We start from the raw sequence: 264,080 nt of genomic DNA on the forward strand, positions 1-264,080 counted from the left end.
GAGGCGCTGGTCGGACCTGCGCTCCTCATAAAATTGCGGGCACAAATACGCAGATGTAAGTATGCATTTGTTTAAAAGTAATAATTAGTGGACTGTTAAAAATGTATGTTCCTTTGCCAATTATTTTAGTCAATGTTAACAATACCTCCTGTATGTTGTCCCTATTGTCCAGAATGTGTAAAGTGTTTTTGTATTGTGTAGCCGAAATTCAAAATTTATTTTATTTTGGGATTTTCTGTTTACAATTTAGAAGCACAGCGGAGACAGAGAAGGGCACGCAGAAGGCAAAGACATTCTGGTGGAAACCAGCAGCCCTCACCTGCATCTCCTCAACCCAGCCCTCCCTCCCCACCACCATACCCCCCCAGTAACCCTCCCTCCCTCTTCCAAAACTCTGCCAGTCTTCCTCCCTCCCCTGCCCACTCATCCCAAATGTCTCAAATCTCCCCTCCCTGTGATCTTTCCTGCTCCATTTCCCCTTCAACCATACCCCCCACTCCCGAATATTCTCCCTCACCCGAAGGATCTCTGTCACCATCTGTAGCTGTGTCGGCACACTCTGAGGGTGTTTTTTTTTGTATTTTTTTTTGGGGGGGGTTGTTGTTATCCATGTATTTGTACAAATTTCTGACTTTTTTTGTTGGTTAAAAAATTTGCTGTATGGAGTTCAACATCATTCCGCAGTAATGCTGTTTTTCAGAATTATGACCTTATGTTTAGTGGCTGGCCCTTTTTTTTGTGGACCACAAAAATATAGGTTTAGCGGTTTTGAAAAAATGTTTTGGAGTTTAAGGAAATAATGATTACATTTTGATTAGTATTTTACAATGTAAAAAAACATGTCACCAAACTTGGCAAGGTGCTAGAATCCAGGCTACCCTTGTTGATGTTGTGTACACTGTGTTTATAATGTACTAATGTACTTAGACAAAGTGATGTTTTCCATAGCAAACACATTCGATTTTTGGTTTAACAACAACATTATAGAAGTGAATACGTGCATTGTGTTTTAAGGATATGGCCATCATGACTTAAGAATACACCTCCCATTATTTGTAACATCATCATAATGGATTTTGGCTTATGCCACATAGTTAGGGTTTAAAATTAGTTTAATAACAGAAAAGTAGAAACCTATTACTAATGTTGTGTGTCTGATACTTTGAAACACACCGTAACATCAGTGTGTTTAAACACTTTTTGGTACATTGAATAATGTGTAATGTTCAAATGTTTTTAATTTTAATGAAGTATTTAATCCACAAATTTTTTTATATTTCCACAGATCTATCCCACATCCTGAGGGAAATTCAGGAGGACCTGAGAGAGACCTCGGGCTATTTAATGCAGGCCTACTGCTGCCTACAAAGATTAGTGGGGCGTTTGGAGGATGCGTATTTTTTTTTTTTTTTTTAAGATACTGTAAAAAAAAAAATTACATTTTTGTATTTCAAACATTTGTCCTCTTTTATTGCCACACATTAAAGGGTGTAATTCTGCATGTAATAAAATTTTGGACCAAAGGTGGGTGCCTTTCCATAGTGTAAGAACTTAAAAAATGTATTAGTAAACCTTAAGAATATTTGCAGTAATTTTGTATATTTTTTAATTATGGGTTGGCATACATTATCCACCTCAAAATTGCTTTCAACTTTTTCAAACAAACAAAAAACAACATTTGTCTTTCATTTAAAACATTTATTAAATAACAAACATGTTGGCAACAGGCTTTTACTGGTAAAAAAAATTCATAACAGATTCACACATAACAAATGTCCTCATGGTTTGGCCAAATAAAACATCTGGCTTAGTCAAACATAAACAACTATAGTAAAAAACAAACAGATATTTGATTGGGAAACATAGAAATTACTAAAACAAAAGGCAAATTAACTAAACATGTTGGGGGATATCCGTTCAAAATGTGTTAGTTGTCCAAAAACATACAGGGTATTGCCAATGGGTTAAAAAAAAAATTCAGGTTTTGGAAAGTGTTGTGATTTGGTTGGTAGGAAAAGAAAACAAAAGAAAAAGGTACACATTAAAATATATTTTGTAAAAATTTTTGTTAATTTAAAAAAAATGCCAATATGCCTACCTAAAAAAATGTGAAACAACATCATCGCGTCTGGCCCCCCCCGACAGCATCACAACACCTTCCTCTGGGGGGCCATCCTCTGGCAAGGCCTCCTCTGGCTGCATGGGTACTCAACTCCTTATTGCAATGTTGTGCAATATTCCACACAGGACTACAATGCCAGAAACCATATCCGGTGAGTACATGAGTGCACCACCAGAGTGATGGAGACACTGGAACCGGCCCTTTAAAAGGCCGATACAGCGCTCCACCACCTGCCTGATGGCAGTAAACACGGCATTATAGTGAGTTTGTGGCCCTGGTGTGGGAGTCAAATAAGGAGTCAGCAGCCAGGGCGTGCAAGGATATCCACTGTCACCTGATGGAAATGGAACACCAAAAGATACATACATTTACCATGAGAACCTGTTTACACTATCTCTAGAAATACATACTGGATTTTTACTTACCAAGAATCCATGCATCACCAGCTTGCAGTGTGCTTAATTTTGGCCAAATCCCTGAATGCTGGATCACGTACGCATCATGGCTGCAGCCTGGGAATTTTGCATTCAGTGAGAGGATCTGGAGGGAGGCATCACATAGCACCATTACATTTAGGGAATGGTAATGTTTTCGGTTCCTATATATTTGTTCCCTGCATGCAGGGGGCTGAAGTGCTATGTGAGTGCCATCCACTACCCCTATGACGTGTGGAAAGCCTGCAATTTCAAAAAACTTCTGCTTTACCACATCAAGGGCTTCCTTATCCAAAGGCATACTAATAAAATGTGCTAGATGATTGAAAAATGCATCTAGCACACGCCTCAGGATCCGTGAAAATGAGGGCTGGAAGAGGCCACCCACCAGCCCCACAGTGGTTTGGAAGGACCCTGAGGAGCAGAAATGTAACACTGCCAACAACTGTGTAAGTGGTGAGATTGCTGTAGGAATGTTAATCTGACTTTCTAGATCATTCTTTATTATTGAAAGAGTGTCTAGGATTATATTTGGAGGCAGGCAATAAGTGGTTACAACCACATCATCAGGCATTCCAAAAAGGGTGACACGTGTTCTACATATCTTGGCCCTTGCACGCCTCCTATGCCTACATCCAGGAGGAGGCTGAGGAAGGTTGGTGGGGGTCAACATGGCCACTATTAGCTGTCCAATATCACTCTGTAAAGTTAAATTTATAATTTTAATTGGTTCTACAGAGTGTTTTTTGATTATTTGTGCAAAAATACTTAGCTTTATAATAATGGTGCATATTCTTACAGGGTCGGCCAGTGCCATCTTCGGAAATCACTACATGTGTATTTGTTGTATGTTTTGAAAATTAGAGGGAATAAAATAAAAATTAGAATTTTTGAGGTCAAACCAATATTACTACTTTTAGTGTTAAAACCATGTTTAATTTTTTAAATCGCCAATATGAATTGTTGGAAAATGTACTAATTTACATTAAAAAAATAGATCGATAAACAATATTCCAAGTAAAATTTTATCAAAAATTTAAAACCAAAAAATAAAAAAGTGTAGGTTTTAATAAATAGACACTTACCTGATTCAAGTCCAAAATGGAGTGTTAAACACCTTTAATAAATATTTAAAAAAAAATTAGTATCAAAAAATGAAATTTTTTTATGATTGTTGATCCAATAAAAACAAAATCAAAATGGAGTAGGCTGGCACACTTACTTGATTCTTCGAATAACGTTGGATTTTTGAAGAAGACAAAAGCCCGGCCAACCAAACCAAACAAGTAATCGGCTCAAGCACACCAATTAACGGGGTTTGTTAAAAGTCCGAACCAATCAAATTTGTCAACCAAAAACCACCACCAAAAACAAAACACAAAAAATTAAAATAAAAAAGGAACACAAAAACCACCACCACAAAAAATTTAAAACACAAAAATAAAAACACCAAAAAGAAAGGAACACAAAAAAGAACCACCAAAAAGGAACACAAAAAAAACCACCAAAAAGAAAGGAACACAAAAAAAAACAACCACAAAAAAAAACTAAATAAAAAACCCAAAAATAAAAATCAGAACCAAAAAAAAAAACACACAAGAACTTCTCAAACACACACGCACATCTCAAACAGCACACACAAGCACCTCTCAATCAACTTCAAACAAGCACCTCTAAAACAACACACACAAGCACCTCTCAATCAACTTCAAACAAGCACCTCTCAAACAACACACACAAGCACCTCTCAATCAACTTCAAACAAGCACCTCTCAAACAACACACACAAGCACCTCTCAATCAACTTCAAACAAGCACCTCCCAAACAACACACACAAGCACCTCTCAAACAACACACACAAGCACCTCTCAATCAACACACACAAGCACCTTTCAATCAACTGCAAACTATTTAAGTACTATCAAACACCTCCTGCAACACCAAACACTCCAACTACAACCCACAAGTAATGGAACATTTGGCTTTGCCTTAAATAAAGAAACCAAACCCCAATTATTGAAACATGCAGGAAAGGTGTGCATTTGTAGTTAGGGAAATAAGGATGCACGGGTAACCAATCCAGGGATGCGCCCACATCTAGCACAACCCACGCAGTAATTACGGAATGCAGGAAAGGTGTGCATTTGTAGTTAGGGAAATAAGGATGCATGGGTAACCAATCCAGGGATGCGCTCACATCTAGCACAACCCACGCAGTGATTATGGAATGCAGGAAAGGTGTGCATTTGTAGTTAGGGAAATAAGGATGCACGGGTAACCAATCCAGGGATGCGCTCACATCTATAAAAAAGTCTGCACAAGCAGTATTTTTCATGCTCTCCCACAGGTTAGCAGAATGTCAACCGTGGAGCATGGTGAGCATAGGCCAACTGAGCCAGGTAAGTGCAAATCACATTTTTTACACAACACAAGAACTGGTCATATTTCCCTAAAAAAAAAAAAATGTACTATTTTAAAAATTGTTGTAGGTGCTGGGAATCAAAGTCCACCAGTAGAGGAGGAGGAGGCGGGCCCAAGCAGGCCACGGCCAAGAAACCCTCCATTTTCACGAATCGAGCTTGAGACATTGGTGACCATGACAATGGAGAACCTAGTCAATGCACCAAGAAATATGGGGGTTGGAGCCAAAGACATGATTTGGGAGGAGATATCCAGGGCTGTTAATGCTGTGGGGACAACCTACAGAACACAGAAAGTCGTAAAAAAACGGTAAGAAAATGATATTGTGAGTGTACCGAAGTCCAAAGCTTGATCTTCTTTAAAAAAACTAACACTTTAAATTTCAAAAATAACATTGACAGCTGGACGGATTTCAAGTACCAACTGAAGAGGAAGCTACGGAGTAGGGTGGACCATGCTGCGGGGACAGGTGGTGGTCCCATCCCTGAGGAGCTGGCCTTGACAAGGTTGGAGACGTTGGCTCAGGGATGTGTGACGGAAGAGGAGATAGTCGGCATGTCCACTATGGACACTGACATGGCCGACTTCAATGCTCCACATGTGCAAGAAGGTAATTTAATTTTATTAGACAAAAAGTATAAAGCTGAAACGTCTATGTTTTTTTGGGGGGGAAAAACAAATAACATTTTTTTTTTATATTCCAGACTCAGAGTTGGTAGTGCCTGCTCCTGAGGTCAGGTCTGGGTCCAGCACAGATGGAGACTCTGCAGGGGAGGATCCAAGTATTCCATCTGGGGACCCTATGGAGTCTACTCCAGGGCAACCAGCAGACCGAGCAGTGCCTCTCCTCACCAGGTTGGTCTCCCAAACTCAGGAGAACAGATGTGTTCTTCTGAGGATGGAGACCACTCTGGTGAGGGTGGCGGTGGCCCTGGAGACCATTGCTGGGGCCCTAGATCATTTGGCCAATACCCAGGAACAGGCCAACCCACCTGCCATGATGGAGCGAGACTCCCTTCTGTCACGACCTTGTCTAGTTGTCACCTTTTTGCCTTGGGACTTACCCCTGTCAGCTTCCCCATGGAGCTGTGTGTGTAATTTGCCTGGAGGATTTGCTCTAATTATTGCACCTGACCTCTCCTCTGTCTGTGAGCACTGCTAGCCCTGATTGGAATCACAGGTGTGGTTCTGATTCTCAGAGCTGCAGAGATGAATACTCCCTCTGCATGTTGTGCCTTCCACCACTCAGAATGCTACTACTAGACCACCTGTCCGTATCCACCAATTGCTGCCAGACCCATGATATATATATCCTCTCCTGATAGCATTCTGGGCCTGAACATCTCGTCTTCCCGTGGTGTATGGTTCATGCTGTTTCTGCATTCAAGTATTTCCCTGAAACCTGCTACAGCAATCCCTGGCTCTATCCAGAAAACCTGTTTCAGCTGTACCTGGCAATCCAGTAAATCTGCTGGCAGCAACCCCCGATGCTTCCAGAAAACCTGTTACAGCCAAACCTGGCAATCCAGTAAGCCTGCTGACAGCAACCCCTGGTGCATCCCGAAAACCTGCTACAGTAATAACTGGCATCCAAACGTCCTGTTACAGCATACCTGGCCTGTGCTCTGCTGTTAGTCCTATTCCTGGTTGGTCCCTGGCACTCTGTAAACCTGCATCGTGTCACCCTGCCTTGCTTCCTGCTGTGGATCAACTCCTGTCCCTTTTACCTACCTTCTCCCCTCCCTGAACCTGCAAATTCCCAAACCTACCCATTCCTTCCTGTAACCTGTTATTCCCAATTATCCTATCCAGCCTGCACCTGAGTTCCAACCTTGTCACAGCATTTCCGGATCACCCTGTTTAACCCTCGTCTCAGCATTACCTGATTTCCCTTCAGCCATTGTCACGTTATTCCAGTTCAATCCACATTGTTCCAGTCCAGAGTCAAGTTCCAAGCTCTAGTTCAGTCCACATTGTTCCAGTCCAGAGTCAAGTTCCAAGCTCATAAGTTCAGTCCACGTTGTTCCAGTCTAGAGTCAAGTTCCAAGCTCGTCAGTTCTCCACGTAGCTACCCAGCTACCAGCGTCCACCCACAGCGATCCTGCCGCTCCACGTAGCTACCCAGATACCAGCGTTTACCCACGGCTATCCAGCCGCTCCATGTAGCCACCCAGCTACCAACGTCTACCCACGGCTTCCCAAGCCACAACAAGTAGCTTCCACGCTACCATCCGTATGCAAGCCCATCTACTAGTAACCCGACCAGCTCAGTCAGCCTACCTGCCGGTCCCAGTCCAGTCCCTCCAAGTTTCTTCTGGTCACATTCCAACGTCTCAAGTTTCCAGTTCCAGTCACTCATCACTAAGGCAGTTCTCACTGCTACCCACTTCTTATAATAAAATAGCTATTCATCTACATCATCTGTAGTTCCAGTCATGCCGGCCTCCGTTGAAATCCGATCACCACCTGAGACAGGTAACTCGCAGACACCAATTGTGACACCTTCCTCCCAGGACCACCACCTCTGGCAGCCCAATAGCCACCCCCGCAAGTATGGACAGCCCTATGCCTAGGCCAGAGGAAATCCCATCTACCTCTGGCCAGGCCAGTCGGCGTGTTACACGCCAGTCGGCTGTCCGTAGCTTACCTCTTCCTCCGAGCCGGCCCAAACGATGCAAGTAGCCCTGGATATCTCCTCCCTCACCTGTTGTCCAGTCCCCATATTTCTTGTCACCAATGTCTCAAGCTTTTTTTTTTTCACATTATTTTAATTTTATACAAAATGTTGCCTAAACAATTATTATTTACATTGTGATGAAAGGCAAATTTCAACAAAATAAAAAAATTTCTTACCAAAAATGTCTATCTTTAACTATATCAATGTTTACAAGGTTTAAAAAGTGTGGTATCTGAAAAGGCTGCTACGCAAAACACAATGCTAGATGTTTTAAAAACTGTTTTAAACCAAAACTGTTTAAAAAGCACAAAGAAACATTTGTGTTACGAATTTCCTAATGCACACGCAAGTGAAATGAGTTACAAGGTACTTAGCAGTGTTAATAGTTACAATGCAGCAATCTTAGCTGCTTGGTTTGTGTGGTTCAAAATCGAAACATCGCAGGTAACATCAGATTAACGATTGTACTGTTGTGGCTTACGGACGCTTCTTGCCTACCTTAGCCTGGACGATCAGCCTGTTCGTAGAGTGACGTTTTCATGCATCCGCAATTCTTGGTCGTACGAAGCAGGTAATTTATGCACTCCCATAAAATGCCTGGAAACGCTGAAGAACGCCTCCGTTTCCAGACCACCACCACCGTATACTCCCACAAACGGTCTTTCCTGTCAATCAACTTTAGCAATCCACTTCCGTGTCGGAAGCCTTACGACCGACAGTATTTTTGATCGGTAGAGCTCGTACGCACATGCGCACTGCTAGCCGTGCACAGGCGCAGAATGAAAAACATCGTATGCGTACGACTGTGCGACCACTTTGACCGACTCTGAATGAGGTCCACGGTGCTTTTATGGATACACTGGGGTATAGCACAAAACAAAAAGCTATTTTTAATTTTTTTTTTTTACTGTATTTTTTTTAACTTTTATTGACTTTATTTTTTTTACAGCCCATGGATGGAGAGCACATCCCTGGATGGACAGCACACTGGATTGGACAGCACACTCTTTGATGGACAGCACGGCACACTCCTGCACACCCCTGGATGACAACACAGCCCCCTGTATGGAGCACAGCACACCCCTGGATTGGACAACACAGCCACCCGGACCAAGTACAGCACACCCCTGGATGAGCAACACAGCACCCTGGATGGAGCACAGCACACCCCTGCACACCCACTAGATGGAGCACAGAACACCCCCGAATTGGACAATACAGCCCCCTGGACAGACCACAGCCTGGGACTTTGCAAGGAAATGGTGATGATCACTGCTGGGAGGTACTTATATACAATCCAAAACCCGTAAGAATCCGACGCAGGATTGATGACGTTTTGCCTCATTTTCGGATCCAAGTCAGGCGGGAAAACCCGAGCCGGACTCGGAATGGCGAGGGCAGTGCCTTGCTGCACCCCTTTCACGTCACTGTGGGGGAGTGCTCAGCATCTCACCTACACTAAGAATAGATGCTGTGCACATGCGCATGGCATCTATTCTCCTGCTGCACAAATGCTGCTCTGCTATGAGCAGCAGTGTGTGCCCCCTCGCCACAGCCAGCCATTGGATGGGCATCAGTTAGCTGCATCCGATGGCTGGCAACCATCGGATTTTCTGGTATTCAATGGAAAAAGTACTTCCATTGAACCGGAAACATCGAAGGTTGCTAAACGTTGGCTTCCGATGTCCATCTCTATTTTGTACTCTATATGGGATGGGGATATGATGATATCTGGTTCAGTGGCGTAACTAGGGTATTTGGAGCCCAGGGCAAATTTAAAAATGGAGGCCTCCCCATTTGCAAAAAAATGGGCGTGGTCACTTAAAAATGGGGCGTGTCAACATGATACACACCCCTTTATCATCACTCTGAACATTCCTTTCCATATGCACCTTAACCCCAGTAGCGCTCCGAGTCCTTATACAGTTCCCACAGTATGCAATGTCCCCAGTTGTGGTCCCTCTTATGGAGGCCCATAGTAGTGTCCCTTATACAGTACCCCTAGTAGTGGTCCCCCTTATGCAGCACCTCATTAGTTCCCCTTATTCAGTGCCCCCAGTAGTGGTCCCCCTTATGCAGTGCCCCATGTAGTGGTCCCCCCTATGAAGTGCCCCAGTAGTGGTCCCCCTTATATAGTGCCCCCACTAGCAGTCCCCCCAATGCAGTGCCCCCAGTATTGGTACCCCCTTATACAGTGCCCTTTATATAGTACCCCAGTAGTAGTCCCCCCTATGCAGTGCCCCCAGTAGTGGTACCCCCTATGCAGTGCTCTTTATATAGTGCCCTCAGCAGTAGTCCCCCCCATGAAGTGACCCCAGTAGTGCTCCCCTTTATGCAGGCCCCCAGCAGTGATCCCCCCTATCCAGTGCCCCTTATACAATGCCCCCTGTAGTGGTCCTCCCTATTTAGTGCCCCCAGTAGTGGTCCCCCAAGTGCAGTGCCCCTAGTCCCTTATATAGTGCCCCCAGCATTAGTCCCTGCCCCATGCAGTGCCCCCAGTAGTGCTCCCCCTTATGCAGGCCCCCAGTAGTGATCCCCCCCTATCCAGTGCCCTTATACAGTGCCCCCTGTAGTTGTCCTCCCTATTTAGTGCCCCCAGTAGTGGGTCCCCTAGTAGTAAGCCACTTATATAGTGCCCCCAGTAGTAGTTTCCCCCCAGTAGTAGTCCCCAGTAGAGGTTCCCCCTCCCGATGCAGTGCCCCAGTAGTAGCCCCCCAGTTGTAGTCCCCAGTAGTGCCCCACCCCGAGTAGAGGTCCCCCAGTAATGGTGCCCCGAGTAGTAGTAGCTCACCCCCCCAGTAATGGTGCCCCCAGTAGTAGTAGTATCTTCCCCCCCAATAATGGTGCCCCCAGTAGTAGTATCCCCCCCAGTAATGGTGCCCCCAGTAGTAGTAGTAGCTCCCCCCCAGTAATGGTGCCCCCAGTAGTAGTAGTAGCTCCCCCCCAGTAATGGTGCCCCCAGTAGTAGTATCTCCCCCTGTTCCCCATACTGCAGACACACAAGTTACACACAAAAAAAATACACTTACCTGAATCCACGCTCCAACTCCGGCCACTGCTCCCGCCACGTCAGTCCTCCTGGGCTGGCGCGCTTTGCATTATGGGAGAGACGTCATGACATCTCTCCCATTACCCACTGCAGGAACCGGCTCTTGCAGTGGGCGCTGCAGCAGTCAATGAGAGTCTGACTCTCATTGGCTGCTGATTAACACACACATCGCCGCCAGCGCTGGCGGCGATGTGTGTGTTATGCACAGCATGAGCCCGCCTGCCACCCTCCTCCTGGCTCTTTTGGGCAAGCGCTCAGGGGGAGGGAAGGGGCTCGGCTGTGCAGCACAGGACCGGCGCTGGAAGCCTAGCGCCGGTCCTGTGTAAATGTGTAGCGCTGACCGTACTCACTGTAGTCGGCACTACACTGGCTAGGGCGCCGCCGGTCCCACGACGCCCAGGGCACGTGCCCTGATCGCCCTGCCCTAGTTACGCCACTGATCTGAATAGATTGGGTAAAACATCCTCCAGGGGGTACACACCCTAATGAAGCTAGCTAGACACACCTTTGGGCGGAGCATGGCACACCCCTCAACATATTACTGAAATTCGTTTTTAAAATTAGACAAGTATGATTGTACCATCAATAGAGACCAATGATGTTAGAACAGTCGATTGCCATCCCTAAAGCTGCATACACACACGAGTTTTTGAACGATTATCGTTAAATGATATTGTTTAGTGATAATCATTTGAAAAAATCGTTCACTTTCTGAGTCAAACGATGAACGATTATCGTTCATGCGCGTTCACGTTTGTAGTTCAGTCAGACTTGTCAACTCAACAATTTTCATTAAGTTAATATGCAAAAATAGTTTGTAGTTCAAATAAATAGTTAATTATGGAGCATACACACGGTCAGATTTGTCAGATGAACGATTGAACGATTTTACCAAAGATTTGAACGATTGAACAATTTTTGACTGCATTAAAATGAATGGAATCAAATCTGACTGCAAACACATCAGATGTCAGATATCGTTATCTGACCATCGGGAACGCGCATCGTTCAAGTCGTTCATCTGACAGATCTGACAGATATGTCAGATTTTCCTTCAGATATGAACGATTGAACGATTTTTAAAATCGTTATTGTTCAGATCTGAAGAAAAATCTGACTGTGTGTATGCACTATTATGGTGCATACACACGGTCAGATTTTTCCTTCAGATATGAACGATAACGATTTAAAAATCGTTCAGTCGTTCATATCTGAAGGAAAATCGTTCATATCTGACATGCCTGAACGATGGACGATCAACGATGCGCGTTCCCGATGGTCAGATAACGATTTCTGACATCTGATGTGTTTGCAGTCAGACTTGGACAATTCCATTCATTTTAATGCAGTCAAAAATCGTTCAATCGAACAAATCGTTCAAATCGTTCAAAACTTTGGTCAAATCGTTCAAATCGTTCAGATCGTTTAATCGTTCAATCGTTCATCTGACAAATCTGACAAGTCTGACAAATCTGACCGTGTGTACGCTCCATTATAATCGTATGCAGATAAAGACCAGAATGCAATAGACACGCCCACTTTATGGTGGGACCACGCCCCCTGTACCGATATATTTACCTCCAGTCCAATTACAGTGTTATGACATTTGGAATGCTTATATAACTGTTGGGGTTAGATGTAAATTTAATTGCTATTCAGCTAAAATTGCATGTGTTATTCACTGGTAGTTTGGAGCGTATGCTTATTTTCTTTTCCACTACAGTATTCTTTAAAGCCTGTTATCACTTATCACATAACACTGTCGCATAGCTAACAATATATCTAAGTTTAAAAAATGACATCGAATGGAGAGAGTTCTGGTAAAAAAGAGAAAGTGTTGATGTCACCTACAGCCATATTTAAAGAGACGCTCGTGCAGAGCATTATTATTACTATTAAAGAAATTGAGTCTCTAGAAAAATGGCGGCTTTCTTCGATTTTCTTTTTTTTTTTTAACAGTTGTTTTTCTCTAGTGTTTAGAACTGAACGCTTATGGGGAGCTGTGTAACGTGCTATTTTTATCAAGTAAGTATCTGATTGGCTATTCGAGCTGTCTTTCACAGGATTGCATCATACAGTTTCTTAATAAGGGCAGATAGCTTTGTGATTTCGCAACGTTCATTTGTGCGGTCAGGCTGATCCTGAAGCCGTTTGAGTCAAAAGGCGGAGATTAAACAGTAATAAAATATATATATATATATCCCACTATCAACTATCAAAAGGGCTAATACGAGAAGGTGGGGAGGGGAAGAAGTCCCTCCCCAGGCTACAGGACCCCTCCGCTTTCAGGTACAGTCAATGTATTGACCATAACTACGAGTCAGACGCTAGTTAGGCGCAGATTAAATGAAAGTCGCAAAAAGACCTAAAACCTTGAACATAGTGGGAGATTTAATAGAATTTGGGCACAGGTAGAAAGTATATGATGTACGATATTCCTTGTAGATTAAGTTCTCGTCAGGTGGTTCCTGCAGTTTCACACCGCTTTTGAAAAAGTGGGTTTGGGTTTTTTATTCAGTTTAGTTAACTGGTTATAAATCTGTCTCCCCAGCCAAGAATGTCGGCGTTCTCAGCCAGCCGCAGGGGTTGCCGTTAAAGCTTCCGTTTTCAGTGAGCCCGGCAAGGGAAAATTCATGGTCTACAGCAGTCAAAGGTGTAAGACAGTTTGATTTGTGCAGGATTTATTAACTTTCTGGCCTGAGATGTTTCATAGTGGGCTGAGGGATTGTATAGCCTATAGGTCAAATTGGGTTGATTGGCCGGTATGCTGACAGGGTATGCTGTGGATTGTATGGATTTGAGCTGCTCTGTGTAGTAGAATATATTGTAAAGTCCAGTGGACTTTATAATCTATATTCCCTATGGTTATTTTTTCTTTGTCAGGAGTCAGTTAACCTATGGATTGAGGGAGGAAACTGGAGTACCAGCAGAAAACCCACGCAAGCTTGGGGAGAATATATACAAACTCCACAGAGGGCCGTGGTAAGAATTGAGCCCATGACCTCAGGGTTGCTGCTATTTCCAAGTTGGAGAAAGGACCTCTGTGACGTATCCACCATGTGACCACTGCAGGAGGCTGGACCACTCCTGCGTTACCATCCCCTAGGGCCTTGGTGGCTAACCTTGACACTCAAGATGTTGTGGAACTACATATCCCAGCATGCACTGCTACCATTTTGCTATTAGGGCATGCTAAAACTGTGGCAAGGCATGCTGGGATATGTAGTTCCACAACATCTGGAGTGTCAAGGTTAGCCACCACTGCCCTAGGGCATAGAGGGGGAATAAATATTTGTGGCGAGCCACCGTGCCCGAAGCGTGGCGAGCGCACACTTTTGGTCCCCCCTTAGCATCCCCGCCCTTCCCCCTTTCAGGCCGGGTCACGTGGGTGTGATGTCACAGGTCCATCAGCCCTCTATAGTCTAGTCCTAACCATGACCTCAGTGCTGTGAGGCAGTAATTCTAACCAATATACCACGGTCCTCAAGGCACACTAACACTCCAGGTTTTAGTAATATCCATGCTTGAGCACATATGGTTAAATCAAAATAACTGAGGTACTAATTAAGACATTGTGCTTATGTATGGCTATTCTTAAAACCTGGACAGTTAGAGTAACTTGAGGACCGTGGTTGTGAACCCCTGCAATACACCATCTGTGCTGCTAGATTGTTTTTGTGACATGGGGGAGATGTATTAAAGTTGTCTTTTAAGATTCTTAAGTGCATGGACCTGCTTCGCACTCATCTTGAAGTGATGTGGAAGTGTGGTTCCATGCCCATAAAGGCCATAAAACAAAGAAATGTGTTCGCTCGCCACGCTTTGGGCACGGTGGCTCACATTACTCGCCACAGGTTTATATTCCCCCCTCTATCCACGTGGATAGTAGGGAATGACGTTGGATAGTAACTGATGAAGTCAGGGTCCACTCCGTGAAGGGCATCTAGATAATACATTTAACTCTCCTCTCTGGTGGATTGCACCCGCCCTCTTTTGGTGACCGTGACCAACACATGAAGAGATTCTGCGCATGTAAGGGTCTAAACCGAGGGGAGTAGCTATGACAACATTGAAGAAAAAAAAAAAACTTTTTTGTTTTTTGGGTGCACAATTATTTGCTGCATGTTACAGTTCAGCCAGGGATGGTGCTGTGTACTACACAAATAATGAGGCTACAGATGTAAATTCTTATGGGGGGTACACACTAGACGAGGGGTGGGGAACCTTTTTTCTGTCGAGGGCCATTTTGATTTATATAACATTATTCGCGGGCCACGTCCCCTCTGTGTGATGTCACATAGGGGCGGGGCCACAATCGCCGGTGATTACAGTAATGCCCGGAGCATCCTGAGTATGCTCTGGGAGTATCCTGAGGATGCTCTGGGAGCTGTAAGGGCAGCGGTGTGACCGTCTGAAGCGTCCTAAGGACACTCCAGGTGGCACTGCTGCATAGATTCTGGCTGCAGGGTGCTATTCTGGGCACCCTGCTAGCCAAATGAGGCTAGCAGAAAAAAGTTCAGAGGGCCAGACCAAATGATTCCAGGGCCTTATATGGACCCCGGGCCCTAGGTTCCCCATCCCTGCACTAGTTGAAGCATAGTGTGTACGGCCTCTTAGCAACGGTACCTGGTGGGGTACAGGGCAGGCATCGGAAAGTGTGTACCCGACTTTAGTCACTGTTTATTCGGTAAATGTATCCATGTCTTTCTACTAAAGTTAATGTGTATTATACCATAATAATTCATATATATGTTGGGTCTTAAGTAGTTAATTATAATAAAATTGGAGTTATATACTACTATGCGACAATGTTCCTATTGTTTGGTTATGTGTGAGCAATATATTGACAAATCATTGTGTTCTGTGGAAAATGGGATGTAGTCGGCATCCTTACAGTCAGGATGCCGATGGTCACAATACCAACAGTGACACCCTGAGTGTCAGAATACCTACAGATTACGTAGTTAAGGATTAGGGTTAGGCTCTATGGATAGTATTATGCTGCGGGATGGGAGGGTTAGGGTAAGGGTAATAATACTTACAGAAATGTGTTGGGATTCTGACCGTTTGGATGCTGCTGTCAGTATTCTGACCGCATGCATCCTGACTGTCAGGATCTCGTACCCGCTCCGTGAAAAATATATCTCTGCGATACGGATGAGTAGTGGTGTAAATTGATGTTATACTGATGGATTGCATATGTACAGTAGCATGTGGCTCAACGTAATGTGTCCAGTTATGTTTCATGTGTCAGAATATATATTACAGCTGCATACACAAACAACGATTTTGTTACCAACGATTTTATGAATGATTTTCTGCCAGATTTTTTTTAAAGTGTAATGAACGATTTTTTTGAACTACAAACAAATTTTTGCATATTCCCTTAATGAAAATCGTTGAGTTGACAAGTCTGACTGAACTACAAACATGCATGAACGATAATCGTTCATCGTTTGACTCAGAAAGTGAACGATTTTTTTTAAACGATATCGTTCAAAAAATCGTGTGTATGGAGTTTACAAGATAATTGGTTGTTCACTAAAGGTTATCCTTAATTATTATAAAGCATAGTTGGTATTAATTAAACAGTGATTATGGATTTTACCTAATTTTTATCTAGGTTAAGGCCATCTGGTGCCTGGTTATATGTATACATTTAAGTTTTTATTTTCTTGATGTAGTCCCTCCCTCTCCAGATTTATTTATTTTTAACTTCTTTTGTTCTTATTAGATTAAGTCCTTTGGGGTTGAAGGTTTGAAAGTCTGTCATACCCCTTTTACGCCACAGCTAAAACCCGGGTTACTGCTGGGTTAACCTGGGTTGCTGCTAGGTGTAAAAGGGCAATCCAACCTAGGTAGCTTGCAGGATTAACACTGGAACGACCCATGTTACTCTGCACTGTAAATGGGTAAGACGACCCGGGTTACCGGGATTTTCCGGCGCTTGGCGATGATGTCATCTCCAAGCGCAGGCAGACCAGTTCCACTGCACCAGAGCGCTGTGTGAACGACGCCGGGCATAACCTGGGTCAGCGCCGCAGTCTTCAGGGAGTATGTCCCGGATCTGACCTGGTTTGGAACCTTGTTCCAAGTACCGGGTCAGACTTTGGACATTAGTGTAAAAGTGATATCTTTTTATATTGCTTGTTTGGGCACAATTCTATTTTACGCAATGTGAATAGCGCCGGGATTGAGCTCCCAGAGCTATTCAATCCATTGCGATTTTAGGTCGGGGAAGGCTCATTTTCTGGCATTCTCCGACTAAACTTACCGGTGTGATGCTGTTTTCCCGGTGCTAAGGTCAGAAAACAGCATCGCGCCTGGACTTTTGTCGTATTTCTACTCGCATCCCTGGAGGGATGCAAGAAGAAATCCTAGTCGGGCTTAACAGTGTATATGAATTGAATAGCTTCGGGAGCTGATTCCCGGCACTATTCACTTCACATTGAATAGAATCGTGCCCTTTATGTTTCGTATGTGCTCAGCATTCATGCCTTCAATTGTTCCACAGTTCTGCCTATGTATTATGTTGGCAGGTGCATTCTGATAAATATATAGCAGCACTGCAATTGCATGTGATAAAATCTTTATTTTGTATTTTTTGAATTTTTGGTTTGATGTGAATTCCCTGATGGACTTTGTTGTTTTTTGCATTTAGAGCAGGAGCCAGAGCAGTGCCTCCTTTTCTGCTTGTGTTGTCTAGTGTGGTGTGGGTGATGGTGAGCTGTTCTAGGTTGGTTGTAACTAGATTTGTCTTCAGGTCTGGTGTCTCTGTTTATTATTCTGGGGTTGGCTGGTAAAATGGAAGGAAAAGTTACTATAAATGTAAATATTGCCGCTGCTATAAGCTATTTCTCCAAGCTGCTGTTACTCGGAGGTAGACATTCTCCTTAGTAAACAAATACACAATCAATAGAAAAACAGCGCTAAAGAACAATAGTTATTAAAATAGAATAAGTATCATTTAATCTCTTAAATAATACCTAACAAGACAGCTACAATTAGCAATGAAAAACACGCATGTTAACCTTATATTGCGGTAAATCAATGGAACCTTGGCACTGAAATTGGCAGTTCTTGCATACCAATAGAGTCCAGTGGGTGACAATGGTCCAGCTATTTAAAGTGCTTTACCGGCTTGTAAAGGATCCTAATTAGTGATGGTCCTAATCAGCATAGAAATCCAAGGCAGCGTAGTGGAATCTTTGGCCACAGTCCCAAGAATCACAGGCTGGTAATCCCAACTTCGGACAATATCCCAATGAATATAGAATTTAAAAATGTCCAGTATCATGGTGCAGCCACCTGACGTGTTTCGCTGCTGTAATGCAGCTTTTTCAAAGGCCTTTGAAAAAGCTGCATGAAGGCAGCGAAATGCATTAAGTGGATGCACCTTGACACTGGATTCTCGGGACAGCGGCCAAGGATTCCACTACTCTGCGTTTTATTTCTATGCTGATCAGGACCATCGCTAATTAGGATCCTTGTCTATTGATGCCACAAGCCGGTAAAGCATTTTAAATAGCTGGACTATTGTCACCCACTGGACTCTATTGGTATGCAAGAACTGTCCATTTCTTTCCAGTGCCAAGGTTCCATTAATTAACCTCAATACTAGGTTTACATGTATGTTTTTCATTGCTAATTGTAGCTGTCTCGATATATATTATTTCTGAGATTAAATGATGCTTATTCTATTTTAATTACTATTGTTCTTTAGCGCTGTTTTTCTATTGATTGTGTATTTGGATGGTAAAATGTCCATTATTTGGGCCAGTGTCTTTAAGTTTTTTGGGTCTATGTACTAATAATCGCAGAACTGTCGCGATTAAGTATCCATATCGCAGGGGGTATCTTCATTTTTAATGAAAATGTCCCTGCTCTGTACATAGGGGAACTCACAGGGACATAGTTTGCGTTAACCGTTGTCCCTGCGAGTTACATCCCTGGCAAATTGTAGAAGACTTTCACGTTTGTGAAAAGCTTCTCCTGTGGAAGCTGACACTGCGCATGCGCACAATTGGGATACACAGTGTGGCTATCTAATATGTCATTAAAACACAGGAAGAGACCATGTGTTATATGGGAATATACTGAATATGAACACTGGGATAATCTCCTCTATTATGTTCACAATAATCCCTGTTCACAAAGGAAACCTTCTCTGTATCAGCGTTGTCTTATTCACTATGAATGATTCTCATAGGAACAGCGTATTACAATTAAAGTTTTCACTGGAAATTTCTTTCTATTATTATTTGAAGACGCAGATAATTACCAATGTTATATTCATCACAATTCTACTACACTGTTATATTCATTAAATTACTGCAGCTATATTAACCTTTTCATATGCAGCCCATTGCTTCTTCAGCACTGCATTGTAATTCATAATCTGTTATGTTTTATTGTATCCTAATAGTTCATGTTGAGGAGCTTCCACAATGTTCCTACAATGAGCATTGACCACCCTATTAATATATTTGTTGTGTGGATTGTAAATGTGTTGCTGTTTCACACAGTGATTACAGGATAGGGCTAAAGTGATTAGTCTGTTGACAGTGTAAGAGTGCTGCAGCCAATCTGTTACACCGAAGACATTACATCACAATATAAATATTATAGAGATGACATCAGTTACTAGGCAATCATTCAGTATATTTTACAGAGATTAAGGCATACAGCGATAACGCCAACGTGTGTTTCACTACTTCAGCTTTTAACGATAAAACTATCTCTCTCCTGCTCTTAAGCCTCCATAGGCTTATAACCGTGTACACCATGAGAAGATGGTATAAATGAACGGGGCCAAACTAGTGAATATCAGATTGTTATACTTGTTTATCTGGTGAAGTCGGTGAGTATATCTTTAGCGCCTATCCAGATGAATGACATTATCTATGTACAGATGTCTCCACATACATCTATCCTCTGTGCACTACAAGTCGATTTACACAACGTGTGAGCGCTGTGTGACTCTGTAGCGCCGAGCATCTTTTCGAGTGACTTTTTCCCTTCAAATACGTCTTTTTCGCATAGCAGCTGCTGCTGATTAAAATTATATGCGGCATGCCTATATTCTGTGTGCAACTGCGGGTGTATCTGCATGCAAAATGCTATGTTACAGTGGCACAGCTGCAGTTGCACATAGAATATAGGCATGCCACATATAATTTTAATCAGCAGAAGCTGCTTTTTCATCTTATTCACATCGCTGTGCGAATAAGACCATTTGAAGGGAAAAAGTCACATGAAAAGACGGTCAGCGCTACAAAGTCACGCCACGGCATGGCGTGACTAGAAGGGCTGTTTAACACACATGGAGGCTAGATGTATGAGGACACATATGTAACAACATCAGAGAACCAGTTTTCCCAACACCAATGCTCAGACCAGATGTAACTGTACTCCCACCTACTCATAAATATGATTCCAAAATTTGAGACTGGGTTCTCATTGCTGTCCCTGTGTTTTTTTTTTTTTGGCATAACTCTCCTTCAAACCATGCAGGTACTGTAATTGTGTTTCCATAAAAAGTGGATGCTCTGTAGGATGAAATCAGTTTAGCTGCATACACACGTAAAGATTTTCTGTCCAACCATCCAACTAGTTGATTGGTTGGAATGAAAATCTGGTAAGGTATGAAAGCAAATGACAATCAGCAATTTGCTCCCAAACGCCGAAAAATTGACAAAAACTGTTGTTTGAACAAATTGTTTGGATCAAACGTTTAACAAACTTGTCTGACGACCATTTTCATCTGTTTTCTGGCATTTAGGAGCAAATTGCTGATCATCAGTTGCTCCCATACATTACCAGATTTTTATTCCAACCAATCAACTAGTTGGATGGTTGGACAGAAAATCTTTACGTGTGTACCCAGCCTTAGTGTTTGTTGAATTGACTCTCCTTGATTTAGAACTAATTGCCTTTATAACATGTTAGTGATAACATGTAGAGAGAGATAACGTCATTAGTGTTTCCGCTAAGCTGTGTTAAGGCCCCCATACATCAGCAATCTGAAAACCACAGTTGAACAATTTGAAGATTTATTGCCCGATTTTAGGAACTCCCAATCTAGCAATCTGCACCCATACATTACAGATCTTTTTCAGTGATATGCAGATCGATTGCAGCAAACACAGATCTAACAATCTTGAAAGGCCCATCATTTTACTAGTAACGGTCTGCAAATCTGCTGATCATATCCATACACTAGCATTTTACAGCCCCAATCTATTTGTGAAATCCAACATGGTGGACAATCTGATTTAACAATTCCAATCACTTTTTGGCTGCAATCTGTGAATCCCATACATTGCAGATTTTTATACACAATCAATTGCAAATTGCAGAATTGCCACAATCGATTGCTGATGTATGGGGGTCTTTAGTGGGGAGCTGCGCCCTACCCGATTTTTAAAGGGGCAAAATGTACCCTGCCCTTTTAGCGGCGCCCTGCTAAGACAGCCTGCCCTATACCGCTCCATCCGTGGGCCGTAGTCTTATGGGTGGGAATGGTCACGGTTACCGAATGCTCCGTAAGTGCTGGGCACGCCCCCAAGTGTGACAAATTGGGGCAATGTCATGAAGACATGCCCCCTCCCCAGATGACCATGCCCACTTTTTGGGAGCGCACGTGACTTCGGCAAATGCAGAGCATACCCTACCCACGCCTCAATGCTCTGCCCTTCCCTCAGGCTTTCGGGATTAAGTTGTGATACATTGTGCGTCTTTGCTTGTTTTGAGGATGAGTCATGTCATCTATGTGAGATTTCTGTAATTTGCTGTAGGACCGTAGAAAGTTGTCAATGTACTGTGAGATAAGCTGTAATTTAATTTATTCCAGATATGATATGGCATTATGGTGGTGTTGTCAGGGCTCCACTCTGCCCGCTGCCCCGCCCTATCCTGCACCCTTCTCTCTGTTGCTCTGTCCCCCTCGGTCTTCCGCTCTGTCCCACCCTGCCCCCTCCCTCCTGTGGCTGCTTACTTACCCTTTCCTTGTGGGTCCTCCACGTCTATGGCTAGGCTAGCGTCTGTCCTATCACTCTAGCAGTGGAAGCCATTAGAGGGGAGGTGTGCTCCCTGACTTCCACTGTGCATGCATGTTGGAGACAGCACAGATCTTAGCAGAATTTCTTCTTCAGGATCCATAGGGTCCACAGGATCTACCTTGGGGGTATGTAGTTGGAACGATCCAATGCACCAAACAGCTACAGCTTTGAAGCTCCTAGCATGCACTGGTCCTCCCTATGTATCCCGCCCACAGCCACAGGCATTCTGTTTTATTGTTTGATGCACGGCAAGCCAGTCGCACCTGTTATACAGCGGGACTGTCTAGGCAGTCCCAAGCTTTTTTCTTTTATGATTTACCTTAGTTTTTGAACTTCAGAGTTTAGACTCCTTCTACCTCCGCCGATGCCGCAACCAGTATATATGCCCTGAGGTTTTCGGCAGGCCTCAGCGTGGCTTAGCTAGCTGTTTTTGTTGAGGTCCGGACTGCAGTTCGATCACTGAGATGTCAGGTAAGTGATTCCTCACGGGGAGAGTGAGACTGTCCAGGCCTCCGGTGTAGAGACTCATCGGAGGCGGCTGCGGGTAAAGGCCTCGTGTAACGTGTCTTCACTAAGGCGGCCGGGACCATATCGTCTGTCGCCGGGGACGGGTGGTAAGACGCACTAGAAGTGCACTAGTCAACGTCTTGCTACTGTGAGGTCAGTGTACCCGGCCGTCAAAATCGCAGCGTAGGGGAGATGGGCGTTCCCCCGGCCGCTCCTTCCCCAGATGCAAACTTCTGGGTATGGATTCCTGCGTCTGGTTTACTATATCTGAATACCTTGTTTTATGATGAGACGCTCGCAGTTAGCATTTGTGTGTGTCCTGCTGAAGCTGTTGGTCTCAGAGGTTTTGGTTTGTCTCTCTGTATACCTCTCCCTTGGATCTGGTATATAGCACTCTACATCCTACCAATACCCCTTCTTGGCTGGGTTGTTGATTCAGAGTTCATTTGCAACAGCAATTGTGGTTATTTATGCATTGTATGCGACTGTATGCTAGCTTCTGTATTTATACTGCCTGTTTTTTCAAATTGTCGGTTATATCTATCACTGTGTTTCTCCTCATCCCTCTGAAGAGGTGTGGGGCTTTTCATTGATAAAGTTCACATTGCATTTATACTGTCCGCCTTATACCATTTACCATCATGTCTGAAGGTAAAGGTGAGAAGGATGAACCGCCAATGCTGAGAACATGTCCTGTTTTGCAGGCCTGTCTGAGCAGGATATTATACAGGATGGATTGTGTAGTTCTGGGTCTTTCTCAGTGGAAGAAGACCATCAGTCCCTTGTGGATGTCCCCTCTCTGGTGAGAGCAGTTAGAGGTGTCCTCAGTATAGAAGAAGAGAAGGTTTCACTGACATCTAAGGCTTCGGCCTCTATACGTCAGAAGGTGACTAAGGATTATTATAGTTATTTGAAATCAATGTTTTCATTATCTGTAGCCATTACCAGACCGGCTATAGCTGTAGCCTGGGTAGCCAAAGCTATGGAAGATTAGACAAAGTCTATGGAAATACTGTGCTTGATGCAACCAGAGAACAACAGTCTCTTCTGGGTCAAATGCGAGAAGCAGCTGTGTATATGCGGGAAGCGGTTATTGACGCAGGTATCTGCTAACTCATTTGCAGCCTGAAGATCACTTCGGCTAAAGACCTGGAAGGCGGATGCAGGGTCCAAAAAGGCTCTGGAAATGTTGCCTTTTGCGGGGAAGGTACTGTTTGGACCAGAGCTGGATGACTTAATGACTTCTTTGGCAACTCCGTATATAGGAAGGAGGACCAGTGCATGCTGGGAGCTCCAAAGCTGTAGCTCTTTGTTGCTTTGGATCATTCACTACATACCCCCAAGGTATATCCTGTGGACCCTATGGACCACGAAGAAAAAGAGTTAACAAAGGTATGTTATGCCATAACTCTAATTATGACATAGCTTCCAAGTATGTTTTTAAAATTTGTGGTTTTGTGTGCAAGACACATGGATCTAATGCACTATATGGGAATAGGAATTAAAATGTTTTCGCCCACGGCTCTGACTAATGGGTTTCCGATGGACCAATTCAATTGTTGCTCCGTCCGGGCGTGATGCTGGCATTTCTGTTTGCACCCTCCTGAGGCGGCGAACTGAAATGTACGAAAAGCCCTGGTTTTGGGCGCCCAAACTATAGTTTGGGCACGCTAACTAGAACTTTAGACCGGTTTAGCCGTTTTACACGGCTAAACTTGATCTAATTGGGGGCGATGTGTGAAAATGAATAGGTGCTCAAAAGAATTGAAGATCTCCCCCTGAGCTCCCGTCACTGTAGATGGGAGATAGGGGTTGATTCATTGTTTTATCACACCCTATGTGCTCTTTTGTACTATTTGTTTTGTTTGTGCAAAAATTTGTACAGGTTGAGTCTCCCATATCCAAAATACTTGGGACCAAGGGTATTTTGGATATCTGAATATTCTGTATTTTGGAATAATTACATGCCATATTGAAATGTCTTAGGAATATGGCCCAAATCTAAACACAGAATGCATTAATGTGTTATATACACCTTATACACACAGCCTATAGGTCATTTTATACTTTAGTTTAATAATTTTGTGCATTAAACAAAGTTTGTGTACATTGAACCATCAAAAATCAAAGGTTTGACTATCTCAGTCATGCCAAAAATATTCCGTATTTCGGAATATTTGGATATGGGAGACTCAATCTGTAACTACTTTTGGACTCCTGAGCACTCCTCTGTGCTGCATCCATATATATTGCTTTTCACAATTTCTATGAAATGCTTTATCAAAAGTAGGCAAATATGGGAGCATATCTATCAAAGCTTGATGTGAGAGAAAATTGTGAAATATATATCACCAACCAATCAGCTCCTAACTATAATTTCTTAAACACAGCCTGCAAAATGTAAGTTAGAAGCTGATTGTTGATATATATCTCGCAATTTTATCTCGCATCAAGCTTTGATACATATGCCCCATGGTTTGAAAGTAATTAAATTATTTTGCTATTTTAACATTGGTTTGTCACACAAAACTAATCTTGGGAACTTCTGTCCTATAAATTATCATAGAAACAAACATTTAAGTGATATACAGTAGCTATAAAAAAATATTAAATAGGCCTAGTAACTTTTTCAGTTATATCTTGCATATATCACTTTTTTCTGTGAAGCTGGTGTTCATAATTTAATGCAAGAGTGCACATTTTATATTGCTAAAATAAAGGAGACTAACCAGTAATGCTAAGGCTATTTTATCTTATCAACGTTTATTGCAATTTGAAATCAAGTGGTTAAAAGGTTTGTCTGTCATACAGTATATACAAAGCACCACTATTTCGTAACTATGACACAGGCACAGGTGTTTGTTCTTGATATATGAAGCAGGTGTCTTGACTAAAGTCTGTCCCATAATACCCTTGCAATTGTAAACAACTCACATTGGTCATTAGGGACTTTATTTATGTAACTCAATCATTTGGAACAACTAGACTGAGTGCCTGTGAGGATTGGAAATGTGGATATATTTCTATTATATGAATTTAAATATTTTTCCTTGTTTGCTCTAACACTAAAGTGGCACTTCATGAAATATACAGTACATGTGTAAAACCCTCTTGGGTTTCAGCCATCACCATAGCTATTTGTACTTATTTTAAATGTATTACCAGTGGCAAGTTACTTTTTGTACCTCTTTATAGTTAATGATATGCATTCAGTGGGTGCAGTCACAGTGTCAGAAAACATTGGATGCTGAAAGTCCCATTGAATTATAACTCTTAAGAAATGACGTATTTGTAGAAGTAAACAAAGCTGTGTAGCGTTTGGACTGTAATCTAACCCTTGTTAATTGCCCCTCCTTTTGCTGTATTCCAGCATAAATGGTCGTTTCCAGGTCCTGCCTTTTGTTGATGAAATATTTGCTATGAAAAAAAATAAAGTACAGCACAGTTAAAATGTACTTATTTATTTATTTTAGATTTATTTTTTATTTGACATTGAAAATTATTGCGTTGTGTTCATTTTGATGTTGGATGCGTGAAGAGAATAGCAACAAACCACAACAGATTATTGGGCATATGTACTAAAAATTTACCATTGTACATCACAGCGGGGATGATCATTATTTACATGATTATTCCCGCTATATTATAAATATATAAATATGCTGCGTACACACGATCGTTGTCTAATTGTCCTGCATGTGTTGGATGTTCATCCAACACATGCAGTAACCCCTTAACAACCGGCGAACTACGTTCGTGGGTCCCTATAGTAAGCAGGCTAACCTGGTCGATATCGACCAGGTCTTCCTGCTTGCACAGACTACGGTAGTTGGTCGATAACGACCATACATGGCCGCGCATTGACCATCGTATGGTCGTTTGCAGGGGCCAGAAACTGTCAGATTTTAACAATAACAATCCTATCGTTAAAATCTGACAACTTTATCGTACCGTGTGTACGCAGCATTAGTATAAACGGCTGTCCCAGTGAGTTACATTCACAGGTATTGGAGGAGTCTTTCCCATGTATGAAACTGCAGTTTCTGCATAATTTTGTGAAAATCTAACTTGATAAATAAGTTCTATATCAGGGTTTGACAAATCCCGGGCACCAGGTTGCCATGGCAACCAAGTTTTCGGACCTGGTGACTGGGTTTTGCAGGAGTAAGAAAATTCTGCAGAAGTTCCGGAGATCTCGGCAACAAGTTAAGCAATCCCCAGCATCCCTGGTGGTTCCAGTCTCTGTCATCCAAGCGGTCAAAGGCTCAGGCATTCCCAGTGAAGTACAAAGGAGAGGAAAGAAAAGAACTCTATTTTGGAGCACTCTTCTGTTTACTTTTTGTTAAATATATCTAAAACATAACTTTTATTTAAAGGTAATTGTATCTTAAAATCCACTCACAGTAAACGAAAACTTAAAAAAGCGTATTCGTCTTGTCGAAGCTGGATTAGTGGCTGAGACGGAATCAGCGTAGAAATTGGCGTGCGCGACGCCATTTTGCGAATGGCAGCTAGACTCCATTTTAGAAACAAGAATCTTGAAGACACCATTTTGCGACCAGCGCCATTTTGAGTTACAACTCACGAGCTAAGTACAGATGGCAATGTTTTTGATAATCTACCAAGGGCAACTGGAAGAACAGCCTCCTGAGAAAAAGTAAATAGAATAGACAATGCACCAGAATACTGTGAGTGTTTTACATACAAATTGGGAATCCCTGTATGTAGACAAGTATAGTTGTGGCAATTGTAATATAACCCAGGCATTGAATTGTATTTGTCTGAATCCTAAACAGGTTTTAGTCCCACACCCAGAATGGCCCCGGCTTGACAGCTAGGGGTAACACATTTGCATTGCAGTAGATGGAATCTCGTGTATGAACACCGCACATTACGCACAGTTGAGCTGCTAACATGACGCTCAGTAGCGAATGCACAATATCCTGCATGCGAATGCTGTTTATTAGCCTCATGCGCGCACGCATCTGCCCCAAGTTAACTAGCGTCTTTCTATCAAACCCCACATACTTGCACATTACATATTTACATACAAGGTTCCAAAGCTTTAAAGTATAATATTCAAGTTCATTTATTATAATTGCTGTGAAATAAAGGTTATTTAGTAGCTCAGGTTTAATACATAAGTATGCCGTGTTTGGTATTATACTGATCTGCACCCTCTCCACAGCTTCCCGGTATCGTCGGTGGGAAGATCGCAAAATGTACTCGCAACTTATGGGCCGCAGAGACTTCAAGCACCGAAATGTACATTATAAAACCAACTGTTAGGATTTGCATGAGGCGGGAAACAGAGGCAACCAGCTGTCAGAGGCTGGACTGTGTCTATTTGAATCAACCTGTTAAATGCTCTGTAACAGATGCGTCCCTCTTGGGAACCAATGGCATCAGCAACAAGCCTCTCTATTGTGTTGTCTATTTCTGGGGGGGGTATAAATATGTGTGCTCTGACCCTGGGTTTCAAGTCTTCTTGCTGATAGCTGATTGACGGAGGTGATCTTGCTGATGCCGGGATCTGGTCCAGAGCGCCTGCGTATGTATAACTGTACTTGGGTCTGTATAATTTCTTTGTGCTAAATTGTACTTAGATCATAGTGTGTAACTGACTGTACTTTTGCTTGAATAATACTTTGTGCTTTGGAACCACAGGTTCAAGGTCTGGAGTCTTTATTTACTGTATGACTGCGTACGCAAAATAGCATTATCCTTAGAGGTTTATAGGAAGGATATTAGAAGGTATAGGCAGGAGTGTATAGAGGTTCAAATCCAGAATCCTTAGTCTATATATAAACAAGGTGCATTGGTAAGAGATGAAGTGCAAGTGCAACTTCACATTTAATGTACATTTAATGTAGTCTCCTTGCTGAATGGACAGCAAAATATCTAAAATTCATACATATACATTCTCTACCTTTTCACATGCTCATGGGGGGTGCGAGGGAAAATATTTTATTTTGCTGTGAAACTTGTTCGGGAGTTTGGAATGGAATTGCATGTGTGGAATTTGCAACTGCGAAATAACATCGCCGGTCTAAATTTCCAGCACATGGCGCCAAAATGACCCCCTCCCAAAATCTTTTGCATCAGGATTTCTGTATCTATTTGCATTCTAACACATCCAAACCTTTCCATATCCACAAAAATTGCTATTCTGTCTATTATTAAAAACTTTCTATTTCCCTGTAACAACTTTGATAATTCTCCGTCACCTTTCTGTCAACCACTCATTTCTCATACCGATATTGCATTCTATAGGTCGTCTACAACTTTTTCAAATTCCTGAACCAACTAATTAAATTTAGGCTATTTTGTGCTTTTACCATCTCTCCATACAGTTCATGTAATATTCCAACAACTCTGACCTCTAAACCAACATTTCTGTGAAAATGGATCATATAGCCTTACTAGGCACCTTTTCTACTTTGGCTGGATCAATATTCAGTCTTTGACCAAACGTGGCTTTCCATAAATTGTACTCTTGTGCTTTTTTACCTCTGGCTGTTTATAGCAGCAATCCCACATCAAAGTATTTTTTTATTTAGCAAGAGAAGTACCTTTTTAAAATCCTCTATTTTTTCTTTTTCACTACCTCTCAAGGGAAAACAATAACTACCAATGGGTTGCAGTTTTCAGCATGGCAGAGGAGGTAAAGGATTGAGATGAGGGGGTATATGTAATAGCCTGCGGATTGCAGGTATCGGCGAGTCCCGTGTGAGACTGCCGATGTTTCTCCTTCATCCTCTAGGGGACACTGGAGGCTTCAAGATAGTTGGGTATAGACGGTCCTGAGTGGAGCTGGCACTTCAAAAAATAATTTAAAGTGTGACTAGCTCCTCCCCCTCTATACCCCTCCTACCAACCCAGTCTAAGTTCATGCTGGACGTCTTTTAAAACACCTACTCAGGATTTAGGAACTTACAAGAGCAAGCATTGAGGGCAGACGGGCAGTAGCTGCACTGCCTGTCTGCACCGTGGGAGCTGTCGGGGAGACCCGCTCGCAAGTGTATGCACTTCGCCTGGGGTCCCCGACTTCAGAGAACTTAGTCTCCATACAGGGGGTTCCGCATACCGCTGTTTGCAGTGCATATAGCGGACCCCCAACAGTCACTAACCGCCGCCGGCAGCATAGCAGCCTGTAAGTATTACCTGGATCGCCGATTAGCGGGGTAGCCAGGTTAACCATAACTACAGGCGGTAAGACATGGCACTGCCCCAATTAGCAGGGGCAGCCAGACGGCACACATGTTGCATAGACGACCCATTCTGCGGGTCCGCTTCACCTGCTTAAAAGCCGGTATTTAGCGCTGACAGCGCATACATATTTTTTTTTTTAAAAGGCACCTAGCAGGGGGCGGAGCTTAGCTCCGGATCCCTGCTCTCCTCCCAGCTGCCCCAGCCCTTCCCTGAAGTGTGCTTGTGGCCATTACAGGAAGAGTTCAGCGTGTGGTGCGCATCCAAGCTGCTCTATGAAACTGGATAGCCTAATCCTGGGCTGAAAGTAACAGTGGGGTTTAGGCTGGTCAGGAGAGCATCTAAGGCAGGTTAGTAACTGCTTATTGATCAGTGGTTAGTCCTATGTCTATATACATCTGTTATGTCCTCTCTCTCTATCTGCTGAGCTGGAGGCTTCTCGCAAAGAAAGGCTTACAGATCAGCAGCTCTGGAGGATCCTTAGCAATACTCATGGAGGGGATTTCAAAAGCCATGACACTTGCCTGTACCACTACGGGACTCTCTCCTCAGGTCTCAAAAAAGAGATACCCTCAGTCCTCCAATCGGACGACTTGGAGGAAGAGGATATTCCAGATTTAGAAGGTGAATATGCTCCAAATTCACCTAAAGAACTCCAAGAGGAGTCTGAGCCTGTATCCGAGGGGATAGAGACTTTAATTTCGGCAATCCCGGCGGTTATTATCTTTTTATCCTTTTCCAGCAGATAACAGAACATCCTGTGAGACTCCACCCTACAGTAGATCCATCAGTATCGCGGTTGTTTAAGAAGACTACGCTTCCAGTCCCGGGAGCCACGTCTTTAAAAGACACATTTTACGGAGATTGGAAAACACTCTCAAGTCCATTTACACAGCTGCAGGGGTGGTTGTGTCCTGTGATGTAAACTGCTGGACTTGCAAGGCTATTGAGCTTTGGGCAAAACAATTGGCTGACGGTATGAGAGACCAGCTGCCGGTGGAAGACCTTATTCTGTTGGCATAACATATAGGTGAAGTGGCAGCTTACCTAGGGGAAGCGTCCAAAGACGTTTGCAATATCGCCTCCAGAACTTCAGCTCTGGCGACTTCAGCATGAAGGGTGCTGTGGCTTAAACATTGGCAAGCGGATGCAGAATCAGAGAGCTGTGGAAGCACCTCCATTCACAGGAAGTGTATTATTTGGTTCAGAACTAGATAAGTGGATTTACCTCCTGTAGCCTGAGAAATCCACTTATCTTCCTTCTGCGGCTCCTCCTCTTAATCTGGACCCTCGCTTCGGTCCTTTCGAGCCCCAGGTTGTTCACGTGGTCGCTTCAGAGGAGGACCATCAACTACCCTTGGTTCCAAAGGTCGGGGTAGAGCCCCAGCAACAACAACCTCTGCTCAACAGGAGGTTAATTCCACTTCCAAGCCCAATGCATGACGGGCTTCCCTCTCACCTGGGGGACTCCAGAGTGGGAGTGCGTCTTCGGGACTTCAGAGATATATGGACAGACACTTGTATGGATCCTTGGGTCCGGGATCTCATCACTCGGGGATACAAGCTCGACTTTCATTTTCAACATCCACCTCGGTTTTTTTCCACAGGTTTACCAGTTTCCAACTGGAGTGTCGTTCAAGAAGCAATAGACAAGCTTCAATCCACGAGAGTGGTGGTCCAAGTTCCCAGACATCAAACCGGAAAGTGTTTTTACTCCAGTCTTTTCGTAGTTCCGAAGCCGGATGGCTCGGTCAGACCTATTCTGAATTTGAAGGATCTCAATCCATACTTGAGAATTTTCAAGTTCAAGATGGAGTCCCTTCAGTTGGTGATTATGGGATTGGAGGAAGGCAAATTCATGGTATCTCTAGATATCAAGGACTCCTACCTTCACGTTCCTATCTGGCCACCTCACCAGGCGTTTCTCAGATTCGCAGTTCACATTTCCAGTTTCAGGCCTTACCCTTCGGCTTATCAGCCCCCAGGGTATTCACAGAGGTCATGGCTGTGATGAGTCTCCTTCAAAAATAAGGGATCACTATTACCTTACCTGGACGATCTTTTTTACTGAAGGCGCAGTCCAGGGACCAATTACTGCAGAACATCAGTGACACACAACCTTTTCATTCGTCATGGATGGATCCTGAATTTTCCCAAGTCTCCTCTGCAACCGACGCAGAGGTTACAATTCCTGGTAATGATCATGGACACATTCTCAGCGTGTGTTCCTCCCTCAGGAAAAGGTAACTTCCATTCAGAAGATGGTGAGGACAGTCCTTCGACGTCATCTGGTTTCGGTGCATGTTTACATCAGACTCCTGGGGAAGATGGTGGCGGCCTTCGAGGTCATTCTTTACGGTCGTTTTCACTCCAGGACTTTTTAGCTAGATCTCCTTTTCACAATGGACAGGATCCCATCTTTTCCTTCACCAACAGGTAAGGTTAAGTCCCAGAACTCTGATATCCCTTCCACAGATGCGAGTCTGAGAGGCAGGAACATAACTTTCAGGTCTGCTGGATATCACAGGAAGCAAGTCTGCCGATAAACATATTGGAACTAAGGGCAGTCTTCTACGCCATCCAGACAGCAGATCATCTGTTGCGGGGCCAAGCAGTCAGGGTCCAGTCGGACAATGCCACCAGAAGTTGAGCGGCTATGAAGAAAGTAGGTCGGATTCTAATCAGGACGGAAACGTTCGCAAAAGCAATTTCAGCAATCTTCATTTCAGGAGTCGAAAATTAGGAGGCAGACTACCTCAGCCGGCAGGATGTGCATCCAGGGGAATGGCACTACATCCTCAAGTTTTTTTTAACCAGATAGTCCGTAGGTCGACCTCCATGGCAGCCAGACAATGATCAACTGCATCTCTACTGCTCTCGGACGAGAGACCAGCAGGCAGTAGCAATGGATGCACTGTCAGCCCCGTGGCAGTTCCAATTTCTGTTCCCTCCGTTCCCTCTTCTCCCTCGAATCCTACAACGCATCAAAAGGGAGAAGGCCAATGTTCTATTGGTAGCTCCGGACTGGCCTTGCAGAGCCTGGTATTCCAACATTCATCTTCTGCTGATCGATGATCCGTGGCCCCTACCACTGAGAGAAGATCTATTACTTCAGGGTCCTTTAGTCTATCCAGACTTAAAGCAGCTACGTTTGACGGCATGGCTGTTGAAAGGGCCATCTTAATGCGTAAAGGAATTCCATCCAGAGTAATCCCCTACTATGCTCAGAGCCCGAAAAGAAGTTACTTCAAAACATTACCACTGTATTTGGAAAGCTTCTGTTTTATGGTGTGAATGTAGAGGATCTCAGCCTATAGAATTTAACCTAGCCAGACTTCTGCTTTTTCTAAAAGCAGGTCTCGTTTGGGTTCTCTGAAATTCCATATTTCAGCTCTTGCAGTTCTCTTTCAAAAGAAATTGGCATTGATTTAGGACGTACAGACTTTTCTGCAGGGTGTGATTAGATTACAGCCACCCTTCTACAGCTCCATGGGACTTGGATTTAGTCCTTTCCTTACAGTCTGTTCTGTTTTGAACCTTTAGAGTCTGTGGAGTTAAAATACCTTTTGTGGAAGGTAACTCTTCTTCTAGCACTGACATCAGCCAGGAGGGTCTCGGAACTGGGAGCTCTATCCTGTCGTTCTCCATACTTCATATTTCATGAGGATAGAGTGGAAATCCGTACTAGAATGGATTTTCTTCCTAAAGGTGGTTGCAGCCTTCCATATCAACCAACCTATTGTGGTTCCAGTTCTTCCACACGTTTCTCCATAGTCAAAATCCTTAGATGTTGTGTGGGCTCTTCGGATATATGTGGAGAGGACTGCAGCCATATGAAAAACTGACTGTTTGTTTTGTATGATGCTGTTCGTCCGGGTTGGCCAGCTTCTAAACAGTTGCTGGCTCGATGGATTCGACTAACCATCAGACAGGTGTATTTGGCCTTATCTAGGGAGCCCCCTCCTTCTTTTACAGCACATTTCACTTGATCAATAGGTGCCTCATGGGTGGCTGCTTGCAGGGTTTCCATGGAATCTCTTTGCCGGGCGGCTACTTGGTCCTGCCGGCATGCCTTTGTTTCTACTGATTCGACACATTGGCGGCCGCTGCAGCGCAGTATTTTGCACGGTACTCAGCACTCGCCCCCCCCCCCCCCCCCCACCGTGATGGGAACTCTGGGATGGGACGTCACTGTCTTGAAGCCTCCTTTGTCCCCTAGTGGATGAAGGAGAAAACAGGATTTTGGTACTTACCGATAAATCCCTTTCTCCGATTCCACAGGGGACACTGGACTCTCACCCTGCGCTGTTCCTTACTGCCACGGTTGTGGTTATTTAGTTTCCTTTGACTGGGCTTGTAGGGGGGTATAGAGGGGGAGGAGCTAGTCACACTTCCTAAAAAATTTAAAGTGCCAGCTCCACTCAGCACAGTCTATACCCCACTGTCTTGAAGATTCCAGTGTCCCCTGTGGAATCGGAGAAAGGGATTTATCGGTAGGTACCAAAATCCTGTTTACCAGTCATTTAAAAGTCAAAATCAACCTTGTTTTTTGCCTTTTTTTTTTTTTTTTTTTTTTTTAATTACTGCTACTTTAAAACATCAGACGGTCTCGCACGGGACTCGGCAAAAAAGTCCGCAGGCTATTACATATACCCCGATATCTGAGTGCACAGAGTATAGTGTGTGAATAATACGCATTTGAAGATAAAAAGTTGCACGAAAGATGTTCGGCGCTACACGTTGAGTCGGCACGATTAGAAGGGCAGTTTAATGCGCAAGGAGGCTAGATGTATGAGGAGACATCTATACATACAAACAGCGCAAAACTCGCAAAAATATGAAATAAAGAACACAAGAAAAGAATAACACTGTTTTAAGATGGAGAAATGAAGAAAACAAAGGTAAAATGGCCATTTGCAGTGGTCACTGCCAGTGGTGTAAAGGCTACATATCTTGTTATGGAGATAAGCCATCAGCCAGAGTGCTGAGATAGAGACAGAGGCTAAGTCACAAAGAAGCCATTTGTGAGAACACCCCTGTTTACTAATGGTCATGGTTCAGTCCAGAGCTTCCTGCGTGCCAGCCGGTAGTTGGGACAGGAGCCAGCAAGCATCATGGCATCCAGCGCTAAGAGGAGGGTTCTGCCCCAGGAGCAGCACATCGAGGAAGATGAGGGGGATTCTGATGACCTAGAGAATGAGTCTGGGCAGGATGTGTACCCCATAGCGCAGGCAGAAGAGTCTTGCCAATTCTAATTTTCACATTTTTTTATTTTTCAAAACATCTCACAAACCTTATGTGATATCAAATTTGTGATGGTATATTTGGATTCTACGCACAAAATTACATGGACATTGATGCATATCATGTAAGATGGCTGTTGAGTAGTGTTTTTTTTATAAAAAAAAAAAAATAAAAAAATATATATATATATATAATGTGTGTGTGTGTGTATGTATGTATATGTGTGTGTGTATGTATGTATATGTGTGTGTGTATGTATGTATATGTGTGTGTGTGTATATATGTATGTATGTATATGTGTGTGTGTATGGAATGGAAAGTCTATGTAGACACTGGGGGGTTTATTTACAAAGTTTATTTGAATCTGTTTGTGTTTATGCCCGATTATTTAAAAGGGCAGTGCTTTTACTAGCAATGCCTCTATTACTTTGTTCACAACATTATAAATTATTTAGCACATCCACCTAGTGCCTTCTCCATTTATTGGATGGATATCCTCCTATTGGAATTTAATTTTGGTAGTATGGTATCCTTGGCTATGCTTTATTCATTGGTTACTCATTCCATGTTATCTTATGCTTCTTTACCCTTTGTTCCATGACCTGTACAATTCTCTTTTGGTCAGGTTATATTCTATTTTTTTCAATGCTTATAAGGCTTTGCAACCTGTTATTGTAATTGCTGTAATGTTTACGGCGCTTCAATAAAAATGTTTCAAAAAAAATAAATATCCATTGTTCTTATATTTTTATTATGATATGCTTTACTATCTGTACTGTGTTAATATTCAATAAATATAATTTGCAAAAAATAAATATCACTGCCTACAGCTGGTTTAAATTCAGAATCTGAACTCTTCCCACTGCTCTCCATCTAACAGGAGCATAGCGTAAGCCTAACCAGCTGAACACATTCGGCATGCCAATCATTCTAGATCTACAAATAGGGCGCCTTTTTTTTTTTTTCTTCTTGCCACATTCCCAAATACTGAACACTATTAAATATATACATGAACAAGCACTTTAAAACTAATGGGGCATACAGTATGTATTAAACATAGAATAGCCACAATATTTTTAAGTGTAATTCGCAGTGGGAATATTAATAATTTTACATGGTTATGCCCCCTATGTACTAAACTACTACTGCTACTATAACTGCTGTCTATGCGAGTTACGTTACGTTACAGTTAAAGCCACATCTGTAAAGTGGTTTACACCATACAGGTTGAGTCTCCCATATCCAATATTTTCGAAATACAGATTTTTTTTTTTTTTACCATGACTGAAATAGTAAAACCTTTTGTTTCTCTTTCATCCACTAGGGGACACTGGAGGTGCTTACGCTAGGGGTATAGAGGCGTGGATAGCTGGAGCTGGCACTTTAAAATTTAGAAGTGTGGAACTCCTCCCCCTCTATGCCCCACCAGCCCTCAGTTTAGAAAATGTGCTTAAGGAGCTTGTCACAACCTGCTGTGCTCCAGCAAGTCAATGATTTTCTTTCTTTTATTTAACATATTTATTTTTATTTTATTATTTTATAACATCTTTTACATTGTTTTTGAGGTACCCTTCGCCACCTCTCTAAAGGTGGGGTCCGGGTACCTGTTACCCTCCTGGGTTAATATGGAAAGAGTGTGCAGTGCTTAAACTAAAAGCTACTGACAGCTCCTTAACGCCAGCACACACAGCACAGACTGCCTCCAGGAAGAAGCTGTGAGGAGAGTGCTGTTAATATGGAGGAGCCGTCCAGAGGGGAGCGCAGTGAGTATGATCACATGCACTTTCCCCGACTCCTGCCCCGCTACCAGCGCTGACTTCAGAGAGCGCTATAATCGCTGCTAAATGATTTATGCTTCTCCCCTCTCCCCGCTGATGAGCGCGACTAGCTGTTTCTCAGCAGGGCTAGCGCAGGGGGGAGGTGATAACAGCGTGGTGGCCATTTTACAGTCCCTCAGACTTGAGGAGAAAGGGGGCGGAGCCTAATAGCGCGGGCTCCCTGGTCTAATTAACGAGGCAGTGGCTGTTAGAGCAGCTTGGAGCCGCGTTTTAACCTGTTTGCCTGCATCTCTCCACCACAGGTAGTGTGCAGGCACATGCTGAAGGCTGTTTCTCCTGTCTACATCCCTGGCAAGAGGCTGTGAGTAAGTGCAGGGAATCTAATCTGTGGGAGGGGTACCTCTTCCTCTGTGTTCCAACCAGCCTTCTGTTTTATTTCTCATCACTGCTGTGTGTCTGGGTGACTGTTGTTTATCCATGTCAAACAAAACAAAAGCGGCTCAAAAAATGTTTGTCTGTTCTAAGTGTAACGACAAACTAAGCCGCATGCCACTGGGTCCACGTTATGTGATGCTTGTATAACAATTGATCCACCGATGGCTATTCCTGACTCTGTTGCTCCGCCGTGGGCCACTGACATGGTAGGAGTTGTCAGACTTAACATCAGAGTTAGCTGAGACACGCAAGTCTCAACCTCCCTGGTGGCGGGGCTAAGTAAGTCTCTAGACACCTTGGTACAGGTTATGGGCACAGCGGCATCCGCACCCTCCACTTCCTACCAGAGACCGAAGCGTACTCTGACGACTGTTCTCCGGTCAGAGGAGTAGGAGGAAGAATTCCTTACTATGGATACCGAAGAAGGGGAATTGGAGGTTGCGTTACAGGACGACAACCCTCAGGAGTTAGTCCACCTCTCCCGGGGTGGAATCTTTAATTTTGGCAATCAGAAAGACTCTGAATTTACCTGAGGATATAATTCCTCCATCACAGGAGTTTGAATTATTTAACGAACAACCGAAGAGCTCTGCAGTTTTTCCGTTCTCGCAGCAACTTCAGCAACAGCTCTCAGTAGCTTGGAAACAGCCGGATAAGAGTTTCCAGATTCCGCGCCGGTTTTCATCTAGTTACCCTTTTCCTTCATCCATGATGGAGAAGTGGGAAAACCCTCCTCCAGTAGATGCGTCTGTCTCCCGTCTCTCAAAGAAAACAGCACTCCCAGTACCGGGAGCTACAGTACTAAAAGATCCGTCGGATCGTAAGTTGGAGACAACGTTAAGATCTATTTATACAGCAGCGGGTGCTCAACTCAGGCCCACACTTGTTACCACTTGAGTTAACAAGGCGGTGGTTTCCTGGGCCGATCAATTGATTACAGGATTGGACTCAGGTAATTCCAGAGCAGAGTTACGTCTACTAGCAGACCACATCCGTGAATCTGCAGTTTACATGGCAGAAGCTTCAAAGGATATCAGTCAGATTAGTGCTCGCATATCTGCTTCGGCGATTTCGGCCCGCAGAGCCCTCTGGCTACGCGCTTTGCAAGCTGACGCAGAATCCAAGCGTGCGGTGGAAAGTCTACCATTCACTGGCGACATGCTGTTCGGGCTGGAATTAGACAAATGGATATCCCAAGCCACAGGGGGTAAATCTTCTTTCCTCCCGTCAGCTGCATCGGCTCCCAGAAGAAATTACACGGGACCTTCGTTTAATTCCTTTCGGGCGACACATTCCTTTCGTGGTAGGACCAGAGGTGTGCCCACGCAACCAAGAGGTGGCAGAGGTAGTGCTCGTCCACACACGGTTGCTCGTAGACCAGAGCCTAAACCAGCTGAGAAACAAGTGGCATGACGGTCTTCCGTCCCACCTGGGACCATCTGCAGTGGGAGGCCGCCTGCAAAGATATCAACTAGTTTGGAACCAGACTTCCATAGAACCATGGATCCGAAGACTAATTACCCTGGGGTACCGAATAGATTTCAAGACCACCCCTCCACCTCGCTTCTTCACTACAAGTCTGCCAATACAGGCAGAAAGAGCCAAGGTTCTACAGGAGGCTATCCAGTCTCTAGTAGTATCTTCTGTGATAGTTCCAGTTCCGGAAATTCAACGAGGTATGGGGTTTTACTCAAACCTGTTTGTAGTACCCAAGCCGGATGGCTCGGTCAGGCCCATCTTAAACCTAAAGCCCTTGAACCGGTATCTGAAGATGTATCGTTTCAAGATGGAGTCTCTAAAGTCAGTAATAGCGAGCTTGGAACCAGGGGAGTTCCTATTATCCCTGGATATCAAGGACGCATATCTCCATGTTCCCATTTGGGAACCACACCAGGCCTTTCTGCGTTTCGCCATTTTGAAGGATCATCAATTTCGGGCATTGCCGTTCGGGTTATCCTCGGCTCCCCGCATCTTCACCAAACTCATGTCAGTCATGATCGCTCTCCTTCGGTCATCAGGAGTGAACATAGGCCCTCATTCAGAGCCGTACGCTCTGAGCAGAGCGCACGCTCTGAATGAGGGCCGGCCTCCATAATTATGGAGCATCCTCCAGGACGCTCGTATAGCTGTGGGTCACCACCCACAGCCTATACGAGCGTGCAGTTTGATGGCCGCAATGGTCTTGACCATCGCGACCATCGCCACTGCGAGCCGGAGCCTGCGGTTGAGGTTTTCAACCGCAAGGCCCGGAGTGATTTTGGCTCTATCAGAGCCAAAATCACTCCCACTGACATCACTAGTGATGTCAGTGGGACGGCTTCTGATGGTAGGCGTTCCCTTGGGAACGCCCCCGTCAGGGAGGCACGCCCCCGGCACGCCCACCAAAGGGGGCGTGCTGTCAATCAACATCGACAGCACGCCCCCTTTGATCAGACACAATGAGCGAAGGAAAGTCCTTCGCTCTCCTCGTCTCTGGCGCATGCGCACGACTGAGCTCCCGCCGTCGTGCGCATGCGCAGTGCACAACATCGACCCACTTGCGAGCGGACAGCCGCTCGCGAGTGGGTCTGAATCGGGCCCATAATACCTTATTTGGACGATCTGTTACTCAAGGCTCCATCGGTGCCTCTTCTATCAGATCATGCCTTACTGACATCACATTCTAATCCAACATGGTTGGATAATCAACTTCAAGAAGTCGAATCTCAGTCCGTCCCAGAAACTTTTATTTCTGGGCATGATATTGGATACGAAATCTCAGAGGATTTTTCTTCCAATAGACAAGGCCAAGGATATCAGACTGTTAGTTCAGCTGGTCCTCAAAACAAAGACTGTGTCTTTGTCTGCTTCTCTTGGGGAAAATGGTAGCTGCTTTCGAGGCACTACAGCTGGGCCGGTTCCACTCCAGGGTGTTTCAGCTGGACCGTTTAGCACAGGGGTCAGGGTCTCATCTGTTCCTACATCGACAGATCCGTCTGAGCCCGGTTACCAGAGTAGTCCTTCTTTGGTGGACACAATCCAGCAATCTGTTAGCGGGAAAACGGTTCGGCATGTGGGACTGGATCATCATAACCACGGATGCCAGCCTTCGAGGATGGGGCGCAGTAGTCCTCGATTATCACTTTCAGGGTCGATGGTCCCCTCTAGAACAGAAGTGGCCCATAAATGTGTTGGAACTCAGAGCGATTTACAATGCTCTGTTAGAGGCAACAGAGTTGCTAAAGGCTCGTCCGGTAAGAGTTCAGTCCGACAACGCGACGGCTGTCGCTTACATCAACCGCCAAGGAGGGACTCTGAGTCGCATGGCTATGCGAGAGGTAACTCTGATCCTCCGGTGGGCCGAGAATCAGTCGATAATTCTGTCAGCGGTATTCATTCCGGGTGTGGACAGCTGGGAAGCAGATTACCTAAGTCGACAGGATGTCCATCCCGGGGAATGGAAGCTTCATCCAGACGTGTTCAACATGCTGATACTCCGATGGGGATGTCCTCAGGTGGATCTCATGGCGTCACGATTGAATCGTCAGCTTCCAGTATACGTGTCAAGAACTCGAGATCCGCAGGCGGAAGCAGTAGATGCTCTGACAAGTCCGTGGACCTACGACTTCGTTTACCTTTTCCCTCCGATTCCACTTCTTCCTCGTCTTCTAAAAAGAATAAAACAGGAGTCAGCCTCGTTAATTCTCGTGGCCCCGAACTGGCCTCGGAGAAGTTGGTTCTCGGACCTTCGGTCCCTATTATCAGACGATCCGTGGCCCCTTCCTCTGCGCCCGGCTCTTCTACAGCAGGGCCCTTTCATACACCCCAACTTAGCGCAGCTACGTTTAACGGGGTGGCTCTTGAAACCGATGTCCTAAGACGTAGGGGTATCCCAGACGCGGTTATTCCCACCATGCTACGCGCCAGGAAGCCAGTTTCGGCTGCGCATTATCATCGCATCTGGCGCGCTTATATCTCATGGTGTTCCAGTCGGGATCTTCCATCTAGGTCCTTTCGCTTATCTCGGTTTCTGCTTTTCCTTCAGATGGGTCTGGATTCTGGCCTTCGTCTGGGAACCTTAAAGGTGCAGGTTTCTGCCCTTTCCATTTTCTTTCAAAGGAAATTGGCCCTCATTCCTGAGGTGCAGATGTTTCTTCAAGGGGTCTTGCGCGTGCAACCTCCTTTTGTACATCCAATTGATCCTTGGGATCTCAATCTAGTTCTTCTGTTCCTTCAGTCGGCCATGTTTGAACCTTTGGAGGAGGTTGATCTTAAGTACCTATCTTGGAAGACGGTCATCCTCCTGGCTCTCGCTTCGGCTCGTAGGGTTTCGGAATTGGGGGCTCTTTCCTATAAACCTCCTTACCTAGCGTTTCATGCGGATAGAGCGGAACTCCGGACGATAGCCGCTTTCCTTCCTAAGGTCGTGTCGGCTTTCCATATCAATCAGCCTATTGTGGTATCATCGTTGGTGGAGGACTCTGGTTCTTCTACCTTGGATGTAGTTAGGGCTCTCCGCATCTATGTTGACAGGACTGCTTCCCTTCGTAAGTCTGAGTCGCTTTTTGTCCTGTATGATGCGGTTCAGAGGGGTTGGCCAGCGTCTAAGCAGACTTTAGCACGTTGGATCCGGCTGACTATTCATCAAGCTTATGTTAGTGCTAACCGTCGGCCTCCTTCATCAATTTCGGCTCATTCCACACGTTCTGTGGGTGCGTCATGGGCGGCTGGTAGAGGAGCATCTACGTCACAATTGTGCCGGGCGGCCACTTGGTCTTCAGTTCACACGTTTGTCAAGTTTTACAAATTTGATACATTTGCCTCTTCGGCATCCCGTTTTGGCCGCCTTGTTCTACAGGCGCCACAGAGCACTCCCGCCCGTGGGGATAACTTTGGGACGTCCGCAGCGTAAGCACCTCCTGTGTCCCCTAGTGGATGAAAGAGAAAATGGGATTTTGGTACCTACCGGTAAATCCTTTTCTCTGATTCCACAGGGGACACTGGACGCCCACCTCTGCGCTCTATGACTGCCTGTTCGGGTTTGTTCTGTATGTTGTATGATTCAGTTATTGTGTCTTCTCTCCCTTTCACTCCGCTTGTTCTCCACCTCCTCTCGGGCTTCATTTTCTAAACTGAGGGCGGGCCATAGAGGGGGAGGAGCTCCACACTTCTAAATTTTAAAGTGCCAGCTCCAGCTATCCACGCCTCTATACCCCTAGCGTAAGCACCTCCAGTGTCCCATGTGGAATCAGAGAAAAGGATTTACCGGTAGGTACCAAAATCCCATTTTTTTTTTTTTGATGGTTCAATGTACACAAGCTTTGTTTGAGTCACAAAATTATTAAAAATATTGTATAAAATTACTTACAGGCTGTGAGTATGAGGTGTATATGAAACACAAATGCATTCTGTGTTTAGATTTGGTTCCCATTCCTGAGATATGGGGCAGCACAGACTGTGTAATGGTTAGCCTTACGGCCTCACGGCACTAAGGTCGTGGGTTCGATTCCCACCACGGCCCTACCTGTGTGGAGTTTGTATATTCTCCCTGTGTTTGCGTGGGTTTCCTCTGGGTGCTCTGGTTTCCTCCCACACTCCAAAAATATACTATATATATATATATATATATATATATATATGGCAGGTTAATTGGCTCCAAACAAAATTAACCCTAGTGTGTATACACTACGGTAGTAATAGGGAACATAGGCCCTCATTCAGAGCCGCTCGCTATTTGCGGTCGTTCGTTCTAAAACAAGGGGTGGCTATTCAAATGAACCGTTCGCTAATTGCGGTCTGTTCACGCCTCTAAGTCTGAACGAGCGAGCAAAACTTGCGGTTGTAATTTTGAAAAATACGCCCCCTTGCCGCTCGCACCATACGTCATGTCCGCTATTTATTAGATTAATTGAGTACATCGAACAGCGTATGAACTGCTCGCTATTCTTGTGGCTGGTTTTTTCAACCGCTATTTTGCGAGCAGTTCTGAGTAAAAAAAAAATCGAGACGTGGTCAATGACGCTGCTGTATTAATTATGCACTCCCTTAAAACGCCCGTTTTGACCTTTAAGCACGCCTGCGTTCGAATTCCACACCCCCGTTTTCAAGCACCTTCCCCTGTTACCACCCACATACGCCTCCTTCTGTCACTCAAAATAGCAGGCATTCGCTATATAGCGAACAAACGATTTTCGGCCGCACTGACTGGTTCGCGCATGCGTATTAAAATCCGTACGCATGCGCAGATGTGCGAACATCGGTCAGAACGAACGAGCGGCCGCTTACGAGCGGCTCTGAATCAGGGCCATAGATTGTAAGCTCCACTGTGGCAGGGACTGATGTGAATGGCCAAAATATCCTCTGTAAAGCGCTGCGGAATATGTGTGCGCTAAATAAATAACTGGTAATAAATAAAATTAAATAAATTATGGCATGCAATTATTCCAAAATACGGATTACGATATCCAAAATACTCTTGGTCCCAAGCATTTTGGATATGGGAGACTCAATGTGTATTAGGATGGTGTAAACTAATGTGCCAAATGTTGAGCATTTGGTACTTAACCACTTGCCTGGCATGATCGCATCAGATGTGACCACACAAGACTGGGCTTCCCCTGACATGGTTGCATCTGATGCAACTAGTAAGAAATGACTACTAGGTGGCTGTGTGAAGCTATTCTTCCAGCATTCGCCTACAACAGAGGCACCTGCTGTAGGACATCCGTGGCAGCCTCTCTAGTGTGTCCCGATCACTGCTAGCCACAGTGATTGGTCACCCCGCGGCAACTCCCTCCCAACTCCTGGAAGCTGTGGCTGCTGCTGTGTCCCAATCACTGTGGCCACTAGTGGTCAGGCAGCCTGCATGACACTCCTCCCGGCAGTTGTAAGCAGTAGCTGCTGCTGTTTCCCCCCGCCCCCCTCCCAAGCAGCTGGCGCTGCATCATCTCCAGCGCGGCTGCCTGTTGCTGGTCCGTGGTGGCGGCGCTGCTGCTCTGTCCATGTCCCACACTTCACCCCTTCCTAGCGTGACTGGGGCTGCTGCTACTGTGTCCACCCCCCTCCACCTGGCAGGCCTGCAGTTGTGTGAAAACTACAGTCGACAGCACCCATACCCCCCTCTCTCCCGTTCACACTCTGCCTCTGTCCTGGGGCAGTGTTTTGTGTTTTTTATTATAGAGATATATATATCTATCGCGCATCTTGCGATCACTGATATAACACATCTTTACTCGCTACAGGAAATTGGGGACCCTGTTTTTGAGACTGAGCGGGTCCTGCAGGATGCGCTTTGTCCTGTTTGCAACGCCGCAGCTTCCAATCACTGCCGGCAGCGTCTTCTCAACCAATCGCCACCGGCATATTCTCACTGCAGCTCCTAGAATCCCCTTGATGCTTGCGGCTCCTCCTCCTTCTGTATCTGCCTTCTGCAGCTGCTGCTCGCTCTTTACGCTCATGCAGAGTCTCAAGGTGCCCATACACGGTGAAGTTTTTTTTTATTTTTTTTCACAGGATTTGGCCATTTTCAATCGATTGGAATGACCAATCGTGTAAAAAGTGTGATGGACCGGAAATATGTCATGCACTATAGAAATGCGTTTAGCCACAGCCAGGGGACCCTTTCACCGGGTATCCCAGCCCATAGCATTACCCCTGACCGCTAGTCAGCCCAGGCCGGGGATCCCTGAGGAGCTGGGTACCCCCCCAATGAAGGGGCCCCCTCTCCATGGCACCCCAGACCTAGGTTGATAGCCCGGGGCTATCCCCTGGGGCTGTGGGTGCCGGGTTGATAGTGTAAGTGTGGTGCAAGTAAAGAGTTAATGTTTTTTGCTGTGGAATTATAGGTCTCAGCAAGCCTCCCCCGTACCAGCATGCGGGGCATTACGGGCCCGCTGGTACCTATAGTTCCACAGCAAAAGCAGTTTTAAAATAAACAAAACACACACACCGTACAAAGTTAAGTTTATTAAACATACATGTACACACACTCACACACTATCTTGCATACTCTCCTATGTATCCCTGAAGCCCATCACGTCAATGACACAGATTCATGTAGCACGGATCACCCTGGTCCGTGCATTCATCTGTATAATTGAAATACACAGAAGCACAGACTGGTCTCAATGATCTGTGCTTCTGTGTCCATGACATAGAATCATGTAGCACGGATGTCCCAGATCCGAGCCGGCATCTGTGTCATTTCTACTTCAGGGTCCATAGGGTATCCACAGGATACCTTGGGGTATAGGCGATGGCGGCAGACATCCAGGCACCACAGAGTTAAATTTTCAGCCTCCCAGGATGCACTGGGGTCCCTCTCCTATACCCCGCCCCCGAGCCTCAGGCTCAGCCTCAGTTTTTCGTCGGTGCCTGGCCGAAACCAGTCGCACCGTACAGAGGGGGGTCTTTTTAAGGCCCCTGAATATTTCTTCGCAGCTGTGGCTGCACAACTAGAGTGCTCCAGCATGAGACAGTCAGTATTGACGTCCATGCTGTCACTCCTACAGAACGCCGGTACCGATCCGGGGATGCTGGTAGGTAGCTGGGGTCACGACTAGCGGTGATCCCGGCTACCTGGACTGTGGCCGGATGCACGGGGAACAAGGTAATTGGCGGCGGCGGCGCCGGTAACACAGTCCTGTTTGGTCCCAAGGCAGGGGGCTCCCTGGGGACCGGCTGCGCGTGGGGCCAGGTACTGATCCTGCGCCTTCCACTAGACCACCAGGGACAGCGGGCCGCTGCATGTGCGGTACAGCGCGGCGTACCAGGGGTTAATAGCAGGCCAGGGGAGAACGCCTTCCCTGTCTCACAGCCGGCGTCTCCCCCGCTGCACAGTGCCATTCCACAGCGGTCTGAGCGGACTGTGTCAGCGCTCCTCCCCCGGGCCCTGCCTTCTCTCTGCTCCTCGGTGGCCATTTTCTCACTACATGTGCTGGGGATGGCAAACGCTGCTGGAAGCTGATACAGATGCCATTGCGGTCCGGGTCCCCCGCATACCTCTCCTTCAATTAAGGTCAGTGTATGCAGCACTGTTTCCTACCAGGCTCTGGTCTGTGTAGTTGATCGCAGTGTTTGTAATGCAGGATATTATCTGTGCATTGTATGTGACTTAAATGCTAGCGCTGTTTGCCTGTACTTTCATTTCTGACTGTCAGCCTTTTTCCTATCCCTGTTCTTCTGCTACAGCTCTTGCGGTGCGGTGTTGCAGGGTGTTTATTACCTCACAGTAAACGTGGTTTTTCTGTGTGGGAGGTCACATACGCTCCGTTCACATTCCTCATGTCTGAAAGTGAACAAGGATATCCTCTTCCAGCTATAATGTACTGATATCATGTGCAGTTAGCGGAGGGATATGTCGACGCTGAGGGTTTATGGAGGGCATGTTGTATTATATATCACGCCCCATTTCTGTCACTGTGCCTGCACAAAAAAGGGGATCGCCTTCGGCTGGCTAAGATGCTTACAGCCTTTGTGGGCAACGCCCCCTGCGTTTCCCCATAGGGGTTATCGCAGCCTGTGGTGGTCTCATCACATGCAGGTGTCCCTGGACAGTTGATGGTACCCCAGTGTATTCTGTTTTTTGCCCCCCCAGGTCTCGCAGGAGCCTGTGTGGGTGAATTTATTGTCCAAATGGTATAGCACCTGATGGACGTTTTACAGGGGGAGTCACCATTTCGGCCTTCTAAACGGCCTTTCGGGTCTCAGACGGGTAAAGGCATGACGTCTGATGACGGTGACATTATTGACTTTTTCAGACACGAGCCCCTTAGTGCAAAGGAGGCGTAGTCTGGGTCTAAAGTCTATATACCTGGCCTTCTACGGGCAGTCCGTGCGGCTTTGGTTATTACATATCCCCTGTGGCTAAATCCAAATATGCCTTCTTTAAGGATAAGGGTGTTGCCACTGTAATTCCTCTATCTGGTCAGGTGGATCATTTAGAGGAGGCGTGGAAAATCTGGGTAAGCGGTTCCATCCTCAAAAACGGTTGACTTTTTGCATACCCCTTTTGCGGATAATTACATTTCCGAACGGGAGTTACCTTTACGGTTAGATTCTCATGTTACACGTCTAGTGAGGAGTGCTACGTTGCCCATGCCCTCCAGGTCCTCTTTGAAGGAGGTTCCAGATTGCAAGGTTCAAATATATCGAAAATCCAATATTCCCTTGCTGGAGGGGCTTCCAGGCCGGCTATGGCCGTGTGCTGGGGGGACAGAGCCATGGAGCGCTGAGTAGGTAACTGGATCTCTGCACACTGACTCTCCAGCAGAGCAGGTGGATAGTGGCAAATTCTCAGAGACTTTGCCACGTTCATAATGAGACGGTCTTACATATAGCCTACTCCTTTCCAGAATCTCCTCGGCAGCAGTAGCGGTTTGCCGCTCCCTGTGGTTGCGCTCTTGGAAAGCGGACGCAGATTCCATTTGGAATGCTTTGCCTTTTACGGGACAAGTCCTGTTTGGCCCTCGTCTGGACGCAATTGTGGCCCCGCAGGCAACAGCTACGTCTGCGTGTCTGCCATCGGCTGCAGTCCCATCAGGGTCTGGGGCTTTGTCTTTTCGGCCCTGTGAGGCCAGGGTAAGTCTAAAATACAGCTTTCCAAGACAGTCAGTAGCCAGGAAATATGCTCAGCCATAAGAACAGGCTTGGAGTACAAGACTTCCTACTCCCAAGTTCGACTATAAGCCTTCAGCCTCACAGGACGGGCCTCCTCTCGGGAGACCCCAGAGTTGGAGGCCGGCTTCTCCAGTTCGCCCAGTGCTGGTGTCTGTCCACCACGGACACTGGGGTAAGAGAAGTATTTTCTTGAAGGTATGTCCTCTCCTCCCGGTAAAAGCCTCCTAGACGGTTTTTCGTTACAGGTCTTCTGTCAATTCAGGACAAGGCCCTGTAATTTTTGAGGATGTTACACTCCAGGCAGGAGTTATAGTACCTATTCCGTTGCCCCAAAGGGGAACGAGGTATTACTCCATCCTCTTTCTGGTACAGACACCCAATGGGTCTTACCAGGACATTCTCAACCTCGAATCCTTCAACAAATTCTTAAGGGTTCCTCGGTTCGGGAGGGGGACCCTGCATTCCATCATTCAATGGAGCCTGGGAAATTTGTGGTGTCGTTGGATGTATTCATGGTGACTACCTGAATATCCCTCTTTCTACTTCAGGGTCCATAGGGGGTCCACAGGGTTGACCTTGGGGTATAGGTTGGGAACCAAATCCGGGCACCACGCAGTTAAAGCTTTTAGCTCCCAGGATGCACTTGGGTCCACTCTCCCTATAACCCCACCCCCAGCCAGAGGCACCTCAGTTTAAGTTGTGCCCGGACGGAGTCTGGTCACCGTTTAGTGCAGTGGGGAGCTGATTAGCAGCCCCATAGCTTTATTTTTTCTAAGTACAGAGTTTTTTTTTTTTATTTTTACTTTGGACTTTCAGAGCGGCAGCGTCGGACTGTCCATAGGACGTCTAAGCTGCCGCTCCGTCACCCCGCCGGCGCTGAGACGCCAGTACAGATCTGGGGATCTCAGCGGGACCCCAGAGTCTGTACTAGCCGGACTCTGCGGGCGCCCAGGACTGCTGCCGGATCTACGGGGAGCAGGTAAGGTCGCGGATCACCGCTTGCGGTGATCCGCGCATTTAATATGCAGTCCTGTGCCTCCGGTCTCCGACTCAGACTTACTGATCGGCGCTGGGAGCCGGCGTCCCGGGAGGTTAATAGCCGGCCAGGGGAGGAAGCTTTCCCTGTTACAGCGGCTCCTCCCCTCAGCTCAGCGCGCCTTTCAGTATGTATAGTCTGGCGTCGCTGAGCTGCTTCCTCCGCGGGCCACGCTTCTTCTAAGGTCTCCAGCGGCCATTTTGTTGTGGTGCAGCAGCAGAGCTCCGGAGATGGCAGTGAGTCCAGTCCCCCTGCGTACCTCACCATCAGGTCAGTGTACACAGCGCTGTAGCCTTCCCAGACACTGAATCTGGGTAAGTTGAATGCAGTGTAATAGTGCAGTATATTATGACGTGTTTATGTATATATGTATATATCTGCATGGTATGTGACTTATGCTAGTGCTGACTGTCTGTATTTAATTCTCTCACCTGTCAGTGTATATCTATCCCTTTTCCTTATCTGCCCTAATACAGCTGTACTTGGGGTGGTTCTGAGATCTCACATTTATATACTCGTTGATATTTGTGAGGTTTGTCACATACTGTTGCGTGCTGCACGTTGCCACATTTTCGTTGGAACTGTGTGTTGCATACGCTGAAAATGGCTCCCTGCGGCTAATTTTAGCATCAGGTAGGACCAGTATAGCACTGCTTGATATTTCCGCCAAGATTGGTCAGATATGTTTGACCAGGAGATAAAGCGTTCTACTGCACCCATTTTTGCTATCCTGCAAGTCATGTGCTGCAGGTGTTAGTGCGGAGGATTTGTTTCATAAAGGGTTCTGTGTGTGGCGTCATCTGGTGCCGACCCCCTTGGGAGGTTTGTTTTCTCTGGATCCTCTCAATTGCGGATCGCCGGGTGGGCCCCATTGTTGTACCTCACTTGGGGTTACTTCACCATACTGCCCTTTTCATCTCGGGGTATCTCGCAGTTTCTTGCACTCTTCCCCTGTGACACAGACTATCGCTCCCTGCAGGGGGTTTTCGCAGTATATGGAATCCCCCTGGTGCCACCATAGTCTGTCATTCCCCTTGCAGGGATTCCCATGGCCACCCTGGGTGGATGTCGTTTTCTACGAAACGCAAACTGGCGTGGTTGACGCCCTGTGGTTACTTCCCAGTTGGCTCTGCGTGAACTGGATACTGTTTTGGGCTCTTTACCTCTTACACAGGGGGAAGCCTATTTCAAGTATTATTATCCCTGCTTTGGGCTGGTGGCAGGTCCATTCTGGTTAGAGTGAATGTTGACCTGCACCTGTATCATACACCCTCAGTATTGCGTGCCTTCTGGTTCCCTGTTGCTGACTAGCGGGGGGATCGCATGGCGGGACTCTGGCTGTTGTCAGTTATGAGGTATTACAACAGTGTTTGGCCTCCTGTCCCAAATTCCCTGAGGGTCATCACGAGCCCCTCATGGGGTGGATGGGCGTGTTACTCGTCAGATTACAGACGTTACTATGCATCCCATTCCTGCGTGGTCGGATTCTTCTGATCCGTAGGTGGTAACTCTGCCTGAAATCAGTATACTCGCTTTCAGGGGTTGTTACCCATCCTACCATGGCTATAGCATGGTTGGTTAATACTATTGTAATGTTTTTTCCCCACCAACACGTCTGGGGTTCAAATGTATTTGGTCGCTCATGTAATATATGCAGTTGTCATAGGTGGACATGCCTATATTGGATACCAGTCTCCTAACTTTCAGAGTTCCGGCTGCGACTGTATCCTCCATAATACCCTATGGCTGCGCTCTGGGAATGCAGAGGTGCAGATACCATCTATAGGGTAGATCTTGTTTGGTCCTGACCTTGACAGTGGCAGTACAAATTTTCCGCCTTCAGCTATGCCCACTACATGGCTTCAGACTAAGTCTATTAAGTCTTTTTGTCCTCTGGGTCAGCCTAAAGGTCTGTTTCTTCAACCGAGCAGGCCTGGACTGCCAGCCGATCCTGCTTCTGAACCTACGGATATATCGTCAGCATGACGAGACAGGCCTACCACTGGGAGATGGCGATTTTCTCAGTTCGCCCGGTACTAGTGTCTAGTTGCCGCGGCTACGTGGGTAGGAGGGTACGCCCTCTCTTTGCTCAGGCGGCCTATTTCCATGTGATGGTACGCAGGCCCTTATTCGGACCCGAACAGGGCCTTACGAATCCAGAAAGCTATACAGTTGTTGTGGTAAGCGGAGCTAATTGGGCCCTTCCCACTTTCTCAGCGAGGGACAGGTTGTTCTGCTTTCTTTCTGGTGCGGTGGCTGAATGGTCCTCTTTGGCCTATTCTCTGTCTCAATTCCCTGAACCAGTTCCTAAAGCTACCTGGGCTCAGGAGGCAATCCCTATGCTCCATCATACTATGTTTGGAACCTGGGGACTTTATGGTATCACTGGATATACAGGACGCGTGCCTACGGGCACTTACAGAGACCTTGCCTCAGCATGGACTGAGGTTTGCTGTATCACAGCACTTACGGTTTTCGGGCTCTGCCTGTTGGGACTGTTCTCAGCCCCACAGGGGTTTACCAGCGTTTTGGATTTTCTGACAGTTCTTCTGTTCAGTATATCCCAATGCTCCTGTACCTGGATGGCCTCCTGCTCTTAGCAGGATCACCGGGGTACTTTACAGCCGGGTCAGGTTGACTGTGGCTTCTTCAGGGTGCAGAAGTTTAATCAATGGGGAAAAAGTCCTCCCTGCATCCCTCTCTGGGTATTCTCACCTAGGAGCCCTGCTGGATTCTCAGAATCTGAGAATTCTTCTGGCGTAAGACGGCATCTCCACTCTTCCATTAGGAGTACATGGATGTCTGCGCAGTCAACATATGTCTTTGCACTCTTGGAGGCATGGTCCACTATTCAGTGTCTGCCTTTGGAAGGGTGGAATGGGCTTAGTTCCATTCCAGGCCTTTCCATAATTGGCTTATCTCCAGATGGAACAAGTTTTTTTCTGTCTGATCACTGTTCAAATGATGCTGCTCTCCCCGGCAAGTCTGTCCCTTTTCGGGTGACTATGACCATCTCGTCCAGGGTATTCTTTGCTAAGGACAGTGTCTGGTTCGCATCCATTTCAGTGCAATTGGATGTCTGTCGATTCCACCCTGTCAATTAACTTGTTGGAACTTTAGCCTGTCTTGGGCCTTCACTTTGGCATAGCCCTTGTTTCCCGGTGAACTTGAAAAAGTTCAGTCCGACAGGGTCAGAACAGTAGCTTCCTTTTTAGCAATACTGTTCGTTGGGTGGCAATGTCAGGTATGTCATACATTCGGACATTGTCTGAGGGTCTCCTCCCGACCATCTTGACAGTGTTCATTTCAGGTGCTCTCCATTGGGAAGCGGGAGTCCTCAGCCGTTACGACGTGCATCACGGGGACTAGTCTCTTCCCCAAGAGAGGTTTCATCTCCTGGTGAGCAGGGGGGGGGGGGCCCTCCTGAGGTGACACTCATGGCCTTCTGACTCTATCACACTATGGTGTTACAGTCCAACTCTGGGGATTCTGAAGCAACCTTCAGTGACTCTTTGTCGGTGAAGGGGTTCTTCCAATTTGCGTACCTGTGTTCTCCAGTCTCCATTATTCCTCGAGGGGAGTGTTTCAATCGAGACAGAGATGCTTTCCTGCTGGTGGCTCCTGATTGCCCCAGATGTCAGGGGTACTTGGTTTTTCGGAGTCTCTCCATCGATACTCCATTCCTGATGCTTCACTACCCAGACCTGTTGTCTCAGGGTCCTGGGGTTTGCCTTGGACCTGGGTCGTTTGTCTTTGACTACGTCCCTACAGTGGTCTTACGGCTTCCATGGCTTTGTCATCGTTGGAATGATTGGAGCACATGGATCAGCTTTTGCTGGGACCTACCACAAACTGTGGCAGCCATCATTCTTATGGTATTATACCTATCGATACGATCCTCTGGTGTCCAGGATTTCCAGATATTCTGGCATTCCTTCCGGCTGGCTTGGGTTTCACCCTCGGCCTGGCCTTCCTGACAGTGCAGATCTCTACACTGTCAGTATGATTAGGTTATGGAATTGCTCCGCTCTGATATCCAGTTCATCCTTTGGAGTGTTTTTTGGATTATGCCTCCATTTGTCCTCCCTAGGGACTCCTTGGGAGTTAGGAGTGGTTCTTTGTTAACTCCGGGGAAAGTTAATGGAACCGCTGGTTGTGATAGCCATTACATGGTCTATTGCTTTGGCTTTCTCTCTTTCTATCAGTGATTTTATATCAACCAGGTGAGTGTCGGAATTGGGAGCGTTCTCATGTGGCTCCCTCTTCTGGAGGGCATCTTGTCAGGGTGTGAGTTGCTCTCACCCTGTGTTTCTTCTTAGTGATTTTCAGGTTCCATATTATTCTGGAACTTATGGTGCGGCCATTCAGTCCCCAGTCCTCTCGGCTGGTGTGGCCTCATTGACTGTGGTCCGGCCTCTGTGGATTTATGTGATCCATTCAAGTTCCTGACGGAAATCGGACTCCTTATTGGTGGTCTGAGATTTCTGGTTTTAACAGGAAAGGATGGCCGGCCTATGGCCATATGTTGGCTGGACGGCCTCGTATGTCTTCTTCAGGGGCCTACCCATGGGTAGGCCTTTCTGTTGTTGCTGCTTGTTTTTTCTCGGGCCATGTAACCCTCGTGGGTGGCTCGCTGTGGCGCCTTGGCTGCTTTGCCTTGCTAGGTGGCCACGTGGTCTTCTGTCCACACCTTTTTAAGGTTTAGGCATTGTTTTCCTTTGCCTCTCAGGATGCTTCCTCTCGGCACAGGAGCGTCCCCTCCCTTGGTTGAACTGCTTTGGGACATCCCCAAGGTCAACCCTGTGTACCCCCTATGGACCCTGAAGTAGAAAACAAGAGATATGGTAAGAACTTACCTTTGTTATCTCTGTTTCTACGAAGTCCATAGGGTCCACAGGGCGCCCGCCCTGACGCACCTGGCTTCAAATGGGCTGTGTGACTGGTCACCGGTTTTCCGTCTCCCATTTCTGTGAGTATGGTTATCGAATGTTCCAGTTTTCTCTTTCTTTTCTCCTCCTCCGGCCTTTGGCTACTTACAAACTGAGGTGCCTCTGGCTGGGGGTGGGGTTATAGGGAGAGTGGACCCAAGTGCATCCTGGGAGCTAAAAGCTTTAACTGCGTGGTGCCCGGATTTGGTTCCCAACCTATACCCCAAGGTCAACGCTGTGGACCCTATGGACTTCGTAGAAACAGAGATAACAAAGGTAAGTTCTTACCATATCTCTTGTTTTTCTTAGCACACCAGTGTTTTCCTCAGGTTTGCAGTGGTCGATAAGCATTTCCAGTTTCTGGCATTGCCCCTTGGTCTGGCCTCCGCGCCTCACGGTTTACCAGGGTCGTGGCAATTTTGGCAGCCCACTTGCGGATGCAGGGGGTCCGCTTGTTACCCTATCCGGGCGACCTCCTGTTGTTACCACGGTCCCCAGAGATACTTCAGTGCCATATGCAACGGACAATATCTGTGTTGCTACGTTAGGGCTGACTGATAAACTGGAAATGTTCCTCTCTGATTCTTCACAGAGGATGATCCATATCCCAACATCGGAGGATCTTTGTGATTGAGGAAAAGATCTCTGCATTACAGGCAAAGATATGCAGTTGCCTGCAGAGTCGCCGAGTGTCTATTCACTTGGCAATGTGGTTCCTGGGTTCCAGGGTGTTGCTGTTCGACATGGTGGAGAGTACCCAGCTTCACTCTAAAACTCTGAAAAACTTGATCCTCTCCGGATGGGATGGGATGGGTTGCCCCATCGGATAAAGTCAATAGGCTTTCCTCGGAGGTTTGTCTCTCTCTGGCCTGGTGGCTGCGGAAAGCTCACCTAAACAAGGGGCACCCCCTTTTGGGATTGCGGACAGGGTCCTTCTGACGACGGACGCCAGTATCCGTGGCTGGGAAGCAGTGACGGGTCCACACTTGTTCCAGGACAGGTGGACACCAGTAGTTTTTGCGCTTCCCATAAACATCTGAGAACTCTGAGCAGTATTCAAGGCTCTCCAGCATGCAGGATAGGTCATCCACGGAAATACCGTGCAGGTACAGTCTGACAACGCCATCATGATGGCTTATGTAAACCACCTAGGAGGTTCCCGAAGTCAGGCGACACGAACAGTGGTGTCCCGAATTCTGGCTTGGGTGGGAGGCTATATCCCTGCCGTCATCGGCAGTGTTCATTCAGGAATCCTCAGATGGAAAGCAGGCTTTCTCAACTGCCAAGACGTGCATTCAGGGAAATGTCCTCTTTATCAGGAGGTGTTCAATTTTCTGGTGAACAAGTGGAGCCTTTCAGAAATGAGACTCTTCTGATAGACGTAGGTAAGTCCAGTGTACCTTCCAAGTGGTGTACCTCGTCCCTCCGTTATCCCTTCTTCCTCCAGTAATAGCAAGAAGGAGGCACGCTCCTGCTGATAGCTCCAGTGTGGGCCAGATGGCACTATTACTCAGATCTTCGGAGCCTCTCAGTTAACACTCCGAAGCTGTTGCCTCTACGCCCGGACTTGTTGTCTCAGGATCCTGGCTGATACCCAGACCTGGGTTGTCTGTCCTTGACAGTGTGGCGGTGGAGACTGCCCTCTTAAGGTCTAGGAGTTTGTCCAGCTCTATAGTTAACAGGGGCTCTGTCCATGCTAAGAGCTCGGAAGCTTTTATCTGCAAGAATTTACCATTGGGTATGGTATACTTTCTTTCAGTTGTGTCGCCCTAGAGGCTAGGCTCCTCGGGTATTCAGGATATCCAGAGGTTGGCTTTCCTACAGGTGGGCTTAGATAACGGTCTTCGCCTTGCTTACCTGAAGGTGCAGGTTTCTGCCCTGTTAGTATGGTTTCAGTGTAGGATTGCTACTCTTCCTGATGTCCGCACTTTTGTGCAGGATGTAAGTCAGCATCCCTTTGTTCCACCTGTGGCTCCTTGGGATTTGGCTGTGGTCCTTAGGGCTCTCTGAGGACCGCCATTTGATCCGCTGGGCTCAGTGGATTTCAAATGGCTTACGGCTAGGACTGTATTCTTTCTGGCTCTTAATTTGGCCAGTAGGATCTCAGAAAGGGAGGCTCTGGCATGTAGACCTCCCTTTTTCTCATCTTTCCTAGGAACAGGGCAGTGCTTCGCACTTGCCCTGGTTTTTTACCTACGGGGGTGTCTAGTTTCCACATCAATGAGGAAATTATAGTACCGGCCTTTACTTCCCCAGTCCTGTCTGCTGGTGAGGCCTATTTGGCTGTGGTACGGGCGCTAAGAATTTAAGTTGACCGTACCAGTCCATTTAGGAAATCAGACTCTCGGTTTTGTCCTTTCTGGTTTCCATAAAAAGGGTTGGCCTGCCACTACACTAACTTTGGCAGGATGGATTCACAGGTCTTCCTGTTCCATCCTCTATTAAAGCTCTTCCACTAGGTCTGTGGGTCCTTCGTGGGCAGCTCGACGTGGCGCCTCAGCAGTGATTGGCAGCCACGTGGTCATCTGTCAATATTTTTGTAAGGTATTATGCTTTTGATACCTTCGCCCCTCAGGATGCTTCCTTTCGGCGGCGGATTCTCCTTACAGCACAGGAGCGTCCCCACCCTTAAAGGATACTGCTTTGGGACATCCCCAAGGTATCCTGTGGATACCCTATGGACCCTGAAGTAGAAAATATGAGCTATGGTAAGAACTTACCCTTATTATCTCTATTTCTATGAAGTCCATAGGGTTCCACAGGACTCCCGCCCTGTCGCACCTGTACTGCAGATGGGCTTTGATCTGGTCACCGGTTTCTCCATCTCCTTCTGGTGAGAATGTGATTCTTGTGTGTTCCAGACTGTCTTCTCTCTCTTTTTTGCTCCTGCTCCGGCCTATGGCTTGTTACGAAACTGAGTGGCCTGAGGCTCGGGGGCGGGGTATAGGAGAGGGACCCCAGTGCATCCTGGGAGGCTGAAAATTTAACTCTGTGGTGCCTGGATGTCTGCCGCCATCGCCTATACCCCAAGGTATCCTGTGGAACCCTATGGACTTCGTAGAAATAGAGATAACAAGGGTAAGTTCTTACCATATCTCATATTTTAGCTCATATATCCAGTACCTTTGAGATAGTTTTCTAGCTAGATCACCTCCCCGGTACTATATATAAAAGGATAATATGAAAAGATATAGACAAACCGACAGATGAAACATAGCAGCGGCACTCACAGGGCTGAGGATCAGAAGAATGACACCACACTGGGGGTAGTTCTGTTCAACGTTTCAGTTGGTAGACTTTTATCAAGAACGTGTTCTTGATAAGTCTGGTGTCATTCTTCTAATCCTCAGTCCTGTGAGTGGCACTGCTATGTTTCTATATGTATAGTATTCATTACTACAGAGGGCACATGGGCAAGTAGTGCTTAATCATGTGGAGTGCTGGCTTTGTTTATAGTTGTGTGTGTGTGTGTGTATATATGTATTTATATATTAGGGGTGTGCACGGCCACTTTTCGTGTTTTGGATCTGGATCTTCACGTTTTGGATCTGGATTGGTTTTGAGAAAAACCACCCTTCCATGTTTTGGGTTCTGGGTTTTGTGTTTTTGGATCTGTATTTTTATTTAAAAAAAGCATAAAAATAGCTATAATCACAGAATTTGTAGGTTTTTCTGCTTCTATGCTATTATTAACCTCAATAGCATTAATTTCCACTCATTTCCAGTCTATTCTGAACACCTCACAATATTGTTTTTAGTCCAAAAGGTTGCACCGAGGTAGCTGGATGACTATGCTAAGCGACACGAGTGGGCGGCACAAACACGTGGCCCATCTAGGAGTGACACTGCAGTGGCAGACAGGATGGCAGTTTGAAAAACTAGGCCTCAAACAGTACATACTGCAAAGAAAAAAAATGATTGGTTCGTTTGGGCCCCCACAAAACAAGCTGGCAATTAATCTGCCCCTGTACAAACTGGCTCTACGGAGGCAAGATGTCATCCTCATCCTCCTCATCCACCGATTCCTCACCCTCTTTAGTGTTGTGTACATCCTCATCCTCACAGAGTATTACTTCGTCCCCACTGGAATCCACCACCACAGGTCCCTCTGTACGTTCTGGAGGCTGGTCTCCCTGGAAGAGTTGATAATTCATTTTTATGAACATCATCTTCTCCACATTTTGTGGAAGCAACCTCCTACGCCTTTCGCTGACAAGGTTCCCAGCTGCACTAAACACTCTTTCGGAGTACACACTGGAGGGGGCAACTCAGGTAAAATAGAGCCAGTTCGTACAGGGGCCTCCAAATTGCCTCTTTTTCCTGCCAGTACAGGTACGGACTGTCTGACATGCCTACGTGGATGCTGTTACTGATGTAATCCTCCTCCATTCTGTCAATGGTGACAGTATCATATGAAGTGACAGTAGACATGTCAGAAATTGTTGCCAGGTACTTCAGTCCCGACCATATGTCCAAACTTGGTCCTGCCTGCCCTGTATCAGTGCCAGCGGGTTGCTTAGGATACCCAAGTTGTTTCCTGGCAGCCCCAGTTGCTGGAGAATATGAAGAAGGAGCTGTTGACGTGTCACATTCCGCTTCAGCTGACAGTGTTTTCACTAGCAGGTCTTTGCACCTCTGCAGGCTTGTGTCGGCCGGAAAGAGAGATACCACATAGGTTTTAAACCTAGAATCAAGCACGGTTGCCAAAATGTAGTGGTCTGATTTCAACAGATTGACCACCCTGGAGTCCTGGCAAAGCGAATGAAGGGCTTCATCCACAAGTCCCACGTGCTGAGCGGAATCGCTCCGTCCTAGCTCCTCCTTCACTTCAGCTGCTTCTGCAAAAGCCTGATGAGGGGAATGACCTGACTCAAGCTGGCAGTGTCTGAACTGACTTCACGTGTGGCAAGTTCGAAGGGCTGGAGAACCTTTCACAACACGAAAATCATTCTCCACTGCGCTTGAGTCAGGTGCATACCCCCTCCTTTTCCTATGTCATAGGTGGATGTATAGGCTTGAATGGCCTTTTGCTGCTCCTTCATCCTCTGAAGCATATAGAGGGTTGAGTTCCACCGGGTCACAACCTCTTGCGTCAGGTGATGGCGGGGTAGGTTCAAGAGTGTTTGCTTGCGCTCCAGTCTTTCGGGCCACCCAAAGCGTCTCCTGCACGCCCCTGTCGTTTTTCAGAAAATTCTGCACCACCAAATTTATTGTGTGAGCAAAACATGGGACGTGCTGGAATTTGCCCAGATGTAATGCCCGCACAATATTGGTGGCGTTGTCAGATACCACAAATCCCCAGGAGAGTCTAAGTGGGGTAAGCCACTGGGCGATGATTTCCCTCAGTTTCTCTAAGAGGTTGTCGTCGGTGTGCCTCTTACTGAAACCGGTGATACACAGTGTAGCCTGCCTTGGAACGAGCTGGTGTTTCTGAGATGCTGCTACTGGTGACACTGCTGTTGTTGCTATGTAAGGTGATAAATCTACCCAGTGGGCTGTAACAGTCATATATTCCATAGTCTGCCCTGTTCCACTTGTCTACATGTCCGTGGTTAAGTGGACATTGGGTACAACTGCATTTTTTAGGACACTGAGGACACTTTTTCTGACGTTTCTGTACAGTCTCTGTATCGCCTGCCTAATGAAGTGGAATCTAGACTGGATTTGGAACCGGGGACACACTACCTCCATCAATTGTCTAAATCCCACTGGACTAATGGCGGATACCGGACTCACGTCTAACACCAACATAGCAGTCAAGGCCTCAGTTATACGTTTTGCTTCAGGATGACTGCTGTCGTACTTCATCCTCATCCTCCTCGCTAAGGACTGTTGGAGGGTCAATTGTTTAGTAAAAGTAGTGGTGTTACTACTTCCTCTCTGGGATGATGAACGAATCCCAGCAGCAGTAGGCGTAGCAATGCAGGATCCTCCGCAGGAATTTCGGATAGGAGAGTCAGTCATGCCAGTGACATGGCCTGCAGAACTACTTCCGATCCTAACTAAGGAGGAAATTGTCGAGGAGGGAGTTGACGGTGTGGTTTGCAGGCGCTTGGATACAACAGGACTAAGGGATTTAGGTGTCCCTGGACTGCTTACGGTCTTAGCCAAAGTTTCTGAACTTGACAGTAACTTATTATGAACACGTTGCAGGTGATGTATAAGGGAGGATGTTCCTAGGTGGTTAACGTCCCTACCCCTACTTATTTAACCTTTACATATGGTACATATGGCAAGACAGTTGTCCGGATTTGGATAGAAATATTGCCAGACCAAAGAGGTGGAATGTTTGGTCTTCTGCCCAGGCATGACCGTGATGGGCTTTTTCATCCCACGGACAACAACTGTCTCCCCGGCAGCCTGATTTAAACAAACCACATCACCATCAGAATCCTCCTCGCCAACTTCCTCCTCAGCGCCAGATACACCAGTATCCTCATCCTGTTGTACTTCAACAGTGACATCTTCAATTTGCATATCAACAAGTGGACTGTGGGTGCTCCTTCCAGCACTTGCAGAGGGCGTGCAAATGGTGGAAAGAGCCACCTCTTCCCGTCTAGTGCTGGGAAGGTCAGGCATCTCAACTGCCACCACACTTGGACTCTCCTTGGAGATTTGTGATATCTTCTTAGAACGCACAGTTCTTCGCTGTGCTTTTGCCAACTTAACTAATTTGATTTTTGTAGCGGGAGGAGGGCTTCCATCGTCATGTGAAGCTTAACCACTAGTATTGAACATAACATAGGGAAAGACCTTAGCCGTTCTTTGCCACTCCGTGTCATAAATGGCATATTGGCAAGTTTACGTTTCTCCTTAGATGATTTCAATGTTTTTTTTAAGGTCATTTTCCTGAACTTTGTCATTTGGGATTTTATATGCCCTTTACTATGACATTGGGCATCGACCTTGACAGATGACGTTGATGGCATTTTATCGTGTATGTCGTGACTTGTGGCAGCAGCTTCAGCACTAGGAGGAAGTGGTTCTTGATCTTTCCCTATTTTATTTTTATCGGACAAAGTTTGGTCCTCCATTCATGTTTATATTGATATATATGTGCAGCTAAGGCGCACACAAATACAGAAAAGAAGAATTTTTTTAATTTTTTTGGAGTGCACTTTGTGGGTTACACCACCCTTTAACAGACGAGCCAGCCAGCCCTTTACTTATGACACAGGCGCACGCTTGGCGCTGCTCCTTTTTTAATGCACGTGCAGCTACAGTGCACACAATTCACAAACACAGAAATAAATGTTTTTTTTGCACTTGGGGGGAGCACCCTTGATGGACAGATCACCCCCTGGACAACACTACAGCACCCCTTTAGGACTACAGCCTTTTTGGGACACTGCACAACACAGCCCAGCCAGCCCCTATGGACAACAGCAGCACAGCCCAACCAGCCCCTATGGACTTTGGAGGAGTGGATACAGCCCTTATGGACAACAGCAGCACAACACAATACAGCCCAGCCAGCCCTAACTCCCACCCTCCCTCTTCACTGTCCACAGCCGGAGTGAGAAATGGCGCCAACACGGGGACCTTTTTATAGAATCCAAAACCCGCAAGATCCGGAAGGCGGGATGATGATTGTATTTTGCCTCAATTTCAGTTCCAAGTCAGGAGGGAAAACCCGAGTCGGACTCTGTTCCCGACTCGGATCGGGGGGGGAGGGGGTTCGGACTTCAGAAATCCGAACCCCCTCATCCCTAATATATATAGATACTGTGTGGCCTAGAGGCCTTAATGAATAGATAAACTGGAATATCCTTATGTAATCGTCTAGTTCCATCGAGTAATATTTCATGTTGCTGATCTTGATATGTTCTGTGATTTCTGTATATGTAACTGTGCCCGTGATGTATTAGTTTCTCAGATGTGATTCTTGTTATTTTGTTGTTGTCTCAGACTTGTGTATGTGTTGTGCACTGCCTGCGATCCCTGGTCACGCTTGCTAAGAGGTTGAGAGGGCGTGCTTTACAGCCTGTTATGTGTGAGCCGCAAGCCTTGGGGTTGCTATGCTCTTCCAGCTGGGCAATTTTCACCATGGCGCTTTCCAACTTGCTCTCAGATTGCAGTGGATTGCACTCCACAACTCCATGTTCAGCAAGTCTCAAAAAAGTAACTTTTCAACTCGTCTCAGATTTTCGTAAAATTTGGAAGGATGGTAGACTGCATAAAGTAACTTTCATATGTAAATTTTATGGTGTTCATGCTACAGGGTTGCAGACATGACAAAAAAAATTTAATTTATGCTTGAAAGGTCAACTAAAACATATCATAACTTTACTTCTAATTGTGGTAGAACTTTCATGTTGGCCTTGTTTTGAAGCTAAGAGACCAGAGTTTTCATAAAAAAAATAGTTTTGTATTTCGTTTGAAATGCATTGATACTGTCTTTACATAAGGGGATCACATACCTATCTGGATTGACATTGTCACTGTAGTGATATACCTGGGTTCCATCTACCTAAGTGTACTTGATGTTAACCGCATATGGTATGCATTGCCCCTCTGTGTTTTTATAATTAAAATATATTTTTATCTTTAATACCCACACCATCTGATTCCATTCCTTCTTTTGTTTGACGCTGGTCATATATATTACTATGAGGAATATGGTCGTATAAACTAGACTTTGGATGAAGATGAAAAGAAACCTTTATGTGCATGCGTCATATATTCCCAACAAGTAAGCATTCTTACTGTATGGTGGATTCTCTGCACACTGGTTGCCTTTTAAGGAAGTTGGATACGACCAGTGGCGGGCTGGGCCGGGGGGCAGGGTGCCATCTGCCCCCCAGGCCTGTATAATTTCAGTGTTATGGAGCCGTCATTCTCCATACACTTCTGGCAACCGGGAGACATGCATAGGATGCTCCCCGGCCACTCAGTTTGTGTAGCAAGGCTAATCAGTGTAGCCGGTGTGATTCTCTTTGAAGCCCTTGTAATAAGCAGCTGCCTGGGGAGCATCTTGTGCATGTCTCCCGGCCGCAGGCAGCGCAAGCCAGGAGTCGGACTCACAGGCAGATCACTCAGACATTCACCAGGGGCAGGGCGTCACTGGGTGACCGGGAGGTGGCCAGGCATCTCCTATTCCCTTCCATTTCCTAGCTGTCCCGTGCGGTCTGTCTCCACACTGCAGTGCAGAGTCAGCAGTTAGAAGTGGGAGCTAGTGATCCCTTCGGTGACTGTGCTGCTACAGATGCCCGGAGGCTTCCCCTGGTAGCCAGAATCACCTGGACCATACATGGAGGTAACAAGTTTGGGGGCTCTACTACTAGGCCACTGACTGCCTGTCCAACTGAGATGAGACTTCAAGTCCCAGCACACCTTGTCAACCGGATGTGCTGGGACTTGTAGTGCCATCGCAGAATTGCAACTAGAGAGGCCCTGAAGAAACAAAGTGTGTGTGTGTGTGTATATATATAATATATATATATATATATATATGTGTATATATATATATATGTATATATATATATATATATATATATATAATCTATATATTCACACATACATTCCACAAGGTCTGTCAATCGCATTATTGAAATCTATACCTTCCACTGGTGCCCTCCATCTCACTTAATAGGCTGCACTCAATGTAAATCCCCCTCAGTGTCCATCCTCACCCCCTCTGTAAGTTGCCCTCAGTCTTCTTGTCCTCTCCCTTCCTATAACTCCCCTTTAGTGTCCCTGGCCTCAGCCCCCCTTTAACACACTCTCAATATTCCTGCCACTTACAGATGTGTCCTCATACACCTTTCCTTTTTTTTCTTCATTTGGCACAGGATGCCATCACGGCTAAGATGCACCACAACGAGTAGAAATTATATAGATCCCAAATTCTTTTTTCCTTCAACAGTATTCATGTAAAGTATCAGATTAAAGTAGAACATTTTAAGAAAAATCACAAAGCATGAATAATATACAGATTCAAATGCATGGCAAATTTGGTAAAACGGCTTGATTTTAGGAAAGGTGTATGTGGACACATCTTATACTGCCTGTCACTTACCCTGATTCTCATTGCCCTGTCACTCAGTGACATTTACCCTTCATATAACTCTCACTGACCCTCATAGTGTCTACACTCATCATTTACTGTATTCCTGCCAGGCACACTATCACTTACTCTAAGCACCACACACTCACACTGGCCCGAACGCTAAGCACCACACAATTACCCAAAATGTTACTGTTGCACACTAAACCTGGCCCTAACGCTAATGCTGGGCATACACTATACAATTATCGGGATGATCCACTCGATATCAACAGATTGCCCCAATAATTGTATTATGTTTGCGGGCGACCGAGAGTAAAATATTGATCGGTCGGGCATGCCGGATCGTCCAGCATACCCGTCCAATGTGATATATTGTTGGTTAAATGTCGGCCTCATAGGGCAGTGTATGCCCAGCAGCAGCCGACAGACAGACATTTCCCCTGTTCCTTTTAAGGATACTGAAATTAAACCTCTATACGCTCCTGCCTATACCTTCTAAAATTCACGCTATTTGCGTACGCAGTCATACAGTAAAATAAAAGCCTTCAGACCTTTGAAAATGTGTTTCCAAAGCACAAAGTATATCATTCAACATAAAAACAGTAGGTTACACGCTGTGATCTAAAGACAATTTAGCGCAAAGAAATTATACAGACCCAAGGTACAGTTATACATACGCACTCGCACTCGGACCAATTACTATATTCATAAGGAACCTCCATCAACAGCATCAGCATGAAGACTCCATATTGGAGTCTGCAAGCACATTTATACCGTTACATAAGGGTATAAGCAATGCAATAGAAAAGTTTGGCATGGTTTCATTGGTTCCCAGTGCGGGTGCATCTGTTACAGGATATTTAACAGGTTGATTCAAATGGACACAGACCAGCCTCCGACAGCCTATTGTCTCCTTTTTCCCCCTGCATACAAATCTAAGCTGTTAACTTTACAAAGTACATTTTAGTGTTTTAACTCTCTACTGTTCATAAATTGAGAATTCAGGTTGCGATCTTCTCACCGATGATACCGGAAAGCTGTTGAGAAAGAGTCGATCAGTACAACACCAAACACTGTTTGCTTATCATGTACTAAACCTTAGATACCAAATAATCTTTTTTTTTTTCACAACATTAGCAATAAATGAATAAACCCTGAATATTACACTTTGAAGCTATGGAACCTTTTACGTGAGTGTGCAGTGTGTAAGTATTATGGGTTTGGGAAAAGACTCTAGTTAACTTGTGGCAGATGCGTACGCATGAAGCTAATAAATAGCGTTCACATGCAGGATATCATGCATTCGCTAATGCGCATTATGTTTACAGCGCAACTGTGCGCAATGTGCGGTGTTTATGCATGTGAGTCTATTTATGATGGATTTAATATTTGTGTGTGTGTATATATATATATATATATATATATATATTATACATACACACACACACACACACACACACACATATATTATCCCTTACTAACATTTTTTTTCTCAAAACTACAATGCAAGGTGTTATAGGCAGTGAGCTTCACTCTCAAACAGGGTGGAGACCCCCAGCCGATTGCTGGTGCCATCCTGTCTGACAGTGAGTTTAAAAGTTTTCTTCTGCCTAACTAGGATACCTGTATCAGTTCTTTTCAAGCAGATTTCTTACCATTGTTCATTCAGTCAAATTAAAGTGTCTGGGCCATATTACAATTGCCACAGCTACACCTGTCCACATGTGGGATCTCTCCATTTACATGCAAAAACACCCACAGTTCCTGGTGTATTGTCTTTTCTAATTCCTTTTCTCAGGAAGCTGTTTTTCTAGTTGTTTTGGTATTTTTCTATGCAAGGTTGTCCCCAGAATGGGCTTGTCATGGCTTCTAAAAGGATTACCAAAAACATTGCCATCTGTACTTAGCTCGTGAGTTGTAACTTAAAATGTCGCTGGACGGCCATTCGCAAAATGGCGTCATGCAGATTCTTATTTTTAAGATGGAGTCTGGTTGCCATTCGCAAGACGGTGTCGCTCCAAGCTAATTTTACACTGATTCTGTCTCAGCCACTAAACCAGCTTCGACACTTTCCTATGGAAGGAGCAGGAAAATGTCTCCTAACCAGTGGTGGAGCGCAGATATCAGCTGGGTGTCAGGCTGCCAGATAAAATGTCTGTCGGTCTGACAGGCATTTTATTTGGCAGTGCATGCCCAGCAAAAGGAACACACAGTAAAATAACCCTCAATGTTCTAAAACACACAAAACGAGCAGAAAGAGGGGCAGAACAGAAACAAAGACAGAGGGGCTGAACGGAAACAAAGACAGACATAGAGGGGCAGAACAGAAACAAAGACAGACATAGAGGGGAAAAAGACCAAGATGGGATTGAAGAGTGAGACAAAGTAGTGAAGTAGTGGGATTGGAGGAAAAGAAATAGTGGAGGGAGAAGAAAGATATGGAGAAGAGACAGAGCGGGAAGTGAAAGATGGTATGAGAAGGGAAAAGTGGGGAGGAGAAACGTGGGTTGAAGAGAGAGAAGATAGAGAGTTAAAAAAATAAATAAAAAGAAAGCCAGGCAACACAGGACATTAATTCTAGTGTGTGTATATAGTGTGTATATATATATATATATGTGTGGTATGTTTTTAAAAGTTTATTTTTGTGTGGACATTTTTTTTGCTGTAATGTGTGTTTACTAAGGGGTCTGTGTACTAAGCCTTCGAGAGAGATAAAGTAGATGGAGATAAAGTACCAGCCAATCAGCTTCTGTCATTTTACAGGCTGTGTTTGAAAAATTACAGGAGCTGATTGGTTGGTACTTTATATTCATTCAATTTTACTCTCTCCAGGGCTTAGTACTGTGCATTGTGATTTGCAGTGACTGATCGTCACTGATGCTGCAGTGTGCCGGTGCTGCCAGTGACTGAGGGCAAGGGGGAGACTGGGAGCTCCTCTCTCTATTCCGCTCTTCAGCGCCTGCAAGTTGAAGTGGCGGCAGCTAGTAGTTCTGCTGTGTGAGTCTTGACAGGGTCAGGTCACACTTTTGTAGGGCGGTATGTGCAATGCTATGTGTTTTATTTTTTTTCCTGTGAAGGCCATTGCATTTGATTTGTTTTTCCTGTAGGGGACAATGGGCCTGATTCAGAGCCGGACGCTCTGACCAGAGCGCTCGCTCTGAATCAGGGCCCTCCTCCATTAAAATGGAGCATCCTCCTGGATGCTCGTATAGCTGTGGGTCACCACCCACAGCATATATGAGCGTCCAACAAGATGGTCGCAATGGTCTTGACCATCGCGACCATCGGACTTGCGAAGGAAACCCTGCGGTCGGGTTTCCCAGCCACAAGCCCTGGAGTGATTTTGGCTCTATCAGAGCCAAAATCACTCCCACTGACATCAATCAACATCGACAGCATGCCCCCTTTGGTGCGAGACCGGAGCGATGGAAAGTCCTTCGCTCGCCGGGTCTCGCGCATGCGCACGACGGAGCTCCCTCCGTCGTGCGCATGCGCAGTGGGGAACATCGACCCACTTGCGAGCGTACTGCCGCTCGCGAGTGGGTCTGAATGACCCCCAATGTGTTTCATTTTGTTCCTGTGAGGGCTATTGCATTTTTTACGTGTAACCTCTAGTCAAGGTTAAGATCACCAGGGCCACTTGCTTGTGTTGCCCCCCAGGCTGAAAGTTGCCAGCCAGCCCCTGGATACGACTTTAAACACTATCACACCGTGGTATATTTGTTTGTTTTTTACATATTGGAAAAAACATTAGGAGAAATTCTACATCTGAAGGATTTATGGAACAACCCGTAGCGCAATTATTGTAAGACCGTTCTTTCTGTATGTATCTTGTTTGTATAAGTGGGTGATTTATTTTACAGCCTCCATTTGCTGCTTATAGAGTGCAGTGCCAAAGGTTAGAACCTCCTTTTTTTTTTTTTTTTGTATGAAAGTTCTACTACAATTAGAAGCAAAGTTATGATTCGTGTTAGTTGATGTTGCAAGCATAAATGAAAAAAATAAATTGTCATGTTTGCAACCCTGTAGCATGAACACTGTGTATCACAGAGGGCTACAATTTCACATATCTACGTTATTATATGCCGTCTATCAGCCTACGAAATTTTATGAAAATCTGAGATGGTCGGGTTGGAAGCTGTGATGATTTGGCATGGATTGAGATATATATATATATATATAGATGTAATGTGTAGCCCATGTTAAGCTGGGTACACACTGAGATGATGTTGACATGATATGCCATTAACATTGCAGGTAATGGAGGCCTGAAAGAGTGTTTGTTCCATCATTCATAACCTCGGTCTAACGATTTATGAGCCCGTTGGGCCGACATATTGCACCGGTACACATCGCTCAGTGTGTACCTGGCTTTACACTTGCATTATAGGGCCAGGTGCAGCAGGGTATTATGGGGATACAATATATGTAATAATATATAGCCAAGATTACACATTTTACAGGGCCAGGTGCTGCAATCCAATTTCTCCTTCATCCACTAGGGGACACTGGAGCCTCAGTACAATGGGGTATAGAAGTGGGTTAACCGGGAGCTGGCACCTTTAATATAAAAACTTGAATGGTGGCTAGCTCCTTCCCCTCTATACCTTTTCCAGCTCAGTCTAAAAATTGTGCCCTGGGAGCTGGACCTAGGCTCTTTTAGGCACATTATAGAAAACTACAAGCAAAAGCCAAATGAGGATACAGACAGGCAGCCCACTGCCCCTGCCTGCCTGCACCGCTGGAGCTGCCGGGGAGACCTCACCGCTACTACCTGCGGTCTGCGCTGAGGTCTCCAGCTACAGAGACCTCAGTCTCTGGGGAGCCCTAGATGCGCTGCATGCGGCGCTCGTCCCGGGCTTCCCCCAGCTCAAATCCCGCTGTCGGCAGCGATAAGGTTAGTGCGTCCTGGCTCCCTGACTAGCGGGAGAGCCAGGACTTAAACAGTCGGGTAAACAGGAGCAGCAGCCGCTAGCGCTGTGAAGGCGCCAAAGCGGAGGGGGTGGAGCCTAAGTCAGACTTCTGCTCCTGCCTCCCAGCAACCCCAGCGCTTCTACAAGGACGCTGGGGAGCCATTATAGAAGAAGGGCTGCTCGTGGAGGCTGCATTTAGACGGCTAAATAAGGCCAGTAAGGGGTGTTTTTTCAGTGTTTTATAGCTCTATTAATTAGAGCTCTATAGGGTGCATAGCATATCTCCCTCTCTGCTCCCCCTTCTACTGTGTGGTCTCTAGATCTGTCCTAACACCTACTGTGTGTGTGCTGCAGCATGACTTCCAAGGGATCTAAAGCTGCACAAAAAGCCTTCTCATGCAAGAAATGTGCAGAGAAGTTCACACAAGACCAATCTAACTCTTCTCTGCTGTGTGACAAGTGTGTGTCTCAGCCTCAGGCTGCCGACACACCATCCCAACCATTATGGTCTGATCAAATAACATCTGTTATGTCAAGACTGTCTGATGAGCTTGAAGCAGCTCGCAGAGATGGGGAGGTGATCAGACAGAGATCACCTGAACCAGATTGGGCACGTTCTTTAGCCAAATCTGTGGAGGGACTTACTAAAGTTATCTCCCAGGCCCACCTGTTGCCTCGTCATATAATGTCCCTATTAAGAGACTTATCCAGAATCCCTTACATTGGGATGATTCGGATAATGAGGAGGATCAGGAGCCAGAAGAGGGCGAGGTTCAAGAAAGAGGTTCAGTTTCCTGATGAGTCAGAACCTATTTCTCAGGGCATGGATACATTAATTACTGCAGTACGCCAGGCCTTACATATAGAAGACTCAGAGGTGACTTCTAAACCATCTATTTTTGGTAAGAGATTTAGACAGGCTGTCACTTTCCCAGCTTCAGAGGAGTTGGATGATATCCTAACCTCAGTGTGGAAACACCCTGATAAGAGGTTTCAAATCTCTAAGAAACTTATCTTATTATCCATTTCCACCAGATAGTAGGAAATTATGCGAAACTCCCCCAGCAGTAGATCCCTCAGTATCCCATCTTTCTAAAAAGACAGTGCTTCCTGTACCTGGGAAAGGAGTCCTCCGACAGAAAGCTGGAAAACACGCTAAAATCCATATATACAGTGGCAGGAGTATCACTGTGTCCAGCACTGGTTACCTGCTGGGTAAATAAGGCTGTCGAAGCTTGCAGAAGGTCTCAGGACTGGAACGCAGACTGAAGATCTTATTCACCTGGCTGAACAGATTGCAGAATCTGCCGCTTTCTTTGGGGAAGCTTCTAAGGACATATGTGGTCTTTCTGCTAGATCTTCGGCTTTAGCTATATCAGCCAGAAGAGCCCTTTGGCTGCGTCAATGGCACACAGATGCAGAGTCCAAGAGAGCAGTAGAAGCTCTTCCCTTAACCGGGGAAGTTCTTTTCGGGACGGAGTTAGATAAGTGGATCTCACAGGCTACAGGTGGGAAATCCACTTACCTACCATGTGCGGCTCCTCCTCCTAGACGACCTACAGCAGGACCCTCCTTTCGGTCCTTTCGTGCCCCCTGCTATTCCTGGGCATAATATTGGACACAGTGGAACAAAAGGTATTTCTGCCCCAGGCCAAGGTCTCCTCCATTCAAAACATGGTGCGCCTGATTTTGCAGCATCGCAGGGTATCAGTACATTTCTGTATTTGCCTGCTTGGGAAGATGGTGGCGACCTTCGAGGCCATTCAATATGCGAGATTTCATGCCCGCACCTTTCAGTTGGACCTTCTTTCTCAGTGGTCAGGATCCCACCTATTTCTCCACCAGCGAGTCCTCTTGTCTCCCCAGACGAGAACATCTCTCATTTGGTGGTTGAATCCCTTGCACCTGCTGACAGGAAGACTGTTCGCAGTACGGGATTGGATTCTCCTCACCACAGATGCAAGTCTAAGAGGGTGGGGAGCAGTGACCCAGGGAAACATTTTCTGGGGCACTGAACTCAGAGGGAGGTAGGTCTGCCCATAAATATTCTAGAGTTAAGAACAGTATTTTATGCTCTCCAGCTGGCGCATTCTCTGTTGCAGGGTCAGGCAGTCCGAGTACAGTCGGACAATGCCACAGCGGTCGCTTATATAAACAGACAGGGCGGCACCAAAAGCAGAGCCGCCATGAAGGAAGTAAGCAGAATCCTGCTTTGGGCAGAGGAATTCGCAGTGGCAATCTCTACTATCTTCATCCCAGGAGTGGAAAACTGGGAGGCCGATTATCTCAGTCGGCAGGACATTCATCCGGGGGAATGGTCACTCAATCCTCCGGTATTTCACCAACTAAATCTCAGGTGGGGTCATTCACAGGCCGATCTCATGGCATGGAGGTTGAACCACAAAATATCAATCTACTGTTCCCAGACTAGGGGACCCACAGGCAGCAGCAGTGGATGCACTGACAACAGCGTGGAGGTTCCGCTACGTATACTTATTCCCTCCTTTCCCGTTAATTCCTCGCTTACTTCAGAGAGTCAAACTTGAGAATGTCAGAGTGCTATTCATAGCACCAGATTGGCCCAGACGAGCATGGTACTCGCAGATAAAGAATCTGTTGGTAGACGAGCCGTGGCCGCTTCCTCTTCAAGACGACCTCCTTCTTCAGGGGCCGTTTATCAAGACTTAAGGCGGCTTCGTTTGACGGCATGGCTACTGAAAGGGCCGTTCTCAGACAGAAAGGAATCCCATCAAGCGTAATTCCTACCATGATTAGGGCTCGCAAGGAGGTTACGTCTCAGCATTACTACCGAATATGGAAAGCTTATGTCACTTGGTGTGAAAGACGCAATTCACCTCCATCAGTATTTAAGGTATCACGTCTCCTTCTTTTCCTTCAGGCTGGCTTAACAGCGGGTCTTCGTCTGGGTTCCATAAAGGTACAGATGTCCGCATTATCCATTTTCTTTCAAAGAAAATTTTCCTTATTGCCGGATATCCAGACTTTTCTCCAAGGAGTAGTCAGGCTTCAGCCTCCTTTTGTACCTCCTACGGCACCATGGGACTTAGATTTGGTATTGGCTTTTCTCCAGTCTGAAATCTTCGTGCCGCTACAGAGGGTGGAGTTAAAGTACTTAACTTGGAAGGTGGTTCTCCTTTTGGCACTCGCTTCAGCGAGGCGTCTGTCTGATCTGGGTGCTTTATCATGCCGCCCTTCTTATCTCATTTTCCACGAAGATAGGGCAGAATTACGCACACAAAAATCCTTCCTTCCAAAAGTAGTATCTGCTTTTCATATAAATCAACCAAATGTGGTCCCTGTGTTTAAGGATGAGTCTCCAGCTTGTAAATCCTTAGACGTAGTCAGAGCGCTCCGGATTTATGTTGACAGGACTGCTTCACTCCGAAAATCGGATGTTTTGTTTGTTCGGTTTGATTTGGCCCGACCAGGTAGCCGGCTTCCAAACAACCTATTTCCAGATGGATACGTCTGGCTATCAGACTGGCTTATGTGCTGTCTTCCAGACAACCACCGGCTTCCATTACAGCGCATTCTACGTGCTCGGTAGAACTTTTATGGGCGGCTGCTCGTGGGGTTTCTTTAAACCAGCTTTGTCGTGCAGCCACTTGGTCCGGCAAGCACACGTTTCTAAGATTCTACCGTTTTGATACTTTTGCGGCCTCCGCTTCAGAGTTTGGCCGTGCAGTTTTGCAGGGTTCTCAGCGCTCTCCCACCCGGGATGTGAGCTCTGGGACGTCCCCATTGTACTGAGGCTCCAGTGTCCCCTAGTGGATGAAGGAGAAATTAGGATTTTGGTACTTACCGATAAATTCCTTTCTCCGATTCCACAGGGGACACTGGACACTGGACCCACCCTGCGCTGCTCTACCTGCATTTGTTACTATTTCCAGATTCAGACGGTTGTTTGTTACTAAAGTGGTTTGTCTTTTATTATCCTTCTTTATATATGTATGATGTGGCTTCTCTGTCTCCTTCTCCTTACTTTCCAGCTCCCTTCGGGCACAGTTGTTTAGACTGACCTGGGGGTTTGGGTTGTATAGAGGGGGAGGAGCTAGCCACCATTCAAGTTTTTTTTATTAAAGGTGCCAGCTCCCGGTTAACCCACTTCTATACCCCATTGTACTGAGGCTCCAGTGTCCCCTGTGGAATCGGAGAAAGGGATTTATCGGTAAGTACCAAAATCCTACTATTTGTTCTAGTGTACGGGAAAGTTTCCAATGCAGGGTGCTGATGGTGGGAACAGAGGGTGCCGACCACTTTCATCACACTGTCATCACACAGCGGCCCCTACTTCTCCCTCACACTGTCACTGCTCAAAACATGCAGAAGTAGGCAAAATCTGTCCGCCTACTTCTATGATATCACAAGTTGGAGAAAAGTTGGCTGTTCTGATGACCAACTTTTTCATCAGACCAACCAACTTTTATGGTGGGTACACACTGAGCGACTGCACGATTACGACATCGTAATCGTGCACAAATCGTGCACTTTTATGTCGGAAACTACCAGCGATGCGCACTCCCGCTGGTCGTTTTCGACATTGTCCATCGCCTGAACATGCAGCACAATCTGACGATAACGATAGATTGACATGTTCAGGAATGATGGACAGTGCCTGCACTGAACGACGGATCGTTCAGTGCAGACACTACAGGGATCGTAATCGATGTCGTAATCGTACTGTCTTTCCTGATCGCCTAGTGTGTACGCACCTTAAGTGTGTGGAGCACCGTTTTAGTTGGACAGACAAGTTGGTCAGTTGGATGGTTGGAGTAATGTTGGTCTGATGTATGGCCTGCTTTTACTCTTCTGATTTAAAGTTCCTTTTTTTTTTTTAAATAATAAACACTTCTGTTTTTTATCACTACAGCTCAGCAGTCAAGCTGTTCCCAAAGCCAGTACTGATCATCAACAATGAATCTTTCCCCATCTACTACATCTGACAGCCTAAGTGATGCTCATTTTGGTAGTCCAGCCACTCCTCAACTTGTGCCAATAAACCCAGAAGGAGGGGGTAAAGCCACTCCCCCTAGTAAAAACAGCAAAAAGTCACAACGGATGGATCGTGGCAGTGAAGAGTACCGTCTTCGCAGGGAGCGCAACAACATGGCTGTTAAGAAGAGCCGATTAAAGAGCAAACAGAAAGCCCAAGACACTCTGCAAAGGGTCAATCAGTTAAAAGAGGAAAACGAAAGGCTTGAAGCTAAAATCAAGTTACTCACCAAAGAGTTAAGTGTACTGAAGGACCTTTTCCTGGAACATGCACACAACCTGACAGACAGTGTGCACCCTGAGGTCTCCACACCGGGACAGGAGAATGGAGCACCATAACATGCTTGACATTATATCCACTGACTTTGCTTGCAAATTGTTTGAATCATGGAGTATGTACAGAAAAGTGCTGACAACAGTTTTCTTCTATTTTAAATTGAATATGTTATGCAGACAGATGTTAATATTTGTGATCCATGTGTTTAAAATCTTCACTGGTAGGCTTTTATGACACTGACAGATTTTAAGATTTTCTGTACTAATATAAATAGTTGTGAAAATTTACATTATTTCTTTAAAGGAGTGTCTATTGAAATGGTCTTTTTAATTACCCACCCATGGCTAATGGTGTGATTAACACACAAAATACTTACATGAAGTATAAATTATGAATGGTGAAAGTACTAGGTGTTATAATTCTTACATTCTAATTGGTGACTGGTTGCTGCGATAATGTTATTTAGTGGGCAGCACAGTGATACATGTGCTGATGGTTATTCAAAAGAAATCATATGAAAGGAAATGATTAGATCAGTTATACCTCAAGATATAAATGAAACCATATCTCGATAAAAAAATATTGAAGCTAGAAATTTGGTCTCAAACATTTAGCGCGTTGTGAAAAAAATGTTAGGGGAGTGGCAATAAATGATGATATATCACGTAATCAGGTAACATATCATGTTCCTGAGCAATATACAGCATATGAATAATCAATTTATAAATGGTCTTCCTTTGCCATTTTCTACCATCATTACATGCTCATATGCTCCACTGCCTCTGCATTGTATCTTACTAGAAAATAATAGACACTACACGTGACCTGTTTTTTCCTGTTGTTATTAGGCCTGATTTAGAGCTGTACACATACTGTAGCAGCTCTTTGGACGCAGCTGCTGTGTGTAAATATGCGAATGCTGTAGGTGGCTTCTGGTGTACACAGATGCCTCCTGCTAACCTTTGTGATCTGCTGTGTTTTGAAGAACAATGGCCTTCACTTCCCCTCCCCCAAATGGCATGCTGTGGCTTAGGGGGGACTGCGATTGCCGTGAGTCAGTGAACGGCACATTCGCTGTACAGATCCCCATAATGTCTTCTTCTAATATATAGCTACAGATATATTTTCTTGATAGAAAGGCACCCAGTCCAGTTTTAAAATCTAGTACTTAATCTTTTACTATACCTTTTCTGTGTAGACATCCATCTGATCCAAATGATGTCACTTCTCAGATGCCACCAAAGTAAACAAGCCTAGTTTTGTCTCTTTAGTTTGGGTCGATTAAAAGAGTGAGAAATACATGCATTTGCAAACATATACTGACAGGGACAAAGATGTACCTGCCGTATTATTTGAAAGTGGTGAGGAGGTGAGTACATTTAGTGGATAATGATGGTCCCCAGCATTAGTAAAACAATTGTGCTTGCGAATTCTCCATTCACGCTGATTGGTGATTTCTTTATCGCTCAGGCATATAGTCTTTTGTGTGCGTGATTTAGCAAAACTTTTTTCTCTTTTGTACAAAAAAGGATAGTTGTTTCTGCTGTATTACATAGGTTTTATTGATACTTAATTTATTTGCAACAAATATTTAATATTATTACAAATCATGGACACAAGTGGGACGTAAGTCTATGTAGAAATCAGGCACATGTGCTACTGTTTCCAATCGGCACACATCTTAAGAGAGTTACCATTTTGCATATGGTCGCAATTGTGGCTTTTTTTTAATTAATACAAATTTCTCCTGTGATAAGGGGAAAATTGTGATAATCTCTGCATTAGCCCCATTATTTTCTATAAAGTTATTTAATACAATCATTGAAAAGAACAGGGCACAAAACCTTAACCCTGTAGTATATGATAACATCAGCAGAGTCTTAACCTTGTCCATTAATATACATTACTCTAGATTTAGTATTATCCTCCTTAGTGCTAGATCAAGTTTTCCCAACAGGTTATGATTTAAGGATTAGTGTCCGTGGAAGCAGATGCGATTATTACTGACCTAGCAATATAGATGAACCCACCTGTGCATGAATAAAGAAATACATAAAACCTAACCTGTTCAATAGACTAGTGCAGGAGTTCTCAACTCCAATCTTGAAGTTAATTAAAATCCTAATATTTTTTCAATTGCAGTACAGTATGAAGAGCTATTTTAAAACTTGACTGGTCCATATAGAAACAATGCTGATACCTATCAAATTATTTTTTACAATATATTTCAGAAGGGCACATGCAAATCTCATTTTCCCATGACTGAAGCGAAGCTCATAAGTCGTCATGTCCTGGTTTTACATTTTGTACCATTTTATTAAAAACTACTGCATCCAGCTTTCCACCAATACCGTCCACTGACCTAGTTATGAGGGATTTTCTAAGTCAGGCTCCCAAACTCCATCATTACAGTCCAGGTTTTAAGGATATCCATGTAGAGACCAGAGTCTGTGTCAGAGGACACATATTTTCTGGCTTCCTAAGCGGCAGTTGGCGGCCAGTCTGAGCAAGCTTTGATGTTAATTTGATGCTGTGTTGTCGGATGCAGTACTCTTATCTGCAATGCTGGCTAGCGGCTACTTTTTCCTTCAGACGCCTCCTGCAGGTATTAGCATATTAGTTGTATAGTATTGCCAAACCTGCAGTGCACTGAGCGCCTGATTCAGATATTTATGGTATTGCACAATTAGCTACTTGCACTATTAGCAAATTAAGATGCAAAATTTAGGACATAATCTAGGTAATATGTCAAAAGACACAGTACATGTGACATGAGCCACGCATCGTTATGCTTAATCCGCTACTTTATACCAGTTCCTTTGCGACAAAAAAAGTACTAATCCTAAATACAGTATTTAGTGGATTATGATACAAATTTCCCCAAAAACTAGTCCAGCATGAGATTCTCTTCCTGTGGCAGTTGCTCCAGGTGTCTTGTGCCATACCGCGCAAAAATAATAGATGTATAAGGAGACATCTGTATAAGAACCAGTGATTTATCAATTCCTTTCTATCTTTGTTCCTTTAGGACAGGGATGGGGAACCTTTTTTCTGCCGAGGGCCATTTTGATATATATTATGTTATTCAGGAGCCCGGTGCTGGCCACGCCCCCTACATGTTATGTCACACGGGGCAGGGCCACAATCGTCGGTGGTTACAGCAATCCCCAGAGCATCCTGAGGATGCTCCGGGCAGTTGTAAGGGCAGCGGTGTGACAGTCTGAAGCGTCCAGGCTGCACTGCTGCATAGATTATGGCTGCAGGGTGACATTCTAGGCACCATGCTAGCCAGATGAGGCTAGCAGAAAAAAGCTCAGAGGGACTGACCAAATGACTCCGAGGGCCTTATATGGCCCCCGGGCCAGAGGTTCCCCAACCCTGCTTTAGGACTATATACTTTATCAGTCATAATCTTGTTTGGGTAACACTTGTATGCATAGGATATAGTTTCACAATCTGAAATTTTGTGTCTCACAGATGGGGGGTAAAACATTTAAAACCTCAACCTTCTCTTTTCTTATCCCCTTCCAATGTTTTTTTTTTTAGCTCATCTCTTATTTACCCAATAATATTTTTCAAACGTTGATCTTTCTTTTCTTTTACATATTTTGCTACATTCCTTGAATTTACATAAAAAAATATTCAGTTTTTAAATAACTTCTCCCCCCTCTGCCCTTTTATTAATGACTGTACCTTCCTATTTAACCATATTGTTTTGTTTGATGCCTTGCAGCAGTATGTGCTTAAATGTTGTCTTTGCAGTTTTAATTTTATCTGAGCATACTCCCAGCAGCCATACTTCTCTAGAGCTTTGCCTTTCTAAAGTTCATGGTTTTGTAGTTAAGACATTTTAATAAACCTTAACACAAATGTTACAATTTTTTACTGTAGTTGCCTAAATATGTGTACAAGATAATGGGTCTGATTCGGAGTTGGGTGCAAAGCAAAAAAAAAAGCAAGTAGTCTGTTGCACTGAAGGTGGGGCAGATTTATAATATGCAGAGAGATTAAAGCTGGATACACACTATACAATTATCTGGCAGATCCTTTAAAGATTTTAGGACAATCTCGAATTTTTGTAAATTAATCTGTTGCATCACATGATTGGATCTTTAAGCATGCACATATGATGCGATCAGTTGGTTTATGGTATTATATAGATTTTTCAGTGTATGTACAGTCTGACGACTGACTTGCAGACAGTTCTTCCAATGCTTGTGGGTGTAAATCTCTCTTTTGATCTTTAGGACCGATAAATAAGGAGATTAGAAGAAACAATTGTATAGTATGTGTGCACACAATAATGGATGTTTTCCTCTCAAGGAAAAATCATGAGTTGCATTGCATCTTAAGAGAACATTGTATTGTGTGTACCCAGCTTCAGATTTTGAGAGGGGTGTGTCCAAACTCTAATCTAAATTCCAGTGTAAAAATAGTTATCCAGCATTTGTAGGCTTCATGGAAGAGCAGCCAGTATTACCCTGCATGCAAAACAATAAATGTATTTGCAACCCTTGCATTGCAGCATGGTTTGTTGCAGATGCAGAGGTACCTGCTTTTTCTGCTGTGCTCTAACCTTAGAATCAGATCCATAGTATATGTTTTTTAGTGGTCTGACACTCCATCCACCATCAAGCTTGAAACGGCTGGTTGATGGTACAGTAGCTGAGAACACCGTGTTTGCCAAACTTGGTCCTCAAAGAGCCCTAACAGTCTTGATTTCAATAATATCCATATCCTGATTCAGAAATGTACACAATGCCAATGTTTACCCAGAACGAGCGATTGTTAGCCATTGCACATGTGTGTAAGCTACACTGCACCACAGCAATTGTTTTGCTATTATTCTCACACAGAGGATTCATTAGCAAAGTGAGTGACAGGTGGTCAGCGTTTGGGGGATGTAATGGGGAGAGGTTAGGCAAACGCAGGTGTATCTGACCAGTTAAACGCCATTTCATGGGTGTGTATAAATTAGCTATTGCGATCTCCTTCGCTGTATGCAAGCACTCTGTGTGTCAGCAGAGATGCTTTGTTTGAGACTGGCCAAACTTGCCGTCAGTGTTACCGATGTTTATGCTGGTGCGTGACATTGGATGGGTATGAGAAGGCAGCAGTGGGCGCCTCTATGCTCGGGTAAGCTTTAGAAACAGCATATTTTTGCAGCTATGCGAAATCGTAGATGCGATTGCATTAGCGTACATCTCTGAATCCCTAATTATCTCAGTTGTTTACCCATCTGTTCTCAATATAGATATCCTTAAAACTTGAATGGTAATGGGACTTTGAGGATAGAATTTCGGTAACACCGTTCTAAACCTTCACAAGTAGACCTGACAGTCCTGTTTGTTGCCTGACAAGCTATATAAAGAGGACACAGTGAGCACAGTCTAGCTTCAGTTGAGCAGTTAGCGTTATCAATGGCAATATAAAAAACAAGCGACTCCCTAATGACTGCAGAGACTATCTGTAGTGCCTCATCAAGCGATTTTAGTTAATTGTTCTGGGCCCAGGCAAGCTGGTAAAACTAAGGGCTTCAGGGGGGAAGCGGTCAATATCCCGACAGTCGGGATGCCAATGCTGGATTCCCAACACCTGTCAGAAGTGTGGTGCCTGCATCCCGACCGTAAGTACTGGGGTTAGGTTTAGGGTGCGGAGAGGGGGAGGTTAAGTTTGGGCACGAGGGAGGGGGGGGGGAGGGTTAGGATACTGACCGACAAGTGTTGGTATCCTAACCGGGATGCCGGAGGTCAGAATCCCAAAGCCGGTATCCTGTACCTAACCTGTTTTAGGAGATACCTGGAAGCATAGTACTGCCTCCTAAACTTTGCATGGTCCCCAAGTGGCGACAGGTAGGACTCAATCTTGGCATAGTTGGATAGTGCCAATAGTGAGAAAATAGCTACATAAAGGTTCCAAGAAATATTTGGCCATATTGTGCAACCAAACCCCTTATGCTCATATTCTGAATTCTCAATAAGATCATATATATATATTTGATAATTGCCAATAAGATTCTTTTTATGTCATTTTCTTGTGGTTAAAACGGAAACAGAACTAGTCTGAGTGCCAAAAGCTGCCTGCCTGGACCATATTAAATCTTGTTATGTTTAATATGTTTGTAGAAAGAAAAAAATTTGACTACATTTCAAAAATGAGTTGAAGTGCCCTTTTGTTATTCAGAATATAGTGAGAGGTTTTGGTAGTTTTCTTATTTATGTATTTTTTTTAAAGAACATCTGACTTTGTTCCTTTAAAGAGAATATACCTCTGTTGTTCATTTGTAATAAAAAAAATAATTTCTGATAAATATTTGTCATTTTTATTCAGTAATTATACTTTGTTGAAAAAGTATTCCATGTCTTAACATAAATGAAGCTGAAAAAACTCCACAGAATAGGGCTCAGATATCCAAAACACAAGCAACTGAAAGTGTAAATTGACCGCACAAGCAACAGTCGAGCACATCGACGGTGCATATAAAATAAATGAGGCGCTTTAATTTAGATTACAGAAATACATAATCATCTTAGTCTCTCGTCTAATCAGGTCCTTACGGATCACTCCAATATCATTCACCAAAAAGACCTATTAGGTATTGTAGGCATTTACTCCCAAATTCATATCTTCAATTTCTCCTTATGGCACATAGGGAGAAATATCAAACATAGTGAAATACCATATATTTCAAATTAAAACCACACACATCCACAATTGGATTATCAGCATACCAGAAATGAAGGTGTAATAGGTACACCAGCAAACGCATAAACCAACAAGCTTTGGCATGAACTGCTCTAATCGATTTTTCCACAAAGGATGTACTCTGGTTCGCCTGTTCCCACCCTCCCCTAACACGTTTCAACTCCTAAAGGTAAATTTACTAAGATTCGAAATTGCAATCTCGGGTGAATTTGTTCATTTTTTCCAACTCTCAAATTTATTAAATACCAACTCAGGTGAGTTTGGGAAAGACTTGTAATTTTTCACTGAAAAACACGAGTGAGATTGCAAACTATTAAACTCACCATCAGCCAAACTCGCAAGTACATTTCATAGAAAAGATACAAATCTGGCACCCTTACCCTTGCTGTAAAATAAATAGTTAAAACTTTAATTTCTACGGTGTGTCTCTCTTGTGGATTTTTTATTTCACTCCTACCTAATTCACACATACTGACCTGCTGCCCAACGATCGGCCCACTTCTCCAAGTAGATTTCCATGGGTGTACCTGTGCGGCCGCTAATTGTGTAAAGAGCCAGCTGGTGATTGGCTGGCGGGTCCAGCTAATGTCTCTATGGTATCGCAGACACCCAAAAACTGTTGTGACACGTCTGAATCAGGCCCAAAATCAGGGATGGACATGGATGGTTGATTATTTATCAACATCAATGCAATGGTAGTATTTTCACCATTTGATGGCGGCTTTCCGATGGTAGTCACCATCGAATGGAAGCGATGGCCATACGATGTTAAAATCTGTGGTGGTTTGCTATTGTATATGCGCAAACTTGTTTTTTTTGCACATGCGTGAACTACTTTTTTTTCATCAAATTCTTTGGATGCAAAGGTTAGTTGCCATCACATCAAAAGTTTTGATGGTGGAAGCACAGCCATCATTCGATGACAGGCTTCTGATGTACATCCCTAATCAAAATCATTCTTAAGCACCTTGCACTTGGGCTGAGGCCATCGGAGGAAGAGATCCTGCACATGCTGAAACAGGCAGACAGAGGGCCTGATTCAGACCCGCTCGGGACTCGCAGCAAAACGGGCGGCTGTCGATGTTGATCGACAGCTCGCCCCGCTTTGTAGGCAGGTCGGGAGGGTGGCTGCACGAACAGGCGTTCCCGAAGGAATGCCTGCCGTTTGAGGATGGCCCTACTGACCTCACACGTGACGTCAGTAGTGAACTTCCTACTCTTAGAGCAGGAAGTTCACTGGGGCTTGCGGTGGATGAGTCCCTACCACAAGGATAATCGGGACCATTGCCAGGCCGTCCGCACAAGCGGCACTCAGCGGTCTTGTTTAAATACTTCAAGATGGCACAATAGGTGTTGCAACGTGTCGGGATTTTATTTGCCCGTTGTCAGGCTATATAAATAGACAAGTGCACATATAGAGACATACATACCTTAAATGCGTGTCAGCTCATAACTCCAGGTGTCCGACCACACGCAGTACTTCTGAGGCATCCATACATGACCCTGATGATGGCAGACGCTACGGTAACCCGGCGCCTGTAGGAGAACCAACACACAAGACATATTAAAGCACCTAGTGAACAAACAAAAGAAAAAACAAATGTTACAATGTCAATGGAAAACCAGAATAGTGATTTTGTAAATTAATGGATAAATGTGTAATACAAAGAGAATATGTAGAATGAAGCTAAACTATAAATGGAGGCAGTACAGCAGAAGTCTATGGAACCAAATTTGGAGAGAACCGATATAGTCTAGGAGAAGATAAAAATAAACATGGGGAGAATTAAAGAAAGACACCCAAGTTAAGTTGATCATTCAGCTCCTTAAGTTTAACCATGTCCTTAATATGGATCCACTTTGCCTCCAGTTGTAGTAGTTTCTTGTTACGATCACCTTGTCTACCATCATCTGGAGCTTGATCAATTATCATATGCCTAAAATTAGACAGATTATGCTTATGCTCCGCAAAGTGTCGTGCCAGGGGTTGGTCTGACCTTTTGCCATTGATGGCAGATCTAATAGCTGACCTGTGAAGAGCCATACGCTCCTTAAAGGAGCGTATGGTGTTCCCAATGGCAAGATATACCACATATTTACTGGTACAGGTAAGTCTGTGACTGATCTCATACTTGCGTCCCGAATGTGGGTGATAAAAAAAACTTCCCTGTTATCATATGGCTGCATGTAGTGCATCCTGTGCACTTAAAACAACCAAAACTCTGCCTGTGTTTCTTCCCTACTATATTAATAGCTTCAGTGACGTCTGAATGGATTAGCCATTCTTTAGTGTTTTTACAAAATAAAATACCAGCGCTGTAATACACCACTATACAGGGTATAATGGACAGTTCTTTAAAATAAATATATATGTTTAATACACAATAACACAATAGTCAACAACTATATAGCATATAAAACTGTTCAATAATTAGAACAGTATATGAAATGAAGTTCGTATTGGACAACCATAAAGATAAGCATAATGAATTTAAGCATCCAATATACTTCTCTACAACAAAGTTTATTGAATCGATTCCCACCACGTTCCATGGGTTGGATTGATTCTAAGCCAATAATGGATAAACAAGCTGGATTGCTATCATGTTGCTGAATAAAGTGTCTTGAAACACTATGTAGTCTGTTCTTATTCAAAATATTCCTGCGATGCTCCATAAATCTGACCCGTAAAGGTCTTGTAGTCCTTCCTATATAGTATAAATTGCAATCGCAACTCAATACATATATTATGAATTTAGAATTGCAGTTAATAAAGGAAGTCAATATGTAATTTTCGGAAAGTGTAGATATCTGTACCTCAATCGTTCTCCTTAGCATATGAGAGCACATAATGCATCGTGATTTACCACACCTATAAAAGCCACAAGGTTTATTACTTAACCAACTAGAACCATTTGTTGTTTCTTTTTCTTTAATGTTGCTAAAATGGCTAGGTGCCAGAATAGTTTTAAGGGATCTATTTTTCCAGAACGTAACAAGTGACTTAGTTGGAAGAATATTTTGTAATATACTATCCTGTCTGAGGAGTCTGTAGTTCCTAGAGATGATATTTTTAATTTCGCTAGAGCAATTGTTATATTTACACACAAAGGCCATTTCTCTAGTGTCCCTTTGTCCCTAATTTTATCCTGATTAGGGGACCCCTTTTGTTTCTCAGATTTCTCCAACAGACATCTTCTATCCATAGAACAAACCTCTTTGTAGGAATCTTCTAATAATTTCTAGGGATAACCCCGTTCAATAAACGCATTAATCATGTCTTTAGCCTGTCGAGAAAAAGTATCCAAATTCGTACAGTTTCTGCGGAGACGCATTAGTTATCCCTTTGGTATATTTTGTTTCCACTGAGCATAATGTGCACTCTTATAGTGCAAATAAGCATTGATATGCACAGATTTGGCAAAATTACAGGTGGTAACAACCTTAACATCTGTCTCGAGGGTCACATCCAGGAAGTCAATCCGACTCCTGTTATAGGTGTGAGTAAAAGTAAGATTATATAAATTAGAATTAAGAGACTCAACAATGGAAGATGCAGAAAAAGAATCCCCATCAAAAATAAAAAAAAGGTCATCTATATAACGGCAATAGAAAACCAGGTTCACTTCCCATGGGCCTCCCCACACATGTTGATCCTCAAAGGCACCCATGTAAAGGTTGGCATAACTGGGAGTGAACCTGGTTCCCATGGCCGTTCCCGTTACCTGTAAATAAAACATGCCAGAAAAAAGAAAATAATTGTGAAAAAGAATAAACCGAATAGAATCCAAAATAAAATGCCTATGCTGCACCGAGAGGTCATCATCTCGTATAAGTCTATTACTTATAATTTCTAATCCTGTAGAGTGATGAATATTAGTATACAAAGCATTCACATCCAGAGAGAGGAAGGCGTATGTGTCCTTCCACTCAATAGATTGAATTTGATTGAGAAAATGAGTCGTATCTTTGAGATGTGACCGCAAGGTGCAAACACGGGGTTGAAGATATAAATCAATATAGAAAGATAGATTAGAAGTTAAAGAATGGACACCAGAAATCATAGGACGCCCGGGAGGTGAAGTGAGGGATTTGTGGATTTTAGGAAGAAAACAAAAAGTGGGAATGATGGGATAGGAAGGAAACAGGAATCGGCATGTCTCCCTAGATATGACCCCCGAGTCAACCTCAGAATCAAGCAATGATTTAAGTTCCAAAGAGAATGGACCAGTGGGGTCTTCTGATAAAGTGATATAAAAATTGATGTCATGGAGTTGTCTCTGTGCTTCTGTAATGTAAAGAGCACGGTCCATAACAACAAGACCCCCCCCCCCCTTTATCGGCCTCCTTGATAATGATTGATTCATCTTTCGTGAGTAATCTGAGAGCCCTTTTTTCCTGTCTAGATAAATTAGAAGCATATCTAGTACTGTCTTGTTTTTGTACACACAAATTTTTAAAGTCCTCTAATGTAATTTTATAAAAGGCTTCAATATTACTGCTCTTCGCACGAATGGGAAAAAAGTCAGATTTGACCCTAAAGGCAGTAGTATCTCTATTGCAATCAATAACCTTTTTCATTTGAATATCCGTTGTTCCAAGACCACTAGATCCAGATGTATTGCTTTCTTCCCATAATTCTTCTAGGGTTGAAAGCAAAACATCATCTGTACTATCAAGTACAATAGGTAAAGAAGGGTCTCCCAATTTCTGAAGATGTTTATTAGCAAAAAACCTTTTTCGACATAGCGTACGTATAAAACTATTCAAGTCTACATATAGGTCGAAAATATTAGGCTCACTTGTGTGGGAAAATTTTAAACCTTTTTTAAGGAGTGGACAGATCATTATATGCTCCTGAGGAAGCTGGACCTTAAATATTTCCAGTGAAACGCGTTGAGCGCTTTTATACCTACCTTTGGACATGCCATTCTTAAACTCTTCTTGGTTTCTCTACTCGACTCTGGACTGAATTATACCAGCCACTGGCAGCAACTAACAGCATCCGGAGGATCTACATCATCCTATATTTTGCGGTAAATCTTCTAAAGGACTGAATGGAACTCTGCCTTTCCTATCCGGTAATTTGTGCTGCCCCATGAGTTTTATAACTTCCAAGGAGTAGATTAACTATAACTGAGACTTTATGGTTTTCTTTATGTTTGTCCAATACGAACTTCATTTCATATAGTGTTCTAATTATTGAACAGTTTTATATGCTATATAGTTGTTGACTATTGTGTGATTGTGTATTAAACATATATATTTAGTTTAAAGAACCGTCCAATTTATTATACCCTGTATAGTGGTGTATTACAGCGCTGGTATCTTATTCTGTTTTTTTCCTATATTTAGGGGTTGACATCCCTTTACCAGCTGCTCTCTTACAGCGCTTTGGCCTATTTATATATTAATGTTTTTACCCCTTCTTTAGCATGATCTGATACTGCTTCTCCTTAATGTCCGGATTGTTCTTGATCACTGGCCAGAGAGTCCTACTGAAATTCTGAATTTCTTTATCTGCCATATTGTAGGTGTAAACCCAATTCAGGGAATCTTATGTCGCATTGGGCTCCATGTGTTTAAGAATCTCCGATCTGGGGAGTCCGTCCACTTTTTTACGAGCTCGCAGAAGGGTCTTCTCAGGATATCCTCTGTTTCTAAATTTTTCCATCATATGGTCCAGATCTTTGTCAAGGACATCATGGTTGTTGTTAATTATCTTAACCCTTAACAATTGAGAATAGGGAAGACTATAGTTGATCGTGGGTGGAAACTCAGCCCAAGGTAGGGTGTTTCTGTCCATAGATTTGGAATATATCATGGTACTGATTCTCTTCTCGATAACAGAGATAGTGACATCTAAAAAAGCTATTTCTTCCAAGCTGGAATGATGGGTAAATTTGATGGGATGGTCTAGGGCACAGGTTCTCAAACTCTGTCCTCAGGACCCCAAACAGTGCATGTTTTGCAGGTCTCCTGACAAAATCACAATTGAAATAATTAGCTTCACTTGTGGATCTTTTAAAATGTGTCAGTGAGTAATGAGTACACCTGTGCAGCTGCTGGGTGACCTGCAAAACATGAACTGTGTGGGGTCCTGAGGACCGAGTTTGAAAACCACTGGTCTAGGGCATTAATCCCCTCTATTAGATCCTCCAATTCAGTATGACTACCTCTCCAGAACAAGATCACATCGTCAATATAGCGTTTGTAGAATAAAATTTTGTCCCTGGTGTCCCTATTAAAGAAAAAATGTCATTCTACCTTGGGATTGTAGGCATTGGCATAGGTGGGTGCCATGTGCGACCCCATGGCAAACCAGTTTCTTTGCAGATGGTATTGGCCATTAAAATAGAAGTAGTTTCTCCTCAGGGTCATGTCTAACAGGGTGAGAAATAGTTCTACATGCAGACCTTGGTACAGATGGTTATCGATTATAAGATATTTGACAGCCTCAATACCTTCTTCGTGAGGAATACTGATATAGAGGATTGAGATGTCCAATGTACACAACCAGGTGTTGTGAGGTATCTCGTCCAGTCCTTCCAGATGTAAAAGAAGGTCTGTAGTGTCTTTGAGGTGTGTATCACCCGACTGTACACAAGGTTGGAGATGGTAATCAAAAATTTGGAGATGTTGCTGAAAAGGAAATCCCTTGCAGACACAATCGGGCGTCCTGGAGGATCTATTAGACTTTTATGTATTTTGGGCAATGAGTAAAGCTGAGGAACTCTGGGGTACTGTATGATTAAGAAGTCACAGGTCTCTTCTTCCAGGATACCACCGTTCAGGGATGCCGTGAGCAAATTGTCCACCTCAGTTTTATAACAGTCCGTGGGATCTCCATCAAGCCTGATGTAGACTCTTTCATTGGATAATTGCTTCTAAATTTCCTCGCAATATTTATCCACATCCTAGATCACTATCACACCCCCCTTGTCTGCTGGTCTGACAACTATGGAGCTCATTCAGACCCACTCGCCTCGGCACCCTCGCTCGCTGGGAGCAATTTTCGCACATCTGCAAGTCATTCGTTGCGATCTGATTTTGGTAGCTCGTAAGCCACTATCAGGTCGCTGCTTTCAGTGACAGATAGTGCTGTTTGTGGGTGGTAGCAGGGGAAGGTGCTTGTGAATGGTGGAGTGGATGTGCAAACGCAGGCGTGTCTGAGTGTCAAAACGCAGTTTAAAGGGTGTGCATAGTTAACAAAGTAGCGTCATGGTACACGTCACCTGAATGTATTTCAGCCAGCACTGATCGCAGTGCTTGCGGCAGGCTAAGACAACCCCATGGCTGCGAGCAGCTCCGATGGCCCCGATTAATCCTTCATTTCCCAGAGATGACCTCTATTGCGAGAGGCAAGGGGACACTTTAGACACTTGCGAACGCACTTTGCCATAGCTCACTAAAACATAGTGGGCGTCCTTACGCGATGCAGTGCAAGCACTTCATTACAATATCCAGCCCCTTTTTGCCAGCGAGCGATCGCATCTTGCGAGCGGGTCTGAATGAGCTCCAATGTCTTTGTAGAAACTGAGATTCTTCAATGCATTCCACTCAACCCGTGTCATATTGTTCCTATGAGGGGAGGGTTCTTTTTGACTCTCAGTAACCTGTACATCTAGTGCAGTGTTTCCCAACCTCGGTCCTCAAGGCACACTGATGGTCCTGGTTTTAGTGATATCCATGGTTGAGCACAGATGTTAAATCAAAATAACTGAAATACTAATAAAGGCCCTGATTCAGAGCCGGACGCTCTGACCAGAGCGCTCGCTCTGAATCAGGGCCCACCTCCATTAAAATGGAGCGTCCTCCTGGACGCTCGTATAGCTGTGGGTCACCACCCACAGCATATACGAGCGTGCAAAAAGATGGTCGCGATGGTTTTGACCATCGCGACCATCGGAACTGCGAGTGAAAGCCTGTGGTTGGGTTTCTCAACCGCAAGGCCAGGAGTGATTTTGGATGTCAGTGGGGCCGGCTTCAGACGGTAGGCATTCCCTTGGGAACGCCTCCGTCTGTCAGGCACGCCCACCAAAGGGGGCGTGCTGTCAGTCACCATCGCCGGGTCTCGCACATGCGCACGATGGAGCTCCCTCCGTCGTGCGCATGCGCAGTGGGGAACATCGACCCACTTGCGAGCGTACTGCCGCTCGCGAGTGGGTCTGAATGACCCCCAAAGTCACCTGTGCTCAAGTTGGCTATCTTTAAAACCTGGACTGTGCCTTGAGGACCATGGTTGGGAACCCCTGATCTAGTGTCTTAAGGAAACTATTGATAGCAGTGTTTTGTGAAGTTGGTTCAAAAGTCAATTTGATTTTAAAGGGGGTGATTTTTCTAGTACAAGGATGGGGATTCTTGTCAAAAAAATCCCTGAGTTTCAGTTGTCTACTCAAGTGGTGGTGATCGATCTTCCATCTTAGTGTATTAAAATTATTGGTTGGAACAAATCAAAGTCCCTTATTGAGTACCCTTAATTCAATTGGTGTGAGGATCCTGTTAGATTGAATACAAAATCTACTTCTTCCGACCTCTGCCTCATCTTGTGGCGCCCTTGGCCATCCCTTCTGGTATGCTTCCTATGGCCCCGCGTCCTGCACGGGTTCGTACCCCTAAAGGGGGCTTCTGTCCTGTGGTAGTGGCCATTTTAATACCCGTTAATTCCTCTCCAGAGGAATTAGGAGCTTCACTAGAAGAATATTCATATCGCCTAGTTCTAGATCTAAAATTGCCAGATCGGCGGGTGCCACATAAATGAAGTGTTATTGCTCTCTACGAGCCATCTATAAACTTTGCGTTCATCGTCATCCCTATAGACGGTGTCAAATTTCTGCCTTTTGAATTGAACCAATTCTTTTCTATACACGTCAATTTGTTGTAATTTTTCAATCCAATTATGAACTGGGGGCCTGATTCAGACCCGCTCGCGAGCGCTGAGCGCTTGCAAGCGGGTCGATGGTGCCCTGGTGCGCATGCGCGAGACCCGAATAGCGACGGCCAAACCGTCATTATGGGTCTCGCACCAAAGGGGGCGTGCTGTCGATGGTGAGTGACAGCACACCCCCTTTAGTGGGCGTGCTGGGAGCGTTCCCATGGGAACGCCTACCGTCTGGGGCCGGCCCCACTGACATCACTAGTGATGTCAGTGGGAGTGCTTTAGGCTCTGATAGAGCCAAAAGCACTCCTGGGCTTGCGGCAGTGAGACCCTACCGCAGGGTCTTGTCACACGCCCGATGGTCGCGATGGTCTTGAAAATCGCGACCATCTTTTTGGCCGCTCACATAAGCTGTGGGTGGTCACTCACAGCTATGCGTGTGGCCAGGAGCCCGCTCCAATAATAGGTAGGAGGGCCCTGATTCAGAGCGAGCGCTCTTGTCAGAGCGTCCGGCTCTGAATCAGGCCCTGGATCCAATTGTAGTTGTGTGATATTGCTGTTTTCATATTCAGAGATCTTAAGTCTGATAGAGGATAATTCTCTCGCTGATTCTTCTACAACAAGAGTCATGAGGTCCAGCGAGCACTTATTAAGTACGGCAATCCACCGTCTCATGAGCTCCGGAAAACCGGACTAGTGATTCTCTGTAAATTAATGGATAAATGTGTATTACAAAGAGAATAAGGGGCTGAATGATCAACTTAACTTGGGCGTCTTTCTTTAATTCTCCGATTCCATGGACTTCTACTGTACTGCCTCCATTTATAGTTTAGCTTTCTCCTACATATTCTCTTTGTATTACACATTTATCCATTATATTACAGAGAATCACTATTCTGGTTTTCCATTGACATTGTAACATTTGGGGTTTTTTTTTGTTTGTTCACTAGGTGCTTTAATATGTCTTGTGTATTGGTTCTCCTACAGGCGCCGGGTTACCGTGGTTACCAAAGCGTCTGCCGTCCTCATGGTCACGTATGGATGCCCCGGAAGTACTGCGTGTGGTGACCAGTGGGGCCGGACGCTTGGAGTGATGAGCCAACAGGTATTTAAGGTATGTATGTATGTCTCTATATGTGCACTTGTCTATTTATATAGCCTGACGACGGGCAAATAAAACCCTGAAACGTTGCAGCACCTATTGTGCCATCTTGAATTATTTAAACCAGACCGCTGAGTGCCGCTTGTGGGAATAAATATATATATATATATATATATCCAGGTTTAGAGAGAGCACTCACCAGACTTCTTCTTATGCCAAAAGATGAAAGTTTAATTACTCACAACATGTTACAAATAGAGAGGTCGACATTTCGGGCCCCAGGCCCTTTTTCAAGACCACAGAGTCATAGATGCGTCCAAGCATGTAGTAACACAAATCACTAGTGGGTCTATATATACCACGCATGTCATTAGTGCCACACCCCCAATTAGCAAACCAGGTAAATGGGTGTGAATCTTTTGAGGATGGAATAACACTGTTTACACAACACATATAGAACAATTACTGGTAGGATATATCTATATCCAGTCAAAGAAGCCAACATAATAACAGCCACAGAGTTAGCATTACAGTTCCAGAGGAACGCATTATTCATACCGGTCAATTATCTACCAAACATCTGCATAGGGTCAAACAGGCTATTGTATATAAACATCGTATGTGCACACATTCCGCTGTATATTACCGTGAGTGCTCCCATTTGACCCGGATCCACGAGTCTCTCCCAGCCGTCTCCAGACAGTGACTGGCTGAGATGTCATGCATTCAACACACGTGGAGCGCAACACGGAAGTGCAGCCACGGACTGCGTCTGTGGTGTTTACAGCCGCCCGTCACAATAACCTAATGCATTCCAATTACATGGAGCGCAAACAGGGAAGCTCCACTTAATCATAGCTGTCACTTAGTGATTATTACACTATATTCCAAGACAAGCAAAAAAACAAATTAGGTAGTACTTGGTTCCAAATCTAAGCCTGGATATTGTAACCAAGACATGTCTGGTATAATCCTGAGCCACGTGATAGTGTACATACATGTATTCGATATTAAAAACAATCCTTAAATATACACACAATACATGCATAATCCGATTACTAAAGTTGTGGACCATTGAATCACATCAAAACAAAAAAGGGAAAAAATAGAAAAAAGATAAAAAATTCCATAGATTATTAAGTGAGCATATTCAAGGGGTTCATCTCGTTCATTCCTCTCGGGGCTACAGTGTCCAATGAGTGAATCCATTTGGCCTCTTTTTTCAAGAGTAATAAGCCTCCGTCTCCTCCCCTAGCCAGTGGGGAGACCCAGTCAATAAGCATATTGCGTAAGGTAGAAATTTGGTGTACTGTCTTGAGAAAATGTAAGGCCACAGGCTTGTCGGTATTACCCATGTTGTAGGCAAGCCTAATTGATGACCGATGGTGTGACATCCTCTCTCTGAACGTGCGAATAGTCTTGCCTACATACATCAGTCCACAAGGACAAGTTAGAAAATAAACTACATGATCCAATTGACAGGTCAATCTGTAATTTAGATATATCTTCCGACCACTAAAAGATGAACCCCTTGACTGGATATAGATATATCCTACCAGTAATAGTTCTATATGTGTTGTAAAAACAGTGTTATTCCACCCTCAAAAGATTGACACACATTTCCTGGTTTGTTAATTGGGGGTGTGGCACTAATTACATGCGTGGTATATATAGACCCACTAGTGATTTGTGTAACTACATGCGTGGACACATCTATGACTCTGTGGTCTTGATAAAGGGCCTGGGGCCCGAAACGTCAACCTTTCTATTTTGAACATAAAAGTGAGTAATTAATCTTTCATCAGAAGAAGGCTGGTGAGTGCTCTCTACATAACATAACATTTATAAGTGAATACTTTTAAAAGTGTGCTTTACATTTTTAACCTAATTTTGGCGTTATTAGCTATCTTCAGCTGATATTGACTGTGATTTGACACTGTGATCTTGTTCACCAATAAGTTATCAACCTTTCATCACTGCTGTAGAATATCTCATTCTGAACTATTTGCACAGTGTATAGATAACTAGACCCAGTTGTTAACTGTATGGTATTCATTGTTTGTTTGTGTTAGCCATTTTAGTGGGAGGGTATTGGGAGCAGATTGTAATCATTGCATACACATGGCAGCTATCAGTATTTAAGTTTCATTGTTAGGCTGCATGCCTTTGGTGGCTTGTGCATAACATTTATAAGTGCACTTTACATTTTTAACCTAATTTCGGTGTTAAACCGAAGTCAAACTTTGTCCAAATGTTTTAGTTTTAGGATGGTTTGAAGTTAGATTATCCTAACATCAACACTAAAAGTACCTATATATCTGCAACGGATCGTCGCGATGGAAGCGGAAACGCTGATCTGCCGGTCGGAAATGTCAACCGGGGACCATCGATGTTTAGCAATCCATCGCAGGATCGCTGATATTTCACATGTTAAATTTCTCTGATTTGACAATCACAATCATTTTTTGATCGTGATTGTCACATCGGTGAAATCCAACATGTTTCTGAGATGCATGTTTCTGAGATGCAAGATCGCAGGATCGCAGCAATCCATCGCAGATGTATGGGTACCTATACACTCTAACTTCAAACCATCCTAAAACATTTGGACAAATTAAAATCAAGAAATGCAAGTCCAAAATCTCTTCACTACAAGCAACTGGACTCATTGTAAGAACTTTACGTGCTTATATTTTTGCTGGCTCTCTGGTTTCACAAACACTTCAAAGCATACTGTATCTGTGACAATTTCAGGTTACCTCTTAGAAATAATGTATGTTTACCTTAATTCTTTGCCTAGCTTCATGTCATCTATCCTCTAATACAGTCTACTTTAATATTCAATTTGTTCCCCATTAAATCTCCACTTTTCCTCAGCTCAATAATAAACTTTTGTTATTGTGCAGACACCTTTTCCTCTACTGTACTATTACTTGCTTCTCTGCAAAACTTTCTCTCACATTCATACTTATTCCGTCATCTAGTTTACCCCCCCTATTCACCTCAGCCACACCTTGACCATGTTTTTTTCCACTTCCCCCTCCACTCAGTGTCTACCTAATCATCTGTTTTGCCCTCTTCTTCCACCTTTATCATTTCCTCATTGTCTCCTCCACCTCCTCCTTCCTTTATCTCCCTTTCTCTGTCTGCCTTCTTCCTTCTCCTTTCCCATTACTCCACTTTCGTTCTCTTCTACCCCACCTTGGTTCCACTACCCCACCGCAAATCCCTCCTTCAAACCTCTCCATGTCACCCCATCTCGTTAAACTCCCTCCCTGCCCACCACCTACAGGTTCCCTTCCCAGCACTGGTGCCCGAACAATCTCTCCACTCCATTCATCTCGGTCACCCAAATTAACCTCCGCTTCTCGTTACAGCAACCCCAATAATCTCATTCACATCTCTCCCACAAAAACTGGCCCTCTATCCCGTGCCAGTCTGTAATAAACTGGTCTTCACCCATGATCTTTTCATCTCCACAACTTGCATTTCATAGCCATCACTGAAGCCTGGACTTCACCCTCTGACACCACTTCCCCTGCAGCTCTCTATTCTGGGGTCCTCATCTTCTCTCACACCCCCCGGTCCGGGGGTCACCTTGGCAGTGGTGTTGAGGTCCTCCTATCCCCTGGTAAGTCCTACCCTCTGAACCGTTCCTTACTTTTTCTACATTTGAGGTTCATGCTACACGCCTCTTCCAACAAGTACACCTGCAAGTAGCTGTCATTTACCGTCGCCCTGGTCCTCCCTCCAAGTTCCTTGACAACTTTGCTTCCTGGCTCCCTCACTGTCTCTCCTCAGACCTTCCCTCCATTATCCTAGGTGACTTCAATATTCCAATTGATATCCCCACAGAATCCTCTGCCTCCCACTGCCTCCTTGACCCTTTTCAGTCTGGCTTCCGTTCTCTCCACTCCTTTGAAACTGCCCTCACGAAAGTGTGCAATGACATCCCTGTTGCCAAATCCAAGGGCCACTACTCTTTGTGGCCCTACTACCTAATAATCACACCAATGTTTCTAAAAGAACCTTTATTATTAGTCACATTGGTGTGATTATTAGGTCATTAACTTTTTAAATATTTTCAACTTTGATGCCCCTTAGGTAAACAGAAGAGGTTAATTGACACACCTATCCTGTCAAATATATTCTATGATGTCACATTACAATTAGATTAGCTTCTTATGTCGTTATCTTCAAGTGGGAGAGTAGTTCCCTGATCATTGCATATAGATGTATGACATATATAATTGTTGGAAGTGAGTATAATATATTCTAAGAGGGCATAATTTTTAATTGTGTGAAACAACAAATAATAGAAGAAAGAATACCCAGCGCTGAATAAGCAGGAGGATCAAGTATTAATGCAGCAGTATAGGGAAGAGGTTATTGTCAATCTCACTTGCAAAAATAAATAATTGGTCAGGCGCTCTCTTATTGGGTCACACTTCAGACATATTGATAGAGTATAATACTCAAAAGATCTTCCATTTTAATGTCCTTAATAGTAAACAAGTTCAAACAGGAATCTTTATCCAAAAAGTAGTAGCTTTAATCGTTCTCTCGATTCCCTGTAGTTTGGATGCAGAATATAGCAGTAAACACACACACGATATGCAGCACCACAAGGTAAAGGGATCTGTGCAAATTTGATTGCTATATATTTTTAATTGTGTGTTGTTTATAATTTTTGCTACTGACATGGAAAGGGAAAAACTACTATATACTTTTTAATGGGACCAAATAAAGGTTACATTTTATATAATTGACATAATTCATGATAAGAATGCCCCAACAAAGAGTCTCTCTTTTCTCTGTTTGAGTTTTTGCTCTCTACAATCCTTCAAATGGGCTCTCAAATGGGCTTCATCAAAGCCTTCCAGCTCGCATCCTGACTTGCTGCTCCTTCCTCCCTGTCTTCCCCATCTGTGTAACCCCTGTTTGTCTGCCCCTCCCCTTCAAAGTGTGAGCTCTTACGAGCAGGGCTCTCTACCCTCTTGTGCTTCTCCTTACTTTTTTTTCATCTTGCTACCTACTAGGGCACCTAACACTTGGTTGCTTATTTCGGTGTTATGGTTGCTAATGGTAGCAATGTATACAGTATGTCCTTGTTCTGTATTGTACTGTGCTGTAAGTCGCTGGTCCTCTATTTGTTTATGTACTTTGTAAAGCGCTGCGGAACACTTGTGGCGCCATATAAATAAATGATAATAATGATAATAGGTATTCTAGCATTTGCTGTCAGTGAACATATATACATATATAAATAAATAAAGGGTCTTAAATTGAACCCATGAACACCACTTTTCATATAAACTATTATTAGTAGTTCTTTCCATAAAACCTAAGACCCTGCCCTTGTGGAAATAATGTTTTAACTCTTTTACCTCATGTGTTACACTTATGTTTTTGCCAAGTTTATTTATCGTTTGGTTCTCAAGCTATGCAACATTTAGAGGTTATCAATCAAAGCGAATAAATAGTAAAAGTACTTTTGCTCATGGATATGAACAGGAGCATAGTTACACTAGTGACAGTGTAGAAACCACAGACTTGTAATATGCATGGATACTGGACTGGAACCAGAGTGAACAGACCAAGTCCACTGGGCACCCCTCGTCCATGGAGTCTGAAGATTTCTTGTATGAATAATTGAGCCAACTTGGGAGCTGACAGAAAAGGTAAGCTGTGTGAAGTGAGCCATCTTGGTGAACCGGTCAACTACTAGTGTTCACTCTAGGTTGTAGGGCGCCGGACCAAGAGCAAGGGCACATCTTTATGACGCGTCCCCTTTTCGTAACTCTTTGGGGTGTGCCCGGCACTTATGGACATGCAGGGCAGCTCCCAAGCGCCGCGGTCACTGTGAATGGATGCCCATTCACCGGCGGTGACAACTGCTCTGCTGTTTTCCCCACCCGTGGGACACTGCGGCCTGTGGGTGGAGGACAGAACCCGCAGGCTGAACGCTAAACTACCACTTGAACTTGTTTAAAACTGGAAGATCGGTAATGAAGTCCATCAACAGATGTGTCCACTGCTGATGTGGAACAGAGAGAGGAAGTAACTGCCCTGCTGAAGACTGTCAAGGCACTTTATGCTGGGCGCACTTGTTACAAGAGGCAATAAAGTATTTTCTGAGAGAAGGCCAGCAGTAAAACCTGGAAATGAACTCAAAGGTCTTTTGTATGCCTGCATGACCTGCGAAGCGGGAAGCATGAGCCCAATGTAGCAGTTTCTTGCGTAATGCGTGCTTGACAAGAGTGTTCCCAACAGGTGGTGAGGATTCTACTCTGATTGCAGAGAAGGCTGCTGGATCAATGATGAGATGCTTCCCAGCAGATGTAGTCTCATTTTTGGGTTAAAATAGTACCAGGAATTGTATGTGAATTACACCAAAAAATTGTTATCATAATCTAGGGACCCGTGATCACTGGTTAAGTATCCTATATGAATTTAGGTTACTATCATACCACAGTAGCCAAAGAGACTTTTCTCTATATGGCTCTGGTCTAAAGATAACAGAAATCATTACTATTTTGTAGGTGAGACACATTCTCGAGTAGCTCACAACAAGTGGTTGAAACAGGTCCTAGAATATTTAAATACCATCTGGCCCAATATAGGGCACAGTATTATACCAGAGACACCAACTTATGATTGGGCTCTGCACCACTATATCAACTGACTTGTGACCCCTAAGAGATCTGGGGAACAATAGAGTATCACTCTACCCAATTTAGGGTACGTCATTATTTCCATATCCAGGACATTCATTTATCAGCGGGTTCTACACTCTTACATTGACTTGTGACCTCTCACCCAACAACTATTATTGGGGAATCTATTTTGTAGTATTCCACGTGATTTATGTAGTTAATCTATGGACAGTTTACAATAATAACGTGATAATTATACACAGAAAAAAAACAGACACCTTGTTCTTTTAATAAACACTCTTTATTTCAATTGAGCACTTACCTTTATATATAATTTTTAACCACTATATTTCACTATGGATGGACTTAGAGTCCGATTCAGACCCATTCGCAAAGCTGCATTCGCACGCCGCCATCACGGGCTGGGTATGCAAATCCCCTGATCGCATGGCCTGGCTTCAGGACGCCCACTATGTCTTAACATGTGGCGGCAGTGTGATTGCAAGCCAGTTTAAAGCCGCCCCCTTTCCCTTCATAGCACACATCATCTCCAGGAAGTGTATTTAACAATCTGTAACATCGAGAACCATCGGAGGCATACACAGTGCTTGTGGTAGACCCTACCCTACTGCAAGCACTGCGAGTGCTTCAGTAAAAAAAAAGGCCAGGTGACGTGTACAATGATTCTTCACTTTAATTATGCACACACAAAGAACGCAGTTTTGATGCTCAGACACGTCTGCGTTCACACCACCACTCCCCCGTTTTCCAGGACCTTCCCCTGTCACCACCCACAATAGCTTCCAGATCACATAGACTGGCTCGCGCATGAGCATATTGCCGCACATGCATGCGCAGATGGGCGACAATCGGCTATAGCGTACGAACCCAGCCTAGTGAACGGTTCTGAATCGTGCCCTTAGAACCTAGGTTGTGAAATAGGTATTCTTAATACATAGCATTAAAAGCTATATTTTAGAACCTACTATTCAATGTGCGCCTAATTAATGCAACCGCTTCCTATTTCTTTTTTGTGTATCAGGCTGCCAACATGTGCATGGGCATGTCCAGAAATCTATCAGAGCGGGATCCTATGGTTAACAATTTCAATACAATAGAATACAATAGAAGCAACTGTACTTTATATAGTCATAATGTATACCCTTTACAACATAGAAACACACCTTTTCAAATTCAATTACTGGCTGAAAGAAAATTATATGAATCCAGTGTCTACTCTGTGTGAAAATTCTAGAACCAGGCTAGTGAGGTTTTCTGCCATTAGCAACCACCCATTGTTCCCTTAGAACTGGGACGCATTCACCGGTACTTAGGTGGCCGCCTGGGCTTACAGCTCGTGGTAGTAGCGATTCACATGGATAAACAAGAGGATTCAGTGGTGAGAGTGTCAGTAGGAATGGATACTGGTAAAGTGATGTGTGAGGTTGATGGAACAGGTTAATCAATTGAAAGTGTGACTTGGAAGCCCATGGTGAAATAGAACAGAAGATGATGCGATTTAAAGAACCGATGGTGTAACTAGAAGCCAGTACTGAAGAGAATTAGTAGTTGATGTGGCTTTGAGAGCTGATGGTGCGGCTTGGAGCCAGTACTGAAGAGAATTAATAGTTGATGTGGCTTTGAGAGCCGATGAGGCAGCTTGGGGCCAGTTCTGAAAAGAGTTGATAACTGATTTGGCTTTGAGATTCGATTATGTGGCTTGGAGCCAGTACAGAAGATGTTACACAATCAGTGCAGCTTTGAGAGCCGATGGTGTGGCTTGGAGCCAGAATTGAAGAGAGTTAATAATTGATTTGGTTTTGAGAGCTGATGATGCGGCTTGGAGCCAGCACAGAACAAGGTACACAAATGATGCGGCCTTGGGAGCCAATGGTGTAGCCTGGAGCCGGAATTGAAAGGAGATAATAATTGATATGGCTTTGAGAGCCAGTACACTAAACCAACGGAGTCGTTAGTACTGATAGACATACCAAAAATCCAGATGAGTTGGTACACAGGCTGCGTATAAGCTTGTGTGCTAATTAGCGTACAATGTCCTGACCAGTTGGTACATAGGGTTAAGTACAAGTTTGTGTACTAATTAGCGTACAAAGGGCCCGATTCAGACCCGCTCGCGTGCACACAAGCGGGTCGATGGTCGGCCAGTGCGCACACGCAAGCCCAGGAGTGAGTGAGAACTTCACTCGCCCTGGGGCTCGCTACAAAATGGGGCGGCTGTTGATGTTGATCGACAGCTCACCCCGTTTTGTAGGCAGGGAGGGGGGGTGGCTGGACAAACAGAGGCGTTCCCAAAGGAACGCCTGCCGTTTGTGGGCGGCCGTACTGACATTCGTGATATCAGTAGTGAACTTCCTGCTCTGTTAGAGCAGGAAGTACACTCAAGCTTGCGCGAGCTGAGACCCTACCACAAGCCCGATGGTCGCAATTATCGTGACCATCGCCAGGCCACTTGCAAAAGCTGTGGGTGGTCAACCCCAGCTATGCGAGCGGCCTGGAGGCGGATTTTTTTTTTTTAAATCCACCCTGATTGAGAGCGAGCGCTCGCAAATAGCGAGTGCCTCTGAATCAGGCCCAATGTCCTGACAAGTTGGTACACAGGCTTGTGTAAAGTTGGTGTACTGATTAGCGTACTGCAGTTGAGAACACTAATAGCTGATACAGAGTATAATAATTTTGCTTGGAGAGCCGTGGATAGCTGGTGTGGCTAAGGAGCCGTAGTAGAGACTTAGCAAGCCAGACAGCACGGGAGCTACTGGTGTGGCTCAGGAGCCATAGTAGAGGCCACGAAAGCTGGAGACAGCAAGGAGAGTCAAAGTTCCCTTTCCACGAGGTGTAACAGAAAACTGATTGTGCAGCTGAGCCGAGAGAACACACAGGAATGCTGTAGCCAGCGAAGTGGCAAAAGTTCAGTATGTACAAATAGAAATACCGCCCAATCACGCAGTTCCATGGATAGCATGTGACCTCCTGAGGCGTGCTGATTGCCTAAAGAACTGAGGAAACTGGAACAACAGCATCATGCAATGGTGAACTTCTGGAGGGAGACAAGTCGTGACCACGAATTGTAACAGAAATGCATATGGATTTTGCACACTTTGCTGAGTTGCCAAACAAAAAAAATAATGGCACAAAAATATTATGGTTGTGTGGACACATATATTTTATGATTCCTAAGTAACATTTCCATGTATGCAGAAAACACAGGACATTGTTAGTACAGTACTATGCAGAATTGGAGTAAATGTGTGTAAAATCTATATAAAATCACATTGTCAGTTTCCAAAACATATATCTAAAAATGCAAAGGTTAACATGGAGACATTACTCACTTTTTTTAGGCAGGGCTTCAGAGTCATGTACATGTAACCTGCAACACTTCTGGCGGAATAATGCTTCGCAGTGGCTCCTCATATTACAGCTATTCTTGCGGTCTGCCACCTTTCATGCTGTGCCTCAGTGGCCATTTTCTGTTTGATGCAATGTTTGATGTCACTGAAGCAAATTAAGGACTTTTTGCATCCATTTGTTCTGGAGGTATACCGGCCAAACAAATATTCATAGTTTACAATAACCCCTCTCATGAGGGCCACATTCTCACATTGTGGCCACTTGCCCTGACCGAAGACCCATCATCATCCTTGGCATTTGATTCTTCCAATGCATGCAGCACAGACACCTCATCCTCCTCCCTCTCAGACTCTGAGACCACCAAATCCACTGGTTCTCTACCACTGTCCTCCTCCATCACCACAAAAAGACACTAAACACAGAAAAATTAAAGAAAATAACAAACCACCTCCAATACCACTTCTCACACACACACACCACAGACACACACAAAATAATGACAAGACAAAAATTAAAATGACATAGAACATAAATTAAGATTTTTTAACAAATACAACAGAATAAGACAACTTTACAAAACCAATCAGCAATCACAATTATATAAACTCTCCTCTCCAACCACAGTGCAAACTCTTAATACACATGCCACCAATGCACATGATTTGACAGTTTACGGGCGTGTTTATTAGGGCATGGTGACGACAAAGGAGCATGTGTGAATATGGACTAATCATAAGAGTTTTGCGAACAAGTTGCGATTACATTGAGATTTGTGTTACACTTAGCAATAATCAATGTAATAATATAATTTGTGAGAAACTATTATTAGTACAAAAAAATGTAAGATTCTTGATAGATCTTTACAAATTGCCCAGAATCATCTTTCTGCAAATCATCAGCCTATTCTGATGGAATGGAGACTCAGGATGAAACAGTAGCCTTCAATTCCTCTAACTACTGGTCATTCAACCTAACCGTATGTGGTTCCATTGTTGACTGGAATTGATGTAACCCACCCTGACCATGTTTCCCATGTGATAGACACCCTCCACATGCACTGGGTTCATCAGGGTAGTAAAAATAGATGTCTTCTGGACTCTTCTCACAGTAAGCTGTGTCAGTGGCATACAGAAGTCGACCCCCAGGGGCCTGGTCCACGCTCTGCTGACAGTCACTTTGTATGTGTCCAATTAGATGAAACATGGTAGCGATCCTGGTGTTCCAACAGGGCATTGTACTAAGGGCTATATTTATGAAGTGTAGAGCCTGGCTTGCTTTACACTTAATTTTAGTGCTGCATTACATTTTCGCCTCAAACCTACTGCTAAATGTTGGCTTACAATGCCGCCGCTTTGTATATATTAGCCTCAAGCCTGGGAGCTGGGGGTGCTACAGGATGGTTTCTTGCTCTTATATGTTATCTGTTGGAGGATTTAGGGGTCCTTGATCTGGTCATATTCTACTTGCAGCCTCTTTAATGCATTTAAGGAGTTATACAGGTTGCACTGCACAAGAATTTTCTCTCTCTTTTACTTACAGCTGAGGATACCAAACGCGGTCTTTAAGGCTCTCCAACAGTTCAGGTTTTAGAGATATCCATGGTTTTGCACAGATCGTTAAATCAAATTGACTGAGGTACCTATTAAGTCACCTGTGGTCAAGCATGGATATCCTTAAAACCAGGACTGTTAGGGTTTGGGAACTTCTGCCTTACAGCATTCTTCCATACCAAAATAGAATTAAAGAATAGAATAAAAGTACCATGGCTACAGTGTGGAAATTTGTGTACCAGCAGATTTCTGTCAGTGCTACCAGAATTATTTGTGCCATATGTGTATGAGGGCATCATTATACCAAAATGGACTCACTGGCATTATGGACTGTCTGGGCAATATTATTGTACCAGTGGGACACACTGTATTTCTACTTTATGCTCCTGATCCACCACCATGCTTATATCATACCCAGGCCCCAGTGCACTTATTCCTGTCACCATTCAGGGCACACTGGCAGCTCCAGGCTACTCCCTTCTGCTCTCCAGCACTCTCCTGAAACATGACCTGCCTACTTTTCCAGACATTATCACCTTCAAAAAACAAGCTAGCATCTGATAGCTGCCTAACCTCACTCAACCATCCTGTTTCTCTTATAATGTTTCTCCCATAATGGACAAGCAAAATTCTTGTGTCCAGCCCTCTTGTGTTCTTTAGTGCATACTGCTCCTCTGTCTGTACTAATTTCTGTTTACATTTCTGTATACCTTTTGACCATTATGATTTCCACTTACTAGCCTTCATTATTCTGCCTAAGTATCTTCTAACATTCTACCTCGCTTCTCCCATAGAACCCAAACTACTTCAAGGAGGTCCTCAACCAAGGGGACATGAGGGCAAACTTCTAACACACCTCAGTACTGTTCTTCTTAAAAAGCATGATGGATGTAGAGATAACATTAGTAAGGATTTGTGGGTGCTCTTACGGGGTGATGCATCTGTGACTGCATATATTAAATAGTAACCTTCAAAGCTACCTTTATAAGAACATTAGCTATATTTGCAATTCCTTCTACTTGGTTCTAGTAGTGAGGAGGTCTGATGTTTTATTACTGCTTTGCTGTCAGTAACATGGGGGAAGTTGAGGAGATGCAAAGACACATTGGGAAGGAATCTGAAAAGATCCTTGTGACCGGATGACCTTGTTCTGTCAATCAAGCACATATTTTTTGTACATAGAGAAGGTTATTCATCATTAAGCAATCTGGATTTGCTTATTTCACCCCTAGGGATTCTCTCTCACCATCAGTAACTGCCTCTTACTGACTTCTCCCACTTTGTCATAGGCTGGTAACTTGCTTTCACCACCAGACTCCTACACTGGTACCTGGAATCACTTATCTCAGGTGCCTATCACTGGGATCTAGAACTGCTTGGAACTGCCTATACTAGGTAGCTGACAGAGGGCTTTAGTTTGGAGACACTGGGCTTAACTCAGAACAGAAGAATAGAATAGCATGCTATTCTGGTATTCACAGGATGCAAGCAGATGCAGGCGTATTGAAGCAAGTACATGTTTATTGCTCCAAATAAGTGTATTTACATAGACAAGACAGTCGCTAAAGGCGCTAACTCAGTAGCATACAAAGTACTCTTCAAACAGGTCAAGAATTTATATATTTTCAGAGCTTACATTAGTCTTTTTATATACAGAAAGAAACACAGAGCACAGCAAATAGCAGTGATATTCCTAACCCCTGTAGTGTATCTTTAACCAGTGAAGATCAGTTCACCAATATCAATGTCTATGATCCAGAAAATAAACCTTTCCCAATCTGAAGTTCAATCCAGTTGACAATTTGTTAACTGCATTCGCCCTTTGAATACCGAACAGGAATGAACCCCCTCTGTGGTACATTACACACCACTAAACCAAATCATCTAAAACAGAAATATAAGTACTAAACTATCCTTACTGAAACCTACAGGAATTTTTTTTTAAAAACACAGAAAACTGCTTTTCCATAGTTGTTTATTACTGATACAGATCTCACTCTTGTACGGTATTTTCCACAAGAAACCTCGCCTGTTGTTCATTTAACCAATTAACTGACCATTTTTTTTTTCCAAAAACGGCTCAGCAATTGTCTGTTTTTTAATGAGTGAATTAGGTCAAGAATATCTTTTTTTTAACAAATTTATTTTGAATTTTGCAGAAATAAAATAGTACAACAATATGTACATTGGCAAAGAAAATATTGGGAATATATATAAACAAAGATGCAGAATTGCATATTAACATATAGACACATATAGCAATAAATTGTTCTGAGAAATAAATAAAATATAGAGACATTAAAAATGCTAAATATCAGAGCAATCAGGAATAAGGTTTCTATTGCACAGGAAATATAACCTCTTTTTACAAAAAGGACCCCAAATTAATTACTTTCAGTATCTGTTTCATAAATTTCCTTCCGGATGATGGGGGTGCTGCCACAGATAAACAAGGTATTGAATCTATAGGAAAGATAAGGATTTGCATATGGTGCACTTATAATAAAATAAAATATTACCTTTATTAGTTGCATATAAAAACTGTACATAATATGTAAAACTAGTGAAATATATAAGAAAATAGAAATAAGACAATAGTGATTAAAGTAATGAAATGTGTGATAAAAATAGCTGTGTGCCTGCTAATAAATCTCACAATTTATAGTCGGTCCCAAATCTCCTGAGCATATATATTACAGTATGTAGCTACTTATGTGAAAGATTAAAGGGGCCTAACCATTAGCAGATCTTACTGAAAGACAATAGACAAACGATTTATCTTTGAAAATTCCTGGGGCTGCTGTGACAGATATCTGTCATGTACATGACAGATATTTGCAATAGACGAACGATATTGGATGACAGCATTCTTTGAGTGAATTTTTTTTATGTTTCTGTTCATTTACATAAAAAAATCATTAGTCGTTTACCGCAACAGATATTTCTAATATCTGTCAGCGATAAACGATAATTGACCAACATGTTGGAGAGACAAAAGACCAAATTTGTTGTCCGCAGGAGTGCGCATTTTTATCGTTCAGAGCCTATCCATTAGCAGATAAATTGAACGACTGAACGATAAATCGTTCATCTTTCACATTTATCTGCTAATGGATAGGCCCCTTAAGCTGTTCACCAAATATTTCTAACTGTGCATATTCTCTTAATAAATCAAGTCTTTAATTGTTAGTTTCAGTCAGAATTTATTATAAAAATTGCTACTTGTGGCATTGTGTGTAGCAAAATGTCTCAGCTTATTAGCAATCATACACAGGATTCTACTTTTATAGGACAGTGTGTGTTTGGTTTATTCCCATGTTTGTGTACATCTTTTTGTTTTCAACTAATATCCAACATCCCTAATCACACATATTGATCAGCATATTATGGTATTTAAATCTCCAAAACCAGGCTTCTACAATATATAATGGACAGAATAAAATGTCTTATATTGAGTAACCATTTTTGGTCTTTAATTACTAGGGTATATATTGTGATCCCCTGTGTTTATATATCCCCAGCAGTTGGGATTTACCTTAATATTATGTGAGTCAAACTGATATCAGTATTATTACCACTTGCTACAGTAATTGTTTCATCCACTATGACACTGGCATCGCTGCAGCAACGCTGCGTCCTGCTGAAACTTAGTTGATCAATTAAGGTAGCAGTGTTATGCTATAATATAGTGTGATTCTATTATGGAATTATCACAACGTAGTATGATTGAGAACAGAGGGATAATGAGACTCGCAAATGTAATGTATCAGTACTGTTCTCTATCATGGGGTATAAATTATCCCCTATGTGCATAAAAGCCTTTTATATATTAAGCGGCAAGGACACATTACAACTTATGGGCCTGATTCAGAGCCGGACGCTCTGACCAGAGCGCTCGCTCTGAATCAGGGCCCTCCTCCATTAAAATGGAGCGTCCTCCTGGATGCTCGTATAGCTGTGGGTGACCACCCACAGCATATACGAGCGTCCAAAAAGATGGTCGCGATGGTCTTGACCATCGCGACCATCGGACTTGCGAGGGAAACCCTGCGGTAGGGTTTCCCAGCCACAAGTCCTGGAGTGATTTTATCTCTATCAGAGCCAAAATCACTCCCACTGACATCACTAGTGATGTCAGTGGGGCCGGCTTCAGACGGTAGGCGTTCCCATGGGAACGCCTCCGTCTGGCAGGCACGCCCACCAAAGGGGGTGTGCTGTCACTCACCATCGACAGCACGCCCCCTTTGGTGCGAGACCCGGAGCGACAGCTTGGCTGTCGCAGTCCGGGTCTCACGCATGCGCACGATGGAGCTCCCTCCGTCGTGCGCATACGTAGTGGGGAACATCGACCCACTTGCAAGCGTACTGCCGCTTGCGAGTGGGTCTGAATGACCCCCTATGTTAGTTGTCTACAATCTTATGGGGTATTAGTTGTTATCCCCTATGTGCATGAGACTTTCATTATGCGGCAAGACACATTCAACATTTAACGGAGCATTACCCTTCTCCTATTTGTCACTGCACATAGATGTAATATAAGTTAAACAGCTGCAGCCATGGTCCAGCAGCCAAAGCAATTGCTTTCAAACACACATTTTGGATTTCACAGGCACATAGTGTGAACGCCATTGCGTGGTTCACTATTGCTTTGACAAGGCTAACCAGAGCCGGAGAACCAGATATCCTTTTAAAGGTGAACACTCCAATCATTTGTTGATACGTCATACGGAGGTGTGTTTATGTGTTTGAGTACCACATTATGCTCATTGGATTCTCTCTTATTTACACCGTCCCACATCTTTTGATTTATCTTCAAGCAAATATCTACAGGCAGGTGCATAAATATTGGGACATTGACAGAATTTTCATATTTTGGCCTCTATTCACCACCGCAATGGCTTTGGAATTAAACAAACAAGATGTGCTTTAACTGCAGACTTTCAGATTTAATTTGAGGGTAATTACATCCAAATCAGGTGAACGGTGTAGGAATTACAACGGTTTCTATATGTGCCTCCCACTTTTTAAGGGGCCAAAACTAATGGGACTATCAACTCAAAAGCTATTTCATGGACAGGTGTGGGCTATTCCCTCGTTATTTCATTATCAATTAAGCAGGTAAAAGGTCTGGAGTTGATTCTAGGTGTGACATTTGGATTTGGAATCAGTTGCTGTTGACTCTCAATATGAGATCCAAAGAGCTGTCACTATCAGTGAAGCAAGCCATTATTAGGCTAAAAAATCAAAACAAACCCATCAGATCGATAGCAAAAACATTAGGTGTGGCCAAATCAACTGTTTGGAACATTCTTAAAAAGAAAGAACGCACCGGAGAGCTCAGCAACACCAAAAGACCCGGAAGACCACGGAATACTGTGGTGGATGACAGAAGAATTATTTCCCTGGTGAAGAAAATCCCCTTCACAACAGTTGGCCAAATCAAGAACACTCTCCAGGAGGTAGGTGTATATGTGTCAAAGTCAACAATCAAGAGAAGACTTCACAAGATTGAATATAGAGGGTTCACCACAAGATGTAAAAATTGGTGAGCCACAAAAACAGGAAGACCAGATTAGAGTTTGCCAAACAACATCTAAAAAAGCCATTACAGTTCTGGAACAACATCCTATGGATAGATGAGACAAAGACCAACTTGTACCAGAGTGATGGGAAGAGAACAGTATGGAGAAGGAAAGGAACTGCTCATGATCCAAAACATACCACCTCATCAGTGAAGCATGGTGGTGGTAGTGTCATGGCGTGGGCATGTATGGCTGCCAATGGAACTGGTTCCCTTGTATTTATTGATGATGTGACTGCTGACAAAAGCAGCAGAATGAATTCTAAAGTGTTTCGGGCAATATTATATGCTCATATTCAGTCAAATGCTTCAGAACTCATTGGACGGTGCTTCACAGTTCAGATGGACAATGACCTGAAGCATACTGCAAAAGCAACCAAAGAGTTTTTTAAGGCTAAAAAGTGGAATGTTATGCAATGGCCAACTCAATCCCCTTGCCATGAATCGATTGAGCATGCATTTCACTTGATGAAAACAAAACTCAAGGGAAAATTCCCCAAGAACAAGCAGGAACTGAAGACATTTGCAGTAGAGGTCTGGCAGAGCATCACCAAGGATGAAACCCAGCGTCTGGTGATGTCTATGTGTTCCAGACTTCAGGCTGTAATTGCCTGCAAAGGATTTGCAACAAAGTATTAAAAAGTGTAAGTTAGATTTAGGATTGTTTAGTTTGTCCCATTACTTTTGTCCCCTTAAAAAGTGGGAGGCACATATAGAAACCATTGTAATTCCTACACCGTTCACCTGAGTTGGATGTAATTATCCTCAAATTAAATCTGAAAGTCTGCAGTTAAAGCACATCTTGTTTGTTTCATTTCAAAGCCATTGTGGTGGTGAATAGAGGCCAAAATATTAAAATTCGGTCAATGTCCCAATATTTATGCACCTGACTGTATATCCGTCAATGTTGGAAATATTTAAAAATATAATTTATTAGTTGTTATTATTATCAATTTGACAATGTTCAAAATTAATTAACTTGGCCATAAAATATAGACATCTGTTACAAAAAGAGGGTGATTATTAAACACATAGACAGTGTTACACATTGTTAATCCTGACCTCTTTAAATAAATACAAACTTTGTACATGGATGTGGTAAGGGTTAACCCTAATTAATCATATCCAATAACAATTTTTTTTTAATAATCTATATTAGATACTCCATTCCATATAGGTATATGACCCCCTATATCCAAACATATAGTTTCTCCAAAATACATCAACATAGGATTAATAATAAAGAACCTTTTATAATTCAATTGGCACTAATCATATCCATAATGAATATTAGGTATATAAGATGAACATATAGTGTGGTAACATTTAATGCATCTCATTTCAGAACAATTTATTAAAGGGAGTTCCCATTAATATAATATTTAAATCAAATGTGTGCTATTAATAAGTGATCATATATTAATGAAATATAATCATATATACCTCTAAGTGACTATATTATACCTTATATTCACAATGTACATCTTATAAAATAAAATAAAAATAAATCCCTTAACTAACTGGTGATAGTAGTTAAGCTAAATAATAATTAAGTCAACAAATATATTTGTATAACAACAGGTGAATTAATAAATCAAGTGTACTTAAGTGTTGGTGAATATCAGTGAATTAGAAGAAAATTTAGCTAAATACATTGTTGCAAAACCAAGTCTCATTAATCCATCTTTGTGACCCTAAGACTCCCCAGTTAGATAGAGGCTGACATCTTAAGTGTCAAAATCAATAAATACGTTATTAAAATTTGCTTGTGTAAAAAATGTGTCATGTAAATATTCTGTATCCATTAAAAAATCTAAATCAAATAAAATTAATGAGGAAAAAGTTGATGGTCCAAAATGATACCACCATATATTAAATAATACATAGAAATGCATTCATTGATTAGATGAATGTTAAACATCCAAAGAGTATATCAAAAATATTTAAGGTCCCTATATAGGTGTGGTTTTAAATTGGGAGGTCTTTATGTACCACTGTTCGTGTAAGATAAAATCTCAAATAATACTCCTACTTACTGTATGATGCCTTTCTTAGTGTAATTCAATCATGGTCCAAGGTATTATCATATATATGACAACAGGTAGGTAAATCCATTGATGTGAAAAAAGTCCTTATTTAAGTATATCAAGAGTGTACATAGGAAGATGAATATGAACAGACTGTTCTACCATATTCCTAAATGTACTTATTGGTCTCATTTTTGTACTGTTTTGCTACTACAAAAAAGATAGGCAACTTCATTGAGACTATTAGGTCTCATACTCTCCATTAGGAAATCCACCTAGTTTCCTTTCTTAGCAATTCCTGGTCTAAATCACCACCTCTAATGCCTAAGTTCACTTTCTCAAATGCAAAGGCTACAAGGCCCTTAGGGCAGCTGTTATGATTCATCAAGAAATGCCTTGCTATAGTTGTTAGTGCACGAAAATTCTTTGAATCTTGAGATGCATTTTTTATAAAACCGATGTGTTCCAGGATGCATTTCTTCAGAAGCCTGATGGTTTTGCCTATGTAGACCAAATTACATGTATATTGAAGATGATAAACTACTCCTGAGGATGTACAGTTGATATGATCCTTTATGGTCCATGTTTTATTGAATTTGTCAATAAAAGTTGTGGTCGGCATCATGAATTCACATGCTTTGCACGTTCTGCATTTAAAGGAGCCTTTTTTATGATATAATTGCCTACTGGGTGCTTGTAGATGAGTTTCCACTAGATGATCCTTAAGATTTCTAGATCTCTGCCAACTAATTTTGATCTGATCTGGAAGAATCTTGGCCAGGTCTTCATCTGTCTTCAAAATGTGCCAATGCTCTTGTAATATCCTTTGTATTGATTTCCATTCTTTGTAGAACGTCCCTATGAATCTCACAGTGTTCTCTTGTTGGTATTGTTTATTCCCTCTAGGTATAAGCAAGGAATCTCTTGTATAGTTGTTTGTGTTCTTAATGGTTCTCTTAATCAGTCTTCCACTATATCCTCTAGTTTTCAGTCTCTGACAGTTGTTCTTGTCTGTCTTTATATATCCGTATATCTGAACAGTTTCTTCTTATTCTAAGGAATTCACCCTTTGGAACCACTTTTATAGTGGAAGATATATGAGAGCTGTTCGCATGTAGAATGCTATTGGTGGCTGTATTTTTTCGATATTGATCAGTGGAAAGATTACTATTCTCTTCAATTCTGATTGTGAGGTCCAGGAAGTTGATTTTTTTCCTTACTTATTCAGCTGTCAATTTGAGATTCAGCTGATTGCAATTTAATGTCTTTATGAAATTTTACAGGATTACCTTCTCACCTTCCCAGATCACCAAAATATCATCTATATACCAGAGCCATAAGATGACATGCTCCGTGTACATATCATTATCTTCGTTGAATACAAACTCCTTCTCCCACCACCCCAGGTAGAGGTTTGCATAAGTGGGGGCACACGTGGTCCTATTTTTATCACACATTTCATTACTTTAATCACAATTTTCTTATTTCTATTTTCTTATATATTTCTGTAGTTTTACATATTATATACATTTTTTATATGCAACTAATAAAGGTTATTTTTTATTTTATAAGAAGTGCACCATATGCAGATACTTTTCTTTCCTATAGATTATATATCAGAGCACATTTTGGAATAGACTGTAAATATCAATACAAACCATAAAAAAGAGAAAATGGGAATCATAAGAGCATTTAAAAAAGAGAATGAGAAAATGGAAAGAGAGGAAGCAGAGAAGGAAGAGGAGGATGTTGGGGCGGCAGGATAATCACCATGGCAAAATGGAAAACATAAATAAAAATAAATAGATAAATAATCTAAATTGTAGTCATTCGAGTAGGAGATCCGAAATGCCTGAGGACAGGGTCCCATGTGACGTGGTGCTACTAAATAAGGACCAGTCACACCAAACCATGAGAGACTTATGAGAGGTATTGTGGAGATAAGCTGATATTTTCTCCATGGCCGCCATGTGCCAATTTTATTTGTAAGTTGTTGGTGAGAAGGTAGGTCAATACCTTTCCATTGTCTAGCAATTAGACATCGAGCTGCATTTAAAATATGTGAAGAGAGCTTATCAGCTTGTTTGTTAAGGCACTCAAGTGGACAGCCAAGGATGAAAGACCAGGGAGACTTAGTCAGTGTTACTTTAAGAACTTCTGAAAGGAGACTGGTAACCCGATCCCAAAATTGGGCTATTTTAGGGCATGACCACCATATATATAAGTATGTAGCTATCCACAACCTCTACAACACCAGCCAGAGGCTGATTGATACATTCTGTGCAAATGGGCAGGTACCATCTATAATAAACTTTGTAGGCATTCTCCTTGATTAGGGAGGAAATAGAGGACTTGGATACCCTCTCACGCACCACAGACCACGTGTCCTCAGCAGGTGGACTCGCTAGATCTTTTTCCCACTAGAGTTCATGACTTGGTGTGTCTGGGAATTTACTCTAAAGCAAGAGGTTATAAATAACAGATATGATACCTTTCATGAGACGACTACAGAGACACAAAGACTCATTCTCACGGCTGCCGACACTTGAGACTCCTGGGAGGAGGCAGGCCTACTAGGCACAATAAACTGGGGTGGTTGATGGAATGACCTTTTCATGGAATCTCGATAGCACGGATAAAAGTAAATAGAATTTATTCACAGGAGAAATATAATAGCAACGTCTCATATAAAGTCTCAACAACACTGAGGTTCACATAAGCAATAATGAGTATAGGAGAAACCCCCCCCATATAGTCCTTAACACAGAAAAGTTAATATGGTAGGGAACCCCGAGTCCAGTATGAGGCTAACACCTGAGGATGGTATAGAGTAGCTTCACCTGGGTGGAACCCTGTAGTGATGGAGATCCGGAGCAGAGTGAGCCCTGTGATGTGGTGAAAGACGGAGCAGGGTTGAGCCCTGTGATGCAGTGAAAAACAGAGCAAGGTTGAGCCCTGTGATGCTGTGAAGTTGAAGCAGGGTTGAGCCCTGTGATGCGGTGAGGTCAGAGAAGGCTTGAGCCCTGTGATGCGGTGAGGTTGGAGCAGGGTTGACCCCTGTGAAGCAGTGTGGTTCCGGAACAGGGTTGAGCCCTGCGGTGTGACTAGAATCCGGAACGGGGTTGAGCCCCGCAATGTGATGATGATAACTGTAACGGTGCAGTTGACAACTGGCAAAGTAAATAGTGCAGCAAAAGGTGAAACCACAGCAATGGAGCAAAACGCAATACTTAGGAAATGGTTATGCTGAGCTCTGTAGTGCGGATGGTAACTGACCTCAGAAGTTTAGCTGGAACATGAGCGGAGATATAGCAAAGTCCAAAGCAACCCACAGGCACAGCAGGGATCTGGCAGGAGTCCAAGAAAGACCTGAAAGTAAAGTTGCACAGACACTGAGACACAGTTAGTAACAGGCTTTATACTAGAGGTCTGTGATCCATAGGAAGTTCAGAACATGTGACCCAAATGGAATCTGGTTTGAAATAAAGAGCACTCTAGGAATCCCACAACCTGACAACACCTTGGAAACAGATGATCAATTTAACTCTCTACTCCCTGTATGTGAAGAACACCAGCAAGCTGGATAGCTCCTCCAATGACCACAAAGGATCATTTGGAAAAAGTATTCTATCTTTATGTACTGAAATAGTTACAGTCCTGACAGTACCCCCCCCCCCTTTTTTGGGTGGTCTCCGAACACCCACCAGGTTTTAAAGGGAATTTAGCATGAAAATTACCTATCAACTTAGGAGCATGGACATCAGAGTCTTTAATCCAAGATCTCTCCTCCGAGGCTGTAACCCTTCCAGTCTACAAGGTATTTTAATTGATTTTGATGCTTACGTGAATCCAGAATCTTATCGATCTCAAACTCCACACTTCGAGCAGTTGTTATCGGAGGTAATTTTTGTCAAGCTGTCATGAAATCGATTAAGAATCAATGGTCTAAGCAAGGAGACATAAAAGGAGTTAGGTACACGCATAGTTGGAGGTAACTGTAACATACATGCCACTGGGTTGATAATTTTTATAATGCAAAAAGGACCAATATACCGGGGAGCAAACTTCATAGTAGGTACTTTAAGTCAAAGATTTCTAGTAGACAACCAGACACGATCACCAACAGAGTATTTAGGAACAGCTGAACATTTTCTATCAGCAAAGACCTTATAATTATGAGAGGCTTTCCTAAGACACTTATGTACCTGTCTCCAAATTCCAGAAAAATGTTGGAGGGTAGCTCTGGCTGCTGGAACGTCCACTGTAGGAATTGATTGAAGCTCAGGAACTCGAGGATGCTGACCAGAATTGGCGAAAAAAGGACTTACACCTGTAGCAGACGAATAATGAAAGTAACGAGCAAACTCAGCCCAAGGCAAGAAATCCATCCAATCATCTTGAGAAGAAGAAATATACATTCTCAAGAAGGTCTCCAACTCCTGGTTCACTCTTTTGGTTTGTCCATTTGACTGAGGGTGATATGCAGAAGAAAACTGTAATTTAATTTGCAATGATGAACATAAAGCCCTCCAAAACCGAGCAACAAACTGGACACCCTGATCAGACACTATCTCAGAAGGAAGTCCATGAAGACTAAATATCTATTTGATAAATATTTGTGCTAATTTGGGTGCTGATGGAATTCGAGCCAAAGGAAAAAAATGAGCCATCTTGGTAAAATGATCCACCACTACCCAAATAACTGTACACCCCCTAGACAGGAAGATCTGTAATAAAATCCATGGAAATATGGGTCCATGGTTGGGTGGGAATGGGTAGTGGATGGAGAGGACCAACTGGAGACTGCCGGGAGGACTTATGTTGTATACACTTAGAACAAGAACGTATAAACACCAATAGGAACGTTGTAAAAATGAGTACATTTTACGAACCCCTGGATGTCCAGAGAAACGAGAATTATGAACCCAGGAAAGAAGTTTACCTCGTAACTCTGGTGCCACAACTATCTTCCCAGAGGAGGATCAGGAGAGATGGATATTGAAGAAAAAGCCAGAGGGTTTATTATAGGGTACTTTTGATCCTCATTTTGTTCTTTCTCTTCCAACATTGAGCGTGAAAGTGCATCCATCTTTTTATTCAATGAACCTGGACGATACCTGAGGACAAAATCAAAACAAGAAAAAAAAGAGTGCCCAACGAGCTTGTCATGGGTTCAGACAATGGGCAGTTTTCAAGTACAACAAATTTTGATGGTCTGTAAAAATAGTAACAGGGTGTTTTGCGCCTTCTAATAAATATCTCCATTCCTCCAAAGCTAACTTAATAGCTAACAACTCTTGGTCCCCGATGTACTCTCAGCTCTAGAAAACTTTTTTGTGAAAAGAATCCACAAGACACTGTTCTCCCATCTGCAGCCACTTGAGACAAAATAGCCCCAACTCCATAGTGGAGGCATCCACTTCTAGCATAAATGGCTTCTCAACCTCAGGTTGAACTAAAACGGGGGCCGCGGAAAATGCTTCTTTGAGAGTCTGAAAGGCATCCAATGCCTCTGGGGATTACACTTTGGAATTAGCCCCTTTTTTTGTCATAGCAGCAATTGGAGTTACAGTCGTTGAAAATGCTTTGATAAACTTTCTGTAATAATTAGCAAAGCCTAAAAATCTCTGAATAGACTTTAATGAAGTGGGCAAAACCCAATCTTGAATAGCCTTTAACTTCTCAGGGTCCATCTGAAGTTCGGAACTGGAAATAATTTACCCCAAAAAGGGTATCACTGGGACTTCAAAAACACACTTGGAGATCTTACCATAAAACTTATTAGCTCGAAGATGACTTAATACCTCTTTAACATGGGTACGATGATCAGAAAGATTCCTGGAAAAAATCAAAATATCATCAAGATAAACAATAAAAAATTGATAAAGTATATCTAGGAAAATTTCATTCACAAACTCCTGGAACACCGCAGGAGCATTACATAAACCAAAAGGCATGACGAGGTTCTCATAATGGCCATCTCGTGTATTAAACGCAGTTTTCCACACATCACCCTCTTTAATTCTGATCAAGTTGTAAGCTCCCTTTAGATCAAGTTTAGTAAACAGTCGAGACCCCTTAACTCTGTCAAACAATTCTGTAATGAGAGGCAAAGGATATTTATTTTTTACCGTGATCTCATTTAGACCTCTAAAGTCGATTCATGGACGAAGACCACCATCTTTTTTCTTTACAAAAAAGAAGCCCGCTCCAGCGGGAAATGAAGAAGGCCTGATAAACCCCTTTCATAGGGTATCTTGCACATATTCCGACATGGCTTGAGTCTCAGGAACAGGGAGTGGGTATACTTGACCTTTGGGTGGCATTTTACCAGGAATAAGTTCAATAGGACAAACCCAGGGATGATGCGGTGGAAGTTCGTCTACCGCCTGCTCAGAAAAGACAGCAGCAAATTCATGATAAGGCTGTGGGAGAGAAGGTGAAACATCTACTTTCACTTCAGCCAATCGTACCACAGGATTCAAAAAATGTAATTTGCATTTAGGACTCCAAGAAAGAATTTGTGAACAAGTCCAATCAATATGAGGGTTATGAAGTGTTAACCATGGTAAACCAAGAACTAGATCATACATAGAAATGAGTAATACCAAAAACTCTAAACTTTCTTCATGCAAAGCTCCTACCCTCAACTTCATAGACTTTGTTTGATGCGTAACATATCCATTAGACAGTCTAGTCCCATTAACTGCAGAAAGGGAAAAAGAACGGGTTAATTTGATAACAGGAATTTTTAATTTCTGAACCAAAGACAATGAAATAAAATTGCCAGCTGCTACAGAATCTAGCAATGCAGAAAACTCTTGACATAAAGAACCAAAATCAGGAACACTCACAGAAATTAAACAATCCTTTTTGGGGGAAACTTTAGAAAGTACCCCTAGTTTGACTTCCCCTCCATCAACTAGGGTCGATCGTTTCCCGGCCTTAATGGACATTTAGCCAAGAAATGTTCTGAGGATGCACAATACAAGCACAAATTAGAATGCCTCCTGCGTTGCTTCTCAAATTCAGACAATTTAGCTTTATTAATATGCATAGGCTCATCAGATGTACTATGAAAAGAGCGAGACTGGGGAAGAGAACTTTTAGAACACCCAGAGCGCCTCCTGGAACCCCTCTCATTCTCGCATACACAGATCAATTTTAATAGTCAATGAAATTAACTCATCCAAATTCTCAGGAAGATCCCGAGTCACCAACTCATCTTTAAGTCTCTCAGAGAGACCATTCCAATATGCTGCTCTTAATGCCTCATTATTCCATTTAAGTTCTGTGGCTATAGTTTGAAAACGAACCACATACTGACCTACTGGAGCTGTTCCTTGCTTTACTCGCAAAATGTCCACAGACGCGGCCACTGATCTTCCAGGTTTGTCAAATATACTTTTGAAAGTAGAAACAAAAGCTTGGTAATTAGACATTAAGGCATCATTTCTCTCCCATAGAGGAGAGGCCCACTCAAGAGCAGCACCAGACAATAATGACATAATATTAGCCACTTTAACACGAGAGGTGGTAACTTTGAGGTAACAATTCAAAATTAATCTCACATTGGTTGAGAAATCCTCTACATGTTGTTGGATTACCATAATAAGAGATAGATGTCGGTAAACATAAAAGAGAAGCAGAAACCCCAGATGTACTTGCAACAGGAATCTTAAGTTTATGAAGACGTGTGAAAAGATCCTGTAGACATTGCAAAACTTGAACTTGAGTGTTTTCCTGTACTTCCAAACAAGCGCTCAAACCCTGAAGCATCTGTACCCCAGTAGCCTGTTCCAGATCCGGATTCATTTTTAGGTCTGTGCAAACTGTCACGGCTGCCAACACTTGAGACTCCTGGGAGGAGGCAGGCCTACTAGGTACAATAAACTGGGGTGGCTTTAGGAATGACCTTTTCATGAAATCTCGATAGCATGGAATAAAAGTAAATAGAATTTATTCACAGGACAAATATAATAGCAATGTCTCACATAAAATCTCAACAACACTGAGGTTCACAAAAGCAATAGTGAGTATAGGAAACCCCCCACCCCCATATAGTCTTTAACACAGAAGAGTTAATATGGTAGGGAACCCCGAGTCCAGTATGAGGCTAACACCTGAGGATGGTATAGAGGAGCTTCACCTGGGTGGAACCCTGTAGTAATGGAGCAGAGCCCTGTGATGCTGTGAAGTTGAAGCAGGGTTGAGCCCTGTGATGCGGTGAGGTCGGAAGAGGGTTGAGCCCTGTGAAGCAGTGTGGTTCCGGAACAGGGTTGAGCCCTGCGGTGTAACTAGAATCCGGAGTGGGGTTGAGCCCTGCAATGCAATGAAGGTTGAAGCAGGGTTGAGCCCTGTAAAGTGGTGTGGTTCTGGAACAGGGTTGAGGCCTGCGGTGTGACTAGAATCCTGGACGGGTTTGAGCCCCGCGATGCGATGATAACTGTAATGAAGATGGGTTCGATGTCCACAGGAGTGAGAGACAACAGGCAAAGTAAATAGTGCAACAAAAGGTGAAACCACAGCAATGGAGCAAAAAGCAATACTTAGGCAATGGCTATGATGAGCTCTGTAGTGCGGCTGGTAACTGGCATCAGAAGTTTAGTTGGAACATGAGCAGAGATATAGCAAAGTCCACAGCAACCCACAGGCATAGCAGGGATCTGGCAGGAGTCCAAGAAAGACCTGAAAGTAGACAGTTAGTAACAGGCTTTATACTAGAGGTCTCTGATCCATAGGAAGTTCAGAACATGTGACCCAAATGGAATCTGGTTTGAAATAATGAACAATCTAGGAATCCCACAACCTGACAACACCTTGGAAACAGATGATCACTTTAACTCTCTATTCCCTGTATGTGAAGAACGCCAGCAAGCTGGATAGCTCCTCCAATGACCACAAAGGAACTTTGGAAAATGTCATCTATCTTTATGTACTGAAATAGTCGCAGTCCTGACACTTATATGGGGTTAAAGATCTATCAACTGAGTTAAGGGTGAGAGAGTTAATAAAGTGATTGACTTGAATGTAAGCAAAAGTATTGATAGAAGGTATGTCAAATTTATTTTGTAAGAAACCCAAAGAGGCGCACCCACCTGAATCGAGGATATCAGATACCACACTAATGCCACCTTCAATCCATGAAGAAAAGCAAGTGAGGTTGAAACCCGGAGAGAATGCTGGATTAAACCACATAGGAGTAATGGGGGATGGATAGGAGGTAATGTTGTAGTGAGATTTACAGTGATCCCAAATGGAGCATGTAAAACAAATAACCATGTGTCAGCGAGCAGACTGAGGCCTGTCAGATGTAGCCAATCCTACAATAGAAGATATAAAGGGGATATCACATGAATTAGCTTCAACTTCCACCCACCTAGGTGTCTGGGAAGATGCAAACCAAGCTATTGCCTCACTTAAATGGGTAGCATAGTAAAAAAGGTTGACATCAGGAAACTCATTGCCCCCATTGGTAGTAGGACAATGGAGAGTGAGAAAACTGATATGGGGAGGCCTGGATTTCCATACAAATTGGACAAATCACCTATGTAATTGTAATAATGCTGATTTAGGGACAGCAACAGGGAGGGTCTGGAAGAGGTAGAGTAGTCTAGGCATAAGGTTCATCTTAACTACCACTATCCTACCTAAACAAGAAATAATTAGATCTCGCCATGAGGAAGTCCATTTTAATTGTTTTAAGCATGGGGGAAGTTCCCTGTGTATAGGGTGTCATATCTACTTGTTATATAAACTCCCAGATATTTAATTTTAGAGGGGCGCCAGGCAAAGTTATAAATGTGACACAGGAGATCCAAGGCCATAGTTGAGATATTGAGTGCGAGAGACTCAGTTTTACAAAAGTTGATCTCTTGTAGCCCAAAAGTGAACCGTATTCAACCAAAATCTGAAAGAGTTTTGGAAGAAATGTGTACAGAGAGGTTAGGGTTAGGAAACCATCATCAGCAAAAAGGGACACTTTATATTCTGCCTTGCCAAGTGAGGTACCCCTAATATCCGAGTCGAGGCAGATTTGAGCTGCAAGGGGTTCAATAACCGAAGCAAAGGTCAGGGATGACAGAGGGCACTCCTTTCTAGTGCCATTGGTTATAAGAAAAGAGGACGAGAGAAGACCATTCACGGAGACTCTAGATGAAGGGGTAGAGTAGTGGGCTTGAATGCCTTGGAGAAAATCACCACCTAAGACAAAGGCCCTCAATGTTTGGAGCATGAAGGATCAGCAGATCTGATCAAAGGCCTTCTCAGAATCTAGGGGAAGCACCAGGGCTGGAGTGCAGGATAAAATTGATGGAGTGAATGAGACTAAAAATTTGCCTGGTATTGTCCCTGGCCTGTCTCTCCGATATAAAGCCAACTTGATCATTATGGACCACATCAGGCAACACTGAGTTCAGGCAGTCGGTAAGTATTTTCCTATATATCTTAACATCGGTATTCATCAGCGAGATGGGTCTATAATGAGTACAACTGGAGTGGTATTTCCCATCTTTGGGAATAACAATAATCCTAGCCTCAAGGGCCTCCTTGGAGAAAGAGCCTATGGACATCACGCCACTGAATACCTCAGCAAGATGGGGGGAGAGCAAGGAGTTAAAAGATTTATAATAGGTTGTCGTAAAGCCGTCTGGGCCAGGGGCCTTATTGGCCTTAAGGTTCTTGATCACTTCCGAGATCTCCTGCACCTCAATTTTGACACTTAAGGATTTAAGGGCTAAGGAGGATAATTTAGGTAGATGACAGCTAGCTAAAAAGTTCTGTATAGAGTCCTCAGCAGGTAGAGAGCTACCTGAGGGAGAAGAGTTATACAGTTTAGTATAGAATTTACTAAACTCCTCAGTGATACATGAGGAATGCCTGAGAGATTCACCTGATTGAGATTTAACCATCAGAACATTGTTCTGTGAGAGTTTAGATCATAATCTGGATGTCAGTATTCTATCAGCTTTATCAACTTTTTCATAAAATGTTTGATTAAGCCACATAAGAGAAGTCTCAGCTTTTGCTGTAAGAAGGAGGCCACAAGTTTACGATAATCATCAGTCAAACCTGAGGTTTTATGGATTATATCTAATTGAGCAACGAGGTCCATAAGTTCAAGAAGTCTCTTACTCCTAGCCCTCCTAGCAAAGGCCAATTACTTGATCAGAGATCCTCATATCACTGTTTTATGGGAATCCCAGAGAAGCTGGGGAGAGACCGTAGGACTGGAGTTGAGAGAAACACCCTTTCATCTCAGAGGTCAGTTGTGACTGTAGGGCAGGATTTACAAGGAGCCTACCATTAAGGTGCCAAATATAAGAATGATAACGAGGAAAAAGATTCAATATCTACTGTAAATGGGGAGTGGTCATATCAAGTGCTGGGATGAATGCTGACATCTAGTATTAATTGCGCAGGATCAACACCTAGAAAAATCATGTCTAACCTCGTGTGGACATCATGAACAGGTAAGTAAAAGGTAAACTCTTTAGCAGTAAGCTCTTTCACGTGCCATGCATCAAATAGGAGGTGTTGAGAAAGAAACTGTTGCAAGGCATCCAAATTAGCACAATTAGAGCTTACAGATGGAAGTGGGGGATGTTTAGATCTATCAAGGTATGGATCTAGGGTAGTATTAAAGTCACCTACCACAACCACTCTATTTCTTCTATGTTGGGACAACAGCAAACTTAGAGTGTGAAAAAAGAGTGGTTGTGCAGAGTGGGGGCATAAACATTATCAAATGTAAAAAGAGTACCATCTAATTCCCCAACCAAGAGAAGATAGCGCCCCTCTTGGTCCCGGATGACTGAGAAGGGAGCAAAGGTAACACGTCTAGAGAATAGCATAGCAACACCCTTCTTTTTATGGGTAGGAACACATGCATGATACAGTAAGTGGAAGAGAAGTATTTGGAATTTCAGTTCAGGGTGATGGGTGCCAGTGAAATGGGTCTCGTGTAGAAATATGATAGCACCTTGAAGTTGGCGGAGAGTAGGAAACAGGGTGGATCGGTGTTGCAGACAGTTCAGACCTCTAATGTTAAATGTTATAAATTTGGTAGTCATTAAGTAGTATGGAGGGTGATGAGCGAAAAGTGGTCAAAAGAGAGCAGGTGAGTAAGATATCAGAGAACCCGGATTTTGGCCTCAGGAAAAGAGAATGAGGAGAGGAAAGGAAGGAAGGAAAGAGAGGGTGAGGAACGGGAAGGGGCCGTTCTTGTGGTCGGACCCACAGATATAGTTGACTAAAAAGCCTAGAGTGTCCGAGGCCGGTCATTATGACCGTGTGGGGTTGAGTGGCCTAAGATGCAAAGGGGGGAGCACTAAGCTAAGGGGATACAATAAAGGAGAAAACAAGCTCCACGTGTGGATTTATAGTAAAGACAACATAAGAAAATATCAGGGTGACAAGAAATTACTTAAAAGGAGAAGGGGGACATGTAGAAAACATTGTTGCATATCCCTACATCACAAAACAGACTGCAATAAAACAGACAGTTTGGCATACCCTGGTAGCAATATCATAATCAACAGAGCATCAAGAAAAATGTCAGACCCAGATATAGCCCTAGTACCCATCTAGATAGCAAGAAAAAACTCAGAAGACAGTAGCTACATCTGGTCAGGAGGGTGGGGTGACTGAGTCCATAAGTAACAATGGGCAGTCTGCAGGGCTAGAATGGGATGTAAACATAACAAAGCACCAAAGGGTATAAAGTAATTTGAATTAAAATGTAAAAGGAAACATTCTTAAACAAACTTTACTTAGCACGATATAGCAGAGTATAAATATCCTGAGAATGCACCAGCAAAATAAACAGTAGAACATGGAGGAGAAACAAGTCCAGCAAAAGGACCTAGGGCCTGATTCAGACCCATTCGCTAAGCTGCATTCGCACACAGCCATCAGCTGCCCAAGTATGCAAATCTCGTGATCGCACGGCAAGACATTAGTACGCCCACTAAGTCTTGGCGTGCTGCGATCGTGGTGTGTATTTAGCCGCCCAGTAGCCCGTCTTAAGATGCTCACTTTCCCTTCGCAACACACATCATCTCCAGGAAGTGTATATAACAATCGGTAACATCGTGAACCATCTGAGGCATAAGCAGCGCTTGTGGTTGACCATACCCTACCGCAAGCACTGCAAGTGCAGCAGTGTTTTAAATAGCCATGTGATGTGTACTATGACGCTATGTCTTAATTATGCATGCCCTAGGAACAGTGTTTTGATGCTCAGGCATGCCTGCATTCACACCACCACACCCCCGTTTCTATCGACCTACCCCAGTTACCACCCACAAACGGCACATTCTGTCACTCAAACTAGCAGGCTGTCTGTGTATTCTGTGCAATCGCTTCCCGATCGCAATGACTGGTTCTCGCATGTGCACTGCATCTTTTTTACGCATGCACAGATTCCGAAAATCAGCCAGCAGTGTACGAACGCAGCCTAGCGAACGAGTCTCAATCAGGCCCCTAGTTCCCAATTATGAATGTCAAGTGAGGGCAGTAGGGGGCATCAGATCACTGCGGCAGGTTTAGGTCAAGCGCCAAGAAAGTGTCAACTATTTTTTGGAGCTCACTGAGGTAAGGAACTCACAACATTCTCTTGAGGAACAGGGGATCTTTGAGGCAAGGGCCTCATGTCATCCTTGGGGGAACCTTTTATAGCAGGAAACTTGAGGTCTGGAAGATGTAATTGTGAAAGCAGGCATAGAGCATCATCAGGAGACCCAGCAGAAGGAACCTGTCATCCGAATGGACCTGCAAGCTGAAGGGGAAGCCCCAATAATAACGAATGTTATGATCACGTATCATTTTGGTGATATCCTTCATCTCTAACCTCCTCGCTAGCGTGAGAGGTCTTGGAAGATAAGTAACTTGATCCCCTCGAAGGCAATGTCGGGAGAGCGCCTGTCCCGGGAGTGGAGCTGATCTTTTGCCTTGAAATAGTGGAACCAAAGGATTACATCTCTTGGCGAGTTGGAATGGCCCTTTGAGCTCTATCGAGGATGAACATGTCGTCACGGATAGTAGGAGCAAGTGTGCGGAAGAGACATAAGAGATAATCTTCTAAGTGAACGGACTCCACAGACTCAGTAATATTGTGAATCCTGAGGTTATTTCTTCGCTGCCTGTTATCAAGGACCTCCTGCTTATCAGTGTGTAGCACAAAGTCCAGAGTCAGAATGTCTTGTTCAGACATATGTTGAAAGCTGATGATCTCCTCCTGTTTCCTCTGAAGAGCGTCCTCACGGGCGCTTAGGTTAGTAACCTTGTTTTGTAGGCTGGAGATTGCTTTGTGGACCTCATCATGGATGGTCTGACAGAAGCTTCACACCACCACGAGAATGGCAGCAATATCAGCCTTGGTAGAAGGGGCTTCCGTGTCTTTAGCTTTTGAGTCGATGTCAGAAACACCACTGAGGGATGGGGTGGAAGGCGGTCTCTGGGAGTCAGTGACCTAGGTTGCTTTAAAGTAGAAAATAAGGTCTTAGGAACCTGTTATTTGTGTTTAGGCATGATGGCAGAGGAGGCCAAAGGGTATAAAGCCATGCACAACAAAGTCATATATTTCCTAGTTGCACAGGAAAGGTTCAACAATTGGAAAAAATTGTCACAAACATTCCCCATTCAATTTCATATCAAATTACTGGGGGTGCTACCACGGAAATATATAATTCAGGAACAAGGCAAAAAAGGGAGACCGCAAAATATGTCCATAGCGGTGCACTGAAAATTATTATTAAAACATAACTTTTATTTCACACAGATTATTATCACTAAATTAAAACTAGCAAAAATGTAATACAATTTAAAGAATAGTGTCAAAGTTAGAAATAAGAGATTTAAAAATTAGCATGCTCACTCACACCTCCACTGATAGTTATAATAAAGTTGTTTATATGGATGTCAGTACAGTGCTGTTTCAATTGTTTCAGAATCTCATTGATAAAGAGACCCCTCTGACACTCTTATATTAAATTGTTGGGTCCTATATCTATTAGTCCATATCAGATCCTATATGTGTTATATTTTACCTGGGTCCTATTAGTAAGGTCACCTGTTTTTATCCCTACACAAATCTTTCAATATATTAAGGTGTCATAAAATCACCCACAATTATACAGGATGTAGTTAGGAAGCCAGCGGTCAAAATGCCGACAGCGCGCTTCCCGATTGTGAAATCCGGGTAAGGGACTAATGATAGGCATCTAAATACCGGCGCCTATCATCAGCCCCACGCCGAAATCCCGATGCCCAGCATACCGATCGTAGGTAAGCCGGCCATCGGGAGCGGATGAGTGGGTTAGATTTAGGTGCTCCTGGGGGGACTTAGGGTTAGGCACCCCCCTGGTAGGGTTAGGAACAGGCATTACCAGGGGGGAGGATAGGATTAGGTACCCCCACGGAAAGGGTTAGGTTTAGGGTGCGGAGAGGGGGGGTTAGGTTTAGGCACCCCGGGGGGAGATTATAGTTAGGCACTAGGGGGGAGGTTAGGGTTAGGCACCCCTAAGGGAGGGTTAGACGGGGGACAGAGTTAGGTTTAGTGGGGTTATTTACCTCCATTGGGATCTTCTAGTGCCTGTTTTCCGGTGTCAGTATTTCATCTGCCAGGCTTAGGTCCAGTGGTATGACATACCGATTTCCAATTATACAGCACTTGACTCTTCATATGAATAGTTTCAGAAATTAATAATTGTAGCAATGAGCCACGTATAACATTAATTAGCTGCAGTTGTTAATCAAATCCTTCATTCACTGAATTCCTCAACCTCAAAAGTCTGGGTATTCTGATACAAATGCTGGGGATTACTCCCATCTCCCAATAGTAACCATTCATGGGGTTGATAGTGTGGTTTCAGGATGTGTTAATAGATCCTCAAAAATATGGATCTCACTAAGGCTAGATGAATCAACTACAATTTATGTCTCAAGTTTTTAATAGATTTAAGGATCATTGTGTTGAAACTAAGTTAAGGGATACATGTGACCACTTTATCCATAACTGTAGAATATAAACAACCATTTATTCATGATGTCCTACATATATAAAAATATTATTTTAAAAGGAATCAGAAGCTGGATGGTCATGTGATTTATACTGCTATTCTGGATATAGACTCTATCCAAGATTGTTAAATCAACCGTGGAGTGGTGGATCATTCTCACATTCATGTTAGACAACCCTAATCGATATTTGCATATGTTCTGTATTATTATGGATAATTATTAATTCTCATTAATCCAGTTTAGCTTTCAGTATTCTATCTCTACATAATCTCAGACCATTGGTCTTCCCGTTGTTACTATATTCATAATGAGTAGCTTTAATTTAAATTTGTTAAAGTATTTGAAACTACTACTACAAATGTAATCAAAATATTTGAGAACACCATTATATATTTAATTTAAATTGGTGTTCCTATATCCCTGATTAAATTAAATGTTTTTATTTTTTTATTTTTAAATTCCATTCTGTCACAGTCCTTTATGAGTGATAATCATAAAATGATTATCTCACTAAATTCTCCCCCCCCAGTATACTCCCTTATCCAGTGAGTACACCTCAAATTAGGATAGTCATGGAAGTCTAAACTGGATAGTATCAGCCTATGAATCAGTTAGGTATGAAAATATCATCAGGAATATGAATTTGGTTGATTTTATTTCACTCTTATCTATCCAATCAAATATAAATTTGGTTATTATATCAAACCCTAATATAATGGGCAATCATGAATTTCACATGTAACAATTTCGCAATGACCTAATTATTTAGTGCCAAGGGGCATATGGAAAGCCAAGTTATATATTCATGGGAATTACAGTATTGATAAATATATATTTATATTTAAACTCTTCAATACATCAAATTCCCAATGTTGATGAGTTTATACAACCATGCAGGTGATGTATAACATATATGTCATAAGATCTCTATATAATCTCATATCATCAATTGGTTAATCCAAGTGTCTCCTTGGTACATCAGAAATCCATTTGCTAGTAAATGAACGCGATCTCATAGATGTGTGATAGGTGTAAATATATTGCATGAAATATAATTTAGAAATAATAAGTGCATGATGTGTTACAGGAATCATAAATTAAAATAAATTGAAAATGTTATTAGAAAACTAAATTCCAAAGTGAATGATCAACCACGAGAAAAACAAAATATACATATTGGCACACGTATATTTACTGTGTTAGGTGAGTAAGATAGATTAAAACATCTCATGTATTATGGTGAGTGGCCCAATCTATGATAAAAATTGAAATGACAAAAGACTGTGGTATCATCCAAAAGAAATTTAATGTGGATAAAGTGTGACATTAGAACTTTATGTGTCATAATATTCAAATTGGAGATTCATGACTCTTCTATCAGAAGAAAAAGGGTTAAAGTGCACTAGTTAACTGAGTTTGATAATTTGCATTAATCCACAGCTGCTGACTCAAAAGGGATAACTCCCTATTCCCTCTAAATAATAGAGAACCATACAAAATATGAGTTTGCGCTAGGATTAAAAATACAAACACATTCCCAAAATGTATATACATTTTTTTTAATTACATAATATCACATTAGTTTTGACTGCAGTCAATACGATCACAAATGTATCAATACTAAAATCATAACTTTAAGATACAATCTAATAGATTCAACATCCCACTATAAGTGCTATTCAATGAAAACACACAATACAAGGTAACAAGCAGATCTAATATAGTTTAAAGATCAATTGATATATGGGGGCTAGAGATCAGTTTCATAATAGTGCCCTCCAGCTGATTGATATATATATATATATAATAGTACCTTTGTAAGAGATCCATGTATACCAAAATAATGGGGAGAAGAACAAGCCGCTGCCGCTCCGTATATTAATCACTCGCCGGAGCCAGCAAGTCACGGCAAGTGACAGTGTCTGTAGCCTGTAGTTAACCACTGTGCCATAAACCGAGACCACACATCACAGTCAGTGACCGAGCCTGTAGTCTTGTGCCCGTAGTAACGCTGACTGTATGCCCAGAGCCGCAAGTTACAGCAATGGGGATGCTGTGACTGTGGCCGAAGTGTATTCTCACTGCAAGATTATGGCCAGGCCGTATTGTAAATTCAGCTGGGAGGATGATAACATGGTCTTACAGGAACACTTAGTGGGGAGCAGAGTAAGGCGCAGTCACATCATATCAGAGACTTGATGCGTTTCTCCCCTCAGGGTTTTTTTCAAAAGAAATGCTGTATAGTTGTTTTCAGGCCCTTAGGTGACAAGGTATCCATGAGGAAAATCAGTCTGGTCTCTTGCCTCAAGAGTTTGCAATCAGTATCTCCTCCCTTAATATTCAGGTGTTCCTTTCTCATTCCAAAAACTTTCAGGCACCTTGTATTTCCCTCAATAAATGTCTCGATACTGGTGTTAAGGATTTAAACATTTCTTGGTTCCGACTGGCATTTCTTATACTCCCCAAATGTTTGAGAATTCTTTTTTTAAGGGGTCTCTCTGTCTTCCCTATGTAGTTTTTGTTGCATGGGCATTGTAGATAGTAAATTACTGCTGCTGTATTGCAGTTTATATGTTCGTTTATATGCCAGGTTTTGTTATATATAGCAGCATATGTAATAGTTGGAACCATATTAGGACATACCTTACATGTCCCACATTTCCTGGATCCTTTTTTAAAATGCAATGGTTTTTATGGAGACTCGATATGGCTATGAACCAGGATGTCTTTGAGGTTTTTAGATCATCTCCAGCTCATTGGGATTCTACTTCCAAGCACTCCTGCTGTTCGTAATATTTCTAGGTGTTTATGTAAGATACCCTGTATATTCTTCCATTCTGGGCAGAATGTTTCCGACAAACCTTACACCCTTTTGTTATTTCTCTTCCTTAGGTTTAGGTATCAAGAGTTGGTCCCGAGTGTAGAAGTTGGTATCTTTATACTCTCTTTTTAGTGTTCTCCTACTGTATCCACGAGATTTAAGCCTCTTGCTTAGTTCTTCCGATCTCATATGGAAAGTGTCTTTCTCAGAGCAAGTTCATTTCATTTGGAGGAATTCTCCTTTGGGTAGTAATTTCAAGACTGGAGGAAAATGTTATGGTCACTAATGTAGCAATATATATAATCCTTGTCCTGGTCCTGTATTGTATTGTTCTGTAAGTCGCTTGTCTACAACTTGTTTATGTGCTTTGCAAGGCGCTGCGGAACATTTGTGGCACCATATAAATAAATGATAATAATAATAATAATAATAATAATAATAAAATGTGAACTCTCACTATAAAGAATACTATTGGTGGATATTTTTTTGCTAAATAGATCAGATGAAATATGACCATCTTTTTCAACGGTAAGTGAGACATCCAGAAAGTTTTGTTTCTCTTTGCTTGATTCGAAAGTCAGTTTCAGACTCAGATTATTCGAGTTAAGTTTGGTAATTAATCTTTTAAAGAGTTCTATATCTCCAGATTATCAGATGATCATCCATATACCTCAACCACAAGGTGATGTTATTTGTATAGATGTCATTCTCCTGGAGGTAGAAGTTGTTGTTACAAAGTAGTTTTTAGTCAGTATGAATCGAAGAAGTAAGACAAGACAATTATTGAAATCATTAGTATGATCCATACTAAGAAAATATTCAACTGCCTTGATCCCTTATTCATGGCCAATGCTGGTGTATAGGCTCTCTACATCGCATGTGATGAGCCATGTGCCTTCCTTGAGAATTATGTCTTTGATCTTTCCTAATACATCAGGAGTATCTCTTGTATAAAATGGTAATCCAAGAACATACTTTCTCAAGTGAGAGTCTAAAAATTTGCTAGCCTTTTCAGTGAGACTACCCATCCCTGAGACAATTGGTCTACCGGGTGGGTTGGTCTCTTTTTTGTGGATCTTAGGCAGTAGGTATAGAGTTGGAGTTTTAGAATTCTCTGTTTTTAAGAAATCATAATCTCTTTTGGTTATTACATCATTGTTCCTTGCTCTCCCTATCATCTTATTGTAGAAATCCCCAAAAATCTGAGTTGGATTGAAGTTAATCTTTCATAACATGATTAGTCCCCTAGTTGTCGATCCAATTCTTCCACATATTTATCGTGGGACCGCAGGACAATAATTCCCCTATTTATCTGAGGGCTTTACTATCGTATCATCCAATTTTTGCACCTCCATCAATGCATCCATCCTATTAACGCCCTCTAGATGGTCTAGATCCTTACTCACAAGATCGATAAAGATCTTGACCTATGGACATATTGTAAACTCAGCTGAAAATGTTGATTAATGGATCAAGAGGGACTGAAGTCCCACAGGGTTCTATATCTTCTTGTGTGAATGTATCCTTTAGTCCTTCTAAGATGGTTATTGCATTCAGATCTTCTGAGAAGTTAGTGGAAGTACAGTAGGTGTAATTTTGGATAGGTTTCTTTTAGAGGTAAAAAACGTGTTCAATAAAAGTTTCCTAGCAAAAAGGTTCATGTCTTTTTCCAGTTAAAATCTGTCAAAAAAATTGTGTAGGGGAGAAGTGTAATCCTTTATTGAGAATATTAATCTGTAGTTGTGTAAGTGTTCTTTCTGTTAAATTTATGATTCTCAAACAGTCTATTTATTTTATTTTTTATACCAACAATGGTCTCTGGGTTCTTCTCTCCACTCCCTGAAATTTCTTTTTCCTTTCTCTTCCCCTTCTAGTCCTCTAGAATATCATCCTAGGGTATCTATGGAGTCCCTGGGGGTAAAGCCTAAAAAATCCTTTTGTTGTTTGTGAAGTGGAGTTTCTTCATAGGTAGATTCGCTTTCAGAATAGTCTACATCTGATGTTATGTAATTTGAGTGGTTTTCTGGTGTTCTCCTTTTAGTGTAATTGCCTCTGTATACATTAGACATTAAGTCATTCTTATCTCTCTGCAGCATTCCCCTCTTTCTGCTAATGATCTCTTTCTCTATTATCTCAACATCACATTTATATTTGTCATGTGTTTTCTGAAATTTTTCTATACTTTCAAAATTTTTAAGTTTAGAGCCCAATAGGTAAATCTCCTGTGAATTTTTATTCAATAGTATTTCATCATGTTTTATCAAGATGTTAATTAGATTCAATGAACATGTTAAAGTTTTTTCCCACTCTCTTTTTAAAGCCTCTGTGGCCAATTCAAAGGATGGAAAAACACGTGGCCTCAGGCCTCTTGGTGTAATCACCTGTTTGGTATAGTTTTCAAAAGTAACCTTATTAAACAAAGAAAAAACTTTTGGAACAAGTGCTTTAACTGATACAGATCATTAGTCCAGTCTCCTTGGTTCATATCTATATTTGTAGTCTCATCATCTAGCAGTGTATCTACACAATTTCTCAATCGTGTTTATCTATCACTTAATTCTCGCCTTAGGCTAAAAGCATGTACATTTGTTTCGGAAGTCTGAGGATTGGACATCCTTAGGGGGTATTTAGACTATTTGGACAGAAATTTGGTTTTAAATATTCAATTATGTTCGAATATCAATACTATGTATTGCTTCTGTTTGTTATTATTGTATTCTGAAAAAGAAAGGAGTGAATATTCTCACCAAATTAGTTCAACAAAGTCATATATTTCCCAGTCGCACAAGAAAGGTTCAATAAATTCAATAATTGGAAAAAAATTTTACAAACATTCCAAAGTTAGAAATAAGTGATTTGAAATTAGCTTGCACACTCACATCTCCACTGATAGTTATAATAAAGTTGTTTATATGGATGTCAGTACAGTGCTGTTTCAATTATTTCGGAATCTCATATTAAGAGACCCCCTCTGACACTCTTATATTAAATTGTAGGGTCCTATATCGGAATCAGTATGAAATACCGCTGGCCGCATGGCCGGCGGTTCGATTCCCGGCAGCGGCAGCCCAACTGGAAATACTGATCCTCCTAAGGTAAGTAATCACTAACCTAACCCCCCTAACCCTAACCCTCCTTAGGGGTGCCTAACCCTAACCTCCCCCCAAGTGCCTAACCCTAATCCCCCCTGTAAGTGCCTAACCCTAACCCCCCCCTTCCCCACTGCCTAAACCTAGGTCCCCTGGGGGTGTGCTTAACACTAAGTCCCCCCCGGGGGTGCCTAACCCTAACACTCCCCCTAGCTAACCCTAACCCTCCCGGGGGGTTGCCTAACCCTAAGTCCCCCCCCGGGTGCGCTAAACCTAACCCTCCCCCCTGCTGCCTTCTGCTCACGGCGCCCGGCATCCCTTCGATTGGGATGCCGGGCGCCTGTCTCCCGGCATCAGGAAAATGACAGGCGTCTAGATATAGACACCTGTCAGTTAACCCATGCCGGGATAAAGCGGTCGGGGAGCCGGCTGTCTGGATCATGTCAGCCGGTTTCCCGATTGCATCCCTCCTATATCTATTAGTCCATATCAGATCCTATATGTGTTATATTTTAGCTGCACGTGAGTATGAATATAGTAACAACAGAAAGACCAATGGCCTGAGATTATGTAGAGATAGAATACTGAAGACTAATCTGGATTAATGAGGCTTAATAATTCTCCGTCATAATACAGAATATATGCAAATATCGATTAGGGATGTCTAACATGAATGTGGGAATGATCCACCACTCCACGGTTGATTTAACAATCCTGAAAAGAGTCTATATCCAGAATAGCAATATAAGTCATGTGACCGTCTGGATTCTGATTCCTTTTAAAATAATATTTTTCTATATGGAGGACATCATGAATAAATGGTTGTTTATATTATATTCTACAGTCATGGATAACGTGGTCACATATATCCCTTAACTTAGTTTCAACCCAACGATCCTTAAATCTATTAAATACATGAAACATAAATGGTAGTTGATTCATCAACCCCGTGAATGGGGACAGATGCCAATCTAAGGAGAAGGGGCGGAGTAACCTGACATGGCCAGGAATGATTGGCTGGACGAGGGAGCACAAGCCTCTGATTGGTAAACTCACAAGTTACAGAGGTATTTAAGGCATGTACGGAATGGTATTCGACTTGCCTTGATGCTTGTTTAGCGAAACGCTGCGTCGGTCAGCGGGGCACTAGCTGCACCTCATTACTATGTTGAATTAACATGTTATCAATATGACTTAATATAGGACTGTAGCATTGAGTTTATGAGTGCACTCTAACATAAATCTGATTATGATGACTAAAGAGCAGATGACTAAAGATTATGAACAATCAGCAGCATGGTGTCATTAAGATACTCTCAATGTAAATGAGACTGCTTACTTAATGAAGCACACTGCACTTATACATAAATAAAAGTGTACACACTGAATAATTTGCATACCTCTCTCCCAAGAACACTTGCACTCGATGATGAGCAAAGAAATATCTTATGTGTATACTGTATGAAGAATTAAGATGTACACAGACTAATAGGGATAACTTCATCAGTATTATAGCTCAGGCAACTGTTTAAATAAACCTGGATATACCAGGAGTGATATTTGTTACCCACCTTGATGATAATATCAATTGGCTGGAACTACCCACTATAAGTCAAAGAGGGATTTTGTGTATACAAACAGAATTGCTTGTGGTTACTACGGAGAGATGAGAGTAATCCCCAGCATTTGTATCAGAATACCCAGACTTTTGAGGCTGAGTAATTTAGTGAATGAAGGATTTGATTAATAATTGCAGCTAATAAATGTTATCTGTGGCTCATTGCTACAATAATTATTTTCTGAAACTATTCATATGAAGAGTCAAGTGCTGTAAAATCGTGGGTGATTTTCTGACATTAATATATTGAAAGATTTGTATAGGAATAAAAACAGGGGACCTTACTAATAGGACCCAGGTTAGGATCTGACATGGACTAATAGATATAGGACCCTAAAATTTAATATAAGAGTGTCAGAGGGGTCTCTTAATATTTGAGATTCCGAAACAATTGAAACAGCACTGTACTGACATCCATATAAACAACTTTATTATAACTATCAGTGGAGGTGTGATGAGTGCGCATGCTAATTTTTAAATCACCTGTTTCTAACTTTGACACTATTCTTTGAATTTATTTCATTTTCGCTAGTTTTAATTAGAGATGAGCGGGTGTAGTCTGGGAGGTGGTGGAGGTGGAGCTCTTTTTCTGATTTCTAAATGATCTCCAGACACAACATAAGACTTAAACCTTAAATCTGAAATGTTGAATTTAATGCTCTGTTCACATATTTGATATGGTTAAGTGGACAGTGGGAACAATGACAATTTGAAGGCCACTAACTAACTCTGTTTTTTTTTATGTCCCTGTACAGGTTGGGAAATTCCTTTACAGAACAGAAGGTTTGCAAAGGATTATTTAAGGCAATTGTTTATCTATTTTTGGAAAGCTCACTTCCTGTTCCTGGTCCCCTTCTGGGATGAAAAAAATCCACCCCCAGCAAGCAGACATGGCGCTCAAGAAAGAATTCCCAAGAAAGACACAACATAAGACTTAAACCTTCATTATGAAATGTTGAATTTAATGCTCTGTTCACATATCTGATATGGTTAAGTGGACAGTGTGAACAACGGCAGTTTGAAGGCCACTAACTAACTCTGTTTTTTTAAATGTCCCTGTACAGGTTGGAAAATGCCTTTACAGAAGGTTTGCAAAGGATTATTTAAGTCAATTGTTTATTTGTTTTTGGAAAGCACTCTTCCTGGTACCCTTCTGGGATGAGAAAATCAACTCCCAGCAGCAGCAGCAGCCATGCTCAAGGATTCTTCTGTGGCAAGGATTGATGTGAATGTATCACATTTTTTTGTAAATGCCTCCTCCCCTCCCCTTCTCCTTCATAAATTTTCTTTTTTAATCAGAAAACAAAATTAACTTTACTACCAATCAACCCTCCCTGTCACTGCCCTGCCTTCAACTACATACATACTCCAACTCCCTCAGGCCTCTCTTGAATAATAAAAGTGTTTCCTGATGTGCCATGTTTGAAGTTGAACTGCCATGTGTTTGTACCACCCACTGCTGCAGTCAGCCAGCTATTTTGGTGCAAATTTTGGGCCTAAACTAGATGAAAAAATCAATAATGTGAGGTGGTCAAAATTGACTGGAAACAAGTGGAAAGAAATGTTATTGAGGTTAATAATACTGTAGGAACAAAAAAAGGCCAATTTTATGTGATTTTACCTGTTTTTTAAAAAAATTTAAGAAAAAATCCAGATCCAAAACCAAAAAAACAAAACATGGAGGTGAGGTTTTGGCAAAACCAATCCAGATCCAAAACCAGGGGAGATCCAGATCCAAAGCCAAAATAAGAGGGTCAGTGCACATCTCTAGTTTTAATTTTGTGATAATAATCCATGTGAAACAAGTTATATTTTAAGAATATTTCTTAGTGCACCAGTATGGACATTTCTTGCTTTCTCCCTTTTTGCCTTATAAAGCCATGTAGGAAGGTGAGAAGAGGCATTTGTAACTTATTATCAGCAAAACACACCTGGAACCTATGTGGTAGGAGTTATCTCATTGTAGGGGAAAACTACATTTATCTAAAACTGGAGTAGCAAAGTCATGGAGTTATAGAATATAATAAGACGATGGTAGTAGCAGGAAAGGGGGATCAATCCATGTAGACCATGCAGCTGGGAAGCACTGATGAGGAAGGTCAAACCCAGTAATAGCAAATGTAATACTGACAATGGTAGGAATTTCCAGCTGGAGTGTGAAAGTAGGTAGTGGCCAACAGGTGGAGCTCCAGAACAAACCAAAAAAAAACAAGTGGTATTATATATCAGTCAATATCACTTCAAGGCTCCACAGTATAAACTTTTATTTAGGTAGGGGAATATATATGTGTGCTATGAAAGAAGTGTGCCCACTGAATTATTGTGTCACAGAGAGAGCAGCTGGGGATTCAGAGCAGAGAGACAGGCACTAGGGAGATAAAACTATCAGAGCGTGTAAGTTCCTGCTGGGAAGCCTGGGTCTCTGGTTTAATTCTGCAGTAGTAGGAGGTGAGGGACTGGATGGTCAGTAGCCCTCAGCAGCAAAGTTCTGGGCAGGAGGCCAACAGGGAGCAAGCTGTGCAGTTAGATGCCGCTGTGGTAACGCGGTAGGGAGTCTAGATCGCGGAGCTGGATCTTGACAGGCTCCGGAACACAGCTGCAGCTGATGAGGAGAAAGCACTGCTGGGTGCGTTTGGTAAGATGGGTGGAGGCTGGGGTGTGAGCCACCTCACCGCCATCGCTGGATTCAAGAACATCTTTATAAAATGTATTCAACACAATGTTATAAAAAAAAATGTAAACACTGTATACCATAACAATTGCAATTTGTATGGTATACTGTAATGATGGCCAATGGATTCAACTATCAGTAGAAACCATCAATTGTTTGAGGCCACAGTCAATGATGTTTCCTTAACATCAATGTCCCCACACCCTTGCTGGATTCCTTGCAACCCAACATTGGACCCCTTTGCACCATGCCATGGATGCTGCTGGACTCCCACACCCTGCGATGGACGCCGCTGAACCCCCACAATGCAAGCCGGACCCCAACGTATTGTATATACTGAAAAGAAAATACCATATCTGAAATTCTCCTGGTCATTTCGGATATGGAAAACACTTTGACCTGTGTATATATATATATATATATATATATATATATATATATGTATATACACACACACACACACAGACAGTACATTCACCTTCACCAAGGGTCTTTTGTGACCCTGAAATGTTGGCTCACCATTATGCACATTTGAAAAATAATTGAGTTGAAACCCATAGTGCCGCAGTAATTTTTTTTTTTTTTATATATATATATATATATATATATATATATAGATAGATACACACACATATATACACATATATATATACACACACACATATGTTTATATTTAAAATCCACACAGGCGACACTCTGTTAAAAAAAAAAAATACAGCATAGGAATGTATATAGGTAAATGTTACCACATTGAGCGCTGATTTTACGTGTTAAGCTGGCTGCACACTGACAGATACATTGGCCGATCAATTGATCGGCCAATGTATCCGCTGCCTGTCGGGCAGTGTGTACCATTGATATGTCGGTGAACACCGGCGTTCACCAACATATCATCGCATTGGCTGTGCTGCACAGCCAATGGACAGATATGTCTGCAGGTGTGTCGGGCAGTCAGCAGACTGCCCGTACACACAGAGTGGCAGCCAAGAGGAGGGGGGTAGGACACGCCCACCGGGACACGTGCTCGACACACCCCCTGGTCTCCGGGATCTGTGGGTAGACACAGATGATGGTTGTTCAGTGTGTACGAACAACCATCATCTGCAAATATATCTGTAGATAATTCGATCTGCATATATATCTGTATAGTGTGTACCCACCATTAGTGTATGACACAGAGTGGATGTATTTGCATAAATAAATAAAAAACAAACAAAAAAAACCACAGACAAACAAACAGGCACCAATATAAAAAACAATAAATCGCTAAAAAAATGTATGAAGAAATAGAGGGGAGATGGGTAAAGGATAGGAAAGTGAGGTGGGGTTTGGTAAGCAAAAAAAATAATAAAAAAAAAAACAGACAAACAACAATATAAAAAAACATTAAATCACTAAAAGATGTATGAACAAATAGGGAGGTGAGGTGGTGTTTGGGCAAGCAAAACAATAAAAAAACACATAGCCAATGTTTAGCGCTTTTGTGCAAAGTTGGAGCGTGGGAAAACTTGTCCAGTGCTTAGTGCGACCCGGTCCCGGATGCCAGACAGAGCGGACTTCACGTGGGGATATGTGAGTATAAATTAAATGTTATTTGTATGTACATCTCTTTACCTTGATGAAGGGGCAATAAAGAGCCCTGAAACATCCTAATAGGAGGGCACCTGTATCCATTGCACACATTGATGGGAGTGCCACCCCTGTGGATCTTATATATATATATTTATATATGTGTAAAAAGTGACAATCAGTTCGGCACTCATTTACAAATGTAACTAAGCCCAATGCCTCCACATTAATCTAAGAAATAGCACTATGAAGTGATATTCAATGTTTCAATCTATTGATTGTCATCAGGAAATATACAAAACATATCAAATACACCTTACCTTATACCTTCTCACCCAGCATGTGAATGTGTGTGTGTCCCGAACCTGCTCAGAGGGTGGAGATGCACTGAGATTACATCAGAAGTGCATCAGCGCTGTGCATGTCAGTGAAACAACCCATCACCATGGGAACATGATACTCAAGTAGAACACTGTGAAAATACGGACACATTAGGCTACAATATAACAGAAAAATTACATAGAAAAAATAATCAATCTAGTCAGCCAACACCTGATGCATAAAGCATTATGTGTATGTAACTAATTAAGGGGTCTATTTACTAACCAGTGTTAGGAGACAGAGTGAAAAGTGATAAGGTGCCAGCCAATCGGCTCCTAACTGCCATCTCACAGGCTGTGTTTGAAAAATCACAGTTGGGAGCCGATTGGCTGGCACCTTATCACTTTTCCCTGTGTCTCCTAACACTGCTTAGTAAATAAACCCCTAAATGACTAACACCTAGAACATGAATGTAAACACAGAACTCTGACAGATATCTGGAACAATATATTGGTCTCAAGTTAAACATGATAATGGCAGGACTTCTTTGAGGCCTTTGGGCGAAATAACATCTAGAAAATTAATCCAAAAAGATTCTCGTCTCAATAGAATCTTAATTCTATCTCCCCCTCTCTTAACGGGGTATATGGTCGATCATCCTGTATCAAAGAATGGCAAGGTTATGTCCAGCTTCAGTAAAGTGACGGGACACAAGTTGATCACTGGTGCCCTTAGTAAGCACTGTTCCAATGGAGTATCTATGGATCCCCATTCTCTCTTTGAATTTTCTGGAGGTCTTACCAACATAGGTAAGACCGCATGGACACAAGACCTGGTAGATCGCAAATGATGATTCACACGTGAGGTGGTGTCTAATCTGTAATTTTTTCCCAGAACGGGGATGATGACATATATCACCAATAAGCATGTGTCTGTATGTGACACAGGTACACCTAAAGCAACAGTGGTTTTTTGGTAAAAAAACTTATAGAGACATGTACCTCTGCCTGTAATGTCTGTTTTGACAAGCAGATCTCTCAGGTAACTACCTCTCGAATAACATGGGCGTAGCATATGAATTTTGAGTTGTAAATCATTATCTGTCTGGACTAAATGCCACAATTTTTTACTAATATTATTGATCTGTGGAGACAGAATATTAAACTGTGTAACCCATGTAAATTTATTAGTGGTATCGACCTGTACTCTCCTACACAACAAATCAGTCTGTTCAAACTGTAAGACTTTCTGCTTCAGATGTAATAAATGTTTCAGATAATAACCCCTAGTCAAAAAAACATTCAATGAGATCATTAATCTGAAGTTCTGAATTTTCCTTAACACTATTGTTCCTTCTCAGCTGGATCATCTGTGAGTAAAGAATGCCAAACTTTAAGCCATTTGGGTGACAACTGTTTACAGCGGTATCAATCATAGATTCCCGTAGGCTAATCTTGACTTACAACAATTCAATTTCCTCACGATGCAAATTATATGTGAGTTTCACAGGACAATCAGAACAATTATGGCAATCAAAAATGGGTTTTAAATCATCACATGGGCCAATCCAGATCAATAATAAATAGTCTATAAACCTTTTATAGAACAAAATTCTATATTCAATCTTATGATCCCTGAAAAATAACTCTCCACGTCGAACATATAGATGTTTGCGTAGGTCGGTGCCACAGATGATCCCATGGCACATCCTTTAGTCTGTATATAAAAATCAGCATCATAAAGAAAAAAAAATGTTGTTAGAATAAGTTTTAACAGCCTTATAATGTCCACAAAAGATAAATCCAATGTTCCCTTATTAATAAGTAATCTTCTCATAGCAGCCAGAATGTCTTGATGTGGGATGACAGTATAAAGGCTCGTGATGTCAGCCGTTACCAGCCAAACATCTGCAGGAGGTACATCCAAGTTGTCAGGAACCGTAGAGGAGAAGCCAGGTGATAGAGTGGCTAGGAAATAAGTTGGTGAATGACAGCTATGTCTCCCAAACCCAGGTTCGACTAGACCTGCCCAGAGGTGCGGAGTCTAACCCACTTGGTGGTCTTCACCAGTGACTCCTCCAGTCAGGATTTTGGTTTTGCTGCACCAAGTGGGCAGGTCGAGGCCCTCTGGACAGCTACCTTGGAATGGCAGAAAGACCAGAACTATATTAAATGAATTAATACTTGGACACTGGAGTAAAGATAATACTGGAACATAGGAGTAGAAATTAATACTAGAACAATGGAGATGCACCAAATACTTGGATACTGGTGATGAACTGAATACTTGAACACTGGTGATTAACTTAATGCTTGAACCCTGGTGAACGGAATACTTGAACACTGGAGATGAATGGAGTACTTGAACACTGGTGATGAACTTAATACTTGAACACTGGTGATGAATGGAAAAGTTAAACACCCGAAGATGAACTTGAGAATGTTAGATATCCTAGTCGCAGGCTTGCTTGTGAACACAGGGAAATGTACTGGGATTTGCTACAGATTCAGGTTCTGATTTGTACAGAGAGACAGAGAGAAGTGTACACAGGCATGTACTGGGATTGCTAAAAGTCCAGCTGAGAGTAACTAATAATTAGCAGGAAAGCTAACTCCACAGTAACACAAGGAAGCTGCAATAGAGCACAGCAGCACACTACAAGACACAGGAATAACAACGTAAAAACTGGAGTTCTGAGACAGAGCTATAGACTCAGACTGAAAGTTAGCATGGAAGCTAATACAGGCAACACTGAAAACTGAGTAGGCTGAAGCAACACTCTGAAGGCAGTAACACAGAGCTACACTGGTGAGTCTCACAGTCACTGGAACAGCAAAGTTGAACAGAAAAGGTATCTGAAGATGGACACATAGGAGTAAATTATTTAATCAGAGCTGTGCTGAAGGCCATTACATCTTGTAGAATTGGATCTTTGGACTCAGTGAGTGGGTTAGCCCACTCCAAGGCTTTACCTCTAAAGCGCAAAATAAGAATCTTGACGAAGTTGGAGGAAGTAATACCACAAGATGGAACGACTCCCGTTAGGGTGTCATAATGCTTAAGTAATGCGGTGTACTGAAACACCTCTCCATCGAAGATTTTGGATACTAAAGAATCCGATGAGTCGGGATTCCTTAGACCAAAGATTGGGTGATTCTACTAAACTTGATTGATGATCTTCTCTCAAAACAACACCAGACCGAAATTGAGACTTAGGAGAATTGGAATAGGGGACACTAGGAACTGTTGTAACTAAAGAAGAAGATTAAATTTGAAGCGCCCCATAATGGGTAGGAGTCAGTGACAAGACAGAATTAGTATTAGACAAGTTATTGTCCGCTGAGATCAAATGTTCAAAAGATGACTTCCCGCTGGTCGAGGTATTTATTAACTGAAATAAGCCATCCTCATCTATAATTTTAGTCCCAAAGCTCTTTGCTTTCTTTCGTTTGGATTCTCCACCATCATGGCCCATGATGAGGTAACTGATCTTACTGCTAATATTCTCAAAGACTTGCCTCCATAGCCTTCTATTAATGTCTTTGCTTTGTTTTTTTTTAAGGACTCTAAAGGCCATATTGAATATGGGGTGAAATGTCATTTTTGCCTGTTTCAATTATCCCCGTATTCAATTGCAAAGACTTTTCGCCGGTGCGAAAAGTCTTTGTAAAAAAATGGGGATAAGTTTTCACCATGTTATACATGGTGAAAAGAAGTGCAGAATTGGGGTTTAGGGGTGCAGGCTGAAAAAGAAAACCTGCAGCCCTGAGAGTGTTTCCTAAAAGACATCTGTGTCGAAAAAATAAAAAAATCCCAAGCACACCCCAAAAAATGTACTTAAATTTTGTGGTGAAAAAAAAATAAAGCGGAACAAATCATTAAACTAGCAAAATTTATTCAGGAGGGGTCCCCATGTATGCGACAGGTGTTTTCAAGAGTGCGGGTAGTAGTGGCAGGTGCATTTTTTGAAGAATTTCAAAATTCACTTTAGGGATTTAAGAATATGCTTGCTCCCATTTTCATGTACCCCAAATTTGATGGAAGTAGTTTAAAAAAAAATGCATTTATGCACCTGCCGTGGCTATTTCAAAACCCTGATTACCTTCAGCAGGCAAAAATGGGGGTACCCATAGTGATCCCCCATGTCTGGACATCTGTAGGGGGGTGCCAGGAACATTTCCCAAAAATTCCCTATATTTTTCTTCACCTTTCCACTGGGTCCCATTTTTGCCAGATCCTTATTGCATACGGGATAAAGGGGGCACTCGCCCGATACTTTATTCCTGAAAAATGTCGATGAGGGTGAGAAGTCAGAGCTTGGACATTTTGCCCCATATTGAATACGGGTCTAGATCTCCTGTTATCACGAATGTTAGAACTTCCATGCAATTATCTGCTCCTTGGGGAATTTGCTTAGTACAAAAAACTTTAGGACTGAACTTCTGAGAAATTAAAGCTTGTGAAGCGCATTCAATAGTAGACAAAGAAAAGTCCCCACCTGGAATGAGCAGACTACTTAAAGCTTCCTCCTGGGGCATAACTCTTGAAATTCCCTCGTGAGGCATGACACTTGAAATCCCCTTCTTGGGAATAGAACTTGGAACCCCCTCCTAGGATATAGCACTCAAAATCCCCTCCCGGGGAATGGCACTGGGATTCCCCTGCTGAGGTAGGACACTTGCAAACCCTTCCTGGGGTATGGCACTTGAATCTCCTTCTTGGGGAGAGAGACTTAAAACTCTCTTGTGGGTTGAAAAACTTGAGACCCCCGCCAGGGGTGAAAGACTTGAAAACTCCTCCTAGGGTATGAAACTCAAAATAAAGACCCCTCATGGGGCATGAAACTAAAAACAAAAACCCACTCCTGGGCCATGCAACTTGAAATTTGCACCCTCCTGGGGTGCAAAACTTTAAACCCCCTCTTGGGGTGAGAAACTTGAAACCTCCTGGGGTATGAGACTTGAGACTCCCTCCTGGGGTATGAGACTAGAGACCCCCTCCTGTGGTGAGAGACTTGAAACCCCTTCTGGGGTGTGAGACCTGAGACCCCCTCCTGGGGTGTGAAACTTGAGACCCCCTCCTGAGGTATGAGACTTAAAATCCCCTCCTGGGGTGACAGACTTGAAACCCCCTCCTGGGGTGACAGACTTGAAACCCCCTGCAGAGTTGTGAGACTTGAAACCCCCTCCTGGGGTGAGAGACTTGAAACCCCCTCCTGGGGTGTGAGACTTGAAACCCCCTCTTGGGGTGTGAGACTTGAAACCCCCTGCTGGGGTGCAAGACTTGAAACCCCCTCTGGGGTAAGCAAGTACAAACCCTCTCAGGATGAGGACACAGGAATGTTTCCTGGAATTAGCTGAACAGATTTGCCCACAGAAGTTGTCAGCTCAGATGTCTCATCCAAAACCTTTAAATCAGATTATTTTCCCATGGTTGAAGAAACTGACATCTCACTGAAATTAAGAGAAGCACAATCACCACCAGAGTCAGATCCAGAAGCAGCTTTACCCGGACTGAGACCGGAACAGACTGGAGGAGATATACTAACTTTAGGTGGTTGGAATATTCTGCCCAACTTCCCTAAGACTAGAGTGGAAGCATCTTGTAACAGGACCCCATCTATACTTTACACTTCACCATCACTTTTTTCCCTTTTTCGTGTGATGCCCTGGGGATGGTCCTTGGCTGGATTATTTTGGGGTTCCCTGCGCCTCGGACGTGAACCCCATAATGTTAGGGATGCCAGTATAGAGGAGGCTTGACGTTGGCCCAGTGCTTATTCACATATTTGCAAATGTATGTAACCAATACCTCTGAATTTCTATTATTATGTAGGATTCAAGTATTTTTCTTGATATTTCTGCAGTATGCTGGAGGGAAACAGTCATTAATATAGTGATCCGCCTTTCCACAATATAAACAAAGAAAGAATTCCCGGCGTCGCAGTTGTTCTAAGCTTCATCGCAGTAAGCTTCGGGCATGGGACGCAAAGATGCTTTACTTTATCTTGCATGAAAGGAGGCACAGGCGGCTCAATTGAAACAGGGATGGCACTAGACAGTTGGGAAATATGTGAAAAAATCTTGGGAGGAGATCTTGAAGTTGCATTAGAAGCTGGTAGAAACTAGTAATGTAATCTGCACTGGAGTACAGAAATTGGAGGGTTCAGAGGCCAGGGGACTACTGGAAGGTTACGTAGTACAAACAAAAAAAGATTCTGCGATTGGAGTTGAAATTACTCAGGGATATGGCTCAGGCAGATCTTGAAGTGGAGCTTGAAACAAAGGAACAATAATGGAATGAATAGATTTCATCTGAGAAGAAATTTCTTGTAACTGTTGACCCATGAGTTGCTTGTGTGGTGACACAAAAGAGTAAATCTTGAAAACCTGCTTCACCCTGAAACCCTGTGGCTTGCATGTTTAACCTGGTAAAACTGTCAGGAACCATATAGGAGAAGCCAGGGGATAGGGTGGCTAGGGAATAAGCAGGTGAATGACAGCTAGATCTCCCTATTGCGGCCAAACTCAGGTTTGACTAGACCTGCCCAGAGGCGTGGAGTCTAACCCACTTGGTGGTCTTCACCAGTGATCCCTCCAATGAGGATTTGGGTTTCGCTGCACCAAGTGGGCAGGTCGTGGCCCTCTGGACAGGTACCTGGGAATGGCAGAAAGACCAAAACTATATTAAATTAATTAATACTTGGACACTGGAATAAATATAATACTGGAACACAGGAGCAGAAATTAAAACTAGAACACTGGAGATGCACCGAATACTTGGATACTGGTGATGAACTGAATACTTGAACACTGGTGATGAACGGAAAAGTTGAACACCCGAAGATGAACTTGAGAATTTTAGAGATCCTAGTCGCAGGCTTGCTTGTGAACACAGGGAAATGTACTGGGATTTGCAACAGATTCAGGTGCTGATTTGCACAGAGAGACAGAGAGAAGTGTACACAGGCATGTACTGGGATTGCTAAAAGTCCAGCTGAGAGTAACTAATAATTAGAAGGAAAGCTGACTCCACAGTAACACAAGGAAGCTGCAATAGAGCACAGCAGCACACTACAAGACACACAGGAATAACAATGTAAAACACTGGAGCTCTGAGAGAGAGCTATAGACTCAGACTGAAAGTTAGCATGGAAGCTAATACCGGCAAAACTGAAAACTGTGAGCAGGCTGAAGCAATACTCTGAAGGCAATAACACAGAGCTACACTGGTAAGTCTCACAGTCACTGGAACAGCGAAGTTGAAGAGAAGTTTCCTGTTCCTGGAGTCAGACTTAAACACCCCTGGGTAGCTAGTCATTGGATCAGAGGATCAGCTGATTGACTACAGGACTACCATTGGGAAAGACTAGTCAGGTGATATGGCTGCACCCATGCTCGGTACCCCGGAAACCAGGATACACACACGGAAGCCGTAGCAGACCCCGGGGAGAATACTCAGTCACCACTCACCACCACTCCCAGCGACTGAATACCTAAGCCCAAGGACACCAGCATGGAGGTGAGCAGCAGCCAATCCCAGGCTGCATCCTGACACAAGTTTTTAACATAGTCATATCTAAGAGACAATTTGGGTGGTCATGGATCAGAGGTTGAAGAATCGAATCTAGCAGAATGGAAGTAGGTTGAAATAAAGACTTACGGGCTGAAATTATCGGTCTTCCAGAAGGTGGAATTAACCCTTTATGTACTTTTGGGAGGGTATATTAGACTGGCGTCAGTGGGAATTCAGGTAATACAATCCGAAAGATCTCATCGTTTATGAAGTGGGCGTCCTTAGCCCAAGTTAAAACCTCCTTCAAGTCTCGAGTGAAACTGACTGTGGGGTTCCCTGGAAGTTTGCAATAAACGCCCGGTTCTTGTAAGACTATAGTCCCCCCCCCTTGTCAGCAGGGCAAATAATTGAATGTTCATTTTGCCTCAAAGATTTCAATGCTAGTCTTTCATCAGGTGATAAGTTATGATATATAGTTTAGATGTAGATTTTGCAACAACCTTCTTAGTCTCATGTTCTAGTATTCTCATGAATGTCTTGATCAACGGATTGTTAGATAAAGGGTCAAACACAGATTTCTTTTGTACCGGCTTAAATTTTTGGGGTATTGCAACCACAGGATTCATAGGTAAAGGAGCATTCCTGCAGAAATACTCTTTTAACTTAAATTTACGATTAAGTTGGTATTTTTTGGATTGCCATCTCGGGTCAGAGAAGTTATTAGATGGAACAAATGAGAGGCCTTTGGATAGCAAACTTTGTTCACCCATCGTCAATTCGTGACTAGAGAGGTTAAACACTATTTCCTCTTGGGTTGTACCGGTTTTTTTTCTAGGTCCTCTGCTGTTGATATTGGCCCCCTCTATGGGAGGGTCATTTGTTAGGGCTCCTTTGGTATGGGTTATAACCCCTAAAGGGACAGATGGATCACGACATCGGTGTTGCCCCTCATTGTCACTCACAGTACTATTGCTGTCTACAGATGTTTCTGTATCCAAAGTACTTTTAGGGTATCTACCCCTCCTATGGAAGGGTTTGCTCCATACTTCAGATCTATTACCAGACAGCCAATGGTAAATTTGGTGTTGCTCATAATCATTGTCAACTTTACTGAGTTTTTTTCTCTTTTAAATTTAATAAGATCCCATTTATAGATAGACAGTTGGTTATTGAGCTTACTGATCCAGTCCTCATCTTCATCAAGCGATATGGTTTGCAGATGATCTTTCTCAAACTTAGAGATTTTTTCTTTCACAAACTCCATCTCTTTACTTGACTGTGTGTACACATTTATGCGTGTGTGTGTATATATATATATATATATATATATATATATATATACAGTATATATAAACACTTTGAGACAAGACAGCACTCCTGAAAAAAGTTCTTTAAAGATGCGGGGCCTGGTTCATACAAAATAAATATATGCATGCACTTTTTTGGGGAAAAAAAGCAACAACGAGCCAGCACTCACGTTTAGTAGATTTATTGTGAAGGTCACATATGAAAAATACAGCGTCCAATAGTCAGCAGCAGCAGCAGCCCGCCAGACGACCATTTCAACCAAATCCTAATTGATTTTTTAGCCCCTGAGGAAAACCAATGAGGATTTGGTTGCAACGGTTGTCAGGCGGGCTGCTGCTGCTGCTGACTATTGGACGCTGTATTTTTCATATATGATCTTCACAATAAATCTACTAAACGTGAGTGATGGCTCTTTGTTACTTTTTTCCCCAAAAAAGTGAGTGCATATACTGTGTATATATATATATATATATATATATATATATATATATATATACATACACATATATACACCACTGGACAGGCACTCCCAAAGATATAGTGCAGCTGTGGTCGGTGCCCTCACAATTTTAGTACATGTAGAGGAAGGTGCAGTAATCAAAACACGAAAATAAAGTCAGACTGGAGCTTTTTGTCAACAACGTTTCAGTATTCCAACTGTCTTCAGGTTACAACAGAAATTAATTATTGACATACCTTTATACAATAATGCTCACCCCACGTGCATCAAACCAGCTTCCCAGAGTGGGACTGCTCACCCGTCCAGTCGCCTCATCCTGACGTCATCACGCTAACCATGTGGTTGCGTCATCAATGTGCAATGTACCACCATCACCATAGCTACCAAAAGCGTCCCTACTGGCGCCAGCACTATGCAAAAAAGCATACAATTATAATTACAATCAAATGTTTAATTGACATTAATAAATATACATAGACTGTAATTGCATCTTCTTTACCTGCTGTCCTAATCTGTAATAAAATACATTTTCTGATGCTTTATATAAAGCACCCATACGGAGTAGTTTCATTCAAACCGTTTGGATATGTGACACCCAGTCTAGCTATCCATTTAGCTTCACACTGAGGTAGTTTGCGTGAGCGATCCCCACCTCTTAGAGATGGTGCATTGTGGTCAATCATCCTATATTGGAGACTGCTTAAAGCAGGGATTCCCAACCACAGTCCTCAAGGCACACTAACAGTCCAGGTTTTAAGGATAGCCATACTTGAGCACAGGTGACTTAATTAGTACCTAAGTTATTTTGATTTAACTGCCTGTGCTCAAGCCTGGATATCACTAAAACCAGAACTGTTAGTGTGCCTTGAGGACCGAGGTTGGGAATCACTGGCTTAAAGGATGGCACTTTTCAAAGAAATGGTGAGCAACTGGTTGCTCGCTCTTACCTGTTACCAAGGCATTCCTGATAGATGAGCGATGTGCTGCCATTCGCTCCTTGAATTTGCACTCAGTATTTCCTATATAGGATAATCCACACGGATATAAAATCTGGTACACTGCATAACTTGAATTACAATCAAGTAAATGGCGAATTTGAATATTTTTACCAGTCTGGGGATGATTAAAGGAGTCACCAGAAATAAGGAACTGGCACGTAATGCATGTGAACCTAATGCCGTTTATCAAAGGGGATCTGACATTAAATCTATTAACCCAAGGGAACTTAGGGCCTAATTCAGACGCGCTCGCCAGCGGGTCAATGTTGGCTAAGTGCGCATGCGCACGACGGAGGTGGCTCCGTCGTGTGCATGCGCGAGACCCAAATAACGACGGCCAAGTCATCATTATGGGTCTCGCACCAAAGGGGGCATGCTGTCCATGCTGTCCAGGGCTTGCGGCAACGAGACTCTACCGCAAGGGTCTCGTCGCAAGCCCAATGGTCGCAATGGACTTGACCATTGTGACCATCATTTTGGCAGCTCGCTATAGCTGTGGGTGGTCACCCACAGCTATGCGAGCGGCCAGGAGGCCACTCTTAAATTCAGAGGGACGGCCCTGATTCAGAGCGAGCGCTCTGTCAGAGGGTCTGGCTGTGAATCAGGGCCTTAGTGTTCATTTTAGAATTAGGGTATTTTACTCAATAGCTTTTCCCTATCTAACTCCAAGGCCCTGGATTTAGCTTCTAATAGGGTAGTTAGTAAGTAGCCCCTGTCAATAAGTTTGGTAATAAGTTCATCTATTTGTTCTGCTGCTCTCTCTTTATTACTATTCGGCCGATGCGAACCATTTGAGAATATGGCAACGCTCTTTTTAAGCTTTTTGGTTGACAGCTATGAGCTTGCAGCAAATAATTGTGGTCCATTGGCTTAGAGTAAACTCTGGTCACAATATTACCTTCCTTGATTCTTACTTTAATGTCTAAAAAATGGATTACTCGCCGATCTATGGTGAATGTAAATTTAATAGGGCCCTCCTTTTGATTATATGATTCAATCACCGCTATGAGGGTTTGTTAGTCACCTCGCCAAATTAAAAAAAGATCATCTATAAAATGTGTAAACAACATGATTTGTTCACTGATCACAATATCTTTGAAAAATAAGCCATCCTCTATCGCAAACATAAAAATATTCGCATAGGCAGGGGCTGCGCTAGAACCCATAGCGCAGCCCTTAACCTGCAAAAAGAATTTTGTCATAAAAGAAAATTGTTAAGCAGTATAATTTAAAACAACATTACAATAATCTCAATTGTGGCCCCTGTAAAGATGCCGCTTTTCATCAAAAACTTTTTAACTGCTAGTAAACCTAAATCATGCGGTATAGAGGTGTACAAGCTAACAATGTCTATACTTGCTAACCAGCTGCCTTCGAGAACTTTACCAACTGAATCTAATTTGTTTAGAAAGGTTGTAGTGTCCAATAAGAAGGTTTTCTCATTCTGAATTAGAGATTGTAAAAGCGAGTCCAAAAACACTGATGGTTGCAATAAAGATCTGCGGGCAGAAATAATTAGCCAGCCGGGAGGTGGGTCCAAATTTTTGTGGACCTTTGGAATGGTGTAAAATAAGGGAGCCAACGGGTATGCCGGAATCAGAACATCTATCATTTTGGCTGTGATAAAACCCATGTCTACTGCTCTAAGTAACACTTCTTTAAGAAGCTTTTTACAAGCCATAATAGGATCTTTATCTAGTTTTTTATAAACTTGTTGATCTGATAATTGGCAGTTTGCCTCTTCTTTGTAGTCCTTAATGTCATGGAGGACTATCGTCCCTCCCTTATCCGCCGGATGGACAACTAAATCATTATTTTTGGATAATGTCTCCAATGCTTGGCGTTCTAATACAGTCAAATTAGAATGATGGTTCTTTTGTTTCTTCAGTCCCTCTTGTAGCATTTGCTCCATTATACGCATGTAAGTTTTAATACTTGAGTTATTTGACAATGGATCAAAATTAGACTTTGGGCAGAATTGTTTCAAGTGTTTAGGGATTTGATTTTGGCTCTGCTGCTTATCAGGTTCATAGAATTCTCTTAATTTGAGCTTACATTGTGCATGCTTTTCAATGTTCCATTGAAACTCGTCAAAGGGGACAGAAGGAATATATGACAGTCCCTTATTTAATAGGCTCAGTTCACTTTTGGAAAGGTCATAAGAAGATGAATTAATAATCAGACTTTTCTCACCAGAGGTGGTCTCCCGACCTTGCCACGACCTTTTGTTTTGTTGGCCCCTTCCCGTATACCTCCTCTCGTAATCTAATTCTACTTTTGATAATTTCTCCTTTTTAAACCTAATGAGGTTTCTCTTGTATTGGGACACCTGTTGTTTAAGCCAGTCCATCCAGTCTGTTTCCTTATCATTTAGTAGAATAGGCATATGTACAGATTCATAGGTATTAATTTTAGCTCTAGTCTTTTACAGTTCCTTCATTGATTTTTCAATTACTAACAATAATAAATTGAAGGAAAATTGACAGTGGATAATTGAAAGATTGAACATCAATCAATCTCTCTTAAAAACAAGCTCTTTTGGATAGAGTGTGATCCCTTAACCAGCCTGAGGAAGCCCACTTTGATGGGTGAAACGCGTTGCATCTTGGGAAACTTTGTACACACTGACCAAGCATTTGTTAGAAGTCTGCCGGCAGACACTACATTGTAAAACTCCATCCAGCACAATCCAGCAGAGACTGTCTCCACATTCGACAGAGCGCTCCTTCACTTCCCATTACCTACAAGCCATTTTCGAGGACGGAGTTACACAGTATTTAATAAGGGAAGGTAACTATAAGAAGCTGCTCAGTTTGCTGCAGCGGTTGAGTAAAACTCTGGGAAGCATGTCACCATCACATTTCACGGATACCACTATTTGCACAACTTACCATACACCTGCCTACTGAACGGAGCGCTGGCTTCTGTTTCATAAGACGTTTTACATACGGGGCACTGTTTATAAACATTGCAAAGATTACAAAAGAGGACAAATCCATTTATAGACTGATACATATATGTACAAATGGATCACTGCCATTATTCATTTTGAGGCGGCTCTGTTCTTTTTTGATTGAAAGCACCGCTAGCCTGCTAAGGAGATTAACTACCTCAGCTCCTCACTGTGCAAATTTGCTGTGGAACAAGGAGTTTAAGTGGAACTGTGCTTTTATCATTACTTTCTATATTGGGTAAAACACTTATATTGTTGTGTTCATCTCTGTTTTTGTCTAAACTTACATGTTGTATACCGGTTTTAGACTATTATTTTTATTTTTAGAGATTTTCCTCTTTCGTTTATATTTATACACATACACTCAAATTGCATTACCATTGATTAATAGATATACCAATAAACATACAACCTTTTAAACTTCATTCACCCTTGTATTTCTTTACCCCAATCTCCCTCCTTTTTCATATTGTGTTACCATTCACAGACACGGATAGTCAAATAACTGCTTCTGAATTGATAATGGAAGAAACACAGGACCAGTTGAGTCATATGGAGTGTCCAATTGGAGAAGCCCTAACCTATTCAGACTCGGTGGCAGAGGCAATTCTCCATGAAAGGGGCATAGATGATGAAGCAGAATCTCAAGCTATTGAGGATATATATAAGGATCTGCTACGTCTTAAAAAGAAGGAAGTGGATTTTCACTTGCACAGGCTTTCATTAAGCGACTACTATAAGTCTAAAAAAATTCCTAGAAGATTTTGGGTAAAAAACTGCCCGACAATAGGACTTTATGACCCCCTTTTCTGTAGGTGCTGGATCGCCATCTTAAACAAATGTTCCTTCGATTTGTTATTGTTAGTAATTGAACAATCAATGAAGGAACTGGAAAAGACTAGAGCTAAAATTAATACATATGAATCTGTACATATGCCTATTCTACTAAATGATAATGAAACGGACTGGATGGACCGGCTTAAAAAACAGGTGTCCCAATACAAGAGAAACCTCATTAGGTTTAAAAAGGAGAAATTATCAAAAGTAGAATTAGATTACGAGAGGCATACTGTGTACAGATGGCTCTCTAGCAATACCTCCCAGGAGGGCAAACGTCCATTTTTTAGACATAATAGGAAACAACAATTTGGTTTTGAAACTGAATCCTCTCACGATACAGGCAGTTCTACGAATGAATTGGATAATACAGAACAAGCAGCTGGCCCTTTAGGAGTAATTACAAGAGCCTCAAAAATAGATCAAAGAGGATGTATACAAGAAGGGGCCAACAAAACAAAAGGTCGTGGCAAGGTCGGGAGACCACCTCTGGCGAGAAAAGTCTGATTATTAATTTGTCTTCTTATGACCTTTCCAAAAGTGAACTGAGCCTATTAAATAAGGGACTGTCATATTCCTTCTGTCCCCTTTGACGAGTTTCAATGGAACATTGAAAAGCATGCATTACAATGTAAACTCAAATTAAGAGAATTATATGGACCTGATAAGCAGCAGAGACAAAACCAAGATCAAATCCCTAAACAGTTGAAACAATTTTGCCCAAAGTCTAATTTTGATCCATTGTCAATGAACTCAAGTATTAATATTTACATGCATATAATGGAGCAAGAGGTACAAGAGGGACTGAAGAAACAAAAGAACCATCATCCTAATTTGACTGTATTAGAACGCCAAACGTTGGAGACCTTATCCAAAAATAATGATTTAGTTGTCCGACCGGCGGATAAGGGAGGAGCGATAGTCCTCCAGGACATTAAGGACTACAAAGAAGAGGCAAATCACCAATTATCAGATCAACAAGTTTATAAAAAACTAGATAAAGATCCTACTATGGCTTGTGAAAAGCTGCTTAAAGAAGTGTTACTTAGAGCAGTAGACCTGGGTTGTATCATAGCCGAAATTATGGATGTTCTGATTCCGGCATACCCTTTGGCTCCCTTATTTTACACCGTTCCAAAGGTCCACAAAAATTTGGACCCACCTCCTGGCCGGCCAATTATTTCTGCCCGCGGATCTTTATTGCAACCAACATCAGTGTTTTTGGACTCGCTTTTACAACCTCTAATTCAGAATGAGAAAACCTTCTTATTGGACACAACAAATATTCTAAACAAATTAGATTCAGTTGGTAAAGTTCTCGAAGGCAGCTGGTTAGCAAGTATAGACGTTGTTAGCTTGTACACCTCTATACCGCATGATTTAGGTTTACTAGCAGTTAAAAAGTTTTTGATGAAAAGCGGCATCTTTACAGGGGCCACAATTGAGATTATTCTAATGTTTTTTTAAATTATACTGTTTAACAATTTTTTTTTATGACAAAATTCTTTTTGCAGGTTAAGGGCTGCGCTATGGGTTCTAGCGCAGCCCCTGCCTATGCGCATATTTTTATGTTTGCGATAGATTACTTATTTTTCAAAGATATTGTGATCAGTGAACAAATCGTGTTGTTTACACGTTTTATAGATGATCTTTTTTTAATTTGGCGAGGTGACTAACAAACCCTCATAGCGGTGATTGAATCATATAATCAAAAGGAGGGACCTATTAAATTTACATTCACCATAGATCGGCGAGTAATCCATTTTTTAGACATTAAAGTAAGAATCAAGGAAGGTAATATTGTGACCACAGTTTACTCTAAGCCAATGGACTGCAATAATTTGCTGAAAGCTCATAGTGGTCACCCCAAAAGCTTAAAAAGAGCGTTGCCATATTCTCATATGGTTCGCATCGGCCGAATTAATAGTAATAAAGAGAGAGCAGCAGAACAAATAGATGAACATATTACCAAATTTATCGACAGGGGCTACTTACTAACTACCCTATTAGAAGCTAAATCCAGGGCCTTGAAGTTAGATAGGGAAAAGCTATTGAGTAAAATACCCCGATTCTAAAATTAACACTAAGCTCCCTTGGGTTAATAGATTTAATGTCAGACTTGATAAAGGCATTACTAAAAAATATTGGCCCTTAATTGTCTTATACGATAAGTTAAATTTATCCAACACAAATTTAATGCTTTGTTATTCACGGGGACTTAACTTGCGTGACTATCTAGTAAAAGCTGACATAGCAAGAACAGATAAGGGGAAGAAATTTGCCTTGGTAACAGGTAAGAGCCAGCAACTAGTTGCTCGCCATTTCTTTGAAAAGCGCCATCCTTTAAGCAAGTGATTCCCAACCTCGGTCCTCAAGGCACACTAATGGTGGGTACACACTACACGATATGCTCCCTAAGCGATATCATGTAGTGTTGTCCCCGGCAGGCTGTGCTCAATGTCGTTCATGACATTGAGCACAGCCGCTGAACGATATCATTAACGATATCGTTCAGCACCGGGCTCTCTCCCCCATTCCCTGACATGCAGCAACCTGACGAGTTCGTCAGGTTGGCCTGCATGTCAGCCCGATGAACGATGATGATGAACGACCCGCGGGAACGCGCGTCGTCATCGTTCATCTTTTTGGGGTTAAAAATGGACGATAAAGTGGACGACTGAACGATAACGATATAGTTATCGTTCAGTCGTCCACTTTATCGCCCAGTGTGTACGCACCATAACAGTTCTGGTTTTAGTGATATCCATGCTTGAGCACAGGCAGTTAAATCAAAATAACTTAGGTACTAATTAAGTCACCTGCGCTCAAGTATGGCTATCCTTAAAACCTGGACTGTTAGTGTGCCTTGAGGACCGTGGTTGGGAATCCCTGCTTTAAGCAGTCTCCGATATAGGATGATTGATCACATTGCACCATCGCTAAGAGGTGGAGATCACTCATGCAAACTACTTCAGTGTGAAGCTAAATAGATAGCTAGACAGCTAGACTGGGTGCCACATATCCAAACGGTTTGAATTAGGGGTGAGCGGGTTCGGATTTCTGAAATCCGAACCCCCCCGAGCCCCCCCGATCCGAGGCCGATCCGAGTCAGGCTCGACTTTTCCCTCGTGACTCGGATCTGAAATCGAGGCAAAACGTCATCATCCCGCCTTCCGGGTCTCGCGGGTTGTGGATTCTATATAAGGTACCCGCGTCGGCGCCATTTTCTCACTCAGCTGTGGACAGTGAAGAGGGAGGGTGGGAGTTAGGGCTGGCTGGGCTGTGTAGTGTAGTGTAGTGCAGTGAAGTGTTGTGCTGCACTGTGCTGCTGTTGTCCATAGGGGCTGTGTCCACTCCTCCAAAGTCCATAGGGGCTGGCTGTGTTGTGCTGTGCTGCTGTTGTCCACAAGGCCTGTGTCCACTCCTCCAAAGTCCATAGGGGCTGGCTGTGTTGTGCTGTACTGCTGTTGTCCATAGGGGCTGTCTCCACTCCTCCAAACTTGTTAGGGGCTGGCTGGACTGTGTTGTGCAGTCAGTTGTCCATAGGGGCTGTGTCCACTCCAAAGTCCTGTGCAGTGTCCCAGTCCTAAAGGGGTGCTGTAGTGTTGTTCAGGGGGTGCTCTGTCCTTCAGGGGTGCTCCCCGCAAGTGCAAAAAAATAAATATTTTTTCTGTGTTTGTGAATTGTGTGCACTGTAGCCGCACGTGCATCAACAAAGTAGCGCCAAGCGTGCGCCTGTGTCATAAGTAAAGGGCCGGCTGGCTTGACCGTTAAAGGGTGCTGTAACCCCCAAAGTGCACTCCAAAAAAAAAAAGATATATTTTTTTGTGTTTGTGAATTGTGTGCGCAGTAGCCGCACGTGCATCAACAAAGTAGCGCCAAGCGTGCACCTGTGTCATAAGTGAAGGGCCGGCTGACTTGACCGTTAAAGGGTGCTGCAACCCCCAAAGTGCACCCTAAACAAAATAAAAAAATATTTTCTGTGTTTGTGAATTGTGTGCATTGTGGCTGCACGTGCATCAACAAAGGAGCAGCGCCAAGCGTCTGCCTGTGTCATCAGTAAAGGGCCGGCTGGTTGTCTGTTAAAGGGTGGTGTAACCCTCAAAGTGCGCTCCACAAAGAATAAAAAATTCTTCTTTTTTTTCTGTCTTTGTGAATTGTGTGGGCTATAGCCGCACCTGCATCCTCAAAGCAGCAGCGACAAGCATGCGTCTGTCTGTTAAAGGGTGGTGTAACCCCCAAAGTGCACTCCAACAAAAATAAAATATTTTCTGTGTTTGTGAATTCTGTGCACTGTACGTGCATCCTCAAAGCAGCAGCACCAAGCGTGCGTCTGCCTGTTAAAGGGTGGTGTAACCCTCAAAGTGCGCTCCACAAAGAATAAAAAATTCTTATTTTTTTCTGTCTTTGTGAATTGTGTGGGCTATAGCCGCACCTGCATCCTCAAAGCAGCAGCGACAAGCGTGCGTCTGTCTGTTAAAGGGTAGTGTAACCACCAAAGTGCACTCCAACAAAAATAAAATATTTTCTTCTGTGTTTGTGAATTGTGGGCCTGATTCAGAGCCGGACGCTATTTGCGGACGGCCGTTCTGAAAAAGGGGAGGATATTTAAATTAAGCGCTCGCTCTTTGCGGTCTGTTGATGCCTCTATATTTGAAAGAGCGAACAAAACATGCGCTCGCTATTTTGAAAAAATTCCCCTTGGCCGCTCGCATCATAAGTCATCTCCGCTATTTATTAGATTAATCGAGTACATCGAACGGCGTATGAACTGCTCGTTATTCTTGTGGTAGCATTTTCCTACCGCAATCATGCGAGCAGTTCTGGCTAAAAGACAACCAAGTGACGTGGTCGATGACGCTGGTTTGTTAATTATGCAATCCCATTAAACGCCCGTTTTGACCGTTAGACATGCCTGCGTTCGGATCTCCACTCCCCGTTTTCAAGCACCTTCCCCTGTTACCACCCACAAACGCCTCATTCTGTCACTCAAATTAGCAAGCATTCGCTATTTCGCAAGCACACGATTTCCGACTGCACTGACTGGTTGGCGCATGCGCATTACAACCCATACGCATGCGCAGATGTGCGAACATCGCTTGGAGCGAACGAACGGCCGCACACGAGCGGCTCTGAATCAGGCCCTGTGTGCACTGTACGTGCATCCTCAAAGCAGCAGCGACAAGCGTGCATCTGTCTGTTAAAGGGTGGTGTAACCCTCAAACTGCGCTCCACAAAGAATAAACAATTCTTCTTTTTTTCTGTCTTTGTGAATTGTGTGGGCTATAGCTGCACCTGCATCCTCAAAGCAGCAGCGACAAGCATGCGTCTGACTGTTAAAGGGTGGTGTAACCCCCAAAGTGCACTCCAACAAAAATAAAACATTTTCTTCTGTGTTTGTAAATTGTCTGCACTGTACGTGCATCCTCAAAGCAGCAGCACCAAGCGTGCATCTGTCTGTTAAAGGGTGGTGTAACCCTCAAAGTGCGCTCCACAAAGAATAAAAAATTATTCTATTTTTTTTCTGTCTTTGTGAATTGTGTGGGCTATACCCGCACCTGCATCCTCAAAACAGCAGCGACAAGCGTGCGTCTGTCTGTTAAAGGGTGGTGTAACCCTCAAAGTGCGCTCCACAAAGAATAAAAAATTATTCTATTTTTTTTCTGTCTTTGTGAATTGTGTGGGCTATACCTGCACCTGCATCCTCAAAACAGCAGCGACAAGCGTGCGTCTGTCTGTTAAAGGGTGGTGTAACCCTCAAAGTGCGCTCCACAAAGAATAAAAAATTTTTTTTTTTTTCTGTCTTTGTGAATTGTGTGGGCTACAGCCGCACTTGCATCCTCAAAGCAGGAGTGACAAACGTGCGTCTGTCTGTTAAAGGGTGGTGTAATCCCCAAAGTGCACTCCAACAAAAATAAAACATTTTCTTCTGTGTTTGTGAATTGTCTGCACTGTATGTGCATCCTCAAAGCAGCAGCGCCTAGCGTGCGTCTGACTGTTAAAGGGTGGTGTAACCTTCAAAGTGCGCTCCACAAATAAAAAAAATTTCATCTTTTTTTTCTGTCTTTGTGAATTGTGTGGGCTATAGCCGCACCTGCATCCTCAAAGCAGCAGCGACAAGCATGCGTCTGACTGTTGAAGGGTGGCGTAACCCCAAAAGTGCACTCCAACAAAAATAAAATATTTTCTTCTGTTTGTGAATTGTGTGCACTGTACGTGCATCCTCAAAGCAGCAGCGCCAAGCGTGCGTCTGTCTGTTAAAGGGTGGTGTAACCCCCAAAGTGCACTCCAACAAAAATAAAACATTTTCTTCTGTGTTTGTGAATTGTCTGCACTGTACGTGCATCCTCAAAGCAGCAGCGCCAAGCATGCATCTGTCTGTTAAAGGGTGGTGTAACAATCAAAGTGCGCTCCACAAAGAATAAAAAATTATTTTATTTTCTGTCTTTGTGAATTGTGTGGGCTATACCCGCACCTGCATCCTCAAAGCAGCAGCGCCAAGCATGCGTCTGTCTGTTAAAGGATGGTGTAACCCTCAAAGTGCGCTCCACAAAGAATAAAAAATTATTTTTTTCTGTCTTTCTGAATTGTGTGGGCTATAGCTGCACCTGCATCCTCAAAGCAGCAGCGACAAGCGTGCGTCTGTCTGTTAAAGGGTGGTGTAACCCCAAAAGTGCACTCCAACAAAAATAAAATATTTTCTTCTGTGTTTGTGAATTGTGTGCACTGTACATGCATCCTCAAAGCGGCAGCGCCAAGCGTGCATCTGCCTGTTAAAGGGTGGTGTAACCCTCAAAGTGCGCTCCACAAAGAATAAACAATTCTTCTTTTTTTCTGTCTTTGTGAATTGTGTGGGCTATACCAGCACCTGCATCCTCAAAGCAGCAGCGACAAGCGTGCATCTGTCTGTTAAAGGGTGGTGTAACTCTCAAAGTGCGCTCCACAAAGCATAAAAAATTCTTTTTTTTTCTGTCTTTGTGAATTGTGTGGGCTATAGCCGCACCTGCATCCTCAAAGCAGCAGCGCCAAGCGTGCGTCTGACTGTTAAAGGGTGGTGTAACCACCAAAGTGCACTCCAACAAAAATAAAATATTTTCTTCTGTGTTTGTGAATTGTGGGCCTGATTCAGAGCCGGACGCTATTTGCGGACGGTCGTTCTGAAAAAGGGGAGGATATTTAAATTAAGCGCTCCCTCTTTGCGGTCTGTTGACGCCTCTATGTTTGAAAGAGCGAACGAAACATGCGCTCGCTATTTTGAAAAATGCCCCCTGGCCGCTCGCATCATACGTCATCTCCGCTATTTATTAGATCAATCGAGTACATCGAACGGCGTATGAACTGCTCGCTATTCTTGTGGTAGCATTTTCCTACCACAATCATGTGAGCAGTTCAGGCTAAAAGACAACCAAGTGACGTGGTTGATGACGCTGCTTTGTTAATTATGCACTCCCATTAAACGCCCATTTTGACCGTTAGGTATGCCTGCGTTCGGATCTCCACTCCCCGTTTTCAAGCACCTTCCCCTGTTACCACTCACAAACACCTCATTCTGTCACTCAAATTAGCAGGTATTCGCTATTTTGCGAGCACACGATTTCTGACTGCACTGACTGGTTGGCGCATGCGCATTACAACCCATACGCATGCGCAGATGTGCGAACATCGCTTGGAGCGAACGAGCGGCCGCTTACGACCGGCTCTGAATCAGGCCCTGTGTGCACTGTACGTGCATCCTCAAAGCAGCAACGACAAGCGTGCATCTGTCTGTTAAAGGGTGGTGTAACCCCCAAAGTACACTCCAACAAAAATAAAATATTTTCTTCTGTGTTTGTGAATTGTCTGCACTGTACGTGCATCCTCAAAGCAGCTGTGCCAAGCATGCGTTTTTCTGTTAAAGGGTGGTGTAACCCCCAAAGTGCACTCCAACAAAAATAAAATATTTTTTTCTGTGTTTGTGAATTGTCTGCACTGTTTGTGCATCCTCAAAGCAGCAGCGCCAAGCGTGTGTCTGTCTGTTAAAGGGTGGTATAACCCTCAAAGTGCGCTCCACAAAGAATGAAAAATTCTTCTTTTTTTATGTCTTTGTGAATTGTGTGGGCGATAGCCGCACCTGCATCCTCAAAGCAGCAGCGTCAAGCGTGCGTCTGTCTTTTAAAGGGTGGTGTAATCCTCAAAGTGCACTCCACAAAGAATAAAAAATTATTTTTTTCCTGTCTTTGTGAATTGTGTGGGCTATAGCCGCACCTGCATCCTCAAAGCAGCAGCGACAAGCGTGCGTTTGTCTGTTAAAGGGTGGTGTAACCCTCAAAGTGCGCTCCACAAAGAATAAAAAATTCTTCTTTTTTTTCTGTCTTTGTGAATTGTGTGACCTATAGCCGCACCTGCATCCTCAAAGCAGCAGCGCCAAGCGTGCGTCTGTCTGTTAAAGGGAGGTGTAACCTCCAAAGTGCACTCCAACAAAAATAAAACATTTTCTTCTGTGTTTGTGAATTGTCTGCACTGTACGTGCATCCTCAAAGCAGCTGCGCCAAGCGTGCATCTGTCTGTTAAAGGGTGGTGTAACCCTCAAAGTGTGCTCCACAAAGAATAAAAAATTCTTCTTTTTTTTTTCTGTCTTTGTGAATTGTGTGCACTGTAGCTGCACGTGCATCAACAAAGGAGCAGCGCCAAGTGTGCACCTGTGTCCCATAAGTAAAGAGCCGGCTGGCTCATTTCTTAAAGGGTGGTGTAACCCACAAAGTACACTAGTCTCAAACGAAAATAAAAAATTATTTTCTGTGTTTGTGTGCGCCTTAGCCGCACGTATATATCAATATAACATAAATGGAGGACCAAACTTTCTCAGATAAAAATAAAATAGGGAATGATCAAGAACCACTTCCTCCTAATGCTGAAGCTGCTGCCACTAGTCATGACATAGACGATAACATACCATCAACGTCGTCTGCCAAGGCCGATGCCCAATGTCATAGTAGAGGGCACATACAATCCCAAATTACAAAGTTCAGGAAAATATCCTTAGAAAAACATTTAAATCATCTGAGGAGAAATGTAAACTTGCCAATATGCCATTTACGACACGGAGTGGCAAGGAACGGGTAAGTTCTTTCCCTATGTTCATGACTAGTGGTTCAGCTTCACATGACGATGAAAGCCCTCCTCCCGCTAAAAAAAAATCAAACGAGTTAAGCTGGCAAAAGCACAGCGAAGAAATGTGCGTTCTAAGAAGATATCACAAATCCCCAAGGAGAGTCCAAGTGTGGTGGCGGTTGCGACGCCTGACCTTCCCAGCACTGGACGGGAAGAGGTGGCTCTTTCAACCATTTGCACACCCCCTGCAAGTGCTGAAAGGAGCACCCACAGTCCACTTGCTGATATGCAAATTGAAGATGTCACTGTTGAAGTACAACAGGATGAGGATACTGGTGTAGCTGGTGCTGAGGAGGAAGTTGGCGAGGAGGATTCTGATGGTGATGTGGTTTGTTTAAATCAGGCTCTGGGGGAGACAGTTGTTGTCCATGGGATGAAAAAGCCCATTACGGTCATGCCTGGGCAGAAGACCAAACATTCCACCTCTTTGGTCTGGCAATATTTCTATCCAAATCTGGACAACAACTGTCTTGCCATATGTACCATATGTAAAGGTGAAATAAGTAGGGGTAGGGACGTTAACCATCTAGGAACATCCTCCCTTATACGGCACCTGCAGCGCGTTCATAAAAAGTTATTGTCAAGTTCAGAAACTTTGGCTAAGACCGTAAGCAGTCCTGTTGTATCCAAGCACCTGCAAACCACACCGTCAACTCCCTCCTCGTCAATTTCCTCCTTAGTCACGATCGGAAGTAGTCCTGCAGGCCATGTCACTGGCATGACTGACTCTCCTATCCGGGATTCCTCCGGAGCATCCTGCATTGCTACGCCTACTGCTGCCGCTGCTGCTGTTGGGAGTTGTTCATCATCCCAGAGAGGAAGTAGGAACACCACTACTTTTACTAAACAATTGACCCTCCAACAGTCCTTAGTGAGGAGGATGAAGTACGACAGCAGTCATCCTGGAGCAAAACGTATAACTGAGGCCTTGACTGCTATGTTGGTGTTAGACGTGTGTCCAGTATCCGCCATTAGTGCAGTGGGATTTAGACAATTGATGGAGGTAGTGTGTCCCCAGTTCCAAATCCCATCTACATTCCACTTCACTAGGCAGGCGATACCGAGACTGTACAGAAACGTCAGAAAAAGTGTCCTCAGTGTCCTGAAAAATGCGGTTGTACCCAATGTCCACTTAACCACGGACAAGTGGAGAAGTGGAACAGGGTAGACTAAGGACTATGTGACTGTGACAGCCCACTGGGTAGATGTATCACCTTACACAGCAACAACAGCAGCATGACCAGTAGCAGCATCTCAGAAATGCCAGCTCGTTCCAAGGCAGGCTACGCTATGTACCACCGGTTTCAGTAAGAGGCACACCGCCGACAACCTCTTAAAGAAACTGAGGGAAATCATCGCCCAGTGACTTATCCCACTCAGACTCTCCTGGGGATTTGTGATATCTGACAATGCCACCAATATTGTGCGGGCATTACATCTGGGCAAATTCCAGCACGTCCCATGTTTTGCTCACACAATAAACTTGGTGGTGCAGAATTTTCTGAAAAGTGTCAGGGGCATGCAGGAGACGCTTTGGGTGGCCCGAAAATTTCTGGCCACTTTCGCCATTCAGCAACTGCGTGCCGAAGACTGGAGCACCAGCAAACACTCTTGAACCTGCCCCGCCATCACCTGAAGCAAGAGGTAGTGACGCGATGGAACTCAACCCGCTATATGCTTCAGAGGATGGAGGAGCAGCAAAAGGCCATTCAAGCCTATACACCCACCTATGACATAGGCAAAGGAGGGGGTACTATGCACCTGACTCAAGCGCAGTGGAGAATGATTTCCGTGTTGTGCAAGGTTCTCCAGCCCTTCGAACTTGCCACACGTGAAGTCAGTTCAGACACTGCCAGTTTGAGTCAGGTCATTCCCCTCATCAGGCTTTTGCAGAAGCAGCTGGAGAAAGTGAAGGAGGAGCTAAGATGGAGCGATTCCGCTCGGCATGTGGGACTTGTGGATGAAGCCCTTCATTCACTTTGCCAGGATTCCAGGGTGGTCAATCTGTTGAAATCAGACCACTACATTTTGGCCACCGTGCTCGATCCTAGGTTTAAAGCCTATGTGGTGTCTCTCTTTCCGGCCGACACAAGCCTGCAGAGGTGCAAAGACCTGCTGGCAAAAACACTGTCAGCTGAAGCAGAACGTGACATGTCAACAGCTCCTTCTTCATATTCTCCCGCAACTGGGGCTGCCAGGAAAAAACTTAGGTATCCTAAGCAACCCGCTGGCGGTGATGCAGGGCAAGCAGGACCAAGTTTGGACATCTGGTCTGGACTGAAGGACCTGGCAACAATTTCTGACATGTCTACTGTCACTGCATATGATACTGTCACCATTGACAGAATGGTGGAGGATTACATCGGTGACAGCATCCAAGTAGGCATGTCAGACAGTCCGTACCTGTACTGGCAGGAAAAAGAGGCAATTTGGAGACCCCTGTACAAACTGGCTCTAGTTTACCTGAGTTGCCACCCTCCAGTGTGTACTCCGAAAGAGTGTTTAGTGCAGCCGGGAACATTGTCAGCGAAAGGCGTAGGAGGTTGGTTCCACAAAATGTGGAGATGATGTTCATAAAAATGAATTATCAACTCTTCCAGGGAGACCAGCCTCCAGAACATACAGAGGGACCTGTGGTGGTGGATTCCAGTGGGGACGAAGTAATACTCTGTGAGGATGAGGATGTACACAACACTAAAGAGGGTGAGGAATCGGTGGATGAGGAGGATGAGGACGACATCTTGCCTCCGTAGAGCCAGTTTGTGCAGGGACAGATTAATTGCCAGCTTGTTTTGTGGGGGCCCAAACGAACCAATCATTTCAGCCACAGTCTTGTGGCAGACCCTGGCGCTGAAATGATTGGTTTGTTAAAGTGTGCATGTCCTGTTTATACAACATAAGGGTGGGTGGGAGGGCCCAAGGATAATTCCATCTTGCACCTCTTTTTTTTCTTTGCATTATGTACTGTTTGGGGCCTAGTTTTGCAAACTGCCATCCTGTCTGCCACTGCAGTGTCACTCCTAGATGGGCCACGTGTTTGTGCCACCCACTCGTGTCTCTTAGCATAGTCATCCAGCTACCTCGGTGCAACCTTTTGGACATAAAAACACTATTGTGAGGTGTTCAGAATAGACTGGAAATGAGTGGAAATTAAGGTTATTGAGGTTAATAATAGCATAGGAACAGAAAAACCCACAAATTCTGTGATTTTTGCTGTTTTTATGCTTTTTTAAAAAAAAATACAGATCCAAAACACAAAACCCAGAACCCAAAACACGGAAGGGTGGTTTTGGCAAAACCAATCCAGATCCAAAACACAAAGAAAGATCCAGATCCAAACACAAAACACGAAAAGTGACTGGTGCACACCCCTAGTTTGAATGAAACTACTCTGTATGGGTGCTTTAGATAAAGCACCAGAAAATGTTTTTTATTACAGAAGGTGATTAGGACAGCAGGTAATGAAGATGCATTTACAGTCTATGTATATTTATATTTAATCTACCATTAGACATTTGATTCTATTTATTAATTGTATGCTTTTTTGCTTAGTGCTGGCGCCAGTAGGGACGCTTTTGGTAGCTATGGTGATGGTGGTACATTGCACATTGATGACGCAACCACGTGGGTAGCGTGATGACATAAGGATGAGGAGACTATGGACGGGTGAGTGGTACCGCTCAGGGAAGCCAGTTTGATGCACTTGGGTTGAGCATTATTGTATAAAGGTATGTCAAGAATTCATTTCTGTTGTAACATGTAAACAGTTGGAATACTGAAACGTTGTTGACAAATAGCTCCAGTCTGTGACTTTATTTTTGTGTTTTGAGTGCCGCACCTTCCCCTACACATGTGTATATATATATATATATATATATATATATTAGCATAAGTAGGTGATATTAACACTAGCTGCAGTTTTTCCAAAATAGTTAGGCACACTTTTATTACAAATCTGTATTGTGATTAAGCACCAGGTTCATATGTTTAGAACCGCTGCTCCCCTCTCATGGATCCTGCCCCCTTGACCCCCTCCCTTCTCGCCTTCTACGCTCGCTCTCCTCCACTGCCTGCTCCCACCTTGCTTACCTTTTCAACTTATCTCTCTCTACCGGCATCTTTCCCTCATCGCTCAAACATGCTCTTGTCACACCTATTCGTAAAAAAAACAACCTCGACCCATCCTCACCTGCCAGTTTCCATCCCATTTCTCTTCTCCCTTTTGCCTCCAAACTACTTGAGCAGCTTGTCTACAGCCGCATCACCAGCTATCTCTCTGACAACACCATCCTTGATCCTCTCCAATCGGGCTTTCGCCAACGTCAGTCCACTGAAACTGCCCTGGCCAAAGTCACCATTAACCTGCTTGCAGCCAAATCCAGGGGCCACTTCTCTCTGCTTATCCTTCTGGACCTCTCTGCAGCCTTTGAGACCGTAGATCATACTCTCCTCTTTCGCACCCTTCAGACCTTTGGCATCTCTAACACCGTCCATGCCTGGTTCACTTCTTACCTCACCAACTGCTCCTTCTCTGTGTCTGCCTCCGGCTCCAGCTCCCCCCCTTCCACACTTCCCATCGGTGTCCCACAGGGTTCTGTCCTGGGCCCACTGCTCTTCTCCCTGTACACTTCTAAACTAGGATGACACACAACTATACCTCTCCTCTCCTGAACTCTCCCCTTCTGTCCTCTCTCAGGTAACCAGTTGCCTCTCCACCATCTCTTCCTGGATGTCTGAGGGCTCTCTGAAGCTCAACATGGACAAAACCGAACTCATCATCTTTCCCCCTAATAGAATCTCCACTCCAACCAATCTCACTATCACTGTTGACAACACAATCATCTCCCCTGTCCCCCAACTTTGCTGCTTGGGTGTCACCCTTGACTCCACCCTCTCCTTCACACCCAACATTCAATCTCTGGCTCAATCCTGTCGGCTCCAGCTACACAACATCGCTACTATTAGGCCTTTCCTATACCAGAATGCTACCAAACTGATTATTCATTCACTAATCATTACTCGGCTTGACTACTGCAACCTTCTCCTTACTGGCCTCCCACGTTGCCATATTGCTCCCCTCCAGTCTATTCTCAATGCGTCAGCTAGGCTTATCTTCCTCTCCCACCGTTCCACGTCTGCTGCTCTCCTCTGCCAAAACCTGCACTGGCTCCCATTCCCCTACAGAATCCTCTTCAACCTCCTCACCTTCACATACAAGGCCCTCTCTAACTCTACTGCTCCCTACATCTCCAATCTCATCTCCTTACATACTCCCTCCCGCTCATTTCGGTCTGCCAATGACTGTTACCTCTCCTCCACCCTGGTTACTTCATCTCATGCACGTATCCAAGATTTTGCTTGTGCAGCCCCCCTTCACTGGAATGAGCTCCCTCACTCGATTAGGCTCTCCCCGACCTTTCAGAGCTTCAAACGTGCACTGAAAACCCACCTGTTCATCAAAGCATACCCTTGCACCACATAACCATCATCAAGTCTCTGTCCCTCTTGCCTCAGCCATCTCTACCTCGCCTACTTCCTGCACTCAGATCCCCCTCTAAACACTTATGCCTCATGTTATCTGTCCGTCTCCCCTCTCCCCTACATTCTAAGCTCCTAGGAGCAGGTTCCTCCTCCCCACTGTCTCACAGCCTTCTTCTCTAGCACTTCTATGACAGCCTTCACCTTCCCAGCTGTATTGTGTATGGAGAATTGTATTGCTAATTGTTACTTGTGCTCTGTTTATAAGTTGGTCACTGTATTGTAATGTAATGTTCTGTGTACCCTTTACTGTATGTACGGTGCTGCGGACCTCTTGTGGCGCCCTTTAAATAAAATGTAATAATAATAATAGCAGTTATCTGTTAAAATATAAAGCAAAGGGGGCGCACCATAATGCCTAAAAGTTTTATTTACTGTATAAAACATGCAGTTAAAAACAAAAGCTGCTGCTGAGTACTCTCGTACCAGACGTCACAGAGTGGGCTGATTACCACTTGGTTCAAAGCGTAAGAACCCAGGCAAATCGCCGACCACTGCTCCTTCACCTCCAGGGACAAGCCGTGCACCACCCACTCCTCCAAGAGCTGCAGCACACCTCTCTACCTCAGGCTGGAAGATGGATAGCAGGGACGCCGGGCCACGTGATCAAAGCATCAGCAAGCCAAGAACTAACGCATTTCATAATCAACTTTGCCAGGGATTTGCCTGGTGCCTTAGGCTTTGAACCAAGTGGTAATCAACCCACTCTGTGAGATATCTGGTACGAGAGTACTTAGCAGTTGATTTAACTGCATGTTTTATAAATGAAACTATTATGCACTATGGAGCTCCCCTTAGGTTTATATTTTAACAGATATATATATATATATATATCCATACACACATACATATATATATATGTACATGCACATATATATATATGTATATTGTGACAAGATTCACATAGACCGGGTAAAATCCATCAGTAGCTTTTATTGCTCAGAACAGGCAGGTGCACAGGATATCGCAGTTTCACAGGCAAGATGTCATACAAAGTCTTCCAATACAGCAATAGTTCTTTACTGGACTCACAGGTCCAGGAACCCTAAAACTAGTCACCCCCGGGCCTATAAGCTGGGTGACTATTTTGCCATCGGGCTCAGTTTACCCAGTGTCTCTGCCGTTCTTAAACCAGCTTCTCACAGGTGTCTGTAATCAGCTGCCTTTCCAGGCACTGATTGAGGCAACGCCTGAACTGGACATTTACACAACCCTAATGCCTTTGCTCTGCCAAACCTGAGAGATCCGGATATTCCACATTTACTTCATGTGGAATTATGCTGACCCTGTCACACTCCTCCCCTCTTACCTTCAACCACCCTGGTGAAGCTAAAACACTGTCAGGTGAGCTATCTGCCTCGCCCACATCTATTTGTGCCATCCGCCCAGGTACACAGCTCTCTGCCATTTTCCACAGTTTGTCATCTTCACCCTCTTCCTCCTCCTCCTCTAGCTTCACCATAGGGTTGCTTGGAGGATTGGGCCCAACAAACTTCCTGGAATGGGCAGCAGCATTGAGGTGCTGTTTCCCCGGTTGATGCTGCACCTCAAACTTAAATGGCTGCAAAGACAAAAATGAGAAGGGTTAGACGAGCTAACACTTCTTTGTTTGTGTGCATCCATTGTAAAGGGGCATGATCTGTAACCAACACAAACTCCCACCCCAACAAATAATATTTTAACAAGTCTACTGCCCACTTGATTGCCAAGCACTCTTGCTCCACAGTGGAGTACTTGCCCTCCCTGGGCAGCAATTTCTAGCTGAGGTAGAGGATGGGTTTCTCTTCCCCTTCTACCACTTGGGAAAGGACTGCTCCCAATCCTGTGCCTGAGGCATCTGTCTGCAATATTAACTGCTTTTTAAAGCCTGCAAAACAGGTTCTGCACACAAGGCATGCCTTAAATCCTGCCATGCAGCTTCTGCTGCTGTAAACCACAGTATCTTGTCTGGGAACTGTTTTTTAAGACACTCGTTAATGGTGCTGCTCTAGTGGCGAAATCACAAGTGAATCTGTGGTAGTAACCCACTAGACCAAGGAATGTTCTGAGCTGGGATTTACATTTGGGTTTAGGCCATGTGAGGGCCGCCTCCACTTTACTGGGCTGAGGTTTTACCTGCCCTCTACGTATAATATATCCCAAATAATTTGCCACCACTATTCCAATGACACGCTTCACAGGATTAGCAGTAGACACATGTGCCCGTAAAGATTGCAACACTGCTTCTACTCTTGGTACGTGTGACTCCCAGTCGGGGCTAAAGATGACTATGTCATCTAGATATGCAGCTGCATATTCCTTGTGAGGTCACAGCAACCTGTTCATAGCCCTCTGGAAGGTTGCCGGAGCCCCATGCAGACCAAACAGCAGCATTTTATACTGAAACAAACCTTCTGGGGTAGAGAAAGCTGTTTTGGCCTTAGCAGCCTCAGTTAAAGGAATCTGCCAATACCCTTTTGTCAAATCTAGGGTGGTGAGATACTGACTGTTTGCTAAGTTCTCCACCAGCTCGTCCAACCAGGGCATCGGATAGTAATCAAACTGTGACACTTTATTTAATTTACGAAAATCATTGCAGAATCTTAAAGCACCTGAAGGCTTAGGTACTAAAACTATGGTATTATTCCATTCGCTATTTGATTCCTCTATGACCCCTAGGCGCAGCATTTCCTCTACTTCCTGTTTAACCACTGCCCGCTTTGCCTCGGGTATACGGTATGGCCTTTGTTTTATTACCACCCCGGAAGGAGTAACTATATCATGCTGGATAATTTGGGTTTTCCCGGAATGGCAGAGAACACATCTTGGTGCCGTGCTACTAAACTCACCGCTTCCTGTTTCTGGCGGGGATTACGGGTAACATTCTGGGGTTTTCTTGGCAACCAAAGAGGGCTGACCAGCACTCTCTTTCCAGGGTTTTAACAGGTTTACATGGTAGATTTGCTCTTCTTTCCTTCTACCCTCCTGTCGAACCTTATAATTAATAGGTTCCACTGCCTCTATAACTTCATAAGGGCCTCGACACTGGGCATACATTTTGCTTTCAGTGGTGGGTACCAGAACCAGTACCTCGTCTCCCCTTTTTAAAAGACCGATTAACCGCGGTCACGTCATATCGATGTTTTTGCAGCTGTTGTGCCCTATCCATGTGCTCATTCATGAGTGGCGCAATTTGCCTTAAATGGCCATACAATTGGGTCACAATCTAAACGATGTTAGGCTCTTGGCATGACTGTTCTTCTTTCAACAGATCTAAAATCTCTCTAGGTTGCCTCCCATAGAGGAGTTCAAAGGGACTAAGGGCCTGATTCAGAGCCGCTCGTAAGCGGCCGCTCGTTCGCTCTGAGCGATGTTCGCACAACTGCACATGCGTATGGGTCTTAATGCGCATGCGCAAACCAGTCACTGCGGTCGGAAATCGAGTGCTCGCAAAACAGCGAGGGGCTGCTAATTTGATTGACAGAATGTACCGTTTGTGGGTGGTAACAGGGGAAGGTGCTTGAAAACGGGGGAGTGGAGATCCGAATGCAGGCGTGCCTAACGGTAAAAGGGGCGTTTAATGGGAGTGCATAATTAGTAAAGGAGTGTCATCGACCAGGTTGTCTTTTAGCCTGAACTGCTCGCAGTGCTTGTGGTAGAATTTTCTTACCGCATTGCCCTCCTGCTCCACGGGAGGTTTCTGTACTCCCTGAGCTCGCCTTAGGACACCTGAGTTACGGTTTGACAGGTGTACCGCCCCCCCCCAGTTCAGATGCCTTTCGATGTACCCGATTAATCAAATAAATACCGGAGATGACGTGTGATGCGAACAGCAAAGAGGCGTCTTTACAAAATAGAGAGCGCATTTTTCGTTCGCTCGCTCGCTCAGACATAGAGGTGTCAACAAACCGCAATGAGCTCAATTTAAATAGCCGGCCCCTTTTTGGGAACGACCGTCCGCAAATAGCGTCCGGCTCTGAATCAGGCCCTATTCCCATAGAGGAAAGGGGCCACCTCTCGCATTGCAAACATTAAATAGGGTAGAAGTCCCAATCTTGCTTTCCTCAGACACCACCCTTTTTATCATTTGTTTAAGGGTCTGGTTAAAGCATTCTACAAGCCTATCTGTTTGCTGGAGGTAATAATCCTATCCACCTTTAACAGTCGGCACATATCTTTCATACCCAAGTAGGTATATAGCATCAACAATTCCCGGGCAATAGTGCTAGATTTCATGTTACATAGCGGGATGGCCTCCGGGTACCTTATGGCATAATTTACCACCATTAATATGTAATTATGCCCACGAGCAGATTTTTCCACCGGCCCTATCAGATCCATACAAATTCTCTCAAAAGGTACAGAAATTACAGGGAGGGGAACCAAGGGTGTCCGAAACTTTAGCCGGGGTTCTGTCTTCTGACACACTGGACATTCCTAACAATACCTTTTTACTGCTGCATGAATGCCGGGCCAGAAGAATCTTAACTGAATATGCTGGAGAGTTTTCTCCTCCCTCAAATGGCCACCCCACAGGTGTGTATGAGCTGCCTTTAACATCAACTGCTCATGTTTCCGGGGAACCAACAATTGGTCTGCTCTCTTACCCTGTAAATAAGTTACACAATATAACAAATCATATTTCAATGCAAAGTATGCTACACCTTCTGCTGGTAAAGCCATGATTACTCTACCATTAATCGCTACAACATTTTAGAATACATTTATCAAGTTCCCATCATTCTGTTGATCCTGGCCAAAGTCCTGCATGGACACTTCCTTGCCAATGGGAAACCACTGTGTCTCGGTCCCACTCCCCTCCGGTTGCTCAGTGGCCAAGGAGGGCAATACAGCCACCAAACTTTGTGAAACAGCAGAACTTGGCTCCTGGGACACCTCTGATGTGGACCTTCTGCTGCCATCATGCCACTTAACCACCCCTTGTAACAACTAAAAGTCCCGACCTAGGGTCAATGGGTATAGCGGCTATCACCTTCAGGGATTGCCCTTTGATAACTATTGGGAAGTGCACTCGGGGGCATTCTTCTATGTCCCCATGTACACATATAACCTTTACCGGGGATAGCACCTGATCAGCCCCAGGTGGAACCAGGTTGGTAGAGATGATGGTTAATTCGTTGCCAGTATCCACTAAGGCCCAGACCTCCCGGCCTTCCACTCGTACCATCAAATGAAACACGGTGGTTTGCGCCGGTGAAGTGCTTCTAGCAGCCATGCTTACCATTGGTTGAGTTGCTTTTCCAGCACTACAGTCCATTGGCTTGCCCTGCTTTGGGCAGTGCAGTCACAAATGACCAGGATCGCCTCAATCAAAACACACAACTGGAGGTTGGCTGTTGGCTTTAACAACTGGGACCTGGGTTCTAGGCCTGGGAACTGGCTGGAATCCCTGTTTGGCTGTGTTTAACTTCCCAAGAGTCAAGTACCATTCAATCACCACTGCTAACTCTTCAAATGTTTGAGGATCAGCCTGTAGAGCCCACTGTTGCACCACACCGTCTAGTACCCACACATCATGGTCCAAGGTCACCATCTTTACTATACGCTGAGCAGAGTTCTTATCCGGCTGCAACCACGCCTTAGTCAGCCTGGCTAATTTGGCTAGCTGGACCCTTGGAGCTTCAGAAAAATGTAGCCACCATTCTTGAAACTCCTGAGCTTTGCTAGGTCCAGTCACTCCAACTCAGCTTAATATGGCCTTTTTCAAGTAAGGATAGGAGTTTACCTCAGTCACGTTTAAATCAACATATGCTCTCTGAGATTCCCCTGTGAGACAATGAGCAAGTCTGGCAGCCCACTCCTCCTCAAGTCATTTTAAACGTGCAGCAGTACACTCAAAGGTGCATAGAAAAGCTCCAATGTCATCAGATGGAGTAAACTTCTGTAACACCTCTCGCTTATGCCCACCTGTCCTTATTTCAGTTAAATCTGCATGTAATAACTGAATTTGAGTTTGTTGTCCTTGCATCTGTGCTTGATGCCCTGCTGCCAGAGCTAGTTGCTCTTGCATCTGTGCTGGATGCGCTGCTGCCAGAGCTTGTTGCCCTGCAGCGCTATTTCAGCAAAACTTTTCAAAAGCATATCCATATTACACTGCTTTATCCCTTTATGGAGAAACTTAAGAGGCTTTATAAATTCTCTTTTGGAAGCCAGATTGCCAACAAACTATATCAGCTGGCTTCTCTTAAAACTGCACAACATTCCCTGGCCATTCACTCATACACAGGAATTAAGCAGTTTTTATATTGTGCATAATTTGCATATACACAGACATATCACTGTGAACAACTGCCATTTTATGGTGGGCATGCCACACTCACCCACCCACCCAGCTGCTAGTAAAGCAACTTACTGACCAAGCCACTGTGCAGTGGGTACATCCTGCAAAGCATCTCACTGCTGCTGTGGGTGGATCTGGTCACTGTATTTGGGCACTTGCTGCAGTATGCAGCAAGGGTCACAGTATGGACGCCAAATGTGACAATAATCACATAAACTGGGTAAAATAAAAGTAGTTTTTATTACTCACCACAGGCAGGTACACAGGATATGACAGTTTCACAGGTAAGATGTCACACAAAGTATTCCAATACAGCAATATTTCTTCAGTGGACTCGCAGGTCCAGGAACCCTAACACTAGTCACCCCCGGGCCTATAAGCTTGGTGACTATTTCACCATCAGGCTCAGTTTCCTCTGTGTCTCTGCAGTTCTTAAACCAGCTTCTCACAGGTCAGCTACCTTTCCAGGCACTGATTGAGGCAACACCTGAACTGGACATTTATACAATCCTAACGCCTTTGCTCTGACAAACCTGGGAAATTTGGATATTCCACACTTAATTCATGTGGAATTATGCTGACCCTGTCACAATATATATATATATATATACACACACATATACACACACAGGGATGCGTTCAGCATCCCGGTGGAGGAGATGCCGATGCTCGCAATCCCAGCGTCATAATACCACTGCCGGGCAGAATACTGATGCCAGCATCCTGACCGTCGGGATGCCAAAGGTAAGTACTGGGGTGGCAGGAGGGTTAGATTTAGGTACTATGGGGAAGGTTAGGGTTAGGCAGTAAGAGGGGAGGGTTAGGTTTAGGGTGCATGAAGGGGGAGGTTAGGTTTAGGCACTAGGGGGGGAGGGTAAGGTTCAAGCAACACAGATGGGGGGGTGAGGGTAGGGGGAGGGTTAGCATACCGACCACCAAGTGTCGGTAACCTGTCGGGATCCAGGTGTCGGGATTCTGACTGCCTGGGTCCCAACTGTTCGTATTACATTCCGATTCCTATACATATTATATATATATATATATATATATAATATAAGATATGGTAAGAACTTACCCTTGTTATCTCTATTTCTACGAAGTCCATAGGGTTCCACAGGATACCTTGGGGTATAGGTGTGACGTCAGTCGCAGGGCACCAAAGAGTTAAGCTTTCAGCCTCCCAGGATGCACTAGGTCCCCCTCCTATACCCCGCCCCCGGGCCAAGGCACCTCAGTTAGTTACCAAGCCATAGGCCGGAGGAGGAGAAGGAAGAGAGAGAACAAAGATCTGGACACATACAAGAATCACATTCTCACCAGAGGGAGACGGAAAACCGGTGACCAGAGCAAAGCCCATCTGCAGCACAGGTGCGACAGGGCGGGAGTCCTGTGGAACCCTATGGACTTCGTAGAAATAGAGATAACAAGGGTAAGTTCTTACCATATCTCATATTTTCTACTTCAGGGTCCATAGGGTATCCACAGGATACCTTGGGGATGTCCCAAAGCAGTATCCTTTAAGGGTGGGGACGCTCCTGTGCAGAAAGGAGAATCCGCCGCCCGAAGGAAGCATCCTGAGAGGCGAAGGTGTCAAACCTGTAATACCTCACGAAGGTATGGACAGAAGACCACGTAGCAGCCTTGCAGATCTGAACTGCCGAGGCACCACATCGAGCTGCCCACGAAGGACCCACAGACCTAGTGGAATGAGCCTTCAGAGAAGGAGGGACCGGTAGGCCTTCATGAAGATAAGCTTCAGAAATAGCCATACGGATCCAGGCTGCCAAAGTTTGCTTTGAAGCAGGCCAACCCTTTTTACGGAAGCCAAAGAGGACAAACAAAGCGTCCGACTTCCTAAACAAAGAAGTGCGGTCAACATAAGTCCTTAAGGCCCGCACAACATCCAAAGAGGCCTCACCCACGGAAAGACCCGGTGAGTTAAAGGCCGGAACAACTATTTCCTCGTTAATATGAAACTGGGAAACAACTTTGGGAAGAAACTCGGGGCGAGTGCGGAGCACTGCCCTGTTCCCATAAAAAACCAAGAAAGGGGGTCTACAAGAAAGAGCCCCTAACTCAGAAACACGTCTGGCCGAAGCAATGGCCAGAAGGAAAACAGTCTTAGCTGTTAGCCATTTAAGATCCACTGAGCCCAGTGGTTCAAACGGCGGTCCTTGGAGAGCCCTCAGGACCACAGCCAAATCCCAAGGCGCCACAGGTGGAACAAAGGGCGGCTGAATGCGGAGAACACCCTGCATAAAGGTGCGCACATCCGGGATTGTAGCAATCCTACGGTGAAACCAGACAGATAGGGCCGAAACCTGTACCTTCAAAGAAGCAAGGTGAAGCCCATGATCTAGTCCCGCTTGCAGGAAGGCGAGAATCCGAGACAGACGAAACTCCCGCGGTGCATAACCTCTCGGTCGACACCACTGGAAGAACGTATGCCACACGCGATGGTATATCCTCGCGGAAGACGGTTTCCGAGCTCGTAACATGGTACGCACCACAGAGCTGGAAAACCCCCGGGACCTCAGCATGGCCGTCTCAACAGCCACGCCGTCAAAGACAGCCGAGTCAGGTCCGGGTGAAGGCAAGGACCCTGAGACAGAAGGTCCGGTCGTAGCGGCAACCGCAGAGGAATGTCCACGGACAGACCCTGAAGGTCTGAGAACCAGTGCCGTCTGGGCCACGCGGGAGCTATCAACAGGAGCGTCCCTCCTTCCTGTTTGAATTTCCGGATTACCCGTGGAAGAAGGGAGACCGGAGGGAACAGGTATGCGAACCGGAACGTCCACCGGACGGAAAGAGCATCCACCAGAGACGCCCCTTCGTCTCTTGTGCGAGACCCGTACACCGGCAACTTGTTGTTGTGCCGGGACGCCATGAGGTCGATTTCTGGAAGACCCCAGCTGTCCACCAGTAGTTGAAAAACGTCCGGGTGCAGGGACCATTCCCCCGGATGAACGTCCTGGCGACTTAGAAAGTCCGCCTCCCAATTGAGCACTCCCGGGATGAAGACCGCTGATATGGCCGGAAGATTGTGCTCCGCCCAAACCAGGATCCGAGAGACCTCTACGAGAGCCGCCCGACTGCGAGTTCCTCCTTGCCTGTTTATGTAGGCCACGGTGGTAGCGTTGTCCGACTGGACCTGCACCGGGCGACCCTGGAGAAACCGCTGTGCCTGCTGGAGAGCATTGAAGACCGCACGGAGTTCCAAGATATTTATTGGAAGCTCCACTTCTGTCGGCGTCCACCTGCCCTGGAACAAGTGTGGACCCGAAACTGCTCCCCAGCCCCGAAGACTGGCGTCCGTTGTCAACAGGACCCAATTTGGAACCCAGAACGGACGTCCCTTGTTGAGGTGGGTCGTCTGTAACCACCACGTAAGGGACAGGCGAACCTCCTGGGTGAGCACAATCGTCTGGGACTTCAGAGACTGAGTCAGCCCGTTCCACTTGGACAGGATCAGGTGCTGCAGAGGTCTGGAGTGAAACTGGGCGTATTCCACCATGTCGAACACCGACACCATGGAGCCCAGTAACCTCATTGCCGAGTGTAAGGACACCCGGCGGCTGTGCAGACAACTGCGCACCCTTGACTGTAAAGCAGAGATCTTGTCCTCCGTCACGAAGATCCTTTGCTGTCCCGAGTCCAATAAGGCTCCAAGATGCAGAATCCTCCGAGACGGGATTAGAGTGGACTTCTGCCAGTTGATTAGCCAGCCGTGCCGTTGCAGCAGTGCAATGGTCAGGTCCAAGTGGCGTAACAGGAGCTCTGGAGATCCTGCCACCAATAACAGGTCATCCAAATACGGCAACATGCGGACTCCCTGCAGCCGCAGAGAAGCCGCCATGACCGCCATCACCTTGGTGAAAACACGTGGTGCTGTTGCCAGGCCAAAAGGTAACGCCCGAAACTGGAAGTGGTCGCTGCTGATTGCAAACCTGAGGAACTGCTGATGGTGCCAAAGAATAGGGACATGCAGGTAAGCGTCCTGTATGTCCAATGACACCAAGTAGTCCCCAGGTTCCAGCGCCAGAATGATGGACCGTAGGGTCTCCATCCGAAACTTCGGGACCCGCAAAGACTTGTTGAGTGCTTTGAGGTTGAGAATCGGACGATATGACCCATTGGGTTTCTGTACCAAAAATAGATTTGAATAGAAACCCTGGCCCCTCTGGGAGAATGGAACCGCCACTATAACTCCAGCCTGGAGCATAGTGTGCAATACCTTCCGCAGCTCCGTAGCCTTGTTCCGGTCTGATGGGAGACCCGTGGTGAAGAAGCGAGCCGGGGGTCTGTGCCGGAAGGAGAGGGCGTATCCGTGGGAAACCACCTCCAGAACCCAAGTGTCTGTCGTAGTGGTCGACCAACACTGGGCGAACTGTAGCAGGCGGCCTCCCACCCTGGGATCCCCCAAAGGGAGGCCCGGACCGTCAGGCCGCAGGCTTGTCATCTGGCTTGGGGGCCGGACGTCTGGTACTCCATGCCTGCTTCCGGGGCTTGACCGATTTCTTAGGGCCAGCCTGTCGAGGAAACGACTGTGGTTTGGGCCTGCCCTGGGCCCTAGATGACCGAAAGGACGATGGTCCCGAACCAGAAGGAGCAGCGGCCGACGGGAGACAGGCAGATTTGGCTGCCGCCAGCGTGGCCACAATCTTATCCAGATCCGGACCGAAGAGAACTTCTCCGGTAAACGGCAACGCTTCCAGACCTTTCTTGGAATCTGCGTCCGCCTTCCAGGATCGCAGCCACAAAGTGCGACGAGCAGCTACCGCTGCTGAAGAAATTCTAGACACCAGAGTACTAATGTCTAGAGCCGCCTCGTTGATATAGGTGGCCGAATCACGGAGATTGCCAATCAACTCCGCCTGATCGGCCGGACAGTCGGATTCAAAAGAAGCCTCTAATGAATCCGCCCAGCGCTCCATCGCTCTGGCAACCCAGCAAATGGCCATAGCCGGCCGTGCTGCCCCCCCTGCAAGGGAATAAGCGGACTTCAGGCAGATTTCTACCTTGCGGTCCGTAGCATCCTTAAGGGAGGACATGGATGGCATCGGCAATGTGGCACTACGGACAAGACGGGTCACGTGAGAATCCACCTGTGGAGGGGATTCCCACTTAGCAAAATAATTATCCGCGAACGGATAAGCCACCGCCAGGCGTCTCTGCGGCTGGTATCTTTTGCCAGGTTGTTTCCACGCCTCCTCTAAATGGTCCACCAACTGACCCGAAAGAGGAAAGACTGTGGCATCGCCCTTCACATCTTTGAAAAAGGCATACTTAGATTTAGCCACTGGGGGAACTTCGTCCTCAATCACCAAGGCTGTGCGGACCGCCCGAATAAGTCCAGGAATATATACCTTGGACTTAGCATCAGCGTCCTTAGTATGGAGAGGTTCCTGATCGTAAGGATCTAGAATCTCCCCATCATCAGACGTCCCTTCGTCATCCTCATAAGGAGCGGACAGAGACGCCACCGGCCTTTTATGAGACCGCATCACAGACTCCCCTTGCAACACATCCGACAAGTGCTGTACAGAACTCGTCAGGGAGTTAACCCACGCTGGCTCCTGAGAACCCGGGAGCGGGGAAATAGGGAGACTGTGGGGTACCACCAATTGTCGTGGGAACCCCTGCATGGGTGACGACACCACAGACTGCTGGGACAAACCCATCGGAGTAAACGCGGGCTGCGGAGCTAACTGGCCCACTAAAGCTGTTAACGCCTGAGCGAAACAAGCCCAGGGCGGCTCCTGTACCGGTGCTGTAACCGTAATAGGCCGCGCCATGGACAAACACTGCCGGCAAAGGCCCTCCGCGCTACCCTCCCCCTCCGCTAACGGTACTTTGCACGTGGTACACTGTAGCCGGAGGGGAAAATCACTTTCAGACATGATGGCACCACGTATGTGACCTCTCTCACCAATTAAGTATTAAATAGGCGAGAGACCACCCTGCAGCACCGCACCGCAAGGGCTTTAGCAGAAAGAACAGGGACAGTAATAAAGCTGACAGTTTAGAGAAGAAAAGATTACAGGCAGCAGCGCTAGCACAGTCACATACAATGCAGAAAAATAACAATTCCTGCACTAACAGCGCTGATCACTCAACTACACAGACACAGGGCCTGGTAGGACACAGCGCTGCATACACAGACCTGACCACAGCGGAGGAGAGGTATGCGGGGGGACCCAGACCACGATGCTTCCGTCCAGCGCTTCCAGCAGCGTTCACCATGCGTTCTGGAGAAGATGGCCGCCGAGGAGCAGAGAGGAGGCTGGCCTGGGGGAGGAGCGCTGCCACAGGACCAGTCGGCAACATGCAGAGAGGGCTGTGTGCAGCGGGGGAGGCGCCGGCTGTGAGACAGGGAAGGCGCGCTCCCCTGGCATGCATTTAACCCCTGGGACGCCGCAGCGCTACCGCTCTGCTGCGGTCCGCTGTCCCAGGGGGTAGTGGAAGCGCAGGTTGGTCGCCTGGCTCCACGCTGCAGCCAGTCCCCAGGGAGCCCCCTGCCTGGGGACTTAGGACCATGTGATCAGCGGGGACCCACCGCAGGACCCCGCTGCTTACCTCTGTCCCCCTTGAATCCGGCCATGGTCCGGAGCATCTGGGGTCACCGCTAGCTGTGACCCCAGACGCCCACCAGCATCCCCGGATCAGTACCGGCGTTCTGGTACCGGCGGGGTGTAGGGAAGACAGCATGGACGTCAGGACTGACTGTCCATGCTGTTCATCCAGTTGTGCAGCCACAGCTGCATGAAGAATAAGCTTCAGGGGCTTCTTCTAGCCCCCACTCCAACAGGTGCACCCGACTCCAGCCGGGCACCAAACTAAACTGAGGTGCCTTGGCCCGGGGGCGGGGTATAGGAGGGGGACCTAGTGCATCCTGGGAGGCTGAAAGCTTAACTCTTTGGTGCCCTGCGACTGACGTCACACCTATACCCCAAGGTATCCTGTGGATACCCTATGGACCCTGAAGTAGAAATATATATATGTATATATAAAATATACACATAGCCTGAGCCCAAATCAGGACAGATGCCTTGCTTCAGGTGCCCTCAATAGGTATGAAACAATGTGTCTTTTATTTCGATGTTTCGGGGATAGGTGACCCCATCCTCAGGAACACACATATAACAACATATACTATAACAGTGACTTAAATACCTTAACAGTGCTCCGCTTAATGTTGCACCCCGGCATCCAGACCACTCATTTCCGGTCGCGGCACCCGGGAACCGGAAGTGACGTCATCCGGCACCCGGCTGGCAGCCCGGGGAGAACTGTGGGCAAAGTGGTAAAGTGCATAAGCACAAATAAGTCTGTGAAGCACTTATATCAATGATGCCACATCACGGAGTCATTATGTGTATATTATATGGTGACTGGAGTCATTATTGAGACTGTGGTTTCGAGCCAAGGCACCTAAGACTGTTATACCTTCAATATATATTGCTGCTAGTTAACTGGAGCTCATATTGTTTTTAATAAGTTTTTATCAGCATCAAGCTTTTTCTGCACTTTGCACTTTTTTTCCTGTTGTTTTTTGCACAAGCACTGAGGCACTTGGATTATTGCATAAGCACTATTGCACTTTATTAATATCATCATGGCTGCTAAAGTTTTGGAGGATCTTGAAGAGGCTGCTGGCATGCTGCAATGTGATCATTATGAGACTTGTAGTTTTTCGGACATTGAGGCTGACAATATATTGCACAAGGAACCCATGTTTTATACGAGCTTGGAGACATCTAATGATGAGCTGTTTAGGGAATTATTTAAACTCCAGAAAAGACAAGTTGATTTTCTGTATCATGGAAGAACCCTTTCAGATTACTATAGAAATAAACAAATTCCCCGGGGGTTCAGGGTCCATAATGTCCCAACTATAGGTCGGTACAGCATTCCTTTCTGTAAAAAATGGATTGCTGTGCTTAATAAATGTTCAATGGATTTAATCCTCTTAGTAATAGAGGAATCTATGCGTCTATTAGGCGAGACCAAGGCCAAATTGGATAAATTTGAGGATTATTAAGTAAATTAAGAGAAGACACTTCAGTGAATTGGCTTGAGAAACTGAGTTCCCAGGTTGAAACATATAAAAATGACTTACTGAAATACAAGAAGGAAAAGCTTAAAAAAGTCCAGCAGGATTACACTCACCTCCGTGTGTATCCCTGGCTTAATAGCACTACAGGCACAAATAAAAATCAGGGAAGAGTCCCGGTGTTTAGGAGACGTAAGGAGCAAGGTGGCCAATCGGCCAGTGAGGCTGAGGATTATGGCAGCCACACTTCCAGCATTACAACCAGGGAATTCCCTTTAGGGGTCAGTACACGGGCAGGAATTATCGCCCGGGGACAAAGCCAACGAGGAAGGGTGGCCAATCCACGAGGAAGGCAAGGAGCCAGACCCCGAAGGAACAAACAGGACTAATTTTTAATCTATCTACCAAGGAATTGTCTGCAGCAGAACAATCGGTCTTAAAGTAAGGGACTTTCTTTTATACCTACATGTCCCCCAGACAAATTCCAGTGGAAGATAGATAAGTTTAAACTACAATGGTCCCTAAAACTGAAAGAGTTTTTTGGAAAAAATCCATCAGAGACAGCTAGACCTTCTATCCCTATTCAAGTACAAAAATTGGGGCATAAGTCAAAGTTTGATCCTATCTCACACAATTCTTCAATCAAATCCTGCTGTAGAATGTTAGACTTATCTATGGATGTTAAACAGGAGCGGTTTCAGTATAATCTTACGCGTGAAGAAAGAGTAGCCCTTGTTGCATTTAGTAAACGTGAAGATGTTATTATTCGGGCAGCGGATAAGGGTGGGTCTATATTGGTTTGGGATACAGTAGATTATAGAATAGAATGCCTTCGCCTTTTGACTGATACAGGTACATACAGTTTGTTGGATGTAGACCCTACAATTATATATAAAATGCATTGGATACTATTCTTGAGACAGCTTTATTGTCGGGTACTTTAACCAAGGTTATGTTTGATAAATTAACGGTAGAATTTCCAGTTGTTCCTGTTTTTTATGTAATACCCAAGATCCACAAGGAAGCACAGAGACCCCCAGGTAGGCCCATAGTCTCGGCCAGGGGGTCTCTGTGCGAACCTATTTCCATTTTTTTGGACACATATTTACAGAAATGTGTACAAGACACTAGAATGCACCTTAAAGATTCTAGTCCGCTTTTGAAAAAATTGATGGATATGGGTCCGGTACCGGATAACATGTTATTGATTACCCTTGATGTTGCCAGCCTATATACCTGCATTCCGCAGGCAGCGGGTGTGCAGGCAGTAAAAAGATTGATACTGGGTAACCCTAAATATGAGGGCCCAGATATCGATTTTTTTTTACTTTACTACAATTTACATTGGAACACAACTATTTCTTATTTGATGGTCGCTTTTATAACCAGTGTACTGGTTGTGCCATGGGGTCTGGGCAGCACAGATGGTGTAATGGTTAGCATTACTGCCTCACAGCACTGAGGTCGTGGGTTCGATACCCACTACGGCCCTAACTGTGTGGAGTTTGTATATTCTCCCTGTGCTTGCGTGGGTTTCCTCCGGGTGCTCCGGTTTCCTCCCACACTCCAAAAATATACTGGTAGGTTAATTGACTCCTAACAAAATTACCCCTAGTGTGTATGTGTGTTAGCATGTGGTAGGGAATATAGATTGTAAGCTCCATTGGGGCAGAGACGGACGTGAATGGTAAGATATTCTCTGTAAAGCACTGCGGAATATGTGTGTGCTATATAAATAAGTGATAATAATAATAATAATAATCTTCCTCCCTGGCAAATTCCTACATGTGGGCGGTTGAGTGTGATTTATTTTTTAGACTCCCAGAGGTTACTGATAATATTTTATTATATTACAGATATATTGATGACCTCATTGTTTTCTGGACAGGTTCCGAAATAAGTTTTGTTTCTCTCATTGAGACGCATAACAAATCCAGCAGCCCTTTACGATGACCAAAAGCACGACTGAGATACACTTTTTAGACATTAAGATAGGAGTAGAGAATAACATGCTGCATACTTCGTTGTATACGAAGCCAACAGATAGAAACACTCTGCTTAAGTTCCAGAGTTTTCACCCATCTCCCACAGTTAGGGGGCTCCCATACTCTCAATTTTTGAGAGTATGTAGAGTCAATAGCAAATTTGATGAAAGAGAACGTCAGCTGAATATCATGACAGAGTAATTTTTACAAAGGGGATACCCTTTGAAATTATTGTGGGATGCTAAGAAAAAAGCCCTACAGATGAATAGGGAGGATCTTTTGCAACTTAAAACCCGTAGGATATGGACAATGTAGTTCCGTGGATCAACCAATCTACCGATCCTGATTTACCACTGCTACAAGCGTCAAGGATCATGCCGAGTTACACTAGAAATAAAAGTATCAAAGATTGGCTAGTAAAAATAGATATCACGGGTTTTAAAGCAGTATCTAATGAGACCTCAGGCTTCTTGCAACGTAAGAAGGGATGTTACAGATGTTTAGGATGTACAACCTGTAACTATCTAGTTTCGGGAGAATACATTTCACATCCTTATACGGGTAAAAAATTAAAAATCCAGTGGAATTTGAGTTGTACATCTAGGTTTGTTGTTTACATTCTGTCTTGCCCATGTGGGTTGCACTACGTGGGCGAGACAGAGCGACAGTTCAAGGAAAGAATGGCCAAGCATAGGACCGCTATTAGGGCGGCCTTACAGACAGGGCAGAGTGAACAGCCGGTGGTGCGTCACTTCGCCAATTTCAGGCGACTTTAAGATACTGTATAGTGGATCACATTCCAGCTTCTATTAGGGGGGGTAACAGATCCAAGATGCTTTTGCAGAGGGAATCGAGGTGGATTCACCGTTTGGAAATATATACACAAACAACCACTGTTGTGGCCAAAGGCCTTAATGAATCCCTGGGCCTAACTTGCATAGGATTGGTCAAGTTGGGGATGGATATTGTAATTTTCTTATGAGTTATATTAGTCAGGATCCGTCATTTTATAAGATTACGACATATTAGATTTTTATTAGGTTTGTTTATACAAGTTGTTATTATTCTGTGTAACCTGGGCAGCCATTATGATATGCTTATTTAATGATATTCTTGTATATATATTTTCACTATATATTTAGCGTCATTATGCACTTTTTATTTTTCATTATTTTTATATTTGTTCTGAGGTTTTCCTCAAGTCATTACGTATTTATTAGTTTGCGTCTTTATATGGAAGTACATTATGTATTTTACACACTATGGGCCTGATTCAGAGCCGGACGCTCTGACCAGAGCGCTCGCTCTGAATCAGGGCCCTCCTACCTGAAAATGGAGCGGCCTCATGGACAAGACCATCGCGACCATCGGGCTTACGACGAGACCCTGCGGTAGGGTCTCGCTGCCGCAAGCCCTGGAGTGATTTTGGCTCTATCAGAGCTAAAATCACTCCCACTGACATCACTACTGATGTCAGTGGGGCCGGACTCAGACGGTAGGCGTTCCCATGGGAACGCCTCCGTCTGGCAGCCACGCCCCCGGCACGCCCACCAAAGGGGGCGTGCTGTCACTCACCACCGACAGCACGCCCCCTTTGGTGCGAGACCCCGAGCAACGTATTTACCGTCGCTCACCGGGTCTCGCGCATGCGCACGACGGAGCTCCCTCCGTTGTGCGCATGAGCAATTAGACACCATCGACCCGCTTGCGAGCGTCCAGCGCTCGCGAGCGGGTCAGAATCAGGCCCTATGTTTCAGGTCTGTCCTTGTTTGTTTTCAGACCTTAGTGCATTATGATTTTTATCCACAAGATGGCGATGTTTAACACTTCGTTATTAAGATGTTTGTTTATATATGTATATATGTGAAGCAGGCACTGTTTGGATGTGGCATCATTGATATAAGTGCTTCACATACTTATTTGTGCTTATGCACTTTACCACTTTGCCCATAGTTCTCCCCGGGCTGCCATCCGGGTGCCGGATGATGTCATTTCCGGTTCCCGGGTGCCGCGACCGGAAGTGAGTGGTCTGGATGCCGGTAGATGGCGGGGTGCAACATTAAGCTGAGCACTGTTAAGGTATTTAAGTCACTGTTATTGTATATGTTGTTATATGTGTGTTCCCGAGGACGGGGTCACCTAACCCCGAAACGTCGAAATAAAAGACACATTGTTTCATCACTATTAAAAGTCAACAGAGTGCCGCTTATCCAGTGAGGTTTATATATATACACACACACACATGGCTGGCGCAAACCGCTCAGCAGAACCTGCACTGCAGAGGCGCCAAGCTGAAGAGGCACAGGCATTCGGACTATCATTAAAGAAACACACCTATTCTCAATAAACAAACCACCTATCAGAGTGAAGCAAGAAGTATTTATAACACCAGCTGCAACAACAGGATATTGCTCGTTGACAAAGGTGGAAGTCGAAATGCGTTGGAGACCCATACCACACACGTGAGACTGACAGGAGAATCCCCAACAGCACCCACGTACCAGCCGCATCCACTGCTGCATCTATCCAGATCCCGCGGTCACGCGACCACTGGCGGTGTTCCTACACCCGAAGACAGAGGACAGAGACAGAAGGCATAGTTAGCCGGCAAGGGGCAGGAGCGGCCACCTGGAAATCGCAAAGGGAGGTAAGTGCCACTAAAGAGAGGATCAACGGCAGACAGTTCCAGGAGAGCTCACACAGTTACATCCAGTCCCCAGACTGTTGATCACATACCCTCCAGCAGACACACTGGTGCCGGTCTGGGATGCCCAGCCTAAGCACCGGTGCGCTGCCTGGAGAGGAGGATTTACATCACGTCTAGGACCTTTCCTTCGTCCCTGCAATCCCAGCATAAGAGCCGTACTCCTGCCCCAGGAAGATAACCCCGGGGCACCTATCTCATACAGACTATTGTTACTAATTTACTCTTACAAAGTCAGATTAGCGGGACGCTGCACATCTGACACACATCTATTTATTTGGATTCTCAGTACTGTCACATCGATACGAAAGGAACAGTCGCCATTGTGACATACACTGTGTACAGTGATCTGTCATCACAACGCTCTCCACTTAAGAGAAGTTCATCTAAACTTTATCAGTGATTTAAACAAAATTAATATGCATGCAATTTCACTGATTAATTTATTAATTGCATAGATTACATTGTAATCATATCTGGATTAGATATTGTTTGTGTTCATTTATTAATATTTTCATGTACCGATTGAATTTCTTTTCTCACTGTTTATGTACATGGAATTTTATTGTTTGAAATCAGTAAAACATTTATACCATATTGTTTGTATTATCAGTAATTGTCCAACATATACATATTCAATTATCACCATTCAGCAGCATCACATGGTGTAGCGCTTCAGTACTCTTATAACTCTTATTGATTATTTATTATTTAGAGACGGGACATCTCTTTTTTTCTGGAGCAGCTCCCCCTTAGGAACACGATCCATCTCCATTAAGCACTGGCTCTCTTCCCCTTATTGATCTTGAAGATGCGCTCTCTCAGAAGTTGCTGCCACTGTGCCTGTCAAACTGTAAGACAGGCAGCAGCATCCTGATACAAAGAAGCACAGCCAAGCTTATGCTCTTCACACCGTCCCACCCCCTGAAGATCGCAGCCTGGGCAGGGTGCCAGGTGACTGTACTGACCTCATTACTTCCCATCTCAATGTCCTCTCTGAACGTCTGCCTGCTCAGGATCCCTCCCTCCCTGCCTAAGGGGATGCAATCAGGTAACCGGCTGTCTTAATCCCGACAGCCGGCTTCCCGATTGCTTTATCCTGGCAAGGGTGAAATGCCCGGCGTCTAGATGTAGACGCCGCTCATTCCAACGACGCCGGGAGACAGGCGCCCGGCATCCCGATTGAAGGGATGCTGGGCGCTGCAAGCGGACAGCCGCGGGGGGGATGGGTTAGGTTTAGGGCACCCGGGGGGGACTTGGGGTTAGGCACCCCCCTGGGAGGGTTAGGCACCCCCGGGGGGGACTTCGGGTTAGGCACCCCCCGGGGGACTTAGATTTAGGCAGTGGGGAAGGGGGAGTTAGGCACTTAGAGGGGGGATTAGGGTTAGGCACTTGGGGGGGAGGTTAGGGTTAGGCACCCCTAAGGAGGGTTGGGGTTAGGTTAGTAGATACTTACCTTAGGGACGATCGGGATTTCCAGCACTGTCGGGCTTCCACTGCCGGGAACTCTGCTTCTGTCGGCCTCCCACTGCCTGGATTTGAACTTCCGGCCACAGGGCCGGTGGTATTTCATACCAATCCCCTGCCTGAGACCCCCAAGTCTCCACCCCAACCAATCCTCTACCTATCACTACCGGTCCCTGACTGTTCTTCTGTTCTGTTGAATCTTCTGTCACTGACTTGCTCTGTCCCATCACCACGAGTCTCTGTCCCTCCTGTTTGTCACTACTCTGACTCGAGTCTATTCTACTTAATATATTTTTCATGTCCCTAGCCAAGACGCCGCCCCCTCATCTACCCTGACTGACTAGTCCAGGGGTTCCCAACCACGGTCCTCAAGGCACACTAACAGTCCACATTTTAAGGATAGCCACACTTGAGCACAGGTGACTTAATTAGTACCTTAGGGCCTGATTCAGAGCTGAACGCTCTGACCAGAGCGCTCGCTCTGAATCAGGGCCCTCCTCCCTGAAAATGGAGCGGCCTCCTGGCCGCTCACATAGCTGTGGGTGACCACCCACAGCATATGCGAGCGTCCATGATGATGGTCGCGATGGTCTTGACCATCGTGACCATCAGGCTTGCGACGGAGACCCTGCAGTAGGGTCTCGCTGCCGCAAGCCCTGGAGTGATTTTGGCTCTATCAGAGCCAAAATCACTCCCACTGACATCACTAGTGATGTCAGTGGGGCCGGCTTCAGACGGTAGGCGTTCCCATGGGACCGCCTCCGTCTGGCAGGCACGCCCCCGGCATGCCCACCAAAGGGGACGTGCTGTCAATCAACATCGACAGCACTCCCCCTTTGGTGCGAGACCCAGAGCGATGGAGAGCCCGTCGCTCGCCGGGTCTCGCACATGCGCACGAGGGAGCTCCCTCCGACGTGCCCATGCGCAGTGGGGTAACATCGACCCGCTTGCGAGCGTCCTGCCGCTCGCGAGCGGGTCTGAATGACCCCCTTAGTTACTTTGATTTAACCATCTGTGCTTAAGCATGGATATCACTAAAACCAGGACTGTTGGTGTGCCTTGAGGACCGAAGTTGGGAATCACTGGACTATTCTATTCCCTCCTGGCTAATACCCCGCCCAAAGCCCAAGACCCGGCCCACCCATATACCCATCTGACTCTTCTAATCAACTCCCTCCTGTTCCTTGCCAAGACCTTGCACCCTTGCCCCAAGTCTCCACCCCTTTTACAGTTTCCTGTTTCTGAATTATATTCCATCCTGTACCTTGGCTTGGAGCGCTGCAGGGACCACTTCCTCCTTCTGGTATGTTCTAGTGGATGGGTATGTATGCAAAGGGTGGTTGTATTTGTTTTTTACTGGGGGGAAGGTTAATACTGTCTGTGCTGGGGATGGTGTATTAATGTGTGCATGGGTATTATTATTCTGTGTGTGTGTTTGTGTGTGTGAGGGGTGTATTCATATTATTTGTTGTATGTGGGTCAATGATGCTCTCTGCATTATCTGGTGGTCACTGCAGCGCTCTCTGCGGCACTCATCTGACGGTCACTGAACTCTCTTTGCATTGTTTGGTGGTCACTGCAATGCTCCCTGCATTAACTGGCATTCACTGCAGTGCTCTCTGCATTATCTGACGGTCGGTGCGACTCTCTTTGCATTATCTGGTGGTCACTGCAATGCTCTTTGCATTATTTGCCGGTCACTGGGATGTTTCCTGTATTATCTTATGGTCACTGCGACGCTCTCTATATTATCTGGGGATAACTACAACAGTCTCTACATTATCTAGCGGTCACCTTTAATTTAAAATTGACTCCACCCAAGCTCCACATAGTGCTGTAATCTATTTTCATACTAAGATGGGCCTATCTCAAACTAATAGTAATGTTGTACATGAGTTTACATGAATGGTCATGCACTGCTGCCTGAATGAATTATTGGTTTTGTTTATAGTGTCATGATTGAGTCAATAATATACTGTAGAACTTTTCATAATAATATCTTACAGGTTTACTTGCTGTTTAAAATGTTTGACATTGCTTGTTTTTCTAACAGCCCGGGAGATTAAAGAGAGGGTGACCCATGTGGGAGGTGTCTGTCACCAGCAGGCAGGTGCCAGGCTGTAGAGGCACTACTGCCACCTTCTCTATATGCCGGGTGCCCCTGAGATTTTGTTACCAGCGTGCACCCAGCGTCTCTCTCCCTGCAGCCAGTGGCATGAGCTCATTTCTGAGCTCCATCTTCTGGCTCCCAGAGTGTGTGTAGGAGGAGACGTCATGATGGGTGAGAGGAGCTGTCGGACAGCAGCGGGCACAGGTGCAGGGTTTCAGGTAAGTATAGTGTGTCATTATGTGTAAAGGGCACTTCTACTGTGGGCATTGTGTAAGAGGCAGTAATACTGTGGACACTGTGTATAAGGGGTACTACTGTGGGCATTGTTTATAAGGGGTACTACTACTGTGGCCATAGTGTGTATAAGGGACAGTATTATTGGCATTGCATTTAAGGGGTGCTACTGTGTGTTGTAACATAAGTGACACTACTATGTGGTGTAATGTGAATCAGGTACACTATTGGCCTGATTCAGCAAGGATCGCTATTGCTAATGCGTACACAGTTGGGCGATTGTTGCGTACTGCGCATGCATATGCATCCTAGTGTGCGAAGATGCCACTGTGATCACGGATACCATGGAGATCCATTGCAGAGTGATTGGCAGGCAGTGAGCCATTTGATTTGGTCTGAAAAACGCAGACGGGCCTGTCTGTTTGAACACCGTTGCATGGATGTGCATAAATTAGCCAGTGCAATTGCATATGCAGCTGGAGTACTGACTCTGGGCCTGATTCAGAGCCGGTCGCTCTGACAGAGCGCTCGCTCTGAATCAGGGCCAGTCTTTTTTTTTTTTAGAACGGCCTCCTGGCCGCTCGCATAGCTGTGGGTGACCACCAACAGCTATAGCGAGCGGCCAGGAAGTGGTCGCGATGGTAAAGACCATCGGGCTTGCGACGAGACCCTTGTGGTAGGGTCTCGTTGCCGCAAGCCCCAGAGAGATTTCGGCTCTAACAGAGCTGATATCTCTCCCACTGACATCACTTGTGATGTCAGTGGGGCCATCCCCAAACGGAGGCGTTCACATGGGAACGCCTCCGTTTGGGCAGCCACTCCCCCGGCCCGCACACCAAAGGGGGCGAGCTGTCACTCAACATCGACAGTTCACCGCGCATGCGCACTGGCCCACCATCGACCCGGTTGCGAGAACACAGTGCTTGCGACCGGGTCTGAATCAGGCCCTGTGTGCAATGAGGTTAGCAATTTCTAAGTAAGGTTAGGGCTGCTGTATTTCTGCGGGGATGCAGTCACAATCCCAACGGCAGAATGCCGGCTAGGGAATATTGATAGGCATCGAAATACCGATGCCGATCATAATCCCGAAGCCGGAATCCAGAAAAACGCGAGACCGAACAAGGTAAGTACGGTCCGCGTGCCCTCATAGCCGGGGGGGTATGGTTAGGTTCAGGGCACCCTGGGGGGGGGTTAGGGACAGGCTAGGGGAAGTGGGAGTTAGGGTTAGGCACCCTGGGGGAAGGTTAGAGTTAGGCACCCCCCACGGGAGGGTTAGGTTTAGGGTGCAGGGAGGTGGGTTAGGGTTAGGCACCTCTAAAGGAGGGTTAGGGTTAGGGGGGGTAGAGAGGAAGGTTAGGTAGTTTACTCACCTCCGTTGGGATCTATGCTGTTCAGCCTGCCAGCATCGGGATATCAACCGCCAGGCACTCGTCCGGCGGTCATTCATACCGACCCCTTTCTGTGTGAGGGGCCGATGGTTCTCGATGTTACAGATGTTTGTGGAAGATTGCAAAGTATTATGGATGTGAGATAGCGGTATTGGGAGGCAGTGGGCATCGCTATGTTGGCGGTGCGATGGCTTTGTGATTGAATTCATTAGCAAATTTTCGCAGCAGACCTGCGTGTGATTATGGAGCTGCGAAGGCAATAGTGATCCTTACTGAATCTGGCCATCTGTGCAGTGGAATGTGAATAAGTTTGTGCTACAGTGTGGAGTCATTTGAATTGGGGGTACTATTGTGTATCCACGCCCCTTCCTTGTAAGGCTACATGCCTTTTTTGTGGTGCGGGTTGAAGACGCGTGCTAACCCTTATAAAAGCTAGAAGAGAGGGCACAAATTTGTAGTTTGCAGGGGGGGCGCCAAACAACCTAGCACTGGCCCTGCACACACACATATATACTGTATACACAAATATTGTAGAAAAAAACCACACAGAAACCAATTCTCATCGGGTGCTGAAGTCCCATATTAGATCAATAAGTAATACAAGTAACTGTAAGACAGAGATAAGCACACCACCTTAAATTGCAGAAATATATTTAACTGTTCATAATAAAGTGCATTAGTATTTTAAGCAGCAGATGGGTACAGTACTTAATAATAGATAGGCGTGTTACTTATTGATAGTATCAAAGCAGCCACATCTGTTACAAAATCAGATGGCCGAACGGCCATTTTGGTGCCCGATCACTAGGGCCAGCAGTGATCAGACACAAAAGAAGGGGGTAGGGGGTTTAAAGGGACCAGCAGGTCCCACTGATACAGGCGGCTGCAGGAAGATTAGCTTCCTGCAGCCGCCTAGTAGGTTTCTTTTGACTGGTCACATCAGATGAGACCATGGCCCTGATTCAGAGCCGGACGCTCTGACCAGAGCGCTCGCTCTGAATCAGGGCCCACCTCCATTAAAATGGAGCGTCCTCCTGGACGCTCGTATAGCTGTGGGTCACCACCCACAGCATATACGAGCGTCCAACAAGATGGTCGCGATGGTCTTGACCATCGCGACCATCGGACTTGCGAGTGAAACCCTGTGGTCGGGTTTCTCAACCGCAAGGCCAGAAGTGATTTTGGCTCTATCAGAGCCAAAATCACTCCCACTGACATCACTAGTGATGTCAGTGGGGCCGGCTTCAGACGGTAGGCGTTCCCATAGGAACGCCTCCGTCTGGCGGGCACGCCCACCAAAGGGGGTGTGCTGTCAATCAACATCGACAGCACGCCCCCTTTGATGCGAGACTCCGAGCGAAGGAAAGTCCTTCGCTCGCCGGGTCTCGCGTATGCGCATGACGGAACTCCCTTCGTCGTGCGCATGCGCAGTGGGGAACATCGACCCACTTGCGAGCGTACTGCCGCTCGCGAGTGGGTCTGAATGACCCCCCATGTCAGGGAAAGCCCAGCCTGGTATGGTTGCATCTGATACGACCATGCCAGGCAAGTGGTTAATGAAAGTGCTTTAAATTAACATTAGCCCTTTGTTGATCTCAGGATACAATCTTTAACATTAACATTTCCTAAATGAGAATGTCCCAAGAACGATCCTTATCAAAATGGTAAAGTCTATAAATCAAATATATAAAATGTGTTTATACAAGTACGCAGTCCATACATTAAACATACATTTCTATAATTGGATTAAATATATCATGTTAAAAAGCATTCAAACTTTTCCATTTGATGGTTGCAAAAGCCCGAAAGTTTATGCAGTGATGGCCATCTTAGCTGCGTGCCTTGGGTAACTGGCCATAATCCCTTTCTGCAAAACTGACAGCTACTGCGATCAATAGATGGTGTTCGCTAGTGCCTTGAAATCCCATAAAAATTATTTTCCAAAGCCTTATAAATTGCAAAATATTACTGTTCCCATAGAGGAAATGGAAAGGGTGGTGATCTGCCAAAAAGTAGGCAAGGAGATATCGCAGATAATGCGAACTAAACTAAAAATCCAGATAAACACATGAAAAATGTCAGCTTTTTGCATGTTTGTAAAAAAAGATATGATAAATAGGCCCTGGAGTCCAAAATTGCCTACTTTCTTGGAATGACCAGGGAAGTGGGTAGGGCTGAGACTATAGAATGTAATTTACGGCAAATACATCATTATAATCGAACTTACTGTAAGATGCAACAAATCATGCAGAGGCAGGGGCAGATTGGGATGGAGAAAAAAAACTGGGAAATTTTTTCAAGCAGCCCTAATGAAGGTGGGGTTTGTTGAGGTCTGTAGAGTGGGGTGAGATACTCCTTCCTCATAGGGCCTGATACTGAGTCTGAGGCAGTAGTGCCCATCCTAGCATCTTTTGCTGCAGGTGTGTCTGCTACTTCATGCTAGTGCTGCTGCAAAGCCCTCCCCTGATGTACATCCGTGCATCTGAATGTGCAAGTACTGAGATGCCCACTTTCAGTGTCTACAGACGCTGCAATCACGCTTTGTGAGTCTTTATACGCCACCATCGGTCGCACCATTCAAACTTGCACCAGCCCTATGCTAGGTGCAGTTACTCAGTCTTTCAGCAACAAGCCCATGTCACTCCAATAACATGCCCATACTACGTTACATCTGCGTCTGATTAGCCAACTCCCTGTAACATCCAGGAACGCCCAACACATATTTAAAATGCAATTACAGAAGTCAACAGAGGGCATCTTTTTACGCAGTACACCTCCTGTGGCATTAGCATATTTTTGCAGTAGCGGCTGCGAAAGCATAGCATACAACTCTGATTCAAGCACACAGGGCCTGATTCAGAGCCGGACGCTATTTGCGGATGCTCGCTCAGAAAAAGGGGCTGGCTATTTAAATGAAGTGCTCGCTCTTTGCGGTCTCTATGTCTGAACGAGCGACCAAAACATGCGGCCGCTATTTTGTAAAGACTCCCCCTGGCCGCTCGCATCATACGTCATCTCCAGTATTTAGTAGATTAATCGAGTACATCGAACGGCGTATGAACTGCTCGCAATTCTTGTGGTAGCATTTTCCTACCGCAATCATGCGAGCAGTTCAGGCTAAAAGACAACCAAGTGGCGTGGTCGATGACGCTGCTTTGTTAATTATGCACACCCTTAAAATGCCCGTTTCGACCGTCTGGCACGCCTGCGTTCGGATCTCCACTCCCCGTTTTCAAGCACCTTCCCCTGTTACCACCCACAAACGCCTCATCCTGTCACTCAAATTAGCAGGCATTCGCTATTTTGCGAGCACACGAATTTCGACCGCACTGACTGGTTCGCGCATGCGTATTACAACCTGTACGCATGCGCAGATGTGCGAACATCGCTCGGAATGAACGAGCGGCCACTTACGAGCGGCTCTGAATCAGGCCCACAGTGCATTACTGAACAATAATAAACTAGATGCATACAGGGCCAGATTCAGCAAGGAACACAACACTGTAATCACACACAGCCTCTGCGTGTGAATATATGGTAATCATGCCTACGAATGGAAATCACAACAAAAAGTAACACATCCAGCAAAAGTGAAAGTTAGCAGAAGCATTGGTCACCTCACGAACCATCGAACCCATATGCAGAACATTTGGTAAAATAATCAGTACTCATCTAAACAATCAATGTGCCATTGCTGTTTGCTTGTTATGCATATGCAAATTATGTTAATTGCAGCTTTGATCTTGTTATTAAGGTTCTGGTTGTTGTATGTTTTTTTTTGGGGGGGGGGGGCCTATTACTGTCGTGTTTTTTGTCAATATTAATATTATATTTAAGAAACACATACAGTCTCTCTCTCTCTCTCTCTCTCTCTCTCTCTCTCTCTCTCTCTCTCTCTCTCTCTCTCTCTCTCTCTCTCTCTCTCTCTCTCTCTCTCTCTCTCTCTCTCTCTCTCTCTCTCTCTCTCTCTCTCTCTCTCTCTCTCTCTCTCTCTCTCTCTCTCTCTCATATCCAGTAAAGTATTCACAGCGCTTCACTTTTTCCATATTTTGTTACGTTACAGCCTTATTCCAAAATTCATTTTTTTTCCTCTCATGCTCCATCAGGTTGGATGGGGAAGCGTCGGTGCACAGCCATTTTCAGATATCTCCAGAAATGTTCAATAAGATTCAAGTTTGGGCTCTGGTTGGGCCACTCAAGGACATTCACAGAGTTGTGCTTAGGGTCGTTGTCCTGCTGAAAGATGAACCGCCGCCCCAGTCTGAGATCAAGAGCGCTTTGGAGCAGGTTTTCATCCAGGATGTATCTGTACATTGCTGCATTCATCTTTCCTTCTATCCTGACTAGTCTCTCAGTTCCTGCTGCTAAAAAACACCCCCACAGCATGATGCTGCCACCATAATGCTTCACTGTAGGGATGGTATTGGCCTGGTGATGAGCAGTGCCTGGTTTCCTCCAAACATAATGCCTGGCATTCATGCCAAAGAGTTCAATCTTTGTCTCATGTATCGATTCCTACCTATCTATACACTCTAAAATTGTCGCTATTTAGCGTTATGAGTCGCACAAGAAATAATTGCTTTCAGACTTTGATTGTGGTTCCAAAGCACAAAAAGTTATTATTCACCATAAAAACAGATAGTCACACACTGTGATCTAAATTACAATTAGCACAAACAAATTATACAATCACATGGTACAGTTGTTAGATATGCACGCGCTCTGGATCCAGATCCCGGCATCAAAAATTAAACCTCCGTCAACAGCAAAGAAAAGGGGATTGGCATCTAGTTTCAGAGAGCCTGCATATATACTCTTACAAAGATAGGCAATACAATAGAACAGGTTGGCATGATTCCATTGGTTCTTCTTCCTGGTTCTTCTGTTACAGTACAGTTCATAGGTCAGTTCGTATGGTCACAGTCCAGCCTCCAACAGCTCTTTGTGTCCATTTTCCTGCTGCATAACAAATCTAACCTGGCTGCATTACAGAGTACATTTTAATGCCTAACTCTCTATGATCCATAATTTGCAGATACATGTTGCGATCTCCTCACCAATGAAACTGGAAATCTGCAAAGACACAGTGGTTTAGAATGACACCAAACATGGTCTGCTTATCATGTACTAAACCTTAGATATCAACTAACATGTATGTCACAACATTACTGATAATGAATAAAACCTTAAATATTAACCTTAATGCTAGGGAACCTTTTTATGTAAGTGTGCAGTGTGTAAGTATTGGGGTATTAAGAAAATACGCTAGTTAACATTGTGCGACTACTTGTTTGTGGAGTACACCATGGTACGTGTTTTTCTGGATTGATCATATTATAGGTTTATATCAATATATACATTTATATAAAGGGGACTTTTAACAATGTTCTATTGCAAGGGAATCGCACGACGCTAAATAATAGGATCGCCGTATGTACTTGTGTGAGATTCGCTAAAATGGTGCTGGGCAGCCATTCGCAAAATGGCGTATTGCCATTCACAAAATGGCGTGGTGCAGATTTAATTTTAAACAGATTCTGTCTCAGCCAATTATCCAGCTTCGACACATGAGACCATAGAATTTTGTTTCTCATGGTCTGAGAGTCCTTTAGGTGCATTTTTGCAAACTGTAGGTGGGCTGCCATGTGCTTTTTTACTAAGGAGTGGCTTCCGTCTGGCCACTCTAGCATACAGGCCTATTTGGTGGATTGCAAGTTTAAAACAGGTGGAATGGCGCTAAATACACATACTAGACATATACTGTATAAAATACATAAACCATTTATTGAAAATGTATATGGATAAATAAGTAGTGGTATCCAAAATATATAATACCATAAATTAGATACAAATCATGAATGCTCTATGTCAGCTGAACTAAGTAAACATAGATGCTGAATGTATCAACCTCCACATAAATTGCAATTGAACAATTAAACAGAACAAGTGTGGTGTCTGTTCAAAAAAGAATGTCTTATGACAAAAAGTGAATGGCGTCGACAAAGTGTCACATTGATGGCAAGTCACTGTTACAAGGCAGCTGCTGGTAAGTACATAACAATGTGGGTACCCATATATCAAGTTTCCTAATAAAAAGCAGGTGGCAAATTGTGCAAGTGTTAAGTCACCAGCTGTGTATGTGAAATCAAGCTGACAGCTGGTCAATGTCAGCAAATATAGCGAAGACACCGCTCCTGTCTGTTGACTGATCGTTATAGTTACCTACCTCCCGGCAATGATAGTTTACCTCTCCAGGTTATAGATGTGGTATCGGCCTAAAGGTAAAGGGCTGATTCGCAGCTGGAGGGTGCCGTGGGGTGGAATCGGCAGCCCGACATGAGCAGAGTTCGGAACAGCGGAAGCCCAACAGCGCTGGAAATCCCGATCGTGGGTAGGTGAGTATCTACTAACCTAACCTAACCCCCCTAACCCTCCTTAGGGGTGCCTAACCCTAACTTCCCCCCCAAGTGCCTAACCCTAATCACCCCCTTACCCGCTGCCTAAACCTAAGTCCCCCGGGGGGTGCCTAACCCTAAGTCCCCCCCGGGGGTGCCTAACCCTAACCATCCCTCCCCCTAGCCTAACCCTCCCGGGGGGGTGCCTAACCCTAAGTCCCCCCCGAGAGCCCTAAACCTAACCCTCCCCCCGTGCGGCTGTCCGCTCGCGACACCCGGCATCATTACGATCGGGATGCCGGGCGCCGGTCTCCCGGCGTCGGGGAAATGCGGGCGTCTACATCTAGACGCCCGCCATTTCACCCTTGCCAGGATATGACAGTCGGGAAGCCGGCTGCTGGTATTTAGGCAGTCGGCTTCCCGATTGCATACCCGTGGGGTAGGTGGCAATCCTGGTGCAGACTCGTGTCTGTGTTGTAAAGCTGTCAGCTAGAGGTACCTGACAGTGTAGCGGAGTCACCGCTGATGTTCGGTGGCTGTGGCTGTCTACCTCCCGGTGGTGTAGATGACTCACTCCAGAGATATGATGCGGCATCGGTCTTGCTATGCAAGGCTGAGTCGCAGCTGGAGGAAACCGTGGGGTGGATGCAGTCCCGGTACAATCTCAGGCCACATGTGAAACGGGAAATCCGTGTGATGGGGTCAATCCAAATGGCTGGGTAAGCCGCGTAACAATGTAGCAAACTGGTGAGGAATGGTCTCTGTAACCCTTAATGCGTTTCACTGCATTCAGCAGCTTTTTGAAAAAGCTGCTGTATCCAGTGAAATGCGTTAATGAGACAAAGAATATATACAGATAGTAGCTAGAGTCCCAATGTAAATAAACTTAGAACCAGGGTATGTGAATGATAGGTCACTGTAGTGGGAGAGAACAAAGTCAATGTCCAAGAAAGTGGCAGAGATGTCTAAAGTAAAATCCAGAAATGATGCAAACATGGCTGAATGAGATCCTGAAGAATGGCTTGAATGAGATATCCTTGATGAATGGCTGAACAAGGAGTTAACAACAGGTTCAGAACACAGGAGTGGGTACCCTGTGGGAGACCGGGCAGTCACCATTGGACTGGAGGCTGTGGGACTAGTCAGAGCAGTGCTGGGAGATCTGTGGTATCAGATTAGCTGACAGGAGGCGGAGGTAGCACCGGAGCAGGAACAAGGCTTAGGAGCACAGGGAATTCTCTCACAGCAAGCTGTGAAACACGTTGCACTGGCAACTACAGGGAGCTCCAAACCTCCTTAAGTACCCAGCAGTAGAGCATGAGTGGCTGGGGGAGATCACCTGATGCATCAGGAAAGGCCCACTATGTCACATGACCTGAGGCAAGATGGCCGCGTCCAGACTCCTGCAGCATTGTAATGCTGATAGCCTTACCCCTGCCAGCAGGACTCTCAGAAATCAGACCCCAGCGCCAGTCTCCAAGTACCAGCTCCCCTGCCGGAAGGGCCATGCCACAGCATCCACACTGGGAAGACCCTGATCGTGATAGTACCCCCCTCCTTTTGGGTGGCCTCAGGATGCTCCTTTGGCTTCCCAGGATGGGTCAGGTGAAACTTACGGATAAGTCTAGGAGTGTGGATATCTTCGGCCCTGGTCCAACAGCATTCTTCCAGACCATAATCTTTCCAATCCAGCAGATACTGCAAGTGACCATGACAAATGCAGGAATCCAGTACCTCTGCCACCTCAAATTCCAACCCCTTTTCAGTTTGGACTTTAAGAGGAGTATGGACGTGAAGGAATTTGTTGAGGATCAAAGGCTAAAGCAAAGTTATATGGAAGGAGTTGTGCATTTTTAAATATGGAGGGAGTTGTAAATGATAGGAGACTGGATTAATAACTTCTAAGATAGAGAATGGTCCAATGAACCGAGGGGTGAATTTCATAGATGGTACCCGAAGATGTAGATTATGGGTGGAGAGCCACACTTGATTACCTACCTGTATCTTAGGAAACACTCTTCGTTTTCTGTCAGCTTGTATTTTGTATTGCAGTTAAGTCTTAGTAAGGGCTGTCTAAACTTGAGACCAAATCAAAGAGAAGTTCCGCACAGTAGTATCCACTGCAGGCACATCAAAAGCAGGCAAGCTTCTACATTTGGGAACTCTTGGGTGAAGACCGTAGACCACAAAGAAGGGAGTTTGTCCAGAGGAAGAATGGTAGGATGCATTATGTGCAAATTCGGCCCAGGCAAGAGACTCAGACCAATTGTCCTGGGATGAGGACATGAAGATTCTTAGGAAAGTTTTGAGGTCCTGGTTCACCCTCTCAGTGGACCCGTTGCCTTGAGGGTGATAAGCTGTGGAAAATTTAAGTTTATCCTGTAACACGGAGTAGAGGGCCCTCCAAAATTTTACCACAAGCTGAACCCCCTGGTTTAATACAATTTCTGTTGGAAATCTATGCAACCTAAATATGTGATGCACAAATAGATGAGCCAAGTCAAGAGCAGATGGTAACTTCTTGAGTGGAATATAGTGGACCATGTTGAGAAATCATCCACTACCACACAGATGGTGGTATACCCATTGGAAGGAGGCAGATCAGTTACAAAATACATGGACACGTGTGTCCAAGGGTGAGATGGTACAGGAAGAGGCATCAATTCATCAGCCAGAACAAGTCGAGGGGATTTGGGGCCACCAATATGACCTTTGCAGGAACTCCATGGTTTTACAGATGCCGGAGTGACCAGCAAAGTGGGAAGAGTGAACCCAGGTCAACAGTTGTTTCCACAATTCCCGGGCCACAAAGGTCTTTCCAGTGGGAGGTTGTAATTGGACAGCGGCAAAGATTTTTGATTCTAATACAGGTGTATCTCGTAGCATGTCTAAGTCATTATCAGTGGAAGATAAATGTGACAGCGCATCAGCTTTTTGATTCAGGACTCCTGACGGTACATTAGGAAGGTTGAAGGAGAAACGAGCAATGAAGATGGCCCAGCGAGTCAGATGAGGACTAATACATTGTATGTTTTTCAGAAAAAGAAGAAGATTGCGATGATTGGTGAAGACGGTAAAGGGGAACTTGGCATCTTCTAAGAGGTACCGCCATTCCTCCAAGGCCAGTTTCACAGCCAGTAGCTCCTGTTCGCCAATGGCGTAATTTTTATCTGCAGGGGAGAACTTCCTCGAGTAAAACCCACAGGGATGGATCCTATTGTCTTCAAATCTTTGAGATAAAACAGCCCCCACTGCCTCAGATGAGGCATCTACCTACAATAAAAAAGGCCTGTTGGTATCTGGTTGTCGCAATACTGGTGCTGAAATGAAAGCTTGTTTAAGTAGCTGGAAAGCTGTCTCTGCCTCAGGAGGCCAAAATGAAGGATTGGCACCTTTCCGGGTTAAGGCCGTGATGTGAGCCATTAATGAGGAGAAGCCTTTAATGAAGCATCTGTAGTAATTGGAGAAGCCAAGGATTCTCTGGATGGCTTTCAGGGATGTTGGCCGGGACCAATCTAGTATAGCCTGGACCTTCTTGGTGTCCATTTCTAACCCAGATCTGGAGAGGATATACTCCAAGAAGGGGATGCTTGGGACATGGAAAACACGCTTCTCCAATTTACAGTATAGGTGGTTTTTTCTCTACTGAGACAAAACTTCCTTAACATGATGCCGGTGTTCAACTGGAGAAAAAGAAAAAATCAAAATGTCATCTAAATATACCACAACCGAGACATATAGATCTCTAAAAATCTCATTGACGAATCCCTGGAAAACTGTAGGTGCATTGCAAAGCCCGAATGGCATGACCAGATACTCAAAGTGACCATTACATGTATTGAACGCAGTTTTCCACTTGTCACCTGCACAAATTTGGATGAGATTATAGGCACATCTGAGGTCCAACTTAGAGAATATGGTGGATCCTTTGACTCTTCAAATAGTTCAGTAATTAATGGAAGAGGGTATCTGTTCTTAACTGTGATGTCATTGAGACCCCTGCAATCAATACATGGTCGGAGGCCTCCATCTTTCTTAGAAACAAAAAAGAAACCTGCACCGGCAGGAGATGTAGAAGGTCGGATGAATCCTTTTTCCAAATTCTCTTTAATGTATTCCGAAATGGCAATGGTCTCGGGCAACAACAAAGGATAAGTGCGGCCACGAGGGAGTGTTTTTCCAGGCATCAATTCGATTGGACAGTCCCATCTCCTGTGAGGAGGTAAGACGTTAGCCTGTTTTTCAGAAAAAACATCAGAAAATTATTAATATTCTTCAGGAATTTGTGGTATTTCAGAAGTGAATCTTTCTTATTGGTTGAATCTTCGGAAGGCAAGAACTATGGCACGCCTTACTCCAAGACTGAACTTGCATAGTCATCCAGTCAATCTTAGGGTTGTGTTTACGTAGCCATGAGAATCAGAGTATGATATCGTGGTATGCCCTGGGTATTATTAAGAAACTTATGTTCAGAATGGAGAGCTCCGATATGAATCAGGAGAGGTTGGGTCTTTCTTAAAACAATTCAATCAATTGAAGAGGCATAATGTTCTCTGCTGCCCCAGAATCCAGGAGGGCAGACACAAACACAGAACTAGACTTGATATCAAGGGCTACAGACAAGACACAATTCTTCTTCTTTGGGGATGGAAGAATTACTCCTAACTGGGTGTCCCCGAGACTAGTTAGGAATGAAAGTTTCCCAGCTTATGGGTACAAGAAGCCACCAGGTGACCAGTCTCTCCACAATACATTCAGAGATTCTTTTAGAGACGTCTCTGTCATTCCTCTTTAGAGAGATGGGTTTGGTTAACCTGCATCTGTACACGAGGGAGGAGAATAGGCAAGAGAGGGGGGTAGGAGGAGGTCTAGGGCTTTCCAATCTATGCTTCTCCACCTGACATTCTCTGAAGTGAAGATCTACTTTATTGCACAGCGAGATAAGATAATTGAGGCTGGTGGGTAAATCATGAGTGGCTAGATCATCCTTTATCCGATCTGAGAGTCCATGCCAGAAGGCCGATGTCAGGGCTTCCTCATTCCATTTGAGTTCAGATGCCAATGTCTGGAACTAGATAACTTATTGAATGACAGGACGGATTTCTTGTTTTAGATGTAAGATACTGTATGATGCAGAAGTGGTTCTCCCTGGCTCATCAAATATGCTCCTGAATGAAGTTAGAAACTCAGAGTAATTATTAAATAGAGGGTCAGATCATTCCCAGAGTGGAGAACTAAGTCTAAGGCTGAACCGGATAATAATACAATATAAGCCACCTTGGTCTTCAGAGTAGGGAAATTTGAAGGCTGGAGTGTAAAATGCACATCGCACTGATTGAGAAATCCATGACACAGTTTAGGGTTGCAATCAAACTTGCTGGGAGTGGGCAGATACAGACTAGGAGGAGACCCAGCAGTAGAGACCAACAAGGTAGAGACAGCGGTGACTGCAGGAGTGCCAGGGGAAACCAGCGATGCCTCCAGGCCCTCCAGACATGTTGCTATGCCCTGGAATATATCTGTTCTGGTCACCTGTCCAGTGGCCAAATCCATTAGGCCAGTGCAAACTGTTACAGACTGGGATTTTTGTGCATCCGTGTAGAAACAGAAGTGGAAGCAGGAACAGATTTAAATTGGAAAGTTGGTTGTTGTATATGGATATTAGTAGACATGAAAATATACAGATAGTAACTAGAGTCCCAATGTAAATAAACTTAGAACCGGGGTATGTGGATGATAGGTCACTGTAGCGGGAGAGAACAAAGTCAATGTCCAGGAAAGTGGCAGAGATGTCTAAAGTGAAATTCAGAAATGATGCAAATATGGCTGAATTAGATATCCTGATATCTTGTAGAATGGCTTGAATGATATCCTTGATGAATGGCTGAACGAGGAGTTAACGACAGGTTCAGAACACAGGAGTGGGTACCCTGTGGGAGACCGGGCAGTCACCACCGGACTGGAGGCTGTGGGACTGGTCAAAGCAGTGCTGGGAGATCTGTTGTAGCCGATTAGCTGACAGGAGGCAGAGGTAGCACCAGAGCAGGAACAAGGCTTAGGAGCACAGGGAACTCTCTCACAGCAAGCTGCGAAACACGTTGCACTGGCAACTACAGGGAGCTCCAAACCCCCTAAAGTACCCAGCAGCAGACCGTGAGTGGCTGGGAGAGATACCCTGGTCATGCCAGGAATATCTCAAGGATGATCAGTGTAAACAGGATGCACCTGAGCTCAATTTTGAGCTTCATGGCAAAGGCTTTGAATACTTATGTACATACATGTGATTTCTTAGTTTTTTTTTTAATTAAATTTGCAAAAATCTCAAAAAAACTTTTTACACATTGTCATTATGGGGTATTTTGTGTAGAATTTTGAGGACAAAAATGAATTTATTCCATTTTGGAATAAGGCTGTAACATAACAAAATGTGGAAAAAAGTGAAGCGCTGTGAATACTTCCGGATACACTGTATATGTGTATTTACTTATACATGTATTAATTTAAAATCATTAAAAATGTCTCTCTCTCATATATATATATATATATATATATATTCAGCTTCTAACTGTCACTATACAGGCTGTGTTTGAAAAGTGACAGTTAGGGGCTGACTGTTTTCCAGGTTACCTCCATCCATGTTTTCTAATATATGTGTTGTTGTTAGTTATTTTTACAGTGTGTGTATCGATGTGTCTATATATTTACTTACAATTTGTAATATGCTAACATATAATAATTACACAACACTTTTTTTAACAAATTTTGTAAAAACAAAAAAAGTTTGAAAACAAAAAGCGCCCTCCTAATGCGGCTGATGAACTTGCCCATCAAATTGCACGTACGTGCTCAGGAGATCCCTCCTGAGCACACTGGCAAAATGATCCGGTGGCACATCTTAAATGTAAACAAAAAATTATAAAAAAAATTAAATTTTTCAAACGCAATAGTAACTGTTGAAACCATCACCCACCCATGGTTGCTATGGTAAACCCAGCACTGCAAGCTATGTGACAGTGCTGCCTTTGTAAATGCAGCAGGGGTTTTCAGACACCTTCTGCAGAATTAACCTGGTAGCAAGAATCACATTTGCAAAGTGTCCTGTAGCCTGCTCTGGCTTTTTTAAAATATTAATTGAAACAGGCTTGTAGTGTGACATGTCTCCCTTCCCCATACATGTTTAAATGTAAGTGTTGCACATTGTCACGACTCTAGGAAAGTTGGCCTCCTGCGATGTATCAGACTCTGCGGGCTGGGACCGTGGTAGTAGAAGCTGAGGAGGTTTCAGATAGCTTTTCCTCATAGGAGAAATAAGGTTATACCCAAGTTGATGGTAAAGAATACGAGGTTTTATTGAGAAACAGGGAACTGGTTAGTATGATGAATAGCAGTAGAACTAATAGTCCAGAACAAAAGGAAATAACTTTAGCATGTGAGTTCTGAAAAACTGTGAATACAAGGTAACAGCGTACTTTGAGCAGGATGAATGGTGCTGGTGTATAAACTCCATGACCAGCTGGACAATAGTCAGATGATACTGGATTATACTCACTAGACAAATACGGGAATCCTGAGTCCGGATCACCGTGGTTCGCCCAGCAAGATGAGATGGGAATCCCAAGTCAAAGGTAGAGAGGTGTATCCAGCTAGACTGTGATGACTTTGGCTTGCAATGAGTGTGGGTCTTTTAAGTAAATAAAGGTGCATTGAACTCTGGGTGAAGTACACTGAGATGCATTACGGAGATATGGACAGAATACGCTGGTGTGCATCTTTAGGTGCTCTGGGTTAGTACCCAGAGTGGCGTCTTTGGGTGCTTCAGTGTTTGTATCCAAAATAGCAACTTTGGGCGTTCCGGATTTGTACCCAAAGTAGTGTCTTTAGACAAAGTACTAGACCACAAAGATACTTAGAAAGTCCAAGACTTGAAGCTATTCAGAAGCCAAATACTAGGACTTAAGAAGATGTTGTACAGGCACTGAACAAGCATCCAAGAAGGGCTTATATATGCAGTGCCTGTTGCTGATTGTTCTCTGACTCCCAGCTGACTAGAGAAACAGGAATCACAAGTGGACCCTGGCTACAACAAAATGGCCATGCCCATGAACTGAAAACTCCGCCGGCAACCCTGGAGGATGATGTCACACTGCATGAGGGACGCCAGTCAGCATGGAGGGGAAAACCCACAACCTGCAGCTGGAGTGTATCAGGACCTGGTAACGGAGTTCCTGACACAAATACAATCATGATTTGGATATGTGTGTCAATTTTTTGGGTCTTTCATGTACCTTCAGCCACAGGTCCTCGCCGGGACGAAGCAGCTCAGTTCAAGCTCCCGGAGGATTCTGGTGGAGGAGCTGGCTCAGGTGAGGAGTGGTTGGAATGGGGTTGTTCAGGGGAGGAAATAGGGGAAAGAGATGAGGGTTGAGGGAAGAGAGAGGTGGAATGACTGGAAATGGGTTCAGAAGAGGGAGGGTAGGAATGGTTGCAAGAGGGTTGAGGAGAGGGAGGGGAGGAATGGTTGGAAGATGGTTGAAGGGAGGGAGGGGAAGAATTGTTGGAAGAGGTTTGAGGGGGAGGGAGGCGAGGAATGGTTGGAAGAGGGTTGAGGGGAGGAATGGCTGGAAGAGGGTGCAGGGGAGGGAGGGGAGGAATGGTTGGAAGAGGGTGCAGGGGAGGGAGGGGAGGAATGGTTGGAAGAGGGTGCAGGGGAGGGAGGGGAGGAATGGTTGGAAGAGGGTGCAGGGGAGGGAGGTGAGGAATGGTTGGAAGAGGGTGCAGGGGAGGGAGGGGAGGAATGGTTGGAAGAGGGTGCAGGGGAGGGAGGGGAGGAATGGTTGGAAGAGGATGCAGGGGAGGGAGGGGAGGAATGGCTGGAAGAGGGCTGAGGGGAGGAATGGTTGGAAGAGGGTGCAGGGGAGGGAGGAGAGGAATGGTTGGAAGAGGGTGCAGGGGAGGGAGGGGAGGAATGGTTGGAAGAGGGTGCAGGGGAGGGAGGGGAGGAATGGTTGGAAGAGGGTGCAGGTGAGGGAGAGGAGGTATGGTTGGAAGAGGGTGCAGGGGAGGGAGGGGAGGAATGGTTGGAAGAGGGTACAGGGGAGGAATGGTTGGAAGAGGGTGCAGGGGAGGGAGGGGAGGAATGGTTGGAAGAGGATGCAGGGGAGGGAGGGGAGGAATGGTTGGAAGAGGGTGCAGGCAAGGGAGGGGAGGAATGGTTGGAAGAGGGTGCAGGCGAGAGAGGGGAGGAATGATTGGAAGAGGGTGCAGGGGAGGGTGGCCGGCGAACACGTCTTCTCACTCATCACTGTTGTCATATGACATAATGCACAGGTTCTCAAACTCGGTCCTCTGGACCCCAACCAGTGCATGTTTTCCAGGTCACCTCACAGAAACATAAGTGAAATAATTAGCTCCACCAAATGTATCAGTGAGTAATAAATACACCTGTGCACCTACTAAGTGACATGGAAAATGTGAACTGTGTGGGGTCCTGAGGACCGAGTTTGAGAACCACTGAGAATGTATAGAAGACATGTTAAATATTAACTATTAATATCTAAAGTTACTAACTACAAATATGTTCTGATAAAAGGTGTGTGTATATATCTCTATGTATGTATATATATATATATATATATACACACACACACACACACAGTGAGACAAAAAAGTATTTGGACAGCCACCGATTGTGCAAGTTGTTGCACTTTAAAAAATGAGAGAGGTCTGTAATTTTGATCATAGGTACACTTTAACTGTGAGAGACAGAATCAGAACAAAAAATTCCGGAAATCACATTGTATGATTTTTAAACAATTTATTTGTATATTCTTGTGGAAAATATATATTTGGACACCTACCAACCAGCAAGAATTCTGGCTTTCACAGACCTGTTACTTCTTCCTTAGGAAGCTCATCTATCCATCACTCGTTACCTGTATTAATGGCACCTGTCTGAACTGGCTAACTGTATAAAAGATACCTGTCCACACCCTCAAACAGTCAGACTGCAACCTCTCCACCATGGCCAAGACCATAGAGCTGTCTAAGGACACCAGGAACAAAATTGTAGACCTGCACAAGGCTGGGATGAGCTACTCGACAATAGGCAAGCAGCTTGGTGAGAAGAGATCAACTGTTGGCGCAATTATTAAAAAATGGAAGAAATACAAGAGCACTGAAAATCTCCCTCGACCAGGGGCTCCATGTAAGATCTCACCTCGTGGGGTATAAATGGTCTTGAGAACAGTGAGGGATCAGCCCAGAACTACACGGGGGGACCTGGTCAATGACCTCAACAGAGCTGGGACCATAGTCACAAATGTTACCATTAGTAACACACTACGGCATCATGGATTCAAATCCTGCAACACCCAAAAGGTCCCCCTGCTTAAGCCAGCACATGTCCAGGCCCATCTAAAGTTTGCCCGTGACCATCTGGATGATCCAGAGGAGGATTGGGAGAATGTCATGTGGTCAGATGAGACCAAAATAGAATTTTGGTATAAACTCCACATGCCGTGTTTGGAGGGAGAAGAATGATGTGAAAACACCATACCCACTGTGAAGCATGGGGGTGGAAACATCATGCTTTGGGGATGCTTTTCTGCAAGGGGACAGGATGAATGGGTCCATGTATCGTGACATTTTGGGGAAAAACCTCCTTCCCTCAGTAAGAGCATTGAAGATGCAACATGGCTGGGTCTTCCAGCATGACAATGGCCCTAAACACATGGCCCGGGCAACTAAGGAGTGGCTCCGTAAGAAGCATTTCAAGGTCATGGATTGGCCTAGCCACTCTCCAGACCTCAACCCAATAGAAAATCTGTGGAGGGAGTTGAAAGTCCGTGTTGCCCGGCGACAGCCCCAAAACATGACACATTTAGAGAAGATCTGCATTGAAGAGTGGGCCAAAATACCTGCTGCAGTGTGTGCAAACCTGGTCAAGAACTACAGGAAACGTTTGACCTCTGTAATTGCCAACCGAGGTTATTTTACAAAGTATTGAGTTAAACACACATATATAAATTCTATATATGAGAGAGAGAATTGTTTTTGGGGCAAATATTAATCTATTAAAATATATACATCTTTAAAAGTACATGAAGAACGCAGTAACACACACCTAATATCACAATAAAATAACATTCATCTAAAAATAAAATGGCCACTTAAAAAAAAAAAAAAATGGAAGCAGACCAAGAAGAAAAAAAAGAAAAATCTAAAGAACTCCCAGAAGCTAAGAGAATGCATATGCGTGCATACATCCACACCAACAGGCATACACAGTGAACCGGTATAAACACTGCAAATATACTTACTCCGTTAGTAAATGGCCCGCAAGTGGGCCAGGAGGTCCGGGGTTCGTCACTAGAGGTCGGACCATCTCCTCTCCAGCTGCACTAATGTGCAGCAGCATCCTCCACGTAGGCATGCAGCTTTTGCTGGTTGGTTACGTATGGTGCCATGGGTGCTGGTCCATGACCTGGGCCAATATCAGCAGCTCCCTACAGGTGAAGCTTGCGGCTCTCATGATGGCAATGACAAATATTACATCACCATAGTTTACAGTTTATAAACTATGGTGATGTCTGATTGGCTGTCCCCCCAAAAAATGGTTGCTCAGTACTGGACAGTAGTTATTGTTTTATTCTATCTTCACCAAACTCCATAAGTAATTTCAATCACCACACAGCAGGTGTCTTAACTAGTGCCTGAGCAAGCATACACATGAGCAACATAGTGGCAATCCTGCCATATGGAAGATCCTAGTGAAAGTGGGTCTAATTTGGAAGGATGGCTTTATAAGAATCTGTTAATTAAGAGAGTACACATGTTGATTGCATATGTAAGTCGTATAGTTATACCTGGGTACACATATGCCTATAAATAGCCTCAGTTGGTTTTTGGACTTTTGCAGTCATGGAGGAAGAGTCCTACTCTTTGTATGACTGCTAATCATGATATACATGATATTCTGGTCGAATTTGGTATGGGACTATCGGATGAAAATCTGTCCGTGGAATCACTTGCAGATGTGGATGTTGAAAGTGTGCCTGTGCAAACAACAGATGTTTCTCCTCCAAACACATCACCTCCAAATGTGTCTGCCTCAAGGGAAGATGATGATTCATCATCATCAGTTGGCAAGATACAAGAACAATGTATTCGTTCTATGGTTACTGATACACTTATCCAAGAGGCACTTACCAGATTTGATAGCGGGCAGGAAATTCCAGTTCTAGCTCGTGGAAAGGTCCCACAAAATCTGACAAACTCTAAGCATTGATTAGGCAAGAATGGGAGGCCATCAGTCAGAATGTGGCCCAGAAGTTGATTGACAACATGCCAAGGCAAATTGCAGAGGTCTTGAAAAAGGGTCAACAGAGCAAATATTGACTCTGCATAAACTTAATGTAATTGTCAATAAAAGCCTTTGACATTTATGAAATGCTTGTAATTTTACTTCAGTATACCATAGTAACATCTGACAAAAGGGTCTATAAACACGGAAGCAGCAAACTTTGTGAAGACTAATATTTGTGTCATTCTCAAAACTTTTTGTCATGGCTGTACATCTTCGGAGTCGGCTGCAAAGCGTCATTGCCCTGATTGATTTTATTTGCAAATTTTAAACCAGATCTTTCCATGAGATTTTGGAACTTTTGCCTAATATCAAATCTGGTTGGTGCCTCTGTAAACTATATAACGAATACTTTGAACTTGTATCTTGCGATCATATGTGGCAGACATATTTGTAGGTGATTTTTGTTTTTGAGGTGAAGTAGGGACATTTGGTGATGGCACAAAAGTCACATCCTACATGTGCAAGTCTGTACCCCTTCCAAATTCGACCAGAAAATTGTGTATATTCCAAAAATCACCTTTTTTTGTTACAGTATTGTTATTTTCTGTTTTTTTTATTTATTTCAAAACCCATAATTTACAGTCATTCTGTAGGTTATTCATTTAAATAAATTTTTTTAAATAAGTAAAATAAAGTCTGAGAGTTTTAATTTGAATATGCATTAAAAACTATTTTGCAAAAACAGAACAAAAAAACATGAAGAGGGGGACTACAGCTGCTGTGGAACTACACATCCAAGCATGGGTTTCTACAGTATTGCTATTAATTATTATTATTATTATTATTACCAGTTATTTATATAGCGCACACATATTCTGCAGCGCTTTACAGAGAATATTTGGCCATTCACATCAGTCCCTGCCCCAATGGAGCTTATAATCTACATTCCCTACCACATGTTCACATGCATACACACTAGGGGTAATTTTTGTTGGGAACCGATTAGCCTACCAGTATATTTTTGGAGTGTGGGAGGAAACTGGAGCACCCGGAGGAAACCCACGCAAGCACAAGGCATGTAATTACTGTGGAATGGCATGCTGGGATGGGCAGTTCCTGAGCAGCACGAGGGGAGAGACAACTATTCCTGAGTTTTCTATTTTACACTTCAATTACACAATTTGTAATGTTTTTCATAAAACGAACAAGCTGTAAACTGTTAGTCAACTAACATTTATGTGTTACCTTAAACACATCACATTTAAAAACAATTCAGACTACACACAGTGAAATGTAACTGGATTGGGTGAATATACACACCTATACAGCAGTATGCAATCACCTAATGCAATGGCCAGTACCTGCTACTTAATTCCGTGTATGTATCAACCATCCAAACAATACGCACACTAATGGTAGACATGACCCTGCCGCAGGAGTTGAGAGATTCCTGCATGCAGAGATGGCCGGCTGCATGCGGCACAGCAGTGGCTAATTTATGCATGCCCCTGTAATGCCGTTGAAAAGCACTGGCACGCCTGCATTCACCGGAACTCCCCCCCCCCCCCGTCACCACCCACAAACGGCACTTCCAGTCAATCACTCTGCCTTAGGTCTGCATTGCCTCTGCTTACGCAGTTTCCATCGCAGTTGGTGTTTCACGCACATGCAGTGCGATGCATGCGCAGTGCAAAATCATTGGCCGAGTGCGTGTGTTCTCTCACTTACGTTCCTTGCTGAATCAGGCCCACAGTTCCATGTACCTTGGCTATTTTTTTGACTAGATGTTTCATGTGTGAAGCTATGATATCTGTTCTCTAATTGTGTGATCATTCTAGAGGGACACTTAAACAAAAAAAAATAATATATATATATATATATATATATATATATCTCCAAAAAGGTGCCAATAATTTCATGGCAAAGTCAGCTTAATGAAAAGGGAGGCTATGGCAGAGTACAAACTACACAATATGTGTACCCAGCGACAGGATGACATGATGGAGCGATACATCGCACTGCCTGTACACATTGCACGATGCAGTGGGGTACAGCACAATGTGTCATTCCATGCTGCATTTTGCAGAATGGCGTTGTTCATTACATTGTCCCACAACAGATGGGACGATATGATGTACGATCCCACGGGCATGCACAATTGGGGGTACACACTATGCGATCTGTGCAAAATATTATTCCGATCCGCGTCAGAACGATATATCGTGCAATAGATCACATAGTGTGTACCCAGCATTACAGATGGCCAGCACAAGCATGCCTCATTTAGGTTTATTTGGCAAGTACACACGCAGTCTCACTGCGAAGATATGCTAACGATTGCAGTGGCAATGCTCTCGCAGCCTAACGTAAGTGCCCCCACTTTACCTTACACACATCCATAATACTAAGCAAGTCTGCTAAACTATTGGGAACATCAAGTACAATCAGAACCTCACGCATACTTGCAGAAGATCTGACTTAAAGAAACTTTATAAACATCTATGCTAACTACCCTTTTATTCACAGGGATTCCGTTACACATATTTTATACACATAGACAAAAAACAACTTCCAAGCGCTCCTTATTTTAGTCATTACTGTTACCTTATTACAAAGTGAGCTGCTCCTATTTTGTGTACCCTATTCAGTAGCTTGGTAAAGCTCTTTTTCCCTGAACAATTGTGTATATGATTTACTTAAGCTTGTAAAATGAATGAGTATATAACACACACACACACACACACATAGAAATCTCACAGACATTTTTTCATTAGCCAAACCACCGCTGAACCAGAAATAGAAAATGAACGTTTTTGTGGTCAACTTTTATCGCTTGAAAAAAACTATAATTTGGAAATTAAACAATGGTGGGAGATTACTACCTTAACTAAATATTTGGAAATTGATATGATTCCTAGAGGATTAAGGATACAAAAAAAATCCAACTTTTGAACCTACACAAATGGAATTTTTCATGAAATGGAACAACAAAATAGATAACTGTTCCAAAGGAGTAATTGCATTAATTATCAAGGATAGAAAAAAAAGTCACTGGAACTGATCAATGAGAAAATCAAAAATATTGAGAAAAAAATTTAACCACTGCACACCATGACAGAATATGATGAAAATGACAAATAACAAACTTGAAAAATTAGAGGAAAACATAATTCAACAAAAACAAAGAAAATTACATAGTTACTTTATGGAAAATAAAGACATAACCAAAAATGAGAGAAGAAAGACAGGAAATATACAATTTCAAGAAAGAAAGAACAAAGAAATAATGCATGGAATCAAACAAAAATAATCCATAATAATGAAGTTGGAAGATATGAATACCATGAACCTCAAAAAAACAAGATTATAAATACCGCTATGCCATTAATTAAAAATCAATCAAATCTTTCAATCCAAGAAACTTTCAATATAGAAAGGATGCTCCCCAAAAACTCAGCAGAAATTCATTCAATCTAGGAAGAGCGACAGCAAGGAATGAAGAACAATCAGAATATCACACATAAAAGAAAGATAAACATAGAAGCAAGAGATATATCTGGAAAATCTCAAAGTACAAAAAGACAGGGAAAACATGCCTATTAATTAGATGAAGAAAATGACCAGGAAAAGGATGAAGATTTCCTAAGAAAAGAGAAGCCCCCGGAGCAAGAAAACACTCCTTAAAAACAGAAAATGGTGTCAGGGGTGGGAAGAACAAAAAACAATAAATAGTATAAATGACTTAAAAGAAGAAGCAATATTTAACTTTAGTAAGGCATTTGCAAATCAACAAATGTCCTTACTTCAGAAAGGTCTGAAATTTTCTTCACATTCAAATGCACAACAATTTGATCTTTTCATCAACACTCACAAATTTGTGAGAAAACTTTGTATAAAGAAATAGTTTTTCAACATTAAAAGCACGAAGACTCCAATTGAGAACTCCTTTGTTAATAGAAGATTTAAATCTACGTCCACATTTTTCCCATCGCATGTTAAAGTCCCCCACATAGAGACATTTTAGAAGCTGGTGGAACAAGACATCAGACTAATAACAGGAAAATAACAAAATAAATATAATCTAACAAAAGGTGAGTAACAGGCATTATAACAATTAAAAAATGATGACACAATCGTCTTAAAGCCAGCTGACAAAGGGGGAGGCCTGGTAATCCTAGACAAAAATACATATGAAGCAGAAATCATGAATCTTTTGTCAGATAGTGAGACCCAACCTCACAGTATCAAAAATTGCTAAAATATCTGTTGGAAGAAGGATTACAAATAGGAATCCTGTTGGAAAAGGAATATAATTTCCTTTATACCACATATCTGAAGATACCAACTTTTTACCAACTCCTAAAATTACACAAAAATCCAATAAATCCCGCTTGCGACCCCATTGTTTCCGGCACTGGTTCATTATCCTCTAACTTATACAAATATATAGATTCGTATTTGCAGGGACTAGTTCAACAACAAAGAAGCTACCTGAAAGATACCATTCATATCCTTCAAACCTTGGAAGACATAGAATGGAGAGATGAATTTATCCTGTGCACAAGTGATGTTCGTTCCCTCTACACATGTTTATCACACAACATTGGATGTGAGGCGACAAGACATTTTCTATCATACCAGCCATCCCTACCTAATGCTCAAATAAATTTCATTATGAGCTGCATCGAATAAATTTTACATCAAAATTATTTTGGGAAGCAAGGATCTTTGTACAACCAGGTCAATGGGCCAGCACTAGGTAGTTCCTTTGCATCTAGTTATGCTAATTTATTTGTAGGTACGTGGTAAGAGGAGAAGATATGGAATAACAACCCATACACAAATAACATTGTCTGTTGGAAACGCTATATAGATGACCTGTTCTTCGTGTGGGATGGATCAGAACACACTCTGAAGAATTTTTTTGAATACATGGGAGATAATGCCTTTGGACTTGAATTCACTTCCACATTAAGTAGAGAAATGGTAATCTACTTGGAGATTTTTATCATCAACAATAGAATCCATACTAGGAATCACACAAAGGAAGTTAGTGGCAACAACATGCTCTCACAGAACAGCAAGCACCATAAACATTGGATTCAAAATATTTCAGGAGGTCAGTTTAGGAGGATAAAGCGAAATGCACTCAACACGAGACCTTACTCCAACAAAGTGAAAATATAAAAAGGAAGTTTGTACAAAGAGGATATGAAGAACCAATACTAGAAAAAGAAATAGAAAAGATAGCAGGATGGATAGGAAATAGATGATTCAATACAAACAAAAAACAACACAAGAGCAATACCACACAGCCTTTATAACCAGATATAATAGCCAACACTATGAATTCAAAACAATACTTAGGTAACATTGGCACATTTTACAATTGGACAATTAATTAAAACCTTTCATCCAGGACAAACGGCTCATCATATACAAGAGTGCTAAGAATCTCAGACAAGAACTTGTGTGAAGTTTCACTCAAAGAGAAGATCTCAAACACAAATAATTGTGGATTTTTTCATTGTCTAAATTGCACAACCAGTTAGAAATTGGAGAGGGGGAGACCTTTCCCAAATATTAAGGAAGAAAGAAACAGAATGGATTTTTTTCCATGCACACCCTACAACCCAATGGATTAAATGTAGATATACAAATAAATGCCTTCTTACAGGATTAAAACACATTAAAACTTTTCCTCATTCCAATTAGCTTAATAATAATTTTACATTATTTTTATAGAACTTATTTATCATATATTTTATAATGATTTTATTTTAGAAGCGCAACACCCTTTTATAATTTGCGGCATCATGAAGAAACACATAGTAACCGTCTTTATAACTGGGATTTCCAATCTGACTTCCATTTTTACATTGGAAGCAAGATTACTGACACCGTAAAAGTTTACACTGGAGCAGCGACTGCAAGTTTCAAACACCAGCGGATTGAACGAATGAACACAGATAGGACCAGCCAGCGGCAGTGAAGTGCTGCATAGTGCAGTTAGACTCACCTGCAGCCACCCATCAGCAGCCTTATATTTGGTGAAATCGAAACCCAAAGTGATGCACTCACGGACTGTACACATATGCAAAAGAAGCTTTATAAACATCTATGCTAACCTTTTTTTTTCACAGGGATTGGCTACACATATTTTATACACATAGACAAAAAACAACTTCCAAGCGCTCCTTATTTTAGTCATTACTGTTACCTTATTACAAAGTGAGCTGCTCCTATTTTGTGTACCCTATTCAGTAGCTTGGTAAAGCTCTTTTTCCCTGAACAATTGTGTATATGATTTACTGAAGCTTGTAAAATGAATGAGTATATAACACACACACACACACAGAAATCTCACAGACATTTTTCCATTAGCCAAACCACCGCTGAACCAGAAATAGAAAATGAACGTTTTTGTGGTCAATTTTTATCGCTTGAAAAAAACTATAATTTGGAAATGAAACAATGGTGGGAGATTACTACCTTAACTAAATATTTGGAAATTGATTTGATTCCTAGAGGATTAAGGATACAAAAAAAAATCCAACTTTTGATTACTACTACCACAAGGTAATTGTGGTTTTCAAATTGTGTTCGGGAATGCTACTTAAGGGCCACCAAACCTAAAGTACAAGTAAATTATATAACTGAATTACTAATAACTAGAGATGAGCGGATTCGGATCTCAGAAATCCAAACCCACCCGAATTTCGGGGATCCAGGGCGAGCCAAACCAAGCTCGGATCTCCCTGCCTGCCCCGGATTCCTCACCCGAGGCAAAACCTCGTGATCCTGCTGTCGAGTCGCGAGGTTTTGTATTGAGTGGGCTTAATGCTGATTGGCAGAGAGAGCCGTATGTGACGGCTCTCAAACAATCAGTGTTTTGCCCATTATGCACACAGTCAGGAAGCAAAAGAAGATGGCGCCCGCCATCTCCCACTGCCTGACATTATCCGGCACCCCATTGGCAGCATCCCCCGCTGCCAACACTGCTGGCACCCCTACACTGCTGCCCCCATTCTGAGGACACAATGACCCCCACACCGCCGACACTGCCAGCACTCCCACACTGAGGACACCAACAGCACCCCTGCACTGCCGACACTGTCAGCACACATGCATTGAGGACACCGCTGGCACTCCCGCTCTGCCGGCACCCTGCATTAAGAACACCCCTGCACTGCTGACACAGTCAGCAAACCTGCACTAAAGACACCACTGGCACTGCCGACATCACTGGTACCCTTCACTGAGGACACTGCCAGCACCGCAGCACTGCCATTCCATGTACTGAGGATACAGTCAGCAACCCCTGCACTGCCAACACAGCCAGCAAACTTGCACTGAAGACACCGCTGGCACCAGGGGCAGATTGGGAATTTAAAGTGGCCCTGGAAAAAAAATCATGAAAGTGGCCCCATGTGCGTGCCGAAGGCACGCACCTAAAAAAGTTGGTGTGGCCTTGCGGCTAGGGGTGTGGTCGCGAGTGAAATGCTATGCCCACAAGCTACTCCACTACTCCACTTGTTTTCATCATGCTGGGGGCACTGCTCCGGGAGCTGATGGATATGCCCCCTGCTCCTCTTTCCAGTGAATAAACACAGCAAGCATGTGAAGTATTTTCTTACCTATTTGATTTCTCTGGAACAAGGAACCTCTGAAGAAATTGATCCTCCCTGGACAGGCTGTGTCTTGGCAGTTGTCAGTTTTCACTATTTATGCAGGAGATCACATGGTCCGGAAGCCGCCTGTTAGCGTAGGAATAAAGCCAATATCATCAACATGCAACAGAGGTTCCCACCAGTACCACCCCCTTGTATCTCAACACCGCCACCACCCTGTCACTCTCCAATAGCATCCACCTGGGTCTCTCCAATACATCCCACTGTCCTGCTCCAGCTCCTCTTTGCTCCCATTGCCATCTCCTTTTTGCCCTAGCACCATCTCCTCTGTGCCCCCAGTGTCAACCCTCTCCCCACATCATGACATGCTCCCACAACACAGCAAAACCCCCTCCCCTCAGAGCACTCCTCACAGGCCCCTTCAGCACAGCCCTCCTCACATCAGAACCTCCTCACATCTTAGTCCCTCAGCGCAACCCACCTCACATCATAGCCCTCACAGCCTACCTCACATCATAGCCCCCCTAACATCACAGTCCCCCTCGCAGCCCACCTCACTTCATAGCCCCCCCTCAGCACAGCCCTCCTTACATCATAACCCCCCTCACCACAGCCCTCCTTACATCATAGCCCCCCTCAGCATCATAGCCCCCCTCAGCACAGCCCTGCACACGTTATCCCCCTCACATCATAGCCCCCTAAGCACAGTCCTCCTCACATCTTAGCCCCCTCAGCACAGTCCTCCTCATATCTTAGCCCCCTCAGCACAGTCTTCCTCACATTGTAGCTCCCTCAGCACAGTTCTCCTCACATCGTAGCCCCCTCAGCACAGCCCTTCTCACATCATAGCCCCTCTTACAGCCCTCCTCACATCTTAGCCCCCTCAGCACAGTCCTCCTCACATCAGAGCCTCCTCACATCATAGCCCCCCTTATAGCCCTCCTCACATCATAGCCCCCTTACGGTCCTCCTCACATCATAGCCCCCTCACAGCCCTCCTCACATCTTAGCCCCCCTCAGCACAGCCCTCCTTACATCATAGCCCCCTCAGCAAAGCCCTCCACACATTAGCCCCCTCAGCAGTCCTCTTCACATCATAGCCCCCTCAGCACAGTTCTCCTCACATCATAACCCCCTCAGCACAGCCCTCCTCACATCATAGCCCCGCTCAGCAAAGCCCTCACATCATAGCGTCCTCACATCATAGCCCCCCTTACAGGCCTCCTCACATCATAGCCCCCCTCAGCACAGCCCTCCACACATCTTAGCCCTCCTCAGCACAGCCCTCCTCAAAAAAGCCCCTCTCATCACCCCACCAGTAGTCAACTTACCCGTCGGGTTCTGTCCAGCAGGGATTGGCGGTGGCAGCGAGGGACTGTCGATGACAGCACAGCCGCTTCTCTGGAGAACGGGCGGGCCAGCAATATATGTGCCGTGACATGTCTGCCTCTGAGGAGAGGGGATGGAGGGGAGGGAGCGTAGGGAAGGAGATGGGAGGAGGAGGAGGAGGGACCCGGCCAGGGGGAGGCAGCTGGCAACAGCAACACTGCAACAGGCAGGGAGAGCGCCTCTCTAGCATGGCGCCTTCCTGCAATGCAGGCTTTGCTGAGTGTGCTGCACCGGTGATGCCCACACTACTTCCTCACCCTTCGATGACGCAGACGGTAAACTGGGCTGCCCGTGTAAAACACAGATTGTACAGGGGCCGGGTGACGCGAGTCGGGCGGGGCCTCAATTGAAAAGCAGCCCCACAACCAATCGGACCATGGGATTCTTCCCACAGAAAGTAATGGCCAATCGGCCCCTGGCTGGCACCCCCGCACTGCTGACATCACAGATACCCTGCACATGTACTGAGGACACCGTCAGCAATCCCGCTCTGCCGACACTGCTGTCACAGTATGTGCACTACTGGTGTATCCAACCCACACTGTATAACACTGTATCTGTGTTGGAAATTGGAAGCTGAACTGTCACATGTTTGTGCCGCCCACTGTGTCACTTAGCTTAGTCAGCCAGCTAGCTGGATGCAACCTTTTGGCTTTAACTAGATGAAAAAATAATATTGTGAGGTGGTCAAAATTGATTGGAAATGACTGGAAGTAAATGTTATTAAGGTTATTAATACTGTAGGAACAAAAAAAGGCCAATTTTATCTGATTTTAGCTGTTTTTGTATTTTTTAAGAAAAAATCAAGATCCAAAACCCAAAAACAAAACACAGAGGTGAAATTTTGGCAAAACTAATCCAGATCCAATACCAGGTGAGATCCAGATCCAATATAAAAACACAGGGTTTGGCGCATATCCCTACTAATAACTAGGGGTGTGCACCGGCCACTTTTCGTATTTTGTGTTTTGGATCTGGATCTTTCTTTGTGTTTTGGATCTGGATTGGTTTTGCCAAAACCACCCTTCTGGGTTTTGGAAAAAAAGCATAAAAATAGCTAACATCACAGAATATTTTTGTTCCTATGCTATTAACCTCAATAACATTCATTTCCACTCATTTCCAGTCTATTCTGAACACCTCACACCTCATAATGTTGTTTTTAGTCCAAAAGGTTGCACCAAGGTAGTTGGATGACTATGCTAAGCAACACAAGTGGGTGGCACAAACACATGGCCCATCTAGGAGTGGGACTGCAGTGGCAGACAGGATGTCAGTCTGCAAAACTAGGCCCCAAAGAGTACATACTGCAAAGAAAAAAAAAGGTGCAAGATGGAATTGTCCTTGGGCCCTCTCACCCACCCTTATGTTGTATAAATAGGACATGCACACTTTAACAAACCAATCATTTCAGCGCCAGGGTTTGCCACAAGACTGTGGCTGAAATGATTGGTTCCTTTGGGCCCCCACAAAACAAGCTGGCAATTAATCTGTCCCTGCACGAACTGGCTCTACAGAAGCAAGATGTCATCCTCATCCACCGATTCCTCACCCTCTTCAGCGTTGTGTACATCCTCACAGAGTATTAATTTGTCCCCACTGGTCCCTCTGTACTTTCTGGAGGCTGGTCTTCAAGGAAGAATTCATAAGTCATTTATATGAATATCATCTTCTCCACATTTTGTGGAAGCAACCTCCTGTGCCTTTCGCTGACAAGGTTACCGGCTGCACTAAAAACTCTTTCAGAGTACACACTGGAGGGGGGGCAACTTAGGTAAAATAAAGCCAGTTTGTACAGGGGCCTCCAAATTGCCTCTTTTTCCTGCCAGTACAGTTACGGACTGTCTGACATGCCTACTTGGATGTAATCCTCCACCATTCTGTCAATGGTGACAGCATCATATGCAGTGACAGTAGACATGTCAGAAATTGTTGGCAGGTCCTTCAGTCTGGACCAGATGTCCAAACTTGGTCCTGCCTGCCCTGCATCACTGCCAGTGGGTTGGTTAGGATATCTAAGTTGTTTTCTGGCAGCCCCAGTTGCAGGGGGAAAATGAAGAAGAAGCTGTTGCCGTGTCACGTTCTGTTTCAGCTGACAGTGTTTTCACCAGCAGGTCTTTGCACCTCTGCAGGCTTGTGTCCACCAGAAAGAGAGACACCATTTAGGCTTTAAACCTAGGATCGAGCATGGTGGCCAAAATGTAGTGGTCTGATTTCAACAGATTGACCACCCTCGAATCTTGGCAAAGCAAATGAAGGGCTTCATCCACAAGTCCCACATACCGAGTGGAATCGCTCCGTCTTAGCTCCTCCTTCACTTTCTCCAGCTGCTTCTGCAAAAGCCTGATGAGGGGAATGACCTGACTCAAGCTGGCAGTGTCTGAACTGAGAGCTGAACGCTCTGACCAGAGCACTCGCTCTGAATCAGGGCCGTCCTATTTAAATGTGGAGCGGCCTTTTGGACGCTCGCATAGCTGTGGGTTACCACCCACAGCTTATGCGAGCGTCCATGATGATGGTCGCGATGGTCAAAGACCATCGCGACCATCGGGCTTGCGACGAAACCCTGCGGTAGGGTCTCGCTGCTGCAAGCCCAGGAGTGATTTTGGCTCTATCAGAGCCAAAATCACTCCCACTGACATCATTACTGATGTCAGTGGGGCCGGACTCAGATGGTAGGCGTTCCCATGGGAACGCCTCCATCTGGCAGCCACGCCCCCGGCACGCCCACCAAAGGGGGCGTGCTGTCAGTCACCATCGACAGCACGCCCCCTTTGGTGCAAGACCCCGAGCGACGAGGAATTCCTCGTCGCTCACCGAGTCTCGCGCATGCGCACGACAGAGCTCCCTCCATCGTACGCATGCGCATTCGCCCAACATCGACCCGCTTGCGAGCGCCCTTCTCTCGCGAGCGGGTCTGAATGACCCCCAGACTTCACGTGTGGCAAGTTTGAAGGGCTGGAGAACCTTGCACAACACGGAAATAATTCTCCACTGCGCTTGAATCAGGTGCATACCCCATCCTTTGCCTATGTCATAGGTAGATGTATAGACTTGAATAGCCTTTTGCTGCTCCTCCATCCTCTGAAGCATATTGAGGGTTGAGTTGAACTGCATTACAACTTTTTGTTTCGGGTGATGGCAGGGCAGGTTCAAGAGTGTTTGCCGGTGCCCTCAGTCTTTGGTACGCAGTTGTTGAATGGCAAAAGTGGCCCAAAATTTTTTGGGCCACCCAAAGCGTCTCCTGCACGCCCCTGACGTTTTTCAAAAAATTCGGCACCACCAAATTTATTGTGTGAGCAAAACATGGGAACGTGCTGGAATTTGCCCAGGTGTAATGCCTGCACAATATTGGTGGCGTTGTCAGATATCACAAATCCTCAGGAGAGTCTAAGTGGGGTAAGCCATTGGGCGATGATTTCCCTCAGTTTCTCTATGAGGTTGTCGGCAGTGTGCCTCTTACTGAAACTGGTGATACACAGCATAGCCTGCCTTTGAATGAGCTGGCATTTCTGAGATGCTGCTACTTGTGATGCTGCTGTTGTTGCTGCATAAGGCAATACATCTACCTTGTGGGCTGTCAGAGTCATATACTCCTTAGTCTGCCCTGCTCCACTTGTCCACATGTCTGTGCTTAAGTGGACATTCGGTACAACCGAATTTTTTAGGACACTGAGGACACTTTTTGTGACGTCTCTGTACATTCTCGGTATCGCCTGCCCAGTGAAGTGGAATCTAGACAGGATTTGGTACCAGGGATAAACTTCTTCCATCAATTGTCTAAATCCAACTGCACTAATGGCGGATACCGGACGCATGTCTAACACCAACATACTGTAGCTGTCAAAGCCTCAGTTATCCGCTTTGCAACAGGATGACTGCTGTCGTACTTCATCCTCCTCACAAAGGACTGTTGGACGGTCAATTGCTTAGTAAAAGAAGTAGTGGTGTTCCAACTTCCTCTCTGGGATGATGAACAACTCCCAACATCAGCAGTGGCAGCAGTAGGTGTAGCAATGCAGGATCCTCCGGAGGAATCCCGGGTAGGACAGGAGTCAGTCATGCCTGCAGGACTACTTCTGATCCTGATTGAGGAGGAAATTGACGAGGGAGTTGCTGGTGTGTTTTGCAGGCACTTGGGTACAACAGGACAAAGGGATTTAGGTGTCCCTGGACTGCTTACGGTCTTAGTTTCTGAACTTGACAGTGACTTTTTATGAATGCACTGCAGGTGACGTATAAGGGAGAAGGTTTCTAGGTGATTAAAGTCCTTACCCCTACTTAAAAGGCGGGGGGTTACAATCGGCGCTCAACCAATGAAGGTATGAAAAAGTACTTATGATTTAGTACAAACAGATCAGGATGATGTGTGCATATAAGTATCAATCAAAGTAAATGGTAAATGGAATAAAAAAACTTTACTATAAGATATACAATGAAATACATATAATAAATGTCACATGAAATATTGCCCACTGAATCTGTATGGCAATCTCAAGTGATGCTGAATGGTGTTGCTAATAGCAACCACAAATGTTCTGTGCTCAGATCTTATATCAGTACACTGCTGTTAGCATTAAGACCCTATTGATCGATGATGAATGTGTACTGTGTCCAGTTGGATAGCGGCGTCCCGCTGATGATGTGACACTATTGTTAAATGAATGGACTAAGCACCAAGTCTAATTGGATGTTGGTAATGCCTGTTGCAGGTGTGCTTGGTCTTCTGCCCGGGTAGGAGAAAAACCACACAGCCGGTCAGTGCAGGGACTCTGGACTGGGTACAGTCGGCTGGTGCCCGAGCGGGTGATAGGTCTAACCAAAGATCTATCCCGCACTCAGGATGTGGAGCCTGGCGGTACCCTGCCACTGGAGGGGGAAAGGCTGGAGTCAACCGTGCCCGATCTCTATCCTCTTCCCCCTCCGTACGGAGACTCACCTGTCCTGATGCTGCGTGTGGTTGGATCCCTCCTCCTCCCGTGCTCCGTCTCCTCTTCCTGACTCGTGTGCGGCGTCCTCAGTTCCCTGCTGCTTCCGGGTTGTGTGCTGCTTGCGTGACGTGTGACTCGCCGGTCACGTGATGTGCTCAATCTCGATCTCAGGTCTTAATGCAGAATCTTGTACTGGAAGTATCTGAACATGAATTAATGGATATTATGTCCTCCAACGCGTTTCGACCACTTTGTGGTCTTCTTCTGGGAGTAAAGTGATACATGTAGAGAGTGCAGGGTATATCATGTATGGTGATCCCCCGCCTCTCATCATGATTGGTCCGTATCAGTCTCTTTGATTGGTTTCAGATATGTCAATCATTGTGCATACTGATGGATCTGCAGATCTAATTTTCTAGACATTACACTGTTAGATTGCGGATAGCTCCCCTGATGGTAGCCGCAAGTGATACCTGTCAATGGCTCAGGAAAGTGTTTTACTGTAGTATATTTTCTCATCCATTTCAATCGATATATGTAAATGTATCTAGATGTTTACTGTATGGTTTTGAGCGTTGAATTTGTCTGCTTATCCTGTAAATCCCATTATTATGTTACTGACTATTAAGGAACAATTAATAATTCTTATAGTTCTGATAATGACTGAAAACAGTAATTTATATGATGGATGTTGTTATTTTTGTAAAAAGTAAACTGGAATTGAAACATAAGAAACAAGTCCTATACACAACTGAGTGTGTTGATGATTAATAAAAATTAGTGTAGCATATATTTTGACATGTACTCAGTCACATATAATAGACCTCACCTCGTTGTCTATATTTAGACCTTTGGGGGTCAGAGTGTCCATGGTGATCATAGCCCTCAACTCCTCTCTATTAATCTGTTTGATACGGTCACCCCCCCTCCAGTTCGGTATTACCAATTTTAGTGTGGCAAACTCTATTCCCAAGGGGTCTGAGTTGTGATATTGTTTAAAATGTAGGGAGATTGGGTGCTCTTCGCATCCAGCCTTAATGTTGCGTATATGCTCACTCAATCTTGTTTTTAGGGAACGAATGGTGCGTCCTATATATTGTTTTTTACACGGGCATTCTATTAGGTAATAATCCCCTTGCTGGAGCAAGTCATGTTGTTCCTAATGGTCCATTTAAAACCATTGGATGTTGAGATGATAGTGCATTTAGGTTTTGTGGATCTTTTCCCCGTAGCGGTGCATGCTTGGCATTGTCCACAAAAATAGAAACCTCCTTTTGTATCTTCCTTCTGGTTGCCCCATAGACTTGTAAGAGTGGCTTGTGTGGTTTTGGTTACAGCTATGTGATTACTGACCAATCTTGTTTTAAGGTCTGCTGCTTTTCGGAATACTACTTTCGGGGCCTTTGGTAGTACTTCCGCTAGAGTGTGGTCCTGAAACAATATTGGCCAGTGCTTCTTAATGATCTGTCTAACACGATTGGCTTGGCCATTATAATCTGTAACAAAATATATATCTTTCTTATCTTCTACTGTGCTTTGTTTGTCCTTATATTGTAGTAATTGATTTCTCTCCATATTTTTGAATTTATTGAATGCTGAGTCTATTGTGGTTGTGTTATACTTTTTTTCATGCAATTGTGCTTTTAGTTTCTGTCCTTGTTCTATATAATCATCCGCTCTTGAGCAATTCCTTTTGATCCTTTGGAACGGGCTGACTGGAATGCTGTTAAGCCAGTCCGGATGGTGTCCACTAGTGGCCAATATAAAACTATTCACGTCCACAGATTTGTGGTGGGTATTGGTGTGGATCTGATTGTCTGCAATAATGATATTAAGGTCAAGAAACGTTACTTGTGTTTTGCTGAAATTGGTGGTGAATTTGAGGTTATGATTGTTTTTGTTAATATAGCTAGTAAATTGCTGCAATGATGTCTCGTCTCCTTGCCAGATAAAGAAAACATCATCTATATACCTGGTCCAGAGGACGAGGTTTGCGTCGAGCTCGCGATTGGCCCATATGTGTTGATCCTCCCAATGGCTCATAAATAAATTTGCGTAGCTCGGCGCAAACCTCGTCCCCATTGCGGTCCCAGTCACCTGTAGATAAAACTCACCATCATACCACAAATAGTTGTGTGTAAGTATGTACATAATACTGCTGATAATGAAGTCTCCCTGTTCTGGTGTCATAGATGGATCATGGTCAAGGAAGTGTTTTGCGCTTTGTGTCCCCAATGAGTGTTCAATGACTGAGTATAAGGAGGTCACATCACTGGTGCCTAGCCAGTAATCTCTTTTCCACTTAATGTTTTTCAATTTGCACAGGATGTCGATAGTATCTCTTATGTAGGATTTCTGTGATTTTACATACGGTTGTAAGAAACTATCCACATATTGCGACAAATTGGATGACATCGATTTAATCCCTGAAATGATGGGTCTACCCGGAGGATTAAGTGGATCCTTGTGTAAATTCGGCAAATAATAAAATACCGGGATTACAGGGTGTGGCGTGTCTAAAAACTCAAACTCCTTAATGGTGAGTATTCCTTTGTTCAGACCTTCTTTGAGATGTTTTCTTAATTGTTCTTGAAACTCTTGTGTGGGGTCTTTTTTGAGGTGTTTGTAAGTAGTAGTGTCCTGTAATATTCTCATGGCCTCTATATGGTAGGTGTTCTTATCCAAAATCACTATACCCCCTCCCTTATGTGCTGGTTTGATAATTATCTCTCGATTATTCTTTAGATCTTGTAGTGCCTCATTTTCTTTTTTGGTTATGTTTAATTGTTTTTGTTTCAGCTTGTTGTCTCTTTCCAATAAACTGGTGAATGTATTTATATGATGTCCTGATATGTATGTTGGGTAAAAACGTGATTGGGGTTTAAAGTCAGTGTGTCGGTATGTGTCAGATGATGGTATATGTTGGATTGATGGAGTCTTTTGAAAAAATTTCTTTAAAGTCAGCTTTCTAGTAAATCTATGTATGTCTAAATATGTATTAAATTTGTTTGGTTTGGTGATGGGAGCAAATTTAAGGCCAACTGCTATGTGTTCTTTAGTGAGCTCCATGTTGCTCAAGTTGAATATGCCCTGTCCCTTATGTGATCTTGTTTTGAGTGATGTCTTTTGGTTTCTCTCTCCTCCTCTGCAACCCCTTCTAGTTTTCTTTTTATGGGTCTGTTTGGTTGCTGTTGGGATTTTGTTGCTTGCCCTAAAAAAAGGGGGTCTATACATGATGTATTTGAATGTCTTGATTCGCTATTTACTAGGAATTCTAATATAGGTCTATGTTGTTCGTTTAATACTTGTACGGGGTTCTTTTTAAGGCTGTGTGTGCTGATGTTGGCTAGTTCTGGTGCTATATCGACAAAGAAAAAATACAGATGCACAGCTCCAAATTAACTGATTATATATAAATAAATACATTTTGCAGTAAATACAATAGAGGTTTTTGGCATAATCTTGGCCAAGCTTATGGGCCTGCCCACCATATCCGGGTAACCTCTTGTCGGGCAGGTCCCTAACATACTAAGGTTCAAATCCAGAGCGCAGGACACCCCCAAACTAGCCCAGCCAATCCACCCCAAAGCACCGCTCTAATAAGAAAAGTGAAGTGTTAAGAGCAGCCACCGGCCGCATATAAAGCATAAAAATAAAAAAGTGAAATACATATATATAAAGGAAACAGACAGTGAAGTATTAAAATGTGTTAAAGGAAAATGTGTTATACTGCGGTGCCCTGAAGCAGATCAGCAAATAAATCTAGGGGGACCCACACCCCAAAAATGAACCAAAGCTGCACTACACAGTCTAAATATTAGCAGGACTTACCTATATTGTGCCTTGACTGGTGTGCATATTACATTGCCAGACTCCATGCTGTAACCAATGTAGTAGAAGTGCTAGTCTGAGTGGGAAGTGGCTCAAGCTTCCCAGGTGTGCAAATCAATGCACTAATTAGTTTACAAAGAGATCTCAGACTGCACATTCTGGACATATATATATAATTGGAGGTGCTACCTGTGGAGACCATTGATATATACACAAAGAAAAAATACAGATGCACAGCTCCAAATTAACTGATTATATATAAATAAATACATTTTGCAGTAAATACAATAGAGGTTTTTGGCATTATCTTGGCCAAGCTTATGGGCCTGCCCACCATATCCGGGTAACCTCTTGTCGGGCAGGTCCCTAACATACTTAGGTTCAAATCCAGAGCGCAGGACACCCCCAAACTAGCCCAGTCAATCCACCCCAAAGCACCGCTCTAATAAGAAAAGTGAAGTGTTAAGAGCAGCCACCGGCCGCATATAAAGCATAAAAATAAAAAAGTAAAATACATATATATAAAGGAAACAGACAGTGAAGTATTAAAATGTGTTAAAGGAAAATGTGTTATACTGCGGTGCCCTGAAGCAGATCAGCAAAGCAATCTAGGGGGACCCACACCCCAAAAATGAACCAAAGCTGCACTACACAGTCTAAATATTAGCAGGACTTACCTATATTGTGCCTTGACTGGTGTGCATATTACATTGCCAGACTCCATGCTGTAACCAATGTAGTAGAAGTGCTAGTCTGAGTGGGAAGTGGCTCAAGCTTCCCAGGTGTGCAAATCAATGCACTAATTAGTTTACAAAGAGATCTCAGACTGCACATTCTGGACATATATATTAGGGGTGAGCGGGTTCGGATTTCTGAAATCCGAACCCCCCCCGAGCCCCCTCGATCCGAGGCAGATCCGAGTCAGGCTCGACTTTTCCCGCCTGACTCGGATCTGAAATCGAGGCAAAACGTCATCATCCCGCCTTCCGAGTCTCGCGGGTTTTGGAACCTATATAAGGTACCCGCATCGGCGCCATTTTCTCACTCGGCTGTGGACAGTGAAGAGGGAGGGTGGGAGTTAGGGCTGGCTGGGCTGTGTAGTGTAGTGTAGTGCAGAGTAGTGTTGTGCTGTGCTGTGCTGCGCTGTGCTGCTGTTGTCCACTACTTCAAAGTCCATAGGGGCTGGCTGTGTTGTGCTGTGCTGCTGTTGTTAATAGGGGCTGTGTCCACTACTTCAAAGTCCATAGGGGCTGGCTGGACTGTGTTGTGCAGTCAGTTCTCCATAGGGGCTGTGTCCACTCCAAAGTCCTGTGCAGTGTCCCAGTCCTAAAGGGGTGCTGTAGTGTTGTCCAGGGGGTGCTCTGTCCATCAGGGGTGCTACCCCCAAGTGCTAAAAAAATTATATTTTTTGTGTTTGTGAATTGTGTGCGCAGTAGCCGCACGTGCATCAACAAAGTAGTGCCAAGCGTGCGCCTGTGTCATAAGTAAAGGGCCGGCTGGCTTGACCGTTAAAGGGTGCTGTAACCCCCAAAGTACTCTCCAGTCCAAACCAAAAAAAAAATTATTTTCTGTGTTTGTGAATTGTGTGCGCTGTAGCCGCACATGCATCAACAAAGTAGTGCCAAGCGTGCGCCTGTGTCATAAGTAAAGGGCCGGCTGGCTTGACCGTTAAAGGGTGCTGTAACCCCCAAAGTACACTCCAGTCCAAACCAAAAAAAAAATCATTTTCTGTGTTTGTGAATTGTGTGCGCAGTAGCCGCACGTGCATCAACAAAGTAGTGCCAAGCGTGCGCCTGTGTCATAAGTAAAGGGCCGGCTGGCTTGACCGTTAAAGGGTGCTGTAACCCCCAAAGTACACTCCAGTCCAAACCCAAAAAAAATTATATTCTGTGTTTGTGAATTGTGTGCGCAGTAGCCGCACGTGCATCAACAAAGTAGTGCCAAGCGTGTGCCTGTGTCATAAGTAAAGGGCCGGCTGGCTTGACCGTTAAAGGGTGCTGTAACCCCCAAAGTACACTCCAGTCCAAACCAAAAAAAAAATTATTTTCTGTGTTTGTGAATTGTGTGCGCAGTAGCCGCACGTGCATCAACAAAGTAGTGCCAAGCGTGAGCCTGTGTCATAAGTAAAGGGCCGGCTGGCTTGACCGTTAAAGGGTGCTGTAACCCCCAAAGTACACTCCAAACCCAAAAAATATATATTTTCTGTGTTTGTGAATTGTGTGCGCAGTAGCCGCATGTGCATCAACAAAGTAGTGCCAAGCGTGCGCCTGTGTCATAAGTAAAGGGCCGACTGGCTTGACCGTTAAAGGGTGCTGTAACCCCCAAAGTACACTCCAGTCCAATCCAAAAAAATAAATATTTTCTGTGTTTGTGAATTGTGTGCGCAGTAGCTGCACGTGCATCAACAAAGTAGTGCCAAGCGTGCGCCTGTGTCATAAGTAAAGGGCCGGCTGGCTTGACCGTTAAAGGGTGCTGTAACCCCCAAAGTACACGCCAGTCCAAACAAAAAAAAAATTATTTTCTGTGTTTGTGAATTGTGTGCGCAGTAGCCGCACGTGCATCAACAAAGTAGTGCCAAGCGTGCGCCTGTGTCATAAGTAAAGGGCCGGCAGGCTTGACCGTTAAAGGGTGCTGTAACCCCCAAAGTACACTCCAGTCCAAACAAAAAAAAAATTTTTTTCTGTGTTTGTGAATTGTGTGCGAAGTAGCCGCACGTGCATCAACAAAGTAGTGCCAAGCGTGCGCCTGTGTCATAAGTAAAGGGCCGGCTGGCTTGACCGTTATAGGGTGCTGTAACCCCCAAAGTACACTCCAGTCCAAACCAAAAAAAAAATTATTTTCTGTGTTTGTGAATTGTGTGCGCAGTAGCCGCACGTGCATCAACAAAGTAGTGCCAAGCGTGCGCCTGTGTCATAAGTAAAGGGCCAGCTGGCTTGACCGTTAAAGGGTGCTGTAACCCCCAAAGTACACTCCAGTCCAAACCAAAAAAAAAATAATTTTCTATGTTTGTGAACTGTGTGCGCAGTAGCCGCACGTGCATCAACAAAGTAGTGCCAAGCGTGCGCCTGTGTCATAAGTAAAGGGCCGGCTGGCTTGACCGTTAAAGGGTGCTGTAACCCCCAAAGTACACTCCAAACCAAAAAAATATATATTTTCTGTGTTTGTGAATTGTGTGCGCAGTAGCCGCACGTGCATCAACAAAGGAGCAGCGCCAAGCGTGCGCCTGTGTCCCATAAGTAAAGAGCCGGCTGGCTCATTTCTTAAAGGCTGGTGTAACCCACAAAGTGCACTACTCTCCAGCAAAAATAAAAAAATATTTTCTGTGTTTAGCCGCACGTATATATCAAATCGATAAAACATAAATGGAGGACCAAACTTTCTCCGATAAAAATAAAATAGAGAAAGATGAAGAACCACGTCCTCCTAGTGCTGAAGCTGCTGCCACTAGTCATGACATAGACGATAACATGCCATCAACGTCGTCTGCCAAGGCCGATGCCCAATGTCATAATAGAGGGCACATACAATCCCAAATGACAAAGTTCAGGAAAATGACCTTGAAAAAAACATTTAAATCAGCTGAAGAGAAACGTAAACTTGCCAATATACGGAGTGGCAAGGAACGGCTAAGGTCGATCCCTAGTATGTTCATGACTAGTGGTTCAGCTTCACATGACGATGGAAGCCCTCCTCCCACTAAAAAAATCAAAAGAGTTAAGCTGGCAAAAGCACAGCGAAGAACTGTGCTTTCTAAGAAGATATCACAAATCTCCAAGGAGAGTCCAAGTGTGGTGGTGGTTGCGATGCCTGACCTTCCCAGCACTGGACGGGAAGAGGTGGCTCTTTCCACCATTTGCACGCTCCCTGCAAGTGCTGAAAGGAGCACCCACAGTCCACTTGCTGATATGCAAATTGAAGATGTCACTGTTGAAGTACAACAGGATGAGGATACTGGTGTAGCTGGCGCTGAGGAGGAAGTTGGCGAGGAGGATTCTGATGGTGATGTGGTTTTTTTAAATCAGGCTCCGGGGGAGACAGTTGTTGTCCGTGGGATGAAAAAGCCCATCACGGTCATGCCTGGGCAGAAGACCAAACATTCCACCTCTTTGGTCTGGCAATATTTCTATCCAAATCCGGACAACAACTGTCTTGCCATATGTACATTATGTAAAGGTGGAATAAGTAGGGGTAGGGATGTTAACCACCTAGGAACATCCTCCCTTATACGGCACCTGCAGCATGTTCATAATAAGTTACTGTCAAGTTCAGAAACTTTGGCTAAGACCGTAAGCAGTCCAGGGACACCTAAATCCCGTTGTCCTGTTGTATCCAAGCGCCTGCAAACCACACCGTCAACTCCCTCCTCGTCAATTTCCTCCTTAGTCAGGATCGGAAGTAGTCCTGCAGGCCATGTCACTGGCATGACTGACTCTCCTATCGGGGATTCCTCCGGAGGATCCTGCATTGCTACGCCTCCTGCTGCCGCTGCTGCTGCTGGGAGTCGTTCATCATCCCAGAGAGGAAGTAGGAACACCACTACTTTTATTAAACAATTGACCCTCCAACAGTCCTTAGCGAGGAGGATGAAGTATGACAGCAGTCATCCTGAAGCAAAACGTATAACTGAGGCCTTGACTGCTATGTTGGTGTTAGACGTGCGTCCGGTATCCGCCATTAGTGCAGTGGGATTTAGACAATTGATGGAGGTAGTGTGTCCCCGGTTCCAAATCCCGTCTAGATTCCACTTCAATAGGCAGGCGATACCGAGACTGTACAGAAACGTCAGAAAAAGTGTCCTCAGTGTCCTGAAAAATGCCGTTGTACCCAATGTCCACTTAACCACGGACATGTGGACAAGTGGAACAGGGCAGACTAAGGACTATATGACTGTGACAGCCCACTGGGTAGATGTATCACCTTACGCAGAAACAGCAGCAGCGTCACCAGTCGCAGCATCTCAGAAACGCCAGCTCGTTCCAAGGCAGGCTACGCTGTGTATCACCGGTTTCAGTAAGAGGCACACCGCCGACAACCTCTTAGAGAAACTGAGGGAAATAATCGCCCAGTGGCTTACCCCACTTAGACTCTCCTGGGGATTTGTGATATCTGACAACGCCACCAATATTGTGCGGGCATTACATCTGGGCAAATTCCAGAACGTCCCATGTTTTGCTCACACAATAAACTTGGTGGTGCAGAATTTTCTGAAAAGCGACAGGGGCGTGCAGGAAACGCTTTGGGTGGCCCGAAAAATTTCTGGCCACTTTCGCCATTCAGTGACTGCGTGCCGAAGACTGGAGCGCCAGCAAACACTCTTGAACCTGCCCCACCATCACCTGATGCAAGAGGTTGTGATGCGGTGGAACTCAACCCTCTATATGCTTCAGAGGATGGAGGACCAGCAAAAGGCCATTCAAGCCTATACATCCACCTATAACATAGGCAAAGGAGGGGGTATGCACCTGACTCAAGCGCAGTGGAGAATGATTTCCGTGTTGTGCAAGGTTCTCCAGCCCTTCGAACTTGCCACACGTGAAGTCAGTTCAGACACTGCCAGTTTGAGTCAGGTCATTCCCCTCATCAGGCTTTTGCAGAAGCAGCTGGAGAAAGTGAAGGAGGAGCTAAGATGGAGCGATTCCGCTCGGCATGTGGGACTTGTGGATGAAGCCCTTCATTCACTTTGCCAGGATTCCAGGGTGGTCAATCTGTTGAAATCAGACCACTACATTTTGGCCACCGTGCTCGATCCTAGGTTTAAAGCCTATGTGGTGTCTCTCTTTCCGGCCGACACAAGCCTGCAGAGGTGCAAAGACCTGCTGGTGAACACACTGTCAGCTGAAGCGGAACGTGACACGTCAACAGCTCCTTCATAATTTTCTCCCGCAACTGGGGCTGCCAGGAAAAAACTTAGGTATCCTAAGCAACCCGCTGGCGGTGATGCAGGGCAGGCAGGACCAAGTTTGGACATCTGGTCCGGACTGAAGGACCTGGCAACAATTTCTGACATGTCTACTGTCACTGCATATGATACTGTCACCATTGACAGAATGGTGGAGGATTACATCGGTGACAGCATCCAAGTAGGCATGTCAGACAGTCCATATCTGTACTGGCAGGAAAAAGAGGCAATTTGGAGGCCCCCTGTACAAACTGGCTCTATTTTACCTGAGTTGCCCCCCCTCCAGTGTGTACTCCGAAAGAGTGTTTAGTGCAGCCGGGAACCTTGTCAGCGAAAGGCGTAGGAGGTTGCTTCCACAGAATGTGGAGAAGATGATGTTCATCAAAATTAATTATCAGCTCTTCCAGGGAAACCAGCCTCCAGAACGTACAGAGGGACCTGTGGTGGTGGATTCAAGTGGGGACGAGTTAATACTTTGTGAGGATGAGGATGTACACACTGAAGAGGGTGAGGAATCGGTGGATGAGGATGACATCTTGCCTCCGTAGAGCCAGTTTGTGCAGGGACAGATTAATTGCCAGCTTGTTTTGTGGGGGCCCATATGAACCAATCATTTCAGCCACAGTCGTGTGGCAGACCCTGGCGCTGAAATGATTGGTTTGTTAAAGTGTGCATGTCCTATTTATACAACATAAGGGTGGGTGGGAGGGCCCAAGGACAATTCCATCTTGCACCTCTTTTTTTTCTTTGCATTATGTACAGCTTGGGGCCTAGTTTTTCAAACTGCCATCCTGTCTGCCACTGCAGTATCACGCCTAGATGGGTCACGTGTTTGTGCCGCCCACTCGTGTCGCTTAGCATAGTCATCCAGCTACCTCGGTGAAACCTTTAGGACATAAAAACACTATTGTGAGGTGTGAGGTGTTCAGAATTGACTGGAAATGAGTGGAAATTAAGGTTATTCAGGTTAATAATAGCATAGGAGCAGAAAAACCTACAAATTCTGTGATTTTAGCTGTTTTTATGCTTTTTTAAAAAAAAATACAGATCCAAAGCACAAAACCCAGAACCCAAAACACGGAAGGGTGGTTTTGGTAAAACCAATCCAGATCCAAAACACGAAGAAAGATCCAGATCCAAAACCAAAACACAAAAAGTGGCCGATGCACACCCCTAATATATATATAATTGGAGGTGCTACCTGTGGAGACCATTGATATATACACAAAGAAAAAATACAGATGCACAGCTCCAAATTAACTGATTATATATAAATAAATACATTTTGCAGTAAATACAATAGAGGTTTTTGGCATAATCTTGTCCAAGCTTATGGGCCTGCCCACCATATCCGGGTAACCTCTTGTCGGGCAGGTCCCTAACATACTAAGGTTCAAATCCAGAGCGCAGGACACCCCCAAACTAGCCCAGCCAATCCACCCCAAATCAGTTAATTTGGAGCTGTGCATCTGTATTTTTTCTTTGTGTATATATCAATGGTCTCCACAGGTAGCACCTCCAATTATATATATATGTCCAGAATGTGCAGTCTGAGATCTCTTTGTAAACTAATTAGTGCATTGATTTGCACACCTGGGAAGCTTGAGCCACTTCCCACTCAGACTAGCACTTCTACTACATTGGTTACAGCATGGAGTCTGGCAATGTAATATGCACACCAGTCAAGGCACAATATAGGTAAGTCCTGCTAATATTTAGACTGTGTGGTGCAGCTTTGGTTCATTTTTGGGGTGTGGGTCCCCCTAGATTGCTTTGCTGATCTGCTTCAGGGCACCGCAGTATAACACATTTTCCTTTAACACATTTTAATACTTCACTGTCTGTTTCCTTTATATATATGTATTTCACTTTTTTATTTTTATGCTTTATATGCGGCCAGTGGCTGCACTTAACACTTCACTTTTCTTATTAGAGCGGTTCTTTGGGGTGGATTGGCTGGGCTAGTTTGGGGGTGTCCTGCGCTCTGGATTTGAACCTTGGTATGTTAGGGACCTGCCCGACAAGAGGTTACCCGGATATGGTGGGCAGGCCCATAAGCTTGGCCAAGATTATGCCAAAAATCTCTATTGTATTTACTGCAAAATGTATTTATTTATATTAGGGGTGAGCAGGTTCGGATTTCTGAAATCCGAACCCCCCCGAGCACCCCCGATCCGGGGCAGATCCGAGTCAGGCTCGACTTTTCCCGCCTGACTCGGATCTAAAATCGAGGCAAAACGTCATCATCCCGCCTTCCGAGTCTCGCGGGTTTTGGAACCTATATAAGGTACCCGCGTCGGTGCCATTTTCTCACTCGGCTGTGGACAGTGAAGAGGGAGGGTGGGAGTTAGGGCTGGCTGGGCTGTGTAGTGTAGTGTAGTGCAGAGTAGTGTTGTGCTGTGCTGTGCTGTGCTGCTGTTGTCCACTACTTCAAAGTCCATAGGGACTGGCTGTGTTGTGCTGTGCTGCTGTTGTTAATAGGGGCTGTGTCCACTACTTCAAAGTCCATAGGGGCTGGCTGGACTGTGTTGTGCAGTCAGTTCTCCATAGGGGCTGTGTCCACTCCAAAGTCCTGTGCAGTGTCCCAGTCCTAAAGGGGTGCTGTAGTGTTGTCCAGGGGGTGCTCTGTCCATCAGGGGTGCTCCCCCCAAGTGCAAAAAAATAATATATTTTCTGTGTTTGTGAATTGTGTGCGCAGAAGCCGCACGTGCATCAACAAAGTAGTGCCAAGCGTGCGCCTGTGTCATAAGTAAAGGGCCGGCTGGCTTGACCGTTAAAGGGTGCTGTAACCCCCAAAGTACACTCCAGACCAAACCAAAAAAAAAATTATTTTCTGTGTTTGTGAATTGTGTGCGCAGTAGCCGCACGTGCATCAACAAAGTAGTGCCAAGCGTGCGCCTGTGTCATAAGTAAAGGGCTGGCTGGCTTGACCGTTAAAGGGTGCTGTAACCCCCAAAGTACACTCCAGTCCAAACCTAAAAATTTTTTATTTTCTGTGTTTGTGAATTGTGTGCACAGTAGCTGCACGTGCATCAACAAAGTAGTGCCAAGCGTGCTCCTGTGTCATAAGTAAAGGGCCGGCTGGCTTGACCGTTAAAGGGTGCTGTAACCCCCAAAGTACACTCCAGTCCAAACCAAAAAAAAAATTATTTTCTGTGTTTGTGAATTGTGTGCGCAGTAGCCGCACGTGCATCAACAAAGTAGTGCCAAGCGTGCGCCTGTGTCATAAGTAAAGGGCCGGCTGGCTTGACCGTTAAAGTGTGCTGTAACCCCCAAGGTACACTCCAAACCAAAAAAAATATATATTTTCTGTGTTTGTGACTTGTGTGCACTGTGGCTGCACGTGCATCAACAAAGGAGCAGCGCCAAGCGTGCGCCTATGTCCCATAAGTAAAGAGCCGGCTGGCTCATTTCTTAAAGGGTGGTGTAACCCACAAAGTGCACTACTCTCCAGCAAAAATAAAAAAAATATTTTCTGTGTTTGTGTGCGCTTTAGCCGCACGTGTATATCAATATAACATAAATGGAGGACCAAACTTTCTCCGATAAAAATAAAATAGGGAAAGATCAAGAACCACTTCCTCCTAGTGCTATTGCTGCTGCTAGGAGTTGTTCATCATCCCAGAGAGGAAGTAGGAACATCACTACTTTTACTAAACAATTGACCCTTCAACAGTCCCTAGCGATGAGGATGAAGTACGACAGCAGTCATCCTGAAGCAAAACGTATAACTGAGGCCTTGACTACTATGTTGGTGTTAGACGTGCATTCGGTATCCGCCATTAGTGCAGTGGGATTTAGACAATTGATGGAGGTAGTGTGTCCCCGGTTCCAAATCCCATCTAGATTCCACCTGCATCCTCAAAGCAGCAGCGACAAGCGTGCGTCTGTCTGTTAAAGGGTGGTGACACCCTCAAAGTGTGCTACACAAACAATAAAAATATTGTTCTTTTTTTTTCTGTCTTTGTGAATTGTGTGGGCTGTAGCCGCACTTGCATCCTCAAAGCAGCAGCGACAAGCGTGCGCCTTTCTGTTAAAGGGTGGTGACACCCTCAAAGTGTGCTACACAAACAATAAAAATATTGTTCTTTTTTTTTCTGTCTTTGTGAATTGTGTGGGCTGTAGCCGCACTTGCATCCTCAAAGCAGCAGCGACAAGCGTGCGTCTGTCTGTTAAAGGGTGGTGACACCCTCAAAGTGTGCTACACAAACAATAAAAATATTCTTTTTTTTTTTTCTGTCTTTGTGAATTGTGTGGGCTGTTGCCGCACTTGCATCCTCAAAGCAGCAGCGACAAGCGTGCGTCTGTCTGTTAAAGGATTACATCGGTGACAGCATCCAAGTAGGCATGTCAGACAGTCCGTACCTGTACTGGCAGGAAAAAGAAGCAATTTGGAGGTCCCTGTACAAACTGGCTCTATTTTACCTGAGTTGCCCCCCCTCCAGTGTGTACTCCGAAAGAGTGTTTAGTGCAGCCGGGAACCTTGTCAGCGAAAGGCGTAGGAGGTTACTTCCACAAAATGTGGAGAAGATGATGTTCATAAAATTAATTATCAACTCTTCCAGGGAGTCCAGCCTCCAGAACGTACAGAGGGACCTGTGGTTCCAGCGGGGACGAATTGATACTCTGTGAGGATGAGGATGTACACACTGAAGAGGGTGAGGAATCGGTGGATGAGGAGGATGAGGATGACATCTTGCCTCCGTAGAGCCAGTTTGTGCAGGGACAGATTAATTGCCAGCTTGTTTTGTGGGGGCCCAAACGAACCAATCATTTCAGCCACAGTTGTGTGGCAGACCCTGGTGCTGAAATGATTGGTTTGTTAAAGTGTGCATGTCCTGTTTATACAACATAAGGGTGGGTGGGAGGGCCCAAGGACAATTCCATCTTGCACCTCTTTTTTTTCTTTGCATTATGTACAGTTTGGGGCCTAGTTTTTCAAACTGCCATCCTGTCTGCCACTGCAGTTTCACGCCTAGATGGGTCACGTGTTTGTGCCGCCCACTCGTGTCACTTAGCATAGTCATCCAGCTACCTTGGTGCAACCTTTTGGACATAAAAACACTATTGTGAGGTGTTCAGAATAGACTGGAAATGAGTGGAAATTAAGGTTATTGAGGTTAATAATAGCATAGGAGCAGAAAAACCTACAAATTCTGTGATTTTAGCTGTTTTTATGCTTTTTTTTTTTTTAAATACAGATCCAAAACACAAAACCCAGAACCCAAAACACGGAAGGGTGGTTTTGGCAAAACCAATCCAGATCCAAAACACGAAGAGAGATCCAGATCCAAAACCAAAACACGAAAAGTGGCCGGTGCACACCCCTAATTTATATATAATCAGTTAATTTGGAGCTGTGCATCTGTATTTTTTCTTTGTGTATATATCAATGGTCTCCACAGGTAGCACCTCCAATTATATATATATGTCCAGAAAGTGCAGTCTGAGATCTCTTTGTAAACTAATTAGTGCATTGATTTGCACACCTGGGAAGCTTGAGCCACTTCCCACTCAGACTAGCAATTCTACTACATTGGTTACAGCATGGAGTCTGGCAATGTAATATGCACACCAGTCAAGGCACAATATAGGTAAGTCCTGCTAATATTTAGACTGTGTAGTGCAGCTTTGGTTAATTTTTGGGGTGTGGGTCCCCCTAGATTGCTTTGCTGATCTGCTTCAGGGCACCGCAGTATAACACATTTTCCTTTAACACATTTTAATACTTCACTGTCTGTTTACTTTATATATATGTATTTCACTTTTTTATTTTTATGCTTTATATGCGGCCGGTGGCTGCTCTTAACACTTCACTTTTCTTATTAGAGCGGTGCTTTGGGGTGGATTGGCTGGGCTAGTTTGTGGGTGTCCTGCGCTCTGGATTTGAACCTTAGTATGTTAGGGACCTGCCCGACAAGAGGTTAACCGGATATGGTGGGCAGGCCCATAAGCTTGGCCAAGATTATGCCAAAAACCTCTATTGTATTTACTGCAAAATGTATTTATTTATATATAATCAGTTAATTTGGAGCTGTGCATCTGTATTTTTTCTTTGTGTATATATCAATGGTCTCCACAGGTAGCACCTCCAATTATATATATATGTCCAGAATGTGCAGTCTGAGATCTCTTTGTAAACTAATTAGTGCATTGATTTGCACACCTGGGAAGCTTGAGCCACTTCCCACTCAGACTAGCACTTCTACTACATTGGTTACAGCATGGAGTCTGGCAATGTAATATGCACACCAGTCAAGGCACAATATAGGTAAGTCCTGCTAATATTTAGACTGTGTGGTGCAGCTTTGGTTCATTTTTGGGGTGTGGGTCCCCCTAGATTGCTTTGCTGATCTGCTTCAGGGCACCGCAGTATAACACATTTTCCTTTAACACATTTTAATACTTCACTGTCTGTTTCCTTTATATATATGTATTTCACTTTTTTATTTTTATGCTTTATATGCGGCCAGTGGCTGCACTTAACACTTCACTTTTCTTATTAGAGCGGTTCTTTGGGGTGGATTGGCTGGGCTAGTTTGGGGGTGTCCTGCGCTCTGGATTTGAACCTTGGTATGTTAGGGACCTGCCCGACAAGAGGTTACCCGGATATGGTGGGCAGGCCCATAAGCTTGGCCAAGATTATGCCAAAAATCTCTATTGTATTTACTGCAAAATGTATTTATTTATATTAGGGGTGAGCAGGTTCGGATTTCTGAAATCCGAACCCCCCCGAGCACCCCCGATCCGGGGCAGATCCGAGTCAGGCTCGACTTTTCCCGCCTGACTCGGATCTAAAATCGAGGCAAAACGTCATCATCCCGCCTTCCGAGTCTCGCGGGTTTTGGAACCTATATAAGGTACCCGCGTCGGCGCCATTTTCTCACTCGGCTGTGGACAGTGAAGAGGGAGGGTGGGAGTTAGGGCTGGCTGGGCTGTGTAGTGTAGTGTAGTGCAGAGTAGTGTTGTGCTGTGCTGTGCTGCTGTTGTCCACTACTTCAAAGTCCATAGGGGCTGGCTGTGTTGTGCTGTGCTGCTGTTGTTAATAGGGGCTGTGTCCACTACTTCAAAGTCCATAGGGGCTGGCTGGACTGTGTTGTGCAGTCAGTTCTCCATAGGGGCTGTGTCCACTCCAAAGTCCTGTGCAGTGTCCCAGTCCTAAAGGGGTGCTGTAGTGTTGTCCAGGGGGTGCTCTGTCCATCAGGGGTGCTCCCCCCAAGTGCAAAAAAATAATATATTTTCTGTGTTTGTGAATTGTGTGCGCAGAAGCCGCACGTGCATCAACAAAGTAGTGCCAAGCGTGCGCCTGTGTCATAAGTAAAGGGCCGGCTGGCTTGACCGTTAAAGGGTGCTGTAACCCCCAAAGTACACTCCAGACCAAACCAAAAAAAAAATTATTTTCTGTGTTTGTGAATTGTGTGCGCAGTAGCCGCACGTGCATCAACAAAGTAGTGCCAAGCGTGCGCCTGTGTCATAAGTAAAGGGCCGGCTGGCTTGACCGTTAAAGGGTGCTGTAACCCCCAAAATACACTCCAGTCCAAACCAAAAAAAAAATTATTTTCTGTGTTTGTGAATTGTGTGCGCAGTAGCCGCACGTGCATCAACAAAGTAGTGCCAAGCGTGCGCCTGTGTCATAAGTAAAGGGCTGGCTGGCTTGACCATTAAAGGGTGCTGTAACCCCCAAAGTACACTCCAGTCCAAACCAAAAAAAAAATTATTTTCTGTGTTTGTGAATTGTGTGCGCAGTAGCCGCACGTGCATCAATAAAGTAGTGCCAAGCGTGCGCCTGTGTCATAAGTAAAGGGCCGGCTGGCTTGACCGTTAAAGGGTGCTGTAACCCCCAAAGTACACTCCAGTCCAAACCCAAAAAAAAATTATTTTCTGTGTTTGTGAATTGTGTGCGCAGTAGCCGCACGTGCATCAACAAAGTAGTGCCAAGCGTGCGCCTGTGTCATAAGTAAAGGGCCGGCTGGCTTGACCGTTAAAGGGTGCTGTAACACCCAAAGTACACTCCAGTCTAAACCAAAAAAAATATATATTTTCTGTGTTTGTGAATTGTGTGCGCAGTAGCCGCACGTGCATCAACAAAGTAGTGCCAAGCGTGCGCCTGTGTCATAAGTAAAGGGCCGGCTGGCTTGACCATTAAAGGGTGCTGTAACCCCCAAAGTACACTCCAGTCCAAACCAAAATAAAAATTATTTTCTGTGTTTGTGAATTGTGTGCGCAGTAGCCGCACGTGCATCAACAAAGTAGTGCCAAGCGTGCGCCTGTCATAAGTAAAGGGCCGGCTGGCTTGACCGTTAAAGGGTGCTGTAACCCCCAAAGTACACTCCAGTCCAAACCAAAAAAATATATATTTTCTGTGTTTGTGAATTGTGTGCGCAGTAGCCGCACGTGCATCAACAAAGTAGTGCCAAGCGTGCGCCTGTGTCATAAGTAAAGGGCTGGCTGGCTTGACCGTTAAAGGGTGCTGTAACCCCCAAAGTACACTCCAGTCCAAACCTAAAAAATTTTTATTTTCTGTGTTTGTGAATTGTGTGCACAGTAGCTGCACGTGCATCAACAAAGTAGTGCCAAGCGTGCTCCTGTGTCATAAGTAAAGGGCCGGCTGGCTTGACCGTTAAAGGGTGCTGTAACCCCCAAAGTACACTCCAGTCCAAACCAAAAAAAAAATTATTTTCTGTGTTTGTGAATTGTGTGCGCAGTAGCCGCACGTGCATCAACAAAGTAGTGCCAAGCGTGCGCCTGTGTCATAAGTAAAGGGCCGGCTGGCTTGACCGTTAAAGGGTGCTGTAACCCCCAAGGTACACTCCAAACCAAAAAAAATATATATTTTCTGTGTTTGTGACTTGTGTGCACTGTGGCTGCACGTGCATCAACAAAGGAGCAGCGCCAAGCGTGCGCCTGTGTCCCATAAGTAAAGAGCCGGCTGGCTCATTTCTTAAAGGGTGGTGTAACCCACAAAGTGCACTACTCTCCAGCAAAAATAAAAAAAATATTTTCTGTGTTTGTGTGCGCTTTAGCCGCACGTGTATATCAATATAACATAAATGGAGGACCAAACTTTCTCCGATAAAAATAAAATAGGGAAAGATCAAGAACCACTTCCTCCTAGTGCTATTGCTGCTGCTAGGAGTTGTTCATCATCCCAGAGAGGAAGTAGGAACATCACTACTTTTACTAAACAATTGACCCTTCAACAGTCCCTAGCGATGAGGATGAAGTACGACAGCAGTCATCCTGAAGCAAAACGTATAACTGAGGCCTTGACTACTATGTTGGTGTTAGACGTGCATTCGGTATCCGCCATTAGTGCAGTGGGATTTAGACAATTGATGGAGGTAGTGTGTGTCCCCGGTTCCAAATCCCGTCTAGATTCCACCTGCATCCTCAAAGCAGCAGCGACAAGCGTGCGTCTGTCTGTTAAAGGGTGGTGACACCCTCAAAGTGTGCTACACAAACAATAAAAATACTGTTCTTTTTTTTTCGGTCTTTGTGAAATGTGTGGGCTGTAGCCGCACCTGCATCCTTAAAGCAGCAGCGACAAGCGTGCGTCTGTCTGTTAAAGGGTGGTGACACCCTCAAAGTGTGCTACACAAACAATAAAAATATTGTTCTTTTTTTTTCTGTCTTTGTGAATTGTGTGGGCTGTAGCCGCACTTGCATCCTCAAAGCAGCAGCGACAAGCGTGCGCCTTTCTGTTAAAGGGTGGTGACACCCTCAAAGTGTGCTACACAAACAATAAAAATATTGTTCTTTTTTTTTCTGTCTTTGTGAATTGTGTGGGCTGTAGCCGCACTTGCATCCTCAAAGCAGCAGCAACAAGCGTGCGTCTGTCTGTTAAAGGGTGGTGACACCCTCAAAGTGTGCTACACAAACAATAAAAATATTCTTTTTTTTTTTCTGTCTTTGTGAATTGTGTGGGCTGTAGCCGCACTTGCATCCTCAAAGCAGCAGCGACAAGCGTGCGTCTGTCTGTTAAAGGATTACATCGGTGACAGCATCCAAGTAGGCATGTCAGACAGTCCGTACCTGTACTGGCAGGAAAAAGAAGCAATTTGGAGGTCCCTGTACAAACTGGCTCTATTTTACCTGAGTTGCCCCCCCTCCAGTGTGTACTCCGAAAGAGTGTTTAGTGCAGCCGGGAACCTTGTCAGCGAAAGGCGTAGGAGGTTACTTCCACAAAATGTGGAGAAGATGATGTTCATAAAATTAATTATCAACTCTTCCAGGGAGTCCAGCCTCCAGAACGTACAGAGGGACCTGTGGTTCCAGCGGGGACGAATTGATACTCTGTGAGGATGAGGATGTACACACTGAAGAGGGTGAGGAATCGGTGGATGAGGAGGATGAGGATGACATCTTGCCTCCGTAGAGCCAGTTTGTGCAGGGACAGATTAATTGCCAGCTTGTTTTGTGGGGGCCCAAACGAACCAATCATTTCAGCCACAGTTGTGTGGCAGACCCTGGTGCTGAAATGATTGGTTTGTTAAAGTGTGCATGTCCTGTTTATACAACATAAGGGTGGGTGGGAGGGCCCAAGGACAATTCCATCTTGCACCTCTTTTTTTTCTTTGCATTATGTACAGTTTGGGGCCTAGTTTTTCAAACTGCCATCCTGTCTGCCACTGCAGTTTCACGCCTAGATGGGTCACGTGTTTGTGCCGCCCACTCGTGTCACTTAGCATAGTCATCCAGCTACCTTGGTGCAACCTTTTGGACATAAAAACACTATTGTGAGGTGTTCAGAATAGACTGGAAATGAGTGGAAATTAAGGTTATTGAGGTTAATAATAGCATAGGAGCAGAAAAACCTACAAATTCTGTGATTTTAGCTGTTTTTATGCTTTTTTTTTTTTTAAAATACAGATCCAAAACACAAAACCCAGAACCCAAAACACGGAAGGGTGGTTTTGGCAAAACCAATCCAGATCCAAAACACGAAGAGAGATCCAGATCCAAAACCAAAACACGAAAAGTGGCCGGTGCACACCCCTAATTTATATATAATCAGTTAATTTGGAGCTGTGCATCTGTATTTTTTCTTTGTGTATATATCAATGGTCTCCACAGGTAGCACCTCCAATTATATATATATATGTCCAGAAAGTGCAGTCTGAGATCTCTTTGTAAACTAATTAGTGCATTGATTTGCACACCTGGGAAGCTTGAGCCACTTCCCACTCAGACTAGCAATTCTACTACATTGGTTACAGCATGGAGTCTGGCAATGTAATATGCACACCAGTCAAGGCACAATATAGGTAAGTCCTGCTAATATTTAGACTGTGTAGTGCAGCTTTGGTTAATTTTTGGGGTGTGGGTCCCCCTAGATTGCTTTGCTGATCTGCTTCAGGGCACCGCAGTATAACACATTTTCCTTTAACACATTTTAATACTTCACTGTCTGTTTACTTTATATATATGTATTTCACTTTTTTATTTTTATGCTTTATATGCGGCCGGTGGCTGCTCTTAACACTTCACTTTTCTTATTAGAGCGGTGCTTTGGGGTGGATTGGCTGGGCTAGTTTGTGGGTGTCCTGCGCTCTGGATTTGAACCTTAGTATGTTAGGGACCTGCCCGACAAGAGGTTACCCGGATATGGTGGGCAGGCCCATAAGCTTGGCCAAGATTATGCCAAAAACCTCTATTGTATTTACTGCAAAATGTATTTATTTATATATAATCAGTTAATTTGGAGCTGTGCATCTGTATTTTTTCTTTGTGTATATATCAATGGTCTCCACAGGTAGCACCTCCAATTATATATATATGTCCAGAATGTGCAGTCTGAAATCTCTCTGGTGCTATATCGAACCAGCCTTGTTCCAATGATTGTCTTGCTAAATTGTCGCTGGACTCTTCTTCCTCTATTTCATATATTGAGAATGAGTTGATATCACTGGTGGTGGTATCTTCGCTTTCTGAAGATGATCGTGGACTGAATTGTTGTTCTGTTTTAGTGATTTGTCCTGCTGTTCCTGAGTGCAGCTTAGTCATGTATTCCTGGTACGTGAGGTTGAGTTTTTTGTAAATCGGGGTGTTGGTTTTCCCTACTTTATTTGCTTGATGGTGATATTTACTTGGTGTTTGTTTCCTGGTTAATATGTTCTTAGATAGTAGTTTGTGTGTCGAAGATTTGCCTTTGTTTTTATTTTTTGTAATACCTAACCGATCCCTTAGAATCTTATCTTTTTTAATGGAGACCAATTTATCCTCTCCTTGATGTAATTTGCTAGTGGTTAGTTTAATTAATGCTTGGAATTCTTTATCTTGCTCATATGGAGTCAATAATTTGTTTAGTTTGTGTATTTCACTGCCTAGATTGATGAGTTCTTTGGATTGTGTCTCTATCAGTAATTCAAGTAATTTCATGGAGCAATCTGATAGAGTGAATTCCCATTGTTTAATGAATTCAGTGTCATTCTGATGATGTGCCGATGTTTTGTTTTGTTTTAATCTTGAGTCCTTTGGGTACTATCCTGTTTTTGATGTACCATTTAAGTGTTTCAGTGTCCCACCATAATTTATTTTCTTTCGTTATGGTTTTCTCAACTAATGTGAAAGTTAAGAAAAAAATTTCAACATCAGGAGTGGGTATTTCAGTTGCTGTTAGTTGTGAAAAGAGTGTCTGTGCCCTTTGTTCTCTAACACTGTTAAAGTTCAGTATGCCCATCTGTGTGTGTCTGATGTTGCCCTTGCTGCAAGTGTGGTGGACACTAGATATATTGCAGACAAATTTACAACACTGCGCACTGGGCTCCTATCTATTTGTTTGCGGTGAGCTGCTGATAGTGAAAAAGGGGGAGTGTCCTCCCTCTTAAAGTATGACACAAAAGGGGGGGTTACAATCGGCGCTCAACCAATGAAGGTATGAAAGAGTACTGTATGATTTAGTACAAACAGATCAGGATGATGTGTGCATATAAGTATCAATCAAAGTAAATGGTAAATGGAATAAAAAAACTTTACTATAAGATATACAGTGAAATACATATAATAAATGTCACATGAAAGATTGCCCACTGAATCTGTATGGCAATCTCAAGTGATGCTGAATGGTGTTGCTAATAGCAACCACAAATGTTCTGTGCTCAGATCTTAAATCAGTACAATGCTGTTAGCATTAAGACCCTATTGATCGATGATGAATGTGTACTGTGTCCAGTTGGATAGCGGCATCCCGCTGATGATGTGACACTATTGTTAAATGAATAGACTAAGCACCAAGTCTAATTGGATGTTGGTAATGCCTGTTGCAGGTGTGCTTGGTCTTCTGCCCGGGTAGGAGAAAAACCACACAGCCGGTCAGTGCAGGGACTCCGGACTGTGTACAGTCGGCTGGTGCCCGAGCGGGTGATAGGTCTAACCAAAGATCTATCCCGCACTCAGGATGTGGAGCCTGGCGGTACCCTGTCACTGGAGGGGGAAAGGCTGGAGTCAACCGTGCCCGATCTCTATCCGCGTCCCCCTCCGTACGGAGACTCACCTGTCCTGATGCTGCGTGTGGTTGGATCCCTCCTCCTCCCGTGCTCCATCTCCTCTTCCTGACTCGTGTGCGGCGTCCTCAGTTCCCTGCTGCTTCCGGGTTGTGTGCTGCTTGCGTGACGTGTGACTCGCCGGTCACGTGATGTGCTCAATCTCGATCTCAGGTCTTAATGCAGAATCTTGTACTGGAAGTATCTGAACATGAATTAATGGATATTATGTCCGCCAACGCGTTTCGACCACTTTGTGGTCTTCCTCTGGGAGTAAAGTGATACATGTAGAGAGTGCAGGGTATATCATGTATGGTGATCCCCCGCCTCTCATCATGATTGGTCCGTATCAGTCTCTTTGATTGGTTTCAGATATGTCAATCATTGTGCATACTGATGGATCTGCAGATCTAATTTTCTAGACATTACACTGTTAGATTGCGGATAGCTCCCCTGATGGTAGCCGCAAGTGATACCTGTCAATGGCTCATGAAAGTGTTTTACTGTAGTATATTTTCACATCCATTTCAATCGATATATGTAAATGTATCTAGATGTTTACTGTATGGTTTTGAGCGTTGAATTTGTCTGCTTATCCTGTAAATCCCATTATTATGTTACTGACTATTAAGGAACAATTAATAATTCTTATAGTTCTGATAATGACTGAAAACAGTAATTTATATGATGGATGTTGTTATTTTTGTAAAAAGTAAACTGGAATTGAAACATAAGAAACAAGTCCTATACACAACTGAGTGTGTTGATGATTAATAAAAATTAGTGTAGCAAACTCTATTCCCAAGGGGTCTGAGTTGTGATATTGTTTAAAATGTAGGGAGATTGGGTGCTCTTCGCATCCAGCCTTAATGTTGCGTATATGCTCACTCAATCTTGTTTTTAGGGAACGAATGGTGCGTCCTATATATTGTTTTTTACACGGGCATTCTATTAGGTAAATAATCCCCTTGCTGGAGCAAGTCATGTTGTTCCTAATGGTCCATTTAAAACCATTGGATGTTGAGATGATAGTGCATATAGGTTTTGTGGATCTTTTCCCCGTAGTGGTGCATGCTTGGCATTGTCCACAAAAATAGAAACCTCCTTTTGTATCTTCCTTCTGGTTGCCCCATAGACTTGTAAGAGTGGCTTGTGTGGGTTTGGTTACAGCTATGTGATTACTGACCAATCTTGTTTTAAGGTCTGCTGCTTTTCGGAATACTACTTTCGGGGCCTTTGGTAGTACTTCCGCTAGAGTGTGGTCCTGAAACAATATTGGCCAGTGCTTCTTAATGATCTGTCTAACACGATTGGCTTGGCCATTATAATCTGTAACAAAATATATATCTTTCTTATCTTCTACTGTGCTTTGTTTGTCCTTATATTGTAGTAATTGATTTCTCTCCATATTTTTGAATTTATTGAATGCTGAGTCTATTGTGGTTGTGTTATACTTTTTTTCATGCAATTGTGCTTTTAGTTTCTGTCCTTGTTCTATATAATCATCCGCTCTTGAGCAATTCCTTTTGATCCTTTGGAACTGGCTGACTGGAATGCTGTTAAGCCAGTCCGGATGGTGTCCACTAGTGGCCAATATAAAACTATTCACGTCCACAGATTTGTGGTGGGTATTGGTGTGGATCTGATTGTCTGCAATAATGATATTAAGGTCAAGAAACGTTACTTGTGTTTTGCTGAAATTGGTGGTGAATTTGAGGTTATGATTGTTTTTGTTAATATAGCTAGTAAATTGCTGCAATGATGTCTCGTCTCCTTGCCAGATAAAGAAAACATCATCTATATACCTGGTCCAGAGGACGAGGTTCGCGTCGAGCTCGCGATTGGCCCATATGTGTTGATCCTCCCAATGGCTCATAAATAAATTTGCGTAGCTCGGCGCAAACCTCGTCCCCATTGCGGTCCCAGTCACCTGTAGATAAAACTCACCATCATACCAGAAATAGTTGTGTGTAAGTATGTACATAATACTGCTGATAATGAAGTCTCCCTGTTCTGGTGTCATAGATGGATCATGGTCAAGGAAGTGTTTTGCGCTTTGTGTCCCCTACTTATTACACTTTTACATAAGCTACATATGGCAAGACAGTTGTCTGGATTTGGATAGAAATACTTCCAGACCGAAGGTGGATATTTTGGTCTTCTGCCCAGTCATGACAATGGGCTTTTTCATCCCACAGACAACAACTGTCTGTAGGAGGAAGTGGTTCTTGATCTTTCCCTATTTTATCCTCCAAATTTTTGTCCTCCATTATTTTTATGGAATCACCCCTGTAAAAATTATTTGTATTAAGGGCAATGTATCTGCACAACACAGGGCAGTCCCTTTAAATAAAATTTGTTCGAAGGGCAGCGTACCCCTACACCACACAGGGCAGCCCCTGTAAAAATTATTTGTATGAAGGGCAGCATACCCCTACACAACACAGGGCAGCCCCTGTAAAAAAATTGTTTGAAGGGCAACGTACACCTACACCACACAGGGCAGCCTACTGTGTGTCTACTGGGGGTGGGCACTACAAGGGGGGAGACCACTACTGGGGGCCCTACAAGAGGGGAGACCACTACTGGGGGAACTACAAGGTGGGGCACTACAAGGGGGAGATCACTACTGGGGGCACTACAAGGGTGGGGGACTACTACTACTGGGGGCACTACAAGGGGAGGTGACTACTACTAGGGGCACTGCATAGGGGGAAGGGGACTACTACTAGGGGCACTGCTTAGGTGGAGGGGACTACCACTGGGGGCACTGCATCAGGGGACCACTGCTGGGGGCTCTATATAAAGGGCAATACTGGGGGTACTGCATAGGGGGGAGACTACAACTGGGGTCACTATTTAAGGGGCACTGCATAAGGGCTACCACTATTGGGGGCACTGCATGGGGGGTGGACTGCTACTGGGGGCACTGCATAGGGGGTACCACTACTGGGGGCACTGCATAGGGGGGTACCACTACTGGGGGCACTATATAACGGGCTTACAACTGGGGGCACAAGGGGCACTGGACAGGGGGGACCACTACTGTGGGCACTATATAAGGGATTACTACTGGGAGCAAAAGAGGCACTGCACAGGGGGGACCACTACTGGGGGCACCGTATAAGGGGCACTGCATAGGGGAGATCACTACTGGGGGCACTACTAGAGGGCTGCATAAGGGGTCCTCTCCTGGGGCACTGCATATGGGCACCACTACAGAGGGCTGCTCCTAATCTATATTTTTACTTTACATTAATCCCATATGGATCTGTCTCCTCCCTGGAACACTTGAGGGAGGGGGGGACACCTTAGCACGCATGTGCTCCGGGCACCCTGGCTACACGCTAGTCATCTGCCAGGGCCACCTGCATGCATTTGCCCCCCAGGCTAAAAGTTGCCAGCCAGCCCCTGGTCAGGGCTCCCGAGTCCCGCTGTCACTGCTGCTGCTACTTCTGCCACATGCTGAATCTAACTGGATCCAGCAGACCTGTGGGCTCCTCACATTGCGGGTGACATCATGACGTCACCCACAGCGATCAGAGGCTTCTTTAGTCTCTGACGGCTTTAGAGACCAGCGTTCTCAGTACTAATAAGGATCTGCCGAGCCATGAGACGGGAGCCACATTAGAAGCTCAAAAGAGCCTCATGCAGCTTGAGAGCAGTGGGTTGGAAAACCCTGCAATATACCATCTTATCAATAAATGGTTTTGCTAACAAAGTTAAATTAGCCAAGGCAAAATATTTAGACAAATTATATAAATACATCTCTCAGCAAAATAGCTGTTCATTGTCTGAAATAGACCATGCATATAGAGCAATTTACAGCTGATGCTGATAAAATAGAATGTGCATATATATGGCAATTAGCAGCTAATACTGTTTATTATTCTCTCACCTGACCACTTCTTCCCCTGACAAATCAATCAATAATAAAGCAGGGGTTTGACCAAACACTTTTCTTTCTTTCTATCTCCAAAGTGATTAATAATAAAGGCTCATGGCTCCCAAATAATAAATGTCATGCATATTATGCTGGTCTAGTGCCAGAAAGATTACTAAGATTACTAAGAGCTTACTAACTTTGGAACTCCCTTTCTCTACTTTAGGGCAGGGAATGAGAGTCAGAGGAGTCCCTGTAGTAAAGCAAGGAAGAAAGAGAGGTATCCAGTGGCAGGTGTAACGACCAGGGCTGTGAGGGTCGGGGTCAGCGGCACTTATCTGTCCAGACGCTCTGGTGCGGTCCTTCTGCGGGGGTGCAGGCACATGGAGGTCCGCGCTGCATGCTGCAGGGGTCTGCAGGCATATTGTCATGGCTGCTAGTGTAATTATTGCACACCTTGGCAGTGCTGCAGCACGACATGGGCACCGCCATCTTGGTTGTGGTCAGATGACTTCTTTCGGCCAATCCAGTCAGAGCATTCCTGGGAGTCCCTAGCAACCAATCCTGCACTTTCTCCGGGTATTTAAGGGCTGATCTGCAGTCCTTTCATTGCCAGTGCAACGTTGTTCCCAGCCTAGCTGGGTGTTAGCAGGAACAAGGAATAGCAGGGAGCTCAGAACTAAGTCTCACATATAAGTATACTGCTCCAGGGTCCAGCCTCCCAGACGTGATCCTCTCAGACGTCCCAGTTACCAGTTGGGTGTATCCACAGTCCGCTCCGGGTGTATCTCGTCTCCAGCATCTATTCTTTATCAGTGGGCCATTCATCAGCAACACACATCTCAGACCAGCGTCCTTTCAATATCAGACGTCTGCTCCTATAAACTCCCCTGAATCCACCCCGGGTTCATCTCCACAAGTACTTACTCTTGTGACAGCAGGGGTCTGTGGCTGTTTACACTGTTACAATCACATTTCAGTGTAAAACATTCCCTCCTGAGGCAATTTAACCATATAAGAATGGAAATGCCTCCTCTGACTCTCATTCCCCACAATATGCTTCAAGTAAGACGTGGAAAAGTAGAGAAGGGGAGTCAGCTGTAAATTGTTCTTTCTGCATGGTCTATTTCAGAAAAAAGAACAGCTATTTTGCTGTGAGATGTATTTATATAATTGTCTAAAAATTTCACCTTGGCTAATTTAACTTTGTTAGCAAAACCATTTATTGATAAGATAGTCAGGGCCGAAACTAGGGTAGTGCGGCCTGTGCCATGGCACAGGGCACTGTAGGGCAGGGGGTGCTGTCGGGCCTGTCAATTGTCCTGTTTATTATCATTCTCACTCTTCCTCTTCTTTTATCCCCAGCATCTCCTGGCCTCCCCTATCCCTTCCTGGCCCTTCCCCATGAGACAATGGTCCTTTTTCAGGTACACTATCTTATGTTCCTATTTAAAAAATGGTGGTGGGGGGGGGAGGCACCAATGCTCTCTCTGGCACAGGGCACCAAAAAGTCTAGTTGCGGCTCTGAAGATAGTATATTGTGTTGTTTTCTGTCCAAATAACAGGACAATTTATATTTATATTATTAGAATTGTATTTTCTGACAATCACTGATGCCGATGGCTTACCTCATAAGAATCTGGAATGATTTATTTATGACTATGATGTACCTGATACAGTCTAAGTGGATATCTTTGATCTGAAATAAGGAGAGATATATACAATTTTCCAGCCATCTGTCAAACTGAAGACTGTCAAAGTACCTACAGAATTATGAATACATGTATTACTAATTTCATCTATGTCTCAATATGTTACACTGATCATTATTGTTGAATATACATTGGGTGGACGGACAAGTGTCAAACTCTACCTAATACTTTTCTGACCATATCAGTGTATTAATGCCATTTGGGCATATCAATGAACAAACGTCAGCTGAATATAGCAATTCACTGTATTCACATGTGTTTTTTTCTATTTGTGTGTGTTTATTGTTAGTAACAATACAGATTACTTTTTAAGAATACCTCAATTAAAAGTTAAATGTTATATTCTATAATTATGAGTATGTAAGATACCTGTGATACAAAATAACAGCTAGTAAAATATAACTTTTTAAGTGTGCCCCCAAATAGAGGGCCTGATTCAGAGCTGAACACTCTGACCAGAGCGCTCGCTCTGAATCAGGGCCCTCCTCCATGAAAATGGAGCATCCTCCTGGACGCTCGCATAGCTGTGGGTGACCACCCACAGCATTTGCGAGCGTCCATGATGATGGTCGCGATGGTCTTGACCATCGCGACCATCGGGCTTGCGACGGAGACCCTGCAGTAGGGTCTGTCTGCCGCAAGCCCTGGAGTGATTTTGGCTCTATCAAAGCCAAAATCACTCCCACTGGGGCCGGCTTCAGACGGTAGGCGTTCCCATGGGAACGCCTCCGTCTGGCAGGCACGCCCCCGGCATGCCCACCAAAGGGGGCATGCTGTCAATCAACATCGACAGCACGCCCCCTTTGGTGCGAGACCCGGAGCGATGGAGAGCCCGTCGCTCGCCGGGTCTCGTGCATGTGCATGATGGAGCTCCCTCCGTCGTGCGCATGCGCAGTGGGGGAACATCGACCCGCTTGCGAGCGTCCTGACGCTCACGAACGGGTCTGAATGACCCCCAGAGTCCTTTTTCCTTTTTCTCTTGGATATTTCTAGATCATTACATTTTTGACTCTGGGATGCACCACTGGTAGACTAGGATTCTACCCATTATCTGAGGATTCCACATAGGGATTTTCCTAGTTTATACAGTATTGATACTTGGCTTACAATCACCACCAGTCTATAAAAAAAACAGTAAACATTAATCAATTCTCCATTTCTATACACTAATATTAATATATAATTTCTTATACTAACATCTGTGCAACCTGCACCCAGGGGTGCATCTACCCCATTATGCCAAACCCACCACTTCCCTCCAGAAGAGAGAAGGTTCCACGCTGGTACAACACTCACCCACAGCTGTATGGGTGTTAATGCTACACAGCTATAAGCGCAGTACACACAAAGGACCTCATTCAGAGTCGGTCGTTGCGGCCACACGGTCGTGCGCCACCGATGTTCGCTAAACTGCGCATGCGTAAAATTTGCAATGCGCGTGCGCAAACTAGCTATTACGATCATAAATTGCTCTCTCCTTCAATTTGGCCAGGTCGTTAGTTTGAGTGACAGGATGAGGCATTTGTGGGTGGTAACAGGGGAAGGTGCATGTGAACGGGGGAGTGGAGATCCGAACGCAGGCGTGCCTGACTATGCAAACGGCGTTTTATGGGAGTGCATAATTAACTAAGTAGTGTCATGGCACATGTGACATGGGAGGTTTTTACATTGACTTGATCGTAGTGCTTAAGAGAGGGTATGGTCAACCTTAAGGTCTACGAGCAGCTCCGATGGTTCCCCATGGTCTTGATTAATCATTATATGCCCGGAGATGACTTGTAATGGGAACGAGAAGGGGGCGTATTTTTAGTCTTACGGCCGCATCCTCCCCTCGCTCGTCCAGCTAACGAATCCATCTTAACGATGCAACTTGCGAGCGCTTCATTTTCATATCCGGCCCCTTTTACCTTACGACCGTGCGGCCGCAATGACCGACTCTGAATGAGGTCCAAAGTTCCTCCAATTAATTTACCACAATAGTCTTCATTTTCAACAACCTACACACAGTGCTGCTGTCACAATAGGATAGGAGTCTCCGGCATTTGCTCATTGCCCAATCAGAGACATAAAAGAACCCTAAACACAAAATGCTAAAGTGGAGTCTCTGAGCCCAGGTTCTAATTCCCCATCGTCTGACTGGCAGCCTCAGCCGAGGAGAGCTGTAACCGAAGTTACCTCAGTGCATTCACTCAGAGTTCCACACCAGGAGTGGGACACACTCCTGCTTTAATTGTGTGAAGGACACAAAGGGGGGGCAGGTCTAAGATACATGGTCTGAGCAGAGAGTGATCCTCCTTACAATTGGCGGAGGACCAGCATGCTGTCGCCAGGGCCGGATTATAGGCAGGGCGACAGGGGCGGTCGTCCTGGGGCCCCCACACTTAGTGGGCCCCCACACACTGTCCCCTGCCTCCGGCCACTACTTCTACTGAAAACCGGAGTACAGCATTTAGCTGTCTCCTCTGCGGTACTCCTCAGCAGCTCAGCTGTTTTCTTTCAGCAGCTGCCGAGGATCTTCATTATAGTCACAGTCTCCTGTGATCAGGAGACTGTGGCTGGTCGGACCAGAGCCCAAGCAGCAACCCGGCAGCCAGGCAGCCTGCAGTGTGTGACAGCGTAAGGCAGAGCAGACTCCAAGGTATCATGTTACTCTGCTTCTGCCTGTCACCTGGCCATGGAGCAGAAGAGGAGAGAGCCTGTGTGCAAATAAGTAATTGTGTGTGTATATAAAGGTAATTGTGTGTGTGTGTATGTATGTATGTAATTGTGTGTGTGTGTGTGTGTATGTATGTATGTGGGTAATTGTGTGTGTGTGAGTGTGTGTATGTATGTAGGTAATTGTGTGTGTGTGTGTATGTATGTAGGTAATTGTGTGTGTGTGTATAGGTAATTGTGTGTGTGTATGTATGTAGGTAATTGTGTGTGTGTGTGTGTGTGTATAGATAATTGTGTGTGTATATAGGTAATTGTGTGTGTATGTATGTAGGTAATTGTGTGTGTGTATGTATGTAGGTAATTGTGTGTGTGTGTGTATGTATATATATATATATATATATATATATATATATATTTGCACTTAAAATTACAGTTGATTACATTTGCTTTAAAATGTAATATGCTGGGTGTTTAAAAACTTTTTTTGTAAAAATTACATATATATATATATATATATATATAAAACTTATAGCAAAGTATTGATGTGCTGTTCATTTTGATACAGAGAGTGCTGGGTCCTGCTATTAGTGTGTGTGTATATATATATATATATATATATATACATACACACGCAGTACATTATATTTTTTGAAAACATCAGCAGTATACCACTTGTATAATTTTACTGATAGGGGCCCCACAAGTTTGTTGCCCAGGGGCCCCCACAGACCTTAATCCGGCCCTGGCTGTCGCCATTATTGCTTTGGTGGCGGGAGACCGAGACAATGGGGAGAGAGAGACGTGGAGCAGAAAGACATGTGGGGAGAGAGAGGGACATGGAGCAGAAAGACGTGTGGGGAGAGAGAGAGAAATGGAGGTGAAAGACACGTGGGGAGAGAGGGAAGTTGAGAAGAAAGACGTGTGGGGAGAGAGAACGAGAAACGTGTGGGGAGAGAGACATGGGGAGAAAGAGATGTATGAGGGATAGAGAGAGAGAGGGACTGAGGGGGGGGGGGGAAGGTATATTTCCCCTTGAGTTTATGTACCTGGAAGTGACGTGAATTGAGCGTGGAAGTGCGGTTCCCTGCCCATACAGTCCACCAAAAAAAGAAATTTCACCGCTCACCACGCTTTGGGCTCGGTGGATTGCTACATTATATTCCCCCTCTATGCCCACGTGGATAATAGGGAATGACGTTGGTCAGTGAATAATGGTGTCAGGGTACAAAGACTGAAGGGGATCTATCCACTTCCGGGGGGGGGGGTTAGGAAATACAGTACTGCAAGGAAAGGACAGGCTCCTTTCACACGGCATGGTCACGGCACAGTCGCCGTGATATAGCTGGAAAAAACTACTATGCAGGACGGTGCCGTGCCGTCCTTGCACGCCAGTAGTATGAAGGAAACAATGTTTCCTTTCACACACGCTGGCTTCTGCCGGCCGGGCTTGTGCAGCAGCTGCTGCTGCGCATACTCAATCGGAAAAGAAAAAACCCTCACAATAAAAACGACTCAAAGCCGCTGCTTATGAAAGGCACTGCGTGCCTGAAAAAAGCCGGCCGGCTACCGCCCAGTTCTTGCGTGGCCGGACAAAACCGGCATGTGTGAAATAGCCATTAGAGAGGAAAAAAACTGCAAAAGCTAGAGACCCAGCAGGTCCAGAATACTAGTATAATAAATCATATCCCAAAACATCAGTGTGTTCTGTGAGCTGTTATTTGTCATCATTTATCAAAGTGCAGTCCCCTCTCCTCTATATAATAATACCACATATCAGTGCTGAGGGCTGTGTTATTCCACTTCATACAGTATACTGTATCACCTCTACTCCATATAACACCACAAATCAGCAGAGGCATAACTAGAGTTGATATCGCCCATGGCAACTGAAAAAAATGGTGCCCCTTAAAACTTGTGCTTTCAAATTCTTACATTATTTACTCCAATAAACATGCTGTACACTGGAAGGGGAATAGGACAGGGAGGAATACCACATGCCACTCAGACCTCCCACCCACTCACTTTTCTCATGTCTCTCTGTATATCACACGGCATGCCACCACAGGCCTTCTCACAAGCATGTAACAGATCTCCCCACATGTAACAGAGGCATTTAACACATCATGTAACACAAATGCCACAGACCTCCCCACATGTAACAGAGGCATTTAACATATCATGCAACCCTAACATCATGTAAACACAAATGCCACATGACTCTGCCCCCCCCCTCTCCCCATAGCAATATCAGCAGCCCCCTTAGCCCTCACTATCCATGTCTCTGCTCCCCCCTATCTGTGTCATCAGCCCCCTATCTTCAAATTTATGTGCCCCCCCCTCCCAAGTTCTTACCTGTATCCTGTGTGGCTGGGCTGGGGCAGGTCCTCCTACTCATGTAGCTCCCTGCTCTGGCTGTCTGCTTCCTCTGCAGCTGCTCTGCCTCAGACAGGAAGTGAATGTAAACAACATACTCTCTGTCTGAGGCTGAGTGAGCACGGGGTCTCTGGTGTGCTGCGGCTTCACGATGTCTCCTCCTGGCTGGTTCAGAGGAGCACTAAGCATGAGGAGGAGCCAGCCAAGGAAGGTAGGGGATGTGCTGTTGTGGCCATACAGTCTGTGCCGCGACGCTGCACAGCCCAATTAAGACGGATCTTCATCCTTTGCCTGTGCAGCAGCTCACACACGTGACCACGGCACACAGCTCAGCCTCCGCGATCAGCCCTAAGCACGGCCGCATCACTGTAGCTATGTGATAGCGGGACTCTGGCTTCTAATGACACAGGCGGTCCAGCCCAGCGGGGATCCGGCCCAGCGGGAAGTATCCCGCTTTCCCGGTGGCCCAATCCGCCCCTGCCTGCAGCTTTCACATTATCCTACCCTCTCCTCCTCCTTTGGACTTTCTCAATGGACCTCCACCGCTACCCACTGTCTCGACCACTCCCTTGACCTTGTCTTCACCCATCTGTGTGCTCTCTCTGACTTCTCCAACTCTCCCTTCCCCCTCTCTGACCACCATCTGCTTTCCTTCACTCTCTCAACTCCTCCTCCCCTCACCCAAAGCCACCATCACCAGATGCAATCTTGAGACTCTTGACCCTGCTGTCCTGTCCTCATCACTTGATACTCTCCTCTCTCAACCATGGCCTGCCCTAATCAGGCAGCCTCCTTCTACAACATCACCCTCACTTCTGCACTTGACTCTGTTGCCCCCACCTCCTCTGTCCCCCTCCGTCAGATCAAACCCCAACCCTCGTACTCCAAACTGACCCGGTTTCTCCAAAAGTGCTCGCGCACAGCCGAGCGCCTCTGGAGGAAATCTCGCTCTCTGGCGGACTTCCTTCACTTCAAGTTTGTCCTCTCTTCATACAGCTCAGCGCACTCCCTCGTCAAGCAATCCTTCCTCCAGTTGCTCATCACCTCTCAGTCCTCCAATCCCCGCCGACTTTTTGGTACTTTCAACACTCTCCTTTGTCCCCCCATCCACCCCTCCCATCCTCCCTCACTGCATTTGACTTTGCCTCCTTCTTCTCTTCCAAAATTGAGGCAATTCGTCACAGTATTTCCTTCAATCTCTTTGCTGCAGCCCTACCTCCACCGCCATCCGTACCTCCCGGCCATCCCACCTTGTGCTCCTTCAGCCCCACCACGGGCAATGAGGTCCACTCCCTCATCTTGTCCTCTCCCCTTTCCACCTGCCCCCTTGACCCCCTCCCTTCTTGCCTTCTACGCTCCCTCTCCTCCACTGCCTGTTCCCACCTTGCTCACCTTTTCAACTTATCTCTCTCCACCGGAATCTTTCCCTCCTCATTCAAATATGCTCTTGTCACACCTATTCTTAAAAAACCCAACCTCGACCCGTCCTCACCCACCAATTACCGCCCCATTTCTCTTCTCCCTTTTGCCTCCAAACTACTTGAGCAGCTTGTCTACAGCCGCATCACCAGCTATCTCTCTGACAACTCCATCCTTGATCCTCTTCAATCTGGCTTTCGCCCACTTCACTCCACTGAAACTGCCCTGGCCAAAGTCACCAATCACCTGCTTGCAGCCAAATCCAGAGGCCACTTCTCTCTGCTCATCCTCCTTGACCTCTCTGTAGCCTTTGACACCATGGATCATTCTCTCCTCCTCCGCACCCTTCAGACCTTTAGCATCTCTAACACCATCTATGCCTGGTTCACCTCTTACCTCACCAACCACTCCTTTTCTGTGTCTGCCTCTGACTCCACCTCCCCCCCTTCCACCCTTCCCATTGGTGTCCTGCAGGGTTCGGTCCTGGGCCCGCTGCTCTTCTCCCTGTATACCTCTACACTAGGTGAACTCATCAGCTCCTTCGGCCTCCAATACCACCTCTATGCCGAAGACACGCAACTATACCTCTCCTCTCCTGAGCTCTCCCCTTCTGTCCTCTCTCAGGTATCCAGCTGCCTATCTGTCATCTCTTCCTGGATGTCCGAGCACTCTCTGAAGCTCAACATAGACAAAACCGAACTCATCATCTTTCCCCCTAATAGAGTCTCAACTCCATCCAATCTCGCTATCACTGTTGTCAACACCATCATCTCCCCTGTCCCCCAACTTTGCTGTTTGGGTGTCACCCTTGACTTCACACTCTCCTTCACCCCCCACATTCAATCTCTGGCACAATCCTGTCAGTTCCAGTTACGCAGCATCGCTCGCATTAGGCCTTTCCTCTCCCAGAATGCTACCAAACTGATTATTCATTCATTAATAATTTTTCGGCAACCTTCTCCTTACTAGCCTCCCACATTGCCATCTTGCCCCCCTGCAGTCTGTTCTCAATGCTGCAGCTAGACTTATCTTCCTCTCCCGCCATTCCACTTCTGCTGCTCCCCTCTGCCAAAACCTTCACTGGCTCCCATTCCCCTACAGAATCCTCTTCAAACACCTCACCTTCACATATAAGGCCCTCTCTAATTCTACTGCTCCCTACATCTCCAACCTCATCTCCTTACACACTCCCTCCCGCTCACTCCGGTCTGCCAATGACTGTTACCTCTCCTCCACTTTGGTTACTTCATCTCATGCTTGTGTCCAAGATTTTGTCCGTGCAGCCCCCCTCCACTGGAATGAGCTTCTTCACTCGATCAGGCTCTCCCCGACCCTGCAGAGCTTCAAACGTGCACTGAAAACCCACCTGTTCACCAAAGCATACCTTTCCACCACATAACCAGCTTACCAGGTCTCTGTCCCTCCCGGCTTAGCCATCTCTACCTTACTTACTTCCTGCACTCAGGTCCCCCTCTACACAATCATGCCTCATGTCATCTGTCTGTCTCCCCTAGATTGTAAGCTCCTAGGAGCAGGGTCCTCCTCCCCACTGTCTCACAGCCTTCTTCTCTAGCACTTCTATGACAGCCTTCACCTTCACAGCTGTATTGTGTATGGAGAATTGTGATGCTAATTGTTACTTGTGTTCTGTTTATATTTTGGTTACTGTATTGTAATGTAATGTTCTGTGTACCCTTTACTGTATGTACGGCACTGCGGACCACTTGTGGCACCCTATAAATAAAATGTAATAATAATAATAATAACCTGTGCGGCTAGGACCCCCCCTCCTTTTCACTCTTTCAGATATAGCAAGATTCCCAGGTTTTTGCTGGGGCTCGGCCAAACTATACAGGTCTCGCTTATGTCTGAAAGGCATTTAAATATTGACTTTTACATTTCAAGGTCACATGATGTGACATGTGACCTTGATTATTTAAAAAAAATTATGTTTAATTTCATTATACAAAAAGTATGTTATACACTTAAATACAATCTCTCTTTGGTATGTTTAATTTTGGAAAGCCTTTGGGAACAGGAGTAAAAAAAATATTAAGTACGGCAGTTGATCCCTTCATGCATTAATCATGCAACTGGCAAGTTCAGACTTGTCTTGTAGCATCTCTATCTGTGTTCTAGGGATGGCCATCGGTGGTTTTCCATTGATGGTTACCATCGAAGACACCATTGGTAATAACCATCAATGGTACAATAACAATCTATGGTGAACCTCTGTTTTGCACCACTCGATGGCCATTGCAGCCGAGTGTCTGGCAAGCCACGGGCTGATTAAATAAAAACAGGGGGCAGTGCTTAGGGGCAGGTTTAGCAGAAAGTGAGGGGGCAGGGCTACGTTCTGTGTCATGAGCAGAAAAAAAGCAACGGGTTCCACTTTGCCATCAATGGCAGAAAAGAATTTGCTTTCTGCCATCGATGGCAAAACCATCAACCTTCAGTAGTAAACAATCGATGTTTGTAAACTATTGATATTCGGTGGCCATCCCTTCTGTGTTCTTCTCCATCTGGCTGCAGCTTCTGCATTGAGAACTAGTGATAGAAGGAACTAAGGGCCTCATTCAGACCCACTCGCAAGCGGCTGTCCGCTCGCAAGTGGGTCGATGGTGTGCACTGCGCATGCGCACAACGGAGGGAGCTCCATCGTGCGCATGCGCCAGACGCGATGAGCGAAGGACTTTCCTTCGCTCGTTGTGTCTGATCAAAGGGGGCGTGCTGTCGATGTTAATTGACAGCACGCCCCCTTTGGTGGGCGTGCCGGGGGCGTGCCTCCCAGACGGAGGCGTTCCCAAGGGAACGCCTACCGTCAGAAGCCGGCCCCACTGACATCACTAGTGATGTCAGTGGGAGTGATTTTGGCTCTGATAGAGCCAAAATCACTCCAGGGCTTGTGGTCGAAAACCCCGACCACAGGCTTCTGGTCGCACTGGCGATGGTCAAGACCATCGCGACCATCATCCTGCACGCTCGTATGAGCTGTGGGTGGTGACCCACAGCTATACGAGCGTCCAGGAGGACGCTCCATTTTTATGGAGGACGGCCCTCATTCAGAGCGAGCGCTCTGCTCAGAGCGTCCGGCTCTGAATGAGGGCCTAAGACAGTTTATTTAATAGCGTTTATCAGTGAATAGTGGTAGTTTGATCAAGAGCATTACAAATGGATAAAAAGTACATTAAGGGCCATATTCAATTTGAGGCGAAAAGTCCGTTATCGGCCATAATTTATCGCCAATGATGTCATTTTCGCCTGTTTCACTTATCTCCATATTCAATTTCAAAGACTTTTTCACAGGTGCGAAAAGTCTTTGTGAAAAAACGGGGATAAGTTTTCTCCACTGAATAGGTGGTGAAAAAAAGTGCAGAATTGGGGTGTAGAATAAAAAAAAAGCCTGCAGCCTTTGGAATGTCCCCTTAATGTAATATGTGTCAAAAAAATAAAAAGGACACCCCAAAAAAGATACTTTCATTTTGGGGGTGAAAAAAAATGTTGGGGGACAAACTTTAAAACTAGCGGAATTGACTCCCCAAGTATGCGGCAGGTGTTTTCTAGAATGCAGGTAATAGCGGCAGGTGGATTTTTGAAGAATTAAAAAAAAATGAATTTATGCTTGCACCCATTTTTATTTACCCCAAATTTGATGGGACTAGTTATTTTTCCCCCCCAAAAAAACCTAAGTGCTATTCTTCACCACTTCTTCTAAAGCCGCATTTATGCACCTGCCGCGGCTATTTAAAAACCCTGACTACCTTCAGCAGGCCAAATTGGGGGTACCCATAGTGATCCCCCATTTGAGGACATCTTTTAGGGGATGACAGCATGATTTCCCCAAAAACTGATAGGACTTTTCAATACTTACCTTTCCGCCGGGTCCCGTTTTCACCGGATCCTAATTGAATACGGGGATAAGCGGGCACACGCCCGATACTTTATCCCTGGAAAAACTTCCGATGATGGCGAAAAGTCCGACCTCTGACTTTTCGCCTCAAATTGAATACGGACCTAAGACTCAGTTCTGCAACCCATTTGATATTAAAAGACACAGCAGCAGTAGTAAACAATTATCAGGCACAGGTTCCTTAGCTAGAATATGGAATATATCCTTTTTTATAACTTTTTCAATTTTTAAAGCTTTCCTTTTGCAATAGTTTTCATTATTTTACTCTTGATAGGTCATGCTCCCATACTACAAGACAAGTCTGAATTTGCCAGTTGCATGGTTAGTACAAGAAGGGTTCAACTCCCGAACTTAGGGCTTCATTCAGAGGCGGCCGTACAGTCTACGACCGCACGGCCGCCTCGATGTTTGGCCAATGCGCATGCGCACGAGGGAGCCGGCTCCTTCGTGCGCATGCGTGAGACCCGCTACGACCGACAGCGCCGGTCGTAGCGGGTCTCTTTCCAAAGGGGGCGAGCTGTCGATGTTGATTGGGAACGCCTGCCATTTGGGGGAGGCCCCACTGACATCAGGAAAGTTCTACCACAAATAGAAGCAAAGTTATGATCAATTTTAATTGACCTCGCAAGCATAAATTTTACATTTTTTGTCATGCTTACAACCCTGTAGCATGAACACCGTGCATCACTGAGGGCTAACATTTTACATATGAAAGTTACTCTATGCCGTCTATCATTCTACCAAATTTCATAAAAATCTGAGACAGTTGGGTTGGAAGCTGTTATGATTTGGCCGAGTTTGAGAAACACTGCCCTAAATCAACCAAGCTGTATCTCAAACAAGGATAATATTGTACTAAATCAGAGGTTCCCAAACTCGGTCCTCAGAACCCCACACAGGTCATGTTTTCCAGGTCACCTAACAGGTGCACAGGTGTATTCATTACTCACTGACACATTTAAAAGATCCACAGGTGGATCTAATTATTTCACTTGATTCAGTGTGGAGACATGGAAAACAAGCACTGTTTGGGGTCCTGAGGACCGAGTTTGAGAACCTGTGATTTAGGGCACAGGTTCTCAAACTCGGTCCTCAGGACTCCAAACAGTGCATGTTTTCCAGGTTTCCTCACAGAATCACAAGTAAACTAATCAGGGCCAAAACTAGGGTTTTTGTCACCCGGGGCAAGACAGTAATTTGCCCCCCCCCCGTAATCCCCCCATAGTAATGCCCCCTGCAGCAGTGACCACATAGTAATGCCCCCTTCAGCAGCGCACCTATAGTAATGCCCCTGTACTAGTGGCCATTTGGTAATGTCCCCATTGTAATGCCCCTGTAGTGCTCATATGGTAATGCCCCTGTAGTGCCCAAATAGTAATGCCCCCTAGTAATGCCCCTGTAGTCCCCATATAGTAATGCCCCTGTAGAGCCCCCTGGTAATACCACCTGGTAATGCCCCTGTAGAGTCATTTGGTAATGCCACTGTAGTCCCCCTGTAGAGCCCCCCTGGTAATGTCCCTGTAGTGCCCCCTGGTAATGACTCTGTAGAGTCCCCTGGCAATGCCCATGTAGAGCCCCCTGGTAATGCCCCTGTAGGTAAT

At 44.4% G+C, this 264,080-nt stretch overlaps 1 protein-coding gene across 7 annotated transcripts; it reads left to right on the top strand.

The window, feature by feature from the left end:
- Positions 1-12,782: 12,782 nt before the first annotated feature.
- On the top strand, positions 12,783-134,544 carry CEBPG (CCAAT enhancer binding protein gamma). Of its 7 annotated transcripts, XM_088443894.1 has the most exons (5): positions 13,026-13,115; positions 13,256-13,357; positions 13,588-13,686; positions 90,280-90,406; positions 133,881-134,544. In XM_088443894.1, exons 1-5 carry the CDS (start codon positions 13,051-13,053, stop codon positions 133,926-133,928), a joined length of 441 nt encoding a protein of 146 aa, XP_088300020.1. In that variant the 5' UTR covers positions 13,026-13,050; the 3' UTR covers positions 133,929-134,544. The 7 variants fall into 7 exon arrangements, 6 of the variants coding, with proteins under 6 accessions (XP_088300024.1, XP_088300025.1, XP_088300023.1 ...); XR_015869532.1 differs by lacking the exons at positions 13,026-13,115; positions 13,256-13,357; positions 13,588-13,686 and adding exons at positions 12,783-12,993; positions 131,415-131,513; XM_088443898.1 differs by lacking the exons at positions 13,026-13,115; positions 90,280-90,406; positions 133,881-134,544 and adding exons at positions 12,786-12,993; positions 73,311-77,587.
- The last annotated feature ends 129,536 nt before the right edge of the window (positions 134,545-264,080 follow it).

The sequence above is a fragment of the Taudactylus pleione genome, unplaced genomic scaffold (genome assembly GCF_031769625.1).
Source record: "Taudactylus pleione unplaced genomic scaffold, aTauple2 ptg000336l, whole genome shotgun sequence".
NCBI lineage: Eukaryota > Metazoa > Chordata > Amphibia > Anura > Myobatrachidae > Taudactylus > Taudactylus pleione.

Bases quoted from the DNA above. Each gene is read 5' to 3' on its own strand.
- CEBPG (XM_088443894.1), top strand. From the start codon at position 13,051: ATGAAAGTCGCAAAAAGACCTAAAACCTTGAACATAGTGGGAGATTTA. The intron at 13,116-13,255 runs GTAGAAAGTATA...CTGTCTCCCCAG, and splicing joins TTAATAGAATTTGGGCACAG to CCAAGAATGTCGGCGTTCTC. The intron at 13,687-90,279 runs GTAAGAATTGAG...GTTCTCCTACAG, and splicing joins AAACTCCACAGAGGGCCGTG to GCGCCGGGTTACCGTGGTTA.